Here is a 282,603-nt window from a genome sequence, read left to right as displayed (position 1 = left end):
ACGATTCTCGCACACCCCAAAGGTGTTTGACGAAGAGTCGGTCGAGCAAAGCCGAACCTCGCCGAATATCCTCGATCTTCGCTCGTTGCACCGCGTGCTCCAATTTTCCCCCGTCTTATATATCACTCGTTATATGCTCTGTATTTTCTCCTCTGTCTCTTCTCCCCATCTCTCTCTCTCTCTCTCTCTCTCTCTCTCTTTCTTTCTTTCTTTATACACAACGATTGGTGTGTTCGTCGTTAAACGAATGCTCTGCTAATTTGATAGCTTATACAGTGTGACGTTTATGGCGACGACACGCGTCCATTCTCAAAATCCTGGCAATCCTATTTCTTCGTACTTCGTTTTGCTTGATTTACGCTTTTAATACTTTTTACACCCGCGTTGTTTGCTTGTAAAACCTTATACCAAACTTCTAACCCTGTTATTTTCTTGATTTTCATCATATGTATATACTTTCGTAATGATCATCCAATCTTTTCTCAAGGTTAAAATGACCTCTGCACAATCGTGCAACAAAGATATTTTATACGTAGAATTTTGCAATATTTACTCGATTGTATGTGTTTGTATTATATACATCCGGTAATTCTATATAGGCGTATATCTATGTACTAACAATGAGAAAGATATACATATAAATATACGTATATAGATATCTCCACTTTATTACGTTTCTTTGATGGGTCGAGAAGAATTTGTCCCGTCGTTCGTAGATGCGTGCGACGAGATGAAATTCTCCAGATAGATAGAAGAAAAGTCTCCGTATGGAGGTAAATATGCCGTAGAGAAGAAAAACGAAAACGTGGCGATAGAAAATATCCCCTCAGTGTCCTATAAAAACATGTCTTAGAAAAAAGATAGAGGCAACTTTATTGCTAAGAAAAAGATTTTTCTTCCCTTTCTTACTTTTTTTCCCGATATTAATTAAAAGAAGAAAAAGATTTTCAAGACTTTCTTTAATCAAAAAGAGAATAAATAAATAAATAAATAAATAATAATAAAACTAAAGATAATAAATGATTCATTGTGATCGAATAACTACAAATATTCTAATAAAATTGATCGAAATGAAATATCTACGCATCTTACGTTACACATTATAAATTTCGTTAATACTACCCGTACTTACTTAAGAATAAATCCAAGGATGAGAAAGAAAAAGGTAGTAAGAAATGGTAAATATTAAAAACGAGGGAGTATAAACAAAGCAAAAACGAAATCATTCGAGTAGGCTAATTTGTACTCTCGTGAATTCACGCTTTAACGGAGCAGAAAAAAACGTCGCGTGTTTACAAATTCTCTGTTCTTCTTCCTCTCCCTACGTTCACTCCCTCTCTCTCTCTCTCTTCCCCCTCTCTATTTTTCTTTTTTATTCGATCGAGGAGTAAGGTCGATTCAAAGTTATACCGAACGAAAGAGAAGAAAAGAGAGAGAGAGAGAGAAGAAGAAATTCCTTTCTCTCTTCGTCCCTTATTAATATCCACCATTAAGTACGACTTCTCCCACGCAAATGGAGCACGTAAACATGAATGTACTCATGCATACGTACGTATATACATACATACATACATACACATATATGTACAACACAAAACAACTTTTACGCTCATGTAAATTAGAAGATCTACTTTTCATCCTATCGAGAATAATCGAGCTTTCTCGTATATTGATCTCGCCGAATATTTCTCTCTATCTTTCTCCCTCTCTCTTCCCCTTCATATACAGAGACAATATCTTCCTAAAAGAGAGAAAGAGAGAGAGAGAGAATCTAATCACACCGAAATCGATTTCGTCGCGCGATTTCTTCTTCTTTTTCTTCTTCCTCGTTTATTCCATCGAATGCATAAATCAAATACACCATGGATAATGGATAGGACACTCGATGATGGTGGAAAAGTCGCTTATAAGGGACGAGACGGTTATGAAATAGTTTTAACGAAGCGAAAGAACAAACGAGGGTAGAATTCTTTGTTTCCCCTTACTCTTCTGAAATAAAATTAAAAATTAAAAAAAAAAATGAAAGGAAAAAAAAAAAGAGGAAGAAGCACAGAGCGGTATTAAAGGACAAAAAAATCGCATATACATATATATTCAGAAGCTTAATCGATGGTCCGCGGCAATACGCAGAGTGTGAAACGAACACGCGAGAAGCAGCAGCGTCGGCAACGAGAAACGATGCAGCAGTGCTGCACTTGCATTTATTTGTCTTTCATTATATTTCATACCGAAAGGAGTTTCCACTTGTGGATGCGATAAAACGAACGAATACAAAACGAGAAAGAGAGAAAAAAAGAAAGAGAAACGCGATAACGATCGTCCTTCGATAAGAAAATCGACCAAGCCAGTAAAATAATATTTCTTTTTGTAGCTGTACTTGTAAAAAAGTATATAAGTATCTATTCTCGTAAAGTTTCATTTCGTTTCGTTTCGTTAGTTTTTTTCTTTTCTTTTCTCTTTCTTTTTGCTTTTAATTTGATTTTATTTTACCTTATTCGCGAGGTCCAACATATTTCCAGATCCACCAGCGGCAGCCTCGACGAGCTTTTGAAGCGTGTGAGGCTCTGGCGAGAGATCACGAGCACCGCTATCGAATTCCCAACTCTCATGTCTTCCCGAAACTGTTCCTGAAAATCGTTGATAAATCGTTCGATAAAATTTACAAATAAATGCAACGGACGACAACAGATGCATAGATATTCCGATCAGGAAGAAACTATAAATCTGAGTCATATCGAGAAAGGGCTTTGTTTAGTACGATAGGAGAAACGTATTTTATAAATCTTTTTTGCGACATTTTTCTCGCTTATACGGATTCGTGTCACGCTTCGAACGAACGTCCACGTGTATGCGAGCGTGTGCATACGTGGATGCATATATGTATATAAGTCGACTATGAAAAGGCGATTAATAACACGGAGTGTGATTGTTTCGAACGATCAAAAAGCTCTCACGAAGAGAACCTATCCTGTTCCATACATGGCCAAAGTGGTCAATTTCCTACTCTCGTAAATGGACGATCTAATATTAACTCGAGCGAGTTCCGCGAAAAAGAACAAAAAAAAGAAAGGAAAAGAAAAAAAAAAGAAAAAAGGAAGAGAAAAAAAGAGAAGGACACGTTTCTAGATTCTTTACATAAACTTTTACGAAAAGAATTTTTGTTCGCGAAACAAGCGTCTCATTAATGTTCTTTTTCTCGCGATACATTTCGAATCACCCTCTATAAAGTAACACTATGTTCCTCCCGTTGGTCGTGCCCTTACGGTTATTGATCCAGAAACAATCGATAAGAGCCTATACTATAAGATCTTACGGACTACGAGCTCAAAAAGGTAAAAGCGATGCGTCTACGTGGCGACGAAGATCATCCAGCTTTTGACATTGATTACAAATTCAATAAAGCCAACGAACCGCTCACGTCTCGACTGCTCATGAATATAAAATGCATGCGTCTCCATTCGCCAAGTCATATCGAAGTCGACGAATCAGTTTCTCAAGTTCATTCTCTTCTTCATATAATACAATTATATTATTATAGATCAATTACGTTTTATCTCTTTTGTTTTTCTTCTTTTTATTTTCTTTTGCTTTTTAATCGACAAATATATGAAGATCTTACCAAGACTATTGTCACTGCTAGTTGGAAGATATTCCGGAGTATGCGTGTGATGAGGGCTCGTTCTGTGTTTACCAGACCTAAGGGCCTCGATCTCTGGTCGTAGAGCCAAACGACGTCTGAGGAACTCTTGATAGGAAATGCGGCCGTGCTCGTCCGCACCTAATTCCCTCATCAACTCTTCCACGGAATTCTCCAGATTCAGTTCTCTGCATACCGTCAGCAAATCCTGACTGAAATTCATTTATTCCAATGGCAATCGTTTGCATTTAGTTTCAAACGATGAAAGTCTTTCGCACTTTATATTATAGTTATTCCCGTGTACATACATGTATATTGACGTCACATTCATTCGTTAAATTTTATTCATTAAATTATTTCGTAAAGAATAAATTAGAGAAAAAAAGAAGAAGAAGAAAAAAAAAAGAAACAGAAACAAATAAAAAGAAATTGGAAATAAACAAGAGACGACGGAGGAACTTAAATTATTGGAAAATTATTGGATTATCACGAAATTCGTATCACGATTCGACGACACAGGATCGCTATCGGTAGGGGAAAGGACGAAATTTTGATAAAACCACATCGTCCCATGGGAACCGTGTTGTATGAGAGTTATTCGACAACGTTGCTACCTGACATTTCGAAAAACAAAGAGAGAGAGAGAGAGAGAAAGACAGAGAAAGAGAGAAAAAAGAGAGAGAGAGAGAGAGAGAAACAGAGAGCAATACCATTTTATCGAAAAGCTCTTCTTTCCACACGAAGGTAACCGCATGCGGATTGTTCGCAAAACAACCGCACAATACATCCGACGAGTTAATAAGTGCCCCAGGCCCATTGTTGGAACGCGTAAAATACTACCTACCTACCCTAGCTACCTACCCACATTGAGGGTGGCAATGGTGGGGAGGGATTGTAGGAGACACAGAGGGTGAGATTTCTCCAGCCAGCGTAAAACGTTCGATCGACTTCTCTCTCAGAGTTTTTCTTCGACTACCCTGACGCCCACATCATTTTTATCGTTCCTTTTCCTTTCCTATTTTCTTCGGGACATGTGCTGAATTTCAAATCTCGAACTCATTGAACTTTTATAGATAAATCTCTGGTATTAGAAATCGGTAATATCGATCAACGATCGATAATACAAATGATGCGCGAATCTAAAAATGATTTTAAATCATGGATGGAAATTGTGGATAAGAAATTTCGAAGCGATCGTTAACGCGAGTAAGATCGATTTAAAATGACGTAGAATGATAAATCGATACTTTTGAGAGCAAAAAATGATGAAAAATTGAGACTATAAAAGATACTTTGAGAAAGAAAGAAGAAAAAGATATATACATATATATATATATATATATATATATATATATATATATATATATATAAGGATAAAGAGAGAGAGGGAGAAAGAGGTAGACTGAATCGCAGTGGATATTTCGAGGATGAAAAGAGAGTAAAGTAAGGGCAGCGTTGATCCTCCGGAACAAGAGATACGTGTCGTCCCTCGTAAACTAAGAAAGAGAGACAGAGAAAGAGAGAAACAGAGAGAAACAGAGAGAGAGAGAGAGAGGAAGAGTGAGAAAGAAAGAAAGAAAGAGAGTACCTGCACCCTGATATATACTCCGTTCTCTCTTTTGTCGGTTCGTTTGATGTGGAGCACAGGAGAGGAGACAGGACTTGCACGCGTATTACGCATAGGAAAAAACTGCCTGGCATTGAAGAAGAGAAAGGATGGAAAGAGGGGAAAAAGACAGTGACGGAAAAAGGACAGGGCCAGGAAAAGAGACAGAGAGAAACAGAGAGAGAGAGAGAGAGAGAGAGAGAGAGAGAGAGAGAGAGAAAGAGAGAGAACGCAAGTGGGCACTTGGGCATTCAGCTTCAGTTCGCAATCTCGCGAGTTGGCAATCGGTTGGATGCACGAGAAGTACAAGTTTTCGAAAAGGGGCTTCGAAGCTTTTTGAGCTTGCGAGCTCAACGAGACGTGCGAAGACCTCAGAATATAAGGATCTTACCGGGCAAAAGTTAATGAGATTACAAAAGCGGCCGGCAATGAATACTGAAGAAGCAGAGAAATCTTTCTTTCTTTCTTTTTTTCTTCCTTTTTTTTCCTTTTTTTTCTTTCTTTTCTTTTTTCCGTTTTTTTTCTTTCTTTTCTTTTTTCCCCATCTCATTCCTTACTACCTCTTCTCTCTTTACCAAAGTCTCCTTAACCTGTCCGGTAAATTTCCCCTCTCTTTTTTTTTCTACCCTTTACCATCAAAGGGATCGAGAAGCCCGTAGCGTGCTTCTTTTTCTTTTCCCGTTGGACTCCCGCGCCATTGCATTCGAATAATTTCGAATACGGACCGCCGAATCAAGCGTGAAAAGTCCATTAAGCAAAGACTACTTTCCCTTTGGGCTTGAAGTAAACATCAAGCTTGCGAACATCCATGGAGAAAGAGAAAGAGAAAGAGAGAAAGAGAAAAAGAGAGACACGTTCGTAATTAAAAGATACTCGTTTGAAGAATAAGAGAAACGAAGAAAAAAAGAAAACAGAAAGAACAAAAAAAGAGAGAGAGAGAGAAGACGCTACGTCGTTTAAAATTACGCGCCCAGACAATACACATTACGGTCGATAAGAGCGATTATTTTTATCGACGGGTTTTCGTTCGTCGGAGCTTTTATATTCGAAGACAGTATGTTCGTAATTAAAGGCGCGAAAAGAGAGAAGGGAATAGAATATACCGGAGGGATCGTACGCGCTCTTTTCATCTCGTACACGCGAACAATCCTCTTTAACGTTCAGCCTCCTTCATTCAGGAGAAGGAAAAAGAAGAGGAAGAGGGGAGAGGGATACTAAAGCACACGAATACTCCCCTCATCGATAAATTTGCATCGTGATTTATGGGACGACTCGGAAAGAGCGTGATACTCGCGCTTCGGTTATATAGGGATGCTAAGCCGAACGGTATAAATTTGTAAACGAGTGAAAACGTGTTTCGAGCATTGAAAAAAGGAAAAGTAGAAAGAGAGAAAAAGAGAGAGAAAGGTACGTAGAAGATCGTAACAGACACGGTTTGGTCCAGAGACGCGAAACTATCTCTCCTCCGTACCTTCGTAAAACGAACTCATTGGCCATTATCTTTCCGGTTTATTCATCGTCGTTGCCATTCGAACGAACGCCGTGCGTTCATACGTATGTATGTTAGAGAGAGAGAGAGAAAGGTATGGTAAGGATAGAGAAGGATATATATATATAGAAAAAAGATATGCAAGAAAAGAGCGGGAAAAACAAAAAACGATAGGGTAGCCACAAGTTTAATTCGCGGCGAGTTGTTTAAACGAACGTACGAACGAACGTATTCAAATCGTCTAATTAATTGAAGGAATAATTAAAAGGAACGCGCAAAGAACCTGCCAGGTTTTACTACTACTACTACTACTACTACTACTACTACTAATAATAATAATAATAATAATTATTATTATTATTATAAACAACAACGATAACAAACGTGTTGCGACGTAACACGCCGCGTCGTTACCGAAGAATTAAATCATAAAACACTTTTTTTCCCGAATCCGCGAACCGAGTCGCGGATTCCTCATTTCTCTTTTCCCTTTTCTCTTCTTCCTCTTTCTCTTTCGCTCCACGTTCCCTTTTTCCCCAAGGGAATATCTTCGAGTGGCGCAAGTTTTAATGAATAGCGAATGGAAATTTTTCATAGTCACGCCACGGACAACGGGACGGAATAAAGGCTTACAAAGGATACCGTTTCGTTTTTCTTCTTCTTTTTCTTCTTCTTCTGTTTTTCTCTTCTTTCTTTTTTCTTTTTGTCGTTTCCCCCTATCCTCTCTCGTTCGCAGAGACAAAGGCAAAGATTTCAAATGGCCATTACGCCATTTCTCTTTCGACGGACGCGCGTCGTTAATTCGAACTTTCTTTGCCGCTCGCTTTTTCTCCTCTCTAATTGACGTTTCATCGACGAATGTTCTCAATTTCTCTCTCTCTCTCTTTTAACTTTTTCACTACATCAAAAAATATACTTCTTTCGATACGAATTATTCATCCCCCCTTCCTCTCTCTATTACAGTAAAAATCATTTCGAAATAAAATCTATAAAAATGATTTAACGATTCAGTCACGTGACAAAGTTTAATTCGGAATCAGAAGAAAATTATCCTATAGGATTACAACGTAATTATTTTTTTGTTCTCTTTTTTTTTTTAACAAAAAAGATGACGACGATGACGATGATGATGATGATAATGACGATTACGATTACGATTACGATTACGATTACGATTATTGCACTAACCTGTCGATAAAACCATCTCCGTCGCCGTCGCATGCTTGGAAAAGTTTCCTAACGCGTTCCTCGTCGCAGATGGAGCCCGTCTCGCTCTCAGCATCCGCGGTTTGCGACATCCTCACACTGCCTCCCTCCTAGCCATCGCGATTACCAAGCATCTCCGATCCTCTCGCCCCTCTGACAACGTCCCTTTTACGCCTCATCCGTTTGCTCGATATCGATCTTTAGACTCTCGATTCAAGCACGAAAACTCCGCGCCTTATTTTTCCCGCGATGTAAAAGTCGATGCAATTTAGCTGCTATACTCGAGCTCTTTCTTTCTTTCTTTTTAATATTATTTATTAATTAATTTATTTTTTTTTTCGATTTTCTTCGACCGTAAATATTTTCTTTCTTGCTCGATTATATCGATGATGATATATATTATCGAGAGTTGAAGTAATCGCCGATTAAAACAATAATATTACGATCTTTTCGATTCCTTCGTTTAACTTTTCGTTTCTCGCTTGGAAAAAGGCGCGGATTCGTACTACGTTGATAAGAAGTCGAAGAGATTATTTTTTCTACTTCTTCTTCTTCTTCTTCTTCTTCTTCTTCCTCTTCTTTCTCTTACGAGAGAAAGAGAGAGAGAGAGAGGGAGAGAGGGAGGGAGGGAGAAAGAGATAGAGATAGTTAAAGAGAGAGAGAGAGAGAGAAGCACCACAAGTTATTCTTAGACGGTGAAATTTTCTCTCTTTCTTTCTTTATTACTCCCTCGAACGCGTCGTATTCCGGCTACATCTAAAAGGGAGAGGGTAGAAAATTCGAGGGAGACCAATCGTTTTTCTATCTTATTCTAAACGTTCTTCTATGTTTAATCCGTGCTTCTTAGTATCTTTCTCTCTTTTTCTTTTTCTTCTTCTCTCTCTCTCTCTCTCTCTCTCTCTCTTTCTCTTTCTCTATCTCTCTCCTTTTTCTTTCTCTCTTTCTCTCGGTCACTCGAATATTTTTTCTTTTTTCTTTTTTTTTTACTACAACGTAGAAAATCCAATGAAAATAACCAGTTTCCACGAATAAAAGACTTGAAAGGAATGACGAAAATGTTTGGAATCTTCTCTTCTCTCGATTCTTCGATTCGCGCAAGCGAGTGAAAAATCCACTGCTACCCACCGGTTATCGTTTCCAGTGTCACCGAGTCACTAACCCTAACCTCAAAACTGTACTCGAGGCTCACCCTCCCTCGCGAGTCAGCGACAGCAATAAAAACTATCGATTGAGCTCGCCGCTCGAAAAACCAACTCGACGCCTAGCGCCATCTAGCCTTCTCGCGCGCGTCTTAGTGTCGACAAGATGGCGCTAGCTATTCAGCGCCGGCGGGACGTTCGAATTTCGTGTGAACGTATAATTGATATTGTCGTTTCGTAGGGATGCCTTTTAAATATTATATTTTCTTTTATAAACATTACAGACTTCGATTATAGTTAATTATGTAAAATATTTGACCTGCAAATAAAAGGAAATAATATTTTTTAATTAGTTGCGTGTACACGTGTATATATATATATGTATGTATGTATGTATGTACATATGTACATATATATATATATACGCGTATACAACTAATTAAAAGATCGTTTAGCTTTAGCTTAAAAAATATAACAGCATGAAAGCTTTAATACGATAACTAATTAGATATAGCATATAGATAATTAGTTATAGTATATCACACTGTAGACGCTAATTTCTCTATAACTACGGACACGAGCTTTTTTAATTTCGTAGGATCGGGACTGTAAGCCCACATAATACATCGCGCATGTTCTTTAGTCGGTAAACTCCGAAAATCTCCGTCGGTTTCAAACCAAGAAATATCTTCTTCTTTCATACGATCCACAAATTCTCGAAGAAATTTGTTTCTCTTTTTATCCCACGTTAAATCGGATTCTGGGACTTGCAACGTTCTCAATTTTTTATAATCTCCATCTACTTCTTCGTATGCCCTATATACAAAGCAGAAAATAATAAATGATCCAATTAAATTGACGATTCTTCTATAAGTCATTACGACTTACTTTAAAATCCCTTTATCCTCGATATCGTATTTTTTAGCGAGAGGTTCGAAAGCACGTATAACGTCGATCGATAAATAATTAAAATTATCTTGCGATCTACCATTTACATTATAGTCGGTAATCCAATCCTCGAAAACTTCAACAGCTTCCTTCATATTTTGGATTTTTTTTATATCCTTCGTACACGATATTACTCTTTCGGCTCTTTTAACCAAACCAGCAATGGCATGATACTGATAACTCAAGTCACGCCCTTCGAGAGATTTGATACTCTGCAAAGCTTTTTCCTTATCCTTAAAACTAAGACCACTATCTTCCTTTTTCTCTCCTTCTACATCGGAGGATAACTTGGCAACTTTTCTATCGGGCTCGCTGGACTCGCTTTCGCTACTCGACGTGTTCCTATCGTGGCTTCTCTTGGTCGTCTTCTTCGTGACTTCTTCTTCAACTTCCATATCGATATCATCTATAACACCGATTTTCGATGCAACATCCGCCATCAACTTTTTCAACTTTGTTGGATCCGGACTGTATCCTAACATGATGCATCGAACGTGTTCCTTCGTTGGAAGTCCTCTTAAATCACCAATATCCGTCTCGTACCATTGTATATTCCTTTCTTTGATGTTAGCAACGATATCCTTTAATCTACGATTCCTTTCAATGTCCCACGTTATCCCGTTATTTTGTAACTTCGAAGTACGTAAACTTTTGTAATCTCCTTTTTCCTTCTTGTAAGCGCTACGATATGAAAATCAAGAAGAACAGAAAAAAAGAATGATTAAGAAATAGATCGAACATCATCTATCGCATCGGTACGGATTACAAACTTACACGTAAAAATCATCGTCGATCACATCGTATCTCTTGGCGAGTGATCTATAAGCCTTGATCGTTTCTATCGGTAAATATGCAAGATTTTCTTTTCCACGATTATTTTCTTTATAATCGGTCAACCAATCTTCGAATACTTTCAAAGCATCTCGCAAATTCGAAAGTTTCTCCTCGTCCTTCGTTATTTGTAATGTTCTTTTAACGCGACTGACGAAGCTGGTTATAACGTGATATTGATAACTTATATCACGTTCGTCAAGAAATTTCAATGTATCCAAAGCCTTCTGCTTATCCTTGAAACCCATCGATCCTTCTTCCACTTCGGAAGATTTCGTTTTAGCCATGATGATAAATCAAACGTATTTATACTGAAATGAATATTTAATTTTACAATGTTGTCGAATGACGCAGAAGAAGATTCAGTAGTCATCTATGTCATCTGTATAAAGAATGGGATGAGCCAAAAAATGACTCATTCTAAGTACTTGAAATATTAATTCGCGCACGATTTTATGAATCTTGCAAAATCTATTGCGACGCGTAGGTAAACACGTATTATAAAGTCTAAGAACGTTTTGATATTTTTCATAGAGTTATGCGAAGCATATTCCGATAACGACTATAAATAAAACACCAAACATAACAGTCTTATCTGCGATAATTATCAAAATAAATAAGTCGTGGCGTACAAAACTTATCTGAAAGTTATTCACAGAGTACAAGTATAATTTTTTTTTTGTAAACATATAGGTATATTTACATTAGCGAAAGTGTGTTTCTACAATTACACGATCGGAGTAAACTTACCAAGTTTACGATTAACAATAAATTACACTCCTCGAGTAAAATAGATTCGTCGCGAAATCGATGAAGATATCACTCTAACGAATTCCACCATCGGAATGTACGACTCCACGCATTTTGTCTTCAGAGTGACAGTTGCGAACCCATCACCGTGTAGCTTAAGTCACCGACTATAGTTGCCACTGTGTGCTCATGAGGGTGGGAGAAACATAGCTCTGACGCTATAGAAACCTAATGCGCGAGAGCGAGAGGCAAATATAAACATGTCCTGAGGTGTGTCAGAGCCTGAAATATACACTCGACCTCCGTACGATGCCGTGGACTTACGTCATATTAAGCAATGACCGCGAGATATTATTCCGAAGAAAAAGATAGTCCTGATCTGACCTCGCAAGGCAAGCGTCTATCGATAAATATTATTACATATGTACGTATTTGTCGAGGCTCTCGAATCGTGGTTAATCAATTTCACAGAGGATATACTTACAATTAGTTCAAGTAACAAAGCCTGCTAAAGTTAATCATTATATTAGCCTATTTACAGAATAAATTACAACGTATCGGATCTGAAAAAAAAAATGAAATCTATCTAGAGAATATCCCATTACGTTCAATCTTCGTTTCGATAAATAATCATTTCTAACAAATCTAAACAAATCTCTCCCATCTCGTCGAAGTCTTGCGCAAAAGAATGAATATATTTACACGAGGATCTACGAAAAATTCGCTGGCGAGGGAAACTTGTTTTTTTTGGTTTTCTTCTTTTTTTTCTCTTTTTTTTTTTTTTTTTCTTTGACAAAGAACATTCAATTCGTTATCGATGAACATTCAGGACAGGGAAGAAGTTTGCATATCTTCAACAAACGCAACTACCAACGCCTAAACAAGCGTATGGTGCTTGTTCGATCTTCGAATTCGTACTGCTATCCAATATCGTGGTTTCCGTTGTTGCCGACGGTCCTGGTAACTGCGATCTCTGTGTATCGTCGTAACCGATCGGTAAGTTCTCTCGTTCTCTATTGATATTCTCTGCTTCGTGATTGTACGAAGTTTTGTTTGGTTGTTCTTGGGATCTGATGTCAAGGGGATGTTCCAGCGTCGATAAGCGACCATAATTTATAAAAGTTTCCGAATAAGCTGAAGTAGCATGATGATGATGATGATGATGATGGTGATGATGATGATTATCGTATTGAGCGGAGTAATGCGCATGATATCTGGTAGTTGGTGTCTTAAAATCTTCGTTAGCACCCAAGTATTGATGCAGATGATGCAAAGTGGAAGGCCCGTAAACTGTTATAAACGATAAATATCGATCATAGCGTAAGTTCGTAAATAAGGAAACACTATAAAAGAGCATCGTTAATGTTTCAGAGAGTCTCAACGAATAGAAATAATTAATAAATACAAACACTTTGATCACCAACCTGCAGCCGTGTTCGAATACATAGCGAGAACAGCATCGCCGTAGCCGGTTGTAGAATGTTTACCAAGCTCGGTGATGTCGCTTGTGGCACACGTCTTTCCCGACACTGTGTGCGTTCTTACCATACTGCTATGAACTTCGGTGGAAAGTGCAGGAGTTCCTCCAGTGCCATAAGCCATGTTAAACAGAGCTTCCGGATCGCATACGAATTTGTAAACGTATCTCTCCCCCGCAACCTTTTGCATTATTCCCTTCTCATAATAATACCTTAATGAACGACTTAATTTGTCATAATTCATCGCCGGTCGATTCTTTTGAACGCCCCATCTACGTGCTACCTATAACAATGATTTTTAATCGAACTTGATTAGTTGATCAGAAAAATTCCAAGAAAATATTTCATAAGAATTACTGACTTCTTCTGGTTCGATAAGTTTAAATTCCATGCCACGACCGGTCCACGCGATGCAAGGTGCATTCGTTGGATCATCCAACAATGCAACAAGAAATTGCCAAAGCTGAAGAGATCCACGTCTTTGCTGTTGATAGCCAACTGTCACGTCGCTCCAAGTAGTTGCCGCACTGGTCGACGATGGTCTCTTGCTAATATATTCCGAGCTCCACGAAGACGATGGCGATCCTCGTTTTTGCAAGCAATTATTCTGTCGTTCCCACGACGAATTTCTCGAATCCGCTTGAACTCCTAACTCGGTCCAAGTAGGAGTTATACTACGTTTTCCATAGCCATCGGACGTCCAGCTTTCTTGTCGCGGTAAAAAGCTTTCTGACGGAGTCGAAATAGGTGGTTGCCATTGCGATGTACCGGAAAAAGCACTGGCTGGTCGGCTGGGTATTGGTGAACTTCTACTTTCTCTGGTACCAATCCCGTATTGTTGTTGTTGTTGTTGTTGTTGTTGTTGCTGCGGATAAACCAAGCTGTTTACTGTAAAAGAAAAAAACCTTCGGTTAGAATCTGTTACTAAAAAAATCATGTCGTCCATTAGGACATATGTACGTTTTGATTGTTCTTTCGTTGGTTCTTTTCTCGTACGTTCATCGTTACCCACGAACAAAGGTACAGAGAAAAAAAGAGAGAGAGAGAGAGAGAGAAAGAGAGGGGAAGGAGAGAAAAAGAAAAAGAAGAAGAAGATCCGTGATAGATGGAAAAGCGCTATGGAGGATGGGAAGATAGGAAGACAAAACGTAGAGGAACGCATTGGCAATTGCACTCACGCGCCGTCGCTGGTGAAGTGCTCGTCACACAAATATCGGCAGGAAATTGGTTGATATTCAAAGCCCACGGGGTTGCTCTGGCTTGCTCTGACGAGCAAGCGGATAGCGTTGGCGTCGTGGTACCTCTGAAATCCCGCGTACAGCTCGTGCGATATGTATATTAATCGGGTGCTGTGCTCTCGAAGGCTACACCACCATACCACCACTATCACCAGCAACGACTACGCAACCACCACCGTCGCTACCTCCGACCCCGACTCCTCCACCTCGTTCTCCCCCTTTACTCCGGCACCATCGCTCCCGAAAAAGCCATTCTCGAACCGTAATCCGGTTACGCTTCAAGTCGTGCAGGGGAATATTGAAAAATTGAGAAAGCTCCGATGCCGAGACGTATTCGCTGCGATGAAATATCGTGACCTCGTGAAGGTTCTCTCTGAGAGAGTAAACTCTTCTTGATTATTATTTAACAAGAAGTTTGTTCCTGAACTTAGGTATATTCGACTTAATATATTAAACATGTATATAATACATGATCGATTAATAATTCTATTAATTCCACTTTTATTCTCATTAAAGATCACTCGCTGATTCAGCCGAATCATCAGTGATCACATTATATCATCCCTCGTATCATTATTATCTACCACAGAGCCCACCAGAGAGAATTAACAGGAAGGTTCACGAAAGTCAACTATAACTGGCGTTTTACTTTACCTGCCAGGGTAAACGTCGGTTGGATCGTGGGTATTCGAAGAGGAGCTTTTGGGAAGGGAATGGAAGCTCCAGGGCTAATCTACCACTTTGTCTCTCTCTCTCTCTCTCTGTCTCTCTTTCTCTCGCTCTCTCTCTCTCTCTCTCTCTCTCTCTCTCCCTTTCTCTCTCGAAAGAGAGTAGGAGAATGAGGATGGAAAGGGGTTGGTCCTAGGTCGGTGAGAGAGGGACCAGAGGCTTTGCGGGTGGTTTTAAATTAAAATTAATCACGAACTGATGAAACTGGCGGCGTTCTGCTCACTGGGGTAGGTAAAGGGTTGCGAGGCCAGGGGTGGTCAGGGGCGGCGCACACGAGGGTTGTTCGCGTAAGAGGACGGCCTACACTCGTCCATTCTCAGAAACGAGAGAAGGTATCGCTCGTTTTCGCCCTTCTTCACCCTCCCTATTTCCTATTCGCTCTCTCTCTCTCTCTCTCTCTCTCTCTCTCTCTCTCTCTTTCTTGCTCTCTCTTTCTATCTTTCTCGCTCTATCTCTCATTGTCAGTCCCGAATTCCGGCGCTGCGCTCGATTAATAATGCAAGCACGATTTTACATCTACTTTGCTTGCCAAATGGTATGCCTTGACCCAACGCAATATACTTTTTTGGCTTTTGAATTTTCTCCAAGTAGGAATAATAACAAGGATCATAAAATATTATCGTAATATGCATTCTGCAGATATGCATATTCCTATTTGATATGAATTAGAGACTGGATCGATCTATAAATACATGTAAAACTAATCGCGATCGCCGATTCGTAATCCTTGGAAATCGTACGGATTAATTACTGGAACACGGACAATTGGTATTCATTAACAGGTTATTACTATTCCGTTCCATTATTTTGCAACGTGCGTTTAACGCAGAAGAGCGATAGACACGATAACGATTCGATAAATATGTTGATGAAATAAACTCGATTGATTTGAAGCATATCGAGAGATCGATCGGTTGAAAAGTTTTTATATGATGTTTTTAACAAAAAAAGAAAAAAAAATATATCTTTTCCTTTTCACTTTTTCTATTTCTATAATGAATTTAACACGGTGAAACAAGCCGAATAAAAGCTATCATCGATAACAACGATAGAGGATTCATCCTATTATTACCGTAAACTACCTCTAAATAATTGAAACGGTTAATGGTAGGGAGAATTAGCCGAAGAGAGGCCGTAGCAAAACTCCCTAGTGACTTGGAAGTAGGTGGGTATCGCGATACACATCGTGTCGGTGGATAGATATAGTAAACGAGTTCCTAAAGGATTCGTTATCCTTGTGTGCGTAAAGACTAATCGGACAGATTACAGAGCATGAGCTTGCAAACCTTGATTTCAGCCTTTCATAGTCATTTGTAGCCTTGATTTACTTTATTTATCATTTTCCACTCTAATTAAATGAGATTTATCAAATGATAAAAAAATTGTTGGATTCTTCACGAAAGAGAGAGACGAATATTTTTAGAATCTGTAACGATTTCTTCCTGCTATGTTTTCTTAAATTAATAATAATTTTATATTTTTTATCAAATTAATTTTTTAAAACATAATATGATTTTAATGTCTACAAGAGAGAAAGATATACATGTACTTTTTGGAACAGGATATTTTAGAAAATCATATCTACTCGTTCTTATTTGAATTGTAACATTTCACTACTGGACCATGAAAGAGCTTTCGACGTTCAATCTCCCACGGGAGAGCATCTGGAGTTCTGTACTTCGCCCAGCAGCTTTCGCTGAATTCTAGGAGACGCTTTCCACGGCTTTCGAGTTGAAAGCAGTCTTCAATTATTCAATTATGCATACTTAGAACAATGCATGAGTTTATTCACCGTTCAAGGGAGGAACTACATTGCTTTTCACGAGGAAGCTATCAAATTTTGTTCATTTTATATATGAAATATATCATTCGATTATTCGTTGAATTCTCTTTGGAAAAAACGAAAAATATAAAAAAAAAAAATTCAAGAAAAAAAGTAATCGACTTCTCTCGAATGAAATGAAAAATGAACTCTCTATCGAGGAGATAACATCGACGGATGATTTTCTCATAGTATATTAGTCTCGGTTTATGATGAGTCAATAAATGGATAGTATAGTAGAATCGTCACCCTCTTATTCCAGTTATTTATGAACCGTATAAAGAACAATGGTGCGTGAATCTTTTGTATAGAAATTTGTCATGGTATGAATTTTGATATTGATATTTAATACGCTATCTTCATTCTAGACGCAATAATGTTTCAAAAAAAAATATATATATACGATTCATGAGTGTCGTATCAGTTATAAAAAAAAAAATAAATAAATAAAATAAAATCTTTGTATAATCTTACCGTTCTGAGAGCTTTGAGTTATCGAAGACGAAATACTGGACACAGAAACTGGCTCGAGATAACCCTTATCAGTCGGTTCCTCTTTCACAGCAACATTCTTTAAAGATTCACTTTTCTGCGGACTCAGCCTATTGTTTCTAAGAACAAAGAGAAGATATATTTTTATTATCTATATTCAAAAATATCTAAGCAAGAAGAAACACTGTTGTAACATACTCACACGAAACAATCAGCCGAAGTACTAGGATTTATATCGAGAAAATTAGTATTAAGCGTGGATGGATGTGCGACGGAAATTGTATATTGAGGATGGTAGAGAGCTTCTCGGGACCTTTCACAATTCCCTGATTCCTGTTTCACGCAACCATCTGACATAAAATAAAAACAAACTACATTCAAAGTATATAACAAATTCATTCATTCATTCATTCATTCATTTATTACTCATTATTGATTAAATTCATAAATACGTATTTTATGTTAAATCTTTATAACATTATTATTATTACTGTTGTTATTATTGTTATAATTTAGTAATTCATTTCAATAATGTGTTTCATTGAACATGAAAGATTAAAGATTAAAGTGACAATCGACACAGAAACTTTCCAAGCAATTTGATGTATTATAGCAAAAAAAAAGTACGAATGTTTCCTAAACATTAAATTGTAAAATACAGATGAATCGATTGCTTTGCCATTTCCGAAATGGACTGACTACTTTCGCTCGAGTGCATGTCATTATCGTTTATCAAGTGCAAAGCAGTGATTATCCTTTTTTCACTGAAGGAAGGGCGAAACTGGAAAAGAGAGAAGAAAGAGAAAAAGAGAGAAAGAGAAAGAGAGAAGAATAGAAAGACATAGATGATAGTAGGAGAAAGTCAGCTTCTGTGAGACGCACGTGCCAGGACCGGAAGAGAAGACGCATCGTTGCAGCACTGGCACGTGGAAGAAGAAAGAAAAAAAAAAAAAGGGAGAAGACCTGAAGCGAAGAGAAGACACATGGGTAAGGGAACCAAGGGGGTGAGAGCTAACTTAATGGGGGATGCCGACGATTTTGCGCGGACGAGGGGCGCGGCCCTTCGATAAATCAAACAGACTCCAGCCGTGGGAAGCGTAAGTCAGAGACCTCCGGCGATCATTGTATTTGTAAACATCGGAAGTTTACTGTTACGAGATAGAGAGAGATTGAGGGAGAGAGAGAAAGAGAGAGAGAGAGAAATATTAAGTCGACAAATTATTATAAATATGTAAAAAACGTATACTACGAGACATTGTTTTCAATTGTCTTGACATATGTATGTCAAATTATATACTTGGAAACTAACATTTATTATCGATGATTAGGGAAATAGAGAGAGAAAGAGATAGAGAGAGAGAGAGAGAGAGAGAAAATTTGTATATATAAATTTATGTATATACGAATTGTCTTATTATATATTTAGATATTAATAATATTCTCCTTTTCTAATCATTGATATTTTAGATGATTACATATTTGAATTAACATCAATAAACTTGATATACAAGTGTTTTGAAAGAAATCAATGAAATCAATGATCAAGTAAATCGTATCATCGAAGAAGACAAATCCGATTGACCCTAAATGTAATCGAGCGTGTTTATACATCCCTCTCGTTATTTAAACTACCCCTCGAGCGATTGGCTGGTCATTTCAACGCGTGCCATTAGATACAAATATTTACTATTGTCGTCAGATAATAAACTTAAAGCCGAATTAATTAATATGTTAAGTTCGACAATTTTACTATATAATTAATGATTAAAAATGGAATCGTAGAGATTTAATAAGATCGTAAGATAAGAAATGTTTTTTATAAGGGAAAAAAAGTGAAAGTTAGATAGAAGTTAATTTATCCTGCGAATATCAAAGTGCAAAATCTGTAAGAGTGAAAGACGTATTCGTTGTCCATCAATAAGTTCTCTTATTATTTACACGAACAAAACATTTCTATCTATAGGGTGAACCACGAAATTTAAACACTAACAAATTTTGGCACATTCGATATTTCGTAAACGAATCTAAAAAATAGTGTAATCAACTTGTATTGTTTATTCTCATAAATTATCTAATATCATAAATAATAAAAATTATTAAACAATATTTTCAATTTTTCTATGGGTCACCCTATATATTATCTGATATAATTTTCTTTTTTATCGGAAATTATAATTCGAATATTCGATCTCCTTTTCTTCCTCTCTCTCTCTCTCTCTCTCTCTCTCTCTCTCTCTCTCTCTCTTTCTCTCTCATTCAACAACCGCCCTTTACGATATTAATCACGAAGCGAGTGTTTAACTGGTCCGTATGTTAAAACAAGTACGTTAAAAAGAAAGAGGAAAACCCTCTGGCTTAATATAAAGTGCTTACTCGCGTAATCCGATATCGATGATCGGCGGCGTTAAGGCATCAATGTTGATTTTTCTCTCCCGCTTTAAAAAATGGAAAGAAGAAATCACCCTCGAGCGAGCGAACGCGTTGGTTTAATAAAAACTCCTGCGTTCTCCTCTCGTACCACCCTACCTGAATCTACACGGTGAATATTCAGAAACGCGAGAACGGGTGCAAAAAAAAAGAGAAAAAGAGAAAGAGAGAGAGAGAGAGAGAGAGAGAGAGAGAGAGAGAGAGAGAGAGAGAGAGAGAGAGTGCAGTACAACGAACATTATGTATGTATTTCTTTCGAACGATTTAGTTGAACTCATTGAAATAACTTTAGACGATCGTAAAAGAAATGAATCGAAATATTTCCCATTAATTGTTTAACGAAGAAAATTTAATGAAAAATATAACGAATACTTTATTTCGTTCAACTTAAATATTGATATATCCTTTAATCGTTTATACTCGATTTAGATTTCATGCGCAGGGTTAGACATTCGAAACGTCAATTAATTTATTAGCCAAGATGTACAACAGACAATTTCGTCGGAGACGCATGTTGCAGGATGCTATCGTGTTTCCACGAAACATCGATTCATTTGGAGATTAACTTCCTTCGGATTAGCAACAGCGGTAATTTTAGATACATTTACGATGTAGAGTCGAAGTGAACAGGTAATTCGCACGTATGTATGTAACGTTGAACGCATCGATTCGATTTTGATGTATGAAATAAAATGAAAATATAATAACAAATATTTTCTAATGTCGTACACTAACTTGGTATTTGATGAAACTCTGGTACGTATTGTTCGCTTCCTTCTGTTTCACAACTGCTACCTGTAAATGAAGATAAAAAAATAGATTTCATTTAATTAGTTTTTGTTCGTATCTTACCTATAAGAATATATATATATGTAAATACATACAAACAAATATCGATTGTATGCAACGATAGAAGGGGGATTTTATCAAAGCGATTATGATTAAAATATAAGTTCGTTTGTGTAAGCCACGTGTTTCTCAAACCCTGTCGCAGGTTTCCCTTCGCGTCTGTTAGGTTATATCTATACTGTTAATAAAACCTAATTAAAATTAATGTTGCGACCAGTTGAACGTTGCATATATATATGTATGTATGTATATACGTATGTATGTTTGTATATATGTTTGTATGTATGTATGTATATATGTATGTATGTATGTATATAATCGATTCCGACAAAACCATATAAATGATAGTATGTAATTAGTTTCTATCGAGATCTAAATTTTTACATGACAGTCTGACACATTCAAAAGAAAAAAGAAAAATATAGAGAAAAATAGATAAGCTTTATTTTTCATTATCGCTAGTAGCACTTTCTAAAACAGCGTGTCCATAGACACGAAAAATAAAACGAAACTTTCAAAAATTGGATGGCTAATAGATGAACGGACACCTCAGCACGTCGTGGTACCGATTGTCATTTTCAGAATCTAATCTTCTAATGGACTTCGATACGTTGAACTTCAATTAGAAAAATAACACAAGTAGGGGATAGGTTTTCTTTAGGACATGTTCCAACTATTGATCCAACGATATTCTATTTAACGAAAGTAACAAGTTTAAATAAAATGGATCTACAAGAAGTGATTTTTGCTCTTATATAACATCATTAGATATAGTTTGGTATTACTCATAAAACTATTTATAAGATAAGCAGTATCGTCGCGCATGTGGCATATGAAAATGTATACGTGTGTATGTGTATATATATGTGAATATTCTATGACTACTTCCTAATCAATGTTTACAAAAAATCTACAAAAGTGTATCGATCAGTTTATCGCACGATATTTTTATCGAATCATCCTGAGTTTAAGAATAATATTATTTACTACAATGAATACTTTTCAAATTATAAAATTAATTCATTAACAATAAATGAATTATTTTATACTCTAAAATTCATATAAAAAAAAAAGAACAATGTAATAAATTAATTATATCTTATAAAACCTTGTCAGTTTTTTACTTTTCTATACATTTTCATCATACACGCACATATACATATATATAATGTATATTTAATTTTAATATTATTTCATAATAATAACCATCCAATTGTTTTTTCATTATATGTTTTTTTTTTTTGAAATAAAAAAAAAAAGAAAAACGAAAAAAATTATCGCCCGAACAGGGACTCGAACCCTGGACCCTCAGATTAAAAGTCTGATGCTCTACCGACTGAGCTATCCAGGCGGTTGGGTGTCTACTTGCAATATATAGTTTATTTGCCTAGTCCTACTTATAATAAATATAATAAAATACTTTTAATTATATATGTATACAGAAAATTTTTTATACGAATTTAAAAAATATTTATTATAACTTACCATCATGAAGCCAAGATTCTTGTCTCGTATAATCTTGAGGAGGATATAATTCACTTCCTATAACGAAAAATAAATATCATGTAATATTTAATCGACGAAATAATAAACTAATATATATATATATATACATATATAATAAAAATACAGACAATAAATATAAAATAAAAATTTGATTATACTCTGAAGATAAGATAAATAAATGAAGCCAGAAAAAAAGTCGACTCGACGAGAGTGCAAATAAAGAAAAAGAAAAATAATTACATAGGAGAAATAAAATGGCGATGTGAGGAAAGACGCGCTAGAGAAGAAAGTGAATGGATGAATCAGAAGCAAAAACGAACCCTTCGATGCGAGTACATACATACATACATAAGAATATATCGCAGGACACCGTATGACATGGGGTGTGTTTAATGGATCTCAAGATTCGCCATGGGTAGCCACTCGTTGGTAACTTTGTTTTGTTCGTACGCAGAATCCCGTCCGACGAATCGAATCTATTTAAGGTTCAGCTCATTGCTTAGAGATAATGATACTACGTCTATCGGCTTATCCTTTCAGTGAAAATGATACAGCGAGGAATAAGAACATCGTCACACTGATCTTTCAACGTCGTTATCATCTATTTTTACGGGACAGTTATTTAAAGAAGAAAAAAAAAAAGAAAGGAAAAAAGAAAAAAAAAGAAAACAAGCAAATTTATTTCAAATAATAAAAAGCTCGAGGGTTGTCTTCATTGACGTTCAGAAATATTCAAGAATGGTAGTGAAAATACTTTACGCGTTGTGACTCTCACTTCCCAGGACTCGATAACGTTGTAACATTTTTCAATGCAGAATCACGAGAGCCGAAGAATGAATGGGAACGGTTGGTAGGGCGTAATACGATTACGATAGAGAAATTGCGGCGTTATAGGTGGTGATTGAGTTAGGCGGAGGTGGTCCATCCTGACTGCCGTCTCACACCACAGCGTGCCGATGCTAGATATAAAGTGTCAATCACCGAAGCCAGATTTCCATAGGGTTCTTACGAACAGGAGGGTCACGGGTATGCTACTTGCTTCTACATATAAGACACACCGGGGAGTCTCTTTCGCGTTGATAATTTCTTATTTATTGAATTTCATTGAGAAACGCAGGGTATGTAACGTTACTGGGTCAAGGATGTTAAAAATAAAAAATCGAACATATTTCGTGATGATCGATATTCGAAAAAAAATTCTACGAAACGTGTGAATAATATACAATACCCATGTGTATAATTAATACTGTAAAAAAACAATAGAAATTTTATAAAAATATAGTCGATGAAAAATATATTAAATATAATGTTATCATAAACGTGCTTCTAACACGATCATTCGATGGTTCAGTTTGATACTACAATGAACGTGAATCCCATTCGACAGTTCATTCTCGCGAGGAAAGGCAATTGAAAGGATGATTTTGTCTATAATTGCCCGCTAGACTCGACCACATCGTCTCGATCGACGACAGAGTATAATCCTGAGCGACGAACCGTAGAAAATAATATCGTCGTTGATGCAACTATATAAAGATATCGACTCGACAGTCTGCGAGTGACAGCTTCTCTTCGGGGGTCGATCCGTGTTCTCTCTCTTTCTCTCTCTCTCTCTCTTTCTCTCTCTTTCTCTCTCTCTCTCACTTCGTTCCACCTTCCCATACATTCTATGCGTGTTTCTAATCGAGCCCTCTACGTCTACACACTTTTCTTATGTGTTCGCGACGTTTACTGGTTTACTGGTTGAAGATACGTTGGAAACTTCGCAACCTGATAGTTGAACCGCAAGAAGAAGAGGTCGAACAACGTGATGTTATCAAAAGGTTCAATCTCACAGAAGAGAAACATACTATGGAATAAAGAGAGAGGCAGTGAGAAAGGGAAGGAAGGAAGGAGGGAGGGAGAGAGAGAGAGAGAGAGAGAAAGAGAGATGGGATTTTCTTCGCTCGTTCTTTGCCCTTCCTTCCTTTCCTTCGCCAGCTTTTATCTCATCTTGAAAAATCGATAAACCATGTTGTCCTATCTAGTTCTACGTTTCTCCGCCCTTTACCTGGATTTTACATTAAACCTTCTCTCTCTCTCTCTCTCTCTCTCTCTCTCTCTCTCTCTCTCTCTCACTCTCTCTCCCACTCTCTCTCTCTCTCTCTCTCTCTCTCTCTTTCTCCTTCTCTCTCTCGTAAGTTATAAATTTTATCTTAAGATTTGAATACTCACCAGTTTGCGTTTTCTCGTCGTTCGTCGTCTGAGACGTTGAATAATTATTGTGAGAACAATAGTCGCTGCTCGTCGTTTGCACCGGTACAGCTAATCTTCCATAGTCTTCCGATGGCTGAAATAAAATAAAAACTTAGTAGATGCTGTATTGTTTATAATGTCAGTAGTAATTTGACAAAATCATTTTATATTAATTTTTCATGAAACTAAATCAATCAAAGTGTAGTCGGAGAAACAAACCAAGACGAGCCTACCAGGGAAGTTGAGAAAAGGGAGAAAAGTGAGAAAGGAAGAGAAAGACAGAGAGAGAGAGAGAGAGAGAGAGAGAGAGAGAGAGAGAAAGAGAGTGGGGATGAAAAAGAGAGAGAGAGAGAGAGACGGAGGGGAAAGGAAGAAAGATGAGATGCGGCACAGAGGACATCCGGTGAATGATTGGATGGGTCCTTCCTTGCGGAGCAATCTTGTGGTAAACTTGATTACCGGTTTCGGGAATTCTCGGTTATTAACGCGCATTCCGATAACGTTATGGGCGCCTTCGATATCACGAATTTTGACTAGACGTCCTGATTTTATTTCTTTCCTAAACTTCGACTCAGATCCAAGTCAATCGATAAGGAAGTTACAGATACAAATATTATTTCATAAACAGGATTCATTAATCTCAGTAATAATAATAATTTATTATAATTAGCCGATAAGTGTTTTTAATGATGTTAACACGAGAAATATTTTATCGATGATATTTTTATCACTTCTTTTTTTTTCACTCTCTCCCCCACCTTCTCTCTCTCTCTCTCTCTCTCTCTCTCTCTCTGCGTTCTTACTTTCCAATATTTTTCGTCGGCTCTAATTAACAGAGATTCGTAAATTAATCAACCTAATGACTGTAGGAAGACATTAAATCCACGTGGCACGTGCCAAGACATAAATCTTAATTAAATTCACTGATATTATTAGATTAAATCGTTAATAACACCTTCCCCGTAAAAAAAAAAGAAACAAAAAATACACTCCTACTATTCCTTATCTAACGCTTATCTTTCTTACGTGATATTATTAAAAAGAATCTGCAAAGACAATCGTTATTTAACGTAACAGTCTCTCTCGTCGGAAATAATATGAATAGGGTGAGACGAACTTTTCGGAAAAGTAAGAAAGTTGTTCGATGCTATCGAATTTCTTTTTATCGATGACGAAATCAATCGAACGAATTAACGTGGTAATGACTCGTAAGCGGAAAGTGCAAACACTGCCGCGTGCCGTTTAACGTATGGTCCCCCATGACTTTTCCCATCGGATGCGTTTGTGACCCAACCGAATGTTAAGTGTCAGTGCAGTAGCAACGGCAGTAGTAACGTTACGCACGTGTTCATATGTATATAGATAGATGTGCACGCGTATATGTGATGCAACGCAACAGAGAAAGAAAGAGAGAAAAAGTGAGAAAGAAAGAAACAGAATAAATATGCACGCTCGTCTCTTTCGGGCCTTCGTGAAAAGGAGATGCTTATGAACATCGAGAGGGGAACGCCCCGTCGTTCTTCTTGACTTTGCGAGGGTTCGATACCCCCTTGATTCTCATAACTACCCCACCCTCGTAATTGCGCACTTCGCTTCGCTTTATAATAAAGTCATCCTATAGACAACGATGGTACGCGAACAGATTTCTGACCTCGGATCCGCTCGATTTGTCCGACGGATTCATAAGAAGCGAATCGTAATCTTAAATCAGGGTTTTACATTTCATGAAATAAGTCGAATCTTTTCTCCTTTCTTATTCGAACATCGTTACTTTAATTCGTTTCTATCAATTTCCTTCCGAGGAAAAAAGTTTAGCTACTTTCATACGAATGTTCTCTTTACCCTTAACAAGAAAAGAGGGTGCGAAAACAATGACGATCCTAAGTTCTAGCCAGTCGAAGACGAACAATACTTGTCAACGCGAGCAGGTCAACTATCGAAGACAAATATCAATCCAGTGATTGAGTTCTCTTCGAACTCGACAAAGAAAATGGTACAAGATTTCTTATCTTTGAAATAAATATTTGTACTACTAATATTTGTACTCGTAGAAAAAAAAAAAAGATAAGAAAGTCTAGACAACTTTGGGAAAAAAATCGTTTTAGATGATCATTGTTGAATAGATATATGTTACGAGCTGACAAACATAGCAGGGTCACCCCTCCCTTTTCCGATTCCCTTATGGGAAATCCAACTGGTATCATATGCACTCGAACACAAGAGTCAATTAAGTGGTGATACAACCACGTGGGTAAAGTACGTGGGAATCGGATGATTATTCGAATAGAAGAACATAAATCAAGCACATTTCGAGAGAGATCTACGAGATGTCCCTTTCACCCCCTCCTTTCTATAGTTTTCGAACATAAGCTATCCATCGACCACCCGTGGCTTAGAATTATAGATATGTCATCGTTACAGCGTCCAAATTCTACATCTTTCGACAATCTTTCAAATGTCATTGATATTTTTTATCGCGGCCGATTATATAATAAATTACTGATTATAAAACATTTAATTGAGAAAAGGAAATTAGATAAAAATTATAAAAATTCGAATGCAAACATTCGAAACTTATCATATTTCTCAATGATCCTAATCGTACAAAATTCGTTAGAGTTTTTAACGCGATCGTAGAACATATTACGTCTTAACGAAAGTAATGATACTGACCAACCCACGTTAAAAGCTTTTTCTATGTAGAGAATAGTGGTAGGGACTTTTACACATACAAACAGACGCACACACGCACGCACACATATGTACAAGGGGATGCGATGGTTCGAACGGTGGTGACAATTACGTGTTTAGAAGACACAAAGGGGTTTCACCCGTGGGACGAGCCATCGATGCGTGGAGTCGCGTGCCAGGGCAATTTAGCAGTCGAGGATCATCGTTCGGAAAGTACATTATGTTTTGCTATGCTTCACTCTATGATCTCTATTGTAACGTTGAGTGGCTTTACGGTCACAAAAGTTCTACCAGCAGTATTCAACCCGACTTTCTTTGCAACGCGATTTCTTTCACTCATTACCGAAAAACACTTCACGTTTTATGCTCTTTTCTTTCAAAATTTAACAAACCATTATTTTTATCCTTTTGATTTCCTTCTCTTTTGTACGTATATTACGATGCAAGATACTTTATAATATAATTATGTCGCGTACGTGCATACTTCGTCCGTTTTCGTTTAAGATAAAATATAAATCGTGTCTTTAAATATTTTTCTAAATAATGTATAATCACACGACGAAGATACATGCGTCGGCAAAAATCTCGATTGATAACTCGACCTAATAAATACTATAAGACCATAATAGTTTAACGTATCAACAGTACGTAGACTTAATCGAGTATTAAACTTATTACTAATATAATACTTTTGCGTAATTAATGCAAATTAACGTATATAGATATTAAAAAAAAAATGTATTCATTATCACATAATGATAATGTTTTCTACTCTTCCCTTTCCTTCCCTTTTCCCTACCAATTTAATTAATGAAAATATTTAACACATAACACGCTCTCTATTATAGATCATATATTATAGATCATTAATACCAACATACCAATCTCCCCAAATTTGCGGTAGCAGCAGGTACCTCCTGATCGGGGAGGTTCATCGTTAACCGTTTCTTACACTTTCCTTATCCAAGATTTATCGTGTTCGTTATCAAGAGACTCACCAGAATGAAGGAGTTAAATGTAACAGAGAGAAAAAGAAAAAGCAAAAGAGAAACCGAAAGAGGAAGAAAAAGAGGAACAACACCAACACCGAGACGCAACAACGAAGAAAAAAAAGAAATGTAAACGGAAGCAAAAATATGTACGAAGAACGATAGATAGTCAGATAGATAGATACAGAAATTTTCTCGATGTGCTTTCGATTCGATTCTGTCACCGCGAACGTCACGAAGTTCGAGAAGAGAACTGATTCCGAATCGAGTGATTTGATTTTGAGTAGACGCGGAAAAGACATCCCCCGTTTTCCTAGTCTACGTCCTTCTCTCTCTCTTTCGAGGGGTTGTGTCTCCGATCTGTCTACGCCCACATCGTGACGTCGAAAACAGTCCTGCGCGGCTTTTGATACTTAGGGGTTGTTTCCTACCACTGCTTGGTAGGCGGAGCTCGAATTCATTGGCGGCATGCACCCTTCTCGTATTATTCGAAAGCTCCTCCACGAAAAGCTTGACTTCTTTGATGGACTTCTCTACCTCGCTCGTTCATATAACACGTTCTAACACGATGTAAAATTTCTGATACACATTCGTAAGACGTCTGAAAAAACGTCCATATTATATTATATACAAACTCATAAATAATATGTATTATCTAATATCGTATTATAATTTTCATAATAGACGCTAATTTATGATTACTTTAAGGTGGAGAGAGAGAGAGAGAAAGAGAGGGGGGGGGGAAATACGTTAATAGTACATTCTCGATTGAAAATTAATATTTAAAAAAAAAATTTTTTTTAATTAAAAAAAATTTTAGAAAAAGATATAAATACCTTTATATTATTGATAATTTGTGATAAGAGTCAACGGTTGATAAATCTCAAAGGACCGCATTTTTATCTTCGACGTTTATCATCCTCTTTGTGACATTCCGAGTTATTGAAATTTAAGAAAATAATTGATTAATAAATAATTGATCGATGAACGTCGTAATAGCAAATAATATTTATAGGTTTACTGTAGATATGTGTGAACGACGATGAATTTTTTTGAAAAGACAATGAAAAAACGTAAGTCATAGTTTACAATGCACTTAATATATAACGACGAATCGATCGATGTTACTTTATTATAAATATATAATCTGTTTGCAGCATTTTTTTTCTAAAAATATGCAACATTACTTACTTCGTATAGGCGGGAGCTCTTCCTTCGAAAAAATTAAGACGAATAACCGTTAAAGAACAATGCAGTGCCCTCTATAGTCATTGTGTACTACGTAGAACATAAATCAAATTTGAAATATTTTAACATTTTCTTATTACATTGATTTATATGTACTTATAACAAGGCATTCTTTTTAATTGATATGAAAATTTTCTATTAAAAGAATAACTATTAATTAAACGCTACAATTAATAAATTATAATATATACGTACGAATATATTTGACGTAATTTACCATATCGATAAAGTTGCGACTAACGACATGTGAACGATGAGCAATCTATTTTCTGCTACGTCGATAAAACAGTTCGATAATTGTACAATAAAAAAGTAATCAAAAATAATAAATTTTTTGTCAGCAATTGATCGTATTTTTCAACATATTCCATCTCTATATATTTTATCAAAATTAAATGTATCTACGACATTTTCTATTCTAACATCAAACAATTATAAAAAAGTATAAATAAAATGTTTAAATACATAAACTGTATTTATAATAGTATTTTTTATTTTATTAGTAAGTATTATTAAACTCTTTACATAGTTTATCGTTATCATGAATAACTGATAGAATTCTTAACTTAATACATTCATTCGTTCTCAACACACGCAGTATGTACCACTCGATAATTATGTACTCGCTTCTCATGACTATTCGTACGTACGACCCTCGACATTTTATAGAATAATGCTAACTCAACATATTACAAAATCTATTTACTAATGCATCCCCAAGCTAAGTAAACTTACATGGAGGGCAAAGTTTCTGAAACCAGCTTCTTTTTAGAATGAATATATAAATCAAATGGATATTTATATTAAAAATACTAGTACACAAAAAATGTATATCTTATATTTTGAGCAATAATCTAAAAATAAGCTGAAACATTTGAAATAGCATATCCACTAAAGGAAGTAGTCTATGTACTTATTATACAGCTCAAGGGGATTCAATACACATTTTTACAATGTGTACACTATTGAAATGCAAGTTTATGAATAACAAAAGAGCATACAGTATTGTACTCCTTTATGCTTACATCTTAGGCTGTTTCAACGTTTTCATATTTGTAAAGTTGTATTCGATAACATATAGAGAGAATTACCATCAAAGAAAAATCATTCCATGTCCCTTAACTTCATTACACATTTGTCATTGATACTTAAACTAAAAACTTCTATACTTTATAAAGTGATGATGTATTGTCATTGATGCAACTGTATTGTTTGATCTGCTGTATACTTCTTTACATCTAACTTTACCAAATTGTATAAACTATATAATCAGTTTTCTCAAATTCATGCATCACAATTAACATTTTAAGAAATAGTGAATATCACTAAGAAATATACATTAACACAACACCAATTATAATATACGTGTAAATTCGAACATTTAAAAAATTCTTTTAATGAAAATGAATTATTGTTTTTCATTTATGTAATATTACATAATATATATCTTTATAAACTCTACTTTTACAAGTACAGATAGCATAAAGAACAAATATTTTGAAAAATTGTACAATTTGGTTTTAGTTAATTGCAAATAAATACAACTTATAAAAAGTAATGATACAATACAGCTAGATCAACGCCAGTTTGATGATCTATTCCGGTATAATCATCAGCAGCTTAACATCGTAAACATTATCAAATGTGATAGACTGAAAATTCTACCCAGGGATTCTTTCCGATCCATTTTTATAATACTAATTGTCAATGGTAATCTGTTTAAATGAAAATCATAATTATATATTTTATTTAATTATTATAGTCCAATTCCATCCACCACAGAAAAGAACACAGTATTAATAATAAATATTTTTTTTTGAGAACTAAAGACATAAAAAGGTCCTTTTTAGATTTATTAAGTATTTTAATATAAAATGAAATGATATTATAAAGTTGCAAATGGATATTTTATTCTAGAAAATGGAAGAAACTGCATATCTATCTCTGTTACATTTCTGTGTGTTTAGTGAAAAACTAATTTGTAAATCTATTGATACTCGTGTGCTGTAATGAATTGAAAATTAATTTGCATGAAATGTATCACTTTAAATGATAACAAAATACAACTTTTTCTCTATAAATTCTATATAATTATTTAGAATCTAAGATTTCTATAGGATAGAAATTTATCACATTGTAATGATTTCAGTAAAAGATTATATCTTTTATAAATATTGATTTATATTTTTATATAATTTTTAATTTCCTGTATTCTAAATCCATTTAAATAAAAAATTTAAACCTACTAAATACCTATCAAAACAAGTTATTACTTGATATTTATATTATATTGTATTTATTTATTAATAAATAAAATTAATAAAATGAAATAATTGTATAGAATCAGAATATATTCTTTTTTAAAGTTACGAATACTTTAGTAAACTATTTTTAATCGCAATTATTAATGAAAAAATAACATTTAGCTAACATTTGAAGTGATACACCAACACACTTTATATGACAATACCAAGCATGTATACCTTGGAACTATTAAACGTATCTAAATCAAGACATATAATGTAATTTACAGCATTGATAAGTTAGAACTACAATAGATCATTTACATAACATCTGAATTTATGTAAGACATTGAAATATTATGCAGTCACACCAGAATCACATAGAAGGTGCTAGATCATATAAAAAGCATAAGAACGTTGAAACATTCATCAAAAGTGCCGACTTCATACAATCCTACATCACATTATAAAAGAGTGTAGTACTTATAGAAAATATTTATACTTTCTTGTTATTTAAATTTTACACAATGAAAATGATAATTGATGCATTTATATTTACTTTGGAAATCTAATTAATGCTTGTTATATGTACTCTCTAAAATCCCACTTTTCTCTCTTTCTTTCTCTCTCTCGCGCGCTCTCTCTCTCTCTCTCTCTCTCTCTCTCTCTCTCTCTCTTTTAAGAAAAACTTTTGTCTGTCACGAGCATTCAAATACCTATAAACGTTCCCTTAACATAAAAAAAGAATAAAGAATTCATATTTTAATTAAGATTGAATATTAGGTACAGTACTACTTATTATTGAAACTAACTGAATCAGATTGAATACTTATTGTTTAATGGCCCCGATATTAAATGAACTTAACAAATGTAATTTAGTAAGATACATATTATATGTTGCATATTAATTATTAAAGAAATATTTCATCAATTTTGATTCATATATTGTACACTTTATAAACTTCACCTTCCAGCTAATATTACCCTTCGATAGTTTAAAAATGGTTGCCATTTTGTAACTTATAATATTAAGTGGAACGTAATAATAAGTGGAACAGCTTTACTTGGATATCTTTAAAATCATCGATTTTTAAGTATTTAAATATACAATGAATTGAGCAAGAGTGAGCATAAACAAATGCTAATATTTTCGTGATTAATTTTCATTTACAAGATGCCACTTCACGGCCCGCAGTGGATCATATATACAGCATAATAGTATTATAATATTACAGTACAACGTCACTTTACTATGTTGCACTATAATAGCATTATAGTTCAACTGCACGCAGATAAAAACACACATTCATCTAGGACATTTATGTTACCTCAAAAGCCTGCTACGACGATACTATTTAATGCAAAATCATTTTTTATCCTTTATTGTACTTAAAGTTTGCTTGTACTTGTCCTAAATGCATCAAGTCATGCAGATATCATAGCTCTGTGCATTTTTTGTTATTTTCTGATGGCCGAGTGTTTACTATATGTACGTGAAATAGTATATCACATGTAAATATCTTGGGGTAGTTATATACTTCTTTCCTTTTTTTGTGTATGTCAATTGTACTTCCTTATGTATTTATCAAATTATGTATCATACCTAAAATCTAATATCCTTTAGAGAATATGCACATATAAATCAATAGACATTAGCTGCCTTTATAAAAAAGAAATAATAAAAAAAATACAGGGAAAAAATTAAAGACAATGTTTTACTCTACTAGATACTAGAGTCAGTAGCAAATGGATAAGAGAGCAACTCAGCAAAATATAAGTCGTAGTTTCTGCAGGTGATGGAGAAGCTCATATTTATCAATTAATATTTGAAATTAAAAAAAAAAAGAGTTCATATTTTTAGGACAAGATTTTATGAGTTATAAAATTAAAAGGATGTAATTTTAATTCTTTCGCGATCATAAGTTAATAATGAATCAAAAAGAATTCTCTGTGTGTAGAGTCTATATTGTAACAAAATCATTTGACAATGTATAAGCAGAATTTATCGCACATGACTCCGCATACATATCAATCTCTATTTTAGAACAGACTCATACGACCAAAAATGTAGAAAGAGTACGATTTCGCAAAGCACAGTACATCACAATTCTCCTATGTAAAAGTAAGAGTGTCGTATAGTATACTGTGTTCATTGAGCCAGATGATGCAACTATCACATAGCACTATTAAATGCATTGTTGTCACATGTACGGTGCTGTTGCATTAATACAAAAAATGTTTACTCTGTCACTCTTAGCAACAAACTTCCCATTACAAAATTCTGCCATGTTCTTTCTATCCACTAATTATCGGCAGTTGATGAACGTCATCTCTTACACAAACATCAGTCAATAATTTATTCTGAGAAGTACCCTCTTCTTATACATGAAATAGCATCGCTAAGCAGGCATTCACACTTTTTCCACAACAGAAACTCCTTTTCTTTTAAAATCCTATAACAGACAAACAAACAGTCACCATGTTTTGGGCTTACCTCATTAACAAGAGTGTGATATTTTAAACTTGGTTTTAATAAATATGTAATGTGTATCCACTTTGATGGTGGCTGTACTAGTGGTAGTAGTGGTGGTGGTGGTAGTTGTGAGAGTAGTTGCAGATATAATAGTTTCTACAGCAGAGTGTTTGTCGTTTGGTCTTGCACAAATATCAGGCAAGGATTACAGTTTATTCAGTCCTGCATCTCTTCTGGCATTTCATGTGGATTCAGAATACCCGGTACTGCCATTTGCTGTCGCCTTTTTTCTTCCTGAGCCAATCGTAAAGCTGTTTCTCTTTCTTCCAAATAAAGATCAGAATCATCTTCGCCAGTGTATTCCTAAGAAGAACAAATAGAAATTAACAAAACTCATCTTTCGCTTTGTCATTAGCAATTATGAAAACACCATCTTTTTTGATTGATACTTACTCTTATCTGTACAAGAAAATCTCTCAAATGCTCTTTGAATGCTGGGATGTCTTGATCAAGATTAAACAAACCTTGCACTGTTATTTTAATCTGATTATCAGTCAAATGTTGAAAAGCAGTCCTGAGTAACCTCGCTACAAATTCTTGAACGTACAATGTATTATCAGGCACAGGTCCAAGTGGTACCTGTATTCTTCCCAACTCAACTAATGTAAACATGTATGCCAAAATAGTAGCGTGCATTGTAAGGCCTATAGAATAGCATTGATAAGAACATTTTAAAAGAATAAATATGACATGAATAATTCAGAAATAAATAAATATATATATATATATATATATAATGTTTACAAAGTAAGATTATATCATAATTTTACCTGCGGTATGCGATGTATCTGTTACTACACTAAATACATGTTGAAGAATATCCGTAAAATATGTCTGATAAAAGCTTTGTGCAGCTTGTTCATGCTGCTCGATATTTCGTAAAAGCTGAAACAAGATCTGCAATCCTGTATCTGCTACATTCCTCATTGTATGCTTAAAAGCCCAAATAATAGAATCAAGCACCAGTTTGAACTGTGCTGGTGGAATCGATAAAAATGCGGGGAAGCAATGATTATTCACTGCCTAAATAAAAAACGAAAATTAATTGTTATTATTTTCTGATGATATCGGATAACATAGATATCGTGATATTATTATTATCATTGCTATTATTATTACCTGTAGTAAGAGGAAGAAATTTGTTCTGTGTTCGGGAAATTCTTCAAAGTCTTTATTAATCATCTCTAAAGTGCATTCAAACACGGCATCAAATATTTTAGGTACCTCACTAGTGATATGAGCTTCCAATTTATTTACTATAGTAGCCATAGCACTAAGTACCTCTGGTTCTCTAGCACAATGAACATTTGTCTTTTGATAATCCAGTAATACTGCATCCAGTAACGGTGGTATAAAATTTTCTAATACCTACAAAGCATTAGAATAGACAATAACATTAACACCTTCTTCAAATGCACTTTTATGCCTTTAATAAATTCAAAAGTATTCATCTATATAAAAAATGATAATACCGTACCATTTGTGGATCAATAGATTTGCTAACCCAATCTGAAATTAGTTTCAATGTTTCTTTTTTTACTACTCTCATACTCTTGATTAAAGGTTGTTTCATCACTGTCTCTCCATTCAAAGCTATTGCAGCACTTATATTCTCACTCATAACCTAAAACATTAATATTTTTCAAATCACTTCCTCCGAACTCGTTAAACTAACTCATATTACATTTTATGTTAATACCTTATAAACATTCAACATATCCAGATATATTCTTCCTAATTGTATCACATATGGATGCCCTAGAGCTTTACAAGCTCTAACATTTGTCTTCAAAATACTAGCAAGTTGCTTAACTGCTTCAGAATCTTTCAACACATCAACATTCTGAAACGAATTCACCGTGTTATATAGTTTTACATATATTCTGTATAGAATTAATGAATACTTATTTGTAGGTTTATATTATGAGAATTGAACTCACTTTTGAAGCCTGGCATATAATATCATCCCAAACTTGGTTGGGCAAATGCATATATTTTTCTATTAGTTGTTCCTGAACTAATGTATCTGTCTGAGCACTTATCATATAACCAACAGCTTCATAAAATGTATGTACCTGTACAATATAAACGAATATGAATGTAACACAATTTCCAATCTTTTTTCAGTCAGTAACAATTTCAATAAAATCTTTAAACTATAACTTTACCTGCTGTGTCTGAAGATCACAAATGATGCTACTAATTGTTGAAAGAATTTCTTCAATAAATGGCAATGCTTCACCAACCTGTGTTGTAACAAAATGTCGCCTGCATTTTAAAGCTATCTTAATGAATGTATCACAGGCCATATCCTGTACTCCATCGTGGGTCTCTAAAATAAATATTAAATGATATGAATAGATTTTTGTATTTACTCCATGTATATAATAAATAGTTAATAGTAAAAATTGATAATGAAAAATTAACAATGTATAGTTTTAGCCTTGTAATGTGTTACCTACCATGCATAAATTCAAAGAGTTTATTCACAACAGTTTTCAAAAATTTCCAATGAGCTCTAAGAAATCTTGGATATTGTCCAACAACGTACATGATATTACTGGCAATTATAGCTTTGTTATCTTTACCCTTTTTTTGTTCACATAATCCAAGTAAATCTTTAATTACAGTTACTAAAAATCTTTTTTCATCTTCTTCATGCATTGCACCAGAAATACTACCTATTGCCCAGCATAGCTATCCAAAGAGAAAGTGTTAGATAAAATTGATGAGATGATAACTGTAACAAATATTAAAAAAAAAAAAAAAGAAAAATTAAAAAAAACAAATACCGTGTTGAGATTCTTCCAAGACCATTCCGAACCATTAACTTGATTCTGAAGTTTTTCGGTCATAACACGTTCAGTATCCACATAGTCCAAATGAGTAAGATATACAAGAGTTTCTCTCATATTTTTATACAAATTAATAGAATCAGTATCCTTCATAAATTCTCGTACAACTTCTCCATGTTCATTTTCAACCACCAAAACTTCTTCAGGTTTAGCCATTCTACTAATCATTATATATCTGACTTTAGTCAAAACTGGACAGTAGAAGACTCTTCTGTGTGAGATTGTCATACTCTTCGACATAAACAAAGGTGAAGGTGCCACAAACGGATGATCTTTATATAAATCAGCTAATAAACCATTCCAGTACTCTAAACAAATTTTGAATATTTCAACTTCTTCAACCTCTGAGATTAACACAAGATAATGCAAGGCTTTCAATAATGTTTCATTTAATTGCTTCTTTTCTATTAATTGACCATGCTCTTTTAAAAAAGTGCAAAGAAACATTGCCAAATTTTGTATAAAATTTTGTTCTTGATTTTGTCCAACTGCATATGCTTCTCTTATATTTGTTTCGAGTGGAAGCATTTGTTCTAATTGTTGCATCGTATTTATGAATAATGCAACAAACATGTCGTCATAACTCGTTACTGTAACAGCAGCAATTTCTGTGAGACAGTTAAGTGTAATATTTCTAAATATTGGTACATTTAGAAACTGAAAAATGGAAAAATATATATGTAATGCATATATAAATACCACGTAAAAACTAGAAATATATAATACAAATTGTATACCTTAAATATTAGAGTAGTTATCAGTTTAGTTTCAAAAATATATCCAAGTGGTATCCAATTCAAAAACCTTAATAACGTTTCCAAAGTAACTGCTACTAATGGTACATTCTGTGAATTATCCATTACAAACTGACAAAGTTGAAAAATTTGTGAAAATTCACTACACATTGTATCCTTCAAATGTTTAGCTTTTGTTTGTGTCATTTGACCACTAGAAAAGTCAAATACTTCTTCTGAGAGAAGTTTGAGAATTGCCATATTATTTTGACAGAGGCTTTCATTTGTTTTACTTGCTCCAACAATGTCACTAATGAAAGATTCCCAATTCTTTGGCCATTCTCGTTTCAATACCTATAATTAAATAATAAATCAATTTATAATTCATAATCTTTGATTATTTGTAATAATAATTAATATACATTACACTGCATTACCTGCACTAAGATCATATTCAATTTGTTGAGGTAAACTTTAGAAGTATCCATTGTTTCTGGATCACTACTCGTTTTTATAATGAGGCCTACAATATATTTCTTTATACCCTCACATTGATTTCTAGGTAGTACTTTCCACCGTGTCTTAATAACTTGCTCCAAGATTTGTAAGGCATAATATTTTGTTTGCTGATTCTGTAGTAAAGATGAAATAGAATGATGTATGAATAACAAATACATGATAAAAACTTCTCCTGATTTATCTCATAAACATATTCTTTCTGCATAAAATAGGACTCAAAACAACAATTTTATAAATATTTGTCTGAGTTGTTATATAAATTAAGAATTTTACTATCCATTCTTCCAATTTGAATATTATATGAATTATTGCATTTATTTATACTTTCATTTTTATTAATGAAATACAAATTGATATCAGAAGAAATTTTATTGTCAGTTTGTATAAAAAAAATAAATATACTAAGTAAAAATTCTATTACTTTTGAATTCTACAACTTTATATTCTTAAAATAAAAAGTCCATCAATATTAACTTCCCCAGTGGCAACAAACCATAAATGACATGTAAAATATTTTACTTTATAAAATATAAAATAACTTCAATACATTGAACATTTGCATATAAATATGAAAATACTATATGTTACTATATCATAATTTACAACTTTTTGTGAAATTTCAGTAATAAAAAATAACATTGCAGTTTGCTACTATTATATTCTACACTTAATATTTTATAAATACTGAATTTGATTTCTTGAGTCTTGTTTCTCTGCAATTATCTCCTTTTGTACTGTTCAACTGAATTATACCTATACAGCATCTACAATACATATAGACATGAATTTTTAATAAATATCTGTCTATATTCCAAATCATTACACACAATTTCTAAATTTTTTATATAAAATCCTAAATTTAATAATATTAACAATATTTCACACATTACTATATAGCAATGATCCGATACAAATTAAATTTTACTTCTTTGATAAGAGTACTGTAATATATATAAATATTATTAAACATGTCATTCTTGTATCACCATATTATTATAATTTTATTCAAAATATATATTATTTCATTATATGCTCATAAATACATATGTGCGTTGTAATATACCATAATCAAAATTACCTGAGAATACTCTAGAATGGTATCTACGCGAGTCCACGCGTTTGGATGTTCCTTAAGGGTAGTTAATACCTCCTGGGCAACCCTTTGTTGCTCCCCTATTCCAGTGTACATACATCCCACTATATTATCAAGAAGCGTTATATCTAACTTCTGGTTAAAGTCCAATAACTTGGATGCTTGCTCTGCCAAAGTTGCCATTCCGTACTACAAATTTTCTTCCTTTCATACACTTTATCTAAACACAACAAATTTTTTTTATATAATTACATGCAACTCTATGCACATAAAGCAAAAATAACATAGATATATTTCAGTAAATTTATGAATAGATGTAAGCAGCGAATGATTTTCTCTGACTAGCTAGTTTTATGATACATGATGAAAAATGAGATCATTTTTATGATTTATAGGATATATTAAAATTACATTGATAATAAGAATGTGTCACAAATTAAATGCAAAGAAGAAAATCATTCCTAACTTCTGCGAGGGAGGTCACCGCACTGCGACCGTCCAACCTAACCTACATTTGACAATCTCAAACAAATTTTGTCGTTCGTAAAAGGAGTAAACAAACAATTTAATGGATCAAATTGATGACAGAAATGATGATATAATAGAATAAAATATATCTTTAGAGAAAACACTAAAAATCTGCGGCGTTTCGGTCGCCCGGGCCCAATTTTCCCCGCTGCGTCGTTGTTCATAGATCGAAATCAAAAGTATCGTTTTAAACCTACATCAATGACTCTCATACGCAGATTCTCAATTCGGCGGTATAAAACACACGTTCCGCACTGGTAATCACGACCTTTTCGTGCAAATCACAAGCACAAAAGGATTAAACACACCGCTGCTGATTCCCGCGCGCGAACAATTTTGTTCTTCGTTTCACACACTCGCCGTTCCTCACCGCCTTTTTATCATCTCTTCTCTGTCCCACACAGCACCCCCTACCTCCGAACACCCCTCCCCTCTCGCGCTCTTTCTCTCGCACTATACTCTCTCGCTTCGTTCGTTCGCACGTCTTTCTCTCTCTCTCGCTCTCTCTTTCTCTCGCTCTCTCTCTCTCGCTCATTCCTCATCCGTTTTTGCTACATTTGCGATGTTCATCAACGAGGAAAGGTGGCATTCATCGTTGAAGGTATCCGATCGTCCACGCGAAACCTTAAACTCATCGTACCTTCGTTTCATGAATTCCAAAACGGAGTACACTCCTTTTTTCACTCACTCATAGCGAGAAACAAGAAAAACGGCCACACTGCGTTGTCGCCGAAACCCAACCTCGAGATTTTCGAAAATAACAAGATGGCCGAAAAGTTTACGCGACCATTGCGGAGCAACGAAAAACGTGATTGGTTGTATCGAATCTTGTCAACCAATCGCATAACAGATAAACAACATTCTGAGCGACAACATAATGACGTCACGTGACTTCATAAGAGATACGTTTATTCCACTTTATTCCGTTTTAATTTTAGGATATATTGAATCGTTCATACGTATTTATATATTTAATATCGTTATGTTTGTCATCAATTTAAAAAATTTTTAAAATTTTTAAGTTTTTTATGAAAAAGATTTTCCCTTCTTTTTTATATATTTATATATTTCATTGTGGTGGTATATATTGTAATGATACTTTTTAACGACATAATTTATTTTTTAGACTGTCTGATTTTAAAGATGCTTTTATTTAATAAAAAATGTTTTACTGGTCAATGCTGAAAATCAAAATTTCTTGTCGAGAGCAGATTACTACAGATCACTGAAGACGATTGCATGCAAATATAAACGGTCAACCAATTATATATCGACTTTTACAAAGGATAGATTAGAAAGCTCCAATCATATTTAGTCTTTACAATACAATGATTATGATTATGTAATATTTAAATAAGACGCATATATGTAACTGCCAAGGAATAATTTTGACAAATAAAAGATATTGAAAAGTAAAAGAAAGCTTTTCATTACATACATTGTGAATTTTGAGTTATAATTATTATGTGAATGAGATTTTTTTATATAATAGACCGAATATATATTTTATTATAAACATTTACTCATTAGTATATATTATCCTGAATATCTTTATTCACATAAATTATTCAAGAGCACGGATGCACTTAGCTTTATGTTGACGCGTATCTGATTCAAATTAAGGAAAGATAGCTACGTAAAAAGATCTGTCTATAGAAGATTTACAAATTTTAGTATGAAATCTTTCGATTTAGCATGTATTGGTAAATATTATGTGGTAAAAAAGGAATACATTTAAGTATGTTTGAAAAGGTAGTTCAGAAGATAAGTGAGGTTAACCATAAGTTAATGATCTATAATATAAGATTGTATATTTGTTAATTTGTTTAATACTATGGATGGTTTAAATTTACCCACACATACGAAAGAAGATGATGAAGGCAAGAACATATATTTATTAAATTTTATAAAAAAAATATATATAGCATATATGTTAGAAAATACTAATAAAAGAAATATTTTATTCAGATGAAAATAATGATAAGATTATTGCTCTTAAAAATAGTATACCATTCTTAAAAGAGCTCTTTCACATACATAAGAAAGTTGGAGAAGGCACATTTAGTTCCGTTTATTTAGCTACTTTGAAATCGTCTAATGGTTCTAAAAAATATGCGTTGAAACATTTAGTACCTACTTGTCATATAGAAAAAATAGAACGTGAATTACTATGTTTGAAGCAAATTGGGTAAATACTAAAGGAAATTAAATTTAAAAATATATAACTACCAATATCACTTCAATATATATCTACTTATAGAAAATTAAGATTTTCTAATTTTTTAGAGGTCAAGATCATGTTATCAGCTTAGAATTATGTTTAAGAAATCAAGGATCTGTTGTATTTGTAATGCCATATATGAGACATGACAAGTTCTCTGTAAGTTCATCACCGATTTTCATATAGTATTTGTAGTATAATTTATAATATACATTTATTATGCAAAAAAAAGATTGATTAATAATGAAAACATGTTAATCAGGAATATATCCAAGATATGACGGTACAAGAAACAAGAGATTATATGAAAGCATTATTAGTTGCATTGCGAAGAGTACACAAATTTAATATAATACATAGAGATGTTAAACCAAGTAATTTTTTATATGATCGTTATAATAAAAGGTAATTATATTAGAAAACAATAAATATCCATTAATCTATTACTAATTATATATTTAAATAAAAAACTCTTTTAGATATTTATTAGTTGATTTTGGATTGGCTCAAAAATATACAACACCAGTATTAAATAATCAGAAATCAGTGAATGGTACAATACAGTCTATAAAAAGAAAAAGATGTGATGAGGTAAAATTTTTTACACAATAAGCTAATTTCTTTCACATATAAATTAATGTTACTCTACATCAATTAGCTGTTTCCCAAATATTTTGGTGTTTACAGAATAGCAAAAAAGTATCTTATGCTTCTGAAAGAATGTACACGACTGATACATGTTTATGTTTTGGAAAACCTAAAATTTGTTCCTTATGTTTAATTAAACCTACCCAAGCTGCACCTCGAGCAGGCACTCCAGGATTCAGAGCTCCTGAGGTGCTATTAAAATATCCATTGCAAACACCAGGTATGAATTGCAAACAATTTATATTTTTAAACAATGATTAATATAATGAGTACCAATTATATACATATATATGTTGTTGATAAATTTTAGCAATTGATATTTGGGCAAGTGGAATAATTATGTTATGTATCCTGAGTAGTACACAGCCTTTTTTTCGGTCACCTGATGATTGTACAGCTTTAGCAGAAATAATATCTATATTTGGTACACAGAAATTACAACATTGTGCACAAAAATTAGGTACTTTATCTCTGATTTTCTGATATATATCTGTTATTTTGCCTTTTGTTTCAATTATTTCAAATTTAATTATTTGAATCTAGTTCTTAATAGTTTTATTATTTTTTGTATTTTTATTTATTAACTTAGGTAAAAAACTTATTGTTAGTGAAAATTTACCAGGAATTGATTTAATGACTTTATGTCAAAAATTGCAAAAAAGAAATAGAGATTTACCACATACCAGTAATTGTAAAAGCAAGGTATTTTGGTTGTTTTGTTTTAATTTATCTGTAATTGTTAAAGAAAACTTTCTGTATTAATTAAATCTAAGGAAAAATATATTCTCCGATTTTTAGGTACCATCATCGTTTGTACAATATCCAAAAGAAGCATACCAACTATTAACAAGTCTTTTAGATTTAAATCATAAAACTCGAATTACAGCAGAACAAGCTTTAGATCATCCATTTTTTAAATTATCATTGTAAGTACTTTTTATATGAAATTATTCTATAAATGAAATAAAATATATGTATATATACATACTGTATGACAAATATACAATTTTTATACATTTTATTAACTGCTGTAATAAATATTATTTTCATTATACACATAACAGTTATACATATTTTTTACATATTATTTTACATATTAATTTATTACGTTGACTAGTTTTAAAAAATAAAATAAAGTTTTAGGAGATACAAAATGTATTTGTTGCAAATTAATGAACCTATTCTAAAATGATGTTTTGTTATTAAGTAACAAGGCCATATAATATATAAATAAATGCGGAATACTCTATTTATATTTATTATTTGCAAAATTATATGTATAAATTAGACATTCCTGTTTAATTATTTTTGAAATATGTTTATAAACAGTTTGTAACAAAAAATAATTATTGTCATAAGGAACGATTATGTTATAAAATTAACATAATATTTTCCCTTAGGTCTAACTTTTTATCGATTTGAATGTATTTTTTCACAATACTATTTTATTGGCTCACCAAATATTTTGAAACTTATAATTTTGGCCCACCTAGATAAAACTAGGAACCCCTAGTATAAATAGTATAATGTATACAATGAAATATGATAAATACAATGAATATTATAAATATGTATTAATGTATAAAAATTCCTAATGAATTATTTAACACATTATAAGGCACATTCATTAAAATGATATGATACTTCTATAATAAATAGTGTTAAAATATTATGTTGCTACAGAAAGAATAAGTTTCCAGTCAGCAGCAGCTCCTAATGCTTGGACTGCCAAATCTTTAATTTTTTTATCTTGCACAGAATCACTCTGTGTTAAAGCCATTAAAATTTCCATTATGTCTGTTTCAACCAATTTTGCAGCAACATCTTTCGAGCTTTTCATCATATTTAATATAATAACCACACCTCTATGTTGTATTTCAGACTTAGGATTTGCAAGCAAAAAACGTAATATTTCTAACCAATTTTTTACATCAAACATTTTCTCAATAGCTTTGGTGCTTACTGATGTTAACATTGCTAAGGCTCCAGATGCAGCTAAACATGTGTCTTCATCTTCATCTTCACAAAGAATCAGAAGATATTTCGTTCTGTCATTTTCTTGTTCAAAATATTGAATCGTATCTTCACATATAATTAAATTGTTTATTACTTGTGTAGCTGCGCGTTTCAACATTTCATGGTCTTCGTACATATATGTGTCAATCTTCGAAAAACCACCTTCTTTCAGGATACGTTTTCTAACAGTATCATTAACACTAGCTAAATTACATAATGCCATTAATGCTTCGAAGTTTTCTAGTGCTGAACATTCTGGATTTAAAAGATTTAGGAATGGTCTTATAACTTCCATGATTCTTTGTCCAGGAAATGCTACTTCTGGATTTATTGTAATGCCTAAACGTGCTAATGCTTGAGAAGCTTGTTTCTTTCCTTTATCTGTTCCATCTAAAGCCAAGGGTAAAAGAATTTTTGCACCTCCTTGCTGTACAACAATTCCTCTTACTTCTTGTTGACTACATATTGCATTAAAAATACGTGCTATTAATTCTTTACTATTCTGACTCTCCGTCTTAGAAAGAGAAACTAAAGCACTCGTTACACCTGCTTTAGCTAAAGTAATTAATCTTTTATTTAAAAAGTCTGGATCGTCAAATTCATGTTCTTCCGGTATATGGTGCTTAGCAAATTTTGCTAATTCTATCATCTCAGGTACCATTTCTTGTTTGTCATAGGCATTACATAAGTTAACTAAAGTAGTAACCACTCCATATAGTACAGACTGATCTCCAGTTTTGGCAAGTTCTATCATCGCCTGAATGGCATCACGATCTTCTATTAATTTTTCTTTAACTTCAGCATCAAATGTTAAATAAGACAAGCCCTCTACAGCCCACTTTCTCATATCTTTTTGTTTTTTAGGATTAATCAAAAATCTTCTACAAGCTTCTGCTAATTTCTTTGTTGCTCCATCAGCAAATGGTTTGATAGTTGCATCTGTACCACCTGAACTACCCAATTTACATAATCCAACTAAAGCTCGTACGCGAATTGAATCATCCTTTGATTGATATAGTTTCTTAAGTATATTCACACCTTGTGATATTATAGCTGTAGCTTTATCCTTTTTAGATGCTGCAGCTATGATACATTCACATGCAACTTTTTGTTGCAATGGATCTTCTGTACCTGCCATTACAAGAATCATTTCCATAATACCTTCTTTAGCAACAACTGAATTTCCCACATCTAAAGGTCCAAGTAATAGTGTTGTTATTGCAACAACAACACGTACCTATGAATATGTAAAATAGTTAATCTAAATTTAAGTCATTTATTTATAAAAAAGTAAAATAAAATCAAACTATTACTTTTGATTCTATATCTGGTGTAAGTAATTTGTCTTTTATATACTCATCAATAGCACTTCTGAATCTTTCTTTTGCAGCATCATAATACATATTTTCATAAATTTTGGCCAAACAAACACTCATTATAGTGCGTGTAGATGGAGTTATATCCATTGCAGACTCATATTTGTATTCCTCTAACTCACTAGCAACTTCCATCAATCTCTGCAGACCATGGATTTCTACCAAACGTTCTGCCCAATTTAGTGCAGTGTAATGTATATTGCGCATTATAAGTTCTATTATTGCATCCCTGGCTTGACCAGTAATCGTTCTGTTTGTTGTACTATATAGTAAACAAGATAAGATGGTATCAATTTCTTTTTTATATTGTTCACATAAATCCTTGTTAGGTTTTGTGTCTGGTTTATTATCCATTCCACTATAACTGTTTAATATGGTCTGAAATATTAAACATATGTGTGTATATTTATATAACATAAAAATATATAAAAAATTAATTTCTGATAATACTCATTAATTATACCTGCATGCAATACTGAGCTGCATTAACTCTTTCTATATTTTTACTGTTGATCATTTCCAAGCACCATGGTATACCAATAATATTTAAGACTTGTTCAGTTCTACTAATATTCTCTTTACATAATTCAGCAATAATACGAATACCAGCAATAATTATTTCCTCATTCTTTTCTAGCTTTAATAATTTTGTTATTTTAGATACTACTCCTTCATTGAACATAATTTCTGCACCAGCTCTTTCACGAGAAAGTACCAAGAGATTGTTTATTGCTGTTTCCCGTTTTTCTTTATCATGTTGTAGATCAAAAGATATATCAATCATTTGTGATACCTACATACACATATACATATTTAAGAAATATATATATATATACCGAATATGTTAATCATATTATATATTCACTTATATATTTACTACAAAATAAAAAAGAAAAATAAAAAATAATATATACCTTTGCACTAACACGAGAATTTTGTTTATAACGATCTTGTACAATTTCGTGTAATCGTGCAATTATAGGTTGAATCGCTTTATTGCTAGGATCTACAGATATGATATACCGAGCATCTCTATATGCTTCTTCAAATCTTTCCAAAGCTTCAAGAGCTTGACATCTACGAAATAAAGCTTTTGGATCTTTTGGGCAAATTTTGAGTGCTTCGTCGCAGTCTTTAATCGCCTTGTTATAATTTTGTAGTTTTAAATACACTGCTGCACGATTCTTATAAAATATAGCTTTCTCAGCATTTTCCTCTTTTATAAGCTTAAGAGCATTTGTATAACAACTCAATGCTTCAGTCCAATTGCCTTTATTAAATTCTTCGTTACCCTTTTCCTTCCACTCTTGCGGTGTTAACGTTGCTTTTGTCATCTTAATATATAAAATGTTATTATATATTTTTTGATCTATATAATATATGTAAAAAAATAAATAAATTTATAATAAATTCTTACTTTTTTGCACGGATATTTATTAGTTGATAAATTTATTTATTCGATAAAGTAACACGTTCAAACGAAAATTACAACTTTTTAGATAAAACTGTCACTTAGCAATTATCACTTATCAGCTTACACACTTTGTGTCGGAAAGTTTTCTGTTACTATTACTATTCTTGCGTTATATTAAAAGCAGATTAGAAATGTCTAGACGTTACTAGATAGTCGAATATTTATTTTTGGCATCATCGGTCCATGTTGAACCGAAACGCAGTTATTCAATTAAAAATAGATGACATTCCCGTTGATATAGACGGATTTTTTTTTATCGGTTTTAATCTTCACATACAAATACCAAATTCTTATTTTCTGAAACTACTTAGATTTGATTAATAACTAAAGAGAATAATTTTGAAGCATTTATTTCTTATATACATTTGAAAGAAATCTATGATCAAAAAACTATATTTAGATTAACCTAAACGAATTTGCGTAAGAGGTTATAAATTCGTAATTTTAATTACATCGTTTTATTTTATAAGATCATGAATTTTTTTTTTCTATTTATTTTTTGTTTAGAAAGTGAAGATTATGTTTATTTTTGTAATAATTAATTAAATACCCATTGGATATCAAGGCCGTTCATTACTCATAGTTTTAAAATAATTTATGCCAACAATGAGTATATGCATAAAACTTGATAGACTTTAATGAACAAGACTAAAGTTTGAAGGTGCAAGTTTATTTAATCTGAAAAAATCGTGTCAAAAAACAGTGTTTTTCCGAGAATAGTCTACACATAAAAAAAAAATTATTTCAAAAATTTGGAAAAACGAAATCCTTGCCTAAACCCTCCTCCTTAAATTAAAACTTTGTTCATTAAAATCGGTCATTAATTACGTCTGGACTCACTGTTAATGTAAACGCTGCTTTCGATGTTTTTCGTGAAAAGAAGTTTTCTACAGTGGCGCTTCTGGAACTTGGCGGCAAAAAAGAAAAAGCTTATACTATACTACTGATTTTCATATAAACGCATGAGTGACGTGTTTTGTTTTGATGAAGTAAATCATTGCTTCAATTTGTTTATATGGATTGACTAATGCTCAGATTGTCTGTTCTAATTTTGTTTATGACCGATTCTCATAGTTATATTACGTAAACGCGTCTTATAAGCTACGTAAGTTTAACGCAATATATTATTGTTTGAATATTACCTCATCATATTTCGAGTATATTGTTCGAATAATTATAAAATCATCGTATCTATAAAACGATTAAACGTAGTAGTACGGAAAGAGAATATTTCGATGTATGGTCTTCGGAATACGAAAGGAAACTAACGGGTAAATCGTAAGGTTAATCTAATGTTTCTTTTGTTGACATTAAAAAATCAACGAAGGCTGAAGGAAAATTATATTACGTACAACGCGTCTTGTAAGGTATGTAAGTTTATACTATTGTTAGTAATATACTATTGTTTGAATATTACCTCGTTGTACTCCGAGCATATCGTACATTATTCGAATAATTATAAAATCATCGTATCTATAAAATGATTAAACGTAATAGTACGGAAAGAGAATATTTCGATGTGTAGTCTTCGGAATACGAAAGTAAACTAATGTGGTAACGAGTAAGGTTAATCTAATGTTCCTATTTGTTTATATTAAACGATCGACGAAGGCTGAAAGAAAATTATATTACGTACAACGCGTATTATAATCTGTATAATATTTAACGCGATATATTATTGTTTGAATATTACCTCATCATACTTCGAGTATATTGTTCGAATAATTATAAAATTATCGTATCTATAAAACGATTAAACGTAATAATACGGAAAGAAAATATTTCGATGTGTAGTCTTCGGAATACGAAAGTAAACTAATGTGGTAACGAGTAAGGTTAATCTAATGTTCCTATTTGTTCATATTAAACGATCGACGAAGGCTGAAAGAAAATTATATTACGTACAACGCGTCTTATAAACTATGTAAGTTTAACGCAGTATTATATGAATATTACCTCATCATACTTCGAGTATATTGTTCGAATAATTATAAAATTATCATATCTATAAAACGATTAAACGTAATAGTACGGAAAGAGAATATTTCGATGTGTAGTCTTCGGAGTACGAAAGTAAACTAATGTGGTAACGAGTAAGGTAAATCTAATGTTCCTATTTGTTTATATTAAACGATCGACGAAGGCTGAAAGAAAATTATATTACGTACAACGCGTCTTACAAACTATGTAAGTTTAGCGCAGTATATTATTATATGAATATTACCTCATCATACTTCGAGTATATTGTTCGAATAATTATAAAATTATCGTATCTATAAAACGATTAAACGTAATAGTTAAACGATTAAACGGAAAGAGAATATTTCGATGTGTAGTCTTCGGAATACGAAAGTAAACTAATGTGGTAACGAGTAAGGTTAATCTAATGTTCCTATTTGTTTATATTAAACGATCGACGGAGACTGAAAGAAAATTATATTACGTACAACGCGTATTATAATCTGTATAATATTTAACGCGATATATTATTGTTTGAATATTACCTCATCATACTTCGAGTATATTGTTCGAATAATTATAAAATTATCGTATCTATAAAACGATTAAACGTAATAGTTAAACGATTAAACGGAAAGAGAATATTTCGATGTGTAGTCTTCGGAGTACGAAAGTAAACTAATGTGGTAACGAGTAAGGTTAATCTAATGTTCCTATTTGTTTATATTAAACGATCGACGGAGACTGAAAGAAAATTATATTACGTACAACGCGTCTTATAAACTATGTAAGTTTAGCGCAGTATATTATTGTTTGAATATTACCTCATCATACTTCGAGTATATTGTTCGAATAATTATAAAATTATCGTATCTATAAAACGATTAAACGTAATAGTACGGAAAGAGAATATTTCGATGTGTAGTCTTCGGAATACGAAAGTAAACTAATGTGGTAACGAGTAAGGTTAATCTAATGTTCCTATTTGTTTATATTAAACGATCGACGGAGACTGAAAGAAAATTATATTACGTACAACGCGTATTATAATCTGTATAATATTTAACGCGATATATTATTGTTTGAATATTACCTCATCATACTTCGAGTATATTGTTCGAATAATTATAAAATTATCGTATCTATAAAACGATTAAACGTAATAGTACGGGAAGAGAGTATTTCGATGTGTAGTCCTCGGAGTACGAAAGTAAACTAATGTGGTAACGAGTAAGGTTAATCTAATGTTCCTATTTGTTTATATTAAACGATCGACGGAGACTGAAAGAAAATTATATTACGTACAACGCGTATTATAATCTGTATAATATTTAACGCGATATATTATTGTTTGAATATTACCTCATTATACTTCGAGTATATTGTTCGAATAATTATAAAATTATCGTATCTATAAAACGATTAAACGTAATAGTTAAACGATTAAACGGAAAGAGAATATTTCGATGTGTAGTCTTCGGAATACGAAAGTAAACTAATGTGGTAACGAGTAAGATTAATCTAATGTTCCTATTTGTTTATACTAAACGATCGACGAAAGCTGAAAGAAAATTATATTACGTACAACGCGTCTTATAAACTATGTAAGTTTGACGCAGTATATTATTATATGAATATTACCTCATCATACTTCGAGTATATTGTTCGAATAATTATAAAATTATCGTATCTATAAAACGATTAAACGTAATAGTACGGAAAGAGAATATTTCGATGTGTAGTCTTCGGAATACGAAAGTAAACTAATGTGGTAACGAGTAAGGTTAATCTAATGTTCCTATTTGTTTATACTAAACGATCGACGAAAGCTGAAAGAAAATTATATTACGTACAACGCGTCTTATAAACTATATAAGTTTAACGCAGTATATTATTATTTGAATATTACCTCATCGTACTCCGAGTATATCGTACATTATTCGAATAATTATAAAATCATCGAATTTATAAGATGATTAAACGTAATAGTACGGAAAGAGAGTATTTCGATGTGTAGTCCTCGGAGTACGAAAGTAAACTAATGTGGTAACGAGTAAGGTTAATCTAATGTTCCTATTTGTTTATATTAAACGATCGACGAAGGTTGAAAGAAAAATATATTATATACAACGTGTATTATAATCTGTATAATGTTTAACGTAATATATCATTGTTTAAATATTTATAAATGTATATACACATTGTCATACATATATATATATATATATATATATATATATATGTATGGAAGTACACATACATACATGCATATATATCTCTCTTACGGACACATACGCATATCGAAACCTGCACACATATAGATATACACGCAATTCATTTCCTACTTTACTAACATCGATCTAATATTTCTCTAATAAAAAATTAAGAGCATCTATACGCACACATAAATCTATCTCTCTTTTACTTACTACGAAAATACAGAGAAAAATAGTATTAGGTATATAGATAATAGTTTAAAGATCCCCCACCAATTACAAAGATATTTCTTGTTTACATATTTTCAGTCTCTGGCAAGCAGCGAACAAAAAGTCATCGAACGCGATAATATTTGTTTACAAGTGTATATATATTTATATCTGTATGTGTATATACTCTGTCTATTCCGAGAATGTAGAAAGAATCGACAAAAGCAGGTGTATAAACAATTAAAGGACGATCGACCTTGGCAAGACTTCTCTCGTTCATTCGTACTAACGCGTTACGCAGTTCTCGTTCGTCTAAACAATTCTTCGGACGTGTTCATACTTGCTCCTTCATTAATTCTCATATAATTCCATCCATTTAATTTTTCATTTATATTGTCATATATATTTCTCATATATATGATAATATTTTATTAAGCTTGATATTATTTAAGCTCGATTTAATCATTTATGATTTATTAATCCTATTTTATATTATATTAGACTCCAATATATATATATATATAGGATTCATTTGTTGGTTATACAGATTACAATTATACGTTATATATATAATTACTATAATTAATATATAATTACTATAATAAATTTAAGAGGATCTCCATACGCAGCCACCTCCATGTGATAAGATTCAGAAATCGTTATTGCGAAGATTTATGTATTTTATAATATACGTAGTATTACCGGATTAATTATTCTGATATTCGACGTATCAAAAAATATTTTTGACAAAATTTAATTCATCAAAAAGTTTTGGGAAGATATTTTATATTGAATTTAAAAAATATTATAGAAGCATCGAGAACATCAAGAAAGAAGAATTTATGTTATATTGTCGTTAAAATTATTTGTTTGCCGTGTTGTTAGAATCGTTAATATACTTTCAGCTAATTCGGGAGAAGAGAAATGCTTTGCGATAAATATTGTAATGATCGAAAGTGCGAATTCAAGAATTCTTCTTCTTCATCTTCGTCGACGAGTGTAAGACTTCGTCAGGATACAATTACAGGTAAATATTTTTCTTTATTCTAATCGTTATTCTATGCTCATTCAAATTATATTTTTTAAATCAGTTTCTCTTATTTCATTCTTTTGATATGGAACATATAATTAATCTTTTATCGTGCGTTTGTAATAAAATTAAAGATTCAACGATTCAACTAATTGTAAGACGAATTTGATTAGATATTAAATATATACGATTATTCGTATGAACAATATAATGTGTATATATATATATATATATATATATATATATATATAAAATTAGATATTTATAGTTCGTTCGTTTGTATAAATTAAAGAATAAGGATTTAATTAAAATGAATAGTGAATATACATAATTAATATGAACTAAAAGCTTTGATTTATTCTAACGAATATCAAAGTACATATGTACTATTATCGAAATGAGTAGAGCACCGTGAAATAAGATATTGATGTTTTTATAACCTTAAATAAAAAAAGAAAATAATTGCATATAAAAGAAAAGATTAAAATAATAATAATTAAACGTGAAACCTTATATATGTATATATATGTATATATGTATGTAATACGTTACCGCTCCAAAACTATAATGCGAGAGTACACATAGTTTCATAATAATTATTGGAGTACTGTTCGTACTTCTTTTTATTATTATCAATAATAATTTTTGTGCTTTTATCGGAGCGAGATACCAGAATCCATTGTATCTATAAATTGATAGAATCGATATAAAAATATATTTTATTTATTAAATAATTCGAGAATATATTACTAACGCATTTTCCAATAACAAATTACTGTGATCTAAAACTTTTTGTCCAGGATAAACACAAAGATATCCATGACACACAAGGCTTCCAACTAAAGCTAAATATATTAATACCTCGTATGTTCCAAGAAGTATTTTAATCTAATAAATATAAATATATCATATAAATATATACCACATTGTATATACATACATAAGTAAAAATAAATGCCAAAGAAAAATGTAATAATAATCAAATAAAAATAGATACTTACTTGAACGAAAACGATACTTGATAAAATTACGACGATTAAAAATTGAATAAAAAAGGATAATTCGTGATAGGAAATGATATTTGCGACGAACCTTGATTGGGAAAAAATATAATATCAATTAAGAAATCATAGTTTCGAATAATTCTAAAAAAAAAAAGGAAAGTAATAAAAAGATTTTGTTGATATTACCATTACAAATATTTAAGTAAAGGTAATAAATAAACGATTAACATTTACTATATGATAATGTGCATGTTATATGAATGTTATTTGATGTTTACATATATATCTTGCATCAATGATACAATCAAAATATTGAAAAAAAATTAATTAACATGAAAGAGTCATTGCTCAGTTAATAATCCTTGGTAATTATAAATTTTTATAAATTCATAACAACGATAATATTGATAGAGTGTGTGTAATTATGCGATATCAAACGGTATTAGAAATATTTTAATAAAATGATGAGATTTAGATGTATTCATTGATGATGCAATCAATGAGACGATGCGTTTTCATGTAGTAAGAAAAATCTACGGATGATTCGTTTTTCTCAATGAATCCGAGCCACATTGATACCAACTCTAAAATTTTTGTGTGATATTTTATACAATCAGCTATTCTATATTGAGCTTCGTAATAGGCGTTATTTCTATTGGTGTTTTCTAAATTTTTATCATAAATATGTTCCAATCTGTAACTAAAAAACATTCATATAATATAGCAATCAAGAAATGATCATTATTACAATAATAAAAAACGTATTAGTTGATTCACTTTTATTTTTTAAAAAAAGAGATTAAAATTTAATATTTTATTGAGCATTTAGATTTTTATGTAATTGCATGATTAGATCAGATATATCTTTTTTTTTTATTAATCTCTCTCTAATATGAAGTATCTAATTATGAAAAAGAAAAAAAAACGTATATAAAATACTTAGCTTTACGTACCAAAGTATTTTGAACATACTACAACAATGTTGAGCAAACATAAGAAATATACTTTCTGTAGTGATTAGTATGGTCACACCGAAAAACATAGTTATCCACGTATGGAATAGAATAGGATAAAAATATTTCTCTATATCAAGAAAAAATTCTGCTTGATATGAAAATTTACGAGTTCGAGTATTATTAAGTGGTAAAACGACATCTAATATGCATGGCATCAATGAAACCAAATCTACGAAACCTAATGAAAAGTAACTGAATGCTGAAACAAATAATAAAATATTATACATATAAAAAATGCGTAGAAATTTAGTTTTAAATATTTTTACCTGTAAGAAACAAAGTATAGTTTCTACCTTCTTCAGCATAAATTTTGATTATTTCAATTTCTTCTTTCGTTTTTGTTGCATTCCAAACATCTTCGATATCTTCCAACAATTTTGTAAACTACGATATGATTATGAAAACGCTTATTCTTTTTAATCGAATTTTATAGTTTATTTTTTTTTTAATCTCACCTTTTTTACATTGACAATGCAATTACAATATCTTATTATACAAATAATATTGGATAATAACGTTATTAAAATTTCGAATATAAGATCCAAATCGTGTCCAGCTCTAATGAGTTTAAATATCTAAAGTTTTTAAAGAATAATTATATATCGTGCAAAAGAAAGGGAGAGAGAGGGTATATATATGAAATATCCAGATAAATAGAAATAAGAATGCATATTCGAATGTTTCTTACCTGACCTATTAAAGCTATACCAAAATATAAAAACACGATAATCATCAGAGTAAATTTCATTCTGTAATCTTGATAAGGCCATTGACCAACTATTAAAAAAAGTAAACGATTTAATTTGTAATAATGATTAGTAACAGAATCCATCCTTTTTTTTCGATTCCAAATGATTGAAGGTTTTCTACGATCGCTGGTATCAAGAAAAAATTCTTGCTTATGTTCTTTTAAGAAACACGAGAGAAAATGGTAAAGTCACGAAAGATTCAAGTATTTCCGTAGCTAGTATTGTTTTTGCGAGTGTATTATACATAATTATTGAAGTGTGAGTGATATACGAAAGCATATAATTTTGTATTCACGTTTACCCTATACTTTTCGATAGAAAAGTTTGCGAAGTATCAAGCCAATCGATAAAACTCCTTTTCGCAGAATTTTTCAAGCGATACTATTATTAGGATTGCTTGAAAGTACACCCTTTGATGTAACGTTGTGCATCAAAGTACTTATTTATCAGTCGTTATATACGTTTTTTTCTTCTAGTTTTCTTTCAGTCTTTTCTTTTACTTTTTTTCACATTTCACAAATTGATGCTTTTATCTGCTGATATCTGTCCGCCTAGAAAAATATTCATCGAACTCTGTATTTTCATTTTTTTTATTTCTTTCTCCATATTGAGGGTGAACAATTCATAAACATCTTTATTTTATAAAAGTGTATCGTGCAGAAAGTTTATATAGTGATCGTTAGAAACAAAGAATAAATGTCTATTATATTCGTTAAAATAATTTTTCTAAGGAAAACTATATTTATTATATTATTAGTTATTAGTTTTTTCTTATACGCGCATGTATGAATGTATTGCCTATTGCTAGGAATTCAATACTACGCTTAGTTTATACATCTCGTCGTTAGATGGTGCTCCGAACGGTCGATCAGTTATCAGTGAAGTTATCAAATATCTATCATAATATGTAACAGTAAGGTTATTTCAATTTATACTTGTGAAAATGTATTCTTGATGTAATTTAACAGTGTTGTAAGAATTATTGCGATGGAGGTTATACGAGAACGTTTAAGGGAAGCAATTAATATAGATAGAAAAGAGCAACGTGCTATAGTGGTTAATAAAAATCGTCCTGCTCTTGGAGAGTGTATAGAAAATGTATCTTATTCTTCAGTATTTGTTACAGAAATGGCAAAGAAGCTTAAAAAGAAGACGCTTAATATTAACGATTACCGGCGTTTGCAAAATGCTTTAATTCAGGTTATAATTAAATTTCAAAATTAATTTGCATGAATATAAAGCAATAAAACTTTGCTAAGTAAAATTAATTTCTAATATTTTACAGTCAGAATTAAATATTGAAACATTATTAAAAGTTGATAATATATTATTTGCATTGGCACGGGATATTTCTGGAAACAATCCAATTTCACAATTGAATGCTACAAATTGTTGTTGTAATATTGCTCTTGGTAATACAAAGGCTTGTACAGCAGTAGCTAAACATATATCTCCATATATAATAACAGAATGCGAAAGTTTAAACCGTCCTTTATTAGTAAGATAATACAAATGTTTTTTAATATCTGTATCTTTAAATTTTAACAGAATAGAATTTATTAATACATTAAATTTTAGGAAGTTTGTTTATGGACTATTGGAAATTTATCAAGTGGAAGTAAAAAAGCATTTGAAATTTTACATGCACAAAAATGTTTACAATATATAATTATATTGATGCATGAATGTGATAATAACATTCTTCCTTCTGTAATATATGCAGCTTTGCATTATATATATAGTGGTTTTTCTTCTATTACGTATGTATTTTAAAAAATATAGAAAAATATTATTAAGTTTATTATGTATCATTTTAAATAGCAAGTATTTTTTATGCACTCTCTAATGTTTTAGGGAAACCGAATTGGTAGAGCTTGCTGAAGCATGCAAAAACAAAAATTTGTTAGAAAAAAATTCTGATACTCTTTGGTTATTGGCATTATTATCTTCAAATATAGCATGTAGCAAATCTTTATATTATGTGTTACCATCTATTGTAGATTTTTTACATCAGTCTGCTTCAAATAATTTTTCTAATACTACTTTGGTATGTATTTTTAATTGTTCCATAAAGATTATGTCCTATTCAACTTAATATTAATATTTTTCCATACTTAATATGTCTTCTTGAATCTAATAAGATGAATTATCTCAGATTGCAGCGTGTTTACGCATATTGGCAAATGTATTGTCTAATGCTTCTGAAGAAATTGTGAACATATTTTTAAAGAATCCTAAATATTCTCACTTGGATGTACAAATTTTATTCAGAGGATTATTGTCTCATTATCATAAGTATATAAGAAAAGAAACCATATGGTTGTTAGGTAGGTAATTCTTTGATATTGAATCGTAAAATTTTTACAATGAAAAAAATATCTTTGTAGGAAATTTATACAATCATGCATCTTCAAATATTAATCAAACAATCCAAGATATCATTTCATTTTTACCACCATTAGAAGAAATTATTGCATCCACAATGGGATAATATATAAGTATGTATCAGCATTAATATATATATATATATATATATATATATATATATATATATATATATATATATATATATATGAAAAGTACGTATAATTTGTTTTTATTATTAATATTTATTTGTGTCATCTTTAAAATTGAAAGATTTTACAGTAACAAAAATCAATCAAAGAAGACTAATACTTTGTTTTTACTGGAACAAATTGCTTATCAGATTCTTGATTCCATTGGCTTGAAATATCCTCTATACATGGCACTCTTATAATGTTAAAGTATATATTGCCCATAATATCAGCAATTGAATTTTGTGTAGCTTTCAAACAAGTGTAAAATAATTCATCACAAGTACAATGCGATCTAAAACAGATGAGACAAAAAATAATATGAGACAAAATAATGACATGTCAGTATTATAAATCTTATACGCGTTTGTATATATTATTTACTATTATTTATATGCTAAAATATATAATTATTTTTTAAATACATATAAATCAACATACTATGTTATACTTACTTGGTATATAAAGAATTATTATTTAAGTTGTAACGTGATGTTTGAGCTCTTACTTTTACAGGACATAAATCATGATTGCGGCAGCATCTATAAACAAAAAATATTTGAAACATTTATTTTATTTGTATTTTGATATTTACAAAATTATTCTAACCTATCAATATTTGCTTCTTGACCCAGATCGTGATAATTTTCAGCTATATCTCCAGTTCCACACCACTTTGTTCCTTGAAAAGAATGGGAAAATCCAAGTGCTTAATAACATATTTTTAGAAAAATAAAAAGTATAAAAGAATAATGATTAACCTGGTATAATTCCAGATAATAATGTTAATGAACTTATTCGAGAATAACTTTTTTCGTTTCGCGTATTTTCAGAAAGAGATAGATCTTGAGATTGTAGGTTATTCAAAGTTTCACATTGTTGCATAAGTTTTATCATCTGCTGAAAAGAGACTTTCTGTGGATTTACAGTTAGTGATAGATTTCGCAGTACTTCGTTCGCTTCTTCTGGTTCACTATATAAGACGAATATATAAATTCAATTTATTAATTCATCTATGTTTTTTTTAATATTGACTGAATATCATAGTAATACTTACTATATTTCAATAAGATTACAATCGTGTAATACATTGTTAACTTCGAGATCAACGATAGCAACAGTTTGCTCGTAATAGTAAACCGCTCTTGTGTACGTTAAAAAATTAAGTTTCGACGAGACACCTCGTAATCCTTTGAAGGTATTTTTAAAAAAAGTAGGCTTTTGTAAACTGCTGGTAGATAATGTTAGCAAAAAGAATATTGTCATATTCGTCGAATTCATTTTAATTATAGAAAATATAGTCATCCATAGATCAAATTAATATATCCGAAGAAGATCTATATTTTTATTTCGTCCACAATGGTATTTATACCTGAAACCTTACACTTTCCTCTTAAACAAAAATAATAACAAATATACCGATAATTACTTTCGAAACTCATCCGAGATTTCATTAATTATTAAATAATGTACGTGACAATTTGAAAAATATTACAGAATACATCATTAAATACGTAAATTTTTTTTGCGACTAATGTTTTTTGCAACTAAGACGTAAAAAGAACATCAATTATATTGTACTGATTATAGATAATAACATTCCAATTAGAGATATTATTTTGCCATAGAAAGTGATAAAATATAAAATAGGTAAAAAGATATCGCGTAGCTTTTTAAATAATAACTTGTCACTTTTTCTTTTCTTGTTTTTTAAACAACGACTTACCTTAAAAATATTTTTAAATATATAATTCTCATGATGTTCATGTTAAAGCGTTCATTGAAATATAACAATTGATTTATAAAAATCGTTTAAAATTATATGATAATACACACTTTTTTTCTTCTTAATTTCGCAAGTTTCACATACTTTCACTACGTAACACAAGATACTGTACATATGTAATTCAGTCTGGGTTTTGCACTTTCATTTATTGTTAGTCGAGAGATGGTCTACCGATTGATTTAAATGAAATAACTGAATATAACTGTGCGAGTCTAATATCTTATTTCCTTACGTTAGTGGCCCCTTCTCTGTCAGTTGCGACGACTTTATCGTCGTGTGACGGGGGATTCACTGAACATTCACTTCGACTAGGACGAAGAAAGTGGGGCGCAGGCAAGAAGTAAAAAAAGAAAGAAAAACAGAGACGCAGACATTACTCTACGGATAGTAAACCACAGCTTTCTTTACAAATTTTGTAAATCGAGTTTCACCGACGTTGTTGGAAATTACAATACTTTGAAAAATGACTGAAAGTTTTCTCTACGTCTATTCGTAAAAAAAGATAGATAGATAGATAGATAGAGAGAGGGAGAGAGAGAGAGAGAGAAGGAGTATATCTTATTAAAAAAAATGTTTATACATAGTATATATATATTTCGTATTCAATCGAAAATAATTACAAAACATGGTAGAGATAAACGTAGATGAAAGAAACGTTTCTTCCGTGTTACGTTCTTCTTCGTTAAAAAGAGAAACTTTCACGTAACATTGGCACGATAGCCTAGTTATCGGAGAACAAGTCTATAATCAGTCTTCAATCATGAATCACATGGATCACGAATCTTATCTCGTATAGTATCGAGTCAATATAGCAGAGATCTAGAAGATTTTGAACAATCGACAAAAAAAGAAAGAAGAGAATGAGTCGCTTAAGAATGACTTGGTTTTAATGGTTGCAATCCTTGAGGAGAAGCTGCTGATTTATTATTGGTAGGATTCGAATATTGACCTTCGACTCGTACCGTGCTTAAAGTGATGCTGATGGGAGTAGCATTGGATAATTGCAATCTTACAGGACATTGTCGGTAGCCTAAAATGTAACGATTACAAGAAATTTGTAGGATGAATATTAAAGGAAAAAAGAGGACAAGGGTAATGAACTAGCGTTACCCGCATGATGAGGACCGGAACAGTGACAACAGATAGGACTATTTCGTGGCCTTGGACAAAATTCGACGCTATGAGGTTCACCACAGCGAACGCATCTTGGAAGATGTCGACAATTAGCAGCTACGTGCCAAAAACCTTGGCATCGATAGCATTGAAGAACACCATCGCCTTGATGAGGATTCGATGTTTCAGCAGGATGTCCTGGAGGGAAATTACCAGGAGGAATTGGTGGCATAGCTGCATTTCCGGTTCCAGGACGCCACCATCGTTCGGGAATAGCACTGAATCGTGCAGCACCGAAGAAATCTAATCCTTGTCTTAATAGAAGTTCGTAATGTTCCGCATCCAAAAGCTAAGACACAATCGTTGTTTACTCTTCGCATACGATCGATTTATTATTTAATCATCTTGGATTACCTCAACGCGAACATATTGACGCGATCTCTCGATAATTCCAGTCGCTATTCCTTGTTTCGCCAAGGCAGAGCTTAAATCTTGAAGAGGTATTGCCCAAGGTACATCTCGAAGTAACACGGCTTGTCGATATCGAGTATCTCTTGGAGCAAATCGAGCTACCTGATATACATTCATTACTTTTAGATACGTAGAAATATAAACGATCTCTATTAACGTGATTCCGACGTACTTGTACGGGTCCTTCAAAAAGCCGTGTAAAATCACAACGTTGTAAAAGATTATCCACGTCAGTTTCTCGCTCGAACGTTACAATAAAGCCGCAAGAAGTTTCAGAAATTTGCCATGTACCTGAAGGCTCGGAAGCACCGATAGCTTCTTCTAATCGAGACCGAAGAGTTTCTCCATCTTTGATAATTACGAATATAATGAAGCTAGAAACAATGTTCAAAGTCACGCGTTCTCTCATTCGATCTACCTTGATCTTGGTGATCCTGACCACGAGGAATACCGCTGCAGGAAAGATAGAGAGAACATGTAAGTTGTTCGTCTGCATTAGGGGAAGAACAGGGTTGCTTCTCTACAACTTCTTGTTCTTCTTTTTTATCTACGTCCTCTTCCATCCTGTGCAGGACCTCCTTCGGTCACCTAAAAAAGAGGCTACATACTTAATATACTATGACTTTTCTATTACTATTATTTTAGTGTTCGACATTTGTTCACAGATAACGACAGAGTTTATCCTTTACCTTAAATACGTCTTCTAATCCTTTTTTTAATGAAGAAAACATGGGCCTGGAGGAGGCATGGCCCAATGATCGCGTCATTCATTGCCCTCTCCTACGATCATAACAATATCGATTCTCTCGTGTCTCTTTTTTTAAAGTCGATTACTCATTGACAGGCGATGTTCGTTGATCGTTTCATCGTTAACTACTCTACGTTTGGCTCTGGTGAGCGCTGTAATTACTGATGTTTATCGCGTATTGTATTTCCATAAATAAAAAACGTTTGATCGATTATTTATAAAGCAGAAACGAAAAAAGTTATATATTAAGAAATTATAATAAATTAACACACGTTGTATGTTTTTCATATCGTATATTAGAAGAAAAAAAAAACAGATTCTTTATTAAAACCGCCTTTTATTTATTTTTTCTTTTTTTGTCCTCTTCTTTTTTACTTGTTTTATATTTTATCTCATCGTATTATCTTTTTAAATGTTATGACTTTCATCCGGTTCATTCTGTTCCATGTTTCCTTCGGTGATTGGTCGTATAGATAAAATATTATATAAAGCACGAGGGAAGAGAGGCGTTGGTCCTAATATGTGTAAACGTACGTCACATTTTTCCAAGATATATTTCCATTTTAAATCTGCTCGTTCCGCTACTGTCATAGCCTGTATATCGTATAAAAAGATATATATATATATATATATATATATATATATATATATATATATTAATTATATTGTAATTAATTTCATTCAAAATTTTTGTTCCGAAAAATAAGTTGAGATAAAAAATAATCAGAGATAAAATGAAATACGCCGTGTCTGGCTATATCTGATGAACGAAAAAGACCTTTTGACCTCGTATGTATATGTGTATTTATATACATATACTGCGTAACGATACGTATCGGTAATATACAGGAAACCGGTTAACTATATTGCAACCATTCTGGTATTTCTCCATACTCTGTATTCCATACTCGTTTTAACTCATGTGCATACAAATATGTTACGGTTGAAATAATAAGAAGGTAACAAAAGGAACCAATCCCATAAAAATATGTATATCAATTAAATGTTAATTCTAATTAGAAAATAATTCTAACTTGTTATCATCGTTATAATTCTAATTGTTGATTTCATTTTTTGTAAAATTCTAATTCAAGATTTTGTAACAACGTTTTCACCTGAAATTCAGCAGCTGTGCAACTAAAAGCACATTCCGCGCCCTCTCCACTTAGTCTACAACCAATTAAATATCCAGTATCGTCTTTTAAATTTACTTTCACATTGATAGTCGTTGCGTTAAATGGTGCGCGAGTACCGTTGCCACATGGACAATCCAAATTCATACAAGAATCACGATTTTCGATCACCGGTCTTTTGCATAAAGCACTGTAAATTCGATTATTACTTTTATCATATATGCATATTATTAGAAAATTATATTAATAAAAACAAAAATACCATCTCGTTGATATTAAACCAGAAGTAGTATTGTCTACATTCATATCAGTTACTATAGCTTTCAAAATAGTTGCAAATTGTAATCTTCCTTCTTCGACGATCGTTCCTTGATTTAATCGTTCTGAAATTTCTTCTATAGTCATTACCGTGACGATTGTGTCGGCTATTTTATTACGATCGTAAAATTATAATCTCATTGATGTTATTTTGTACAAAAGAATTTAAAGAAAAAATTTGTTCTCACGATTAGGTACTGCAAAAGAATCTGTAGAAACAATATCTCGACTATAATGATCTACTGCTTTCCTTACGAGCTCCGCTTCTGGTATATTAGGATTCTCCATGATCAATGTTCTTCTTACTAAATAAATAATTTTATTATATCGTTAATGTTTTTGATGATATAACATGAAGAATATAAAAAATATTATATAAAAGAGAAATATAATAGAAAAATGATATAGGACCTATACTTATGACGGTTTTCTTTTTGAATTTATCAAAAATGATACGAGCGTCTGATAAAAAAAGAACCGTATATTTTGGTTGCCATGACGCTGCTCTTTCTACCCATTCGGTTTCCCAAAGTATGAAAACAATTGGTGAGTCGCTTGACCCGTCCGTTGCTTCGAAGTTGCGACATTTTAACTTTCTACCATCTCGTGTAACTATATTACGTTCTCCGCTGACCTAAAGTCAACGTTTATGATAATAGTTGAAAGATTATGTTCGAAATTTGAAAAGAAAAATAAGTCAACGTACAAACGTAATCACAATCAAAATGTCGACGTATTGATCGCATAAGTTATCTATTTGCTGCAATAGAAATTTTAAAGTTTGCAAACTTTTCACGCTTCTAGTTGGTATTGTCAATAACTTTTCATAGGTATGTTGTGTAGGTGCATCGTGTTTTTGTATAAGTGCGATACCTTCGTTCACTATTAATTTAAAAGGGATTGATACAAGAGGTACAAACATTTCGTCTCTATCCTCTGCTTGTCGAGCTATAATTTTCGCATTTATCACTTCAACTGTAATAATATTTTAATACGTACAATTATGCAATAATAATAATAATAATAATAATAATAATAATAATAATAATAATAATAATAATAATAATAAAATAACAACAACAACAATAATAATAATATACTAAAATAACTTATACTGACATAATATAGTATATATATTTAAAAAAAAAAAAAAAAAAAAGAAACACTCGCATGCACCTACTTGGCATTCTACGTGTTTATCTACACGGCCTTGTCATCAGAAAAGTTGAATATATAATTGCAATGTTCAAGTTTCCTTGAACGTTGATAAGAATATTTTTATCTACTCATAATATTAACAAATAAATTTTTTTAATAAATTTATATAGTAAATTAATTAAATTATTAAATAAATAACTATATAAAATGATTTCTATAAAATAACTTATAAACTTAAACACGAGTAATTTATTATATTAACTGTAAAGATATTTAAAAAAAATCATTTATGTATCTACTTATTTTTTTACTTTTTATCTGTATTGTTTTGTTATTTGAATAGTAAAATATCTAACTGCAACGTTCAAGTTTTCTTCAACGTTAGTAACAATATCTAATCTAGCCATGATATCTTATCATCCCTCATTAATTATTATAACCAAATTTTATATTAAATGGTAATGAATTGTACAAACCTACGGTACCTATATGAAAAGTGGTAACTAATTTTTTAACAAATTCCACTGTACCCCATACTGTTACATTAATAAAATCTTCTTCGGAATCTCGTAATGTAAATGTCCAAACTGCACGTTCGCCATTATTAACTACAATAAATTTGTTCAAAAATTATTGAATGACCATATTTAATAAATACATCAGAACGTTTATAAAGAAACAATGTCAATTCGTACATCTGGTTCGAGTAGCATCAAATGTTCTTACATTCAAACTATTAATAATAATTCCGATAACTAAAGAATTTACAGCGCCTGCTTTCAATGATCGTAATACTTGCTTACAAATTCCTGACATGTCGTTAAATTAATCTGTAATAATTAGAAGCCGTCGGTTGTGTTGAATCTCGAATTTTCGAATATGATTGTCATGTGAAGAGTGAACAGAGATATTTATGGCGGTCTTTTTAAAATTGACCAATCAGAAAGCGCGTTGCTTCATATCGAATATAATAATCGAAAATTCGATACGAATCGATAGTATTTAACTATAATGCTCTATACTTCATAGTTCCAAAAGTTTATTTTTAATTACAAAAGAAAATACAAAAAATTAGTACTATATGTACAAACGTTTTTTATTTTCATTTATTTGCTTATATATATTTCACTCTTAACTATAACTTAACTTTATTCTTAACCAATAACAGTAATACACATGTAAAAACATCAAGTTACTGACAAAGCTCCACCTGCCTTGGAAATCTTGGCTATTTCTTCTTTAAATTTAGATATAGTTTCTTTAGCCAATGTCAATTTTTCTTTCAGTTCTATTACTTGTAATCTTATTTTTGTCCGAGCTTCTATAAGTGCCTTCATTGTTGACTCCTTTTTAACTTCAACTATTTTGTAGAAGTATTATATAAGTATCACAGAAATTATATATATAAGAAGAGCATTTAACTCATCAAATAAATTTATATATTGTAATATTTAATCTTATACGTACAATCTGTATTGTGACGCCAAGTTCCAACGGTAATAGGTCTAGTAGTATTTAATAAATGCTGCATTAATGCTGTAGGATCTTGAAAAACTATTTCTTCATAAAATTCTGATACTAAACTCTTCTTTCCAAGCTGTATCTCAGGAGTTGATTGAAATAATTTTAATATGTGATATATAGTGACCTAAAATAATAATGTTTTATTAAAAATTTTTTATATTCTATGCAATAGCATATATATATATATATATATGTATATACATACAGGTCGTTCATTTGGATCATGAAAATATATTTTAATGACTATCTCAAATTCTCCCCAACCTGTTTCAGTCAATTCATAAGGGGGTTTTGTCACAATACGATTAGGATTGTTATAACTTTCATGTAACTTAAAATGTACTTTTTTAACATATGTTGACATATCCTCATTATGATATGGTTTTACATACACAGTCCATTGATGTGTATGACCATCTTCTTCTCTTTTTTTCCCAAAGTAACGAGCAATATTTCCATAAACTATAGGTTTAACTATAGTAACACCCTAGAGTAAGATATATAATAATTATTAAAAGTTTATCAAATATTGTAACTAATATATTTTAAAGAAGCTTAATATTAAAACTATTCTAGTAATTGAAATATAACCTAAAATACCTTAACTCTACCACCAGAATCCGGCCCAAATTCATTAGTACTTGCCATTATAAAGGTAAATATATAAAATTTTATATAAAAACAATTAACTGTTTCTTAATCTAATGTTCTTAATCTAATTATTATTAAAGAAATCTTGAATTTATTGAAATTGTCATTTTCTTATTTGGTAAATCGTTTTCAAGTTTGTATCAAAATAAAAAAAATTACATGAAAGTGATATAATTGACTTATCTCCAAAATTACACTCTTCAGTTTTAGACACACTTATAAGTTCATGAAAAAATGAATGAATAATATTTAAAAGGTTAATTAATTATTTAAAACTATGAGAACAACTACTAAGAGAGCCATCTATGGAAAACCGGCGTTAAACTAATACGTTGTTATCTATATTAATACATCACATAGTCAACTAGTACGATTGCTTGTTATTAATTTTTATTTCCCAAGAATTTTTAATTATACAAGTACGCGAGCATTTCATTATACAAAATGTAATTATTACATCCAACCATAATAATTATCGATCATAAAAATAATAATAACCAGTATACCAATCGATTTCAAGTATATATACATACCTTGGTCATAAATCTCCTATTTGAAAGAATTAAATAGGAAGTTTTAATGTGAAACAATAAGATTTACAATAATAAATAAATGCTTTATTTTACAATATTTCAATTTGTATCGCTGACATTTATATGTAAATCATAAATTAGTAACAGCAAATAATCTATAATTAATAAAAATATAGAAACAGAAACAAAAAAGTAAACTGTTATAAATATTTTATGTGAAACTAATGATGAAAAAATTAAATATAACGACGACAAATGATATCCAAAAAATTTTTTACATCCTAATCAGTCTTCAAGTATAAAGAAATTTAACATCCCTTAATCTACTTCTTCTACAGTAGGACCAGAATTATTATAATCATTATGTTGTCTATATTGACCACCACATTCCTGTTGAGATCCACCAACTCCACCTTGATGAATTTTCATCATGATGGGTGAGCACTGTTTCTGTAACTCTTCTAATTTGTGTTTATATTCTTCAATTTCTGCAAGGATATTATTATCTAGCCAACACAAAGTATCTTCGCATAATCCTTTCACTTTATTCTTATCACTTTCTGTCAATTTAGATCCACTATCCTCAATTGCTTGTTTCACCGAAAAAACATAACTCTCTAATTGGTTCTTAACAGCGATCTTCTCTCTCTGTTGCTTGTCTTGCTCTTTATATCGTTCTGCTTCTGCCAACATTCTATCAATCTCATCTCTGCTCAAGCGACCTTTGTCATTGGTTATTCTGATATTATTGCTGCGACCACTGGCACTATCCTTTGCAGTGACATGAAGAATTCCATTAGCATCCATATCAAAGGTAACCTCAATCTTTGGCACACCACGTGGAGCAGGCGCGATACCACTCAGTTCAAATCTGCCAAGTAAATTGTTATCCTTGGTCATAGTTCGTTCACCTTCATAAACTTGAATGGTTACTCCTGGTTGATTATCAGAATAGGTAGTAAATGTTTGCGTTTGTTTGCATGGTATGCGAGCGTTACGTTCAACGATATTAGTCATGACACCACCAGCGGTTTCAATGCCAAGAGATAACGGAGCTACATCGACCAAAAGTACATCCTGTAGAGTAGAACTCTTGGAACCTTCCCCAGTGAGTATAGCTGCTTGCACAGCTGCTCCGTAAGCAACAGCTTCGTCAGGGTTAATAGAAAGATTCAGTTGTTTTCCACAGAAGAAATTCTGTAGCATATTCTGAATCTTCGGTATGCGAATCGAACCACCAACTAGGACAACATCGTGTATGGATCGTTTATCCAATTTTGCATCGGCAAGTGCCTTCTCCACTGGTTCCAAAGTAGCTCTGAAGAGATCAGCGCAGAGTTCTTCGAATCGAGCACGAGAGACTTTCGTATAAAAATCAATACCATCGTAAAGAGCATCTATTTCAATCGTACCCTCCGTGCTCGAGGACAGAGTTCTCTTGGTACGTTCAGCAGCCGTTCTCAGTCTTCTCAAAGATTTGGGATTGTTCCTTATATTTTTCTTATACTTCCTCTCGAATTCTTTACAAAGATGATCGACCAATCTAGAGTCAAAGTCTTCGCCACCTAAGTGAGTATCGCCCGCCGTAGCTTTTACTTCAAAGAGGGAACCTTCATCGATGGTAAGGATAGAAACGTCAAAAGTACCACCTCCTAGATCAAAGATCAACACGTTCCTCTCTCCCTTTAGATTCTTATCCAAACCATAGGCGAGTGCCGCAGCCGTAGGTTCGTTGATGATTCTAAGTACGTTTAGACCGGCTATCGCACCTGCATCTTTGGTAGCTTGACGCTGGGAATCATTGAAATAAGCTGGTACCGTGATAACAGCATCTCGAACAGTCTGCCCGAGATAAGCTTCGGCAGTTTCCTTCATCTTAGTCAAAACCATAGAACTGATTTCTTCTGGATTGAATCTTTTGTTATCACCGCGAAATTCGACCTGGATCTTAGGCTTTCCATTTTCGTTTACCACTTGGAACGGCCAGTGTTTCAGATCGTTCTGGATCTTCTGATCGTCGTATTTCCGGCCGATCAAGCGTTTTGCATCGAAAACGGTATTGGCCGGATTCATCGCTACCTGATTCTTGGCTGCATCGCCGATTAAACGTTCCGTGTCTGTAAAAGCAACGTAACTTGGTGTCGTTCTGTTGCCTTGATCGTTAGCGATGATCTCTACTTTTCCTTGTTGCCAAACTCCCACACAGGAGTAAGTGGTTCCCAAGTCAATACCAATAGCAGGCATCTTTGATGTTTCACGTTTTTTTTTTTTTTTTTTTTTTTTTAATGTAAATTTACTATTCTATATTTTTTTCTGTCCTCTATATCTCTGTGTTTGAATAGCTTTTGCTTATTTCTTGCTGTTTAATCGCACATTGATCAGCTGATCGCAGCGAGTACGTTTTTATAATTCATTCCTAATCTCGACTGAGCTAGAAGCTTCTCGACGGTCAATTAACTCGGCTAAAACGAACATACTCGATTAAAACGTTTTTCTCGTGTTAGAACTTTTTCGAATCGTCTGGAAAATGTCTTCGAATTGAATGTTTCTAGGTTCAATCCTGCTTTACTTCATTGTAATTCTTTTTGTAAGTACAAATGAAACGATTTACGATTTATAAAGTTTCTCTTGTATTTCAAACAAAGGCGGTATTTTTAAAAATAATCGTTTAATGCAAACTCGCATCACTTTCGAGATTTTTCGAGATATTGATATCGATTATAAGTAAATATGTGATGAAAGGTTATTTCTTACATATTATTCGTAATATTTGTTATAAATTAAAATTGTGTGAAAAATCGTTATCATTTAGATTTATATTTTATTATTATAAGACGAATTATGATAGAATATAGTATAAATGGATGCGACATCTGTAAACTGTGTCTGATTGGTCGAATGTTCGAATACTTCATTTCTTTCATGGAAACTTCCAAAATGGAGAATTCTAGACGAGTTCTGTTGTGATATCTAGGGCGTAATACGTACTGTGAAATTGACCTGTGCTATACATTGCTATATATTACATAATATATGGATATAATCTGTAAAAGAGAGGCGAATTAGTTTTGTCTCGAATAAAACATCTGTAAAAATGATCGCCAGCAAAGTAATTGTAAGTAATTATTGTTTTAATCTTATTATATAATTTTTTGTAAGTAATTGAGAATGTTCGTAACATCTTTCAAACATCCTTCAAAACGAAAGCATTCGAGTATTTTAATAATTTAATTACAAATGTATTTTTTAATGTATGTAAAAGTAAATTAAAAAAAAAATAAAATAAAATATTTCTTATTTATATTTAGAAAGATATGATTATTTCAGGTTCGATCATTTTCATCTTCTTCCATCATACAACAATTGGTGAAGGTATATTTTTTTTCAATCAATACTATAAAATTATATAATTACATTTTCTTGTACATATAATCATTTTTATTCTCATTTATATTTCGTTTTTGTCATATTTATCAATTATTTATAAAAATTATTACTTTATCGTAGCCACCAGTTCAATTATTCGGTTTAGAGGGAAGATATGCTACTGCGCTTTTTTCTGCCGGAAGCAAACAAAAGACACTTGACACGATTGAACAAGATTTAGACAAATTACAGGTGTTTAAATATAAATATTTAGTTAAAAATTGTTCATAAATCTATATTTGAAATATTTAAGTAAAATGCATGTTTATATATGTCATTATTTGTTTTGTAACACTTATTTATTTTATTTATAATAGGCAATTATTATATATTTTTTAACAGGGTTTGTTGAAGACAGATGCTAAATTAGCAGAATTTGTAAATGATCCTACAATAAAGCGTAAAAACAAGGCTGAAGCACTAAAAGCTATCGGGAGTAAGATAACTCTCAATCCAGCTACTTCGAATTTGTTAATGTTATTAGCAGAGAATGGTAGACTTAATAAATTTAATCAAGTCTTTAATTCATTCAAAATTATTATGGCTGCAAATAGGGGAGAAGTAGTTTGCGAAGTAATTACTGCAAAAGCACTAGATGCTGATACTAAAGGTAAATTAGAATCGGCTCTAAAATCTTTCCTCAAAAAAGGTGAGACTATTAAACTTACTTCCAAAGTCGATCCATCGATCATCGGTGGTATGATCGTATCTATTGGCGATAAGTATGTAGATATGAGTGTTGCTAGTAAAATTAAGAAATATTCTGATATTATTCAGGCTGCGGTTTAAACATTTTTTACCTATTCGCAACAACGTAAAAAACCGTAAATGCAATTTAGGCAAATACCAATGTAATGTAAATAATTGAAAAATAAATACATATAAATTAAAAATTAAAACGTTTTAAAAATAATTCATTTTATAAATTAATAATCACATCATGTCTGGTTTATTACATTTTATATAACACTTGTATTTTTATCATTCGTAACAGCATCTTGTTTACATGCTTACAGATACCTTTGCATTTTTTTTACATATAATCATAATGATATTTGAATTTATTAATATAATTATTGCCAATATTGTTTATAAAAAATAACCACAAGCAATGGTTGTTTAAAATAATTAATGATCAGTGTTATACACAATGATATTTTTCTTTACTTAAAATGAAAAATTATATTTTACTCGTATATATGATAATTTGATAAAAACTCAAAAGAGTAGAGTATTATAGCTAAGTACGTGAATAGTAAAATACAATGTAAAAATTACTGAAATATAATACATACATACAAAATGTTATGTGCTTAATCTTTAACAATAAAATACTATAAAATAATTCTAGATAAAGTGAGGAAAAAAGTATTAAGATTTGAAATTTAGGACTAGATCATAAGTTATAATAAAACTTAAATATTAAATTAAATAAGTATGTATAATACATTATTACAAAAAACAAAAGAAACAATTTGTCTGCAATTATACCGTGTTTGTCATGTATACAAAATAAGTAACTTCCTTATCCTTGATCTATTATAAATGCAAAGTTGTATGCAAGGAAGTCGCATTATTTAAAAATTAATTTTGCGAAACAATTAAAAAATAAATCCTTTTACGATGTTTTTTTTTATCCATAATAATCAATATTATTTTACAACTTGGGATGTGTTTTAACCACAACCCAGTCTTCATCTTCAAGAATGGCTGATGCTATCACTTCTTCCGATAATACTGAAATAATAAGAAGAATTCCAGATAAATAAATGTAAGCTATTTTTTTTTTAATATTACAAAATAATAAAAATTTCATAATTCATATAATAAACGATTGAATTAATAAGAAATCAATGATATTTACCTGTGAATTGCGCTTCAAGATCATGATGATTTATTCCTTTTGAATGATGTGGAGTATCTTGTAAGTCTTCCAGAGTAATTAATTCTCGATCCTTTAACTTACTTTGTAGTAGTTCTTTTCTACATTCTTCAAGATCTTCTAATTTTTTTAACTCCGTTCGATAGCTGGCTTCATCATCTTCTGACTCAGTCAGTGTGTGATCACTGTCTTGATTATCTTCATTCTTCTCATAAATGTTTAATTCCGTAGAAAAATTATAGGATTCTGATAAGCATATAACACGTGAATCAATATCAATGAGATTAGTAACATTAGTAGTGTCAATTTCTTCATTAATAGTATCGGTGTCCTTCTTATATTTAGATAAATCAAGATCAAGAATATCTGCTAATAATTTTTCTTTATTCTCAACGTCACGTTGAATTGATTCTAGATTTCGCTTGGATGTTAACATAAACTCATCATCAATGCTTGTTGACAGATACGAAGAATATGTTATCTTGCTTTGTACTTCATTTTTAGCAGAACAAGATGCTTTATAAATCTCGTTACAAGGAAATACTTGAGGTTTATCTCTATTTTGTGACTTGCTGCGTAATTTTTTATTTTTTTTTTCTGGTGTGAAAACAACGTCTTCAAATTCTTGTTGACTAATTTTTTCGAATATTTGTCTTCTTAAATTTTGTTTTTCATCTTCCTTCTTTTTAGCTGCTTCCTCATCTTTTGCTATCTTATTAATATCCACTAGTAATCTTGTATCCAAATCTATTGGAACAACACGTGGTATTTCCATAGCTTCTTCTGCATCTGCTATAATGTTTGTTTCTGTACCAGTGTTAACATTTGGTGTAATACTGAAACATAATTCATCTCTTGATTCAACTATATTCAATTTTATAGTTTATATTCCACTATTGTGCTTATATAGAAAGAAAATAATGTACAAAAACAATCAAGCAAAAAACTTACCTCACAGACTGAATTATGCTAGTGGGATTAATTTTATGGAATGGAATAGCTGGCATAATGGCAGTTTCTCTAAGTTTGTTAGTAAGTTCCATTATACCGGCGGTAACTGACTTACTTAATTCGGGAAAAGGTGATGTGGAATCTATTGCATTGGAAAATATTATAAAAAATTTTTACAGTAAACGAATTATAAATTTAATATAGCAATCATATAATTATAATTAATCATAAGTTTTTACCTTTAAATGCACTGGTATCGGGAAAGTATGCAATACGTATTATATTTCTGTCTCCTTCCAAAATAAATATTTCGTCTTTAGTACAAGCGACGTCAGTAACTCGACGTACATCCGTTACAACAGATGTTATAGCAATGGTACGTGGATTTACGACATATATTATGTTATCGCTATATGTTAATAACAAATCTTCAGAAAATGGCAACATTATGCCAAATGTTGGCTCTCCACGGTTTTTCTTCGCACTTTCTGGAGCAGGATTTAATAATTTTACCTCTGTGTGGACAGACCTAATTGCATCCTTTCAAACAAACTTTAAATTACTATAAAAATTAATAATAATGAGAGAAAAAAGCTCAATGATAATTTGTAATTATAAGTATAATGTTCTATCGCGAATAATGTTTTCTATCACGTTTCTTATAATTTATTGCACATACACATACACATTAATATTTATTCTGAATTCAATTAAATATAATTTGCCTTGATGTCACATAGTTAAATCATAAAAAAAAGCGTACCTTAAATATAAGAGTTTTAGATACTATTCCACTTTGATCTGCTTCCCATAGTCTTAAACCGGGTCTACTAGCATAAATTACAAGATCTTGCGGGCGATTTTGGCGGAAGCCAAATACTGCACCCAACTTACCTAAACTGTAATAAACGATCTTTTCTTAGCTCTTTAGTTTCATATACTATATCTATTTATTATTTTAAATAATTATGAAAACTAACTTTTTGCGTTCCTTTTGGCCAACTTGTATCACTTTCCCTCCTTCATTTCTATTTACTAATATTGTACGTAATATTGTGGAAACTAATAATAATCCTTGCTGATAGTTCAGCTGTACAATAGAATATTTTTCATTTAACAATTCAATGGATTTAGAAAGATGCTGTAAACATATTAAATAGATATTATTTCTTAATACATAAGGAGACATTATATTATAAAATATTTACTAATAATTTAATTATGATTACATACCATATAAAAATCAATCTCTGTTAGTACCACTAAACCATTTTGATCTCCACTAAATAACTTCATGCCGTTCTTGGACCATTCAACTGTCGTCACTACACCTTTGTGTAAACCACTTATATTGTACTTCTCAATCTTACAATACAATACATATATTATTATTATAATTTGTTGCAGACATGTTTTTTATACCATATTACATGAAACAAAAAAGAAAAATAATAAAACTTTTCCATAATAATACCTGTTTCATTTGTTTCGGTTTCATACAATCAGGTAATGTATCAGGCAAATTTTTAGGTATTTGAAAAACTGTAACAACTCCATGTTCATTACCAGCTGCAACCATATAATCAACGGTTGATATAACTCGCAAACAGGTAATTTTTGAATTTATACTCTAAAATCATAATATTACTTTAATCATTATCACTTATAATAATTACATTTCTTTTTAAAATTATTTTAATTTAATTACTATACCTCACATCGTAGTTTCTGCAGATCTTGTATCTCTCTGTTGTACCAATAAATAATACCAACATTAGTTCCTACAGCTATGAATTCAGGCACTACATCGATGCAAGTAAAATTAACGTCATAAGTGAATAAACCATTTTGGATTTTAGCAGGAATTTTTTGTAAAAGTGCAGCAAGTGGGGCCCATTCTCTTAAAGGCCCAACATCTTCGCACATAGGGGTTGTCATAGCGCCACTGAATTTATATAAAAATCAATTGAATAGACTATATAAAATATATATTAAAGACTGAATTTATTATAATAGATTAGGATCATTTACTTTGCTTACGTAAAATAGACACACGAGATAATGTTTACAATAGATACATATACAATCATCAACCTTGTAAACGATTTAGCATCTTCTACCTATTTCAGTATAAGATAACAATAAACATTTGCTAAATGTCACATTGTTTTCACGTATAGTAAATTATACGCATTGTATGTAATTGACAAATCTGTCTAATACACCACGATGCTTGCAACGTTGTTCATACAACATATCACCTCTTTTATCATGTGGCCATAACGAGTCTGCGCAACCTAACCATAACCAAAGTGAATACATACATACATTTGTATAAGGACCACCTATGTGATTTAACTTTTCGGAATCTGTATTACCATCAGTTGTACAATAATATCTCGACGTACAATTACCATATATAGAATGTTCCATGTCAAGTACTTTACATAAATTTTAATTGACAAAATATTTTTATTCGCACGATAGATTGTTATACTAAATATAAAATTAATTTAAAGTATACATTTAAATTTCATTAGAGCTTTGATAATTACAAATACATGTAACAACGCGTATCATTTATATTTCAAAGATTTTTTATTCGATTGAATTATAATTATAATTGATTAAAAGATAGACGAATAAAATAATTTTTTCCATACCTCGAGAGTCACAACGTTACGTTGCAAGTAGATTATTGCTGTAACTCGTTCCAGTTTACTATCTTATCACCCCCAACTGACTCTGAAAAAAAAAAACGAAAAAACAATATTTTTATATTTCCACGGTCAGCATATAATGAACTTTTGGAATTATTTAAAGCTAATGAACAGATTGTACGAAACAAGAAATATAAGGAAAAATGTTATTGATAATAACCCACAAATCACCGGCGAATATCGTTCTCGGTGATTGTTCTTTGTTTCAAAGAAGAAATTCAAAATTACCGAGAATTCAGACAAGATATCGATTATCGATCTCGAATCGATCTTCCTGTTATTGTTAGAGAGAAATGATCGTAAGAAATATTAGAACACAAGGTCGAGAAACAGGTACAGAAAGATTAGAAAGAAGAACAAGATGATATTCCCAGAAAGACAGTCTTATTTAGCGGGTAGTTATTATTGGATTAACATCGAAATTTACAAAGTGTACACAATTCTATGAAATGAAAAAAAAAAGAAAGAAAGAGAAAAAAACGACATTAGATAGTAACAGTTTATTTCGACGTTCTGTACACGGATCGAAACTATTGGAAGGTCACGGTTAATGTATATATACATACATACATACATACATATACATATGCATATATATATATATACACATACATATATACATAATATACATATAAGAACAAAACAGGTAGGATTTCTGTTGTTAAACGAGATCGCATGTGCTCTGATTAAGTACTCAAAAGGGCATGATCTTGACATGGTCGTTGATCGTACGTTTCGTTCGAATTATCTTAGTTGGCTTTAGATTTAGAGACACCTTCTCACCAGCACTGGTCCAATCTCTCTTGTTCTCTCTCTCTCTCTCTCTTTCTTTCTCGTAGAGGAAGGTGGCTTCCTACATTAAGCAGTGTACACAGCTGTGCGACAAATCCATCTCCGTTTCCACCCCACCCCATCTCTCCTGACAGGACACCATCTCGCTCTCTATCCCTATAGCAAACAACAAGAGCCACAAATACGAAGGAGGGAATATAGTTTCATCAAAAATTAATTATCGATTCTTTCTCTCCTTCGTCCCGTTCGTGTCACTCGTTTCTTTTTTGTTGTATTTTTTGTTTCGTTTCTTATTTTTTATTTGTTTTGTTTGTTTGTTTGTTTGTTTGTTTTTTTTTTTTTTTTTTTTTATATTATTAGAGATTTTTTTCCTACGATATTTACTACCGATCGAAATTATTTAGGAACAGAAACAAAAAAAAAAATTCTTGATCTCTTTTGACGTATTTGGCGATACATATATTTCTACTTTCTTTTTATTTTCTTAAGTAGATGTAATTAGCTTATCTCTCGTGTTTTTTTTTTGGTCATGTGTAATTAGTTGAATAGTCGAAGTTTGAAGAATTGTGTCTAATGACACAAGTAATGTCTTGTGCGAACGAGATACCAACATTTTTTATCTTTATCTAATCTTATTACGTAGATTAAAAAATGATAAATATATAAAAAATGGATAATAATTCGTAGAAACGAATTTGATGATCGAAATTATCGATTTCTGATTTTTCTTTTTATGATTAAATATCTATCGATGTATCATAGATATTTTCATAGATATTCTCATATATTTCTAAGAATGATATGTTTATAGAAGTATTTCTAAGAAATAAGTAACAATGACGTATATTGATTGTAGGAAACTATGAATTACAGTATACAATAGTCATAAGCATCTTCATCGTTTAGGTAAAATTTCTTTTGAAAAGAAGGTAGGGATTAACGTTATCGTAAACGAAAAGGACGTCACAGTTGACTGAACAGGTCTTTTACTCAGGTATGAATACATTATGTCATACATCTTTAGTGAAAGTTGATTTATTTGTACAGTAATTTCAATTGTTTACTATCTTCATTTTCTCATGAATGGACTCATAAATTTCGGAAGTATCTCAGTTACTTCTTTTATCTTATCCCAATACAGATTTAATTAGATCCTATTGATCATCCATTCTTGAAACTTTAAAAATACTTAATTTCAATACGAATTTTAGATCGTTTTCTTTAATATATACTATGGAGGGGAGATTAAGATAAAAATCATCGATTCTTTTATGATTTATTACGATAATTATGAAGGAACGAAAGTTTCGAAAAAAATTTACATTAGAGTAGAATATGCCAGAAAAATATAAAAGTGTCATTAGAATCGATGAGATCAACGATTGTAAATTTGCCCATTTGAGAAAATAATACTTTAGATATCTCTTTAATCTCTACTACGCTAGAACAGATAGTCTAATTTTCTTTTCTTATTTTTTCAAATTATTCGAAAAATAGAAAAGATTTTCAATTAATTTTACGTAACGATTTTTACAAATAATTAATTAAATCATTGCATTAATGATCTCAAATTACCGTCGATCGTAGAGAAAGGAAAAAAAAAGAAAAAGAAAAAAGAAAAAAAGAAAAGTAAAAGGATGAAACAGGGACACACATTTTCCATATTTGTTGCGGTACACCGCAAAAGTAAAAAACCTGTCTGATTGAATCAGGGTTAAATTGATCATAATAGGATGAGGTTTCACGGTGAATCGAGATCAGCATGGTTTTAAAAAGCCACCCACCCTTTTTAACTCACCCTTTTGCAATAACGACAGCGGCGGCGGTAAGAGAAGCAAGGTGAACCGGACATATTGTATTGGATTAAATTAAACACATGGGGTGGCTCTCGGACTTGTATTATATGCACGGAACTCCTGTGCCAAGTGAGTCGTACTCGGTGGAGGCTAGCTTTTCAACAGGGAACTATGGATCTTCGATCTCTCTCGGAAAAAAGGGATCCGATATTATTATTATTATTATTATGTCATGTGACCCGTGTCACCTGCACCTTCCTGAAAACAACATTCTCTCTTTTTTATTTCTTTTTCTCGATTGAAATTTTAAAGAAACTTTTGATTTCTGAAAACATCATTTTGATTTATTTTTTAATTTTCTTTTTCCGCAGATAGTCTTTACAAGAATCTATTTTTGAAACAAAAATGCCGTATTTGCTCATAGATACTCTCCTCTCATTGAATTGACTGTTAAAATCAGGTAAATAGCTCCTAATGGTTAAATACAACTCTCTTCACCGCATGGATTCTGTGAATGATGTGCAAAGAGCTTATGGGGTATCTGACGGTCACGTGTCATGTTACACAGTATTCATTTCTACGTAACAGTGGCAATATGTTCACGGCACGTGCCCAAAATAGAACTTGATTTTTCATCTGCGAATAAGTACCTACTCGATAAAATCATTAGAAAATAGCTTGACATTTGATTAATAAAAAATATGTCTAATTTTCCAAACGATTGCAAACTGAATTGTTCTGCTTTCTTTTTCTCAATTTTTATTAAAATCAATTTTTATGCATTTTTCATTACAAAAACTTGTTTTTTTTATTTATAATAAAAATCATTTCGTACGAGTTCGAAAGTCAAGAAAATTATGTTAATTAAGAAGAAGTAATCGATCTATCCTCCCGACAAATTATTAAAGAATGCGTTGTTAACGAGAGAAATCACATAGAGAAAGAGAGAGAAAGAGAGAGATTGGAAATATTAATAATACATAAGACACACTGTCTCTTATTGTTAGAAAAAAAATCATTAGACTAGGGGAACTTTTGACACTTGCAGAGCCGAAACGAATCACCTTTACGAGTACATCCCCGCAAAACTCAACTATAATTCAGAATTCACCCTGCAGCATCCGGTGTTTCCGCGTAACCACGCATAGTCCTTGCGTAAGGACTATGCGTAGGTTCTTTCGTAAAGGGTCGATGAACAATAAGATTTGTTCCGTCTCCGCGATGACGAAGGGTGTATTCGTACAACGTTATCGAGCAATCGATTCTTTAATTTTCACACCTACTGCATCGCGTGTTTAAGTGCATACAAATCATGTAGATCGTTGAAAATGAGAAAATAATATAGAGGGACTAGTTTCTGATTATATTTTCAAAATATTTCATTTTTTTTTCTTATAACCCCTTCGAAGAAAATTAGTTTAATTAATAAAAACATGCAAATTTATAATTCACGTATGTATATGTATGCATCGATAAATATATTTTACTAAGGAATACTCAAGTTACTTTTTTTTTACTTTTTTTATTAATATTTTTTTTTTTTTAAGGTATCATCATCATCGATCGTACAAATATATGTACCTATAGCAAAAATATGCTATTGCTTGTACCTACGTTCGAGAAACACCATGCGTACAAGCAAAAGAGGGTGTCTTTCGTAGGCTTATTTGAAGGATCGTACGGAGAGGAGAGTAACGATAATAGGTAGATGATAATCGCGATATTAATATCGCATTGGGAAGCGCACACATGCGTGGAAGAGCCCATTGGTCACGGAGGAACACTTGCTCGCTTGCTGGCTCGTGCTTCTCTGAATGCACCCTGATTTTAGAAAGAGAAGGACCAAGGGTAGCACCCCCTGCGTAGGATGCGGGTAAATTTCGAGGTTTGTCAATAAACCACAAGAAAAAGTTAGAAAGAATGTTGTCAACGAGACAAGAAAAGATATTTTTCTTCTTATGTGCTCTTTTGATTTTTCTTTTTTTCTTTTTTTCTTTTTTATTTTTTCTTCATTTTATTTTACGTTTTATGAAAGATGTTCATATTTTGCCAACAAAAGATATAATTAGAATTTCTATTTAAACCATTCGAGATTTCATAGGTAAACTATTAGAAAGGCTTTCCTAACATGCGTTCTGAACACTTGCTATAACTTTTGAAGAAGAAAGAAAGGCTTGTGTGCTTGGAGTTTTGAAAGAGCGGAGGAAAAGAGAGAGAGATATATATATATACAAAGGGTGCTTTCCAAGGGGTTGATCTAAGGGATGGTGCGGCTTGTGAACACTCGTGTCATTCCCTGCTACGGTACCATACACCCTACCATGAATCACGACGACCATGGCGGCAAGACCACCACGAAAGAACCATCACCATCTTCTGGTTTTCCTTGTTAGGGTAGTCTATGACTAAATTCGTTGTTTCTTTTTAAATTTAGAAATGTTAGTAATAGTGAAAGAAAATTTGATAAAAATCTTTAGGTATTATTTTTGTATAATGAGGTTTATCGTTTAAAGATTAAGTGCTTTTGCTTTTAGTCTGCTCGGTACTAGCAATTAGCAGGGAATACCTGTAATTACGTAGAACTTTCTAAGCTCTATTTCCAACTGTATGGACCCTTTTTATAGATTAGACAAGATAATTATTTTAAGAAAACGTTAGATCGTAGAAGCGATAAAACTTCGTTTGTTAATTTATGTTGATTTCATCGTTAAAGTAAATCATAGAAATAAAAAGAAAAGAGAAAGTATAAAGTAAAAATAGAAAAAAAGAATTCCATAGATCATCTTCAATGCTAGACAAATCCGATTGGAGTAAAAGATCCATCGAGATCTAGCCGGATGATTAAGCAAATCCTTGATATATCGCACTTGCTAGATCTATGCAAGAGTGCAAGAAGAATGAGCCACTTAATTTCCTAATCAAGCGTTGATTCAGATGCACCTTTCGACAGATCCCCTGCTTTCTCTCTTTCTCTCTCTCTCTCTCTCTCTCTATCTATCTTTTCCTTTTCGATAGTACGTAGACCGAATTGCAGCTGAGCCAAACAATGTCCTTTCACATGAGGCTTTTATAGCCCCATCAAACGTGTCCCATCTCCCGTTGACGTTCCACAAATCGCGAATCTTCTTTCTCGCTGAACGATCTACCACTTATCTCGATCTATTCGCTCTCGCGTCCCTTCGTACAATTTTTTTTTTATATACGATCTATATGCGAATTACCTAGATAAAATTATAGGTAAAAAGAAATTTCAACAGAATTTTGAACGATTTTATTCGAGATAATGTTATATAAGGGGCTTTAAGTTAAAAAATTCGGAATTAATAAAAAGAAATATTTAAAATTTTTTCAGAGAACATTTATTAGTTAGACTTTATGATTCTGTCATTTTTATCAGAATTTACAATGAATCTCTATAGCTCTTCTTTTTTTCGATATTTTCTATGATATTTATTAATTGTTAAACAGTGTTTTTCATCATAAATCAAAGATTTCTTTCGATTCTCGCGATTATTAATTAGTATGTTTTAAAATAGTAAGTAAATTTCTTCCATGGATAGGAAAAAGATAAATATTACGGGTTCATTATGTCCGTCATGCATCCGCGAACACGGACATAAGACCCATGCAGGTATGAACCTAACATTTGATCCCAAATCATCAAATTTTCACAAAACTTGAAAAGAATTGAAGAAATCATTATTGAAAATACATGAATTGTTGAAACAAATAAAATTGTAAATTAAATAAAATTTTACATGAACATGAGTTTTGTAATTTTCATACATTTGTCGAAAAATTAAAAAAAAATGTCTACATCTTTTAAAAAGTCTTGTCATCGTTATAAAATTCCAACAAAAAATTGTTTATTTAAAACTAACTCATGTGTCAACTTAAACATGTTGTTTATAATTATACGAAATTTGTTGTTAGTTACGAAAAAATAAAATAAAAATGTTTTGTAAAATGTCAGAATCTTACTGTAAAATTTGCATTTTTGCATTAAAATAATAAATATTTAACAATATACGAAGATGAGAGGGAGAGTTAAGAATCTGCAAAAGTATAGAATCTGCAAAAAGTACCATTACACCTTGCAGTATTACAAAAGCGAACCAACCCCAGCGAATAGCTTACTACACCCCCCCACCATTCTGTAACACTATTGGACAATATTCGAGATGTGTGATGGGAAGAGGGTGTCTCCTCCCTTTAGGGCGTTTAAATACAATTAGACATATACTCGTAGGAAAAACTAGTGGGGGTCAAATTAACAATCCGGACATATTTAAAGGCTGTGCGTAACTCAGTTAGTAGTTAGTAGAAATTTTCACTTCATTTGGTGGTCATCAAGACCCATAGAACTCTCAGTAAATTTTCAACGTCAATGTTAAGTCACAACAGTTTTAACTCAGAGTTCTTAGTGGCCAAAAGTACGAGAACGTTTTTGTGAATCTTCTACAACGATTTTTCATCGAAATTTTAGTGCCTAAAACTAACAGAATTATCAATTAGTTTTCCGAGTATTCAGTATCACGTTCAATCTAATATTACAAAATTCACATTATTTTGATACCTCATTATTTGAGACCTCATTTATAAATCATGTATCCTCCAATGGTGTCAAACGATTCAATAATGAGTTTGGAGAAATTCGGAGCATCGAGCTCACTACAAAATCGTTTGCCAATTGTCAGGGCAGTTACTTTTTTAAGGAAAGATGCTACGAGCGAGATCATCGAGTTAAATAAGTTTCCTGAAAAAGGCGCATCAATAGCAAAATATGTAAGTTTCTTTTTTATTTTTTCGTTCTTGTGATCTTTGTCTCTCGTTTCTCTCGAGTTATAATCAAAAAAAAAAAAAAATAGAAAGGCAGTTACATTTATTATCGAAATAAAAAGAAAAATATAAAAATCATACGATCATTGCAGGTTGAGATTGCCGAATCGGAAGGACGACTATACAGCTTAGATAGACACATTAGCGCTTCTTCTTGGCTTAAAATAGTAACTCTTGCGACCGATTGCCACACCAATAATATATTACTGATACCTAGCGGAAAGGGAGTAGTAATGAAAACGATAAGAGATATTGCTCCGGGTGAATTACTATTCTTATGGTTTTCAGAAAATCTCTTACTTATATTAAACATTCCATTTTTAAATCCACGTAACATTCAAGGTAAAATGACAAGAAATAAGAAGTATTCTAATTGATAAATAAATTTCTCATATTTTCATCGTTTATTGCAGGACAAGATCGATATATTTGCCACATATGCCATACCGTTTTCGAATATCCAAATCCTTTAAAATTACACGTCTCTTTAGATTGTGACCGGTTAGATCTTAATCATTTATGGAATCTTTTATCAAGAAAAATTAGTTCCTTAACAAATTTATGCTCTCCAACACCATTCCGATTTCAACTAACCGCTTCCAGAAATATGATTTCGCCAATCCTCATAGAACCTCCAAATTCTCATAGATCCTTAAATCCATCACCTACATCATCTAATCAGTTCTCGCCTTCATCTTCGAATCAACCTTCTCCTGGACAAATTTCACCACACTTGCTAAGCTCGATATATTCTATTAGGCACAATTTATTAAATCGACAATCGGCATTTAAACCATATTCATATATAAATGGACCTGGTGTTTTATCTGGTCTTTGTCCATCAACCGCGAATGATGACAGACAACCCGTACTGGAAAGACAACCGACGACTACTCATGCCGCAGAAATAGAAACTATTGCCAGTAACCTTGGCAAATCTAAAGAAGGTCATCTTTGTATATATTGTGGAAAGGTATATTCCAGAAAATATGGGTTAAAAATTCATATCAGGTAACTTGATAATTTGAAATCTTTTCTTATGATATATCGATGAAAGTAACGGGACAAGTAACGAGAGAAAATTTTTTTCGTATTTTTGTTTCTTTTTAAGAACTCATACCGGATATAAGCCATTGCTTTGCAAATACTGTCATCGACCATTCGGAGATCCAAGTAATTTAAACAAACATATGAGGCTACATGCTGATGCTGAATCACCATACAAATGTGAAATTTGCAGTAAAATTTTAGTAAGAAGAAGAGATTTAGAAAGGCACATAAAATCGAAACATCAAAATAATATTGATACAATTTCTGAAACTTCCGACGACGAATTGGATGTTTAAAAGAAACCCTCGATCGGTAAGCTTTCCGTGAATTCGTGATATTTTCTGCGATTATAGATTGTTTATTTATTATTTTTTAGTAATTTTTAAAATTACTAAAAATGTTTCTCGTAAGAAACATTCAAATGAAATTAAAAAATATATAAAACTGCCGTGACAGTTTTAAACTTTGATATTATGCGCCTGATACGCGCAATATTTTATACAAGAAAGCAACATATGTTTTTTTTCATATGTCATATATTTTTTAAAAGACTTTTTATATAACGTATAGTACATATGTATAGTATAAGATAACTAGATTAATAAGTTACATTTAATGATATCAAAAGGACATTTTTATTAAATAAGTGTATAATATATGCATACATATATATACATATATACATATATATATATATATATGTATGTATGTATAATATATATTTATATATATAATATATATTTATATATAATATATATAATATATATATATATATATATATATATATATATATATATATATATATATATACACATATATAACTCGAATCCATCAAAAGTGCAATTATATTTACATACTTTAATGTGCCTTCTTTATAATATATTAGATACGCACAATATTCTGTGCATTTTTTGAAAGCTGTTACATTAATGCAAGACAATTTTGTAATCTCTATAAGTCTAAATAAGCGAATATTATATTTGTATATTAATCTGTTATCTTAATATTTAAATAAAATCGTTAAAAGATATACACGTTAATTTCTTAACATATTAACAAATATTCGTCATCTGCACGATATATAAATTGTTTAATATAATATATATTATATTATATATGTCAATAATGTTATTAATATAAATATTGCAAAATATTATATGAACTATATCAGAGATTGTTGGTAAGAAAGGATTTTCTATTACTTGTAACATACACTAGCGACATCACTTAATCAGTATAGAAACTAAATTTCTATTCTTTCCATATTCGTCTGTGCTGCGTGAACTTCGATAGCAGGATTTACATTTTCTTAAATCCATACAGGTAAAATTAGTATCATAAAGGTATTTAAAATGTTAAGATATAATTCGAATGCGTATTATCTTTGTGTAGTTAAATATTTTCATAAAATAACGAAACACTTAAATTATTTCAATAATAATAAGTAAGATATAATCAATCGAAATTAAGGTTATATATCTCAATCTTATGATGTAACAATGTCATTGAACCATATATATCAAAATGATATAACATTTGAAAAATGTATTAAATTTAGACTGGTAAAATGGCAACTATCACTCGTAATCTTCGACCATATTTAAAATATATGCGTAACCAAATCAGGACTTACGCTGAAGCAGTCAGTGATGAAATGAAATTCACATTTGCTGGTGCAAATCAGGTAGAAATAAATCTTGTTTTATATATATATATTCTTATATAACTTATGAAATTATTAAAAAAGAATTAAAATGTATAATAATACCTCATGATTCTTATAAAGTAATTTTTTTATCAGGTATTTTATGATCAAAGTGTAATTCGACAAGTAGATGTTCCGTCATTTTCTGGTTCTTTTGGTATCCTCCCAAAACATGTACCTACCCTTGCCGTATTAAAACCAGGTGTTGTTACAGTTTACGAACAAGATGGTAACACTAAAAAAGTTTTTGTTTCTTCTGGTACAGTGACAATAAATGAAAATAATAGTGTACAGGTACAACCAATTTATTGATAAGAAATGTGTACTGCATACAAAATTTGATTTATATATATATATATATACATATTTATAAAATATATAGATTTTAGCAGAAGAAGCTCATCCGGTAGAAGATCTTGATAGTTCTGCAGCAAGAGAAATACTTAGTAAAGCTCAACAACAACTTTCCTCTGCAACAACAGATAAAGATAAAGCCGAAGCAGCCATTGCTGTTGAAGTTGCAGAAGCTCTTGTGCATGCGACACAATAAGTATTAAAAATTTTTGAAATGTCGCCATTACATCTTAGATATACATATTTAACATATAATTATCCTATTGCTGTATAAAATGCAGTAAAAATAAAATCTTATATTAAGATCATTTGTTCTCTACCAGATAAATTAACAATCTAAATAAAATTTATATATATATAAATAAATAATCTTATTTATATATAAATTTATATATATATAAAATAAATAATCCTATTAGTTTCTACACAAATCAACTTTAGAGGTTTATGATAAAAAATAATATGTATATGAAAAAAAAAGAAGAAGGAAAAGATATTTTGTATTATAATTTATTATATTATTTTATTAAATTTTCTTTTCTGACAGCATGGAAATATTGCAATTATGAGCTATTTAGGTACATAAAAGTTATCTTGTGATCTAAATCTGATACATTTCTCAAATAAATGAACACCCATAGAAAATCTCACACTATAATTGTTAAAATAATACGAAATAATGAGAATTATATTAATTTATCGTTACTAAAATATCAGAATATGTATGATTACTTACAAAAGTATTGTAATCATACTGCTCCACAGTATAAAGAATATATTACTTAGGAAATATCCAACATTTTTCTTAGGCATGGTATATAAGTATTTGGCACTCTGTACAATAAAATTATGTAGTAATACATAAACATTTATTAATAATTAAATAATAAATAATCTTTTTTAGTATTTACTATTAATCTACAATATTTGGTATAATGCACAATTTATGTAACAATTTCAATTTTATGTTTATAATATCTGCATATTAAGAATAGTAAAAATTGGAGTTGATTGTGCAAAAATTTTAACAAAAAAAATTATTGTTTGTTTTTTTCAAAAATATGTATTTATATGATATTAATAATTTGTACTGCTTTATAGCCATATTCAACATATAATATCAAAAAATGCATTTCTATTATTTGAAATTGCGCGATAATTAATATAATACGACACATATGTAAAAATGTTGTACAAAATTTATCAACATTTTGGCACAAGAATCTCACAGTATATATATTGCATCTGTTATAAAATCTTTTGTTAAATTTACACACGCGCGCACACACACACGCACACACGCACACGTATGCAGTCATACTTTTTTTTAATTTATTCTAAGTAAAAACCTATAAAGGCATTTAAATTGCTTAAGTTAAATTTAAAGCTAAGCAATGTAGCATATGAACTACTAACAATTGTAAATTTTTTTTACATAACTTTATACTATACTTTCTTTTTTGATGACTAGTTATTTCACACAACTTTGTACTTCATTGATTTTTTGTCAATTGGCATTTTAATGATAATAACGATTTGTCTTTACAACAAGTATCAGTATTAGTGCTTCTACAACAATTAGCATTAAATATTTTCTGCAACTGCTGCAAAGTTTGCAAGCAAACTACTACGCAACAAGATTCACCATTTCCAGAAATAGAATTGCAAGCACATTCAATTTGTAAACATTCATTATTTACAGTTTTCATTGATATATCCTTTTTAATAGTTCCCGATAAAGAGGTATTCGTGCAATCTTGACAATTCTGCAAATGATTACATTTACAATCAATGCATTTACAAATATCTGCATCTGCAGCAATTTCTTGCAAGACGTTTCTGTGTTTTTTATATCTCAAGTAATCGATCTTATATACTTCGTTTTCATTTTCTTTAGATTTGGTTATAATAGAGTTTGGAATAGCAGTGTCTATACTTACTGCATTAACTGTTTCTAAATTTTGCACATTTTGAAATTGATTTTCTATTTCTAATGGATAAGGGTCAGGTCCTACTAAATCTACTAACGAATGTACCGCTATAGGAAAGGCGTTCAATTCTGACCAAGATTCAGTCACAGGTGCGGTAGCTAATGCTGTAACATCTACCCAAGCTGAAGGTATTTCTTCTTCGGATGCTATGGCTAATTCCACAGCCTCTGATGGTCCATTTATTAATGTGCTAGATGCCAAGGATTGAGTCATTACTTCAAGAGACTCCGTTTGTAATTTTGTATCATGGATAAATGAAAGATTATCTAATTCTTCATTAAAAAGCTGCACAGTATCTGATGAATTCAATATATTTCTTTCTTGACTAGTATCACTGTATAATGTAGCTGCAGTATCATTTTTAGTTTTCAATGTTTCATTCATCAAATTATTTGTAAAATCACTTTCACAAACCAAAGATTTGTTATTAAAATTTGTACCTTCTGAAATCTCAGCAATTGTGCTTTGCAAGCCATCTTGTATAATTTTCTGTTCTAAATTTAATGGATTAGATGATTTGTGAGCACTTATATCACTATGTAATTTGTTCAAAGAACAAGGCAATACATCAGCTTCGTATACGTCATTTTGAACCTTTATCATCTCAGTTATATTATTAGATTCCATGTTGGAATCATTGACGTGATGAAACTTTTTATAGTTTTCATTATTATCAAAATTACAAATTGTCTGGCGATCAAAGCTATTAAGAATATTATCAGTTGAAAGAAGATTAACTGTGATAGTTTCGTTTGGACAATTTATGATTTCATTGTCAATATTATAATCTAATTCTTTGTTAATTGAATTATCATTTAGAATATTTAATATTGAAGTTTCAGAGATATGTTCATTATTATCTTGAGTTGAAATGTATGTTATATTTTTATGCTCTTGTGCCTCATCTGAAGGTAATGATATATCAAAAGATGATACTGTTGCATCATTGGCACAATCTGTTTCATTTCCCACATCTGTTACAATTTGGGATGTATTTCTTTGGTTTTCAATATTATCATCTATTGGATCTTGATGACTCTGTAAAAATATATATAATTATTTATGCATACGTACGTATAAACTGTTTTTTATTTATTTTATACTGTTCTAATTAAGTTTTTATAAGTACTATTAATATGCTACTTACCACATCTTCATTATTAACAGTCTTATTATGAGTTTTAACATGACTCTTTAAACTATGAGGAGTAGTGAACGATCGTTTGCAGTTCTTATAGGTACATGTGTAAGGTCGTTCTCCTGTGTGTGTTCTCTTGTGTGTTTTTAAATGATGTGAAGCTGTAAAAGCCTTTCCACAACCTTTTTCTCTACACCTTCAAGTATTAAACCAAAAAAGGAATTAATATCTACAATTAAACTCATTTATATGCTAATATATCTAATATAACTGCTTAACAGAAGGAAAAAAAAATATATTGTGAAATGTTTAATTTAAGCTTTATATGTTTGAGTGAATTTGTGCAAACTCCAGAAGAAATTCTAAATTTGTTTGAATGAATCTTTCAAACATACTTGTAAGGTCTTTCTTGAGTGTGAGTACGAACGTGTTTCTTGAGATCGCTTAGAGTAGTGAAGAATTTAACACAGCCAATTTCTTTACAGTTGAATGTATTACCACTGTGAAGTCTTTGGTGAGCTCTCAATCTGTAAAGGGTATTGAATGCTTTTCCACAACCTTTGTGAGTGCATTCAAATGGTTTTACTTTTGTATGTACCCTAGAGTGGATTTTTAGGCTGTATGATGTGAGAAAAGCCTTCCCACAACCTGGTTCTGCACATTTAAATCGAAACTCGCCTGAAAGTTTTGAGAATCCCTCCACATAAAAAATTTGTGGGGCTACCTTTTCTTGCGGCATCTGAAAGCCATGCAGGTCAAAGCATTCCCTTTATACTAACAATGATGACACAATAATTTTGAATCAAGACTACGTAAGCAGCAATATAAAAAACAGAAAGCATTATACAGATCATATTAATGATAATATATAAATATTAGGTCTATGAACTTACCTTATTTATCTATCCTTTGAAAGCACTAACACGAAAATTATTATTAGTACGAAATAAAAAATATTCTTTCTATTTTTTTTACATATAAAACTATAATTATAAAAACATAAAATTTGTAATAACTCCCAACTATAGTTAGCAATATAAATTTCTTTTGGAAAAACCAGAAATGATAAGACAAAAGCATGTTAAACAATTAGCAACATTCATAATATCTCTATATAGTACTATCGGTTTATAGCAAATGTCAAAACATACATTTTACTTAGACTAACACACTAATAGATAGAAGAAAATGTATGGATGTATTCACATTTATTTGAATACATTATATATGATTATTGAAGAATACATAAAAATAGATGTATATTGCCAGCAAGATAAATACTATATATACAGGTTAAACACGTTTTATAAGACTATTTTATAAAGAACCTATAAACAAATCGATAGACAACACTGCATTCATACGAACTTATATAGCTAAACATAAACAAGAAAGGGTTACCTTTATGGGTCTTTATATGAGTGCGTAAATTTCCAATAGTACTATATGTTCGAGGACATCCTTCGTATTCACAAGTATAACGATTAATATTCTTTTGATTTGTGTCCAAATCTATATTATCAGTAGTAATTGTTTTATGTAAAAAACCATTAGACGAAGAATAATTTTCCTTGGAATGAATATGCATATGAATTTCTTGCGGACGAATTGCATGGTGGATGTGGCTAGATATAATCATAACACTATCGTTATACACAAAGAAATTACTTTATACAAATTTTGTAAACAAAAATATTTTTATATTAAATGATTTAATGCATGAATAAACATTTATAACAGCATTAAACATTTTGGAAAAAATTTGGATATTAAATTTATTAGAAAAAAATAAAAGACGATTTATCGAACATTAATAATCAAACATTGAAGTATAAAAAATAAGAATCCAATTTCAAAAGTACTCTATCCTTATAAGGAAACGACGTAAAAACTTAAGATACATATAGATAACATAAAGATTTAAAGATTAAGAATATTTTTTAAATTCGAACTTTAAAGGTTTCAAATAAAAAATTACATTAATTTGTTAACATAATATTTATTAAGAACTTAGCCAACCTTACCTCGTACTGTTGTTGTTAGATAGCCTTTCATTGTTAACATATTCATCATCGGAGTGTTTTTCATGTTCAAATACATCCGTTTGTTCGTAAACTTTTCTGAAACTAGGTAAATCTAAACTATCATCCAAATAATCCTGTAAATCAGCTGCCACAATAATGTCGTTGAAATTATCATTAATACCGTCGGCATTTTCATCGTCATTAACATTTTCACTTTCCCACGTCGCCATACTTTTCAGGCTGCACAAAACAAATCATGAGGTAACATGAACGTAGATGATCGCACTCTCTATTGAAACTATACTAAAAATTATAAAAAAGTAACTTCTCTCTCTCTCTCTCTCTCTCTCTCTCTCTCTCTCTCTCTTTCTCTTTCTCTTTCTCTTTCTCTCCCTGTGCCAATCGTAGATAAGATATAGAAGATAAATATTTTCTAGTTATAATTTGGAAGTAATAATATATTCATACTTCCTCAATATAATCTTAATACTTGTATAACATAAATTGTACCTATTGCATTAATGTCCATTTTAAAGTTTAAGCTAATACTATTATATAACTTCTAATTTATACTATAAATTTCAAAATACGGAAACGAGACTAATTTTAATATTCTTTAATAAAGAAGAAAAAAGATATAAGAATATAAAGTAGTGTGCTCCTTTACTTATGATCGGTAAACTAGGAATCATGTATACTGTTGAAGATATATTTATATTGTTAATGATAACAATTCTTTTTTTATTATTATATATCTACAGTGCTTTTAATCAACGAAAAAGGAACACGTGACTTGTGATTATTTCTTATCTCGCTAAAGTTTAGGAAAATAACATTATTAATTGCGAGTATTTCTCGTTAAAAACAGCAATATGAATTCGAAAAAAATTCCTCGGGTACTTTCGATCCAAAGTCATGTAGTATCAGGATATGTTGGTAATAAAAGTGCTACATTTCCTCTGCAAGTAAATATAAAATATGATTTATATAAACAAAAATAAAAATTTATTTATTTTTTTAATGTATATGTCCTTCAGCATACTTATATGAATTTAATAAATTTTGTTTTAGTTATTAGGTTTTGAAGTAGATGCTATTAATTCTGTTCAATTATCAAATCATACAGGATATAAAGTTTTCAAAGGCCAAGTACTTAATGATAAAGATTTAGGTAAGAACAATTTTATAACAATGGATGTTATTATTTCACCGCATAAAAAATATAAATAAAATTAAAAATATGTATTTTATAATGTTATATTATCTAATTCAAAATACATACTTATATTTCAGAGGAATTGGTAAATGGTTTGGCAGAAAATAATTTGGATCATTATACTCATCTACTTACAGGATATATAGGATCTGCATCTTTTTTGAATAGAATAGCTTTATTAGTTAAAGCATTAAAACAAAAGAATCCTAATCTTATATATGGTATATTTATCTGTTTCCTATTAATTTATTATGACTGATGATAATTTATAGTTTTTGTTATTGTTTTTTAGTATGTGATCCTGTTATGGGTGATAATGGTAAGATGTATGTTCCTAAAGAATTAAAAGATATTTATAAAAATAAGATAGTTCCCCTTGCAGATATTGTAGTTCCAAATCAGTATGAAACAGAGTATGTAAAAAAATAGTATATTGATACTTTATAATATTGTTTATTACTGATTGCACCTTCTTGTTACAATGAATTATATGCATTCTGTTTTAGATTGTTAACTGATAAAACTGTTAATAGTTTGGATGAATTGGAAAATATTATAAAAGAATTACATAAAATGGGACCACAAACTGTAGCCGTATCATCTGCAGAAATGAATAATAAAATATTAGCAATTATCAGTTCATTGAAAGGTATTCTTAATAATATATTAAGAATTAATGTTTATTAATTTGTATATTGTCTCTATTTATTTATTTTATTTATAGACGATGTACAACTTAAGGTTGATATTCCAAAAATACCATTATCTTTTACTGGTTCTGGAGATCTATTTGCTGCTCTATTTCTTGCTCATACATATTTACAAGAAGATATTAAAACTGCCACTGAAAAGACAATAAATTCTTTACAAGGCGTTCTTTTTGAAACTTTTAAATCATTTCAAGGTAAATTTTCTTTAAAATTCTGTTACCATACACATAGACACACACGCATATATATAATATGTATTTACATAATTATATACATGAATATAATTATTCAACTTTCAGAACATAAGGAGGAAAAGACACAATTTGCAGAAAGAATAGAATTACGCTTGGTACAAAGCAAAAGGCATATTGAAAATCCTGAAATTAAATTACATGCCGAATTTCTATGATGAATGCATTGCAAACCATATCTATATATACATATACATTGACAATATAAAATGATAGAAAAATTATATTTTATTAATATATTATAAATGAAATAAAACTTATTACGATATATATATATATATATATATATATATATATATATATATATATTAAATGTTGATCATATTAAATTTGATTATATTAATTTTATTAATGAAATGTAATATATATACAATGATCATATGAACAAGTGAATTCTTATACAGAAATTATCATGTATCATAAATATATTCAATCACAATAATGTTTTAATGTTAAACGAGGTACAATATTCATAGATTGTAACTCTTGAAACAGTAATTTACAAGCGTATGGCATGGAAATGGTTGAAACACAGCCACTAGAGCGGCAACTATGGCACCATCCACTGTATGCCATTAGACCACATTTATTACAAACGTCAACGTCAAATGCATCACTTGATATCATAAGTCTTTCCACTAACATCATACTAGCTCCATATCCGATCAGACAGTCACGTTCCATTTCACCTAAACGTAAACCACCTTCTTTAGAACGACCTTCCGTTGGTTGGCGTGTAAGAACTGCTCTAGGTCCACGGGCACGAGCATGCATTTTATCTTGTACCATATGTTTAAGTTTTTGATAGTATACCTGTAAGAAACATTTCAAATATTGAATAAATAATATTCATAAAGTAGAAAAAAATTGGAATTAAAAATCTTACAGGGCCAGAATAAATGTATGCTTGAAGTGGTTCACCCGTAGTCCCAGAGTAAAAAATGTCCTTTCCTAAATAATTGAAACCATGTTTTTTGAGTTCTTCACAAACATCTTCAACCTTGGAACCACCAAATGCTGTGAATATAATTTATAATTATTTATAATAATTTATCATTCTAGCTTTTATGTTTTTATATAAATTTACCTGTTCCATAATGAAACTGTCCTTGAAGAACACCAGCTTTACCAGCAAGCAATTCTATTAACTTTCCAACAGTCATACGTGATGGGAAACCATGTGGATTCATAATCATATCAGGACATATACCATAATCATTAAAAGGCATATCTTCTTGTTCCACTATTAATCCTATATGGAAATACATAACGATATAAATATAAAATGATAATGAAAAATATTTCCTATTTTGTGATTAAAAAAAAAAAAAATCCTTACCAGTTACTCCTTTTTGTCCATGACGACTACTAAATTTATCACCTATTTCAGGCCTTCGAGTTTGTCTTAACAATAACTTTATTAAAAATGCATCTTCTGCATTACTAGATATCATAACTTTTTCTACATAAGCAGGAACTGGACCTTTGAATAAAATGGGAACATCTCGATATTCTGTTTGTGCTTGGGCATTGGCAGAATTAACCGGACCAATACTGGATGATGGTGTAGATTTATTTACCATCACTTTTTTATTTTCTACCATTTCACCTGGGGCAGCAATGCCATCACTGTCAATTATATCATGTTTCCATACTGGTTTTTTAGTAGTTGTATCGATTAATGGACCCATTATCCTATCATAACTTTGATTAGCATATCTTTTCAAAGTACATTTTGCATTTCTATACACCAAACATCTTCCATATCCTCTATCAATAGAAGCCTTATTTAAAATTAAAGCATCCTCAATGTCATATCCACTGTAAGACATAACTGCTACTGTTGCGTTTTGGCCAGCAGGTAATTTATCAAAATTAATGAGTTCTATTGTACGTGATTTCACCATTGGTGCTTGTGGATAAACTAAATTATACATAAGAGTATCGATACGATTACGCTGATTATAACCAATGGTTCCCATAGCTTGTTTACCCATAGCACATTGGTAAGTGTTTCTTGGACTCTGATTGTGATGTGGATACGGTACTAAACCAGCACAAACTCCTAATAATGTAAAAGGTTCAATTTCTAAATGTGTTGTGTTTACATTTATATGTGCTTCATTAAATGCTATAGAACTATCGTTTTCTTCATTTACATCCAAATATTCAATTAAACCTGCAAGTGAGAATGAAATGGAAAAGTAAAATATAAAGATAATGTAGTTGATTAATTATTTTTACTATGTGAATAATCATTGTATTGTATTTACCATCTTGTAAAAAATCTTCAAAAGTTCTAACACCTTGTTCCAACAATTTAATATGTTCTTCTTGAACTAATGGTTGTCCTTTCTCTACAATTATATAAGGTCTACATAAACGTCCTCCATCAGAGCTAATCTGAATACAGCTGTAAGATTTAAAAAAAAATTATAACTATTTCTATAAAATAATTTCTATAAATAATAATACGGATAATACAACTTGTATTATACCTGTGTTGATGTTGTGTAAATATCGAAACAAAACCATTCACCAGACCTTTTCTACGTAATAATCTGAATATATGCACAAGTCTTGGATAATTTTTGACAATGCCTAAAATGTTTCCATTTAGAAAGACCATATAAACATCCTTATTATTAATTTCTTCTCCACCCAGTATGTTGACATTTTCAACGCCGAGATTAAATGCTAATCTTATAATAGGTTCTTCTTCAACTTCTGTAGTAATATGTGTCATAAGAGCTAAGTTTTTAACTAATCCACAGCTCTGTTGAAATAAACCACAAAAAAATTTATAAAACACAGATTACTTTAAATGTAATAAACACATCTCTAAACATACATATATTTCTTACCTCTCCTTCAGGTGTGTCACTTGGACATAACATTCCCCATTGGGATGGTTGCAAAGATCTAGGACCAGATACTTTCCTACTTTTTTCGAATTGTGAATTAACACGTGTCATCATGCCAAGAGCTGAAATATATGATAGCCTTGACAAAACTTGAGTGACTCCATGGCGTTCCATTTTAAATCTTTTAATAGTCCAATTACCCTATTAAATCAAATATATTTGTATCATCGGATATTCGACACATATTAATGAATTATTAAAAATAATAATAATATTTACTTACAGATGATATAGCAAATGCTAAACCATTTGTAATTTGATCTTGTCTCATATGCTTTACAATATCAAATTGTGCTGCTTTTATTTTTGGTATATTTTTATCTGCAATTTGTTTTAACTGCAAAAATGATATAAATAAACATTTTGTTTTATAAGATATATTAATAATATTATACATACCTCACGATTAAATCTTTTAAATAAATCTTCAAACATAAGAGACAAAAGAGAACCAGCCAATTCTAAACGTTTGTTACCATAATAATCCCTATCATCTACAAGTTTTCCATCACCTTGTGCTTTCATGACTTTTCTTACCATTAAAGCCAGATAAGTAGCTTTTAATTTAAAATTGAAATCGTTGACCTATATTAATATAATTCTTTTTTTAATAAATATCAATGCTGACATATTTTGAAGATACTTACAGGAACGTGAGATAGAACATTGGTTGCTAAAATATCCTTGATCTCATCAGTAATGCTAGCTTTGATCATAGAATATCTTTTTTGTTTCCTTTTATTACTTAAATACCTAAAAGAAAAAAAAAAAAATAATTGGAACTATATTATATTGATTTCATTTAATTGTAAATAGGAACCTTAAAGCCTGATTTTGAGCAAAAACATGTAACGTATGACATTCTTCTAAACTAGGTGCAAATTTTTTCATAAATTCTTCTTCTGCACCAATAAGTTGCATGATTTCTTGATCACATACTATTCCCATTGCTTTAAATATTATTGTAACAGGTACATCCTAACAATTAAAATAGATTATTACTAATTTTTATTTTCTAACAATGTAAATATATCATTTATTATAATTTTGACTTACTTACATCTTGAAAAATATTATGTCTCATATAATACTTTCCACCTTTACCAACTATGTTAGTTTTTGTTTTCCTTTCTTGCGTAGAGCTATTACAAGATGCTACAACGCATCCTTTGCTATCTTCTTCTAAAATAATTCTATTTCTAAGCATTTGCTCTTGGATAAGTATAACTTTCTCTTGACCATTAATAATGAAATAACCACCAGGATCATGAGGACACTCATTCATTTTAGCCAATTCAAAATGAGATTTGTTAGTTAATACACAATTTGAACTCCGAAGCATAATCGGCATTCTAGAAATAATTACTCAAATTAATATCTTTTAAATGGTATTTTAATAAAAGAGATCTAAAAATCTACCTTCCAATCAACAAATTATTCCTAATAATAGGTTGATGACCTCTGATATATTCAATGTCTACGGTAATTGGTGCAGAGTAGTTTAAATCTCGCAATCTACATTCATGTGGAGTAGTAGAACGAGTTACGTTAAAACCTTCCTCTACATCGGGAGATCCAACATGTACGTTCAAGTATCTATGTATTAAATTTTAATAAAAATAAATAAACAATTAGAAAAAAAGTAGACACATTATTGATTGTTACTTCAACATTAGAAACAATTATAATAGTACTTACTTTACATAAAACAAAGGATCAGCATCACTAAGTACCTTTTCATTTGTTTTGACAATCTTTTTTATTTCAACATTTATAAAATAATTGAAGGAATCGATGTGTTGTTTGACTAAACCTTTTCCTTTGAGAAAAGCAGGTACTAATTTCCACTTATCCTACAATTATAAATATCACGTAAAATATATTATTATTATTATTGCACATTTCATTTTTTTAATGTTATTAACATAATCACAAATAAATAAATGAAACAATATTGAAGACTATAACTTTTTTGTAAATAACCTCTTTAATACCTGTATATGTTTCACGACTTTATTGTATTTTTGTTCTGATTTTATATTATCCAAATTACTAAATTTTACTTCACCCATGTTTTACTTTGAAAAAAAAAAATTATTTAAAACATAAATATATTTAAATGTTTAATAAATTATCCGAATAATCGAAATTTCTACAACTAAACGTAACTCGATAATAAACCATGCTGGATGTATAGCACTGTCGACAAACACATGCGACAACGTGATGTAACGCAACGTGTTCAGAATAGTTTCCTCTATACATAATATAATATTTAAAATAATTAAACTATTATATAATATTAATTTTTCAAACAATTAATATAATAAAATTGTAATTATATTTTTTGTATAGTTATAGTATATAAATTTATAATATTTAATTACTAAGTCTTTCATTTAATTACTGAGTTATTTTCATTCCATTTATTATTTTAAATCTATATTTATGTATTCTTATTATATATTATGTAAATACTTCGCTTTTGTGCACTACATACGATTATTTTAATTATTACGACGATAAAAAATGTTATCTAAATTTATGCAATCTTCATTGCACAATACATATATGTGTAATATATTACCAGTTGAATGTTAAGTGAGACTGTTCAAATTTTATTTTTACAAAATGTGGTGTTCGAATTTATTAAAAAACGTGCGGCTTAGAAATTCTATAAAATATATGTACGAATGTAATATTAAATATTCAACAAAATATTATAAAATAAATGAAAATGCATTTGGATTAAATGACCAAGAAAAAGAGGTTAGTTAATGTGACTTTCTAATGATCGAAATTCTACTGGAAAATGTAATCATTATCATATTGTAATAATTATTACATTATTTTATTATCAATTATTCAAAATAAATAGAAATCGATTTTTATAAAATACATAATATACATATTTATATTTTAAGATTTTTTATATTTTATATTAGTATTTAGATATGATATTGTTTATTTTTATTAATATTAATTACGAGGCGGCATGTAATTATTGTACTCGTAGCTCGCTCTAACAGCAAAACATCTGAACTAACTTCGTAGGTTTCTTAACTTACTTTAATAATGCACTCTTTACGGTAGACAAGATTTGTACTCGCAAGCATAAAGGAATATCAATATCATGGCGCAATAACTCGTACTTTATTAAAATTAATTTTACTTTTATTTATTTATACAGCTTCGCAACTTAGTTTTCGACTTTGCGCAAAAAGAATTGGCTCCTAAGGCAGCTGAAATCGACAGAAAAAATAATTTTGACGAACTTAGAGTATGCATTGTTACATAAATTTTTAAATAAATAATATCTGTATATTTTAAATTTGTAAAATTAACCATTGAATTTATATATCGAATCTCTTTAGACATTTTGGAAAAAACTCGGTAATTTGGGTCTATTAGGAATAACAGCGGATACAGAATATGGTGGAACCGGTGGTTCGTATCTTGAGCATGTAATAGTTATGGAAGAAATAAGTAGAGCATGTGGAGCCATTGGGCTTAGTTATGGAGCTCATTCCAATTTGTGCGTTAATCAAATTAATAGAAATGGTACGAACAAACAGAAACAGAAATATTTGCCAAAGGTAAATAGATTAATATTAAGAAGAAAATATTTTTTTAATATTTTTCTAACGATTATAATTTGATAAAAAGTTGTGTAATGGTGAACATATCGGAGCTTTGGCTATGTCGGAGCCAGAAACTGGATCAGACGTCGTATCGATGAAATTAAAAGCCGAAAGGAAAGGCGATTACTATGTTTTAAACGGAAATAAATTTTGGATAACAAATGGTCCGGATGCTGATGTTTTTATAGTTTATGCCAAAACAAATCCACATGCTTTAAAACCGCAACATGGAATCACAGCTTTTATCGTAGAACGAGGAATGGAAGGATTCAGTACAGCTCAGAAATTAGATAAATTAGGAATGAGAGGCTCGAATACTTCGGAGTTAATTTTCGAGGATTGTAAAGTTCCTGGTAAATCATATATTGCATTTTTATGTACAAATTTCATCTGATTGATATAAAGTATATATAATAAATATTTGTAGTGGAAAATATGCTCGGAGAATTAGACAAAGGAATATATGTACTTTTCAGTGGTTTGGATTTAGAACGATTGATTTTAGCAGGTGGTCCTTTAGGGTAAGACACGACGATTTGATTATTTTAATTGATTTCTTCTATTAAATAATTTAAATGCACTTTTAGTTTATTCCAAGCTTGCTGCGATGTTGCATTTGAATATGCACATACTAGAAAACAATTTGGAAAGTATATAGGCGAATTTCAATTGATACAGGTGATATCTCTGAAAAATTGTAAATGATATACAAAATACTGAACAATGTATAATATGTATTAAACTCGTTATTTAAATTTTTAGGGAAAAATCGCAGATATGTATACGACCCTAAGCGCTAGTAGATGTTATTTGTATTCGGTTGCAAGGTCTTGCGATGCGGGACACGTGAATCGCAAGGATTGCGCTGCAGTGATACTTTACTGCGCTGAGAATGCAACGAAGGCTGCTTTAGATGCGATTCAGATACTTGGTAGTTCATTGTCACTTCTTTCATAACATTTACGATACCTTCTTCGATCTTTCTACATTTTATATTTATCAATTCCAGGTGGAAACGGATATATCAATGATTATTCTACTGGAAGATATCTAAGAGATGCTAAAATTTATGAAATTGGTGCAGGTACTAGCGAAATACGTAGGATGCTTATTAGCAGAGTTATTACCGAAGAATACTTGCAATCGAAGTAATCTTCAAATCGAAAGTATCGAAATAATTTTCAAAAGTTATTTTTTAATACAGATTTATAACAGCATATCTATATCTTATCATATTATTTTTGTTTATTTTTTCCGAACTCGTATGCGATCGGATGTATTTTTAGAGATCATTAATAGACGACCGTCTAATATAATGTAATGAATCATCGATAATACTATATATCAAAACAATATATTACACATGATCCTTCGAATCGTTGAATAAATCTATACAAATGAGTCACTAGAACAGTGAAGTCTGAACACTCTGATTGACTAACCTTTCGCGCTATAGGTTGCTAATTTAAGGCGAAGTTTACGTACACAATAGATCCGTCTTGCTCCATCTTAGGGACCTTACACCTTATCTCATTTCCTTTCTCTTTTCTATCTCAAGACTCTTCGATCACACAGTGCAGCTAAACTAATTAAATCGTACGAGCATAGGGGAGAAGCTTTCGGACGATTGCGGACGTCGGTGAAAGTAGCTCTCTAAGAAGAGTACAAGAGAGCAAAGGACTTTCATCGTTAGAAGAAATGGCTCTTAAGTTCTCCATAGGCAATTATTACGAAACCTATGTGAGTATCTGACTCAACCTGAATGGTTTTCAGAACTCTTACACTTTAGTGTTTCTTTTTTCTTTGTTTGCAATTTTATATATTGAAAAAAAGAAAAAAGAAACATGAAACAAATATCCACTATATTATCTTCCCCTTCGTTATACGTAAACCTATAAATATTTTTAATAATATCTTTTCTCGTTCAAATAATCATTTTCTCCAGTGTTTATGTTGTATTATTTAAAAAATTTCCAATTCTCTATTGATTGATTTTGACACATAAAAAATTATCCTAATTTATTACTACGTTAATTTTCATTTATATATAATATAAAGATGGAGAACAAAATATGATATTATTGTGATCGACAGAAAGAGCTAATAATATCGGGACGAGATATTCTAATGAAAGATATTAGATCTTTCTGAGCTGAACCTCAACGACCTCCCACAAGGAAGAACTGTATGGAAATAAAATTGAGCAGGGTTGAAGTTTTGTTAGAGAGAATCTTATGTGCGCGCGCAGATATGTGTATGCTTGCCGTCCGCCCCAACTCGTAAATGCCAGAGAAATGAGTGCAGGTCGGGCCAGAACAATACAAGTGGGATGCCAATTCGAAATGGGGCCAGAATAGCAGAAGCAGCCTGTTAGTTGAGCAACGAGCTTTCGAGTTAGGCCTGTCAAAGTCAAAGCACCGTTGTGAACCACCTCAGTTCTCATTTGTCTACGCGCGCGTCATTTTTACTATTTCGTTTGTTATATTTTCACAATATTCTATTCATTTATTTTTTTATTTATTTTTTTTCCTTTTAATTGTTTCGTGCTTTTCGAAAGTTATTTATCAAATATTTGTTGAGAAAAGTTTTTTCTCCCCTTCGTTCTCTTTCTTTTTTCTCTTTCTCTCTCATTGTGTTCGTTATCACGTTACATCGTGGACCAAAGGATTAGAACATGACGAAGAAGCAAACTTTGATTATAAAACTTAAAAGATCCAGTACTGGTAGACCTTGGGGAATAAGAATTGCTGGAGGGGCTGATTTGGGTTCACCTATCGTCGTCACCCGCGTGAGTTTCTTTTCAATTTTATACGAATGATCGAGAAGGGATGAAAAGTTTTTAAGAGAGATCTGAAAAAGAAAAGAATGAAACAGATGAGAATTAAGATACGAGAAAATATAAGTGCAATTTTATGCGCATCGTTCGATGGTCCTTGAAAAATAACATGGTAAAGAAAAATATATAATTATTAAAAAAGACAGGAGATATACGATCGTATCTAAAAAATAAGAAAAGAAAAAAAAAAGAAAAAGAAAAGAGGAGAAACAGTTTTAGTTACATAATATGGACAATGAACTCTTCAATTTAATTAAAGTCGTCGTGTGAGCCTTCGTAGTTCTCTAAAATTCTAATGTTCTTAATCGAATCACGTTAAGTCAGTTATTAAAATATCGTTGTATTTAATTGTGTAGATAAATCTATGTTAAAAAGTTTGTACGTGTATATATATATATCGTAGATAACTATAACAACTTCTAGAATTTTCATGAGTTTCACGATATGTGAAATCCTTTGGCACGATTATTAGATACAGGAGAAGAACGATAAACACACATGGATTAATGCCAACTATTTTTATTACCAATACAACTATAGGATTAATTTCGTTTGCTTTTACTCATAAACATAATAGATATACATACATATATATATATACATACGTATACGCGCGCGCGAATATACTGTCTTATTTACGAAATACCAGCTTTATTTTATTTCTATATAAAAAATATATAATTCGTGGTAAAATATTTTTCTTCAAAATGTACGTGTTTGAACATTTGAATGAAATAGAAGTGAAAATATTGTGAATTTCCTAAAAATCATTTGTTATAAAGATCAATTTAATTATATGATAAATATAAATATAAATATTTATACGTATATAATATGACATGTCATATGATATATTTAGTGAAAGTGATCATTGTATTTGATTTTAGTCGGAGAACGAGGAGCTCCAGAGGGGTGACGTGATAAAGAAAATCGACGATTACGACACACGTGATGTGAGGCATGTAGACGCCCAGTATCTTCTACAAAACTCTGAAAGAATAAAGCTCGTCGTGGAAAGGTCCGAGCATTCTAGAGCATCTCGTATCGACACTTCTGCAACATCGCCTATGATTATCGGATCGATCATTGGCGACAGGGCTGCGGTTACTAGTCTGTCAGAAAATCATATATCAAATATATTAGATTATTATTATTATTATTAATATTATTTTATGCAATATCGAATACAGCCAAAAAGAAAAATAATAATGCCGCTCTATCGCCGCTTCAATATCATTCCTTTAATTATAATTTGATAACTTTTTAATATTGCAATGCTCACGCATAACCGACAGCTCGCAGCACCGCAGTACAAAATACTTTCGACTAGTTTTTGAACGAGAAAAAACATTTTTTTTTCTTCGAATGTATATGAAAAAGTAATGAAAAATTATAGATTTGTTGTTGAGTCGTTCAAAAACAGCTCGTTGGTTTGCTATTACGAAGCTCTGCCAATAAGGATAGGCTAATTGTTTCACAAGTAGAAATACCATTATTGATATTTTTGTTCTATTTTATCATAGAGCTAAACCAGCTAGAACACCAGGGGAATTACCAAAAAGTCCGGTACCACCGCCATCGTTCGAAGAATATATACCATCTCCAATTCCGTCGGATCGTTTCCAACCAGCACACGAACATCTCGATGAAGTCCGCGAGGAACGAGTTTATTTATCACAGGTACTTTAAATAGATACACGAGATTTAAACTGTTTCTATCCATCATGGATATCCTATATCATCAATATAATACCGATATCGAAAAGAATCTAACGATTAACTATTATCGATCATCATCGTATTTTTTTTATTAAATACTTACTCTTCGTTGAACAAATTCAACCGAGAATTCTTTTTTCAGAAATCCCTATATCTCTCGAGACATTATAACCGTTGATTGATCAAGAATAAAAGACTTAAAAGCAAGTACTGGTTCGTATAATCGAGCACGCTGTTATATTCTACGAAAACTCAACGACTATTTATCAACGCGATGGTACTAGATCTGCACGTTCGTACATACAACCGATCTATGTTATCAGTTAGGGTTTCTACGAAAAGCAATTGCAATGAAAACATTTCCAATGAATTCCATTTGGGAATAGAAAGAGAAAAGAAACATGAATATATTAGCTATTTCATAGGAACGTGCCTAAGTTTGAAAATATATATAGAAAAGGTCGGTCTGTCTTAATACAACTCGGAGAAGACTAGAGAATAGATCGAACAGTTTGTCTATAAATCATTTTTTAATATTTCTATATATACGATCCTTTTGTTTTTTTTTTTTTCTTAATATCTATAACTATATAGATCATGTATCATGGTAGTCTTCTCGTGTAATCTCACTCGGTACTCGGTCCAACTAAGAGTTATCGAGTTTCAAAGAGCAAACGAGTTTTACGTCTGGCAAGCTCGCACGTCCAAAATTATATCTCCACTTTGAAATCCAATAACTTAGACTCGTAATGTTATAGTCGTGCAGTTTCATTTGTTATTCTCAATTTTCCTTCAATAGGTATATCGTAATAGGCTCGTTAAGTGAATCTTTTAAGAGAACAAGTTTTTTTATTTCAATCATTTTCTTTCAATTGTGAAACATTTTCTCGAATTATAAAAATTCGAACACACACACACACAGATATATATATATTCGATTCTATTGAATGGTATCGAATGGACGATTATCGCAAAAAGCGTGCGCGACACAGTCTTTATTTGCGGAACATTCGAAGTGTGAATATATTTTTGTTGGCCCGACGCGATGCCGGAAAGTCCGCGTGGAGGCAGTTGCCACGCTATAAATATCGCTTTTGCATCGAAACCACTGTCCCGATCCAATACTCTCTCTCTGTCTTTCTCTGATTCAGGACGTTTTCTTAACGATTCGATCGATACGATTCATCGACCGATCGATATGATCGATTGATCATATATTTTTCTATATCTTTTCGTCTTAATGATTTAAATCTATTTTATGATACTTATTTTAACGAGACTTTATTACAAACAAAAATGATTATTGATCGAATATCGATTCTATCTGTTTCTCTCTCTTCCCCCTCTTTCTTTCTCTCTCTCTCTCTTTCTTTCTCTAAATGACTGACGATAAGATAAATGAGAATGAAGAGAATTGAGAGACGTACAAACGAGAGTCATTAATTTCAACGTAGGATTAAACGCTGCCAAAGAAAACACTTTCCCATGTCTCAACGTCGACTCAACCAACGTCTTTTACCGAATCAATTTGTTTACTAGAAAGATGAAATAGTTTTCATGATATATGGAAGATTTCTGGATAGTTTAGCGACCTTGAATAATAGTACCAAATGAAAATCGTTCGAATATAATTGAGCGTAACGATGAAACTTGAACTGGTAACGCCGTCGAAGCCTGTTTTCACGTTTGAGGAAACGAAGAAGCAACTGTTCAACGCCATTACGTCTCTTGCATTTATATAAAAAAGTCATCCTATATCTACTGAGACGTCAAAAACGTAGGAGTTGAGTTAGCCATCGCGTATTAAGAGGGAGAGAGCGAGAGAGAGAGAGAGAGAGAGAGAGAGAGAGCGAGAGTAAAACGGAGCCACTTCGGAAAAGACCAGAGTTAGTGCCTCCCGCGCAACGAAGCAGTGCGTTAGCGAATTATCCTCACGAAATACGATATACGAAGAAAATTAGAAATCGGCTTTGATCGTCTTAATGATCGGTGTTGTAAGAGAAAGACAATCGAACGAGAATAAGAAAGTGATACGAGAAAAAATATTTCAAGAAAGCAAGTTTTTGGAAGAGGAAGACGATTTCTAAAGAAGAGTGAAGAGAAGAAGAAAAAGGGAATATAGAAAATTCTCTAAGAGAAAGACAGAGAAAGAGAGAAAGGGAAAGAGAGAGAGAGAGAGAGAGAGGAGCTGAAAATGCCAGCTTTTACAACCGTTTATCGTCAGAACATCGAACATCATCCCAAAGAGGAAGAAGCTGCTGTTTATTGGGTAGGAAAATGTTCACGCTTCAAATTTCTTCTCGCTTCCTCACATATGTCTGTCTATATCCCCTTTGTCTTCTCTTGACATTTTATCATCTATGAAATTTCATCATATTTCTCTCATCGTACGTCCACGTACGTAATTAAATACTTCAGATATATTTCATTCTCTTTCTTTGATTTTGCAAAGCAATGATCATGAATGAACGATGTATCTTATCTCTTACTACATGGTGACCCAGACGCAACAAAACTTCCTTGAGTATTCTTCACATTGAATCTATTTAACGCGATGTAATAAATTTTTTTTAGACGGTTGGCGAAGTCCAAACCTTGATCCTCATTCAACGTCTATATCTTGACAATGTATTGTGTAAATTGAAATAATTTATTATTAGGTAACCTTGACACGTTATTCACAAAAGTATGACCTACGGATAACGAGGAAGATGAAGTGTCGATAAATTCATTAAAATCTTGGATTAAAGTTATTGTCCAATTGAAAATTGAAAAATCTAAAGTCAGTTAAGGGATGCAGGAAAAGCATACATGCTAATAAACAGATGCAATAAAACTACGCATAAAGCATCGCACAAGTCGTTCATCGGTATCTTATTCTATTTTCGTGAACGGGATCTGGGTTACTCAAACATCGAAAGGGGCACGATCACGTTCACACCCACAACACACAAATGCCTTTTCAAAGACGATATCTTCGGCTGAAATATGCTTGACTGATCTTAAAAAAGATTTTGCGACGTTCGAGAATTGTTTTCTCCTTTTCCTTTTCTTTATCAATTGATAAAGATTGAGAAAATGTGAATAGAGAAAACAAATAGTAAGATCATTTGCACCGAATAATGATTGATCTCAAATAATGATCGATCAATTATTGTACGTCTGATAATAAATTGATCTAATTAAGACATTTGTTGGTATCGAACACTTGCCAAGTAAAGAAGAACTTTCAAAAAGTTTGAATTTCATGATACTATTAGAAGTAAGCAATAAAGTTTCAACGGAACAGCTGTTTCGTTATGTCTGAATTTAGTTCGGCAACCTTTCATCAGAAGACATAGATAGAACGGCACATTTGTAAAACAATAAGCTTTTGAACTTCTGGAAAAATTCTTTGTCTCCCTCTCCCTCTCTCTGTCTCTCTTCCTTTCATCGATATATTCGAGAAGAAACTTAAACTTCTTCGACATTAACTATCACTATCTCTTATTAAATTTTCACGAAAAACAGGTGGCACGCGTTTTGTTTACCAATGAAAATCTTCAAAGAAAATCTCGAGGGAAAACGTTAGTCTACGCTTTTCTTAACTTAGTGATACTTCTCATACGATGACCTTGTATCTGTCCTTCAACACAGAACGCGACCTTGTTGGCGAGAGCTTTCATCCAGATTTTCCAATGGAAAAACTCGTGTGGACATTGTGACGACACTAACCCACTCCGTGATACATATACACACACACATACACACAGGGTGGACGTTATTTTTGCCAGCTGGGAGCCTTCATCTATTTCGAGAGAGTCACTCTTGCTCACCCTGTAACATAATGTTCCTGACCCATTTATAATGGAATTCTCGTAATCGTGATTTTCATCTTTAAGCATGAGAAATGTATTTGTACGTCATATCATAATCTTCAAGATCAAAATGTTCTCATCGATCGAGAATAATTTGCCGAATTATTATACGTAGGTATACGTTACATAGATAGTAACAATTAACGTAAAACAATATCTCTTATTTATCATAAACAAGCACGAGGATTTACATAATATGCTTGGAAAAAAAAATCAAGAATCGTCTTACGATGCCAAGTTCTCTTTCGCGAAAGATATAAAGTCGGTGTATAATAATAGTCATCGCGTTCCTCTGACGTAGAATCCTGCGAGCTGTTTTTAAAAGAAAATAAGAAAAGGCGAGAGAAGAATCGAAGCAAGATTCTTTCTTGGCAATTTCAACAATGTTTCGATCGTCGTACTATTCTTCATCATTTCGTAATAGTTTCAGGAACAAAAATGATATAACGACGTATAACTTGCCAAACTTTCCTTCTTGCGATTTCGTGTAATTTTTTTTTTACACCATTACACAATGAGCCAAGTGTCCGCATGAAAATTTTTTACAGTTTGTATCAGTAACAAGAGAGCAGTAACAACAGAAGAAGACGGAGGAAGAGGAGAGGAAGAAAGTATCGCGTAATATGTTCTTATATACTTCCGGTTTTCCAAGCGATGCCAAGAATATCGTCAAACTATATTATACAAATTTGCTTGGTTCCTCTCATCCTTGCTGAAAATTATTGACAATCAATTTTAATGAAATGAACACAGAATTTAATGAACTATCGTGTCTTCTTCGTTAGCGTCAGATGATTAACACTTTGCCGAGACGAGATATTTTCAACTTGTCTAACTATAGATACACATAACACGTATTGTTCTTTTTATATCATCCTTACTCACATCCCGTAGTTTTTCGCGATGATCGATAAAAATAACTTTGCTTAAGAAGTCATTTTGATCTGAAAATTAAATAAAAATAGATTATGTATCAATCGTATATATGTGTTATTTGATATCTCGTTCTAACGAAGAATAAAATGAACGATGTGAAAATTATTTTCATTTTAGCCATACCGTACAACTCCTTTGGTCTTGCCTGGTGCCAAGGTTAAAAAGGATGCACCCTTGGGAGAATGCTACCTTCGTCATCATCCCAATCCTATGATTCGCGCTGCGCCACATCATTACGAACCAGCTCATCCTGAAGTAGCTATGAAACAAAAAGTATGTAATCAATTTTTCTCTCATCTATAATACTGATTCATAATCGTAAAATTTTTCGAGAATACAAAACGGATCGAATGAAATATTAAAAACAAAAAACGTGATTAGATTATATATATATAGGTATATATATGTGTGTATATATATATATATGCATTCGCGCGATTAAATTACACATCTATTTGATTAAATATCTGACCAGGTGGCGGAAACGGTACTTCAACGTGTCTTGGGACCGAATGAAGTTCCAAAGGTTTGAATTAATTCATCTTTACAATCAATTTCTGCTTTTTGAGATCACTCAATGCTTTCGCTTAAATTTATTTAGTATGCTAAAAAATGCATCTTTATCTCACAAGTGATTATATAACTTTATTATTATAGATTCGCAAATCTAAGATATAAATATATCTATATATTATCTTTCACATATTAAAAACATTGTTTAGGTATTACATTTGTTTACATATTAGAATAATAAATCGATTACGAATGATAAGTAGAAGTTGCGAGCTTCCAAAAATGTAAATAATAACAACCAGCCGATATTTTCGCGATAGTCTTTTTCTATCTCGATAGTCAACAACAACTCAGTCCTTCGTAAGACTTCGAAGAGTCAACTACAAACAGCCCGTAATAATTATTGGTGAATTAAAATTATTGATTTTATTCATTGAATAATTAATTTTAACTGCGCATACTTACTTAAATCTTTATTTCTGCAACATAGCTACTCAATTCTATAGGTTAGAGCTTTTATAAAACGAAATTCATTTTCGAAAACAATAATTCTTTGTAATTCACTTTTAACGAATTCTTCTAATGAACATGAAAATTATTTCCATGTTTTAATATTTAACTCGCCTCACATTTTGAGAATCATTGCTATAGATTATTATAATTTGAGCTTGCTACGTTTACTAAAGTTTGGCTAATTAATGGAAACGCTTTAATTATAAATTAATATGGCTTGTGTGTAAGTATTGAATAGAAACTTAATTATTTAAGTCACGCCATCATAGTATCAAATTTTATGAATGAAGAATAGATCATTAATATACTAATTATTATTAAAAATTTGAAAGCTTACATACATATATAATTATGTTGTATTTGAAATAATTTTGCTTCTCGCACACAGGTTGTCCACAAACAATTCAATTCTCCGATTGGACTTTACTCCGAGCAAAATATTGCAGATACTATCAAATGTCAGGCATCGGCCATACCGTAAGTATAGTTTCAACGATAATATATATATATATAATTTAATATTCTTTCGTCACCAAAAATATCTTTCATGTTTTTCTATTATTTCAACGAAAAGAAAGAAAGAAAAAAAAAAAAGAAAACGCTGCTAATACGCCATACAAGTTTGCGATAGCATGATCACATAGATTAGATATTTAGATGTAATGAAATAATTCACACATTGGCTTTATGCTAAAATACTGACCAAATACTTATTATTCGATTGAAATATGATTTATTCGCGAAGAAAATTTCTTTCTACTATGTCTTCTATTGTAAATCGTAATAAAAAAAAGGAAAAAAAAGATGGAAATTTTCTTAGCGAATAAAAATCAATTGGTATTTTTGATCAACTAATTCGACATATATAATCAACTTACAATAAAAAATAATATGACTTACTTAAAAAATAATATTACTTACTTAAAAAAATAATATTACTCTCCACACAAGATGGCGGTCCTCGGGAAAAAGTACAAGAGCGAAGTTCTTCTTCTTCTTCTCTCACGCGGCTATATACATTCCTTCTTCACAACAATAAACAACTGACATGCGTATTGTTTATTTTACAGCATTTTCATAGACTTTTCCTTCCTGAAACAAAAACAGGATATACAGGAGCAAGCGAGAATTTTGAAGGAGCAGGCCAAAGCCGCTTCCTCGAAGAACGTGTGGCCGCAATTCAATAAACCAAATTAGAATCTCGTTCGAGACGTTTTTCGATGCTTCTCTCGCGTACGTCGATTTTACCGACGTATTGACCCATACGAACGATCTGCATTATCGATCGTCGATCACGTTTGTCGTCGTTTCGTTCATCATTTTTTTATCAATTTTTTTTTCGAAAATCGTTTTTAAATAATTCAGTTCGCGAACGTGATTATTCGATCGATTAAATAAAATATAAAAAATAAATCCCCTATCATTAGTGTGTGCTATATATTCTATTATTTGAATATTAGAGATACATATACGGTAGATACATATAACCTTTGAATCGAATGGAAAAAGTTAAAAAAAAAAAAATTAAAAAACAAAAGAAAAAATCATGTATAAAAAAAGTTAGACAAATAATGATTGCATGCAATAGAGTAATAAAGTAGAAAATATTTAACTAACTTAACACTCAGTATCTCGCGATAGTTTTCAAGAATTACGTTCCCCTATTTTTACAAAGTATACCCAAAATTTGTATCCTCGAATATATGTATATATCGTTCTATAAATATTTCGCAGAACGCCTTACATCAAAAGCAATCTGAATGGAAATGCAAATGTGAATGGAAAAGCAGGGTAAGTAATTGATAGCGAATTATTTAAATCTATAATAATTTTCTTTTCTGAGCGAATAAGAAAATCATATTAACACAACATTCTTTTGATGTTATAAATAAATAACGCACGTATGTACATATATATATATATATACATATATATTCTCTACGCAAATATCTATCTATCGCGCATGAAAATGCAATTCTCTATGTATGTACTTGATATTAATTATTACCTTAATTTTCCATCGTATAATAAAAATTCGATCGAACGTAAAGCTCTTCGACATATTTCTTTCTTAAATTAAGAATAATAATTTTCTTGCTATTGGTAAGAATGGGGCTCGTAATTTTCGGAAACCTTCGGGAAACTGTTTTCGTGCATTTTCTCTCTCTCTCTCTCTATCTCTATCTCTATCTCTATCTCTATTTCTCTCTTTTTTCTTTTTTTTTCTTTTTCTTCTTTATCCTTTTGGCAGAGCTTGCACGTTATAGCCTTATTTTCGTGAATAGTTGCTTTAATATAGATTTAAAAAAGCACGAGATAAACGTGCGCCGAAAGTCGCTCTCGAACATTAATTGGCAATAACCTTGATGCTGCTGTTAACCGAATCGAAAAACACAAGAAAACAAAACGAGATTAGTCGATTAAAAGTGATCCGTGTGTATATATATGCATCGCCGACAGTCCAAAGATGTCAGTAAAGTACGATCCGAGCAAGAGTGAAGCATACAAGGCCCTACAAGAAGAAGCTCTCGGTGACACGGTCCAAGAGGTTAGGCAGCCGGCACGTACCGGTGTTTTTTCTCCACAAAAAGCCAATTATAATAGGGTAAGTTTATAAATAATTTAATTCAACTACATATAAATCGTATTTACTTCTCTAAAATTTATTCCAATAAGAATTATATATTTCGATTGTTACATTTGATTTTCCCGCTTTGAAAAAAATTCTAACAAATGAAAACGGAAAGCCCGGGAAATTTAAAAATTACGATATTACGCAACATAAATTACTCGATGATTTTAGATTTCTCATGCTCGACCAAAGAGTCCTGCTGGATCATATGTAAGTGATTTTTAATTAAATAGGTACTATTTCGATGTATGTTATGTACTTACACATATAAAAGTCTGTATATGTGCATAAAATGACATACACACATGTTGTAGCATGTGAAGCATGCAAATGTCTTTCAAACACACTTCTCGATGAATACAATCTTTGGAAATTAATATTTTTCAATTTCTACTATACGATGATATGAACTTTTTTAATTATTCCAATTTGTCTGATTTGTTTAATTAAGGGTGGAAATTATAGACGTCCCTTCCCCCTTCCTTTCATTAAGGATCGCATCAACGACTATTAAATTTTTTCATCGAATTGTACGTGTTATTTGTTTATAATTATTAAATCTCAATCGCATGAATGCTCCTCTATCAGTAATATAAGTATATGTTTGAACAATCCAATTAATAATAATTATAATAATGATAATAATAACATGTATAATTAACATATGAACTATTGGTTAATTATAATATACGATTGTTAAGTATAATAACAAAATAATTTCTGTAGGATCTAATATGTTTTGAAGAGACTGTTATTAATGCATTGTAGGTGAACGTTCTTGATGATGACGGTGAAAAAATACATCAAAGCAACAGCTTCAAGAGGATTATGTACAGTGTCCTGGGACAAACCGATTATTAAAGTAGTTCCTGAACTGACACTATATTTTATTTATGCTAATTGAATATATATATATAATACATGATATATCAATTTTATTTATTGTACCGTGCAATAAACAAATGGCCAAAAAAAAACATCGGATATAGAAAGTAATGATGTAATCTTTTATCCGATATGTTATGTAAGCATAGTATTATGATATTAATCTTTAGAGCTTATAGATTTTTTTTTAATTTAGGAGAAACATTTTAATTAAAAGAAATTGATCTTCATAATTGTGATGTATTTATCTTTTGACAAATACATAACAATATACTACTTTTATCATGTTTTTATGCATATAATGAATATATTATTTGCATACTATATAGTATATATAACATTATATATTTAAACAAATCGAATTTTTTAAATTATCTTTATTTTCTTATTCATATGCATTAGAAATATCTTTAGTAACATCTATGCATAAATTGGGTGTATGATATAGAAGAAATAAATGTAGAAAAATGTTATAATATAGTTTTATTTTTGATTACTACAATTTACATTCATTTAGTGAATAAAATTTAATTTTTTTGATCAGTCATATGTATGCGTTTAAATTGTTATTATGCATATTATTACAGGGTTGCTGGAACAGTATTGCAATGTCCACATTTGATCAGTTTGTATCTATAAAATATTCTAGTAGTAATTTCCAAATATCATTTCACTATTGGTGATTCGAATTATTTGACGAAATAGAAATTGTCAGATATTGCCATTTTCACTTTAATAACAATCCAATTCTTTGAATAATATCATTATTCAAAAACATAGTGTGTGCAATTATATTTGATATCAGAAATAACAACACACCCCAACAAATAATTCATTCATATGTCCAATTTTTCACAAATAGAATAATATAAATATTATCCTTTCGTAAATTATGTAGTTTCCAATCTATATGATTGGTTTGAAAAAAACTAATATTCAAATTATATTTTAAACTAGTTGTACTAGTTTATCCTCTACTTTCACGACCTTCTTACAACGAAATATTTGCTGAAACTCTTCATGAAAAATAATTAAAGAAAAATAATTTAGTTTTTATTGTACGTATTATTATTTAATCCAATTAAATCTCATTAACATTTAATTAATTTAAATCTAATTAAATATATAATTTTATTTTTATTTTTACATTACGATAATGAACGAAATTTATTGTTCTTTCCTTTGGCATATAGATCACATAAGAAAAGATAAATAATTATTACTTTTTATAAGTCATGAAGAGATTCGGTTTATATTTCGAAAATGTAACTATTAATAGACGTACGCTCTGCGTAGTATTTCATTAAATTAAAAATAATACTTTTTGTTTAATCTTGTTCACAGGATAGGTCTTTCTCATGGTCATATTAACAAATAATATATGGTAATACTTTCACATGAGTATCTTATCCTAATACAAATTTCAAATTTGGTTAAAACCCATGGACTCCAGCAATGAATAATACATATCAGCAACATTTGACCTTCAATAAAACTGATTCCAATGAATGAAAATTACTTTTTAGAAATCTCGATTCTAACATAGTTTTATCATACAAATTTGTTTATATAATGTTTATAATATACATTATTCAAAAAGACAAAGTAATATTTAATTATTTATATCCAAATAATAAATGAAAATAAAATACTATGCGCATGAATTATTCATTGCAGGAATATATGGGTAACTATATAAAATAATAATTAATTATTAACAAAAAATTAAAACTAATATAATGTAGCCTCTTTTACCCATAAGGTCCATGCAATAAAAAAGAAGCCAAATAAATAATACGTATAATAAATATACATTTTGCATTAGTGTGATAAAATATTCATGTGTACAATGATTTTACATGTTGGTCACTAACAAAGAAATCATTTACATAGTTGCGTGGTGATGATATTATCTCCATTGACATAGATAGAACAGAACAAAAAAATAACAAATATAGTATAATATAATAAATAAAATTTGTTTCTACATAGCGCTACGAAGGATTATTAAACGTTCAGTGAATCGTCCAGAATTTGTTTAAGTTCTTTTAGATGTTGCATTTTGCTACCTGTTGCAGGAGAAGCTGCAGTGGGGCGGCCTGCATATCTGTAACATATAAATCATTGATCTAACTATATTTGATAATACGAAAAAGAAAGCGAATAAATATCTTCCTCTTTCTGCACACACGTAATATAAATAAATGTAATGTATAATTCAGAGCAATATACATATACATGAAGCTTACAATGTGCCATCGATATTACCTCACTATTCTCTGCTTAGGTTTATTAGTATCTGAAGACTCTGGCATAGGAGTAGGTTTTACTGGTTTGGATGAAGAAAACCAACCACTTAACCATCCTCCCTTACTTTCACTTGCTTTGGATTTTGTCGCATCTCCAAAACTGTAACATGGCCCAAATTTCTTTCATTTCTTCTAGAGACAACTTTATTTTTTTATTTTTTTTTTACAAATTTAGTACCATTATTAAAAAGTGTAAACAAACTTGAAATTGGAAATAATCATTATTGCATTATAAGTAGCATTACTAACATACTAATAAAGTGGAAAAATATGGGCCATGTGAACAGATAGAATTAACCAAAAAGAAATATACATATATATTTCGATATATATAACTCATTCATACATACAAAGGTAATCATTAAAAATCCTTAGAATATATATTAGAACAATCTAAGGATTATCAACAATCACACTTACATATATCTTATCAATCATACCACAATTATCAAACATATCTTTCAATGATTAACGGACTTAAGCATTATAAAATTGATTTATTAAAAAGGAAATATGATTGTGCATTAACAATGGAAGGATCAGGATGAGATTTCGACTAATACTAACCTAATGACTCAGCCTCTTATATACAATTTCTTTAAAAGAATTAAAAAAACAATAACCAGTTATCAAATAATCACATGAAATAATACTTACGTAACATTGCGTGTTCCATTAAGTGCGGTGTGGAATCTCGGTTGCACGTAAGTCCAGGCGCCTTGATTCTTATGTTCTTCTTGAGACCAGATTAATTCTGCATTTGGATATTTAGCAGCTTCCTTCTTTACAAGGTCATATGGGAAGGGCGAAATCTGTAACAAATTTTAATTATATGTAGAAATATTCTAAAAAATATTATAAAACATACAATAATAAATTCTCTCTTTTTTTATATTTACTTGTTCAACTCTTGCAATAGCAACTTGATCATCCAATGTTTTTTCTGCACGAGCTTTCTTCAAATCGTAATAAACTTTTCCAGAGCAGAAAACTAATCTTTTAACATTGCTAGCATTATTTGTAGCTGGCCCTTCTTCAGGTATCACTCTAAGGAATTCCGTATCTTCTAGCATCAAATCGAAACTAGACTTTGCTTCTGGATGACGAAGTAGAGATTTTGGTGTCATCATTATCAATGGCTTTCGGAAGGGTAATGCAATTTGTCTCCTTAGAATGTGGAAATAATTAGCTGGTGTACTGCAATTGGCAACGATCCAGTTAATGTCGTGCAATTGTCGCACGGCAAATTCTTCGCTTTCCGGTGGAAAGTAATCTGGATCGTCAGAGGACATTTGAAGAAAGCGTTCTAAACGAGCGCTAGAGTGTTCAGGTCCCTGAACAAAATTTAGGTTTAATAAATAACAGTTAAGATTTATACTTAACAAACAGTTCTTTTTCTTTTCATTTTTCAAACTTACCATTCCTTCTAGACCATGAGGCTGGAGCATAACTAGTCCAGACTGACGTACCCATTTTGCTTGTCCACTACTAATAAATTGATCTATTATGCACTGGGCGGTGTTGTTAAAGTCACCGAACTGTGCCTCCCAGCATACCAATGCATTAGGATTTGTCATGGAATAACCCAATTCAAATCCTATAAAAATAAATTCATATTTTAAAACATAGATTTGATTGAAAATATAAGAATTCCAGTTTTGCTTTATCTTACCAAGAACACCAAATTCAGAAAGAGAACTGTTGCACACCGTGTATGGAGCTTGATCGGGATATAAGCTACAAAGTGGCCTATACGTAGCTTTGTCAACGGTCTGATGATGTAAAACGTGATGCCTGTGTGAGAATGTACCTCTTTCCACGTCTTGACCGGATAATCTTACATGAATTCCTTCTTTAAGAAGAGAACCAAATGCCATTGCTTCTCCAAGAGCCCAATCAACTGTCCTAGCTTCGACCATTTCCATACGAGATTTCAAGATACGTTCAATACCTACGTTAAAAGTAATAGTTAGACATTATTGCGAGATATTTCATTATTTTAAAAAGTTAGATAATTAGATAATAGGCAACCTTTATGAATCACAAATTCCGCTGCATTAGGTGGTGGCGATGAGAATTTCTTTCCAATGTGCACAAGTGTATCTTCCTTGATACCAGTAGGCGATACCTTCAATGGATCTTTACCTTCAAAGAAACCAGACCATGGAGAATCTAGCCAATCCTTGTATTTAATATGCGTTTCTTGTTTAGCATTCACATATGCTTCTTCACATATTTTCTCATATTTATCTTGCACATCCTGGAGAAAAATATAAATATGTAATGTAAACATGAAATGACAAGATGATCGAGAATAAAAAAACGAACGATATACCTTTACTTCTTCCGTTGTAACAACACCATCATCAATAAGCGATTTAGCATATTTGTCAAGAGCCGGTACTGTATTTCTGATTTTACGATACATCAATGGTTGCGTAAACATTGGCTCATCAATTTCATTGTGTCCATTACGTCTATATGAAACTATATCGATAACAACATCTTTATGGAAAGTTGCTCTCCATTCAGCAGCCACTTTACATACATGCATTACCGCTTCTGGATCATCGGAATTTACGTGGAAAATTGGTGCATTTACCACTCTGGCAACATCTGAAAAAATTTTTTTTGTTTTCTCAATAAGCTATTATGAGATATAAAAAATACATAAGAAGATGAGTGAAACTAACCAGTACAATAAGGAGAAGATCTAGAATGTCTAGGATCTGTCGTAAAACCGATTTGATTATTGACAACAATATGGATAGTACCATGAGTTGTATAATCTGGTAAGTCTGACAGATGCATGGTTTCAAATACGATTCCTTGTCCACAGAATGCCGCGTCACCATGTAGAAGAATAGACATTACCTAATACAGAAATTTAGTAACATTAAAATACATTGTCTCACGTATAATAGTAACTTATATTTTAATAAAATACTTACCTTTTTGCCTTCACCATCTCCTCTGTAAAATTGTTCAGCACGAGTTTTTCCTTGCACAATCGGATCAACTGCTTCCAAGTGAGATGGATTTGCCACAACAGCTAAACGAATATTTTTATTTGTAACGCGATTAAGACGTTCGATATATGTTCCCAAATGATATTTGACATCTCCAGAACCCTAAACAGATAGTTATTTTATCAATTAAGGATATCACAATTAATAACAACGATAAATACAATAATTTATACATACATCATCAGCAGCTTCAAGTGCAGCAAATTGTGTAAATATCTGATTTAATGGTTTACGACAAACATTAGCCAAAACGTTGAGACGACCACGATGAGGCATACCCATGACGATAGATTCTACACCAAGTTCTGTGGATTTGTCAATTACTTGTTTCATAGCAGGTATTAAGATTTCACAACCCTCTAATCCAAATCTTTTTTCAGATGACCATTTACGTGCGAGGAAAGCTTCAAATCTGAAAATTAATTCATAAAAAATATATTTAAATTAGACTTACATAGAAAAGGATAATATAACTATTGATAAAAAATTGATAAAAAAAAATACCTTGTAGCTCGAGTTAATCTAGCCAAAATAAGTCGCTTTTCATCATTCGTAACTTCCATTATACCAGGCGTTTCCATCTTTTGTCGAATCCAATTACATTGTTCCAAAGAATTAATGAACATAAATTCGACGCCAATATGTCCACAATAAGTTGATTCTAATCGTTTAAGAATTTCACGCAGTGGTAATGATTTATCTTTACCACCGATAAAAGTGGTGGATGGCAATTTGAAAACGCGATCCATATCTGATTCCTCTGTTTACATAATAAAATGAAAAATGTAATTTCCATTAATGATCATTTACGTAGATCAGAAAATTATAAATGTATATGATCAAAAATACTATTATCAGATATATTTTTTAATGCATGTTTAATATTGATCTAAATTATGAAAATCAAATGAATATAATATTTCATTCATTTTTCTGATAATAGTATTTGTTCATTTATAAACACATTTACATAAATCATAGAAAGATATAAACATAACAATACAATAGATTTATATTTCTACATTATATTTACACTCCTCTATGAAATTAAAACTGATACTGAAATTGTATATAATATATACTTATGTAATATATTGTATATAACATTTTATTTCAAAGTCCAATTATATGGTCTTATGCTTCACTTATAAATACGTACAGGAACACACGTCTTCTTAAAAGATAAAAAAAAATATTATTCATGCAAATCTAATTGACAAATATTATACTCTTATAAAAATTTTGCATATAAAGCATTTGTAAGTACAAAATTAAATTTAAACGCTATTTGTTATTTACTTTAAATCATATAAGCTTTATATATACACAAAAAGCATATAAATTTTATGAACATATATTAAACAAATTAAAAGAAACAGAGTAAAGCATATTATTGAAAAATTATATATTCATTCAATTTTTCATAAAATTATAAAGAAAAAAGAATAATTAAGAAAAACCATAAATTAAAAAAAAAAATAATACAAATAAAATTATTGCAAAGCAGAAAGTTTGAAAGTCAAAGAGGAAGGTCATATATCTTTTTTATAATTTAATTCTATAACACTTATTTTAAATTTATCATTTTATCATGCACGCCGACCTTCACCTATACTTTCCCCAGAAAAAAAAAAGAACAAGAAAAAAAAATCACACTATCTTTTTTTAAGCAAAAAAGAATAGTTTTAACATGTACAGTAGTGTAATAGTTCCCAAGCACCTTTATTGTGACATTAGATAATAAATCGTATATATACTTCCAAAATGAACCAGTGCCTTCCAGAGATAATAATACAAATGAAACAGAGAGCTGCAGAAGAAATTTCTGCTTTAGATGTAATAATTACATACTTTTCATAAGAGCAGCTACTCGGTATTGTAGTTCCTGAGCGTAAGTAGTGCGTTGTCCCCTCCCTGTGGACATCAGACTCAAACTCAATAATAAACTTGCAAGCTAAATTGCATTTATCTTTTTGTACTTACTATTGAAGTACTTTTGTGAAAACGCACTTTGAGATCAAGTGAATCTTGGTAACACATTTCCATAAAAATAATATATATTTTATAAGTATCCACATAGTTCATATGCATATATATATATATATGCATACATACATACATATACACATATATATATATATAGCAGTTTTATATCATTTATTAGTTCACTGGTTCAAAGATTCACTGGTTATTTGAAAGTTTAAATTTAATATAAATTTATAACTATAAGCAATAAGATATAGAAACAGAAAAAGAATGCCATAATAATGTGTGTTTTTAGACAAAAATTAATCAATAAATTTTTTTTCCAAGACTTCCTTTTTGATATTAAAGACTAATTCTGCCTAAATAAGAAGAGACAATAACATAATTTCCTTTGGGCAAAAACATTCTCATTAAATTTTGCTATTGTGCATGTGTATCAATTACTACTATTACATATTAAGCTAAATAAATAGCAAAATATAAATGAAAGAATGTGATAAAATGATAAATAAAGATTTTGTACATATGCATGTACATGTGTGCTATATTTTTTCTATGATATATAATTTTAACTAATAAACAGAGTATAATGTTTCTTTTTTTAAATGTTAAGTACAGGTGCTCCTTTATCTTTTATATTAAAATTTCCTCTTGTTATACATAATCACGTTTAGTTGGGCTTACCGAATGAGTAATGATTATAGAGCAACTCTTGAGGATGCCTATCATCAAGATCAGCGCTGTTGATTCCAAGCGGGTCCAATTTCGCGATATGATGGCCACGAATCTGTCAATGTAATGCCATATTCATACGGGCCGAATATAATTTAGAAATTCATAGACGGCAGATTACAGAATTATCTTTTTCATTCTGTATTCTGTATTTTTTATTATGATTTTGTATCATTAAAGAGTTCAAATAAACACAAAGTATTTATCTGAATTGAAATATAGTAATATTAAACACAAATATACAATAAAGACATTCTATTTTTACAATAATCCCCTTTCTATACAAAGACAAATTTTTTGTGGAGTTTGGTGGAAGCAAAATATTTATACGAAGCAAATATTCTATATATATAAATATTTAATTTATGCTAACACATGCAAAAAGTAAAGCAAGAACTATAATACCATACATGCAAAGCAATAGAAGTATATTTTGTAGATTGTATCTTACCTATATTGTCTTGTATATATGTAACATGTAATCAAATATAACTTGTTTGCTTGTTGAACATATACAATAAATGCATCACTCTTTGACTTGCATATTTACAAATGTATTATAAATATATGTAGATATTCACTGGACAAATACACTAACAAAAAAATAACAAATAAAAATTGATATCATACTTTAGACTTGTTCCTGACATGTACCTCTGTTTCATAAATATTTTGTTATACATAAGCAATACATTTTCAGTACCAGCATAAAATTATGACATTTTCACATTTACTCTTTCTCTATTACACTCAAAAGATATAGATATAGGAGCATAATCAAGACTTAAAAATTAAATTTTGTAACTTAAACAATATATTTTATAACAATATAACAATATATATATTATATATATACATATATATATAATTAAAAATCTCCTATACCATTTACATAAATACTAATCAACAATCAACAGATATGATATAAGATTCTAATGCATATATCAAATTCATAGTGTTAAAAAATCACATTAAATACTAAAATAAGAAATAATATTTCTTTTGAAACATAATTTAGAAAAGATCAGATAAACGTACAAAAACAACTACATATTTGATAATATGATTGGAGAAAGAGTTAATGTGAGTAAGTAACATCACACATGTATGTGATATGACATATACTGTGTGCATATTGGCATAAGGTGATTTCATAATATAGGATGAAAAATGTTCTTAACAATTGCATATAATCAAAGGTTCAACAATAGTGAAATGTATTTAGTCCACCTTTACCTTATGACACACAAGTAGATTAGCAATTGATATGATAGCTCAAAAAAATGGCTTAGGACAAAGCCTTACCAAGCATGTATTGTCGCAGAACTTGTTCTGGAGATCCCTTGCGGGCTGCATAATGTGTATGTATCAGGTCTGTTTGCATGATACCCAGTGGGTCCAGATCAGCAACTAAGTGACCTCGAGCCTATATGCCAATGAATAATCCCAACAAGACCTCACATATATATTTGTTTAACTACTTGTCAATTCTTTTTATACATGATATAATCACCATAATTGTGATAAATGTACAGTGTTATACAATTACATTAATAATATGTACAAATTCTTCATGATTAATTTTTAATTTTCAAATCATAAAATGTATTAATAATCATATCAATTTTCCATATGTAATCAAATATAATTAAAAGATCAGAAATATTGTAGAAGAAGGAAAAAAAAAGATTAATAAAAAAAATTATTTAAAAAATAGTAATTACTTATAAAATGCTGCTGCTTCTTCTCTTCCTCGTTGTCAAAAAGATATACAAGACATTTTATAATTATAGCAAGCAATTATTGAGCAGGAAAATTGTTCATATTAAATTATAGAAAGATATACTATTTAGAGTAAAAAAGATATCAAACTGCATGACATGCTTGAGGTAGAAGATGCAGTGAGCAGCCAGTGTAACCATATGATATGAGGCTACTGAACCATGATACAATCTTAAGACACTTCGTGTTTTTAAAAACACATATGATAATCCTGAATAGTAAAGATAGAAACTGATGCACAACCATCTAAACTTTGAACACTACATTCTAATTTGATATACTCCTTCTAAATTTAAAAAGAAATTTTAATTTTCTGCCACTTTTATATATACTCATATACAAGAATATTTTCTAATAAGGTTTTGTACTAGATGGTTAAGCATAATCCTCAATATAATTTTGCATGCATTTAGATATACACGATTTCCCCTAAACATGTAACACACATGTATGTGACATATATAGATAATACATGCTATGACATAATAAAAATGCTAATAAAAATTAAAGATGCAGACAATAAACTGAATAAGTTATACTATTATCAATGATACATTATATGTGATTTTAACATCTCAGGTTTAACATATACTTTATGGTTGTATTTAAGTATGGTGCAGTAAAAAAATATAATAATAGTGTTTTATAAAATCACTTATGTGAAATTAATAAAAATTGACATAACTTTCTATAGAATACTTTTTTTTTATCTCTTCAATAAATTTAATAAGAAAAGATAAAAGCAATTGAAGAGTTAAATATTCTAAATATTGCTTAATTATTCTTCTTAGTTGATATAACATTTAATAATAGACATGGTACAAAAACTAACCTGAATAAGATATTATCAAAATAATAAGCAAGATATCATACCTGGTATGAACGAATAATGGCTTGCACAGCTAAATGGTCATCTATAATTTTTTCATTAATGGGCATCTGACTAATTTGAGATCCACCACCAAGAGGCAATAATGCTCCAAGTGGTACCTGATTATGACTTGGAGCAAGAGATGGTGGAGCTTGGTATGCAAGACCTGGACCAGCTCCAGCAGTGCTACTGCGGAAAAAGGAATCCCATGACTGCAAAAACATAAATAAATAAATAATGTTAAATATATTTCACAAAAATTTATATATCCTATTGTTATGTTTTATACAATTAAAAAATACTGACCACGTGTACACTATGAGGATCCTGTAACCATGCATTATACATTTCTTCCACATATGAGCTGGTACTACCATTTAGGAAAGGTTCAGTAGCAACACGACTATTATATTTCCTAGTTGGTGCTATGATTATTCCTGGAGTTGTTCTGTTCAAAGAATGAGTACGTACTAACCACGAAGCAAACCTTTCTGGTCCACACACGCGTGGTGCCAGAGGCACCAAGGTGTTAAATACCGTCCTGGCCTTATACATTTTACCTAAAATTTAAATATGATTATAGAATAAATAATAATAATTATATATATTTTATACAATAATTTCCAGATAATAATAACAATAATAATAACAGTTATTGAATTGATGTAATTACAGGATTTTATTTAACAAATTGGCAACAATTCAAAATATATTCTGTAATACAGAAAAAGAAAAACAGAATATTCCATCAAGATTTAAAATTCTTAAAATCCCTAAAAAAGTCATCAATAGAATATCAATATTAATACTACGTATTAAGACCTTGATATTTGAACAGAAAACATGACATAGTGGATGTCTGGAAAAATGACATTATCATTGATGTAAACAATGACTAACGTAAATATCATAAATTAGTAGACATAATATTTTAGAGGTCAAAAGTTATTGATAAGTAATTTTTATATATTTATAAAGATAAATCAAAAAAAAAATTCTAAAGGCATGTAATTCTATATATATGTGAACACATACGCCTGTACGTATTTACACGCGCGCATGCACACGTTCCCAAGCAAATAACATCTTAATTTTAAAAGAAAACAAGTATATCTAAAGCTATATGACATAGAGGTTACGCTTCGATACACATGTGTAGTTCGCCGCAAGATATTACACAATACGAATCCATTGCTAGCGTCATAGTGACCTAATTATTACTAACCTCTAGAACATATGTAAAAAAAACCTCGATTAAAATAATTCAAACCATTTTTAAATGTTCTAGAACTTAAAGATATGCTACAAATCAATATATGTAAGTCTGAAACAAATTTTATCCGTCGACGTTCGTATATAAGAATACACAGTATATAGCGTAGTACATGTCAAAATCATGTGACACTAATTCTGATTACAGGTTAAATGTCCATTTCACAATCAGTGTATACGAATGTTGATATATTAATTTATATATCACAGAATAGTTATAGATATTACACCTACTCGTTATCTATATCTGATTCGTTATACAGATTGCATGAAGTGTATTTATATATACGTCTATTTAAATATATGAAATCTTCCGTTTTTTATCTGTTATATTTTTATAAAAAATTACGTATTTCCCGCTTAATTATCTTCCTGTCATAGCGAAATCAAATATACATGAGTTATCAGGAAAAATAAACTTTCTTATGAATTCAGGAAAGATCTGGTTTGTTAAGGATCAGGTGACTATTTTCGTCTGGTGTAACAATTTTACGTAATCGTATGAAATATTGTAAGTATTATAGGAAATTCAAAACGGCAAGTGCCGCTTTTTTAACGAATCCTTTGTATATGTTTTAACGAATCATTATTCAATTTTATAATCGTAATAATAATGAAATAATCAGAGAAAAAGGTTTACCTGATGTTACAGCAACAACGATGACAGACCGTCCACCATTTGCAACTCACAGGTACGCTGATCTACGTCTTCTTTAAAATACATTAAAGAAGTCGATTTTAGCGCACCTAACGGTCGAATATTGTATCAAGATGACAACGATAATTTGATTTGAAATTTTATGTATTTCGCGCCCTTTTTTTGCTACGTTTCAAATATTACAGTAACGGTAACTTCTTGTTCATTTTATTTTCATTTAAATATTTCGCTATTAATACTTTAACTTCATGAATTTTTGTTCTGGTTATTCATATTATTAATTTATATAAAATCTATAGTATAATTATGATATATTATACATAAAACAGTTAACTTCTGAGAAGTCTCTTAACGATGTTCCTCTGTTCATATGTTTCATTTATATTGATATAAATGCGCTTTTAATTTTTTGTAGTATTTTAAGATTACTTCTTTCTTTTTTTTTTATTAATATACTCTTCGGATAAATTTCAGGTACGTAATTTTTTATAATTATTCATTCTCAAACAAAAGAAAATGATTTTCAGAGACATATATTTTTCTATTCATAGTTATAAACGATGCAACCTGTATATCTCTTTCTAATTTTGAAACATTTTATAAAAATATTTATTTTGTTAGACATTTTCTACTTATTGACTTTTTCTTATACATGTATTCAAATGGTAAACCTCACGATATCTATTTAATATTTATTCAGTTTTTTCATATTGTAATAATTTGATATTTGCAGATGAATTTTTAAATTATATGTAAAAAATTATCAAATACAATGACAACTATAAAGAGTGGAGCTGACATGAGACGAACAGGTTTTATTTCTTCTCTCTTTCGTATTTAAACATACTTTGTTTTAGATATATGTTTTAGTTACTTTATAATGTATAAGTGTATGTATATATGTTTATTTATTTATTTATTTTTTAACTTAGAATTGGAACAGTGTTGTCGAAAATTAAAAGTAGCGGAAACAAAATGTGGGTCATTGAAGTCTAGAATAAATTATATGAAAATGTTTTGTCAAATTAAAACAGATACAACAAAAGCATCATCAGATACTTTCCAAACATTAATTAATAATTCCCAAGAAGATGATTTAATACCTGAACATTCTAAAGCAGATTGTAACATCAGTCTTTGTGATTCAAATATCAGTGTTTTAACAAATCAGAACTATTGTAATTTTATACAAGAAAACCATAATCCTGAAGAAAGAATTCAAGGAGATAAGGGTATAAATCAAATATAGTTTTTTATTAATCTTTATACTTTTTGCTTAATATTAATATGTATTAATACTGTAGAAATCGAAATGTGTGATTATAAAATATCAAAAGTAGAAGAAACTGAAAATTTTTATAAAGGTCTAGATTCTGTTTCTGTTTGCTCTACATTAAAACCAGCCATTCATGAAACAAGACAAAAACAAGCAAAGGATATTTCGGAAAATATGATTTGTGATGACAAAAAACAAGAGATAGAATATACAACACAGCAGAATATTTTTTCTTTCAAAGAACCGTATGAACGAATGGTAGTAAATAATCCAACCAAATGGACACCTCAAATTTCATCCTGTGAAAATCCTGATATTAATCCACAAGAATTCAGATTCAATGTTTCAGACAGTATAAAAAGTTCACGTATGTCCAAATGTAGAAATTCAGTGAAAGAAAATAAAGAGCCTATAATTTATGCTATAAATGTAGAAAACAAAAAATCTATTTGCAAAGATGATCAAACGGTTAATAATAATAAAATTAAGAAAAGACGAGGTAAATTACGAAATATTAATTCAAAAAGTACAATAGCTACTAAAGAAGTGAATATAACTACAAGGAAAGATGTTAGAAAACGTAAACAGAAAGGTGAAATATTTTTTGTACATTATTTTAAAGAAGTTTTTGTTCTTATGATAGATTTATTATTAATATAATTGATATCACAGATCATAAAACAAATCATCAATTATTCGAACAAAATATACCTTCTTCAAAACTTCAACGTAATTGGAGTGGGATAGTAGAACTTTATCACAATGCTGCAATGAAAAGTGATAGCATTTCTGCAATTTCTAGTAAACTTGAAATGAAAAAATTGAACAAACGATTTAATAATCCTCAATGTAATATGCATATAAAATTACCTCATACTTATGACCAATGTCAAAATTATCAGAACCATCAAACAGATCAACATCATGATAATAATAAGCTGCCTATCTCTGAAGAAGCCGCAGTGTAAGTTATCATAAAAAAAATTCAATCAATTTTAAATATGATAATCAAATAGTATTTTTTTTTTCATACAGTAGGGTGGATGATGAATATACTTATAAACAAAGTCAAAATGGAGAAAAAATAGCAATTCCTAATCATGAATGTAAATTATATCAACAACAAAACACAGTATTTGATTTAACATGTTATGTTCCAATGGCTAATCGTAATTATGAGATGCCAACTTTAGCTTCAAAGTTAAAAAGGACAAATCGATCATATTTTAACAGATTTAATTTTAGAAATATACCATTTGTTGTTGGCACTTCAATAACTCCAAGTCACAACTTAGGATTAAATATTCAACAAGTATATTTAATGCTCTATTAAATATTAAATTTATACTCAAACTTCTTTTATAATGTAACAGGTATTAAGTATTATGAAAACAAAGCAACCAAATATAACTGGTGTTACTCCATTACTTATACGTAAAGTTAGTAGAGGATTAGAACCTGTATCTACTCTTGTGAAACAAATGGTTGTCGAATCAGAAGATCTATCTATGGAAAATAATTGTCATGCTATTAGTGCAGTAGAGAACAAATGTTCATATTCTACTCAAACATCTTCAAAATTTATAAAACAATGTCCAACTATAAATCCTCTATTGAAGCCACGAATTATTACACAGAGTGAAACTAATTCTTTCATTACTCCTGATGATATACACAAACAACAAGTATATATAGTATTGTTCAGGATTTGAATGCATTACTAAATATTGTATTCGAATATTAAATGTTTTTGTATTGTGTAGAAAATTCAAGGAGACAAAGAATCAGTCAAGAGTTATTATCCTCCTATAAAAAATACAGGACTTATTCCCCAATGGAATCTCAAGGACTATTCTCACACAACAAATTCTATTTCAAAAGTAAATAACATAGATGTCTATAAATTAATTGATATCTCTAAGTATAAATATTGTAGGAAGAGCAGAATATAGTAGACTGTATTAAATTTAATGATAAGTCAAATATGCAATTATCTGAATCAAAAGGAATAAGAGAAGTCTTAATAAACCTTCATGATCAATTTGAAGCAATGAACATGTAAGTTTCTATACAAATATTGTATTCTTTCCAAAAATACTTACATGCATTTTATATACAGGGAATATGAAAATTTGCAAAAGAAAGCAGAAAAATCTGATGATCAATCATTAATAAATGAAATTGCTAAACTAGAAAAAGAATTAAATTCCAAAGAAGAAGAAATAAATGCATTAATTAGTCTTTACAAAGAGGTAAGATAACTTTGCATACAGTTATATAAGCATTGTTTTATAAATGTATCATTTTTTAAACATATATATCTATAATTTATGATTTCATGGTACTACAATTATGGATGGTCGAGTTTCAATATTATTTCTTACATAATTTGTACAGGTTATGACATTGAAGCAACAAATGAAAATACTACAACAAAGAAATAGTTTTGTATGCATTGCAACAAAGGTTCCTGCAATGAATAAAATGTATTCTTCTACTCCAATTAGTTTAAGTAAAACAAGCAAGAACTATACAAAAGATGCAATGCATACATTTAGTATGAAACGCCAAAATACTATAAGTACTCAGAGAGAAGCTTCAACTTCAATGAAACTTGCAGGTCTTTTAAGACAAATTCAAACGTTTCAAAAACAACTTAAGCTCACCTCCTAATAAATGGATCGTAAGTAATCAACATTTTATGATTCCGCATGCCCATATTTTTCTATGATGTACCATTTGTACCATTTCAAAGAAATACTATAGTAATCTGATCAGAGGAATCTGAGATAGTAAAGAATACATATTTATAGCAGATCATACTCTTTTTATTAATTTTTTTTATGCTACCTTGTGTAATATGTGATATCTGTCTATATGCAGGTATTGATTGTATTCATGCACAACTGCCTGTTTTCATGTACATAATGTATATGTATATATACATAATTCAATGTGTATAAATGTCGTTGATAATTGGTGATCTTTGCTAGACAGATTAACTGTTTTGCATTTATATTTTGATGCGAAAGAACTTGCTCATATACATTTATGTAAAGTGACAAAAGTACTATATTAGTACTTCTATGATATTTTCTATTGTTTGCTATGTTTTGTCACATAAATCTAAATGCTAGATATGTAATTACAAATCATGTTTACATTAGAAAGAACCAGCATCCTTTTTCAACTATCTTATTAATTATCTTTTTCATGAAAAAATCAAGTTGTTCACATATTTGTGTTCTTTTCGCAAAGATTTTTCTTTTCCATAGACATAAAATTTCAATGTAATAATGCCAGTGACTATTGTACTTTTTCAAGTCACTACACAAAATCACTTGATTCTTCTTTATGCATAAATATATATATATATATATATACACACACACACATATATATATGCATATATATATATATATATATATATATATATATATATATATATCTTCTACGAGCTATAAAATGTATCTTACGTAACGGTAATATAAAATGTCTTACAACTACAATATTATATATATATATATTTTTTTTTTTTACATTATAACGAATACAAGTCGTGTACATTCTTAAGAAACAGAATATTTTCGTGGCATCAAATAGAAAATAAATTTCTGGATGTAGAGTAGATATCGTTCGGAAATACAAGCGATATATAAAAATTACAAAAAGCACGGAAAGTATTATTTAATGAAAAACATACTGTTATCTAAGAAGATATTAATTTCTCCGAAGAAGTAATATTTTTTTTTATGATATATATAAATAAGTATGTTCATTTTAATTAATCTCCATGTTGAAATCTGATACCAATTCTTTTTCTTAAAAAAATACAATCCTATCATTAATGGCTTTGATATTATAATCAATTTAACAAATTGATAATCTCAACCACATCCTGTAGAGTTTCCAAAACACGTTTCCATAATTTTCCAAAAAGTAATTACGAACAAATGTATCCTTTTCGCACACACTCTCTCCTACCTCTCAACACAAGTTTATCTCACATCATATCACAGACAAAAATGCTTTGGTCTCAAAAATTGTTTTTTTTTTCTTCTTTTTACTTTTTCGCAATTACGACAAAAAATTCGTATGTGATGCCCGCTTGTCTTTCCGCGAGTATAATCATAATATATATATATATTTTTAAGTAAGCTCTTAACTTTTGCTCGACAAAAGTCATTTTATATGAAAAAAATGAAATCATAAAAATGGTATAGTTTAAAAGAAATAAATAAAAAAAGAGACAAAAAACATATATAAAGTTTATCTTTAAAAAATTTGCATACACACTTTCGTATAAAAGCAGCAAAAATGGAAAGAAAAATATATATATGCATATATATACACACACACATATATATATACACATATATGTATATAAAAAGCACAAATATAATATTGTTGCCATTACATTATAAATGAAATTCTTCTTTTCTTGAAGTTCTTATCGATTGTAATACACACTCGAGATTATCGAAAGACGTGTATCCTTGCAACACATTCACTCTTTGTTAAAGACAGCGTTAAATCTAAGACAAGCATTTCTTTCATTTTCTTAACATATTTTAAACTCAAACTAGAAAGAGAGCACCCTTAATCAAAGGTCTTTGAAAAAATTTAATCAAGTAAAATTTTAAGGCCGTTTCTTTACCATTTGTTTTTACCTTTTACATGTAAAATCATCAGCCTTGAAATTATACTTGTAAAATGTAAAATGTAATGTAAAAATCATAGAGTTCATAGTGTGAAGAGCATGTTTAATACATTACAAGATTGTAACATTTTATAGTACTCTAGAATTACAACACGTGATATCTCTTAAAAGTTCTTTATATTACAAGTAATCACATACAGAATCGTTCTTTATTCTCAATAATAAGTTTTTGCAGTTGTAGAAAGCAACTAGCAATTATTTCTTCTTTAAGATATAAGTACAAAGAGTGCACACTTTATTCAACTTTTTAACATGTGTTAGCAATAATCAATTAAATTAAAATACATATTCATCATTTTTATTAAACAGAAAAGAGAGAAAAAATCATTCTTTATTATGAATTATTATGAATATCTACACAAATCTACGTATTTAAAAAATGCATTGAAATGATTACTTTTTAATAAAAATAAATGTTTTTAACTACTTTTATACAAAGTTTATATGTTAAATAATAATTAATGAAATATTTCATATTTTTCTCAAAACGTAATTCTTTTCAATTGATAATCAATTAATAGTCAATATACATATTAACTTGTGATTACTTGTGCATCAAACCCTGTAATCAAACAGTGGTTATTTTTTATAGCATATCATCAGCATGTGTATAACAATATTGTAGGCATTGCCTTTTCCTTATATTATTCTTGCATTCCCAAAATAGTACCTAAAGCTTAAATACAAATAAATAGATTATGATAAAAAGTATGTATGTATTAATAATATTATCATGATAGTGAAAGTACAAACATCTAACTTTTATATGAAGTAAAAGAAAATACTATCACTGGTGATTCTTTTAAAAACTCATATAATGATAAATGATATTTACTATAGACACACATTTCATAAAAACTTTACATAGGCCACTGATACAATTATATCCAAAAAATTTATTCACCATCTTTGTTCTTACTTTCTTTTTTTTTTATCTGTTGACAATATATTTATTTTATATATATACTATTACAGAACATATTCTCTTGGGGATTCTCAGACAAAAGTATTATCCAGAAAACGAATCAATAATTTGTATTACAATACTACAAAATAAAGAATAACCTTATAAAGGAAACAGTGACTTAACAAATTTGACTGATAATTATAAGCCTACAAGAGAGCAAAAACAAAGAGGTACTTAAAAATATTTATTAGAACGCACAGACTTGTGAAAGTTAATAGGACTCCCTAGTTTTATAAGATGTATTCCTTTATCTTTATTTTCTCATAAAAGCATTTTGATTTGTATATATTTAGACATACATACATGCTATTCTGTTGGTTTAATGGGATGCTTTTTCTAATAATCTTTTGCAGGCCTTCAATTTCAATCTTATTTAGGTATCGATATTATCAATTGAATTCTGTTATCAAATACAGCAAGTAATTCGTCTGTCATTTTACGTGCTTCGATTGTTACATACCATATCTGTCTGATTTTAAAATTTATTATCGAATCAAGCATTCTTTGCCAAAAGAGCATCGATCAGTCTAAGTCTTGCCTTTGCTTGTTTGTAAGATTCATAAACAGTCGTGACTTGTGGGCCACGATCTTCTCTTTGCATACGACGTCCTGCACGAGCTTCAAATTGTGCCTCTAATTCCTTCAAAGCTCTACGAAGACGCTTTTTTTCTTCTCTAGTGATCCTTTGTTGAACCAATAATTCTTCTCTGAGAATTCAACAAAAAAAATTTATTACTATCATATAAATATTGTTACACAGATCAATTTATTACTATTATATAAAAATATGGAATATTACTGTGGCATTGCATGAAGACTTTCTCCAGCGCTACGACTCCCTTCGCTACTGCTGTGTTGACTATCGCTATCAGTTGGAAGTTGGTCTACTGTATCAATACAATCTAATATGCCTCTATGAGACATATCTGGTTCACTGGCTCTTCTTTCTGCATCCGTGGAATTGGTAGGCAAAGTAGATGAAGTAAAATCCATTGCTTCGTGTTCTAATATGGTAGCTAGCTCCGAAATACTATCTTTATTCTTACTCTGTAAAATAAATGAAAGAATATAATGATATATAAAAACGTTATTAAAGTTTAACTCTATATATGTGTATATATATATATATATATATATATATATATATATATATATATGTTAATAATTAGAGCTTACCGCGCCTGCTCTAATAAGCAATCTCTTCAAAGTCCTGTATCTATCATATAATGGTCGCACGATACATCTGTCATCTTTGGAAACTGGCCTACCAAAAGTATTTTCAATATGAAGCAATGCCTTTTGTACCGCTGTTTTTTCATCAAATAATTGTTCATACGTCAATTCTTCCATATTATCTGGTCGATTGTATTTCAGTCGTTTTTCGCTAAGTTTCTTTTCGACTTCTTTCACCATTTCTTCCATCGACGTAGTTCTTGATTTTTCTTGACTGTTATTATTATTAGTTGGACTGCCGACAGTATTTAATTTATTATTAGCGTTAGCTATCAGCGCACCGATGGGATCCTCTTTTAACATCTTATGTTCTTTCCTTAGTTTATTTAATTCTGTACATAATCTTTTAATATCGCGGTTACTCATTTTGTCCGAATGACTTGGACGATAACCAAAATTCTCTTCAAATTCGTCTTCGTATTTTTTAATTTTTTTCTTCAAACCATTTATATGTTTCGTTAAATTTTTCAGGCCTATCTCTGAAATATTTGGTGCACTTTGTTGTGTATCATTTTCCGAATAGAATCTTCTCGGCACCAATAGAGAATTTCTAGGTGACAGCATCGCTTCTACTCTGGCATCAGAAACTTCTTCCTATGATGTAAATATATACATATACATACATACATACATATATATATATATATATATATATATATATATATATAAATATAGACTTATGTTAAATCATTAAACGACAATGACATTATTATATATCCAATATCATATGTTTTCTAGAACTACGTACGTTGCCTTGCCGATGTTGAAAACCCCAATTTGTCAGACTGGGATTATTTCCATCTTCATGATCAACTGTTGGCGGTCGAGCTGGTGACGGAGATCTACTAGGTCCACTGCTTAACATTTCAAGAAAACTTTGTGCTGGTGATCCATTATGATCATTTGGACTTGGAGATACGGTATAAATATTCTCGTGTTCTTCATTTTCCTGTCAAATTAAATAATGTTCTTGTAGAGGAATATTAAATAATTGGATAATACTTATGGTATATATGAAATAGAAGACTGTTTAGCAAATATACCTTGCTTGAGCTTTGATCACTATCCGGTACTCTGTGAATTCTTCTTCTGCGAGCCTGTCTTCTTCCTCTGGGAGTAATACTTCTGCTAAATCGTTCACTGTTCCTCAAACGTTCTGCATCGCATTCAAATCTTTCAGTTGCCAACACTGCTTCACACGGCGATGGTACCGGGGATGGTTTTTTAGACACAGGCGATACATTTGTTCTTTCGTGCAGAGGCAGACCCCCGCATCTCTAAAGAGACATATACAACATGTATACATACACATACATCATCGATAATACATATGACAAATTTATTATCCTTATAAGTAAGTTTTTTTCATTATTATTTTGTGCGTTATCTGTTTAATTTATTTATTAATCTTACCACTCCATGACCCATGTCTTGTCCAAGTTGAGACAATATGTGCAAATGTTGTTCGCTATTGAAATCTTCGTGACTACTAACGCGTCTTATCGTATCCGCTGTATCGTTAGAAGTATCAAGAACACGTTCTTCGCTACTACTTCTGAAAATACATAACATCGAAGTTACATCAACTTGAACGTAACCGGTTTAGCATTGAATAGAAAGAAGAGGATATACATAAATATTATAAATGCCTAGTTTCGAAGAAGAATAATGCATATTTTTGAATATCTATACTTCAAAAGTATAAACTATTTCGTCACTCCGAATCGAATGCATACCTTATCAATTTCCGTTCTTGACAACAGGATTCTCGACGTTCCTTACGTTTACGCGGTTTCAATGCGCAAAGCAACGATGTACCCTCGGATTCCTTACGCTCGTCTTTCGTATCTTTGCAAATTGTGCAATCTTCTGTCGGAAGTATACCGTTTACTGTGTTCTCACGAATGCTGTAACACAGAAAAATAATATTAACAAATTAGTCCTTTCACTAAAAAAATTCATTTTTTATATATATGTTTTAAACTCATCAAATATTTCGTATCAGCGTTTATTTTTTTTATTGTGTTACTTAACAACAACAAAATAAAAAGAGTCATATTTTGACCAAGACAAGAATTATCCAAGTACAGTTATAATAACCCGTAATTTTGTAACATCGTCATTGCATTTTTGATGGCTTATTTAGATTTATGTGTGTGTACATCGTGTGTGTGTATATATATATATACATATACATGCATTATCTAAATCGTCGAGTCATACGTATATATATCGTACACATTGTGTGTGGTATATATATATATATGCATGTATAATTGTTGAGTTATCGCATATTTGTTGCTATTTTGTAATTTAACTTCTTACATACATATATGCGAAAGTAATCACGTTTCAAAATGAATATCTTTGTATACATAATTGATATCTAAAATAATTCTCTTTTTTTAAAAGAGAAATTTAAAGTAAAAATTTTTCTTTTCTTAAAGGATGATTCTACCGGATTTTGCGTTTAAACGTGGAGGTGTAGTGAATGAAATGCAAGAGTAGTAAATGCTCTTGCTGTGAGTCATTCGACCGCTGATAATACTTTGTCGTTTGTACCATAATCATGCGGAAATAAGAATAACAGTATTGACACAGTTCTATTTTTTTTTATCGTTTTTATCTGTTTTTTAATTTGTTAACGTTGCACATATATATCCATTGAATAAGAAAATGCGTAGAAAAGTCATATAAACTTTGAAAGAAAAACTATTCAATACAACCTTTTTTATAAAGGTTAAATTATTATTATATTATCTTAGAAAAAGAAAGAGAGAGAGAGGAAGAGAGAGAGAGAGATTTTTTTTAAGATAACTGCACTACACTTTTTTTGCTTAATGAATAATAGTATAATAGATTATGTATAAAAAGAAAAGAGAAAAAGAAAAAAATATATAGAGAGGACAAGGATCTAGGTTCTTGGATTAACAAGGAAAGAGGTGATTAAAGATGAAAAGCGCGATTCGCTAAGCGCAAAATTTATTCACGAAGGAACCGATGAATCTATCACGCTCATTGATCTAACAAGTCGGCGCGGCCAGGCAACTGTGATAATTCAATTAATCCTGATAAACGAGAACGTGCTTATACGCTACCATCTTGTACCACGATCCTACTGTGTGTGAGTTAATATCGATTAATAATAATAATAATAATAATAATAATAATAATAATAATAATAATAATAATAACAACAATATCAACTACAATAACAGTAATAATAATAATAACAATAACAATAATAATAATAATAATAATAATAATAATAATAATAATAATAATAATAATAATAAAAAGAAAAAAAAACCATTGAAATGATGTCACGATGCTTCGCGAGACTATCGAACCGAAGAAAATTCAATTTATCGTTATAAACATATTAAAATGATACAATCGATTATATATTAAGACTTTTCAAGAACTTTTCGACAGTTTAATCGACTAAGGACAAAAATATGCAAATTCATTTTATTTCATTGTTAGAACATTTCATTCATTTTGATTTATATTATTGAATTTTTTTGTGCAGGTAGAAAATGGATCGGATCGACGAAGAAGAAGAGACAAATTTGAAATATGAAAAAAAGAAAATTATTCTACGATATAGAACAAGAACAACGATTGTGTTAAAAAGGGAGGATTCAATGTAAAATAGAAGAAAAAATTAAATGCATAAACGACAGTAGTAAATGACAACAACGATGATCAGTCACGGTGTATAGAGAGAAAACCATCATCGATCGGTCTCGGTCGCTTTCCATCGAATTCCAATGATCTTTTCTAAGACACAATTCTCGTAGAAATAATTTCTTCTCTCATCGGATAATCAAATATACAGTGCCTTACCCTGTGGTGTTTCTCTCTCTCTCTCTTTCTCTTTCCTTCACGTGAACCATATTTCATGTGAACATATTTCTATAATTATTTTGTTTTCATAATTCTTTTTCTTTCTCAAACCAACACGAACTTTCGTGTAAAATCTCGCGTGAGACGAAAGGGTTCACTCGAAGATCCTATAAATATCCTTTCGTCCTTACCAAAGAACTCCAACATGGAAGCTTCAAAAGGGAATAATGATACGCGAACGTTGTTATTACGTCGAAGAAGAAGGATATATATTTTTTTTTATAGACAATAGAATCGAAAAAAAGAAGAAAAGGAGAGGGAAGAGAACTAGAGACAAGATTTTTCTTTTGTTCTTTCTTTCTTTCTTTCTCTTTTCCTTTCCTTTTTCGAGGAAGAGATATGATAATAAAGAGATATGATCATAAAGATAATCAGAATGAGGAAGAAGAAAAAAGAAAAGAAAAAGAAGACACAGTTTTTGCGAGAAGCCGGCTTTCGGTTCTCAATGGCTTTTATACTGGAAATGTGCAACTCACGGTTCGCGAATCCCTTGCTTCCGTAGCGGACACTCATGTAATCACGAAGACCAACTTTCTTTTCCAATGGCGGAGTACCGGCGTGAAGACGACGAGTCTCTCGGCAATTCGATGAAACATTTATGATCGCCCTTTACGTACGGTTATACACTTATACGTAGTATATGAAAATGGGGAAATGAGAGAGAGAGAGAGGGAAGGGAGAGAGAGAGAGAGAGAGAGAGAGAGAGAGAGAGAGAGAGAGAGGGAGAAAGAGGGAAGGAGAAAGAGAAAAAGAAAGACAGAAAGAGAAAGAGAAAGACAAGAAGTATGTAATACGACGCGAGCACGGTACTTACGAACGACTTAATTTCAACTTAATCTCTTAGCGACGTATAAGCAAACATAGAGAGGAAGATATATATATATATATAGGAAGAGATATATACGCGTAATCTAGTAAAATTCACTTTAACGTAAAATTGAAATATATAAATCTCGACTTTGCTTGATAATATCGATCTGTTTTGCACAATTTTTCGAACGGAAATTCTTTGACTCGTTCGTACGTTCGTATTTATTTGTGTACGTGTGCGTGCGCGCGCGCGCGCACTAATGTTCACTAGCTTAACTCTTTCTTGTCCACAAAGTTTGAAACCACTAAAATGTTTTACCGAACACTACTACCGAACGCTCGAACTCTCGTCGAAAAGGCATAAAACGGACTGCGCCGGTTGCCGGTCGAGCCGCTCTCTATATCCGTTCGCGCTTGCGAGCCTCGATAGTTGCGCGCGTGTACGTGTTAAAAGTAATACATGTCTCTTTCTATATACGTACACAAGGCATAGTAGTAATCATGCGCGTGTGTAGGAGCTGCCTGCACGTGATAGAGGGACGTATCTACTCTGCACATGAGTGTCCTTTCTCTTTTTGTCTCTCTCTCTCTCTCTCTTTCTCTCTTTCTCTGTGTCTTTCTCTCTTTTCTTTGCAAACATCGGCCGCGAACTCGCGTCAAAAAGGCAAATGCCAGAAAGGGACTACGTGTCGTTCTCCGCGACGTTCGCACATTTTACCCGCACGTACTTTCGACATTGTCAACGTTCTTCTTCTTCTTCTTCTTCTTTTTCTCCCCCTTCTTTTTCTATTTCTTCTATTTCTTCTTTCTCCAACGAATACGTTAAACATGTATATTGCGTTGTGAATACAAAAAGGAAAGAGTGAGCGAAAGAGAGAGAAAGAGAAAGAAAGAAGAGACTAAGGTTGCGTTTCTTCAAAGTGCATCTATCATTTATCGTATTTTCCCTTTTGTCGTCTTTGATCTTTTTCTTATATTTAAATAACTTTTCGAAAGATAGTTATATAGACGTATGAAAATACTTGAAAAAGCTCGTTTTACCTGACAAACCAATTCTGTTCGTTCATGATCTTGCCAGCGAATTTTCGAAGAAAACGAATTTTGTAACCTTGGCGCTAGATGATCCTTACAAAGTTACGAAGGGTTATAGTATATTACGAAGAGAAAAAAATCTGTTACTTGTTTGTGTATCAGTTGACACAAGCCGCGCATGCGTGCCTCTTTCCTATGCCACACCGAGAGAAACACAAACAACTAAGAAACCGGTTCGAAGTTCGCTCTTATATCGTCACGAACTTCACCACCGAAAGAATGCAAGTTCCAACGTTATATAGGTGTACTATGTTCCTATCGAAGAATATAATAGTTCTGTGATCGAGAATCTCATATCCTTCCTGTAAAACTTTTGTGTTATCATCCGTCAGAAGGGAAGAAACGTGCCTCGATTATATTCTCGAACGTTCGTTAAATCGATACGAGTCCTCCGAGTAATCATTTTTACGATGGAAAGAACCCATGACCATGGTCAATCTTCTATATTCATGCGATCCACATGTACATGTGTTCCGCGTAATTAACGTGAGACCAATTATCGGATAAGTAAAATGTCTGCGTCAATGAATTTACACGTGAATAGTTTCTTAATTATTAAGTGACACGTTATGCCACACTATTTGCAATTGTGCACTCACATAATCGAATTTAATATAGATCTTAGAGCATATCTTACGTATACAAATATTTATATACGCGGACACAAACACACTCGCACACACACATAATATAATCCAAAAAGCGTTCAAAAACTCGATTACGTTTCTCTGTTTCACGATCGCGCCCATTTGGCAAGAGCTTTGACGTCAATCGCTCTATTTTTGGTTCGTCTTCCACATACATTTAACATCCCATCATCATTAAATCGTAGACGATTGAATGCGTACCACAGAGAGACAGACACGTACTAGCTCAGAGAAATTCTCGATGGTAAATGTTTCGTAGCTATTTTTCTTTATCGAATTTATTCGACATGACCGAGAGGATATGTAAACATTTTCGTAAGCACGCTTTATTGAAATTATTGGAATTTACCTTGAATCCGTAATTAAAAATTTTTAATTGAAAACGAATCGAAAAGAAATGAGAAACGTTATCGAACTACTACTAGAGCAGCTACTTGAGTTATAGTCGATAGTAAGCGTGTTACTGGTTAGGAATCGACACCGTACGTGTAATACGAATCGTTCGCGCGAGTTATTCTATCGGCTGTCACATTATTATAAGAGCGCAACGGAATTAGTGTGCGCATCACGTGCACACTTTGAAACGCAAGTAGTACGGTTACTTGGAGAAAATGAGAGAGGAAATCGAAATTCCGATGGCGTTTGGAAAAGAACGGAAGCATGTACATCGATCATCTTTTTTCAATATGTCAAGAGAGGAAAAAAAAGAGAAAGACAGAGAAAGAGAGAGGGAGAGAGAGAGAGAGAGAGAGAGAGAGAGAGAGAGAGAGAAACGTAAACGAGCCAAGCCTTTTTTTGGTGAAGTAAAAAATACCTAACATATCGTGGTACTTTCCACTAGGAAATCATACGACGTATGGTCCAGGTAACAACTCGTGGAGCCTATTTTCGTTACCAGACACGCGTCTCACGCAAACCGGCTTTTTCCAAATGGATCCTCTTACGAACATGAGGAATATGTATACGGCACGAACACATCCGAAGCGTTTCCTGGTATTGGCGCTTAGGTCTGTTAAAGATCAGCGAAGCCTATTAGGAAACGTTGCGTCATCTCTGGATCAGTGCCTTGCAAGGGGAAGACGACGACGCCCAGTAAACAAAATGATGCATGCATGCAGCCTATGCTGCAATGATTCATATTGTCTCTTTAGAAATGATTCAGCCCAAAAAAGATAAAGATTATGAGAATACTTAGGAGATAAAAGAAAGAAAGAAAAAATAATACGATAATTTTAAAGAATACTTCTTTTATCTCTTGTTTTCTTTTTTTTTTCTTTTTTCTTCTCATCGTACGGATCGGAATTTTCCGACGGGCGGTATAATAAGAGATATGGAGATAGTTATTTTTTTCTCTGTTTCTCTCTCTCTCTCTCTCTCTCTTTTTTTTTATCAAGAAACGTCGCTTCAGGGTGAACGAGAGCAGAGAGATATTTTGCCGAATGGACTTCAAGGTCGTCGAGAGCACGCGTGTGTACCATTGTGATTCATGCGCGTTTAACCTCGGACGTGAAAAAGAGAATGTTCTGAGAAGCTTATCGATGAAAGATAACGAATATTTAGCTTGTAGTTTTAATGCAATGACAAATAATGCATTGTGATTCATACTGTAGTATTTTTCTATGGACTCCCTGGAGAATTTGACTGTATCGTTTTGTTCTCGGCGCCATGCCATGCCGCGCCGCGTCGTAACGTTACAAAACACGATCGATATTGCATAATCGAATGCACAGTCATCAAATTAAATCAAGAGGTCAAAGTCGAGGAATCAGAACTATCGATGGAATACACGATACACTTTTATAGTCAATAACCATTGATAATATTTTACGAAAAGAAAAACTTTAGTGAAACTTCGAATTTGAGTACCCTAAAAAAGCAAGGAAGGCTCGAAAAAGAATACAGCGTCCTGGTCTTTTGCCAGATTTGTATTAACGGCCTACGAAATTCCCTCTCTCTCTCTCTCTCTCTTCGCCTGTCTGTCTCATTCGCTTTCGCTCTCTCTTTCCCTCTCGTCTCGGTGCTAAACCAAGGAACTGCGCAGTTTCTCTTGCAAAGTCAAAATAATTTTCACAAAAATATCTTACGCGACGTTACCTTCCCGATCGTCCTCCGCAAAATAACTCGACCGAAGTCTTAAAAGTCAAGGATTTTACTTTCCGTAAAAAACGTAAGATAATCAAATGGAGATAATAAAAAATCGTAATATATATGTGTATTATATAAATGATTTGTACAGTTTGAAAGGTTTTAACCGAAAAAGGTTTTAACAGAGATATTAAATCGCTCAACTAATCAAATTTACGATTTCTAGCCTCGAGTGTTAATGTATATCGACCTTTCTCTAAATTTAAAGGTTTCCCAAACCTTGAGCTTTTAACGTCACAAGTATATTAAAGTTACATATCACAGAGATATTATTTTTCTTCAATTTCTATCATATCCTCGAGGATGACTAATCTCTTGACACGGTGATTACTGATTATTAGAATTATTATTAGCTCGTAATAACGATCACATGACTTTGATTCCCAAACGATAAAATTCAATTGTCATCACCGTTTCGTAATTTGGTTCGATGTGTGTGTACGTGTGTGTCTGTTTCTTCTCTAATGCGTCACGAATCAATCTAACGAGACTTCTCTCTTTCTATCTTTATATTCCCAGTTGTATTCAGAAAATTCATTTTAAAGCTACAAGAGAGAGGGAGGTAGAGAAAATAGTTTCGCAATTTTCCATTACGACTTCGTTTCGCATGATAAATGCAGACGAAACGTAATCGATTCTATTACTGTCTACTACCAGAGAGCCTTAAGAAGGTATCAGGAATCAGAGAGATCATGTGATGCATAATATATATGTATCGAAGTTCGCGCGGAAAATCATAATGAATCGGGCAACGACAACGTAATCGTATCTACCGGTCAAATCGTTTCGACCATGAAATCATGGTCGACCAATACAGCGCGACCTTATAAAGCCTTCGACCGATGAAAAAACGAAAAGAAAAATGGAAAAAGAAAAATGAAAAAAAGAAAAAAGAAGAAAAACACAACTTTGCAATGACTTTTTCAATGTCATCATTTCTTTTGCGAAATACTCGTATAGAGGACGCAGAAAATGTCTACCAAGCAACAACATTTTTACTGGACTAGGAAATAAAGTAATAGATCTGTATTCTAATTTTTTGGCTATAGAAGAGAATTCGAATAATATCGTCACATACTTGCGATGCCATTCACTAGTTCGTGTCTCACAAGATTTCTTTCCTTTGGTATTCGCGGATCGATCGAAAAGAGCGTTCACGATGCTGTTGTTGGTTTCATCGACCTCATACGGATAAGAAACACGAGTAGCGAAGGCGCCGTGCCAGTGGTGGAAACGAGGTGACAGAGTCTCTAAAGAATCGATTCTACGAGTAACGTTATAGTTACACTATAATTCGTATTGTATATCTACTACAATCGCGTATTACTTTGTGTATGTGTGTTTGTGTGTGTGTGCGCGCGCACGCACGCATGCATACATGCATGCGTGTGCGAGTGAGTGTTTTGCAATAGAATGATAATAATATTCGTAGACTCGGTCGAACTCGTTAGCACTTGAAGTTACCATCCAATTGGTAATCTAATACGTTGACCGAGCGACGCAGGAAAACGAAAAGCAGACGAAAGCAAAACTCAATCACGAAAGCCATCGTGATCGAGCACGATAAGATATATGCGATGATTCACGTGTAAAGACACGATCTGCGCAAGCCAAAATTCATGCTATTACGTTAGACTTGTATTATTATGCATTAGAGAACAGGAAATAGAACTACTCTCTCGGCATTATTCCCAACGCATTCCATACAAAATAGTCGTAACGATCGATTTTGGTATACATCGTTAGAACGTAAGTATTTTATCGATATCATTCGACGTTTTTATCATACAACGTACCTTATTATAATAACTCTTATTAAAGAGTTGGTTTAACCTCATACGATTTATTTCTTATCTTTCACTCGTCTTGTTAAAGAAAAATTATTCAGATAACTTTCACTGTATCAAGAAATGAATATTCTCGGATATGTTCACTCTATTAAATCGTTATATTTGATAAAAAATGAAACGTGCGTGAACGATAGAATCGAATAGAGATTATAATTATCTATTAACGATAGATCTTTCGTATAAATAAATTTCGATCAACTAATAATATCGATTCGCATGTTCAAGCGATCGATATGACAATCACGTAAGAAGCAAAAATCGAAGGAGTCACGCGTCAATGGACCGAACCGGCAATCATCCATGCGAACATAAACGAGCAAAGAGTAAAAGGAAACACGTTAATACCCTCGAATATTATACTTGAACGAATGCTAAACGGTTTCAACAAGGACAAGGATCGATTTGATGTAACGGTCACGTTTTCTCGGACATTGTGGCAAATCGTTTAAAAGTTAAAAGTAAAAGATTGGATCGAATCACGGAAGGTTAAAATGTATTTTCTATTGACATCTCACTTCCGCCTACGCGTTGTATTAAAAAAAATATTCTACTTTTAACCCCAAAACAATTGATTTTCCTCGAACGTCTCATTTTTAAATTTATTTTAAGCAATCTGTAATATATATTAAACGATCGATCGATATTCTATTATGTTTCAGTCTTCCATTATATTTCCTTGTGTTTCGGAAAGAAATAGAGATGGAATTACGTAAAGAAAATATTTGCAGATAAAATGGTGAAGCTTGTATCGACAACCTATACGTTTTCAAGCAGACCCCACAGAAAGATAAATTTGCAGAAACTTACCAATCAGGAAAGAGTACGTGTGCTTCGGCAAGGATGTCTCGTAGAAGTGTGGTCGCAGGTGGGACGTGAGGTAAAATAACAGGAGCGAATACACCGCACACGCCAGCGCTTCGTCCGTGTCTTGCTTCGTATCTGCTTAAATAAATCGCCAAGTAACCAAGTAAGCGATAATGAGAGGACGGGAGGGTTGATAGGAGTTCCTTCGTCGATTTAATCCAGGATTCGTGATTATTTGAGTAATCATCTGTAAAAGCAGAGATAAAAGCGTACGGATAAAAAGATCCAATTAGAGGGAAGTCTTAGAAGAATCATTTAAAACGTTCGAAGAAGTAACGACGATACTAACTGTTGTGAAGGTTCAACAAGCTTGCGACCAAAGTGGACGGTACAACGGGTTGCGGCAATTCTTTCAGGTACTGTCGAAGAAGGGTGGCCGCTGTGGATGGACAAGCTGCAGATTCCAAATCGGCGTCGCCTCTTCTCTCGAAGGTAGTCCTCAATCTTTCAGCGAGTCTGGGACTACCACCCGATAGACGAAATACCGCAGCACTTTGGAAACCGTGAGCCTCGATATAGCTGCAGAGCCGATGGACCACGTAGGGTACACCCGTTTCCTGATAAGACTCTATCAAGTCGAGCCGAGCACCGAACACTCTCGTGGACCCTCTGCCTCGGCCAAGGAACGACCCTGCGAGGACTCGCTTCACTCTGGCGAGGCGGGACTCGTCCTGAGAGACGACCAGCTTGGTTAAATTCTCGTCCGACGTAGTGTACGGTCAACGATCGACGATGGATGCGCAACGTCACTATTCGCATATGACATTTCAAAGTTCCTACATTCAAAAATCCATCGGATCAGTGCATCTCGAACTTGCTATCCATCATCTCGACTATACCCCAAAAGTTTTAACAGGGGTTCGGGTTTATCCCCGAATAATGAAACGCTAATGAGTAAGAAAAAAAGTTTACGCGACCTCGACACGCTTCGCATTCCTATCTTCTCTCTGTTTTTTCTTTTCTTTTTCTCTTTTCTGTCTTTTTTCCACTATAGCTTCCTCCTCACGATCGAATAATTAACAAATAATAAGGAATAATGAGGAATAAAGAGAGAGAAAGAGTAAAAGAGACGTTTCACCTTGTCGTGAGACTGTCGCGAACGCGTTGGACTTGCCGATCCATAATGAGATTGGTGATGCTGATGCTGATTGTGGTGATGATGGTGGTGGTGGTGGTGGTGATGATGGTGGTGATGTTGTTGTTCTTGCTGAGGACGTCTCATCCCACTTCTACACCGCGACCCACTGCCGCACTAATAGAATCAAAAGAATGTATTTCAATAGGTGTTATTTTCAATAAACGTACACAAAGATTAAATATGGCAAAAATATAAAAGTGAATCAATGAGAAAAGATCTTACAATACAATCTCTTGCGATTCTCCACAGCTTGGAATATGCCGTATTCAATATGATAGTTGGTCGAAAGCCGTCTTCTCTTCTTTTGGTTTAGTCGTTTACTCACTAGACGTTCCGTTTTGACGTAAGAAAAATTGATTCGTCTTTAACAAAGTACATAAGTATATAAGATGAAAAAACGATTAGATTAAAGAACGATGCTCGCGTGATTGGAAGAATTTAGGAGAACCGTAAAATACTGTTGTATTTTCGGAAAAAAATTCTTTCGGTCCGAGGAATTTTGGTTTTATCCTCGACGCGTACGTAACAATCAAGCGTCTTTCTTTTTTTCGTATTTTCTTTTCTTTTTTTTGAGGGGGAAATTTTCGTTTTCGTTGGTTTTTCAAATTTTTAAAAAATTTTTCTTTTTATTTCGACATCAACGAAGATAAGCAAGACGGTAACAAGAGTTCGTATGACTCGATTAGCTCTGAGTTCATGTCCCTATCACGGCACATCGCATTTAGAGCCCTTTCTCTTAGGCGAAGGGCACTGCCTATGGCTGCTTCAAGAAATGAGTCGACACCAGCCGTAGCGTAAGCATCGAGGGTCGGCGGCGCAGAGGATGAGTTTTAGGTCACCACTCCGCCCCTCGCCCTGACATGGTCCAGCCTCTTTCTTGAACCTTTACTACGCTTCCACCCTGAAAGAGAACAAGATTTACAAGAATTAATTTTCATCGTCGTATACGAGATGAGGATTCGATCGTCGATCGATATTACATATGTATTTATCATATCTATGTTTTTCTAACCTAGAACTTAATATTTGTTAAATCTTTTTAAACTATCGTGTGCTTTCTGTCCACGATTTCTATCAATGTAACATTACCGACAATGAAATATTTACATAATATAACGTTAGAAAAACGTTTTGTCTGATAAAAGATAATCCAAGCGTACCCATTATTACCTTGTACATTTTGTAAACACTATATTGAAACTCTACCCTCTATATATACCTCTTTAAACTCTGTCAACGTGCACCGACTATGGCATAATATTGTTTCGTTCGAAAGAAGCATTCTTGAGTTACATAAATCTCATTTATTCGTTATCGCTTTATTGTAGTCATAAATAGAGTTCTCGAATATGCGCACATTCCTATGTAAATTTTTCTTAAACGACTGATCGTATATTCATATTTATTCTTTGACTATGAACCTCTCGCACCTTTGTTTGTATGCGTACGTGCGTGTGTCTCTAAGTGTTAAATTTGGAAATCACGGCAACTATACGAGGATAACAGCGATGCGCTTCCTACGTATAACATCTCAAAATAGATCCTCCGCGTTGCATTCAATGTTATTTTGGGAAAAGTTCGATCGTTAGCCTCGGATAGAGTTTACGTGCGTCAACCCATGCTTATTAGGATTAGGACAATGCGTGGAAAAATATATATATTCTGTTTTTCTGTTTCCTACAAAGAAAAATTTTGGTTTTAATTATGTTTGAAAGAGAAGAGAGAGAAGAAAAAGAAGAAGAAGACGAAATGATTGTAGCAAAAAATAATAAGTATTTCAACGAACGAGTTTCATAGATCAAAAGCTGACTTCGTAAAACGTTGAACGTTTTTAAAACGTAAACATACAACGTTTGAAGATAGAAATAGATATTTCAGTAATTTAGATGAGAGAAAACGGATGTCTAAGAGGGGGTGAACATTTGGAGTCTGACGATATCAACCCTCTCTCGAACAGTCGTCGCTGCCACCTAGCAACAAGCGCGCACGTTGCAAGCTGTTCGAGAAGTTTCTCGGGGATGCAGAGCAAATTGTAGAGGAATTCGTCGAACGTCAACAATGATCGACGGTGGCGACTATGACGACTTTTTGTATATCAAAAGAAAAATGCACTTTCTACCAGTTTGAAACCTCGTGGTATCCATATGTAAAATGAAAAAAAGAAGTATTTGACAGAGAGGGAGAGGAAGAGAAAGAAAGAAGGAGAGGGAGAGGGACAGAGAGAGAGAGACAGAGAGAGAGAGAGAGAGAGAGAGAGAGAGAAGACAAGATACACGTTTCATCTAAGCAAATTCATGCTTTTTTGAGAAAAATATTTAAATGGATGAACGTACCTTTCCTTGGATACATTATATAGATATATATGTATACACACACATGCAGACGCACACATTTGATTTATCAAATGAAATCTAGGCAACAACGGGGGTAGTCGTAGGAAGGAAGGTGGGGATAAGGTTAGAATTTCGTTCGCATGTTCGTTCGAAGTAAATCGTTGGTGTGTTCGATCCGTAGTTGCAAAATTGACAAGTATGTAACTAAGTAGATATATCGAAGAACACTGACCCGATGCAACGATCGTGAGAGGAGGATCTATAGGTGTGCATCGAGTGGAAACATAATCGCGCGTAGTACCGGCAACGAAGAGAGAATGGACGATCGATAATTTCCCGCGTAGAAGGCACGACGAAAAGGGAATAATAGGATTGTCGTACGATGCGGAGAAGTTGAGGGAAAACGTTGATATAATTATGGGTTTAGATTAAAACGAAAAATTAATTTGAAAGGATATATACATTGAAAGAAATGTAGATTTCAAAAAATGGTGACTTTTTGTCTGGAAACACGAACGTGGAACACGTCGTAACGATGTATCGTGAGAAAGGTGCAAGACAATTCTCCACAATTGGAAAAAAATATCACTAGGGCTCGCCTATTGACGGAGTCACAAAAAAGTCCGAAGTTTTTCTTTCGATTTCTTTCACTGTTCTTCGATATCTGATATGTATCACGTAAAGACGAAAAGACACGATCGATATGAAAGAGAAAGATGAGGAAATGGAGGAAAGAACAAGAAGAAGGAGAATGAAGAAAAAAAGAAAAAGAAGAAGAAGAAGAAGAAGAAAAGATAAGAAAAGAAAAGTAGGATGCGATTTAATTGTACCTGAATAAAGCGACGACAACCATGACGAGTTTAACTATGACGAGAGCAGAAAAAAGAATACGTATCGTCCCGAACCGCCACGGAAGTGACACTGTCGGATTTCTCCGCTACGAACCACCGTTTTCCCCTCCATTCTCCTTCCCCTTCTCACTTTTAGAGCTCCCACCACTACGAGGATTTCTACTGGACATCCAGCACGTTCTGCTGACCGAAGTCAGCGCCTTTGCGTGCTCCAACCCTCTTTGTGTTGGGGAAAGAGAGATGTGTATGTGTGTGTGTGTGTGTGTAATATGTGAACGAAGAGAGAGGGGGGGGGATGAAAGTGACAATCGACGAGGGCGCATGCACCCTCTCCTCGAGAGGAATCAATAGAAAGCTACGGTCACGTGAAGACCCTCTGAATAAGTATAGGGAAATAGACATACAGAGATCGAGGATCTACCGTAGGTGAAACAGATCGAAGTACGAGCATTTAAATAAGATCTTCATGGTCAAATGCGATGTAAATTTGCTAATGAAACAAAAGAGAGGAACGTTGAAAGAGGGTTAATATCGACGATCTGCGTCGCAGTAGAGATTTATGCAATTCTGAAGAAAACATACGATATATATTTACACGCATACATACATATATATATATATATATATCACACACATATGTTTTCATTATATGAGAATACGAATACAATGGAAATGTATGTTAACATAATTGAATATTGATCGTTATAAACAATAAAATATGGTTAATTATATTATAATGTAAATGAGAAGAAAATAAAAAATGCATATCTTTCCCTCTATATTTCTTTTCCCCTAGAAATGATTCGACTTTTTTTTTTTAATTTTCTCTCGATTCACTTAATTTTCGAAGTATTATAATATATAATATTTGGACAAAATTTTTCGTAAATTCTATCTTTAAATGGAGGATGAAGATTGCGTCCAACTAAGGAAGTATACTAACAAGGAATTCTTTATATTAATAAAAAAAAGCAGAAACTATTTCTATTACGTTACTATTCGCCTGTAAAAATAACAAGGGGATGCATGATCAAGTTTAGACCTTTTCCCACAGGAAGGGACTAGCAGGTCACCCTACTCGTCCTTGAAATACCATTGAATCAACGAGTTCCATGAATGAAGTAATGATTTCCCCTAGAATCCAGATCCTACATACACACACACAAACACACGCACGCACGTACACACAAAATATTGACATTTTCTTATTGCGTAGTATATATTATAAAGTAATAACAAAAGCTTTATTTGAAAAAATTTTACTGCTTTTCACATATAATTTTCTAATTAGAACTAATATAAATTATTTTTATTTTGCAATTATAAAGAATGTAATTAATTGATTAGAGTTAAGAAAATGTCAATTGAAGTCGTTAATCTCAATATTACATTATAAATAAAATATTTAAATAGAATATATTATTTTTACCCTTTAAACGTTGTTAATAAATTATGTTGTTAAAAATCATAACTCCAAAATTTTGTTTATTAACACTATATTTTTAATTTTGTTAAAGAGGTTACGTGCGTAATTTTTTTCACACACAAAACAATTTATCGCTGGAACAATGAACTTTCACAAATATTTGATAAAAAAATGTTTTAATTATATAAAATGTTTATTAAATATATATAGCTATATAAGCGAATCGTTCGTTAGTTTTATATATATATATATGTTGTCAAAAAAATTGTAACATCGGCGTGGTCTACCAATAAAGGACTCGGTCAAAATCTGCAATTATACGAAAGGTATCTGCTCTGATGCCGCGAAATTTGAAATGTAAGTATCATTTAAACGAGCTTAAAAAATTTGATAGATTACTAACATTGAAATAAAATCCCATATTATCCCATATCATGGGTTGTACATTCAATTTTTATTATATCAAGTCAGTTTAATTTATAGCAATACATTACAATTAATAAGATATAAGTTTCCTTATATATATATATATATACGTATATTTTCACGTCAATATTAAAATCTACGAACTATTCCCTTATCGTTTTCCCTTATTACTTTGTAATACATTTTAGTTTTAATTAATTTGTGAATACAACATCAAAAATTCATAAAGAATAAAACATCAAAAATAAAAACTGTGATACTGAAATATATTATAAGAAATATTAATTAAAATTTTCTTCTGCATACATGTATATATTGATATAATTTTTAGACATAAAACATCGGAACATCATCGTTTAATACCACTTTTACTTTTACTTGTTCATCTTGCAATTTGCTTAGCTCTATTGGTACACTAAAAATATAAAAATCAAACATTTAAACATTTTCATAAATAAATTTATATTATACATTATGTTAATACTTACTTTTGTATAAATGCTCTGGCTCGAAATGCTGCTAAATGAGCATAATATGTCGGTGCTGGATAACTAATTGATCTTGTACATCGCGCAAACATATGACACAAATAATATGTAAGTTCTTCGATTTGATCCTCCGTCATATCTAATTGATTAAATACGCATTTGTATTTGGTAGGTCGCGCAGTTCCCTGAAACAAAATAATATATGTGTAATATTTATGGAACAAGAATCATACTTGAAATTCATGTTATATTCAACGGCGTACCTGAATGCTTGCATGTGATACAAGATAAAAATCAATATGACTAGGATGTGTTATATGTGTATCTACGATGGTACCAGCTTGTACGTTAAAGTTTCTATCATCTGTATTTCTTCTATCCGTAGGGAAGAATCGTATATGATGTCTTTTTTGCACCACAAGAAAAGTGACTGAAGGATGATAAGAATCATCCTTAGAAAGTGATTGAAATGCATGTTTAAGGGCTGTTAATTCGTGATGCAGTACCTGGGTTAGCTGTCCTTCACTTACGCCATCACTATATACGAATAACAGAAATGAAAATGTTTATTAATATAATATTACGAAAAGTTCGTAAAGTTTAATCTTTGAAAAACGTTATGTTAATCTGATATTATATTTCAATTAACTTATATACCGATAAATAATAATTTTCTTTGGTTGAATTCCCGTGCATTTATAATAATATCTTAATAATATTCTAACAATGTCCGCAAAATCACTAATGATTTCTTGTCTTGGTTGTTGCAGTCGAATTTCGATTTTATATCTGAATGCAGTTCTGTCACAACTTGCAGCAACCTATATTATAACAAAATTTATTACATGTAATAGAATGTTCATAATAAAACGCTGGAGAAATTTATAGAAATAATATTTACTGCAGCTATAGAAGGTATATTTTTAGAATCTGGTGATGGATGGGTTACATCAGCACCGATCAAAATACAATCTGGAGATAAAATAGAAGGTCTGCAAAGAGAAAATTAGTAGTAGACACAATCTTGAACTTAATATTCTATAGTATATATATATATATATATATATATATATATATATATATATATATTAAGTTGGTAAGAAGTGAATGTCGATTTTGTTTTTAAGAAATAAATATTGCTTTTAGTTTTTAAACTTTGTTACTTGATTCTGAAATATTAATAATAATTCATTCCATTCTCTTTAAAGTACTCATGTAGATAGATATTCTTTTGTTTTTACCATTAATTTGTGCTCACTTCAGACAATTGATTTCAAAATGAACAAGAAACAAACTTCTATCAGTTTTTTGTATAAATTTAAAATGAATCGCGAAACTATAAAAATGACTTGTGATATTAAGTGTGTTTGTGAAAGAAACAATGAATGAACGCACAGTGCGATGGTGGTTTCAAAAATTTCGAAACGTTAATAAGAGCCTCCAAAATGAAGAAAGTGGTTGTGGACGATCTTCTGTCCTTGACAACATCCAATTGAAAGCTTTGATTGAAGCTAATGCAAGGGTAACTATTCGAGAACTTGCAAAGGAGATAGGTATGTTATCCAACTGTTATTGATCATCTTAGATAGTTAGAATAAAAAGAAAAAAAAAAGCTAACAAACGAGTTTCGCATAAATTAAGTGAAACAACACTCGACCAAATCCTACAAAAATAGTACGAATTGGATTACGAAACTCCATATTCGAGTACATTCCTCCCTATTCACATATTTTGCACATATTTTGCAAAGGAAAATCATTAAAATACCTTCAAAGATTTTGTGAAGGAATTAACAAACTTATTTCTTGTTGGCAAAAATGTGTAGATTCAATTAATTAATAAGTAGGCTTTCAATTAATTGATATAGTTTTCAATTAGTATAGTTAATTCCTAATCGAGATACGTGATTCTAAAGATAAAAATTGAAAACCGACATTAACTAATTACTTACCAACCTAATATCATATACGATAAGTATATAAAGTTTATTATTAATAGAAAATGCCATACCTAACATGACCACAAATTTCATGATTTACGCCATTAAGTTTAGAATTTATTTTCAAAAGGATATTTCCTATGGTTGCTGGATTCAATTTTCTTTCAACAGTTACAGATTTAATACACTGTGTAAGCATACCTAATCGTAACTCGCTAATTTGTTTCACGTTACCTTTGAAAATGATGATGAACAATTACGGAATATTTTTTAATAAATCTGGCAAGAGAATAATTTAATAAATTAAATTACTTACTATAGGAGTCATTATAGTCTGATATAATAACTATAATAAGTTTTACTCCACTTTTTTTCAATTGATCAAAACACGCTAATAAAGCTTGTAGATGATTATTACAATACTGAAATGGTTTTAAAGCATCGCCCATAAACATACCAACTGTTCTTGCTGAAATAAAAAAAACAATATCATAATATTTATTTCGTTTCTTATATTTGCCAAATCTATCATATTACTATTATTTAAATCGTTAAATAAATGTCAATTGTTAATTCATATTTACCACCCTCTCGCAGCATATCGCATAAGTGGTACATGTCTCTGTCTTTTATTCTTCTATCAACTAAATTTAAAATAGTCCATTGCTTATCAAGTAAAGTACTTGGATTAAGAAATTTCTTCGCCCTCCAAACACCCTTCATTACAGATACAATATCGTTATTATTATAATTCAATTTAGGAGCGTCTAATACTCTAGCCGGTACTCTTTCAAATTCTGATTTTACAGAAAGATTAAATTCCTTTTTCATAGTTGGATGATCATTTATTTTCAAAGCTCGAAACTGCAACAATAATTATATTATAAAATAATTAATAAATCTATATATATATATTATATACATACGTATATACGCGTAACATGTATGCTAATAAAATACCTACACCTTCCATTATCTTTTCTTTTCGTCTGTCACTAGATGTTGCTGCTAATTTTATCATTTTCGAAGTTTGTATTTCGTCCATTTTCCTTCGAATTGTTTGTCCAGGTGCTATTGTACAGAGCTGAAAATTTTTAAATAAATGATTCTTTCACTTTGTATTAAATATATTATTTCTATTTCATAGTAGATGTTAAACGCACCTCTGGAGGTACATATATCTTTTTAGTTTCTGGCCCTATCCACAAACAAGGCAAAGTAGGATAACGTATTATATAGTTTTTTTCTTTTCTGAAATAGTTCTCAATAGTACTCGATGTTCCATCGTCACGTGAAAATACATTTATTCTTGGACATTCAGCGAAACCACGCACTACTTGTGTTCGCTTGGACGATGGTATGTTCGGTATTACATAATGAACTTTTAATCCAACTAAAAATTTCTTTATTTTTTCTTGATTCTGATTTACATCACTTAAAGTAATATCTCTGTTTTCTCCACGTAAACAAAGTTCTTTTATTAGATCCATAACATTTTGAGATTTGGGAAAACCCTTATGTGCAACTAAATAAACAGATAAAACATATATCTATGTAAAAACTTTGAAGATCTTTTTTAAGATTAAACTAATATATACATTACCATCTACATTAAGTAAAGGTTTCCATCCTAATATAGCAGATTGGAATGAACCTATCCACAACTCCATACCATTTGACAAAGATTCTGACCTACCCGTTGGTTGCCAAAATATTGATCTTCCAACCTTAAAATACACAACAAAAGTTTTAAGAAAAATCATCTATTTTTAACAAGTAATAATAATAATTAAAAAAAAAGCGATATTACATTTATACACAATATTATTTAAATATTTTTATTTATGTCTCATATTTGAGGAAATCAAAATCATTTTGTTAGAATTCATACAAAAAAATCTCAAATTTTTAAGTTTAAAGTTATTTTTAACAGAAGCATAAAGCAATTAATTATTAATTATTAATAATTGATTTCACATAAATAAAATGAAAAGTATATATAATTTAAATATTGTTACGAACGCCCTCATAATTTCATGTAAAAACGTAAAATGAACTGTAATATTTAACAAAAAACAACTAATATACAATTAGCAAATTCACAAGTTTTTTTAAAAAAGTTATCCGGAACATTCGTAAATCACATCCTTTTAACCAGAGTTCTCTTCAAAGATAGACAAAAGCTTGTTATTATATGTTAAATTCTCTCTGTGTCTATCTGTTCCGAGTTCATATTGAACTCCTCGAAGTCGGCTCGTAACAATATATATCAAATAATTTTTAAAAGTTATAAAATATATCACAAAATACAAAATATGATGGAAAACACTTTTTTTACCTACCGGAAAACAAAATGACAAAGGTCCATGGCGCAAAATGACATCAAGAGCTTGTATTCCAGACTGAGTTCCCAATGACTCATTAAATCCAGGTTTCACACTTCTTAGAAATGAAAGATCTATAGAAGTAGCTTTTTTCATTTCAATTTGAAATATTCTTTCTTGACCATTTTCAAAAATTATAATTTCATCATTTATCTAGTTTAAGCAAAATTTTTATGTAATGGTTAATTTTATAAATTTTTGTTTAAATTTTATTTACTTACATATGTAGGAAATGGTAAATCATTCGCACTATAAGCAATCTTATTTCCATCATATGCAGGGTGTCGATTTGGAAACCTTTTCTTTCTAAATTCTTCAAAAATTACTCTCATTAAACATTTGGGCTTATCAGGAGTAATTGTTACATCATATTGAGTAACATTTGTTTTTAAATTCTTAAATTCCAATGCCATTACATTGACTTCAACTGTTATAGGTCGACCACGTGTTCCACTAATGGAAGGATTTTTTCTTGTAGGTATACTAAGTGCCAACTGACCAGCTACAGACTTTGTTAACTTTTCATGTACTACAGAAAATGGTATTGGCGCTTCTGATTCTTCTGATAATGATGATGATTCTGCTTTTTGTGGTAACAATTCTAATTGTTGTGATGATGACGATGGTTGTGGTATTTGTGATGGTGATGGTGATAATTGTAATGGTTGTTGTGACGGCTGTTGTGACTTTTGTTTCGATTTTTTCTGTGATCGTTGTGACGGCTGTTGCGTTTTTTGCTCTAGTTGTTCTGACAGCTGTGGCCATTTTTGCTGTGGTTCTTCTAACGACTGTTGTTCTGATGGCTGTTGCCATGCTTGTCGCGGTGGTTCTGATGGCTGTTGCCATGCTTGTCGCGGTGGTTCTGATGGCTGTTGCCATGCTTGTCGCGGTGGTTCTGATGGCTGTTGCCATGCTTGTCGCGGTGGTTCTGATGGCTGTTGCCATGCTTGTCGCGGTGGTTCTGATGGCTGTTGCCATGCTTGTCGCGGTGGTTCTGATGGCTGTTGCCATGCTTGTCGCGGTGGTTCTGATGGCTGTTGCCATGCTTGTCGCGGTGGTTCTGATGGCTGTTGCCATGCTTGTCGCGGTGGTTCTGATGGCTGTTGCCATGCTTGTCGCGGTTGTTCTGATGGCTGTTGCCATGCTTGTCGCGGTTGTTCTGATGGCTGTTGCCATGCTTGTTGCGATTTTTTCTGTGATCGTTTTGACAGCTGCGACCATTTTTGCTGTGGTTCTTCTGACGGCTTTTGCGATTTTTGCTGTGGTTCTTCTAATGGCTGTTGCGATTCTTGTTGTGGTTGTTCTGATAACTGCGGCCATTTTTGCTGTGGTTCTTCTGATGGCTGTTGCGATTTTTGTTGTGATTCTTCTGACAGCTGTTGCGATTTCTGCTGTGGTTCTTCTGACGGCTGTTGCGGTTGTTCTGATGGCTGCGGTTGTTGCGATGCTTGCTGTGGTTGTTGTGACTTTTGTTGCGATTTTTTCTGTGATCGTTTTGACTTTTGTTGCGATTTTTTCTGTGATTGTTCTGACAACTGCGGCCATTTTTGCTCTAGTTCTTCTGATGGCTGTTGCGATTTTTGCTGTGGTTGTTCTGACAGCTGTGGCCATTTTTGCTGTGGTTCTTCCAACGACTGTTGCGATTTTTGCTGTAGTTCTTCTGACAGCTGTTGCGATTTTTGTTGTGGTTCTTCTGATGGCTGTTGTGATTTTTGCTGTGGTTGTTCTGACAGCTGCGGCCATTCTTGCTGTGGTTCTTCCGACGGCAGTTGCGATTTTTGCTGTAGTTCTTCTGACAGGTGCGGCCATTTTTGTTGTGGTTCTTCTGATGGCAGTTGCAATTTCTGTTGTGGTTCTTCTGACAGCTGTTGCGATGTTAGCTGTGGTTCTTCTGACGGCTGTTGTGGTTGTTCTGATGGCTGTTGCCATGCTTGCTGTGGTTGTGACTTTTGTTGCGATTTTTTCTGTGATCGTTTTGACTTTTGTTGCGATTTTTTCTGTGGTTGTTCTGACAACTGCGGCCATTTTTGCTGTGGTTCTTCTGACGGCTCTTGCGATTTTTGTTGTGGTTCTTCTAATGGCTGTTGCAATTTTTGCTGTGGTTCTTGTGATGGCTGTTGCCATGCTTGTTGCGATTGTTCTGATGGCTGTTGCCATGCTTGCTGTGGTTGTTGTAATGGCTGTTGCCATGCTTGTTGCGATTGTTCTGATGGCTGTTGCCATGCTTGCTGTGGTTGTTGTAATGGCTTTTGCCATGCTTGCGGTGTTTGTGGTTGTTGTGATGGCGATTGCAATTGTTCCACTGGTGGTTGTGATTGTTGTGATGACTTTGACGATAGTAACGAAGCAAACGATAGTGGTTTTTTTAATGGTGGTTCTGATGACGATGGTAATGATGGAAATGACTGTGTCGATAATGATAACGATGGTGGTTCTGATGGTGTTGATGATTCTGATGGTAATGATGATTGTGATGATGATGATAATGGAAATTGGAATGTTGTAAATGTACGGTGACCTTTCTGAAAAATAATATTTATATACATTTATTTATAGCAGAAATACTATAAATAATATCATCTACAGTATTAAATATATTTTAAAATACTAAAAGAAAAATCAACTTTTAATTACTTTTTTTGATATATTTTTTTTGGGTGCATTTTGAGTTCCTTCACCACTTCCAGATTGCTGTGATTGATCTCTCCCATGTGCGCTACTTGCTGACGATTGTTCTTCTTGCTGGCTCTGTTCTGAAGGATTAGATGGACCAGCAGATGGAGAATCTATACTTTGCTTGGGTTGCTTCTTTCCTAAAAAATAATTCATATTGTATATTTATTACGAAATACTAATACGGAATTTAAAATCATATGCGAAATAAAACTAAATATAAAATTTATAAAGAATTACATACCTTTTTTTTTACCCATTATTGATCACGAATATCAATTAGTATACAATAAATACGTTACAATTTAAATTATAATATATTCTACAATACGTTAACGTTTATTCGAACTCTTCACACCCAATATGGCGAACTAATATTAGTAGACTGCGCAATATTTTAACATACAATAGCCTTTGTGGAGTTATAATTCGGGAAATTACCGGATTATATTTCCGATCGATAAGTCAGTATATTTCTTAGACTTTTAAACTAACCCTAAAAATCGAAACTGATGGGGTGTAGCAAATCTTATACTATTTGACACAAAAGTTACCGAAGTAAGGAACACTTTTAAAGTGAAAGTTCAAATGATTAAAGCCGTTCATCACCTTTCGCTTGAAACATATGTGACTTCAGCGACAGGTCTGGACAAAATACGAACTACAAGCCCATGCGTATTGGTGGATAAGCTATATTGGTGTATAAGTTGGTGTACATTCTCATGCGTATATACAATCAGGTTCGTTAGATTAAAATAAGTAGTGTTGGTAGGTTTTGACTTGCTATAAACCTCTCAATCTCTCATATATATATATTTTTTTGACAGGCGTACGCTTGTGTGATCCGTGCTAGACACGATGATGCATTTGTTCCATAACAGATGTATAAAGAATAATAAATATAATGGACGCATAATAGTACATAAATTTTGCGAAAAAGCAAAATTTTTTGTCGAAAATAATTATCGAACACATGTGTGTGTGTATTTGTGTATGTATACACACTTATTGTTATTATTATATTATATATTATTATTATAATAACAGTAATAATAATAGTAATAATATAAAGCGTGTATGAAAATCAGTAGTGGGGATACGAATTACTCTTTTGCCAGAGATTTCGAGGGGCGCCACTGTACAAAACTTTTTCTTAGTTCAAAATATCGAAAGCAGCATTTACGCCAACAATGAAAACAGACATAATTTTTGAGCGATTTTAATGAACAAGATCTCATTTTAAAGACGAAGGTTTAATCTAGGATCCCGCTTTTTCGAGTTTTTGAAAAAGCTTTATATTCGTGAATAAACTATTTTTTCGAGAAAAATACTATTTTTTAATACGATTTAAAAATAAAATGTTCATTAAAATCGGTCAAGAATTATGTCTGTTTTCATAATAGGCGTAAAATATTATAAAACGGTCACAATGCCAAATCCCTAGATTGTACTCGTTGCTAATTGGTGTTTGTTCCATTCTTTAACATTAATTCATTCATTGATACTATGTTACCAGAGGCGGCAAATTTATCTCTTGTAGAACTATTCTGTATTGATATAGTCTATGATCTTATAGGTTTTGTAGCACTTTCTATATGATTTTTAAGTCGAAAATTTGTTGGTACGTTCATGTTTATCCTGCACACGTGTGATTTTCGATATATATTTGTATTTATTTATTGTATTTTTTACTTTTAAAAGAAATTACTTCAATGGCGGAATTTACCGATGATTTATTTGATGTTTTTGAAGAGCCAAGTGATATCGTAGAGATAATACCTAGATCAGTGAAAGAAGTAAATATAAAGTAAGAATATATTGTATCTAATCTATTTAAAATATAACTTATAAAAGATATTCATTTGAAAATTATTATCCAGGAAAGTTGATTCTATTAATACATCAAAACGTGATCTTGAAAGTGACCATGAAGAACAAGCGACGAAAAAATTAAAAACAGAATCTCTCCTAGACGATATCAAGTAGGTTAATTGTTTTACATTTTCTTTTTTGCTGAATTGTTTACAAAAATTGTTTCTTTATTTGATATCTAATGAACTTTTTATTATGATACTTTGATAATAATATGTTTTATTTTAATTTCTATATATATTTATTGTGAAATTTTTATTTTAACTATATAATATTATATAGTTATATATTACAATATTATATATTATAATATTTATTATATTATAATTAATTTATATTATTTATATAGTATAGATGAATTGGCATCACGTATTAAAATTCATACTATAGAAACAATAGAATCATGTACACATGAAGTAGCAGTACCACCTGATCAAGAATATATATCATTAGAAACAAGACAGATCAAACCAGCTAAGGAATATAAATTTGTTTTGGACCCTTTTCAAAAGGAGGCAATACTATGTATAGAAAATAACCAATCTGTTCTTGTTTCTGCACATACGTCGGCAGGAAAAACTGTTGTTGCAGAGTATATATATATTTTTTTTCTTATATGTATTACCAATTAACAAAATAATTACAAGAGATAATTTTATTTAATAGGTATGCCATAGCCTGCTCTCTAAGAGACAAACAAAGAGTGATATATACAACTCCCATAAAAGCTCTGAGTAATCAAAAGTACAGAGAATTTTATGAAGAATTTAAAGATGTAGGACTAGTAACAGGAGATGTTACGATTAATCCAACAGCTAGTGTACTTATTATGACAACAGAAATTTTAAGAAATATGCTTTATAGGGGTTCTGAGGTTTAATAGAATTTATAATCTTTACCATATAAGACATATGTACTATACCAATTTTAACATCAAATATCGACTATTTTTAGGTTATGCGAGAAGTTGGTTGGGTAATATTTGATGAAATTCATTATATGCGTGACAAAGAAAGAGGTGTAGTGTGGGAAGAAACTCTAATTCTTCTACCTGATAATGTACATTATGTCTTTCTCTCTGCTACTATACCTAATGCACGTCAGTTTGTTGAATGGGTTGCTCATTTACATAAACAACCATGTCATGTTGTTTATACTGACTATCGACCAACACCGTTACAGCACTATATATTTCCAGTTGGAGGAGATGGTATTCATTTGGTATGTAGAACATTTAATGATTATTACCTCAAGTAAAGTAGAATGCGGAAAGTATTAGAATTTACGTGTTTTGTAATAATAGGTTGTAGATGAAACGGGACAATTCAAAGAGGAAAATTTCAATAGAGCCATGGCTTGTCTTCAACATGGAGATGCTGCTAAAGGTGATACAAAAGGTCGTAAAGGTGGTTTTCGAGTAACGAATGACGGACAAACAAATATTTTTAAAATGGTAAAGATGATTATGGAGAGAAATTTTGCTCCGGTTATTATCTTCAGTTTTTCTAAAAAAGATTGTGAAATCTATGCAATGCAAATGGCACAATTAGATTTAAATACAATGGAAGAAAAAAAATTAGTAGATGAAGTTTTCAACAATGCTATGGATGTTTTAAGTGAAGAAGACAGACGATTACCGCAAGTCGAGAACGTACTTCCTCTTTTAAGACGTGGTATTGGTATTCATCATGGAGGACTCTTGCCTATTCTAAAAGAAACTGTGGAAATTTTATTTGGTGAAGGATTAATCAAAGCATTATTTGCCACGGAAACTTTTGCAATGGGCTTAAATATGCCAGCAAGGACAGTTTTATTTACAGCGCCACGTAAATTTGATGGCAAAAATTTCCGTTGGATTACATCGGGTGAATATATTCAAATGTCTGGACGTGCTGGTAGGAGAGGCTTGGATGAAAAAGGAATAGTTATTTTAATGATTGATGAACAAGTTAGACCAGTTGTCTGTAAAGAAATTGTACAGGGAAAACCAGATCCAATAAATTCTGCATTTCATTTAACATATAATATGGTGCTCAATCTTCTTAGAGTAGAAGAAATAAATCCAGAATATATGTTAGAAAGAAGTTTTTATCAATTTCAAAATCAAGCTTGTATACCAAATTTATACAACAGTAAGCATTGTTTTTATTCTATTGGAAGTAAATTATATTATGGTATTCAATTTAATATTAACGTGTGTGTTGTATCATTTTTGCAGAAGTAAAAAAGCTAGAAGCTGCATATAATGAAATAAATATAGAAAAGTATAATCAGATATCTACGTATCATGATATTCGCGAACAATTAGATCGATTAAGTACTGAATTTAGATCATTTTTGACAAAACCAGAGTATTTACTTCCATTTTTGCAACCTGGTAGATTGATAAAGGTATGTTTAATAATAACATGAAGTCATTTTAAAATATCTAAACTTAAATTTATATGTATTAAATGATTTATATATATATATTAAATTTCATATTTGCTTATTATTATCTTCTTCATTAAATTATGTTTTGAAAAGGTAAAAAGTGGAAATGAAACATTTGATTGGGGTATTATAGTAAATTTTAAAAAGAAAAATTCCAAAAATCCAATAAAGGAAACGTCCGTTTTAATTATTGATATTTTACTCCATGTTTCTAAAAAATCTTCTGAAGGATGTCCATTACCTTGTCGTGATGGAGAGGAAGGTGATATGGAAGTTGTTCCCGTTTTACATACATTAATTTCTCAAATCAGTTCTCTTAGATTATATCATCCGAATGATTTAAGGCCCAGTGATAATAGAAAAAGTGTACTGAAAACCATTCAGGAAGTGAAAAAACGGTTCCCAGATGGACCACCATTATTAAATCCCATAACTGATATGCACATTGAGGATCAGAGTTTTAAAGACATTGTTAAAAGAATTGAAGTTCTAGAAGAAAGACTTTACTCTCATCCTTTGCACAAGGTAAGATTAAGTCCCCCTTTTTTTTTCTTCTTTTTTTCCTTATTCAAATATAAACAAAATATGAATATAAAGCTTAATCTTTTTATAAAGAATGAGTATCATTTAAACTGAAAGTTTGAATTTAATTCGTTTAACTTAAATTTTGTAATACAGGATTGTAATGTGAATGCATTATATGAACAATTTTTACATAAAGAAGAATTAGGTATGCAACTAAAACGAGCAAAAACAGAACTAAAACAGGCTAAATCCATACTCCAAATGGATGAATTAAAATGTAGAAAACGAGTACTTCGAAGAATGGCCTATTGTACAGCAGCTGATGTAATAGAATTAAAAGGTCGGGTTGCTTGTGAATTAAATGGAACTGACGAATTACTAATGACGGAAATGATTTTTAATGGTTTATTTAATTCATTAAGTATACCACAAATGGTAGCCTTAATTAGTTGTTTCGTGTGTGATGATAAATCTAATGAGATGCCTAAAAGTACTGAAGAATTAAGTGGACCACTTAGGCAAATGCAAGATTTAGCTCGAAGGATAGCTAAAGTTTCAACTGAAGCTAATTTAGATTTAGATGAAGACATATATGTAGAAAGATTTAAACCATATCTGATGGATGTTGTATATGCTTGGTGTAAAGGTGCAACTTTCTTACAGATATGTAAAATGACGGATATATTTGAAGGTATAGATAATTAATAAAATTTTGTGCATGCGTGCGCGCGTAAATAGCTGTGTGTGTAAATAGCTGTTATTATTAGCAGACTTATAATATATTATAATCGTTCGTATATTTCAGGATCGATAATAAGATGTATGCGTCGTTTAGAAGAAGTTCTTAGGCAATTATGTCAAGCTGCAAAAAATATTGGAAATACAGATTTAGAAAATAAATTTAGTGAAGCAATTAAACTTATAAAAAGAGACATTGTTTTTGCTGCATCTTTATATTTATAATTAAAATATATAAGAAAATTTTTACAGCAATATATTAGTTTTAGGTTTACTTTAATAACAACAATAAGTAGAATAAAATTTTCAAAATGTAATTTATTTTGTGAATATTTAAAACATACAATTCACATGTATGAGGGTAATGAGTTTTTACAAAATAAAACTACATCTGTTAATATTTATCTATATGAAGAAAGTATGACGTAAAATGTAATTGTATAATAAACAAAACTCAAATTAACCATTTACTATTGCAAATTTGTTAAATAAATACATTTTAAGAATATTTTGATGCTTAACACCTACATTTTAATTTAATTATAACAAATAATTTATCGTTCTTCTAATATTACTGTTTCTTGTGGACAGAACTTGAGTTCCATTAACGTCAATTTTGAATCCATAGATGTTAACTGTAATAAACAATACTAGGCTTGAAACTCTTATATGATAAAATGCTTATATTGAATGTTATTGAAAAAAAATGAATGTATTAAATATGAGAAATCCAAACCCAGTACTTTAGAGATTAACTTAATCAATTAATAAAAAAAGTAACTATAAGATAAGAACTTAAATTGCTTACATGATCTACTTACATCCCTTCGAGGCCAACTAGAAAGAACTTTGTATTCTTCCGTAGGATAACCTTCCACAATTAAAAAATTAAGGAGTGTTTGAAGTGGTGTATCTGGCTGAAATCTACGTTCAAGAAATTTTCCAGCTGGAAGCCTTACTCTTACTTTGAGAACACCATCACCCGCGTTTTGTTGGGGTTCGGGAGGTAAACTAGATTCTATTGCTTGTCTATGAGCTTCCTTCCTTGCTTCTTCAGCTAACCTTTCATTTTCTGCCTGTTCCTTTCGTCTTTTTTCAATCTCTTCTTGCATTTGTTTTGCTTCTTCTTTTGCTCTATAAAAAGTATACTTGAATAAATAAATACAGCTAGTACAGATAAAATATCTTCCTCTCTATCTATTATACATTACAATATATTTATATGATTCTATTTACCTATCTGCAGCCAAGCTTTCTTGATAAGCTCTATCTTGTTCTTGTTTGACTTTTTCTCTAGCTTGTCTTTCTTCTTCTACTCCAATGTCGGTACGTCTTTGTTCCTATATCCAAAGAATATTAATAATTCAGAATTTTTTTTTTTTTTTTATAACATTCATTTCATTTAGATATAAGTAGATTCTAATACTTACCTGAAAAACTTCAACTGCTTGAATTAAATTAGTAAGTAATTCATTAACTCCCACATTACCATGCACAATGGTAAATATTTCTGTATTTGATCTAGATCTCATTATTATCATAAGAACTGGTAAAGTGTCAACATCAATATTTCTCACAGTTAGTGCAGCAACGGACCCAAGTGTATGATTCACTGATTCCAAAAACCTATATAAATCAAATATAATATTTTATAAGAATGATCACTGTGATTAATTGTACCAGGGATATAAACGAATATAATTTATATACCTTTGTTTATTAGATTCATATGTGATATCCCAACCCCAAACAATAAAATGTTCAGAAAGTAATGGAAGTACTGTTCCAAAGCCTAGTAATTCCGTGCAAAATACATTTGCTAACACACTGTTATCATGATGTAAATATACTGCTAATAATTTCCTCTAAAACAATGTATACGAATTTTATTTGCCATGCTATATTTATCACACTGAAATTTATATGTTGAAATATATATTACAAACCTCCTTTGCAGGCTTTAGACATGATTCTTTTATAGCATCTTCAAAGGTGCCGGTAAAAAATTCTGGATGATTAAGGCCATAACGCTTTTCGTATTGTTCTGCAAAGTGTAGTGTACCTACTATTTCATCTTCTACATTTTCTGGCACTGTCAAATAAAGATTGAAATAGAATATGAATATAGTCATATGAAATGAATTATAATATTTCATTAATTCTTTAGTATACATACTAAGACGTTGTATTTTGGTAGATCTGATGTTATCTATGAAAATATCATCCTCAACATTAAATGACTCAGGAACATCAAATTCTTCCACATCTTCTGGTTCATCTATAGAACTATCACTGTCAATTAATTCTACAACATCCTAAAATCATGAAATATATTATTTTAATCAAAACTTTGTATTGCTCATTCTAAAAACTTAATTCATCATATGTATAATGTAATCAAATATTTAAAAAGAAAAAAGAATAGAACTTGCTAAATTACAAATTTAAATTATCTATTTTATGCTTAATCTTAATTATAATTAATGTTAATTAATTTATATATTATACTTTTCTAACTCTTATATTAAACTTTATCATTTGATTTATTGAGTATAAATTTATGATTGCTTTAATTTCATATATGAAGTTTATGATTGCATAATAAATCTTGTAATCACCAATACCTATTATAGGATAAATAATATAAATAAAATATTGTGGTATGAATAGTTAGGAGATTACCTTTTTTTCTTCTTTAGAAGGAAGCTTACTAACAGATAAATCATGTTCTGGATAATGAATACCACTTCGTGCCAATATTACATTATCATCTGTCAATAAGCTTGGCCAGCCTTTCCATTGTTGATGTCGAACAGGCACATCAATCAATGAGTATATACTTGTTTTGACATCTAATATCGTGTGTGTTCCAGGAAATTTTAATTTATATGATTTATTGTGTACTTCATCCTTGATGTTTAAAGTATAAGTTAGTGTGACACGATCCGACAAACATACGCTTAAAAATAAAATATTTTTATAAGAAACACAAATATATATATATATATATATATATATATATATATATATATATATATATATATAGACTATAAAATATAACTTTATACTAAATACATTTCTCCTGTTAAATCCCAGTTGTCTGAAAGAGATGTCACAGATAATGTATTTTCCCTTGGTAATTCTAATGTTTGAAGAATAGTAGAATTTGTTTGGGGCCCCTTTTTCCATCCATGTATCAATTGTTGACACGGTGTAATATTTGTTTTGTTCCATATAGATTGCTTAAGTTCACCTAATATTTATTTTTATCTCTTAGATGATACTGACATCATTTAATATTTTATACCAATATTAATGATATATAAAACGGGATTATAAAAAAATATATATTTATATACGTACCTACAGTAGATAATTCAGATAGATCTATTTTATAAGTTCTGTTTAAATGATTAATATGGAATGTAAGCATCTTAGCAGGCGCATTACTTTTTGATTGACTTGTTCCAGGTTTAACATTTTCTATTATTTCTGACTTTGCAGTTTCAGCATTTTTTAAAGAACTTGTTTGCGTTATTATCGAAGAATGAGGTATACTTCCTATTTCTTCTATCATTTCTACTTCAGGACCCATATCAAAAGGAAGTTGTTGAGTACCTCGTGGCATTGCTTGATTTACTGCTGCCTGCATATCAGAAAAATATACGTTTTATGTATATTTACTAAATAATAATATACATATAACAATTATAATCTTGTAAGATAGAATTTACCAATAAATCCCAATTTGTTCCTTCCAAATAAAGAATAGCTTCTCCAACATCATCAATTCCTGTACAAGCCTATAGAAATACAAATGAAACTTAAATTAACAAATGAAATTAAGAAAATTTTGATCAAATTTATAACTTTATTTATCTTTTATATATTTCTTTATATGCATAATTATAATATTATATGGATAATTATAATATATAATTTATATAAAAATCTCATCTAATTTTTATAAAAAAAATAAAAGAAAAAAATAAATAAAAATAAAACAATACTATTGTTTATAAAAATATCAATTCATTATAAATTCATAATGACAATAGGAAAAAAGTAATTTAACAAAAAAAACTTTTTACGATTAATTATCATCATCGAAATTGTCAAATTTTATGTAAACGAAAGTGAAAGAAAACTTCTTTGTTTTTGGTCTTTATTTTCAACCATTGCCAATGTCATCCAGAAATGTTACCATAACCTTAAATCATAATTATTTTTTAATAACCCTTAACGTAAAGTTTTTCTTAAATTACCTGAAAATCAGCTAAAATCATCTCTCGGTTTTCAGCCATTATGATGTAGTATATAGGTACAGACGTGAAAAAATCTTTATCAAGAATCAAAACTGTGTCCTTTCCCCTTAAAATTATTACAAAGAACATGCACAACAAATCCAAGCCATCAATGCCTTAGATATCACAATACTTGAGGCGAAACGAATAGCTTATACTGTTTATACATTTTTTGCTAAATCAAACAAATGTTCGTATATTGGACGACATGCTGAAATTTATTTCACTTTTCTTTAAACACATATGATTGGTTGAATTTTATTATTTTAACAAATGGCCAATCATAAATGTTGATTTTGTTGACTTGACAATACGATACGGATTGCATTTTGATTATTTATATTTTAAATATACAAATTTGTTATATATTATTTTTCATAATGACAAACATAAATATATATTCGATATTTTATATAATCATTTTAAATTAAATACATTTTTTTTATCTAGTAATTTTTATAACAAATTTTGATAACAAATTAATTTAAAGTATAGATCTAATAGTAATGCATGAACACTAATCGGTTTGAAATGAAACCTTTAATTGATCTATTTTCATCTTTTTTTAATCTTTCGATTCTTTCATTTACTTTGTAATTTAAATTTAATACCTACAAGTTTCTTTTATTATATTTCCTATCAACATTTTTTCTATTCTTTTTTAATAGAAAATGTTTAATAAATATTCTCTACTATTATCTTTTTCATTTAAACAAATTTATGACAAAAGAGCAAATTCAAATATCAAATATGTCCAAATTTTGATATATGATTTAAATAGTCTAATAAATTAACAATTTTAATTTTTATATTTTTCATTGTATTATTCTTAATGGGGCAATTATGTAATTGTAATAATTATCTAACATAACAATTCTAACAAACAATTAGTTTGTCAAAATCGTAGATTTGTTATTGTAGAGTTGAAAGTTGTATACATGGTTTATGTCTGTATATCTTCCAATCGTGAGTATTTCACGCAATGTCAGAAGAGAGAACAATATTTTCTGATATTGAAATATGTCTTTTATGTATATGTATATAAAATTCAATTGTTGAAATTGATATTATAACAATTTATTTGAATTATATGATGTGCTTAAAGTTTACGAATATAATATTGTGATCATTTGCAGTATTCTAACCTATACAATTTTACTTTATATACTGTATCTTTGTGTATTTTAAAACAAATCATTATTTATCATATTAAACATTTGTATTGAATATATAAATAAATGATTGCATAATGACAAATTTATTGAAGGAATGCAAATTCGATTGTCGGTTAGTTTTATACTTTAATTAATATCATCAAATCAAAGATATTTCTTTGATAATAACTCTTCCTCTCTTTAATTGTATATTTTAGTTTATGTATATATATATATATATATATATATATATATATATATATATATATGTATTTTTGTTTAATTATTTCTTTATAATAATTTATATAGTTTTAATATATTACTAGAGTAGTATGTGAAATATTTATACATTATTGTTCTAAATATTTATTTTCTGCAGGGTTAGTTCGGTTATAAATAAAGATACTAGAAATTATGGAAAGCAATATATGTTTGATAATTCCAATGAAACATGTTGGAATTCTGATGCTGTAAGTAAATAATTATGTGTTTAGATAAAAACAATATAATATAAAGTTATGGAACTTCAAAAATGTATAAAATATATGTTTAAAATAATATTGTTATATATGTCACAGGGCTCGCAACAATGGATAATGATTAATTTTGAAAAAACTTGTATTATATCTGGATTTGAAATTGAATTTCAAGGTGGCTTTGCTGGAAAAGATTGTTATGTAGAAATTGGAGACAATAATGGTAGCACAGTTATTGCTGAACGCTTTTTTCCAAAAGATACAAATGGAGTTCAATATTTTGTATTAAAAAATACAGTTACAGGAAAATCTTTTAAATTAATATTTAATGAAAGCACAGATCTTTTTGGTAGGATTATTATTTACAGATTATCTATATGTTCGTGATACATTAATTTTTGTTTATAAATTAAGATATACGAATAAAAGCAATTTAATTTTTTTTTATATATGTAAATTATTCATGAAAAAATTTTCATAGTTGTAAAATATATACTCTTTATTATTTATATAAAATTTATTCTTCTATCTTTTATACGAAATTTTAATACGTAAAAAATTTTATGAGATTTTGAAAGTTAAAAAAAATCATGCATGGTCAGTTCTTTCGATTCATAATCTATGACAAAATTAAAACAGACCCTTTAATGTTAAATATAATAAATACGATAAATGCAAAAATATATCAAATAAATATTTTAATAAAAACACAATAAAGAAAGACAGAGATTTATGAAACGAAAAATACAAGTGGAAGAACAAATGATTTTTCTCAGAAAAACTCATCCAGTTTCCTATCTTATAGTATCATAACTACTGCCTTTGTTTTGAAATTTCAAACCGGTTAACGTTGTATGTATTGGGTTATAAAATATTGTGTGTGTATAAGTTCAGTTAATACAAACTTGGTGTGGTATTAATTATCAAATAAATTCTATATTAAAACCATTATTTTAAAGAATCGTTCATTTTGATGAACATATATAATGGCAATAAGCACGTATTTTCATCGCAATGTACTTCTTTTAACGCAAGTAATTCCAACGAGTGATGAGTTTAAACTACACTTTCACGAGGTATATATTACAATATATATTACAATATATTTTGTTTATTTATTATTATTATTATTACTGTTATTATTATCGTTATTATTATTGTATGAAAAAGGTTAATATAACCATTAATTTTTTTTAAGGGAATGTTTGACAAACCTAATACGATTGGATTTATGCATGTTTCACAATATTTATTGACAATATATGATTTAGAGCGTTTTAAAAAATTAATTCAATGGCCAGTAACATGCAAAAAAACAGAAGTCAAATATCGTAATAATGTTAAAGATTATTTAAACCAAATAGCAAATGAAAATCTTGATATCGATTTTCCTCCTATTCTTACTTCTTATTTGGTTCGTGCTCATGGTACAAAGTTTACAATTATTATGTGGAAACTCTCTATAGTAGTATTAAGGACTTATATTAAGAGGAATTGTAAGTATTCATTTATTTTTAAATAATGTCTTAATGTTTACCTTTTATATATAATATATATGTTAAAATCTTTATATATAACATTTATAAATTATAATTATATTCATTAGAGACATACAATTATATATCTTGGATAATATACATACATTTCACAAGAAGAAATTCGATTATTATTTGAACAGATAATTCTTAATTAAATTTTTTGATTTGTAGGTGACCCAAATATTTTCTATGCACCACGTCTAGGTCCTACAAAAGAATTGATAAAAACAACTCTCCAAGGAATAAATAAAGATAAGATTTCTAGCATTACATCTCATCATAGAAATATAAACAAAATGAAAGAAACATCAAAAATGATTATAGCGTAATTAATCTTTTCATTTATATAATTTAATTTACATTGGATTATTTTTTATTTCTTGCGTTTTTGCTCCAGGGAAGAAAAAGAAACCTTAGCTAATATAAAACAAGAACTTTTTGAAAATAAACAATCCATGTTAAATCTGATATCTGAAGCTCCAGTTAATTCTAGCATAAAAGAGTGCTTAGCAAATATTGAAAATACAGAAATTATACAGTGTATGTATATTTATATGATATATATATATAGTATTGAAAATTATATTATCATTTCTATCATTTTTTATTATTTTTAGTATGGAAAGAAAATATAACTGAAAATTTATCATATATAAGAAGGAAACAAAAGATTTTCAAGGATGTACAAACTCTTAGTAATAAAATTACTAATATGGTTTCCAGTATAATTGGTGGTTCCGAGATATTAGATGCACAGCAACTTGGAAAAGTACATTCTTCTACAATTTCATTGCTTCCATTATCAACAAGTACGCAGGTAATGCATAGTTATTGTGGAGAATAGAATTTATCTTAAATAATTATATCAAAATGGTCATCTTTCTTTCAGTATCTTCTTCATCATTTGTATATAAATGACAAATTAATGTTACGTAATTTTATTGAATTATTGAATTTCTTGTTGTGTCAAGCATACCAATGCTTAAAGAAAAATGAATTGAAAGATATATCTAAGTGCCTTCTGCAAATAGAGGCTAGCCAAGAAGATATAAAATCTGGAATAAAATCATTTCAGAATTTAAGAACAAATATAGAAAGTATTTCAAATAATTTAAAATCACATTTTTATCAAAAGAAAATGAATGAAACATATCAAGAAAACATTTCAGCATTGGAAAATATTGTTTTTTCTTCATCTCCAGTAATAACAATTAATACCAATTGTCGTGATGAAGGAAATGATGTACTAAAAAGATTAGAACTTACACCGATAGAAGGTATATTATTAATTTTATCAGAAATGCTTGTTTATGTAATTATGATTTCTATAAAAAAATTTTTAATTATTTGCAGGTGCACACAAATCATTATTTTCCAGATACAAACGACAACATGGCAATACTAATTTATCTGTTTCACAATTAAGAACAAATTTATTAGTATCACGAATTAATTTTGATGATACTTTGTCTTTAAATAACAGTGATAAAACTTCACAAGCTCACTCATCTATACCTAAAACAAATTCATTATCTACTAAACATACAGGGAAATATTCACGTTTATTTTTATCATATGCAAAGAAGCCCAGTGAAAGAGGTAATCAAAATTCTTTTCTATATACGATTAGTGAAAATAATAATAATATCTTATTTGTGTGTGTGTGTGTAGGTAACTGTAGTATAAATTCTATATCACATTCTATAAAAGCTAATTCTACTACTATAACAAATACAGAAGGAGAAGCACATAATATGTCACAATTTAGTCTTAGAAATACTACAAAGAGCTTTTTTGATCTTAGAGAAGTAATAATACCTGAAAAATTTAATACAATAAATCAATTAAAATCTCAATATGTTCTGAAAGAGACTAACAATATACATAATGATCAATGTGAAATGGATAATGAAACTGAAGGAGATAATCTAACCAATATTAAAGAGAATATGTCTGTCAATATTAAAGACATAACAAAAAAAAGAAGATCCATCAGTGATTTAGTGCAACGTTATAAAAAAGTATTAGAAATTACTAAAGAAAATATAGAATGTGAAAATTAGATAGATATATCCTTTATCATATATCATAATAGCTAAGGATAGGAATTTAATTTTATACAAAATCTATATATAATAAATTTTAAAGTTTTATAAAATAAATAAAACGCTTGTTTTTTTAAGTCGTTTTCAATCATACTCTATTAGAGGAATTCATTGCTGTATAATATATTCATTAAAAATGCTGTTAGTTGTGCATTTTATATATAAATATTATGTTTTATAGAATGTTTTATATAATGAGACAGAAGTTGCATATTTGTTTAACTTTTTCTATTCATCATATTATATCTGTCTACAATTCATTTTATAATACATTATAATATTATTATTTGATGACATTAATATTATTATTGTTATTGATTTTATAATAAAAATATTTTTTCAAGACATGCAAATATATACTGTACAAAGTTTGTAGTAAAATATTAAAATATTACAGATCTTGTTTTTAATTTGCGGCAGTTAAAAAATACTTTGACGTTATAACAAATATATCTGTTCTTTTATTTTTTTTATATAAGACAAAAAGTGAAATCTTTCAAGTCTTTTATATTAAGTTGTTGCCTATTTTCTGTCGTATTTTTTGATAAAAACTAAAATTGATATAATTAAAAAAAAAAAGATAAATATATATTTAATAGATGATCTCAAGGATGCAAAAAAATCGTTCATTTATTTTGACGAAGGAATTTTGACAAGCGCATAAAATACGATAGAAACTATGTAACAACCTCATAATATTAATGATACATCATAACTATTTTTTAATTATTATAAATTATAAATTTACATTATATATATTTATTACCGATAGCATCAATCACATCACATTTTTTTATTGCCGTGAAAATATTACTTACAAGAATAAATGTGTGATTGTATTTCGCAATATCATTCTTATATATTTAATCATCTAAAAAGCAATATACAGAAGTAATTGTGAACATATAATTGCCATATAGAGCACAATTAATCTGTTAAATCAATATATATATATTTTTTGAGTCATAATTATCTCTACTTGTAGTGTTCTATAACATTCTAATGATAAACTTTCATTAGAAAACGGAAACTGGTAATTAAAATCGAAAGTAATTTGGAATAAAATTTACTTTCTAATATTTATATCTCATTATATAACAAGAATGTTTTATATGGAAAGGCACTATATGGTATCATTTATTTGCTATGATAGGAATGACAAATTATATAATAAAGGAAAATGTTTCAAAATAATTCCAATTTTGTTACTTTAAAAAAAATATCTCTTACAACGATAACATATAAAGTGGTGTTTTAAAATTGCTTAACACAAAGTCCGATGTAAATTTAAGGTTAAAAGTGTTTCACAAAAGCACTATCAAATAAATTATTTATACATGAATTATTCGTGTGTTATAATTTTATAAATATTATATGAATTATTTGTAAAAAAGACATCTATCCATTTTTACAAATTTTAATGCTTTTAAAAGCTTTTCAAAAAATTTGATTTAGTATAAATTTGAGTATAAATCTGAACTTAACATGATTCGCATTTTAAAATATGTTTCTTAACAATTTTTTATATAAACATTTGTTTTTTCATTGAGCCATCTTCATCGAGCGAGCGGTGAATAAAATTTAGGCTGTAATAAAAATACATGCATTATTGAAACTAAAATTATTAAAAAGAAAAAACATCGACATATATACCTTAAATGAAAAAAAAGACATCGTTATTGTAAATTTACACAGAAATTCAAAATTTATATTCTTACTTCATCGTGACTTTCATCTTTATTTCCTTCGTCTTCGTCGCCAGAACTATCACCTCCTGAACTGTCTGCGGAATTACGTTGTTGATCTTTATTGTTTATACTGTCAATATTGACTGGAGTTGATGCTTTAACTTTACTAGCTGCATCATAACACTGCAAACATACGCGGACGGCCTTCCCATTTCCTTGTCCAGGTAATAACAATTTTTTATTGCTGCAAGGACCACATACAACTGCTCCACATTGTCTACAATGATGCTGTGAAGACAAATTATAATTTATATGAAATTTTTATCATATATAATGTATAAATTCGAATTGTATTTTTGATTTAAATATGTAAACGAATAACTGTACCCGTCTATTTAAAACCGTGAATTGTGTGTTTTTACAATGCATACAGATTGGTGCATCATTATCTGGTACCCATACTGCTGCATGAACTTCTACTGGTTTTTTACCACCTATTAAAAACAATTACTTTTTGAATTATCGAATACTTAATACGAACAAAAAATTTGGTGAAATTAATTTATATAACTTCTGTAATTATTTTTTAGATTATTCAATATTTAAACTCAAATATTATAGTGAAGTAATGTTACCTACTCTTTCTTAATAAATCCTCAATACATTTTGTAATATGTGCCATCCATTCTTGTTTTTCTGTTGCAGTAGCAGCATAAACAGCAAACGACTTTGTTACTGTTTTAATGAGCCAGCCATTGCGATACTCTATAAATAATGATTAATTACTATCCTATTTTTCCCTAGACTTAAACTCTTGGAAAAGTTGCATTGTATGCAACTGATTAGTACCTGAAGTATAGTCCCTGAAAATGTAGTAATTGAAACCAGAAATCTTTCTGTTTTTAGATGAAAATTTTATAATGGTGATAATATAAACGAATAATTAAATCCATATAAATAAATTTTTACATATTATTATTATTATAAGATGAAAGAAATAAATAACAATTTATAACAATATTAATATTTTAAAGTTCATATAAAAGAAGATATGAACAATATTGTTAATATCTTTCAATGAAAATAGTTTTCAATTATAGTCAATAAGATAATTAAACTATATGATAAAGTTTATAATACGAAAAAAGATTTATAAAATTAAAAAAAGAAGAAAATATATATTATGTGCAACTAGATTTTAACTTACGACCATCATCAGCTAAAGATTCAAGTTTCACTTCCTCCAAAGGTATAATATGCTGCTTGTTGTACTGTCAACATATATAAAAATTAATTACATTTAACGATACTACAAAAAAGTAGATATATATCATACCAGTAAAGTTACTAAATAATACAAACTCAAAAGTATATATAAATAATATTACACATATAAGAATTTTTATATTTACCTTTTTCTTATTAATTACTATATTCCCATATACTAATATGTCATTAAATAAAAAAAACTGTCTAGGCTTGGCTTTCTTCCTGCACATTTTTGTCAATACGCCTTCTCCTACAAGAACTCTTCCAGGTACTGCCAATGGCTACAAAAAATAATTCATAATAGAATATATTTTAATATAATTACAATTATATATAACGATTAATTCCCAATGCTTTATAATATAATATAGATGATAAAGTTGAAAGAAATTTGGTTTAGTTGAAAAAACACTTTATAGAATAAGATAAGAAAGATAAGTTCAAAAGTATATATAGAAAAAACGATAAAATTTGTCGTTCGTCATTATTTGGCTTATCATATTAATCATACCTGGCCCGAACTGCCGAAGCAGTTTTCCACCATCGCGATGCGTCTTGCATTGGCTTCACTGTTTACTGTAACGAACAGAATAACACAAGGTTGTGCGATAACCGAACGAATAAACTATAAAGAAAAGATTTAATTTTAGCTATGAAATAATAAGATTATGATTTACGATCTTTCGCGAAAACGATACATTTTACATGTAAATGTCAAAATCACACAGCCCACTTAAATACGCCATTATCCTGTATGATTAGCATATATCCTCGACAAACAAAACAATATTAATCAACTGATCATCAAAAATTAAAGAAAACTTAGATAATTTAAAAGACATCTCGCCGTTTAATCGAATTTCTTGGAAACGCAGATATTAATTAAAGAAAAATAAGTAGTACACAAACTAACCCAATCGGTCAACCATGATCCTATGAATCAGGGCTGGCAACAGCAGGAAGCATGAATCAGACTGCTATTAATCGTAAAGACGATTGTGTGCGAATACTCCTCGTTAGTATTAAGGCTGTTCATCACCTTTCGCTCGTAGCATATGCGACCTCAGCGACAGATATGGATAAAATATGAACTAAAGATGCAATAGGAAAACTTTCGCACCATTTCGTATTTATTGTATGGTGTATGAGCTTGTATGAATTATGTTTTTATCAAACGTAATCTAACAATCGAGTTAGCGTATCATATATATAGAAATTTTTATATGTAGAAAAAGTAATAGTACATCTAATGAAAGTAAGAACACATGCCAAATTATACTTCTCTGAAGATAAATTAATTGACAAATTATTTATTAATCGTGCAAATTTTATACTTTTTATTTCTAGTTCAATTTATACGAACAGTTAAAGAAAGAAAATCTCTGACGAATATCTGGAATTTTGAATTGTGTAGATAAGCTCGTTTGAACTTTTAAAATAAGATATTGTTTATTTAAATCGGTTAAGAATTACGTCTAAACTCACTATTGGCGTAAATACTGTTTTTACAATTTTTTGTGAAAAAAGTTTCGTATAGTGGCGCCTCTTGAATATCGCGGCAAAAGAGGAGAAGCTTATAGTATATCTACTTGTTTTCATACAAATGCTTGGAAGGTATGTGTTTCCCTGAAGTAAACAATTGTTTCTTTGTTTACATGCGTAAATCAGTGATTAGATTTTCTTATCCATTCCAAATATAAGGAAGTGCGTTTCGCCATATTCTCACAGAAAAGCCACAGTAACTTATTCAAGCATTTTAATAAGTTTTTCGAAAATGATAAATATCAGGAAATACGTTTTCATATAATCACGTTAGAGTCTTAGTTTTTGAGATACTGTTAAATCTTAAAAAATTAGTTTAGTTTTCATTATATTTTATTTATTAGAAACAAATAATTTATAAGAAGCGATTAGCAGAATAATTTCAATTTAATATTTTAATTCACTTATATTTCAAAGACAAGGTCATATATATATATATATATATATATATATATATATATATATATATTAAGAAAAACGAAATTAATACTTTTGATAATTTTTCAATTACTTAAACAATCTTTTATGCATAAGGAGTACTGTAAATTAATATTTAAACAATAGTACATTCGCTTAAACATTGCGAAGATTGTAACGCAAGAGGAACTTAAAATAATATTAATGTAGAATTTCAATAATTAAAAATTTTTACTCCGGATTGCTGGAAACGTATAATATCAACATATACGACTCTTTCATTAACTTTGACGAATATCAAATAGTTTTCTTTCGTACTCCGACGAGTACACATCGAAGTCCTATATATCTAAACGCGAAAGCTTTTAAATTAATACTACCGATAATTTTACAATTGTTTAAACAATTTTTAATGAATGCGGATCATAATAGATTAATATTTAAACAATAGTACATTTATTTAAACATTACAAGGACTGTAATGTGCAAGAAACTTAAAATAATTTCAATTTAAAATTACAATATTTCGAAATTCCGATCTCGGGTAATATAAACATATAATATCAACATATAGGAGTCTTTCATTAACTTTGACGAATATCAAATAGTTTTCTTCCGTACTCCGACGAGTACACATCGAAGTCCTATATATCTAAACGCGAAAGCTTTTAAATTAATACTACCGATAATTTTACAATTGTTTAAACAATTTTTAATGAATGTGGATCATAATAAATTAATATTTAAACAATAGTACACTTATTTAAACATTACAAGGACTGTAATGTGCAAGAAACTTAAAATAATTTCAATTTAAAATTACAATATTTCGAAATTCCGATCTCGGGTAATATAAACATATAATATCAACATATACGAGTCTTTCATTAACTTTGACGAATATCAAATAGTTTTCTTTCGTACTCCGACGAGTACACATCGAAGTTCTATATATCTAAACGCGAAAGCTTTTAAATTAATATTACCGATAATTTTACAATTGTTTAAACAATTTTTAATGAATGTGGATCATAATAGATTAATATTTAAACAATAGTACATTTATTTAAACATTACAAGGACTGTAATGTGCAAGAAACTTAAAATAATTTCAATTTAAAATTACAATATTTCGAAATTCCGATCTCGGGTAATATAAACATATAATATCAACATATAGGAGTCTTTCATTAACTTTGACGAATATCAAATAGTTTTCTTCCGTACTCCGACGAGTACACATCGAAGTCCTATATATCTAAACGCGAAAGCTTTTAAATTAATACTACCGATAATTTTACAATTGTTTAAACAATTTTTAATGAATGTGGATCATAATAAATTAATATTTAAACAATAGTACATTTATTTAAACATTACAAGGACTGTAATGTGCAAGAAACTTAAAATAATTTCAATTTAAAATTACAATATTTCGAAATTCCGATCTCGGGTAATATAAACATATAATATCAACATATACGAGTCTTTCATTAACTTTGACGAATATCAAATAGTTTTCTTTCGTACTCCGACGAGTACACATCGAAGTTCTATATATCTAAACGCGAAAGCTTTTAAATTAATATTACCGATAATTTTACAATTGTTTAAACAATTTTTAATGAATGCAGATCATAATAGATTAATATTTAAAAATAATACATTCGTTTAAACAGTACAGGTTTGTAATGCGCGATAAACTTACAATAAGCTTAATTTAAAATTTTAATAGCATAAAATAAAGCTTAAACATTACATAGCTCCGAACGTATCTTAAATATAAAATATTTTTATTTAATTAATATTTTAATACTATTAAATTTTTAACTCAAAATCGTTATCTTCAACTAATATAGACTTAAATTTGGTAGTGAAAGACATTAGTTACATGTGAAGTCAACACGAGCGAACCATTAATTGACTGTGAGTTATTGGATCAGTCCTGCTTTGTATTTCGACAAGTAAACACAGAAATTATCACAGGTTACATTTGCTACAAGTAATAAGGAAGAATAAATATAAGTACATGATTACATCACTCATTCTTTCAATACTATATGTAAATTATTTTATTTTAGAATGAAATTTCAAATTGGTCACATGTGAAGACAACAAAACCAGACATTTTACCGACTTTGGCAGTTACTGGTTCAGTCTTGCCTTGAATTTTGCTGAATATACATCGAAGTACTCGCCGTACGCGTTCTCCGTAAATAATAACGAAAAGATAATGTAGGTACATAAATATATCACTCATTCTTTTAATATTCTAAACGATTTGTTTTGTTTTAGAATTAAACGATGTAGTGGGGATGTTCTCGCACTCGTGATGTTTATATTATTGGACCGATTAATTGTTAATGATTCAGTCTTGATACGATTTCCACGAGTGCGCATCGCAGTTCTCGCAGTACGAATACTCCGCAAGTAATAGAGAAGAGTTAATGTAAGTATATAATTATATCACTCATTCTTTCTATAATCTATACGATTTATTTTGTTTTAGAATTAAATGGTCTAGTGGGGATACTCTCCCACCCCTGACTAAATGGTGAAACATTAACGGGCGAATAGCAGCATAATACAACCATATCCTCCTCCTTCTCGTTCCCCCTCTTATTCCTTTTCTGCTTCAGGTTAGATCCTCGTGGATCCTTCGCTGCGCGCGACGATAACAAAATCGGACCTTCCACTGTCTTTGAGAATTATTGACTTAGTTTGATTTCGTACTTCGACAAGTGAACTTAGAAATTTCCGCAAGAAGCTATCCGTGCGAGTATTAACGAAGAGTTTACACAAGTACAATGTTATATCTCTCATATTTTCGAAATTCTATACTATTTCTTTTTTTTAGACCTCATCTTTGTACTTCCGGGGAACTTTGATAATCTATCGCCACGAGTGGAGTTAATAAATTTTCGCAGGAAGCCATTCGTGCGAATACTAACGAAGAGTTAATTCAAATATACAACAGTTTATTTTATTTTAGACTTGCGAAGTGGGGATTTCAGAAATGCGAAGTGGGGATACTATCCCACCAGGGACGACAACAAAGTCGGTCAAAGGACAGTTACTAGTTTAGTCGTGCTTTGGCTTTCGACGGGGAAACTTAGAAATTTTTGCGGAGGTCATTCGTGCACGTATTAACGAACAGGTAATTCAAATATATTTCTGTATCACTCATGTTTACAATATTCTATACGATTTATTTGATTCTAGAATAAAATTGCGAAGTGGGGATACTCAGTTTCGAGGAACGACAACAAAGTCGGTGCTTTGACAGTTATTGGTTCAGTCGTGCTTTGGCTTTCGACGAGGAAACTTAGAAATTTTTGCGGAGGTCATTCGTGCACGTATTAACGAACAGGTAATTCAAATATATTTCTGTATCACTCATGTTTACAATATTCTATACGATTTACTTGATTCTAGAATAAAATTGCGAAGTGGGGATACTCAGCTTCGAGGGACGACAACAAAGTCGTGCCTTTGACAGTTACTGGTTCAGTCGTGCTTTGGCTTTCGACGGGGAAACTTAGAAATTTTTGCGGAGGTCATTCGTGCACGTATTAACGAACAGGTAATTCAAATATATTTCTGTATCACTCATGTTTACAATATTCTATACGATTTATTTGATTCTAGAATAAAATTGCGAAGTGGGGATACTCAGTTTCGAGGAACGACAACAAAGTCGGTGCTTTGACAGTTATTGGTTCAGTCGTGCTTTGGCTTTCGACGGGGAAACTTAGAAATTTTTGCGGAGGTCATTCGTGCACGTATTAACGAACAGGTAATTCAAATATATTTCTGTATCACTCATGTTTACAATATTCTATACGATTTACTTGATTCTAGAATAAAATTGCGAAGTGGGGATACTCAGTTTCGAGGAACGACAACAAAGTCGGTGCTTTGACAGTTATTGGTTCAGTCGTGCTTTGGTTTTCGACGAGGGAACTTAGAAATTTTTGCGGAGACCTTCGTGCACATATTAACGAACAGGTAATTCAAATATATTTCTATATCACTCATGCTTACAATATTCTATACGATTTATTTGATTCTAGAATAAAATTGCGAAGTGGGGATATTCAGCTTAGAGGGACGACAACAAAGTCGGTCCTTTGACAGTTACTGGTTCAGTCGTGCTTTGGTTTTCGACGAGGGAACTTAGAAATTTTTGCGGAGACCATTCGTGCACGTATTAACGAACAGGTAATTCAAATATATTTCTGTATCACTCATGTTTACAATATTCTATACGATTTATTTGATTCTAGAATAAAATTGCGAAGTGGGGATACTCAGTTTCGAGGAACGACAACAAAGTCGGTGCTTTGACAGTTATTGGTTCAGTCGTGCTTTGGCTTTCGACGAGGAAACTTAGAAATTTTTGCGGAGGTCATTCGTGCACGTATTAACGAACAGGTAATTCAAATATATTTCTGTATCACTCATGTTTACAATATTCTATACGATTTATTTGATGCTAGACTAAAATTGCGAAGTGGGGATACTCAGCTTCGAGGGACGACAACAAAGTCGGTCCTTTGACAGTTACTGGTTCAGTCGTGCTTTGGTTTTCGACGAGGGAACTTAGAAATTTTTGCGGAGGCCATTCGGCGAGTATTAACGAAAAGTTTACGTAAGTACATTACTCTATTCATATTTTCGAAATTCTGTACTGTTTTATTTTAAATTTCGATTTCACACTTTCGGATGACTGACAATATATCTCCACCAGTAGATTTAGAAATTTTCGGACTTTCTAGAAACTTTGATAATCTATCTCCACGAGTGGACTTAGAAATTTTCGCATTTTTGAGAGACTAACAATCTATCTCCACGAGTGGACTTAGAAATTTTCGGACTTTCGAGAAACTTTGAAAATCTATCTCCACGAGTGGACTTAGAAATTTTCGCATTTTTGAGAGACTAACAATCTATCTCCACGAGTGGACTTAGAAATTTTCGGACTTTCGAGAAACTTTGAAAATCTATCTCCACGAGTGGACTTAGAAATTTTCGCATTTTTGAGAGACTAACAATCTATCTCCACGAGTGGACTTAGAAATTTTTGGACTTTCGAGAAACTTTGATAATCTATCTCCACGAGTGGACTTAGAAATATTTCCATTTTCAGGGGACATTGATGATCTATCTTCACGATTGGACTTAGAAATTTTCGGACTTTCAAGAAACTTTGAAAATCTATCTCCACGAGTGGACTTAGAAATTTTTCCATTTTCAGGGGACATTGATGATCTATCTTCACGATTGGATTTAGAAATTTTTGGACTTTCGAGTGACTTTGACAATCTATCTCCACGAGTGGACTTAGAAATTTTCGCAGGATGCCATTCGAGTATTAACGAAGACTTAAAGTAAGTATATGTCTCTATCACATATTTCTTGAATGATTTATACAGTTTTCATTATAATAATGGTACTAATTATTTCGTTTGTGTTTTTGTTCCAGAACCTCATTGCAATCGCGCACGTAGCAATGATGAAATCGAGTGTTAGTTTCGCTAAAATAAATTTATCGCGAAGTAGAAGCAGTGTTTATTCGTTCGCGTATCGCGATTTAAACGATAAGTGCTTTTACATAGACTGCGCGCAATGCAGTCGTTAGAGTCAGTGTTTGTTCGCCAAGTTTTTTACTCTTTTAACAGTCGCACAGACTGTATATATAAAAGATAGTAGTTTCGCGAAATAGATTCAGTGATCGTTCGTTAATAAATAACTACCGCGAATTAAAATCAGTGCATCAGTGAAGAGGATCTCAACCAACTTCGATGTCGACCTACCTCATTTTCAACCAACTACAAATCATCCACCCTCAATTTCGACCTAAGTCGCGGTCCAGTGTTTTGGAGCCGTCGCAGACCTTCTTAAGTAGTAAGTTAATTTTGAAATCCCTCTGATCACTCAATCATGTCGAGGACGAAAGGTCCAAATCGGCACGGGTGATTAGTTGTAATTAATTAGTAGAAGAGCAATGAGTGACCACGAATAAATTTCTTCGGAGATTTACTCGTGAATGGTTCGTTATTTTTCGATTTATTTATTAGATCAGGATAGAGTCTTCTTGTTTAAACGTGTTAATTATAATTATTTGAAATTTTGAATATTTAAATGGATTTTTAAATAATTTTCTCTCGCGAGAATAGTAATGTATCGCGATATTCGCCAATTTTAATAATAAATAAGCAAGAAGACATTCGCGATGGATAGTCTCTGGATTACAAACGAAATTGTATAATTTATTTTCTAATAATTAGAATAATTGTTTGTAAGAAGGAGCATCCAAAGATTTTTCATTACATTTTTAAATAAAGATTGATCAATTATATTAATAAACGAAAAGTCTCAATAGAGTCATTGCTTTTGAAAGAATAAAGTAGAGTAAAACTGTTGATGATAGATAAAGAGACTTGTAAAATCGCAACGCGTAGAACACAGAGTAACTTAATCAATTTTTAGCTTAGGATTTTCAGCAATTAATATATTAACTCTCGTTTCTCTTCCGATGCTTTCTCCATTTTTCGTTTCAGGTTTACTTTAGATTTGCATTAGATTTGTTAGTTTTCTTCCACGTTTTAGAATAAGGGTCAGTTTTAGTTCTTTGATATTGACGATAGTTATAGAATGTGTTCTATAGTTGTGGTTAGGGCACGAAGCAAAGAAGAGGCTATATGCCGAAGAGGCCCCCACAAATTGTGGCTCAAGAGGGCAACTTTTAAATTTTTGAGCTATTTTCGAAGGTTTCACAGAACTTTTCAAAAATGGCTCTTAGTTCATATTTTAATTTTACCATGTTGTCACTCAAAATGCTCTTATATAGTAGTAATGTAGATTTGAGAAACTGAGACGACTTCCATCCTACATTGCCACGCGTACGCGAATAGAATTTTTCATATATTATGCATTTTTATTATTAAAGTCATATAATCTCGTATTTTTTCCAAATTTTAATTAAAATCATTATTTTATTTCGATAAAATCTAGTCTTAGATTAAAGTCGAGTCATAAATTTTTCACTTTTTATTTTTCTTTAAAGTTCAATTAAATTCATAGTTTTATTTTTATAAAATGAAGTTTTATTTGCTCGAAATATAAATTATGTTACGCTAGTAATACGTATTAAAGAATAGAATCCCCATTAACTCGCGGGTCTCCAAATACAGCAACCTTCACGTGGTGGGACCTGGGTCGATAGTACTTGCGATATAGTGAAATCTATATGAAAATTATATATGTTATCTAAAATCTATAACTAAATTGTTTATATAATCATGTAACGCAAGTACTATCGAGCGGATGGCTGCATATTTTAATGTTCTTCCAAAGTCTATTTTCTGTCTAATTGCAATGAGACATTAAATTAATTACATTTTAAATTGATAGTTATATTTTGAAAGATAAATAAATCGAATACATCAAAATTCTAAGTTAATTTTCTAAGAGAACGCACAGAAACTCTTCTGCCGCTGTTATATTCTCTTTCGTTCGTATTTATTCTTACTTACTTTTATTAATTACATACTTTCATTAATAATATTCATTATATCCTGTTATTCATTATATTATTTACTTTTATTAACTTTTATTAATGATTAGTTTCGGGTGGGACCCTTGGGAGGGGCCCTCGGGTGTGGGCCTTTTGGCGGGCTGCCGTCTCGGCATCTTCTGGAACAATTTTTCTGTCTTTCTTTTCTTCTCCTTCATTCTTTTAACTCTTTCTCTTTTACTCATCTGCTCTTAATCTTTTACTGTTTCAAGTTAGATCATCGAAGAATCTATAATCGCAAAATTTGATTTTTACAGGGAATTTATTGAATATAAATGAATTTATTATGTAATTATTGAAATAATATTATTTGTAATATTATTTATTAATTCATTGAATATAATATTAATATCTTTTTGCATGTAATTTTGTATATAATTTCTGCATATAATTATCTCCTCTGTTTTTACTCTTTTTCTGTTTCAGGTTAGATCATAGAGAGATCGATCATCGTGAAGTTAAATTTTTACAGGGAAGTTTTTGATTATAACTGTCTTTTTGCATATACTTGTCTCCTCTGCTTTTACTCTGTTTCAGGTTAGGTGATCGATGGACCTCTCATCGTGGGATTTTTACACGGAAGTTAAAGGAACCTCTTTGCATATAATCTCTATTATATAGGAATTATATAGCAAGAAGGATATGTATCCTTGCTTCCGTACGCGAATGATAGGGAAAACACTCACGCGCGTGACGGCCGGCACGCGCTTGGGTGTTTGCGGTCGCGAGATTTAGTCCTACCGAGGACTTCGTTTTGTTCTTTAAAATCGAAATAGACACGACCGGTCGTGTCTCGAGATGTCTGAAGCCGACGGTGTGGACAGTGGAGCAATCTGTAAGCGGGGTTTTATACATCTCCAGTTTGCTGAGAAGCCCGAAGCTCCCGAAGCGGAAAGGCATCTCGGTTCGTGGATTTTAGAGTAGAATCCTCGTTAGCCCGTTTATTTCCAGGTGCAGCAAGCGTTGCGTCACCCAAGGACCATCGAGGGACTTAGATTTTTACACGGGTGTTTAAAGAATCTTTCTACCTCAGGCGTAGAAAGATTTCTTTTCTCCCGTTCGGGCAAGATAGAAGGACACTCGCTTATGTCGGCTGGCAAAGGCGTTGGTGTTCTCGGGCGCGATTAAGTCCTAAATTGGCTCTAACGTATTCAACATATTCACGTGAGTGTTTCCGGAATACTCGCGTAAGTATCTGTGAATGCGGTAGGACTCAATTTTGGGTTCCGGCGTTTGTCGCGAAAGCACGACCGGTCGTGCTCAAGTGGTGATCGAAGCTTCCGATGTTGGATAGTTGAGCTATGCGTAAGTCGGTTCCCAAATGCGGAGACGCATGGGGCTGCAATTTTAGCGTTTGGAGGCTTGAATTCATCGGGAGTGGAGGTCGCACCGTTGCTTTGCTTTCTTGATAGTAGTACTAGTAGTAAAAAGTCGAGTCACCGTTAGTCCGTGGGTCTCCAGATGCAGCAACCTCCACGTGGTGGGACCTGGGTCGGAAGTACTTGTGATATATCGGAAACTCATAGACTGCAAGTATTACCGTGCAAATGGCTGCGTTCGTGAAAATTTTTCCAAGATTTTCTCTAACGAATTCCAACTAAATTTCGAAGTACGTGCAATTTACGTTCATTCTTACATCTTCTCTATATTCTATATATAATTAATTATTATAGTTTCTGTCGGGTGGGTCCCTTGGGATGGGCCCTTGGGCGTGGGCTTCTGTGCGGGTCTCCTTTCAGTACCGAAATATCCAGCTCGATTTCCGTACTCTGGTTTTGCTCGGGTCTGTCTTTTCTTTTCTTTTCTTTTCCATGTCCATATTTTCTTTGCAATTTCATCTTTTTCACAGGGGCCTATGTTCCATTGCATCTTAAGGATATTCTTTTCTTTCTTTTCTTTTCTGCTTCATCCTCCTCAGGTGTGCGCACACTCTTGCTTTCTTCTCTTCTCATTTGCTTCTTCTCTTCTTCTCTTTCCCTTCTTCTATTCTTCTCTTCCTCTTCTTTTATTCTTCTCTTTCTCTTCATCTTTTCCTCTTCTTCGCGAATCTCGATATATCCGCGCGGTATACGGGTAGGATAGGAAGAACACTCGCGCGTGTGTCGGCGGGCATAAGCGTGATGTTCTCGGGCGCGAATAAAAGTCCTACGGTAAAGGACTTCGTTTGATTGCTAAAACGAATAAATGACCGGTCGTGTGTCGGTTCGTGTGCTGCCGAGTGGTATGGATCTGCTATCCGTAAGCGTGGACTGACCCTCCTCCTGTTAGCCGCCTGAAGTCTCGGTTGGTACGTGGACGCCGCAAACGCGAATTTAGAGTAGAGTCACCGTTATTATAACACTCCCGGGAGTGTTCGGGCGCGATTTAAAGTCCTACCGGGGACTTCGTTTTATAGAACGCCGATTATTTGATCACGCCGGTCACGCGAATATTAGAGTCCCCGTTAGCCCGTGGGTCCCCAGACGCAGCAACCTCCTAGCGGTGGGACCTGGGTCGGTAGTACTTGTGATAGATTAAAATCTATGTCTAAATTATATCAAAAATGTGTAATTAAAATATATACGTAATTATAAAACGCAAGTACTACCGGGCGAATGGCTGCGTATTTCAATATTTTTCCAAAATCTTTTCTGTCTAATTTCAATTAGACGTTAAATTATTTTCATTCTACATTATTAGTTATATTTCCACACATAAATAAATTTCAATATAACAAAATTTTAATTAATTTTTTAAGAGAATGCACAGAAAACTTATCCGTCCCACTTATGTTAGATATCGTTCATATTTATCCTGATTTACTTTTATTACTTATATATCTTAATAATTGTATACTTTTGATAATTACACTAATTATATACTTTTACCTATTATATGAATATACTTATGTTAGCTATCATTCGTATGTATCCTGATTTACTTTTATTACTTACATACCTTAATAATTGTATACTTTTGATAATTACATTAGTTACATACTTTTACTTACTATATAAATCATTATTATTAACATTTATTAATTGTTAGTTTCGGGTGGGACCCTTGGGAGGGGCCCTCGGGTGTGGGCCTTAGGCGGGTGTCGTTCTTTTACGGAAGAAAAATCGAATTCAATTATGATATTCTGATTTTGCTCGACTGAACCGAGCTTCGAGAAACACACCCATCGTTCGGAATTCTATTTTTCTCATGCGTACATACGCAAATTTTCCGTTCATTTTTCCTTTTTCTGTTTGTCTATTCTTTTCCTATTTTCTTTATATCTGTTTCTCATTCTGTTTCATACTTTTTCTGTTTCAGATTAGATCATTGAGGGACCGAACGTCCAGGGACCGATCATCGTGAAATTAAATGTTTACAGGGAAGTTTTCGCATATAATTTTATATATAATTTTTGTTCTTATATTTAATTTCTATTATACTTTTAATTTTTGTTTTTGTATTTAACTTTTATTAACTTTTTAATTTTTGTTTTTATATTTGTTTTATTAATTTTTTAATTTTTGTTCTTACATTTAATATTTATTATCTTTTTAATATCTGCTTTTATATTTCATTTTCATTATCTTTTTAATTTTTGATCTTATATTTTGCACTACTATTATTTTTTTTCCGTTTCAGATTAGGTGACCGAGTGACGGATCATCGTGGGATCTTTACACGGAAGTTAATGGAACCTCTCTGCATATAATTCTCATTATATGCAGGGAGGGTATGTCTCCTTGCTTCCGTACGCGAATGATAGGGAAAACACTCACGCGCGTGACGGCCGGCACGCGCGTGGGTGTTCGCGGACGCGAGATTTAGTCCTACCGAGGACTTCGTTTTGTTCTTTAAAATCGAAATAGACACGACCGGTCGTGTCTCGAGATGTCTGAAGCCGACGGTGTGGACAGTGGAGCAATCTGTAAGCGGGGTTTTATACATCTCCAGTTTGCTGAGAAGCCCGAAGCTCCCGAAGCGGAAAGGCATCTCGGTTCGTGGATTTTAGAGTAGAATCCTCGTTAGCCCGTGTACTTCCACGTGCCGTAGGACCGTCGGCCAAGGACCATCGAGGGACTTAGATTTTTACACGCAACTCCACGCGGTGGGATCTGGGTCAGAAGTACCTGTGATACATCGGAAACTAGTAGACTGCAAGTATTACCGAGCGAATGGCTGCGTTCTTCAAGATTTTTCCAAGATCTTCTCTATCGAATTCCAACTAAATTTCGAAGTACGTGCAATTTACGTTCATTCGTACATCTTCCATATATTTTGCAATAAATGCGCTCTTTCATTTTTATTTATTCAAGAATATAAATTTATAATAATTAATTATTATAGTTTCTGTCGGGTGGGTCCCTTGGGATGGGCCCTTGGGCGTGGGCTTCTGTGCGGGTCTCCTTCCTTCAGTACCGAATAATCGAGCTGGATTTTCGTACTCTGGTTTTGCTCGGGTCTGTCTTTTCTTTTCTTTTCTTTTCCATGTCCATATTTTCTTTCCAATTTCATCTTTTTCACAGGGGCCTATGTTCCATTGCATCTTACGGATATTCTTTTCTTTCTTTTCTTTTCTGCTTCATCCTCCTCAGGTGTGCGCACACTCTTGCTTTCTTCTCTTCTCATTTGCTTCTTCCCTTCTTCTCTTTCTCTTCTTCTCTTCTTCTCTTTCTCTTCTTCTCTTCTTCTTTCTCTTCATCTTTTCCTCTTCTTCGCGAATCTCGTTACATCCGCGCGGTATACGGGTAGGATAGGAAGAACACTCGCGCGTGTGTCGGCGGGCATAAGCGTGATGTTCTCGGGCGCGATTAAAAGTCTTACGGTAAAGGACTTCGTTTGATTGCTAAAACGAATAAATGACCGGTCGTGTGTCGGTTCGTGTGCTGCCGAGTGGTATGGATCTGCTATCCGTAAGCGTGGACTGACCCTCCTCCTGTTAGCCGCCTGAAGTCTCGGTTGGTACGTGGACGCCGCGAACGCGAATTTAGAGTAGAGTCACCGTTATTCTAACACTCCCGGGAGTGTTCCTGCGCGATTAGAAGTCCTACCGGGAACTTCGTTTTATAGAACGCCGATTAGTTGATCACGCCGGTCACGCGAATTTTAGAGTAGAGTCCCCGTTAGCTCGTGGGTCCCCAGATGCAGCAACCTCCACGCGGTGGGACCTGGGTCGGTAGTACTTGCGAAATATCGAAATCTATGTCTAAATTATATCTAAAATCTATAACTAAATTATATATATATAGCTGTATAGCGCAAGTACTCCCGGGCGGATAGCTGCATATTTCAATGCTTTTCTAAAATCTCTTTTCTGTGTAATGTTAAGTAGATGTTAAAGTAATTATATTTTACATTGTTAATTATATTTTGACAAATAGATAAATTGAATATATTAAAATTCTAAATTAATTTTCTAAGAATACCCACAGGAAACTTTTCTGTCGGATTTATGTTCGCTGTCATTTCTATTTATTCTTATTTACTTTTATTAATTATATACTTTAATTTATTATACTTTAATTAATTATACTTTAATTAATACTTTTTTAAAATTAATACTTTAATTATACTTTATTTATTAACTTTAATTTAATTATACTTTAATTTATTATTGCTCTCGGGTGGGACCCTTGGGAGGGGCCCTCGGGTGTGGGCCTTAGGCGGGTTTTTTTTTCAGTACAGAAAGTCGAATTCAAATGTGGTACTCTGATTTTCGTCGAGTGATATGATTTTCGAAATACTTATCCATTCTTCCGAATTCCATCTTTATCATGCGAACATTTCGTGTATCTTTTCTTCGTTTCTCTTTTCCCTTTTCTCTTATTCTTTTACTTTTTTTCTGTTTCAGATTAGATCATCGAAGACCGATCATCGTGAAATTAATTTTTGCAGGGAAGTTTTAATTGTATATTTGTTTTGTTTTTATTTTATTTAATCATTAATTTATTTTTTAGTTATTAATATTATCGTTTAATTGTATTTTGATTTTAATTGTATATTTATATATAATTGACATTTTACACATAATTTTGCATATAACTTTTGCATATAATTATCTCTTTTTCTTTTACCCTTTTTCTGTTTCAAGTTAGGTGATCGCTGGACCTATCATCGTGGGATTTTTATACGGAAGTTAAAGGAACCTCTCTGCATATAATCTTTATTATATGTAGGAAGGGTATGTCTCCTTGCTTCCGTACGCGAATGATAGGGAAAACACTTACGCGCGTGACGGCCGGCACGCGCTTAGGTGTTTGCGGTCGCGAGATTTAGTCCTACCGAGGACTTCGTTTTGTGCTTTGAAATCGAAATAGACACGACCGGTCGTGTCTCGAGATGTCTGAAGCCGACGGTGTGGACAGTGGAGCAATCTGTAAGCGGGGTTTTATACATCTCCAGTTTGCTGAGAAGCCCGAAGCTCCCGAAGCGGAAAGGCATCTCGGTTCGTGGATTTTAGAGTAGAATCCTCGTTAGCCCGTTTATTTCCAGGTGCAGCAAGCGTTGCGTCACCCAAGGACCATCGAGGGACTTAGATTTTTACACGGGTGCTTAAAGAATCTTTCTACCTCAGGCGTAGAAAGATTTCTTTTCTCCCGTTCGGGCAAGATAGAAGGACACTCGCTTATGTCGGCTGGCAAAGGCGTTGGTGTTCTCGGGCGCGATTAAGTCCTAAATTGGCTCTAACGTATTCAACATATTCGCGTGAGTGTTTCCGGAATACTCGCGTAAGTATCTGTGAATGCGGTAGGACTCAATTTTGGGTTCCGGCGTTTGTCGCGAAAGCACGACCGGTCGTGCTCAAGTGGTGATCGAAGCTTCCGATGTTGGATAGTTGAGCTATGCGTAAGTCGGTTCCCAAATGCGGAGACGCATGGGGCTGCAATTTTAGCGTTTGGAGGCTTGAATTCATCGGGAGTGGAGGTCGCACCGTTGCTTTGCTTTCTTGATAGTAGTACTAGTAGTAAAAAGTCGAGTCACCGTTAGTCCGTGGGTCTCCAACTGCAGCAACCTCCACGCGGTGGGACCTGGGTCGGAAGTACTTTTGTTGTATCTAAATTTAATGGGATAGAAGTATTTCCGAGCGAATGGCTGCATATTTCAAGATTTTTCCAAGATCTTATCTATGTAATTCCAAATTTCTCTTCTCAACTTTTATTCATGTTTCTTACACCTTTCTTATATTCAGCAATAAATTCACAGTCATTTTTATTCATTGGTTCGCGCAGGTATGTAATAATTGAAATAATTATTTCACACTAATTGTTACAGTTCCTCTCGGGTGGGTCCCATGAGTGGGGCTCATGGGCGTGGGCTTCAGTGCGGGTCTCCGTTCAGTATCGAAAAATCCAGCTCGAGTTTCGTACTCCCGTTTTGATCGAGTGCATCATTTCTTTTCTTTTCTTTTCTCTTCTCTTCTCTTCTTTTCAATTCCATCTTTTTTCACGCGTATACGTGTTTCACTCCATCTTACAGATATTCTTTTCTCTCCTTCTTTCCGAGTTCTGTCGTTTGAACATGCGCGCACGGTCCGGCTTCCTTTTCTTCTCTTTCTCTTCCTCTTCTTCTGTTCTTCACCGATTTCGATACATCGGCGCAGGTTCAATGTATCGTCGAATGGTTTGTTTCATATTCGATTGTTAGACGGGAATACGGGTAAGATAGAAAGAACATTTGCGCGTGTGTCGGCGGACACAGGCGTGGTGTTCCCGGGCGCGATTAAAAGTCCTACGATAATGGACTTCGTTTGATTGCTAAAAACGAATAAATGACCGGTCGTGATACGGTCATCGGATGACTGTAGAGTGAGACGGTCTATGTGCTACTGAGGAGGATGGTCTATGGCTATTTGTAAGGATGTTCAGTCCGTTGACTGACCCACCTTATATCTATAGTCACCTGAGTCCATGGTGAGGTGCATGCAACCCCGCGGGACCGCGAATTAGAGTAGAGTCATCGTTATTCTAACGCTCACGTGAGTGTTCGGGCGCGATTAAAGGTCCTACCGTGGACTTCGTTTTATTGTTCGAAATACGAAAGGCACGGACGGCCGTGCTTAAAGGTGGGATATGGGCATCCGAGGCTGACGGCCTCAACGTTATCCCCAGTAGGATACCGTTGCGGACTTGATGTCTCTGTTCGCTCATGTTGCCTCGCGAACACCGGGAACGCGTATAGTAGAGTAGAGTTACCGTTGTACTAACACCACGTGAGTGTTCGTGCGCGAATTAAGTGTCCTACCGTGGACTTAGATTTATTTGCTTGATATATAGATAAAATTACGCCGGTAATGCGTATTTTGTAGTAGAGTCATTCGGACATTCACGTGAGTGTCCGAGCGCGATTAAAAGTCCTACCGGGGACTTCGTTTTATTTGTTCGGCGATTATTTGTTCACGCCGGTCTCGCGGATTTTACAGAGTAGAGTCCCCGTTAGCTCGTGGGTCCCCTGATGCAGCAACCTCCAAGCGGTGGGACCTGGGTCGGTAATACTTGCGGTATATCGAAATCTATGTCTTAATTATATTTAAAGTTTGTAACTAAATTATACATATAATCGTAAAACGCAAGTATTACCGGGCGGATGGCTGCATATTTCTATATTTTTACAATATCTCTCGTCTGTCTAAGTTCAATTAAACGTTGAATTGATTATATCTTCAATTGTTAGTTATATTTCCACAGATAAATAAATTTGAATATGACAAAATTATTAATTAATTTTCTAAGAGAACGCATAGAAATCTTTTCTGTCGTCTTTATGTTCATTATCATTCCTATTTATTCTTATTTACTTTTAATAATTATATACTTTTATTAGTTACATTAGTTATATACTTTTATTTATTATATTAATTATTTTTGTTAACTTTTAATTGTTGTTTGTCTCAGGTGGAACTTTTGGGAGGGGCCTTCCTGTGTGGACTTTTGGGTGGTTTACTCTTTCTGTATGTTTGCAGTGGTATTTTTCTCTTCTTCTTTTTTTACCTTTCCTCTTTTTTCTTTTTCTTCTTCTCTTCTTCTTTAACTGTTGTCAAGGTCTCATATAACATCGGGCAAATGCATATTTCAATGTTTTTTCAATAACGGAGCAATATTTTAATTTAAAATTAAATTGGGAAGTGGGGATAATTTTCTTTGTGAGTCGAAAACAAAATCGGACCTCTGAACAACTTTGACAGTTTAGTTGTGTTTTGGAATTCTACGAGAGTACACAGAAATTTTCGCGGATGCCATTCGTGCATGTATTAACGAACAGTTAATTCAAATATACAACAGTTTATTTGATTTTAGACTTACATGCGAAGTGGGGATACTCAGCTTCGAGGGACGACAACAAAGTCGGTCCTTTGACAGTTATTGGTTCAGTCGTGATTTGGCTTTCGACGGGGAAACTTAGAAATTTTTGCGGAGGTCATTCGTGCACGTATTAACGAACAGGTAATTCAAATATATTTCTGTATCACTCATGTTTACAATATTCTATACGATTTATTTGATTCTAGACTAAAATTGCGAAGTGGGGATACTCAGCTTCGAGGGACGACAACAAAGTCGGTCCTTTGACAGTTACTGGTTCAGTCGTGCTTTGGCTTTCGACGGGGAAACTTAGAAATTTTTGCGGAGACCTTCGTGCACGTATTAACGAACAGGTAATTCAAATATATTTCTGTACCACTCATGTTTACAATATTCTATACGATTTATTTGATTCTAGACTAAAATTGCGAAGTGGGGATACTCAGCTTCGAGGGACGACAACAAAGTCGGTCCTTTGACAGTTACTGGTTCAGTCATGCTTTGGCTTTCGACGAGGAAACTTAGAAATTTTTGCGGAGACCATTCGTGCACGTATTAACGAACAGGTAATTCAAATATATTTCTGTATCACTCATGTTTACAATATTCTATACGATTTATTTGATTCTAGACTAAAATTGCGAAGTGGGGATACTCAGCTTCGAGGGACGACAACAAAGTCGGTCCTTTGACAGTTACTGGTTCAGTCGTGCTTTGGCTTTCGACGGGGAAACTTAGAAATTTTTGCGGAGACCTTCGTGCACGTATTAACGAACAGGTAATTCAAATATATTTCTGTACCACTCATGTTTACAATATTCTATACGATTTATTTGATTCTAGAATAAAATTGCGAAGTGGGGATACTCAGCTTCGAGGGACGACAACAAAGTCGTGCCTTTGACAGTTACTGGTTCAGTCGTGCTTTGGCTTTCGACGGGGAAACTTAGAAATTTTTGCGGAGACCTTCGTGCACGTATTAACGAACAGGTAATTCAAATATATTTCTATATCACTCATGTTTACAATATTCTATACGATTTATTTGATTCTAGAATAAAATTGCGAAGTGGGGATACTCAGCTTCGAGGGACGACAACAAAGTCGTGCCTTTGACAGTTACTGGTTCAGTCGTGCTTTGGCTTTCGACGGGGAAACTTAGAAATTTTTGCGGAGGCCATTCGGCGAGTATTAACGAAAAGTTTACGTAAGTACATTACTCTATTCATATTTTCGAAATTCTGTACTATTTGTTTTATTTTAAATTTCGATTTCACACTTTCGGATGACTGACAATATATCTCCACCAGTGGATTTAGAAATTTTCGGACTTTCTAGAAACTTTGATAATCTATCTCCACAAGTGGACTTAGAAATTTTCGGACTTTCGAGAGACTAACAATCTATCTCCACGAGTGGACTTAGAAATTTTTGCACTTTCGAGAGACTGACAAATTATTTCCACGAGTGGACTTAGAAATTTTCGGACTTTCGAGAGACTAACAATCTATCTCCACGAGTGGACTTAGAAATTTTCGGACTTTCTAGAAACTTTGATAATCTATCTCCACGAGTGGACTTAGAAATTTTCGCATTTTTGAGAGACTAACAATCTATCTCCACGAGTGGACTTAGAAATTTTCGGACTTTCGAGAAACTTTGAAAATCTATCTCCACGAGTGGACTTAGAAATTTTCGCATTTTTGAGAGACTAACAATCTATCTCCACGAGTGGACTTAGAAATTTTCGGACTTTCGAGACTGAAAATCTATCTCCACGAGTGGACTTAGAAATTTTCGGACTTTCTAGAAACTTTGATAATCTATCTCCACGAGTGGACTTAGAAATTTTCGCATTTTTGAGAGACTAACAATCTATCTCCACGAGTGGACTTAGAAATTTTCGGACTTTCGAGAAACTTTGAAAATCTATCTCCACGAGTGGACTTAGAAATTTTCGCATTTTTGAGAGACTAACAATCTATCTCCACGAGTGGACTTAGAAATTTTCGCATTTTTGAGAGACTAACAATCTATCTCCACGAGTGGACTTAGAAATTTTCGGACTTTCGAGAAACTTTGAAAATCTATCTCCACGAGTGGACTTAGAAATTTTCGCATTTTTGAGAGACTAACAATCTATCTCCACGAGTGGACTTAGAAATTTTCGGACTTTCGAGACTGAAAATCTATCTCCACGAGTGGACTTAGAAATTTTCGGACTTTCGAGAAACTTTGAAAATCTATCTCCACGAGTGGACTTAGAAATTTTCGCATTTTTGAGAGACTAACAATCTATCTCCACGAGTGGACTTAGAAATTTTTGGACTTTCGAGAAACTTTGATAATCTATCTCCACGAGTGGACTTAGAAATATTTCCATTTTCAGGGGACATTGATGATCTATCTTCACGATTGGACTTAGAAATTTTTGGACTTTCGAGTGACTTTGACAATCTATCTCCACGAGTGGACTTAGAAATTTTCGCAGGATGCCATTCGAGTATTAACGAAGACTTAAAGTAAGTATATGTCTCTATCACATATTTCTTGAATGATTTATACAGTTTTCATTATAATAATGGTACTAATTATTTCGTTTGTATTTTTGTTCCAGAACCTCATTGCAATCGCGAACGTAGCAATGATGAAATCGAGTGTTAGTTTCGCTAAAATAAATTTATCGCGAAGTAGAAGCAGTGTTTATTCGTTCGCGTATCGCGATTTAAACGATAAGTGCTTTTACATAGACTGCGCGCAATGCAGTCGTTAGAGTCAGTGTTTGTTCGCCAAGTTTTTTACTCTTTTAACAGTCGCACAGACTGTATATATAAAAGATAGTAGTTTCGCGAAATAGATTCAGTGATCGTTCGTTAATAAATAACTACCGCGAATTAAAATCAGTGCATCAGTGAAGAGGATCTCAACGAACTTCGATGTCGACCTACCTCATTTTCAACCAACTACAAATCATCCACCCTCAATTTCGACCTAAGTCGCGGTCCAGTGTTTTGGAGCCGTCGCAGACCTTCTTAAGTAGTAAGTTAATTTTGAAATCCCTCTGATCACTCAATCATGTCGAGGACGAAAGGTCCAAATCGGCACGGGTGATTAGTTGTAATTAATTAGTAGAAGAGCAATGAGTGACCACGAATAAATTTCTTCGGAGATTTACTCGTGAATGGTTCGTTATTTTTCGATTTATTTATTAGATCAGGATAGAGTCTTCTTGTTTAAACGTGTTAATTATAATTATTTGAAATTTTGAATATTTAAATGGATTTTTAAATAATTTTCTCTCGCGAGAATAGTAATGTATCGCGATATTCGCCAATTTTAATAATGAATAAGCAAGAAGACATTCGCGATGGATAGTCTCTGGATTACAAACGAAATTGTATAATTTATTTTCTAATAATTAGAATAATTGTTTGTAAGAAGGAGCATCCAAAGATTTTTCATTACATATTTAAATAAAGATTGATCAATTATATTAATAAACGAAAAGTCTCAATAGAGTCATTGCTTTTGAAAGAATAAAGTAGAGTAGAACTGTTGATGATAGATAAAGAGACTTGTAAAATCGCAACGCGTAGAACACAGAGTAACTTAATCAATTTTTAGCTTAGGATTTTCAGCAATTAATATATTAACTCTCGTTTCTCTTCCGATGCTTTCTCCATTTTTCGTTTCAGGTTTACTTTAGATTTGCATTAGATTTGTTAGTTTTCTTCCACGTTTTAGAATAAGGGTCAGTTTTAGTTCTTTGATATTGACGATAGTTATAGAATGTGTTCTATAGTTGTGGTTAGGGCACGAAGCAAAGAAGAGGCTATATGCCGAAGAGGCCTCCACAAATTGTGGCTCAAGAGGGCAACTTTTAAACTTTTGAGCTATTTTCGAAGGTTTCACAGAACTTTTCGAAAATGGCTCTTAGTTCATATTTTAATTTTACCATGTTGTCACTCAAAATGCTCTTATATAGTAGTAATGTAGATTTGAGAAACTGAGACGACTTCCATCCTACATTGCCACGCGTACGCGAATAGAATTTTTCATATATTATGCATTTTTATTATTAAAATCATATAATCTCGTATTTTTTCCAAATTTTAATTGAAATCATTATTTTATTTCGATAAAATCTAGTCTTAGATTAAAGTCGAGTCATAAATTTTTCACTTTTTATTTTTCTTTAAAGTTCAATTAAATTCATAGTTTTATTTTTATAAAATGAAGTTTTATTTGCTCGAAATATAAATTATATTACGCTAGTAATACGTATTAAAGAATAGAATCCCCATTAACTCGCGGGTCTCCAAATACAGCAACCTTCACGTGGTGGGACCTGGGTCGATAGTACTTGCGATATAGTGAAATCTATATGAAAATTATATATGTTATCTAAAATCTATAACTAAATTGTTTATATAATCATGTAACGCAAGTACTATCGAGCGGATGGCTGCATATTTTAATGTTCTTCCAAAGTCTATTTTCTGTCTAATTGCAATGAGACATTAAATTAATTACATTTTAAATTGATAGTTATATTTTGACAGATAAATAAATCGAATACATCAAAATTCTAAGTTAATTTTCTAAGAGAACGCACAGAAACTCTTCTGCCGCTGTTATATTCTCTTTCGTTCGTATTTGTTCTTACTTACTTTTATTAATTACATACTTTCATTAATAATATTCATTATATCCTGTTATTCATTATATTATTTACTTTTATTAACTTTTATTAATGATTAGTTTCGGGTGGGACCCTTGGGAGGGGCCCTCGGGTGTGGGCCTTTTGGCGGGCTGCCGTCTCGGCATCTTCTGGAACAATTTTTCTCTCTTTCTTTTCTTCTCCTTCATTCTTTTAACTCTTTCTCTTTTACTCATCTGCTCTTAATCTTTTACTGTTTCAAGTTAGATCATCGAAGAATCTATAATCGCAAAATTTGATTTTTATAGGGAATTTATTGAATATAAATGAATTTATTATGTAATTATTGAAATAATATTATTTGTAATATTATTTATTAATTCATTGAATATAATATTAATATCTTTTTGCATGTAATTTTGTATATAATTTCTGCATATAATTATCTCCTTTGCTTGTACTCTCTGTTTCAGGTTAGATCATAGAGAGATCGATCATCGTGAAGTTAAATTTTTACAGGGAAGTTTTTGATTATAACTGTCTTTTTGCATATACTTGTCTCCTCTGCTTTTACTTTGTTTCAGGTTGGGTGATCAATGGACCTAACATCGTGGGATTTTTACACGGAAGTTAAAGGAACCTCTTTGCATATAATCTCTATTATATAGGAATTATATAGCAAGAAGGATATGTATCCTTGCTTCCGTACGCGAATGATAGGGAAAACACTCACGCGCGTGACGGCCGGCACGCGCTTGGGTGTTTGCGGTCGCGAGATTTAGTCCTACCGAGGACTTCGTTTTGTGCTTTGAAATCGAAATAGACACGACCGGTCGTGTCTCGAGATGTCTGAAGCCGACGGTGTGGACAGTGGAGCAATCTGTAAGCGGGGTTTTATACATCTCCAGTTTGCTGAGAAGCCCGAAGCTCCCGAAGCGGAAAGGCATCTCGGTTCGTGGATTTTAGAGTAGAATCCTCGTTAGCCCGTTTATTTCCAGGTGCAGCAAGCGTTGCGTCACCCAAGGACCATCGAGGGACTTAGATTTTTACACGGGTGCTTAAAGAATCTTTCTACCTCAGGCGTAGAAAGATTTCTTTTCTCCCGTTCGGGCAAGATAGAAGGACACTCGCTTATGTCGGCTGGCAAAGGCGTTGGTGTTCTCGGGCGCGATTAAGTCCTAAATTGGCTCTAACGTATTCAACATATTCGCGTGAGTGTTTCCGGAATACTCGCGTAAGTATCTGTGAATGCGGTAGGACTCAATTTTGGGTTCCGGCGTTTGTCGCGAAAGCACGACCGGTCGTGCTCAAGTGGTGATCGAAGCTTCCGATGTTGGATAGTTGAGCTATGCGTAAGTCGGTTCCCAAATGCGGAGACGCATGGGGCTGCAATTTTAGCGTTTGGAGGCTTGAATTCGTCGGGAGTGGAGGTCGCCCCGTTGCTTTGCTTTCTTGATAGTAGTACTAGTAGTAAAAAGTCGAGTCACCGTTAGTCCGTGGGTCTCCAGATGCAGCAACCTCCACGCGGTGGGACCTGGGTCGGAAGTACTTGTGATATATCGGAAACTCATAGACTGCAAGTATTACCGTGCAAATGGCTGCGTTCGTGAAAATTTTTCCAAGATTTTCTCTATCGAATTCCAACTAAATTTCGAAGTACGTGCAATTTACGTTCATTCTTACATCTTCTATATATTCTATATATAATTAATTATTATAGTTTCTGTCGGGTGGGTCCCTTGGGATGGGCCCTTGGGCGTGGGCTTCTGTGCGGGTCTGTCTTTTCTTTTCTTTTCTTTTCCATGTCCATATTTTCTTTGCAATTTCATCTTTTTCACAGGGGCCTATGTTCCATTGCATCTTAAGGATATTCTTTTCTTTCTTTTCTTTTCTGCTTCATCCTCCTCAGGTGTGCGCACACTCTTGCTTTCTTCTCTTCTCATTTGCTTCTTCTCTTCTTCTCTTTCCCTTCTTCTATTCTTCTCTTCCTCTTCTTTTATTCTTCTCTTTCTCTTCATCTTTTCCTCTTCTTCGCGAATCTCGATATATCCGCGCGGTATACGGGTAGGATAGGAAGAACACTCGCGCGTGTGTCGGCGGGCATAAGCGTGATGTTCTCGGGCGCGAATAAAAGTCCTACGGTAAAGGACTTCGTTTGATTGCTAAAACGAATAAATGACCGGTCGTGTGTCGGTTCGTGTGCTGCCGAGTGGTATGGATCTGCTATCCGTAAGCGTGGACTGACCCTCCTCCTGTTAGCCGCCTGAAGTCTCGGTTGGTACGTGGACGCCGCAAACGCGAATTTAGAGTAGAGTCACCGTTATTATAACACTCCCGGGAGTGTTCGGGCGCGATTTAAAGTCCTACCGGGGACTTCGTTTTATAGAACGCCGATTATTTGATCACGCCGGTCACGCGAATATTAGAGTCCCCGTTAGCCCGTGGGTCCCCAGACGCAGCAACCTCCTAGCGGTGGGACCTGGGTCGGTAGTACTTGTGATAGATTAAAATCTATGTCTAAATTATATCAAAAATGTGTAATTAAAATATATACGTAATTATAAAACGCAAGTACTACCGGGCGAATGGCTGCGTATTTCAATATTTTTCCAAAATCTTTTCTGTCTAATTTCAATTAGACGTTAAATTATTTTCATTCTACATTATTAGTTATATTTCCACACATAAATAAATTTCAATATAACAAAATTTTAATTAATTTTTTAAGAGAATGCACAGAAAACTTATCCGTCCCACTTATGTTAGATATCGTTCATATTTATCCTGATTTACTTTTATTACTTATATATCTTAATAATTGTATACTTTTGATAATTACACTAATTATATACTTTTACCTATTATATGAATATACTTATGTTAGCTATCATTCGTATGTATCCTGATTTACTTTTATTACTTACATACCTTAATAATTGTATACTTTTGATAATTACATTAGTTACATACTTTTACTTACTATATAAATCATTATTATTAACATTTATTAATTGTTAGTTTCGGGTGGGACCCTTGGGAGGGGCCCTCGGGTGTGGGCCTTAGGCGGGTGTCGTTCTTTTACGGAAGAAAAATCGAATTCAATTATGATATTCTGATTTTGCTCGACTGAACCGAGCTTCGAGAAACACACCCATCGTTCGGAATTCTATTTTTCTCATGCGTACATACGCAAATTTTCCGTTCATTTTTCCTTTTTCTGTTTGTCTATTCTTTTCCTATTTTCTTTATATCTGTTTCTCATTCTGTTTCATACTTTTTCTGTTTCAGATTAGATCATTGAGGGACCGAACGTCCAGGGACCGATCATCGTGAAATTAAATGTTTACAGGGAAGTTTTCGCATATAATTTTATATATAATTTTTGTTCTTATATTTAATTTCTATTATACTTTTAATTTTTGTTTTTGTATTTAACTTTTATTAACTTTTTAATTTTTGTTTTTATATTTGTTTTATTAATTTTTTAATTTTTGTTCTTACATTTAATATTTATTATCTTTTTAATATCTGCTTTTATATTTCATTTTCATTATCTTTTTAATTTTTGATCTTATATTTTGCACTACTATTATTTTTTTTCCGTTTCAGATTAGGTGACCGAGTGACGGATCATCGTGGGATCTTTACACGGAAGTTAATGGAACCTCTCTGCATATAATTCTCATTATATGCAGGGAGGGTATGTCTCCTTGCTTCCGTACGCGAATGATAGGGAAAACACTCACGCGCGTGACGGCCGGCACGCGCGTGGGTGTTCGCGGACGCGAGATTTAGTCCTACCGAGGACTTCGTTTTGTTCTTTAAAATCGAAATAGACACGACCGGTCGTGTCTCGAGATGTCTGAAGCCGACGGTGTGGACAGTGGAGCAATCTGTAAGCGGGGTTTTATACATCTCCAGTTTGCTGAGAAGCCCGAAGCTCCCGAAGCGGAAAGGCATCTCGGTTCGTGGATTTTAGAGTAGAATCCTCGTTAGCCCGTGTACTTCCACGTGCCGTAGGACCGTCGGCCAAGGACCATCGAGGGACTTAGATTTTTACACGCAACTCCACGCGGTGGGATCTGGGTCAGAAGTACCTGTGATACATCGGAAACTAGTAGACTGCAAGTATTACCGAGCGAATGGCTGCGTTCTTCAAGATTTTTCCAAGATCTTCTCTATCGAATTCCAACTAAATTTCGAAGTACGTGCAATTTACGTTCATTCGTACATCTTCCATATATTTTGCAATAAATGCGCTCTTTCATTTTTATTTATTCAAGAATATAAATTTATAATAATTAATTATTATAGTTTCTGTCGGGTGGGTCCCTTGGGATGGGCCCTTGGGCGTGGGCTTCTGTGCGGGTCTCCTTCCTTCAGTACCGAATAATCGAGCTGGATTTTCGTACTCTGGTTTTGCTCGGGTCTGTCTTTTCTTTTCTTTTCTTTTCCATGTCCATATTTTCTTTCCAATTTCATCTTTTTCACAGGGGCCTATGTTCCATTGCATCTTAAGGATATTCTTTTCTTTCTTTTCTTTTCTGCTTCATCCTCCTCAGGTGTGCGCACACTCTTGCTTTCTTCTCTTCTCATTTGCTTCTTCTCTTCTTCTCTTTCTCTTCTTCTCTTCTTCTTTCTCTTCATCTTTTCCTCTTCTTCGCGAATCTCGTTATATCCGCGCGGTATACGGGTAGGATAGGAAGAACACTCGCGCGTGTGTCGGCGGGCATAAGCGTGATGTTCTCGGGCGCGATTAAAAGTCTTACGGTAAAGGACTTCGTTTGATTGCTAAAACGAATAAATGACCGGTCGTGTGTCGGTTCGTGTGCTGCCGAGTGGTATGGATCTGCTATCCGTAAGCGTGGACTGACCCTCCTCCTGTTAGCCGCCTGAAGTCTCGGTTGTACGTGGACGCCGCGAACGCGAATTTAGAGTAGAGTCACCGTTATTCTAACACTCCCGGGAGTGTTCCTGCGCGATTAGAAGTCCTACCGGGGACTTCGTTTTATAGAACGCCGATTAGTTGATCACGCCGGTCACGCGAATTTTAGAGTAGAGTCCCCGTTAGCTCGTGGGTCCCCAGATGCAGCAACCTCCACGCGGTGGGACCTGGGTCGGTAGTACTTGCGAAATATCGAAATCTATGTCTAAATTATATCTAAAATCTATAACTAAATTATATATATATAGCTGTATAGCGCAAGTACTCCCGGGCGGATAGCTGCATATTTCAATGCTTTTCTAAAATCTCTTTTCTGTCTAATCTTAAGTAGATGTTAAAGTAATTATATTTTACATTGTTAATTATATTTTGACAAATAGATAAATTGAATATATCAAAATTCTAAATTAATTTTCTAAGAATACGCACAGGAAACTTTTCTGTCGGATTTATGTTCGCTGTCATTTCTATTTATTCTTATTTACTTTTATTAATTATATACTTTAATTTATTATACTTTAATTAATTATACTTTAATTAATACTTTTTTAAAATTAATACTTTAATTATACTTTATTTATTAACTTTAATTTAATTATACTTTAATTAATTATTGCTCTCGGGTGGGACCCTTGGGAGGGGCCCTCGGGTGTGGGCCTTAGGCGGGTTTTTTCTTTCTGTACAGAAAGTCGAATTCAAATGTGGTACTCTGATTTTCATCGAGTGATATGATTTTCGAAATACTTATCCATTCTTCCGAATTCCATCTTTATCATGCGCACATTTCGTGTATCTTTTCTTCGTTTCTCTTTTCCCTTTTCTCTTATTCTTTTACTTTTTTTCTGTTTCAGATTAGATCATCGAAGACCGATCATCGTGAAATTAATTTTTGCAGGGAAGTTTTAATTGTATATTTGTTTTGTTTTTATTTTATTTAATCATTAATTTATTTTTTAGTTATTAATATTATCGTTTAATTGTATTTTGATTTTAATTGTATATTTATATATAATTGACATTTTACACATAATTTTGCATATAACTTTTGCATATAATTATCTCTTTTTCTTTTACCCTTTTTCTGTTTCAAGTTAGGTGATCGCTGGACCTATCATCGTGGGATTTTTATACGGAAGTTAAAGGAACCTCTCTGCATATAATCTTTATTATATGTAGGAAGGGTATGTCTCCTTGCTTCCGTACGCGAATGATAGGGAAAACACTTACGCGCGTGACGGCCGGCACGCGCTTAGGTGTTTGCGGTCGCGAGATTTAGTCCTACCGAGGACTTCGTTTTGTTCTTTGAAATCGAAATAGACACGACCGGTCGTGTCTCGAGATGTCTGAAGCCGACGGTGTGGACAGTGGAGCAATCTGTAAGCGGGGTTTTATACATCTCCAGTTTGCTGAGAAGCCCGAAGCTCCCGAAGCGGAAAGGCATCTCGGTTCGTGGATTTTAGAGTAGAATCCTCGTTAGCCCGTTTATTTCCAGGTGCAGCAAGCGTTGCGTCACCCAAGGACCATCGAGGGACTTAGATTTTTACACGGGTGCTTAAAGAATCTTTCTACCTCAGGCGTAGAAAGATTTCTTTTCTCCCGTTCGGGCAAGATAGAAGGACACTCGCTTATGTCGGCTGGCAAAGGCGTTGGTGTTCTCGGGCGCGATTAAGTCCTAAATTGGCTCTAACGTATTCAACATATTCACGTGAGTGTTTCCGGAATACTCGCGTAAGTATCTGTGAATGCGGTAGGACTCAATTTTGGGTTCCGGCGTTTGTCGCGAAAGCACGACCGGTCGTGCTCAAGTGGTGATCGAAGCTTCCGATGTTGGATAGTTGAGCTATGCGTAAGTCGGTTCCCAAATGCGGAGACGCATGGGGCTGCAATTTTAGCGTTTGGAGGCTTGAATTCATCGGGAGTGGAGGTCGCACCGTTGCTTTGCTTTCTTGATAGTAGTACTAGTAGTAAAAAGTCGAGTCACCGTTAGTCCGTGGGTCTCCAACTGCAGCAACCTCCACGCGGTGGGACCTGGGTCGGAAGTACTTTTGTTGTATCTAAATTTAATGGGATAGAAGTATTTCCGAGCGAATGGCTGCATATTTCAAGATTTTTCCAAGATCTTATCTATGTAATTCCAAATTTCTCTTCTCAACTTTTATTCATGTTTCTTACACCTTTCTTATATTCAGCAATAAATTCACAGTCATTTTTATTCATTGGTTCGCGCAGGTATGTAATAATTGAAATAATTATTTCACACTAATTGTTACAGTTCCTCTCGGGTGGGTCCCATGAGTGGGGCTCATGAGCGTGGGCTTCAGTGCGGGTCTCCGTTCAGTATCGAAAAATCCAGCTCGAGTTTCGTACTCCCGTTTTGATCGAGTGCATCATTTCTTTTCTTTTCTTTTCTCTTCTCTTCTCTTCTTTTCAATTCCATCTTTTTTCACGCGTATACGTGTTTCACTCCATCTTACAGATATTCTTTTCTCTCCTTCTTTCCGAGTTCTGTCGTTTGAACATGCGCGCACGGTCCGGCTTCCTTTTCTTCTCTTTCTCTTCCTCTTCTTCTGTTCTTCACCGATTTCGATACATCGGCGCAGGTTCAATGTATCGTCGAATGGTTTGTTTCATATTCGATTGTTAGACGGGAATACGGGTAAGATAGAAAGAACATTTGCGCGTGTGTCGGCGGACACAGGCGTGGTGTTCCCGGGCGCGATTAAAAGTCCTACGATAATGGACTTCGTTTGATTGCTAAAAACGAATAAATGACCGGTCGTGATACGGTCATCGGATGACTGTAGAGTGAGACGGTCTATGTGCTACTGAGGAGGATGGTCTATGGCTATTTGTAAGGATGTTCAGTCCGTTGACTGACCCACCTTATATCTATAGTCACCTGAGTCCATGGTGAGGTGCATGCAACCCCGCGGGACCGCGAATTAGAGTAGAGTCATCGTTATTCTAACGCTCACGTGAGTGTTCGGGCGCGATTAAAGGTCCTACCGTGGACTTCGTTTTATTGTTCGAAATACGAAAGGCACGGACGGCCGTGCTTAAAGGTGGGATATGGGCATCCGAGGCTGACGGCCTCAACGTTATCCCCAGTAGGATACCGTTGCGGACTTGATGTCTCTGTTCGCTCATGTTGCCTCGCGAACACCGGGAACGCGTATAGTAGAGTAGAGTTACCGTTGTACTAACACCACGTGAGTGTTCGTGCGCGAATTAAGTGTCCTACCGTGGACTTAGATTTATTTGCTTGATATATAGATAAAATTACGCCGGTAATGCGTATTTTGTAGTAGAGTCATTCGGACATTCACGTGAGTGTCCGAGCGCGATTAAAAGTCCTACCGGGGACTTCGTTTTATTTGTTCGGCGATTATTTGTTCACGCCGGTCTCGCGGATTTTACAGAGTAGAGTCCCCGTTAGCTCGTGGGTCCCCTGATGCAGCAACCTCCAAGCGGTGGGACCTGGGTCGGTAATACTTGCGGTATATCGAAATCTATGTCTTAATTATATTTAAAGTTTGTAACTAAATTATACATATAATCGTAAAACGCAAGTATTACCGGGCGGATGGCTGCATATTTCTATATTTTTACAATATCTCTCGTCTGTCTAAGTTCAATTAAACGTTGAATTGATTATATCTTCAATTGTTAGTTATATTTCCACAGATAAATAAATTTGAATATGACAAAATTATTAATTAATTTTCTAAGAGAACGCATAGAAATCTTTTCTGTCGTCTTTATGTTCATTATCATTCCTATTTATTCTTATTTACTTTTAATAATTATATACTTTTATTAGTTACATTAGTTATATACTTTTATTTATTATATTAATTATTTTTGTTAACTTTTAATTGTTGTTTGTCTCAGGTGGAACTTTTGGGAGGGGCCTTCCTGTGTGGACTTTTGGGTGGTTTACTCTTTCTGTATGTTTGCAGTGGTATTTTTCTCTTCTTCTTTTTTTACCTTTCCTCTTTTTTCTTTTTCTTCTTCTCTTCTTCTTTAACTGTTGTCAAGGTCTCATATAACATCGGGCAAATGCATATTTCAATGTTTTTTCAATAACGGAGCAATATTTTAATTTAAAATTAAATTGGGAAGTGGGGATAATTTTCTTTGTGAGTCGAAAACAAAATCGGACCTCTGAACAACTTTGACAGTTTAGTTGTGTTTTGGAATTCTACGAGAGTACACAGAAATTTTCGCGGATGCCATTCGTGCATGTATTAACGAACAGTTAATTCAAATATACAACAGTTTATTTGATTTTAGACTTACATGCGAAGTGGGGATACTCAGCTTCGAGGGACGACAACAAAGTCGGTCCTTTGACAGTTATTGGTTCAGTCGTGATTTGGCTTTCGACGGGGAAACTTAGAAATTTTTGCGGAGGTCATTCGTGCACGTATTAACGAACAGGTAATTCAAATATATTTCTGTATCACTCATGTTTACAATATTCTATACGATTTATTTGATTCTAGACTAAAATTGCGAAGTGGGGATACTCAGCTTCGAGGGACGACAACAAAGTCGGTCCTTTGACAGTTACTGGTTCAGTCGTGCTTTGGCTTTCGACGGGGAAACTTAGAAATTTTTGCGGAGACCTTCGTGCACGTATTAACGAACAGGTAATTCAAATATATTTCTGTACCACTCATGTTTACAATATTCTATACGATTTATTTGATTCTAGACTAAAATTGCGAAGTGGGGATACTCAGCTTCGAGGGACGACAACAAAGTCGGTCCTTTGACAGTTACTGGTTCAGTCATGCTTTGGCTTTCGACGAGGAAACTTAGAAATTTTTGCGGAGACCATTCGTGCACGTATTAACGAACAGGTAATTCAAATATATTTCTGTATCACTCATGTTTACAATATTCTATACGATTTATTTGATTCTAGACTAAAATTGCGAAGTGGGGATACTCAGCTTCGAGGGACGACAACAAAGTCGGTCCTTTGACAGTTACTGGTTCAGTCGTGCTTTGGCTTTCGACGGGGAAACTTAGAAATTTTTGCGGAGACCTTCGTGCACGTATTAACGAACAGGTAATTCAAATATATTTCTGTACCACTCATGTTTACAATATTCTATACGATTTATTTGATTCTAGAATAAAATTGCGAAGTGGGGATACTCAGCTTCGAGGGACGACAACAAAGTCGTGCCTTTGACAGTTACTGGTTCAGTCGTGCTTTGGCTTTCGACGGGGAAACTTAGAAATTTTTGCGGAGACCTTCGTGCACGTATTAACGAACAGGTAATTCAAATATATTTCTATATCACTCATGTTTACAATATTCTATACGATTTATTTGATTCTAGAATAAAATTGCGAAGTGGGGATACTCAGCTTCGAGGGACGACAACAAAGTCGTGCCTTTGACAGTTACTGGTTCAGTCGTGCTTTGGCTTTCGACGGGGAAACTTAGAAATTTTTGCGGAGGCCATTCGGCGAGTATTAACGAAAAGTTTACGTAAGTACATTACTCTATTCATATTTTCGAAATTCTGTACTATTTGTTTTATTTTAAATTTCGATTTCACACTTTCGGATGACTGACAATATATCTCCACCAGTGGATTTAGAAATTTTCGGACTTTCTAGAAACTTTGATAATCTATCTCCACAAGTGGACTTAGAAATTTTCGGACTTTCGAGAGACTAACAATCTATCTCCACGAGTGGACTTAGAAATTTTTGCACTTTCGAGAGACTGACAAATTATTTCCACGAGTGGACTTAGAAATTTTCGGACTTTCGAGAGACTAACAATCTATCTCCACGAGTGGACTTAGAAATTTTCGGACTTTCTAGAAACTTTGATAATCTATCTCCACGAGTGGACTTAGAAATTTTCGCATTTTTGAGAGACTAACAATCTATCTCCACGAGTGGACTTAGAAATTTTCGGACTTTCGAGAAACTTTGAAAATCTATCTCCACGAGTGGACTTAGAAATTTTCGCATTTTTGAGAGACTAACAATCTATCTCCACGAGTGGACTTAGAAATTTTCGGACTTTCGAGACTGAAAATCTATCTCCACGAGTGGACTTAGAAATTTTCGGACTTTCTAGAAACTTTGATAATCTATCTCCACGAGTGGACTTAGAAATTTTCGCATTTTTGAGAGACTAACAATCTATCTCCACGAGTGGACTTAGAAATTTTCGGACTTTCGAGAAACTTTGAAAATCTATCTCCACGAGTGGACTTAGAAATTTTCGCATTTTTGAGAGACTAACAATCTATCTCCACGAGTGGACTTAGAAATTTTCGGACTTTCGAGACTGAAAATCTATCTCCACGAGTGGACTTAGAAATTTTCGGACTTTCGAGAAACTTTGAAAATCTATCTCCACGAGTGGACTTAGAAATTTTCGCATTTTTGAGAGACTAACAATCTATCTCCACGAGTGGACTTAGAAATTTTTGGACTTTCGAGAAACTTTGATAATCTATCTCCACGAGTGGACTTAGAAATTTTCGCAGGATGCCATTCGAGTATTAACGAAGACTTAAAGTAAGTATATGTCTCTATCACATATTTCTTGAATGATTTATACAGTTTTCATTATAATAATGGTACTAATTATTTCGTTTGTGTTTTTGTTCCAGAACCTCATTGCAATCGCGCACGTAGCAATGATGAAATCGAGTGTTAGTTTCGCTAAAATAAATTTATCGCGAAGTAGAAGCAGTGTTTATTCGTTCGCGTATCGCGATTTAAACGATAAGTGCTTTTACATAGACTGCGCGCAATGCAGTCGTTAGAGTCAGTGTTTGTTCGCCAAGTTTTTTACTTTTTTAACAGTCGCACAGACTGTATATATAAAAGATAGTAGTTTCGCGAAATAGATTCAGTGATCGTTCGTTAATAAATAACTACCGCGAATTAAAATCAGTGCATCAGTGAAGAGGATCTCAACCAACTTCGATGTCGACCTACCTCATTTTCAACCAACTACAAATCATCCACCCTCAATTTCGACCTAAGTCGCGGTCCAGTGTTTTGGAGCCGTCGCAGACCTTCTTAAGTAGTAAGTTAATTTTGAAATCCCTCTGATCACTCAATCATGTCGAGGACGAAAGGTCCAAATCGGCACGGGTGATTAGTTGTAATTAATTAGTAGAAGAGCAATGAGTGACCACGAATAAATTTCTTCGGAGATTTACTCGTGAATGGTTCGTTATTTTTCGATTTATTTATTAGATCAGGATAGAGTCTTCTTGTTTAAACGTGTTAATTATAATTATTTGAAATTTTGAATATTTAAATGGATTTTTAAATAATTTTCTCTCGCGAGAATAGTAATGTATCGCGATATTCGCCAATTTTAATAATGAATAAGCAAGAAGACATTCGCGATGGATAGTCTCTGGATTACAAACGAAATTGTATAATTTATTTTCTAATAATTAGAATAATTGTTTGTAAGAAGGAGCATCCAAAGATTTTTCATTACATATTTAAATAAAGATTGATCAATTATATTAATAAACGAAAAGTCTCAATAGAGTCATTGCTTTTGAAAGAATAAAGTAGAGTAGAACTGTTGATGATAGATAAAGAGACTTGTAAAATCGCAACGCGTAGAACACAGAGTAACTTAATCAATTTTTAGCTTAGGATTTTCAGCAATTAATATATTAACTCTCGTTTCTCTTCCGATGCTTTCTCCATTTTTCGTTTCAGGTTTACTTTAGATTTGCATTAGATTTGTTAGTTTTCTTCCACGTTTTAGAATAAGGGTCAGTTTTAGTTCTTTGATATTGACGATAGTTATAGAATGTGTTCTATAGTTGTGGTTAGGGCACGAAGCAAAGAAGAGGCTATATGCCGAAGAGGCCTCCACAAATTGTGGCTCAAGAGGGCAACTTTTAAACTTTTGAGCTATTTTCGAAGGTTTCACAGAACTTTTCGAAAATGGCTCTTAGTTCATATTTTAATTTTACCATGTTGTCACTCAAAATGCTCTTATATAGTAGTAATGTAGATTTGAGAAACTGAGACGACTTCCATCCTACATTGCCACGCGTACGCGAATAGAATTTTTCATATATTATGCATTTTTATTATTAAAATCATATAATCTCGTATTTTTTCCAAATTTTAATTGAAATCATTATTTTATTTCGATAAAATCTAGTCTTAGATTAAAGTCGAGTCATAAATTTTTCACTTTTTATTTTTCTTTAAAGTTCAATTAAATTCATAGTTTTATTTTTATAAAATGAAGTTTTATTTGCTCGAAATATAAATTATATTACGCTAGTAATACGTATTAAAGAATAGAATCCCCATTAACTCGCGGGTCTCCAAATACAGCAACCTTCACGTGGTGGGACCTGGGTCGATAGTACTTGCGATATAGTGAAATCTATATGAAAATTATATATGTTATCTAAAATCTATAACTAAATTGTATATATAATCATGTAACGCAAGTACTATCGAGCGGATGGCTGCATATTTTAATGTTCTTCCAAAGTCTATTTTCTGTCTAATTGCAATGAGACATTAAATTAATTACATTTTAAATTGATAGTTATATTTTGACAGATAAATAAATCGAATACATCAAAATTCTAAGTTAATTTTCTAAGAGAACGCACAGAAACTCTTCTGCCGCTGTTATATTCTCTTTCGTTCGTATTTGTTCTTACTTACTTTTATTAATTACATACTTTCATTAATAATATTCATTATATCCTGTTATTCATTATATTATTTACTTTTATTAACTTTTATTAATGATTAGTTTCGGGTGGGACCCTTGGGAGGGGCCCTCGGGTGTGGGCCTTTTGGCGGGCTGCCGTCTCGGCATCTTCTGGAACAATTTTTCTCTCTTTCTTTTCTTCTCCTTCATTCTTTTAACTCTTTCTCTTTTACTCATCTGCTCTTAATCTTTTACTGTTTCAAGTTAGATCATCGAAGAATCTATAATCGCAAAATTTGATTTTTATAGGGAATTTATTGAATATAAATGAATTTATTATGTAATTATTGAAATAATATTATTTGTAATATTATTTATTAATTCATTGAATATAATATTAATATCTTTTTGCATGTAATTTTGTATATAATTTCTGCATATAATTATCTCCTTTGCTTGTACTCTCTGTTTCAGGTTAGATCATAGAGAGATCGATCATCGTGAAGTTAAATTTTTACAGGGAAGTTTTTGATTATAACTGTCTTTTTGCATATACTTGTCTCCTCTGCTTTTACTTTGTTTCAGGTTAGGTGATCGATGGACCTATCATCGTGGGATTTTTACAAGGAAGTTAAAGGAACCTCTTTGCATATAATCTCTATTATATAGGAATTATATAGCAAGAAGGATATGTATCCTTGCTTCCGTACGCGAATGATAGGGAAAACACTCACGCGCGTGACGGCCGGCACGCGCTTGGGTGTTTGCGGTCGCGAGATTTAGTCCTACCGAGGACTTCGTTTTGTGCTTTGAAATCGAAATAGACACGACCGGTCGTGTCTCGAGATGTCTGAAGCCGACGGTGTGGACAGTGGAGCAATCTGTAAGCGGGGTTTTATACATCTCCAGTTTGCTGAGAAGCCCGAAGCTCCCGAAGCGGAAAGGCATCTCGGTTCGTGGATTTTAGAGTAGAATCCTCGTTAGCCCGTTTATTTCCAGGTGCAGCAAGCGTTGCGTCACCCAAGGACCATCGAGGGACTTAGATTTTTACACGGGTGCTTAAAGAATCTTTCTACCTCAGGCGTAGAAAGATTTCTTTTCTCCCGTTCGGGCAAGATAGAAGGACACTCGCTTATGTCGGCTGGCAAAGGCGTTGGTGTTCTCGGGCGCGATTAAGTCCTAAATTGGCTCTAACGTATTCAACATATTCGCGTGAGTGTTTCCGGAATACTCGCGTAAGTATCTGTGAATGCGGTAGGACTCAATTTTGGGTTCCGGCGTTTGTCGCGAAAGCACGACCGGTCGTGCTCAAGTGGTGATCGAAGCTTCCGATGTTGGATAGTTGAGCTATGCGTAAGTCGGTTCCCAAATGCGGAGACGCATGGGGCTGCAATTTTAGCGTTTGGAGGCTTGAATTCGTCGGGAGTGGAGGTCGCCCCGTTGCTTTGCTTTCTTGATAGTAGTACTAGTAGTAAAAAGTCGAGTCACCGTTAGTCCGTGGGTCTCCAGATGCAGCAACCTCCACGTGGTGGGACCTGGGTCGGAAGTACTTGTGATATATCGGAAACTCATAGACTGCAAGTATTACCGTGCAAATGGCTGCGTTCGTGAAAATTTTTCCAAGATTTTCTCTATCGAATTCCAACTAAATTTCGAAGTACGTGCAATTTACGTTCATTCTTACATCTTCTATATATTCTATATATAATTAATTATTATAGTTTCTGTCGGGTGGGTCCCTTGGGATGGGCCCTTGGGCGTGGGCTTCTGTGCGGGTCTCCTTTCAGTACCGAAATATCCAGCTCGATTTCCGTACTCTGGTTTTGCTCGGGTCTGTCTTTTCTTTTCTTTTCTTTTCCATGTCCATATTTTCTTTCCAATTTCATCTTTTTCACAGGGGCCTATGTTCCATTGCATCTTAAGGATATTCTTTTCTTTCTTTTCTTTTCTGCTTCATCCTCCTTAGGTGTGCGCACACTCTTGCTTTCTTCTCTTCTCATTTGCTTCTTCTCTTCTTCTCTTTCCCTTCTTCTATTCTTCTCTTTCTCTTCTTCTCTTCTTCTTTCTCTTCATCTTTTCCTCTTCTTCGCGAATCTCGTTATATCCGCGCGGTATACGGGTAGGATAGGAAGAACACTCGCGCGTGTGTCGGCGGGCATAAGCGTGATGTTCTCGGGCGCGATTAAAAGTCTTACGGTAAAGGACTTCGTTTGATTGCTAAAACGAATAAATGACCGGTCGTGTGTCGGTTCGTGTGCTGCCGAGTGGTATGGATCTGCTATCCGTAAGCGTGGACTGACCCTCCTCCTGTTAGCCGCCTGAAGTCTCGGTTGGTACGTGGACGCCGCGAACGCGAATTTAGAGTAGAGTCACCGTTATTCTAACACTCCCGGGAGTGTTCCTGCGCGATTAGAAGTCCTACCGGGAACTTCGTTTTATAGAACGCCGATTAGTTGATCACGCCGGTCACGCGAATTTTAGAGTAGAGTCCCCGTTAGCTCGTGGGTCCCCAGATGCAGCAACCTCCACGTGGTGGGACCTGGGTCGGTAGTACTTGTGATAGATTAAAATCTATGTCTAAATTATATCAAAAATGTGTAATTAAAATATATACGTAATTATAAAACGCAAGTACTACCGGGCGAATGGCTGCGTATTTCAATATTTTTCCAAAATCTTTTCTGTCTAATTTCAATTAGACGTTAAATTATTTTCATTCTACATTATTAGTTATATTTCCACACATAAATAAATTTCAATATAACAAAATTTTAATTAATTTTTTAAGAGAATGCACAGAAAACTTATCCGTCCCACTTATGTTAGATATCGTTCATATTTATCCTGATTTACTTTTATTACTTATATATCTTAATAATTGTATACTTTTGATAATTACACTAATTATATACTTTTACCTATTATATGAATATACTTATGTTAGCTATCATTCGTATGTATCCTGATTTACTTTTATTACTTACATACCTTAATAATTGTATACTTTTGATAATTACATTAGTTACATACTTTTACTTACTATATAAATCATTATTATTAACATTTATTAATTGTTAGTTTCGGGTGGGACCCTTGGGAGGGGCCCTCGGGTGTGGGCCTTAGGCGGGTGTCGTTCTTTTACGGAAGAAAAATCGAATTCAATTATGATATTCTGATTTTGCTCGACTGAACCGAGCTTCGAGAAACACACCCATCGTTCGGAATTCTATTTTTCTCATGCGTACATACGCAAATTTTCCGTTCATTTTTCCTTTTTCTGTTTGTCTATTCTTTTCCTATTTTCTTTATATCTGTTTCTCATTCTGTTTCATACCTTTTTCTGTTTCAGATTAGATCATTGAGGGACCGAACGTCCAGGGACCGATCATCGTGAAATTAAATTTTTACAGGGAAGTTTTCGCATATAATTTTATATATAATTTTTGTTCTTATATTTAATTTCTATTATACTTTTAATTTTTGTTTTTGTATTTAACTTTTATTAACTTTTTAATTTTTGTTTTTATATTTGTTTTATTAATTTTTTAATTTTTGTTCTTACATTTAATATTTATTATCTTTTTAATATCTGCTTTTATATTTCATTTTCATTATCTTTTTAATTTTTGATCTTATATTTTGCACTACTATTATTTTTTTTCCGTTTCAGATTAGGTGACCGAGTGACGGATCATCGTGGGATCTTTACACGGAAGTTAATGGAACCTCTCTGCATATAATTCTCATTATATGCAGGGAGGGTATGTCTCCTTGCTTCCGTACGCGAATGATAGGGAAAACACTCACGCGCGTGACGGCCGGCACGCGCGTGGGTGTTCGCGGACGCGAGATTTAGTCCTACCGAGGACTTCGTTTTGTTCTTTAAAATCGAAATAGACACGACCGGTCGTGTCTCGAGATGTCTGAAGCCGACGGTGTGGACAGTGGAGCAATCTGTAAGCGGGGTTTTATACATCTCCAGTTTGCTGAGAAGCCCGAAGCTCCCGAAGCGGAAAGGCATCTCGGTTCGTGGATTTTAGAGTAGAATCCTCGTTAGCCCGTGTACTTCCACGTGCCGTAGGACCGTCGGCCAAGGACCATCGAGGGACTTAGATTTTTACACGCAACTCCACGCGGTGGGATCTGGGTCAGAAGTACCTGTGATACATCGGAAACTAGTAGACTGCAAATATTACCGAGCGAATGGCTGCGTTCTTCAAGATTTTTTCAAGATCTTCTCTATCGAATTCCAACTAAATTTCGAAGTACGTGCAATTTACGTTCATTCGTACATCTTCCATATATTTTGCAATAAATGCGCTCTTTCATTTTTATTTATTCAAGAATATAAATTTATAATAATTAATTATTATAGTTTCTGTCGGGTGGGTCCCTTGGGATGGGCCCTTGGGCGTGGGCTTCTGTGCGGGTCTCCTTCCTTCAGTACCGAATAATCGAGCTGGATTTTCGTACTCTGGTTTTGCTCGGGTCTGTCTTTTCTTTTCTTTTCTTTTCCATGTCCATATTTTCTTTCCAATTTCATCTTTTTCACAGGGGCCTATGTTCCATTGCATCTTACGGATATTCTTTTCTTTCTTTTCTTTTCTGCTTCATCCTCCTCAGGTGTGCGCACACTCTTGCTTTCTTCTCTTCTCATTTGCTTCTTCCCTTCTTCTCTTTCTCTTCTTCTATTCTTCTCTTTCTCTTCTTCTCTTCTTCTTTCTCTTCATCTTTTCCTCTTCTTCGCGAATCTCGTTATATCCGCGCGGTATACGGGTAGGATAGGAAGAACACTCGCGCGTGTGTCGGCGGGCATAAGCGTGATGTTCTCGGGCGCGATTAAAAGTCCTACGGTAAAGGACTTCGTTTGATTGCTAAAACGAATAAATGACCGGTCGTGTGTCGGTTCGTGTGCTGCCGAGTGGTATGGATCTGCTATCCGTAAGCGTGGACTGACCCTCCTCCTGTTAGCCGCCTGAAGTCTCGGTTGGTACGTGGACGCCGCGAACGCGAATTTAGAGTAGAGTCACCGTTATTCTAACACTCCCGGGAGTGTTCGGGCGCGATTAAAAGTCCTACCGGGGACTTCGTTTTATTGAACTTCGATCGTTTGATCACGCCGGTCACGCGAAATTTAAAGTAGAGACCCCGTTAGTCCGTGGGTCCCCAGATGCAGCAACCTCCACGCGGTGGGACCTGGGTCGGTAGTAGTTGCAATATATTGAAATATAGTATAATGCAAGTACTACCGGGCGAATGGCTGCTTATCTCAATTATATTTCAAAATTCATCTTAATTATAACTGTATATTAAAATACTTACATTTTCTATATGTTATAATACCGCGATAGATAAATGGACTAAATATAAATTACAGATTATAATTTTTATTTTTTTATTATTCTTATGTATTCTTATTTGTTTTTATTTATCACCTTTTATTATCATTTACTTTAATTAGATAGTCATCATTAACCTATGGGTCACCATTAACGTATGGGTCTTCTGGTCTTGCAATCTTTAAATGATGAAATCTGATTTAACACAATTCTCAATATTGTAAAACAAATTTCCAGTACTACCGAGCAAATAATTGAATATAGTCACTTTATATTGCTAATATTATTTACACAAATAAATAAACTGAATATATCAGAATTCTGTGGACAAATATACATAAAGTATATAAACTTAATGTAATTAAAATTAGAATTTTATCGATTACTTGGTGAAAAATAGTAATTAGTGAATATGTACTTATATATTGTATATTATTTTTATAAAATTGAAAATATTAGCTCATTCTCACTCTATTTATAAAGGAAAATGTTCAGCATTAGTTATTTTCGTATGAATTATATTTATTATCTTTTATGCGCTGCATCGTATCTATCATGTTTTACGACGATAGACACGGATGAATGAAAAATTTGAGTTTGAATCTATTAAATTTTCTATTGTAATTCATATTAATCCTATCGTTATTTACGTACCAGTGGGATATAACCTACGCAAGCTTATTGACTGATACTGTAGGTTCATGCAACGGCAATGTTTCTCCCTCGCGCTTGTAGTTCATATTTTATCCATATGTGTCGCTGAAGTCACATACACATCGAGTGAAAGGTTATGAACAGCCTTGACTAACTTTGATTTCTTTTTCATGAGAGATATATATTCTCTATTGATTTATTAATTGTAAAATTATATGTATAACATACCATAATCACATTTATATTTATACTTTTTTAATAACAGAAATCCAAGTTAATGTTTTTTTTATAAAGAAAGAAAAAAATTACGCTCTATGATTATGTTGCTTATTTTCTTAAATAAAAATTTTAATTGATAAAAAATGATCATGACTAAGTATATCTGATAATATGCATATGTTTTAACCGGTATATAACTGTTGTTATTTTTTAATTTAAAGAGTACCGATTCTCTATTTTGAATAACGGAAGCGATAGTGTCGCTTAGTATCGATAGTATGACGTATCGATTAAAATCATATGATTGTCGAGGGCGTAGCATTGTTAAATCTACCAGTGACCAAGATTAGTGTAATTGTCGTGAGGTTACTTTGCCAAAGAGCAAAGTAACAAATTTATTAACACCATGAAAGTATGTGGTCCGAAATATGCCCTATGCGGCTTAGTACTTTCTGTATGGGGTATATTTCAATTGGTGAGTTATTTTATATGAATATTCCAATTAAGATTTTATGTTTCAAATATTGTTCTAACCACATTAAAGTTTTCATTGTATTTGTAGTTTTATAAATACGTTTCAATATATTTCATTTGTAGAAACGTCTATTTAGAATATTATTTGATCGTAGCTGATATTATCTAACCTCTTTTCAGGTCTTGATGGGAATATTTTTCTATATAAAAAGCGTAGCTCTGGTAGAAGATTTGCCCTTAGAAGGAAAGTATTTTTCTAATAAGGAAGAATTTTATACAGAAGCAGAAAGGGGCTATACGCAAAATGCATATAATTGCTGGATTGCAGCATGTATTTATGTTCTTACATTCTTATTCTCTGGATACCAATTTTATTTAAATTCACGATCCTCCCTTAGCGTTTAAGAATATATTGTAAATGAAGTAACAATGCTGTTATAGAGTAATATAATGTACTTGTATCAAGTGATTATTATCCAAATTATATTATATTCTATTTAGAAAAACAAAAAATATCAAGAAGAACAATAATTTGATTACTTTGTTATGAACATCTAATTTTAAAATACATTCCAAGTTTACCAAATAATGTACAAAATTGATCCTGTATATGCGTGTATGTAATTACATTTTATTGTGAATTAGAAAATGGAGATTATGAATTGTAGAACATTTTTCCCAAGATTTTACAACGTATATGTAGAATGTGATAAATTACAAATTCGTATCTTATCTGGTACATAAACCATTTTGATGTAAATATATGCTAATGAACAAACTATAATGATAATATAACAGTAATTAAATTTCATCTTTTCAATTAATTTTTTTGAACCAGTATAAAAAAATTTGTTTGAAATAAACTATTTTCGCGAAACTTCGCTTTCGTTACAGTTTTGCCCAATCAATGGAAATCCATCTTAAGTCACGTGAGTGTTGTATATATAATTGACATATCGAAAGGTTATGTTCCTATCAGATATGAATCATTGAATTATGATGTGGAAGTAATTCCAAAGTTTTATTTGTTACTGCTTCACAAAATTAAAGGTAAATCATAATTAATGTTTGTACAATTGAAGGGATTTTCTCGATTAGACAATTTTTAAATATTGAAACGTAATTATAATCATGATATTGATTTATTGAAACCATTATTTCATTTTGCTTGAAATGAAATAAAATAGCGAATAATTAAAACTTTTGTTTACATTATATAGGAACAGCTAAGACTTTCTTCTTACAATGCAGACTAATCGAGATGTATCGATCAATGATTATACAGAGATAGTTCAACGTCTTCCTGTTACTTTGAGATTAGCCTATGGAGTAGGACATGTTTTAAATGATATTTGTGCTTCCATGTGGTTTACATATTTATTAGTGTATTTTCATTTTGTATTGGGATTTAGTGCGACTCTTGCAGGAGTATTATTACTTATTGGTCAAATAGCAGATGCAGTTGCTACTCCATTTGTCGGCTTACATTCTGATAAAAATGATGATTTTTGGCTTTGTAAATATGGCAGAAGAAAGACATGGCACTTGCTAGGTATGTCAAATTCTTTGTAAATAAACCTATTAATTATAAATTATTCTAACTAAAATATTTTATTTATTTATAAATATTTATAATTAATTATAATTATTAATAAATACAATATATGTAATTATTAATAGATTATTTCTAACTTTCTTATTTTATTCTACGTTAATATGTTAATGTTTTTCAGGCACTATTTGTGTGTTTTTTACATTCCCCTTTATATTTTCGCCATGCATTAATTGCGAGAATGCACATCAGTGGGCACAATTAATATATTACGCTGCTTTTATTATAATATTTCAATTTGGTTGGGCAGCAGTTCAAATTTCACATTTGTCATTGGTTGCTGAACTAACACCAACTGAACACGAAAGAACAGAACTTATAGCCATTAGGTAACAGTTTGATTTTTATCGATAATCTTAAATTTGCTCAAATATTTTTAATTTTAAATATTCATTGTATCTGGAAATAGATACAGTTTTACAGTATCCTCAAATATTCTTGTTTATTGTACTACATGGGCATTATTGCATATAGCAAATAATGATGCTCCTGATACTCAAATTGGACCTAATGATGCTCACAAATTTCAGACAATTGTATTCTGTGTAACAGGAATTGGAATTTTTACTTCTCTTATATTTCATATTTTTGTTAAAGAGGGAAATATTAATAACTCGGATGGTAAGATATTTGTATGGTTTACAAGATTTATATTTCATTTGTAAGATGTTACATTTCATAATCAATATTTTTTAGGTTCGTTACGTCGTAACACAAGATCTATATCAGTATTATTAAAAAATATACAGTTATATCAAGCAGCATGTATTTATATGCCAACACGATTATTTGTAAATTTATCACAGATTTATATACCTTTATATTTACATGAGTTTTTAAATATGCCAGCTACATTATTAGCTATTATACCATTGACTATGTTTCTTACTAGTTTTTTAACATCCTTGGTCATAGAAAGGTTAAATACAAAATTAGGTAGAAAAATTTCATATTGTATCGGTGTATTGTTTGGTCTTTCTGCTTGCATATGGATACGATTTGGAAGAGGCTATACATTTGAACATTATCAAATTTATCCAGTATCTATGTTGCTTGGTGTGTAAATTCAGAGAAAATACGGTAAAGAATTATTATGCAAATTTTTAATATATGCCAATTATTAGGTTCCTCTGGATCAATTTTATTAGTGACCAGTTTAGGCATTAGTGCTGACTTTATAGGTCAAAACACAGAGAGTGGAGCATTCGTATATGGATTTATGAGTTTTACTGATAAACTTGGCAATGGATTAGCAGTAATGATTATACAATATTTGTTGGTATATTTTTATATAGAGAAAATTAATATAGTATATATCATGTGTAAAATTTATAAAAAATTTTTTATTCTTTGTTGCAGACGTAAATTTATAGTTTCTACCGATTATTATAGAAATATACTTTCGTACGTTTGCGGTTGTTCTGCTATCTGTGGTCTTTTAATGATATTGTATATAAAACCATTTCCATCTTATACTGGTAAATTTTTAATATTACATTAATGATCATTTCGAGATATCAAAATGATCTCTATATTATTATTATTATTATTAAATATTGCAGCTTACGATATCATAAACTCGGATGGAGGTACAGAAAATATTGATTCATCCTCATCAGTTGTTACAACTACTAATGATAGGATTGATATATTTTCGTCAAGACAAGAACATGTTACTTAATTGTTGATGATACAAATGTGTATAATAGCATATTATATTGTTTATGCGTTATTGCAATGTATAGAAAAAAAATTATTATTAATATTTTAATAAGGTTTTTAATAAGAGATATATATTCTCATCACAATATGGAATAAAGATCTGTACTAAAGGACTAATAAAAATAAGTCACGGAACGTCAGCATGCGATGGTACGGTGCCTATCCTTTTGAAGGACGAATTGTTTTACTGCACGCGATCCACTACCAGGCTCTGCTACTAAGCTTAAATTCGATTTTCCGATATTACTGTGGTCCTAGTACAGTTAGTCCCGTGTCATTGATCGCTAAACATGTTCTTATAAGAAAGCTCAGTAGCGATCTATCACGAGAGCGCATAGTTCAGCAAAAATGCTTGGTCCAAGTAACAATCGCGATAATTTTGCTGATATATCAACAATGTCTGCTTCTGCTGGAGTTTCAAATACATATCTTGTACGTCCGCGATTGCCTTTAAGGATTTATTCGAAACCCAAAATATCAGGAAGTTATACTCATTACCCAGACTCTGCTGGTCTTTCACGTACAAAAAGGACTAAAAATAGGTAAATATTTTATTACATGATAAAGAATGTAATAATATCAATTTATTTTTTATTCTATATAGTAGTAGTTGTGTCCCTATTTCTGCAAACAAATATTGGAAAGCTCTATATAAGTATATATATCATAAATTATCTTCTTAGTTTAAATTTTCTATTTGCAAACGAAATAGTATGATATCTATCTAAATAAATAAAGATTTCTTTTCGTAGAAAAACGAATGGAGTTCAAAAAATTGATTTAAACAAGAGAAAAAGTCCAGATTATATAGAAGTAATATATAGGGAAGCTGTTTCCAAATTAAAATATTTGTTAGCTGAGACTTATTTACCGGTGGATGCGTCTGGGTAAGAGACTCGAATTTTCACTATGTTTGCAGTAAATAATGTGTTAATGTAAATACGAGATTATATTATATAGGAAGCAACAATGTGTTAAAAGCAATTATCAATCTAATAGAATTACGAAATCTGGGAATGATATGGACAATCAAAGTTTTATAAGCGAAGGTTCAAGAATCAAAGATTTAAATAACGATAATGCCTGCTTATTAACAACTCCACGTCCACTTTCTTCAAAAAGTATTCATCCATCAAAAGTTTATAGTAATTTGGCGCTTTCTATAGCTGAATTACAATCAGTACCACCAGAAATAACTTCATATATCGAACAGCAAGAAGAATATATCGAACAAATCGAACAAGAATCTCAATATTGTAGAAATGAATTAACTAATTTGCTTAGTAAAGTCAGAGAGGTATACCTATGACATCTTTTATAATAGTAAGATATTGTTTCAAACTGTTTTATATGATATATGTAGTTTGAAATAATATTTTTTCTTAATTGTTCTTAATGTTCAATGAAACGAAAAATAATTCCTATCTACAGGTCATAGCTGAAAATGAAGAATTGCATAATAAAACTAAAACTGGATTTTTGAAATATGCACTCGATGAACATGAAAATCGTCCTGAAAATGATTGCACTTCTAACGAGCATAGCCTTGCATATACAAGTAGTATTGATTCTAAAATGAATAAATCTTCAAAAATGTTAGAAGGGCCTAATATAATATTTGAATCTAGAATTAGCGAGTTAGAGGCACAATTGACTCAGGCTAAGCTTGAATTACGAAAAGTTCAAGAAGAAAATCAACTTAATATAAAGAAATTATCTGAGAATTCTTTTAGTAATGGTAATGTAAATGTAACAGCACAATTAAATCAAGCTTTAAGAGCTAAATATGATGCCGAAATGAAGGTTGAAGAACTACAGAAAACTTTATCTATAATGCGAGATAAGGAAATGGAATCTACTCAAAAGGCAAAACGTTCAATGGAGATAGCGCAACAAATGGAATTTGAAAAAAATCAAGCCGAAACAGAAGTTAGAAGATTGAAAGATGAATTGGATAGACAACATGAGAAACTCAGAGAAGCTGCTCACGAAGCAAGCAGACGTATTACCGAAGAAAGGCAACAAGTAGAACGCAGATACAGTCAACAAGTTGAACAACTTTCTGCTGATATAGCATCTCAGTGGAATGCTGCTAATAAGTCACAATTAGAATCTGAAAAGCAACAAAGAGAGTTGCTGGATTTGAAAAGAGAATTGTCACAAAAACAAACGATTATAGACAACCTGAAAAAGGATTTGCAGAATAGAATATGTAAATAATATATTTAAATCATACTATTAAGTTTTATAGATATTAAAGTTTAATATCGTAATTTTAATTATTTATATTTAATTTAGCAAGTTTACAGAGCGATCTTAATCAAGCTTTGACTGAAAAAGATATGGCTGAACAAGAAGTAATAGCTGCTAAATTAGCGGGAGAAAGAAATGATAGACAGACCAAGCAGGAGCAAAGTAGATTGCAAACAGAAATAAATGCATATAAACAACGTATGGAAAGAGCGGATGCAGATTTAGTTCATTGTAGACGTGAAAATTTGCGACTTTTAGAGCAAATAGCTTTGTTGGAGAAAGAGGTATTATACAAATAGAAATTTGTATCTAATGAAAAGAAAGATGAATTTACTACAAAATTTTAAAATAATTAAAAAATCTTTTAGATCAGTATAAATAAAATGATGTATTCAGAAAATTCTCAAAGAAAAGATATATCTAGTCAGGAAAATAAAAAAGAGATGTCTACAGCAAAAATGGACACGGATACAAAACATGGTAAGAAATGGATAAAGATAGCACGCCTGTGTTAGGTATACTGTCTGTAAAAAATACTCCATTGTTTAATATCCGCTTGAAAGCATTCTATGTGTGGGAAATCGGCATGCTGACATTATGCCTAGCATGGGCAGAAATAAAGTTAGTCAGTTTATTAAAAATTGGCTGATATCACTGCATTTCTCAGTTGCTACAGTGGGTGATCTAGAGGATGCCTTGAATAAACAAGCTAAACTAGTCTCTCAACTGACTACCGAATGCCAATCTCTCACACAACGTTTGGAAGTTAACAACATTAAGCACAAGTATATTTTTTGCTTTGCATAAAAGATTTATAATTATATTTTTATAGTTGCATTTAATTTAAAACATATTTCAATTATAAGATTCGGAGTTTGGATAAATAATTGACATTATCTATAAAAATGAAATTGCGCTCAAATTGCTTAGTATTTATATCTAGAGCTATTCTGTGTTGACAGAGGAAGTCGATGATGGGGATACAAGAGTTGGAAATACTGCTTCGTCTTCAAACAAGAAACGTATTGTTAAGGTTGATCTAAAAGTAAAAGTAATACCAAAAAAGAAGTTAGATTCTTCCAAGATGCCTCTATCAACACAGTAATAGCACGTATGTTACTCTTTTACAATAATATTTAGTATTCGTTTAAAACATCATATTTTGGACAAAATTTTTTATTAGGGAAGAAATGGCTAACTTACAAAGTAACATAGAATATTTATCAAATAAGATAAAGGATACCTTTCATAATCAAAAAGGTAAGGTTTGTTTTGCCTTCAAGTATGTTACAATTATTGTATTTAAACATTTATGCGCAAAATAATATAAATAGAAAATTTGTAGCACTATATAATATTAATGCATCTTATAACTCACCGGATCAATTAAACGAGACGAAAATAATGAATCAAAATGGGAATACAATTCCTCACATTTCACAAAACACAGATTATGAAATTAATCAAATGCAAAATGAAATGGATAATAATGAAAGAGACATTTATCCAAAAAAATCGCAAAAAAAAGATGAATTGGAAGAAAGATACGATCATTCTAATCAGCATGAATATGCTTTAGGAAATTACAGCAATAATAGTATGTATAATGTTGAAGATCAGACAATGGAAGAAAAAAATGAAGAGCAAGAAAAACATTTGATAGATGATCAAAATGTCGATGCTAATGTAGTAGAATCTCCTTATGATCAATATGGAGAATATGATGAGTCACAATATGAAGAACAGGAACATAAGGATGATGATCGGTATAAAGAACAGGATGACACACATGATATGACACAATATTCTGAGCAAGAATATCAAGAAACTCCTACTACAGTTATACCTAGCAATGAGTATACGCAATGATTTGTATTTTTTTCATAGCATTAATATATTTATTGTATTATTAGACGTGCAAAAATATTACGAGAGACGTAATAAAATTAGTATTAAACTTGATTGCGATATTCCTTTTATTTCAATATTAGTAGAAATAGAATTAAAAATAAATTAAACGAGAAAGTTAAAAATTTTATTGATCAACGTATCTTCGATAAATTCAAATTTATATAATAATTGCGCCAAAAACAAGTAACCAATCAGATTACAAGTAACCAATCGCCATGATCGTTTGTGTTTAAAACATTATCGTGTTAACCAAGTTGTAATTGTTAAATAATATTTTACTCTTTCTATATCTTTTAGTTCCTCATAAATCGTTGTAAATCGTATTCATTAAATCAGTATTTAATTTAGAACAAATGCAGATTTAAAAATTTGCGATAAATACATTCGACAAGTTTAATTATTAATTCTAGTTTGAATCACTTTTGATATTTCGATCTCTTTCTGACGAATGGTCGATAATGTAGATTGTGACATGAAATGATCAAGAGGATTAAATATTCATGAAACCGAGGATAAAAGGTTACATCTTTTAAACATACTTAATTATTACATTGTCTATGTAATAATCGTATGTAATAATCGTAATTTCAGTAAATATTATATTGATATAACCACGCATTTTAATGAAAAAGATTGTGATTATAACCTGTCTCTTATTTCAACAACAGGTAAATGTTTAATATACAGAATTTTTATAAATTCATTATTCTACACATTTAGAAAATAATATTAATATAATATTATATATGCATTAAACTAAAGAACGTATATTTACAAAAATCAATTATGAATTAGCATTTCAGAAAATAAACTCCGTTCTCTCTTATTCATCTTAAATTTACCGCTTTGGGTATGACAAATGCGTTAAAATGGTTAACTATATTTAAGTAACTTAAATCAGTATCGAAAGCAGTAAACGAAGAAAAATGGCCGCATTCCTTATAAAATTGCATCGAATATCATCTGTATTAAATTTTGTATTATTTATCTCTAATAACCCGTATTTTCGTACGAATATATTTTTAATAATATATATACGTACGCAGGCGTACACACGTACATATGTAGGTATTTTTTAACAATTCGATCATTGAACAATAATAATAATTCGTATGTATATATATATATATATATATATATATATATATATATATATATATGTATAATTTGAAACGTATAAAACTTCAGTTTTTTAACTCTTTTTTATCTATACGTATAATATTTGATCTCTTTTTTTTTTTAAATAAATTTACAAAATTGTTTACATAGATGTATCGCACAACTATCAATCGTTGAATTGGTTAGATCTAACAATGTTGCTAACTAGTATGACGCACACACGTTTCTCCATCTATGTGTTTATAAAAGAAAGAAAGAAAAAGAATGAGAGACAGAGAGAGAGAGAGAGAGAGGGAGAGCATCCTTAGCACATATTGCCTTTGACATAATATCGTTATTTCAGAGAAGCTGATTAAGAAGCGCTCGGTTTACGATGTTTGCGGAACATGTCAGTCTTTCTCCAGTCTCACCAACATGCGCATGCACGGTGAGGCTACGTGGGAGGAGCTGAAACAGGCTTCGAGCTACCAAGGGATCTTGTATCCGACGCCCCTATTTATATAGAATTCAGGACGTCTCTATGTATGCGAATTGTGTATGTCAATGTATGTAAGTTTCACCGAAAAGATTCTCGAGATTTATTTAGCAACAAAATACAACGTTTCGTTGAAAATTAAAATCATATATCTTATTTTAATAGATAGATATACCATATATACACTTCTAAAATATTTCGAATGAAAATTTGAAGAGCACAAGAATGGGGTCGATGTTTCGATGGTCAATTTGTCATACCCTGTTAAAAATTGTGGACGACTCGCATGGTAAATCCCGTTTGTACAGTGAGTTTTATGTATCACGAATCTTCGTGCGCGTTTGTTCGTGTGCACGTGTAGTCGCCGCGCGGCAAATGAGAAGGGGTGGCCTCGAGGCTGGAGGCCAGGGGTTGAAGCCATTACCGTCACAAAGCTACCACTAGATTGCCGTTGGGCTCTCATACTGTTCTCTCTTTCTCTCTCTCTCTCTCTCTCTCTCACTCGCTTGCTCGTTTGCTCGCTCTCTCTCTCTCTCTCTCTCTCCCTCTTTATTCTATCTATCTCTATCTCTTCTTCACCTCTTTTCTCTCTTTTTGTCTCTCTTTCTCTTTTTCTCCCTCCCTCCCCCATTACCTGTTCTTTCATCTCTTTTCCTCCTGTATCCTCTTGTTTCATCTTCTCCGCCATTTTCTTCTCTCTCTCTCTCTCTCTCTCTCTCTTTCTCTCTCTCTCTCTCTCGCTCGCTTCGTTCGCATTCATGATTTGAATTCAATTGCCTTTTATCTGCTGTCCTGGGCTGCGAGTCGCTGATGATAGAATCGTCGAGATCAGAGAATCTGTTACCTCTATATATTTTCTCTGTCAATCCCTCATCTATCTTTTCTCTTTTCATCCTTTCTCCCTCTCTTTCTCTCTCTCTCTCTCTCTCTCTCTCTCTCTCTCTCTCTCTCTTTTTGTGTTTCTTTTTCTTCGTTCATTTTTATGCCAAAAGAAGAAGATATTCTCCCGTAGATTTCGATAAAGCGCAATAGTAACTTTTCGCGTTATCGTAAATAGATTTAATTTTAAATAGGAACGAGCTTGGTCTTATTCGAAAACGCAATTCGTTACGATTAAGTTAAGTTCTATAATATGACAAAATATAAGCTGTTTCTTAAAATCTTAAAAAATCATAAAGGACAAAATTTGGAACAGTATTTATCATCCCCATAAGGAGAATTTGTCAATGAGATATCGTCTCCTTTTGGCAGCCGTCCGATCTTTTGTGTCATGACCCTGAGAATTTCAGGGACGATGTCGCGTGGCGTTGACGGATATGTTTAGTGCTGTCATAATACATACCGATCCGTTAGTGTCCTTCGAGAAACTCGCGGATCCGACTTAACACAGTAAAAGTTACAAAATTACAAACACGAGTGACTACCGTGGACGAACAGTCTTATTGACATTAGAGTTCGTTTTAAATACTGGAAAAGGTTACAAGAGAAGCCGTAAAATGAATAAAGAAAAAAGAAAAAGAAAAAGATAAAAGAAAAAGATAAAGAAAAAATAAAGAAAAAAAAAAGACAAATGAATATATTTCATAATATTGTCGTTTTATTTTGACAGAGATGCAGAAAAACGACGGATAGTTGTACTACTTCGATGAAGTAGTAGTAAGCGCAAAACGAAAGGAACTTTGCCCGTGGGACGTTTTGCTGCCTGCTCATCGAGTTCAGTGTAGACAGCATAGGATGAAGAAGCCAGCGAGAAAGATGAAGTGGTAGTACGTCCTTGAAGCCACGCGCCTCGAGTGCACCGTAGAAGGTGTTTTATGGGCCCCCATAATGGTGCCGGCAGTCCTTATTCCGTTTCTTCTTCTTAGCTCGTACCTTCTTCACTCATCCTCTTTTCTACTTTTTTTTTACCTCTCTCTCTCTCTCTCTCTCTCTCTCTCCCTCTCTTTTCTTTCTTTCTTTCTCTTTCTCTATCTCTCTCTTTCTTTTTACTGTTTCTTCGTTTTCGTGGTAGTCTAGTCGACTTTCTCGATTCATTGCACCTTGAATCGTTACGCTTTATTACCGTAAAGGAAGACAGTATGGAACGTTGCGAAAATTTAGGAAGAAGAAGAGAGAGAAAAAGAAAAGGAAAGGTATCTTAAGAAACTTTCGTATTTACAAGGCCATTGTCAGAACCGTTTATGACGGTACAATTCCTGTTTGCGATATTACTTATTTTCATTAAAACGGCTCCTGGCGGGTGGTTACTTCTAAAATGGCAACCAAGGACAAAGAGTCTATAGCATAAGCGTGCCATGCTAGGGTCGAGATATTTATGATCTTTTCTCATTATAATTTTTCTTAATTCTGGAACATAACGACAGATGTTATAATTTACAATTTTTCTGCGAATATACGAATCTATATAGCATTTTTTCCCTTTTCTCTTCTCTTGATAGAGCTTATCATCGAATAATATTCACTTATCGCTTTGTTAGTAGAACAGATATTTTAAATAGATTTCGTCGTTGAACGACGAGATACAGTTCGTCATCTCTCATTAACTTCTCATATTAAAATAAACAACGTCGAAAAGTGTATACTGTATACGTAAGTCCGTTCATTCGATATAATCTAATTTTGATCTCTCGTTGATCCTTCGTCAATGATTAACAATAATCATATTGTTTTACTTGACTTATCATTTTACCTTAGATAGATTATTTTTCTATGCATACTCGAAAGAAAAAGAAAAAATATATATCATACATACATACATAAAATTCGTTGTCCACGTTTCGACTTCGAACTTGGCCTGTCGTCGGTGTGCAATGTAAAAAGTACTCCCACGCAGCAAAGGAATATTTATGCGCTCCAATATCCGGCGGGACGATATATCATGAAAGATTTTTCAGAGAGAAAGAGAAAGAGAAAGAGAAAGAGAAAAAGAGAGACGGAGAAAGAGAGAAAGAGCAAGCACAATTCTCGGCATAGATAGTAGTCGTGTGGCGTACGACAGAATCGAAGATACGACGCACGACGACGACGATGACGACGTCGACGACGACGACGACGACGACGACGACGACGACGACGACGCAACGATGAGGAGGAGGAGAAAGAGGAGAAGGAGGAGGACAACGACGACGACGACAACGACGACGACGACGAGGAGGATGCGAGGAGGAGGGTGTGTACACATAAACGGTGTACGAGCGTTAAAGCGGCTTTGCGCCGATAGCGGCACCTTTGATGTATCCCTTGCGTACCTCAGCACGTCCCCACCCATTCAACCGCCGACTCCCCACCTCTTGTCTTCCGTCTCACTGGCATAAAATCGTGAAACGCGCCGACGAAGGTGTCGTACGTAGTCGTGTAAATCTCTATATGCATGTGAATGTGTATGTGTATACGTATGTACGTGTATATGCGAGAACACGCCCGTATCGTATCGAGAAACAGACGACGGAAAAAGCCGATCTATCTATCCGACCTCTCACTCTTTCTCTCTCTCTCTTTCTTTCTCTCTCTCTCTCTCTCTCTCTCTCGATCTCGATCTCGATCTCGGTATCGATCGATCGATCCTGTCGTTTTTTATTCGCGATCTTATTGTTAGTTCCTTCTCCGAGATATTATTCTCATACGCCCGATGCCGTTCGTGTTTTTGATTTTTTTCTCTTCCATTTCGCTTGATCGATCGACGACGTTCTTATTACGTTCGATCTTAAATGTTAGTCCGATCCTTCCTCTCTCTTTCTCTTTTTCACCACTTCTCCGTTTCTCTCTCTCTTTCTCTCTCTTTTGTTTCTTTTATTTATATAAATGTACAACGGCTTGAAACGTTCTTATTTATTTCGTCCTGTTCATTCACGTTCGAAGCATTGAAAGGAGAGGACATTTTGATTTGATATTTTCATTGAAAGAATTGGTAGCTCGAATTGACGCGAGGATTATGATAACACAGAGAGAGAGAGAGAGAGAGAGAGAGAGAAAGAGAGACAGAGTTAATGATAACGTGATTGATAGATACAGTGTTCGGTGACAATGACTTCCTTTTATGTTGATTGCTTAACCCTCTACTTCAAAATTATTGTTTATTTATTATTTAAGTTAGAGTTACTCTGGAGTGAGCCACGTCGGCTGTAATTTGAGATCCAAAGAACGTGCGACGATTATTACTTCTTATCGAGCATTGATCCACGATATCGAGTTAAAAGTATGAACGTTCACGACGCAGGGCGACATCAAGAAGGAGAAGAAGGGCTTTCAGAGAAGAACCAACTTACATGAAATAGATTGATTTGATCGACACGGTAGCAGGAAAGTGTTAACCTCTGAATCTACAAATATTCGATAAAATACGATAACGTATCGCGTGAACAGTCACAGCGAACCGTTTTTAATCGGGAGGGTGTGGTTTAGATTTGGTAGTAGAATATATCCATGTATGTATTATACCTACTGCAAATTCGTAGAAACGTTGATAACAAACGGTAGGAAATTATATTAAACAACGAAGATCCTCGTTGTATCTTTCCATTTCAATGTATAGGTGCTTATCTGTTTTTTTTTATTTTTTAATTTCTCCTTTCTTTTTTTCTTTTCTTTTCTTCAACGAATTCCTTTTCTTCTATTTTTTTATTCTTTCTATTTTATAAGACGAAAAGAAAGACATACGCGTTTCGTTTCCTTTTTAAGAAATACGTTCGAATCTAAACTTTTAACTTTTCTCACTTCGAGTGGCGGAAGAGTATATGTATGTATATATTCTTTCTAAGAAAAACAAACTTCTTAATTGGTTTCGGTGTGAAACGTTCGAGAATCTTTCTAATTTATCGCCTTCTCACTCGAGTTATAGTGTGCTATAGGCAGACCGTATAGAGAAATAATTATTAGTATATAAGTTAGAGTGGTGAATATTCGGTCATTAATTTATCGATGTATATATATCTATATAAAAGAAAAAAAGAAAAAGATGAAATTATGTATAATGAATGGTAAGATTTTAAACAACGTGAAAAAGACATGAATATCGAAGGGAGGTAGAAAGATGGGATGAAAGGAATATTGAAATTGAGTTAAATCGTGCGTATATGTGTGTTTGTGTGTGTATGTATACACGTTTTGCGAGAAGTGATTTACTTCTTGGTAACACATAGAAATAATTCGGAAGAGGCATATGACACCCCCGTAAGAAGAAAGCAGAAGCAGTGGGCGTCTGTTCCGTCGCTGAGACTAAGCAGACGATATCGTTTGAAAAGAGGACTCGAAAACAAGCTAACAGAAAAATTGTCACAGTATAGTAGAAGATCTTTCGATCTGGACACTTGGTTAAAGTGTTCAATAAAAAATATATATATATACACAGATATATATCTCACAGCGTTGCGGTACTTTAATTTTTGTATCTACGATGATTGAAAGCGATTATGAGTGTTTTAAAGCGAATCAAAAAATTAAAAAAATTAACGGCAATGATTTAATTATACGAATTACGCAATAAATTTTTTTTTTTTTTAATAATTTCTAATCATCTGCAAACGATTCTCAAGATTGAAATAATTTTGTGCGTATCTTCTTTTTTTTTGCTCTTTTCTTTTTCTCTTTTTAATTTTTAATATTTGTTCGAATAGAAAAAGCAAAATCAGTAACAATAGTTTAAGGAGAAAGTAAACTTAGCTTTCATATTTTATTACTTTCTTCACGCAGCGTTGCTTCTATAAATATGGGTTTATATCATAAAAGTTTTAATAATATTTAATAAAAATTCTTACTGAATGACTTAATTTTTTTAAGCTGAGGAAAAAAGATGTAGAAGATAGAAATGTCAAGTCTTACTGATAACTGATTTTGAAAATTTCACTTTCCATGAATATTCGTTTAAGGCGTTATTCGAGCCGTCCGTTCGAATGTTTTACTATGTCCTTCAACGAAAATTATGGGAATATCCCTTTTTATTATATTTTTCTTTTTCTTTTTTTCTTTTCATTTTTATAATGTTTTTCTTTTATTTATTTATTTTTTTTTTAAAGAATTATTGAACAGAAAAGAAGATTCTTTTATAATTTTGTTTAAAGATATTTATAAGTAGATCCATTAATATTAATTTGTTAACATCTGATTTGAAATATTATTTATAGTAGTCACTCAAATCTAGATATTTTTAAATTAAGCTACCGACTTTTGAAGAATTTTGAAGCATTGTACAAAAGTGAACTGTTATTATTCTAAGGTCCATTCGACGTAACGTAAAGAATGAAACCCTAATAAAATTTTGACAGGAATGCTAGTTGTAGACCTGCCAGAAAATATCTCCTAGAAAGTACTACTGCCGTTATTGAATTTTTACTTTGTAATTCGGAAAAATGATTTATGTTCTTACGTTTATTATTTCGGGGATTTTACAGTAGCAGTAACTATCTTAAATGTCTATCTAAAATGCCACGACAACTTAAATATCGGTCGTTTTTCTTGCATGCATAACGTAAAATGAACGGAACGAATATCGGTTTACTTGGAATAGAAAGAAAAAGTGAAATTTTACGGGAAAATGTAGTTTAGAATATTTCAGAGGATTTTATTAGCACGATTGTAAAAAGCACGATGAAAAGTATGACACAGCGGATAATGTTTTCGATAAAATCGCAAATTGAAAAATGAAAGGAACGTAATAACCTCGGCTGTATTTATATATATATATATATATATATACACACACACACACACACATACACATATATATGTACATTCCTATATTTACATATGGTTATATATAAAAAAGCAAAGGCCAAAAAAAGAAAAAAAAGCTACGGTGGACAATGGAATTATTTGACAAATATTTTAGCCAGGTTGCAGTATCTGTTAAACGTTTATTTTCCATTTTGTCGGTGCACGCACACAGAGAAAACGCTTTGGTGGAACGGCTGGCGAAATAATCAACGAAAACCAATTACCATTTACAATCTGCATCTAACTATCGGCGAAGCTATCTCGCAGTATTTGTGTGTGTTCCCCGCCACTGCCGCCGCCGCCGCCGCCGTCGCCGCCGCCGCTGCCCCCTTCCCCCATGAAATATAATATTGAGATATTTAAGAGGACGACGTATTTTGCGCGAGCCGTTTCATCCACGAAAGTAATCAGTACGATTTTATTTCAATAATTACTAATAGAACGTTTTATCTTTAACAAAATTCTATTTTTAAATATTTTTATATCTATTGAAAATACGAGAGCAATGGAATCGTTGTACAATCCACATTCATTTTGAAAGGATAAAAGCCCTAGCACATAGAAGAATATATGTGTATATATATATATATATATATATACATACATACATACAGACACGCTTATATACACAAATAAGTCGATAGAGAGGAAATCGTCTTATAGATAGAGATAACTTTGGTACCTTAACAAATTTGATTTTGTAGGATGTGGCAAATGATTTTTAACGTAGAGAAAGACTGTTAAGATAATATTGAATATTTTATCTGTAAACATCGAAGAGATGTCGAAGATCTCGAAGAGTTCGTAACTCGTTGACTAGAGTGGCCAAAAGGTAGAGAAAAAGTAGTATAAGGGAACATTGAAATATTTCTTTGCGCGCGTGTGAAAATGATTTCACGGAAATGTATTTTTCATTATTTTCTTTTTGCACCTTACACGCGCGCGCGCGTGTGTGTGTGTGACAGAGAAAGAGAGAGAGAGAATATCCAGACGTGAATATGCGTGTGGTCTTAATGTCTATGGATTGACGAGTAAAAGAGAGAGAAAGAAGTTGAGAATTTTTTGAAACAACCGCAAAAGAAAAAGTAAAAGACGAAGAAGAAAAAAGCCAAGGAAAAGAAAAGGAAATCCGTATAGTAAATACTACAGAAAAAAAGAAAGAAAGAAAGGAAAAACAAAAAAAAAAGGGAAAAGCTTTTCCTTCTCGCGTTCGTAATTCGATTCCCGCGATATTCGACATCTGCCCTTGAGAACTAGAAAGCCAAGAAGTAGGTATAGTCTACTTATATATATATATATATATATATATATATATATATATATATATATATATATATATATATATATATATATATATCTGAAAAGGGTCGTCCCAGTGCGTGGTTTTCTGGTGTCGAAATATTACCAGACGCTTTTCAACCAAAGATCTAGTGAAGTAGTCAAGAGAGAGAAAGGAGAGTGGGAGAGATAGAGATAGAAAAAGTGAGAGAGAAAGAAAAAAAAGAGTATACCACACTACCACTTGAAAAGTGTCAGATTAAGTGGCTGCTAAGGAATTTCGATGAATTTACGATTACCTATCTATAAATCTTAAAACGAGAAGAAGCCGTTTCTGATCAGAACATAAATTTTTACTAGTTTTTCATTTTCCTTTTCTTTTTTTCTTTTTTTTTCTTCCGTTCTCGTTCCGTTCTTTTTTAATTTTTTTTCTTTTTAATTTTCTTTTTCTTCTTTGTTTTTTTTTTTTCTAAAAAGACGAACGATTTGTCAAAGAACTCGGTGTAAGAAATTCGAGACAAGATCTTCTTTTTTAAAATGAAAGAACGTCATCGTAGTACGTTCAAAAGTTATTCCCTAAACAGAACGTCATTTCTTTTTCCGTTCGCGTTATCGCACGATCGTGAAAACGAGAGAAAGATAGAGGATATGCCGTTGAAAAAATTAATAAGTATTGCACACATACACACGTACACGTACACTCATATACCCACATGAAACTACGAGTATATAGACATATAGGATACATATATTTTTCCCTAGAAGATTATTTATTTACAATTAGATTAAAATCCGATCGAGAGATCAAACTTGTTGTTTGAATTCGTTTTAAATACGTGTACGTATGTATATGTGTATTATGGCGTAGCCATTGATATAACAATGAAAAAGTGAGTGAGATGAGAAAGGAAAGTGGTCTGCAAAGACGTTTTTGAGAGAACACGAGAGCCGGAGATAGACGGAGATAGATAGAGATAGATAGATATAGAAAGAGGGAGAGAGAGGTATAGAGAAAGAGAGAGAGAGAGGGAGAGAGAAAGGAGGGTGCTCGCGATTGAAGCAAAGAGGTGCTCGGGTGGGTGTGTCTGCCTGATGGAGCTCGAAACTAAATTAACCACCCCGCCCGGGGCTCGTGATCTCGTCGCAACCTCATCTCCTCGTCCATTATATTTGTCTTTGTATGCTAAACATTTGCGAGATTATACGAGCCACTCTCCACTGGCAAGTGTTCTTTCTCTCTATCTCTCTCTATCTCTCTCTATCTCTCTTGCTTTCTTCTCTCTCTCTCTCTCTCTCTTTCTCTCTCTCTCTCTCTTTCTTCTCTTCTGATTCGTTTTTTTTCGATTTTCCTAGTTTTCGAGTTATCGCGACGATCCTCGAAAAGATTAATGAGAGAGAGAGAGAGAGGGATAATAATAATAATAATGATAATAATAATATCTATAGGGAAATTCTTTTATAGAGAGTAGTATCATTTTTTCATTGTCCAAAAAGCAATCGCGATAAGATAGAAATCGTATAATAGAGATTTTCTTGGATCGCTCTATAAATAGTATGTAGCATAGTAGCAGATTGTGAACTGGAAAATATAGATAAACTTAGAGATATTATATATGTAAGTATGTGTGTATGTACGTATGCATGTATATATATATATGTCATCATAGCTGCACATACATGCAGAGAGGAAAAGAGAGAGAGAGAGAGAGAGAGAGAGAGAGAGAGAAATATAAGTGATACAAAGAAATATGTATTGCGTGTTCGAAAGTAATCATGATTGCGCGTGATATACAATCGTAGGTGTTTCTCTTTTTTAATTTTTTCCTTTTGCTTTACTTTTCTTTTTTTAACTCTACTTCCAGGGATAAAGAAATCCAATGAGAGAGAAAGAAAGAGAAAGAGAGAGAGAGAGAAAGAGAGAGAGAGACTTTATATTATGACGTCATCGGAAAAGGGATAGGATGAAAAGATCCGTTGAAGAAGTGCGAATGTCGGCACGTTTATTCCTCGGTGTCATACTGTCTGCACAGCGTCATAAATCGATAAGCTCGCTTTTACCGTACTCGTTCCTTATCGATAACGACGTACCGCATTCATGTTATCGAATGTGCCGCCTTACATGTCGTCTTTTTATTTTCTTTTTTTTCTCCTTTCTCTATTTTATTTCTTTTCTTTTCTTTTTCTGTTCTCTTTTTTCTTTTTCTTTTTCCTATTCGTATACCGAGTAAAGTGACACTATCTATTATTAAATTCGACGGTATCCGTGCGATCGCGAGAAAAATGTTCTGTATCATGTTCTACGAAACTTAATAGAGTAATACAGGCTTAATATCAATTTTCATTTTAAATCCTATCGCATTTTTTTCATATGAATTTGGAATACAGAAAGATAGATACGTCTACCAATATCGATAATTATATGTAAGTGTTCATTACTCAAACTCGTACGATCGTCTTCCGACGACGAGTCCACAAGTGTCATTTCTTCGATCGTAAAGCGATAACAGTGGTGTGAGCTGTTAGTCATGATGCCGTGAGAGAAGATAAATGAGTGTATACATAATCTTGAAATAACTTTGCAAATGAAAACATTTGTTACACGAAAGGTAGCTATCGTTTAATGTAACGAAAATTTACTTGACTTGACTCGACTTATTCGATCGAGACCTCGGGGAAAATAAAAAAATAAAAAAGAGAGAAGGAGGAAAGAGTGAGAGTGAAAGAGAAAAAAGAATGAATGACAGAGAGAGAGAGAGAGAGAGAGAGAGATAGTTGAGTGGTGTAGATGCTACCAGAGACTTCTTATCTCTTCATGCACAGCAGTCGTGTCGGCGGATTTCAAAAGGAATGGACGCCGATAAATCGAGTGGGTCCTTAAAGAAAATTAATTACAGATAAGGTGTCTAGAATCTCGCACGACACGACACGACACGACACGACACAACGTTTGCTCTTTACGCGAGTAAAGAGATACTGTAGTTAGAAATAATTTCTTAAATGGGGAAGAGATAAGAATAGAATAGAAGTGCCGTCATCGACTTGGACGATCATTCGCAAAATAAACCCGTTTCGTAGTAACGCGTAAGCTTAAGTTCCGCCGCTCTTCACTTATCTATCAAGGATTCGAGATAAGCCGTACGATTCCTGGACAAGATTTAACGTCGCTTTTAAAATCAAACGAGATAGTTAACAATGGAAATACCAAAAGTTTCACATTTCCATTTAATTTCCACGTTATTGATTATCGAACATGCAATTTGGACTATCTCTCTCTGCCCCTCTCCCTCTTTCTCTCTATCCCTCTCCCTCTCTCTCTCTTTCTCTCTGATTGGTTAATACTTATATTTCGTCAATCGATGAGAATGTCGTACAGGAATCTGATACGTGATTAGTCGAGATGGGGACAAAAATACAAAATAATAACAAAAGGAAAAAAGAAATAAAAATATAAGTAAATATGCGTACGTACGATATTTGGTTTATATCTTCGTTGTGTAGAAAAAAATACACATGAGTAAGAAAGTAAGTAACTAACTAAGTAACTAAGTAAGTAAGTAAGTAAGTAAGTAAGTAGTAAGTACGTTGACGTTTTCTTTCTTAGATAAAGAGAAAGAGCAGGGATAGAGTTATCCTCTTTAGGAGTCGACAAATGAATATGAGAGAGAGAGAGAGAGAGAGTGAGTGAGAGAGAGATAGATAGACGCAGGAGCACGGACGGGTAAGCGTCGCGACGCCCCGAGGGGCACCCAGAGCCAGAAGCTCCGCCCCTGTGGAAGTCGAGCGCCAACCGGACCGCAGAAGTCGAAGGTGCGGTAGGAGGGGCCACCGTGTCGCCTCCAAGGACAGGTAGTCGACAACGAAGCCGTACGACTTCCGCCACGCTCAACCAAACTTTAGTATCGCTTCGACCCTTGTACTAGAAAGACTTCTTATTTCTTCTCGTTTCATCACTTTTTTCTACTATTTATTCCTATTCGCTCGCTCTTTCTCTCTCTCTCTCTCTCTCTCTCTCTCTCTTTCTCTCTCTCTCTCACTCTTTCTATTTCTGTCTGTTTTCTCTTACACTCTACTCTCACTCTTTCTTTATACATCTTTCTCTTTTTCTAGTTCTTTTGTGTACTTGCATACATATATATACATATATATATATATATGTATATTTGTATGTATGTATCTATGTAGTTATATATATATATACACACACACATAGAGCCGAAGGACAGTGCATACATATTATAAACTTGGTGTCATAAACGGATGGACACTATTAATGTGACTTTCGCTTGACTCTGAGAAAAAGCAAAAAAAAGGATATATCAGAGTGTAAGAGTGATTGATAGAAGATCGTGAGGATTTTCGATAGTACTGTCAGAAAATATAAGGAAGAAACAAAGAGAATAATCGTTTGAGAAGATTGTTATCAACGATGGAGACTAAAATGGAACCTCTTACGCCACCACACACACCACCGTCGGTGGACAGATCGATGCAGCATCATCTTCAAATGACCTCTACAGTACCATCGCCCCGTTGGATCAGGTCGCAACAGATGTCTGGTAGATTCGTTCACCATCATCATCAACAACAACAACAACAACAACAGCAACAACAGCAACCACAACACGTGCAATCGACTCAACAAAATATCGGTGGTTATCAAGCAACCACTTTTTTGGACAATTGGCTGAGAGGTGCAGCTCTGTTAGCTGTTAGAGGATGTTGTCCGCAAACCTCGCCCCATTATCATCATCATCACCATCATCATCATCATCCTCATCAACAACAACATCAACATCATCACCAATCTCATCAAGCTTTACATCCACCACTTCCGGTACAACCACCGGCACCCTTCCTCACGCGAAAATTGCCTGGACAACGACCGAAAAAACAATTCATTTGTAAATTTTGTAATCGACAATTTACCAAGAGTTATAATTTATTGATACACGAACGTACGCATACGGACGAGAGACCGTACTCGTGCGATATTTGCGGAAAGGCATTTCGTAGACAGGATCATCTTAGGGATCATCGGTGAGTTACTTGTCGTTTTTCATAATCTCCGATATCTCTTTTATATATAGATTACGCACATACACACACACAAATATACAGACATATATATATATATATATATACATATTATATATACTTATATAATTTACAGATAATAGAAGAATTTTTATAAGGAACACTTCAATTGTTGTTAAAAGAAAATATGTATTCGAAATTTACATGTACACATTAAAAATAAATCTTTCAATATAATTCTTATCGCGCGATTAAATCATTTGTCTCGATTTAATTCGAAGAAATTTTGTTTGAATTACTCGTCTATAGATATATACACAGCAAGGAGAAACCATTCAAATGTGCGGAATGCGGGAAAGGATTTTGTCAGAGCAGAACACTAGCGGTTCACAAGATTCTACATATGGAGGAATCGCCCCACAAATGCCCGGTCTGTGGGAAAAGTTTCAATCAGAAGAGCAATCTGAAGACACATCTGTTGACTCACACTGACGTTCCTCAGGATCTTAGGATCGAGAGCACCGTCTTTGGAGATTCGAGAGTAACGAGTTCAACGACGACCGTTAGACAAATGGCCGAAAGAATAGGAACACTTAGATCAAATCAAAGGAGCAGTACAGCCCCACCAAAACTTGGATTTAGTATAGAAGATATAATGAGACGTTAAAATACCTACGTACATTATAATTCGTTAGGTAATTACGTATCTCTTGCTTCTTTTTTTTCTACATTGTTGAAGAGATCAAGCTTGTTTATAAATTCAGTGTTCTTTTTTCTTTTGTTATTGGATTCATTAGATGGATTGAATTTGATATATACATGCGTATGAAGAAAAAAGTATCACGTTGTACTCGTTGTCGTTTGTAAATAGATTCTTAATCGTATAGATAAAACGTATTCTGCGTTCGTTCTTGTCTTGAACGTACAACTGAGTAGGAGAGGGGATAAATATTATATATGAATAATAATCATATATAAGCAAGACAGTATTAATTGACAGACTAAAGATATTAGAGAATCGATACGATTTATAAAATTCGATTAGTTTAGCAAAATCGAAATGTTTATTCGTAGTACTATTAATTCTCGATATATGTATATATATATAGAGAGAGAGAGAGAGAGAAGGACGGAGGGATGGAAAGACGAGACGAGAACCATGTATATCGAGTTTTTATTTAAGCTCATGTAAATATTGACATTGTATATATGTATGTTAGTGTTAGTTTGATAGATTACACGCCATATTACTATTATTATATTATTAAACGTTTAGGGCCAATCGTGTAATAGAAAAGTCATTGGACAATTATTTACTACTATGTAATATTCCAATCGATATTCGTTGTGTATGTATGTATATGTACGTACGTATTTACGTACGTATTTACGTACGGGGTTGTGTTTGATAATCATAGAGGACTAAGATACTATAACAATTTCTATCAATAATAACGATGTCACGTAATCATCGAGGAACAGTCGTCGTTCTCCGCAGCGTTAAGACGGATCAAAATTTAGGATGGCGTCAAGTCTGAACTATGTAAGTAATTACTCGGCCCTAATTTACTACTATGTAAATTCAAATCGATATTTCTTACGTATGTACGAGTTTGTGTTTGTTAAACATAGTCGAGTAAAATACTATGGCAAGTTTATCAAGAATGTCACTGAAATCTTTGAGTCAGTCGCGTCGTTCTACGGGGAGTTAGGACAGATGAAAATTTAAGATGCTGTTAAGCCAAGGCGTCAAAGTAATTGCTCGATCCTAAAATGGACATGCAACGATCTCTATCTCTTAGCATAGAAGCCACATAGGACGTTTCCTGTCGGTTGTATCGAAGGCGTTAATCGAGTTTCCTTTAGGAGGTATCTCTCTTTCTTTTTCTCTCTATTTTACTGTTTTCCGTAAAATTAGGAATTCTCGATCAGATAAGAACCCGCGTGTAAGTGCGACGGAGAGAGAGAAAGAGAGAGAGAAAGAAAAGGGACACCTCGTTGGTTATCTGCGTCTCACCTTTTCTTTTTCTCTTTTTTTTTCTCCCCTTCCTGTCTTCTACAGTGACCTGTAAATTAGTTCCAAAGCTCGACCATTTCTTTTCTTTTAATCTAAGAAAGATAACTCTCTCTCTTTTTTTCTCTCTCTCTTTCTCTTCTAGACCACCCACGTATATTCTAAGCGTATTACATATATATACTTAAGTGACCACGCGCGACTGGATTTGCTTATCTTCGATACAGGAGTCCTCTCATTTCTTTATCTCTTTCTTTTTCTTTTCTTTTCTTTTCTTTTCTTTACTTTTCTTTTCCCTTCTTTTCTTCTCTTCTCTTTTCTTTTCTTTTCTAACTTAAAAAGGATCACGTGTAAGGGTATCTACTAAGTGTATGTAGAGATAATTTATATATCGTTGTATATAATTCACTCCCTACGCTCTTCTTCTCGTCGTAGTAATATTAGAAATATAATAGAAATAACGTTAGTCGTCGCTCTGGGATCTTTATCAATCAAGTCTCATCAAGTATTTAATAATATATGTGTGTATATATATATATATATATATATATATATATATATAAAAAGTTACAATTTACAAAGATCTCGATGTTATCGCGACGTGTTATACCAAAAATATAAAAATGAAAAAAACGAAAAAAAAGAGGAAAAAAAAGAAAAAATAATAATTAGAAAAGAAAAGAAGTACGTAAGGTGGGGGTGTATGACAAACATCGCTCTAGTCGACTGTAATAATATTTAAGACTGCTTGTTACTGATTAGAAATTAAGATGGAAGGAGAGAGAAAAAGAGAGAAGATGAGAAAGAAAAGAAAACAAATGTAATTAATTATTGAATCACGTAATTAACTTCGATTTTTTTTTCTTTTTAATAATCCGATATCTTCCTTCTCCTTAATTTTCTCGAAAAATTATTACAATTAATAATTATTTATAATTAACGAAAGAATTATACAGGACGATTATAAAACGTCTTACTTCAATATTATCTAAGTTAAGCCGATTAAAAGATAGTTAACGATTAGACAAAAACGAAAATATAATTATCTATACCGAAGGCATTGACAAAATAATTTATTATTCTTTAAATAATTATTTATTATTGTTAAGATATAAAATTTATTATATATCCATAGATAGATATGTAAGATTCGTCGATCGTTTTTTTTATCCAAAATCTTACAAACCAATTGATTTATCTTTTAGCTTTTTCCTTCGGCATTAACCAACAACAACAACAACAACAACGACAACAACACGATTGAACCCACTAGTCCGCTAGTTAGCACTGTTTAACTTTGATTAATTTTCTCACACCCTTCACAGACAATAAAGCCTGATGAAAAAGGGAACAAACAAGGATCCTATCTCTCTCTCTCTTTCTCTTTTCCTTTCTCTCCCTCTCTCTCCCTCTCTCTCCTGTATTACTTCATCCATCCCTTCTATAGACAGTATCGTAATAAGGTTCCCTCACTCTTTAATTTTCCCTCTCCCTCTCTCTCTCTCTCTCTCTCTTTGTCTTCGTCATTCTTATATTTATCCCCTAACAATTTACGAAATAAATTAACGACGTGCGACACACGATTTGTTGTTTTTCGTGCCACTTTAGAAATCTATGGAATTAGACGACTTATTGTACCGCTTTAGCAAACATTTCTAATGAATTTAGTAGTATATATTGAAAGTATGTCATTATAGATTATTAGAAAAATCAAATATTAGAAAAACATCTTTTTTAATTCACCTTAGGGAATATATTAGGTGAAATGTTAAGAAATGAGAGAATAGTAGATAAAAAAAATTATGGAAAAGGATACAAGACGAAAAGGTAAAAGATCTTTAGAGGTTTATAATACTCTTTATCTATTCTTTTCTCTCGCTGTTGTTTTTAAATTTATTTTCTAACAATTCGGAGATAAATGAACGATGTACGACTTGTACGTACGATTTGTTGTTCTTCGTGTCATTTTAGAAATCGTTTGAATTAGACGACTTTTAGCAAACGTTTCTATCGTATTTAATACTATATATATATATATATATATATATATATATATATCTTTTTTTAAAAGTATGTAATCGTAGGTTGCCATAAAGTAATTAGAAAGTGTTAAGGAAGGTAGGAATAACAGATGAAAAGAAGATGAAAAAAAGATGAAAAAAGAAATGAGGAAGTAAAAGACTCTTAAATGCATTTTACCCTTTTTTATCATTATTAAGGACTCTTTTGAACTTGACTACAATGATCATAGAGCTATGACGCTCAGAATTATTTTTTTTTTGTTGCATTATATTTCAAAGTGTAATAAGAAAGTAATTATTTCTTTTGTAATCTAAAATAGGGTGTATACACACACACACCCACACACACACATAAGAGAGCGACATAATCAACATCGCCGAGAAATGCTTTTGATGTAAAAATTTTATTGGATCAAAGGTTTATCATAGCAAAATGAAAGTAGTTAAGGGTGCTCGTTTGATGTTATATCTATCTACACACCAATCAAAAAAAAATAATATATACATATACATGCATGCATATATATATGCATATAGGTTATCGTCGAATAGATAAAAATAAATCTCTCGCTGTTAAAATTGTCGTCGATTTGCAGATTTCTAACGAAGTTTCCTGTCGGCGATACTTATCGCATGATGATCGATCGATTCCTATCAGAGATTGATCTCCCTTTCGTAAGAACATTTGGTAACATAACTAGTACTAAATTGGTAGACGGACATCTGTTGTTTTTTAATGGATCGATACATTCTCATCATCACGGTTTAAGGAATAGATACTTACTTATCTAATCGTAATTTAACGCGACATAAATCGTTTGAATCGTTCTCAATGTTTTCATGATTATTAAAATCTACTGACTGCAAAGAAGAAAAAAAGATTGAAATAGAAAATTAAGAAAAAACAAATAGAAAACATTTGTTGCGAGTTTGACGATATTCGTAAGGGAGGAACGTTGTTCTCCCTTGTTATTTTATTATATAGTTCAAATGTTTGTGCGGGAGTTAGGAAGATAGAGAATGTCTATACTGTTGGGTCCATCCTCAAGGCCCTAAAACGTTAACCGCAGATTGCCTCGAACGGATTAGATCGCACGGTTAGTCTGAAGTTCATGGTGGTGATCCGTAGTTCAAAGGAAGATGAAGATGAAGATGAAGGAGAAGGAAAAGAAGAAGAAGAAGAAGAAGAAGAAGAAGAAGAAGAAGAAGAAGAAGAGAAAGAAGAATAAGAACAAGTAGATGATGATGATGATGATGATGATGATGATGATGAAGAAGAAGAAGGAGAGGAAGAAGAAGAAGAAGAAGAAGAAGAAGAAACGGGGTAGTTGAGTTCGACGAAGAGTCCTCGCGAGAGGGGAGAGAGCTCACGCTTTTTTTGCACGCATCTACCCTATCATTAGGGCGTGAGCCTTATCTAAAGGGTCATAGGGCTGAATGCGACCTCGAGAGTCTCACAGAGAGTCAGAGAGAGAAAGAGAGGAAGACCAATCCTCGTCCTCCCGAATTCCAGGAGTCTTTGTGACCAATACCCAACGAAGAATGCATGTAGTTATATACATGTAACATGTTAGGTAGGTTTGTAGGTATATAAATCCTGTGAATTTTGATGGGAAATTTAAAAATATTTAGCACGCGAAATTTCGTATCGTTTACTTCTTTCCTTCATTCATTCATTCATTCTTTCTTTCTTTCTTTCTTTCTATCTATCTTTCTTGATTTCGACGAAATCGCTTTGATTAACAAAAGCCGATAGCCTTTTAATAGCCAGTGATTTCGTAAGGAACTGATCGTTGATCTTTGTCTAGGATCAGTCAAGAGAGAGCGAGAGAGAGAAAGAGAGAGAGAGAGAGAGAAGGTCCTTTTTAAACCGGCCATTAAGCTTCTTTCGTTTCATTCGACGAAATCGATTTTTATATATTTTTTTTTTTTTTTACTGATTTATTGACTCTTAATCGAATTTTTTAGTTATGCGAGACATCCTTTAAAAGATAAAGCGAGACAAGAAGAAGAAGAAGAAGACGAATTTCTAGGAGAAATTAAGAAGTACGCGACAGAGACGAGAAAGTGAGGTTATTTTTTAGAAAGACGCGCCCCAAAAGATAGGTCTCCATGAGAAGAGCTGTGGTCTGTGGTTAAGGCGGTACGCGGGCCCTTTGGTTTTTTTTCTTTTTTTTTCTTTCTCTTTTTCTTCTTTTTTTTTTTAAATTTTAGCTCTCTTTTTTCTGTTTCTTTTCTTTTTCTGGGACCGACGATTAAGTAAACCACCTAGCCACGGTGTATACAGTGTGCTCATATTGTAGAAATACACTCTAGCCCTGCTATTAGTTAGTAGTACTATTTTAACTCTTGGAACGTAGGAACGCGGCTACATAAGAAGGAAAAGGACGGGTAAAACGAAATGGATGAGGAAAGGAAGAAAGAAAGGAAGGACAAAAATAAAAAAGAAAAAATAAGAACGAAGGAACAGTCGGGTCCACCCTTTTAAACGCCGCTAATTCGCAACCAACTCAGACACCGGTTTATCTCCTTTTGCCTCCGTTTTTGGGGAAAAAAAAAGAAATGACACGAAAAAAGAATAGAAAAGGTAAGAAAGAGTTGTAAACGAGAAGGAAGAATTTCTTTCGTTTTTCTTTTATCGTTTCTTAGATAAATGTCTTAATTATTTTAAACACATTTTTTTTCATGTATACCTTCGAGAATTAAAAATGTTACTATTGTAGTGTAAGAACTCTCTTAGTTGGTATTTGCAACGGTCGATATGTTATCGACAGTGCGCAGCGCCAGTGAACCACGTAGTTTTTAATCCTTTCAGTGTCGCTCCTGTCTCAAACCCACGATCAATCTCGTTTAATATGGTATCCATCAAGTGCTGCTATCTCGCGAGTATATATATTCTCAATTCTTAAGCATTTCGTTATGTGTATTATTATTGATTACAAAAAATTATTAAATTTAAAAAAGGCGTCGTACGAATCAACTCGTTTAACCAATTACTTTTTTATGGAATGAATATATATATTGATCGAGATATACATATATATATTTATATATACATACATTGGACGAATGAGAAGTTTTGTAGAGGAAATTGATATAATTAGAGCGATCGATTAAAGGAATCATAGATATCATAAAGTGATCGATCGATTGGAATTTGATAATATAGAGCGAAACTATATATATATATATATATCTCTTACACCAAGGACGAAATGAAAAAGTCGTGAGATTCAGTTGGTTCGACGGCGGAACACGTAAATCCTATTTGGCCCGTGCCGGTAACCACGGATTACGGGCTCATAATTCACCGCGACCTAAGACAGTGATTGTCAGTTTGTCTGGTCGTTACGAGGACCGAAAGTTGGAGGAGACCAAGTGGAATGGATCATTATCCGAGAGCGGCGATAATCGATTTTCTGACGGGCTCATTCTTTGCTGGAGAACCGAGTGTGATTCGAGAGTATTGAAAATTCCAAAGGGGAAAGGAAAAAACAAAAAAAAAGAGAAGAGAAAAGAAAAGAAAAAGATAAAATAAAACAAAAGAAAAGGTAGGAATATTGCGAAAAGGGAAAAAGAAATAAACCTAGAGTGGGTTACTCGCATCGATGAGGAGAAGAAAGAAAGAAAAAAAAAGAGAAAAGAAAGAAGATAAAAAGAGGATAGAAAATATGTAACAGTAAATAAAGAAAATGGAGGGATGATGGAAGTACTCAAAGTACCACATCTTGCGAATGTGAGTGGATTAGGGTGGAAGAAGAAGGAAGTGCCGAACGCGAGATGTAAAGAAGGAGGTGGTGGTGGTGATGGTGATGGTGCTGGTGCTGGTGGTGGTGGTGGAAGAGGAGGAGAAAGAGGAGGTAAGAAAAGGCAAAGAGGGTTAGTTAGGCGCGTGGGGCCACGCGCGTTCCCACGCTTTCGAGAGGCATATCGCACCAGCCCTCCGTTTCGCTTCTTTCCGTACTATCCCCTCTCTTTCTTTCTCTTTTCTTCTTTTTCCTTCTCTCTCTTTCTTTCTCTCTCTCTTCGATCTTTGCAAGGAGTCTCCGGAGTCTGCATGGCCAAGGCAACAACGTGTACTGGACCTTCTTACCGCACGTACACGCGTACCTACACTAACCGTGCAGCTTTATATATGTATTTTATAGGTGAAGTCCGTGTTCGTAAGCATCGTCTTTGAAACATATATATATGTATGTATGTATGTATGTATGTATATACAGACATATATACACGTTTCTCTTCGGACTCCTCCTGCTCTCCTCTTTCTTCATCGCCTAGCGTTGGCGGCGCGCTGACCTCTGACCTCCCATTACCGGCTCGACCGACCGACCGACGCGACTCGACCCCCTACGCCTACCTCTATCTTTCTCTCTCTCTCTCTCTCTCTCTCTCTCTCTCTCTCTCTTTCTTTCTCTCTTTCTTTCTTTTTATCTCTCTCTTTCACACACACACACACACACACCCCCGTTTTCCCTTCAACGATCTCTCCGTACCTTACGCTGATATTGTCGGTATGCGTCTATCTTTTGCGAATAAACGATGACGCTTTATTTTCTACTTATCTATTATTTCTTTTGTTGATTTCGTTTCCGTTTTCTTTTTCTTCTTTTTTTCTCTTTCTTTTTCTCAGATAACACAGTATAATAGAGCGATATAATTTTTGATATACCATAGAGAGAATAATTCGTTCGAAATCATATTTGATTATTTTTGGATTAGAAATGATAATGGTTTACGATCGGATATAGAGAAGTATGTTATAGGGTATGTATTTATGTTCGTTTAAATGTACGGTAGGAAAGATGGTGGAAGAAGTTGGATGCTGGAGGAGGAAGTAAATGGAAAAATCACATTATCGTTATTACCACCGCGAATGATTCTGTTTGTGCTCATTTACCGTCATTATCATCCGTTCTACCAGGAGCAACCGTAGAATCAGCTTCGTTCCTGGGGCAATTTGAAGCAACCTGGCGAATCCATTAGGAGGATTTCTCGGAGGCGAAAGGGGGCGTTAAACGGGCCGATGAGCAACGTCATCGCGGATCCGTTTCTTCTTGCTAACGACGCGACTTATTTTCGACGAGTCGAAGACCACTCGCTTAAACTAACTTAGAACGAGATCATTCGAATCGTCTTAAGGGACACTCTGGGAATTAGGATGATGATTTATGTCATAGAAGGAAAGATTCGTCGATTGATAAATGGAGATTAAGATGGGGTCTTGACTAGTACGTTTATTATTATTTCTATCAGGTAATTATACACATAATTTATGATTATGTGTATATATATATATATATAAATATAGAATTGTTAACTACAATTATAGATTGTACATACGACGAGTGGTTTGATTATTTATCAAAATATTCTATCGATACTGCAATTTTTTTCAATTATTCAGATACACGATTTAATCTTGAATCTCTACTAATAATCTTGAATTCTAACTTATCTCATATGGATATATATTTCTTGAATTATTAAACGTACAATATCATGATACGTTTGTATCATAAGTGTGTCAGAGAAGTGTACAATTATATATTGAACATATGACAAGTAGTTTAATTAACGATAAAAATATTCTATTAAAAGTGCAATTTGTTTCACGGATATAGACACCCACAGTTAGATGCTTGCTATGATTTTAATTATTAATTTACTTCATTCGAATATATATTTCAACGATAATAACCATATATATCCTTTCTATCGCAATTATAAAACATAGGGATTAAACGATTAATAGAAGATTCAAATTAATTATTTACGCAGGATATTAATATTATAAAAAGTAAAAAAAAAAAAAAAAAAAAAAAAATGCGAATAAAATGTGAATAAAATTTCGTCGGTGGAAAAAATAATTGTAAAACTCTCGACTGGACTTCTCTACGTGCGCAAATCTTTCTCTCGAAGGTCCCACCGTAGAGAAAGAAAGAAAGAAAGATAGATAGAGAAAGAGAAAGAAAGAAAGAAAGAGAAAGAGAAAGAGAGAAAGAGAAAGAGAGAAAGAGAGAAAGAGAGAGAGAGAGAGGAAGAAAGGTAAGAAGAGGGAAGAAGAGGGAGGGTACCACATCGCCAAAGAAGAGACGAAGCCGCACGGATATTCCCAAGAGCAAAAGCCTGCAACCGAGGTCACTCCTCCTCGTGGGAGGGCCCCCGGGCGCCGCATCGACTCCCCCGTCGCCTCGACCCGCCGCAAACGAACGAAAAACAAGACTTTATGGGGGCTACATCGGCGAGTATACGCGCGCGCGCGCGCGCGAACCACCTTCGTCTTCTTATTGTAAGAGAGAAAGAGATAGATAGATAGAGAGAGAGAGAGGGAGAGAGAGATCGGTCACAACTTGTAAATTTATTTTCTCCAAACAAAAAAATAGTGTCATTGAGAATTATTTGTAAATTATTTGTATTGGAATTATTAATTAGGACAAAAATCGTCATTGGAATCGCATAAAGGTATAGTCAAGTAGAGTCAAGTGAGTTCGGGGGACTTTAAAGTGACTCGTAAAATGCGTAAACGTGAGCACCTTTTAGCTCGGCACCTCTTCTTTTTCGCGTTTTACTTCCTCGTAGTTTATATTCCTGCAAGGTGTATTACTCGATCGTAATGAGGAAGGTTTTGTATTTTTTGCTTTTTTTTTTCCTTGTTGTTCGTTTGTTTGTTTGGCTTTTTTTTGTTTTTCTTTTAATATTAAAAAGCGAAACTACTTTTTGTGTCCTGTTATTTTTTATTCTGAATTTTTATTTTATATATATATATATATTATTTAGTTAAAGAATGGTTATAGAGAACTTTATAATGTATATTAAAGATCGTAAAGCGTTATTCTTATATTTCCATGTTCAGTCTTTAGATTGTTAAAATATATTCTCTTTAAATGTCTTGATAGAAAGGAATCCTCTACTAGCACCACCACCACCATCAGTATCGCCACCATCATCATCATCGTAACTACTACTACCATCAACAACACCACCCCTCATACGTAGGAATCGTAAATGGACAGTGAAGAGGTAAATCGTTGTAGATATACGTTAGACGTTGTCAGACGGTTTAGTGTCGGTGCTAAGGTGCCTTCACGTAGGAGGGAAATAACGAGCTTAAGCCTCATTAGTCTGAACTATAGTTGCTGGAACGAGATAATTAACACGCGTTAAAGCCGGCTCCACGTCACGTTATCAGAATCTTTTCCTCGATTTAATTACGCGTACTTACTTACACGCGTGGATTAACCATAGCTACTTCTTCGTTTGCTATGTTACCAATGCGTTTCAAAGTTCTATCTATTGAACTGTCTTGTTCTTCTTGTTCCCCTTTTTCTTTTAGTACCTCATCGATAATATCGATCGAAGGAAAAATGAATTAATTATCGTCGTTTACCGAACGGTGATTCGAAAATGTCGATCGTGTTGACTAACTTGCCTTCGAGAAAATAATTATTCGTAAGAGAGAAGAGAAGAGAAGAGAAGGTAAAACAAGAAAAAGAGAGAAGAAGAAAAGAAGAAAAGAAGGAAATAAAAAAGAAACAACGCGAGAAAAGGGCAAGGCGCGATTCGTTAGAGACGATTTCTCCTCTTGGCTGTTCTGCCTAAGCTATCTGGAGAGAAAAAGAAAAAGAAAAAGAAGAAAAAAAAAAGAATGGTTTGGTTCAACTTGTCGACAATGGGCCACACTTCTAAGCATTATGGAGTCACACCCTTCGCGTCGCCCTACCCCGAGTCCACCCTACACACCCTTCTCGGCATAAGGGCAGCCCTGGCAATGCGATGCATTATATCTATAAAAGAGCAGTCGGACGATTGGGAAAGAAGGAGGAGAGAGAGAGAGAGAGAGAGAGAGAGAGAGAGAGAGAGATGAGAAGGGAGGATGAGGGAGGGGGTGTCTTCGGGACAGATCAGAAAAGTGGCAACAGGTGGTCAAAGCTACCGCTCTTCTCAAGGGCGGAGAGCTTCCAGCCCTTTTGTCAATGAATATAACGAAGGGGGACGTCACTTGGACGACGATCTTCTTGTGTCCCGTAGAATAGAGAAAAAAGGTGCCCCTACGAGAAAAGAATAGCTCGGACAAAAGGGGAGACTATGAACTTTTCCGCCCTCTCTTTTCTCCTCTCCTCCACCCTCCACCCTCTCCCCCAACCCACGACCATCTCCACCGATCACCGACCATCGACTCCAGTCCACTTCGTGAAAGACCAAAGAAGAGAAAGACTCGTCGATATATTCAGGGGTTAAAAAAAAGAGACGTGGAGGAGGATGATGAAGATCAGGGGGTTGGTGGCGGGTGTTCAGACGAGGGGAAGGAGTAAAAGTGGAAAAAGGAAAAGAAATTGGGAAAGAGATAGGAAAATAATACGAGTTCTTCGCGATGACTCGTTCGTTCTATTCTCTCGTTTTTATTTCTTTTTTTTTGTTTTTTATTTATTGAAAAATCCATCGGTAACATCGATACGCTCGGAATCACGATTTAACACTTTCCTCTTGTCGAGTTTTTAAGATCGAAGTATCATCGACAGAGGTATATTTGATTTATTATTGTAGATAGAGAGGTAAGATATGTAGGATTTTGTTTTTTTGTCTTTTTTACGTTCCTTTATTGGCAATTTTTTCTTTTTCTTTTTTGACGTACAATTTTATTTTTAATCCATTGGGCTTTAATACCGTGAGGATTTCGACAGTAGGTCGCTGAAGAAAGCGTACGTGCTACAGTTGCTATGCGAGTGAGTGTGTGTGCGTTCGTGTGTACACGGAGAGTAAGGGATTTGGTTGAAATAGATCTAAGGGGTGTGTTTTTAAGGGGTATTTTAGTAACGATCGATTTACAAAGAGATTCGTTTTGATTGTTAATTCTGATTTCTTGCAGGATCTTATCCAGGAACGCTTTATCATTTCCTCGTCATATACTTGAAAATTTTTCAATTATTTTCCGACGTATGATGAACGCGTTCGGGACAAAACGTAGAAAATATAAGGATCGAAGGGTTTTCAAATATTTTTTTAATATTCGATTCGTATACCGGTTATGAGATATATACAATTAATTTGAAAAAAAAATTAATACAAAATCGATAATCGATTAAATCGATGCAGTAGTCAAGACGTTTATTCTCTATCTTTATCTCATCTTTCCTCTCTTACTCTCTTCGTCCGTATTTATTCTCGTAAGAATAAGGAAAAAAGTCGAAAGTTTCAATAAATATTCGTGGCGTTATTTGTCATTTGAAATGAAAACTGTCCGGCGCTAAGGAAGAGTCTGGGAAGGAGAAGAAATCGCTATATGTACCCTTCTGCATCGAAATAGGGGTCCCACGCAGAGTCGATGATTAAAATTGTAAATATCTACGGGGCGACCCCCGGTGTTACGACCTTTGCGCGCCTTTGGCACCCCACCGGCTCACCCCATATATCAAAAGATATTAGATTATGGTAAGAGGCACGCATTAACGAACGCGAAATCTCGCGTATCTTATATGTGTATAAATATATATACACACGTATACATGTACACACGTATACAGTGGTATGCAAAAGTTAAGTTCTTATCTATAGTTGCAATAAAGGAAGTTGATAAAGATACTATTAAATAACAAATCGTTTAGACGTAGGAATTGTAATATTAAATAAAAATATCCTTTCATTTTTTCTTTTCTCTTTTCTTTTTTCTCTTCTTTTTTTATAAATTCATAAACACCAATTCATTTCTTATGCATGGAAGAAAAACGTTTTGAAAGATAATTGTAACAAAACTTTTGTACGTCACTGTATATACACAGACAGACGCGCGCGTGCTCTCTCACACGTGTACAAGCTTATCGGGGGTTACTCGTCTCGCGCCATTTTTCACGCACCCAGAGCACCATGAATCCGATTTCTCTTCGGGAGCCAGGAACCTTCGAACTGGATGATCTACCGTGGTCGATCCATCGTTATCGATCGATACTTATCGCACACCGCGAAAAGGATTAGAGAAAGAGATAAAGAGATGGTAGGAGGGGAATAAACGAAAAAAAAAAAAAAACAAAAAGAAGGAAAAAATAATCAGAAGAAGACGAAGAAGAAAAGAAAGAAAAAGAAGAAGAAGAAGAAGAAAGTAGAAATAAGAAAGCAAAAAAAGAAAAGAAAAAAAAACGAAACAAAAAAATAATAAAAATAGAAATAGAGACGAAAATGAAGATAAAGATAGAAATAAGAATAGAAACAAAAATAAATAAATAAATAAATAAATAAATGAAAGATAAAAAGCCTAAGGAAAAAGGGAAAAAAAGGAATTAAATAAAAATGATACCACTAGCACCACCCCCTGGGTCGTTGTGGTCGCGACGTGGTCTCCTCTTCGTGGCATTGTCGGCAACAAGCGCAGCGTGGGTGTATCGATGGAGACAAGGGGAACGCTAGAACACGAGCGAGGTCCTCCTCCTCTTCGGCAACGTTCTTCAGGAGTAATGCATGGGTTTTGTGTCGCGGCGGGCGGCACACTTTGTAACGACCGCGGGTCTTTTGACTCGATTAATCTTCGATATGGCTATAGATACGCACGCACGCACGCAGGCAGGCACGTATGCACGCATGCACGCACTTATGCACGTACATACATATGTGTATGTACCTTTTCTCTCTTCCTTTCTCTTCCTCTTTCTCCATACAACTGCCGGCTCGTTCGTATTGTCGACACTAGCGAGCTAAACTCCTTCTATTTTCTCTTTCTCTTTCTGTCTCTTTCTATCTCTTTCTATCTCTTTCTATATCGGCCCTACTGCTGAGAGCGCCGATACGTTCGGAAATAAAGTGTCGTGCTGAGAGTATGGATTCACCATAAGAGATCCTCCCCGTTCTTCCTTCCAAGTCTTCTCTCAAAATACTCCTACTATCCTCTTTCATATTTCCTAATAATCCGCGATTATCAACGATCATTTCGTCTATACTCTAACTAAGAATTTAATTGACTTTGACGTTTGTAATATGTGTTTCGGATCGAACGTACTTACGTAAGTAGATATCTAGAAATTCATTCGAAGGAATCCACGAGGACGGACGTGGAAAGTTTGAGGAAAAAAAATGATAGATAGATAGATAGATAGGTACATATATATATATATATAGAGAGAGAGAGTGAAAGAGAGAGAGAAAAAATTCATAATATTTTTTTCTTCGGAATAAATAGGATCCCGCGGAAGGTTCTAAGTCATTCTCGATTGATCTCCGTCTCGCGATCTCACCGAGAGACGTGAGGATGCGAATTCGTAGGCAAGGGGGCGTAAGAAGAGGTCCGTCAGAAGGCGGCTCGAACCAGCTCATTACCAGCAATTGTGGTCGAACGGCACCCCGCGACGCGGTGTGCCGTCGCTGAGATCCCTAACCCAACGAGATCCTCTACCAAACCCGTCGTCGTCCTCGTCGTCATCGTCACAGTCGTCGTAGTTGTCGTCTTCGTCAACTAACCTCCACCACGACCATTATCATCACCATCACCACCACCACCATCATCGTCATCGTCATCGTCATCGTCATCGTCATCGTCATCGTTATCGTCATCGTTATCGTCATCGTCATCATCGTCATCGTCATCATCGTCATCATCGTCATCGTCATCGTCGTCATCGTCAGCGTTCGTCGTCATAGAGCCTTCTACGATTAACCAAAGAGTCCTCTCCAAGTGTGCGAGCCATGACAACGGAATTTAATTGCTCGATCAATCATTATTCTTGTCAGACATCGATCGCCACCGATTTCATACCACGTTCGTCGCATCTTCTCTCCGCCATATTAGTTTTTTTCTCCTTTCTTTTTTCTTTTTTTTCCTTTATATACGTAGTAACGCATTTTGAAATACGATGGCAACATTGTGTATCATCTTCTACATCCATAAATATATATATATATCTTCTCTTTATCTTTCTCACAACATATGATCAAGGCTCGTTGAAGAAGTTTCTCAATACTTAGACTTTCTGTAAAATTCTTCTTCAATGACAAAACCTCTGGAGATGAGGAGTATTCTTTTCATATCTATCTATCTATCTATCTATCTATCTATCTATCTATCTATCTATCTATCTATCTACATATCTATCTACCTATCCATCCATCTATCCATCCATTCATCCATGTGTTCTGTCTTTTATTCATATATGATCATTCAACATTTGGTTCCGTTAGACTTCCGATTTCCAAATGTTCACGGATGTTTCGGTCATGGCATTGATCTCATGTTAACTTCACGATCTAAACCCTAAAGCGGTAAAGCGGATCCCTTTGATGATCGCGACTAGATCACACCGGGAATGGGCTCGGCCCACGCGTGCAAATAAACGAAGAATGAACGAAAGAAGACGAAGAAAAGGAGGAGGAAGAGGAGGAGTAGAAGAAAGAAAGAAAGAAAGAAAGAAAGAAAGGAAGAAAGAAAAAAGGAAGAAAGGAAGAAAGAAAGAAAGAAAGAAACTGAGACAGCAGAGAGACAAAACGAACCACTTGTGAGACTTTTATGATCATTCTCCTCGCTCTCTCAGCGCGTCATTAGTTGGTAAGTGGTTGGTTCGTATCAACGGCAGGACCTAAACGATAGAAAAGAAAGGGGAAGTATCTGTCCCTTTTTCTCTTTTTCTCTCTGTCTTTCTCTTCTCTTTTTCTTTTTCTTCTTCTTTTTCTTCTTCTTCCTTCTTTCCACGAAACAATCTGTTATAGCGGGACCGTATGAATGGCGAAACGTAAAAATATCTTCGAGTTCCCACGTGGCGTCATGTAGTCAATGCATGGACCAAAAGAGAGTATAAAGAGTAAGAAAGAGAAAGAGAGAGAGAGAGAGAGAGAATGTACGTGTATGTGTATGTACGTGTCTCGTAACTTGGTTTTCATTTGGGGTCGCGAAATAGAAAAGGAGAGACGATGAGACTCTCGAAGGAGGTAGAAAATAGAAGAGGGGAGAGGATTCGTCGCGGAGTGCGGTTTTGAACGAAGCCAATTATTAAACGCGACTCTCCGAGAGAAAAAGAGAGAGAGAGAGAGAGGGGAACCTCGAAAGGGAGGTTGAAAAGGGGAAAGTTTTAGCGTTGGCTATTTGGTCTCTTTTTCTCTCTCTCTTTCAAAAAAAGAAAAGAAAAAGAAAAAGAAAAGAAGAAAGGAAGAAAACGAATGAGATAGAAAGCTAATTTCTTTTCTTTTCTTTTCTTTTCTTTTCTTTTCTTTTTTTATATTTATTATAGAGTTTAGAAAATTTCGTGAAATTCGAGATATTAAATTTCGAAATAATATATATATATATATATATATATATAGAATAGAAGAAGCATGTGTCATTTCTTATGTATCATTTCTTATATATATAAATTTCTATAGTTCATCTTGTTTCTCAGAGAGTTCATATACAATGAAGAGAAAAGGAAGGATCAAGAGAGAAAGAGAAAAAGAGAGAAAGAGAGAGACACCGTGGTGGGACAGTCGTTTCTCCTCTGGTTCTGACCATCCGTCGTGTCCGGCATTGTGCTCGCGGCACATTAATTGTCTCTTTGAAGCCCGATGACCTCCGCACCGGGTTACGAGTCTTCACTCTCCCTCCGACCCTCTCTTTTTCTTTCTTTCTCTCTCTCTCTCTCTCTATCCATTTATTTTTCACTCGTGCATATTCATTCTTCTCTTCTCGCGATAGAAACGATCGTAAACGTTCAAGATGTCCTTACGAAACACCATCAGAGAATCTCGTTGACTGACTTCCTTAAGAAAAACGTACACATATACAAAAGTACGTACTTACATTATTCCATTATAATAACTTATCGTTATAAAATCATTCTATCGTAATCAATTCGTTTCGTTTCGTTTGATTATAGGGCTTAAAATTTTTCGTGGCTTAACTAAGAAGGTGTTGAAAAGAGAAATAATGTTATCGTGTTAACGATTAAAATGTTCGACGTCGTTCGACGTTTGAAGAATTTCGAGAAATTTGTCACAGATAAGGGGAGAAAAAAGTTAAGTAGTTAGAAGAATGAGGGATCGTGTCTCCAGAGTCGTGGGGAGATCAGGGTCGTGGGTGCCCCTTGAAAAAGGAGGAGGATGTGTTCGCTGAATTACGAGCGATATCGAGAAGGAAGGGTTCCACCGATATAATTAAAGAGACCTTCTCGTCCACCGTAAGCCAAGGTTCTCTCTTTTTCTTTCTCTTTCTCTCTCTCTTTCTCTCTCTTTCTCTGTCTCCTTCTCTCTTTCGCGTCTTCGCGGTGGAATCCAAATTTTATGTCGGGGTATCATAAAAGCGCGTGACGGCAGAAGAAATAGGACGGCAGCGGCTCTTTCTTTCCAACTAACTCTCTGCCGTTGTATATATGTTAAGGCTATCTCTCACATCGCAACGGTGCGATAGTTTCGGAACTCATCGGATAACAAGTGCAATAAAGATTATGGCCCATCGTCGTGTTGGTAGTGGACACGTGGATGAAGGGAAGAATGAAAGGATTGCCCCTTTTTTCCTATTTTTTCTATTTTTAATTCTTTTTGCTTTGCTCTCTCTCTCTTTATCTATTTGTCTATCCGTTTATCTATCTATCTATCTATGTATCTACCTATCTATTTCTTTCTGTTTCTCTCTCTAGATTTTTCTTTCTATTTTTCCTTTCCTCTTTTTTTTTTGTATTTGAATCGTTCGAAGCGAGCTTTATTAATGGAGCTAATTCATTAGTCGAGTATTAATCTTTTTAATCTTCTTGTAAATGAAGCTTAACACGAGAAAGTAAAGAGAGAGAGAGAGAGAAAGGTAGATGGACATTGAAAATAACTATATATAAAAGAAAAAGAAAGAAGAGAAAAAAATAAAGAAATGTAGGGGAAAGCAAAATGTAGATGAGTAATATGGGTTCCTCTCTGACCTCTCGACGACGGCCAAAAAGGCAGACGAGGGTGTCGCGATTCCCTGCTGTGCGTTGATGGTCTCATCTAGCCTAGACGACCTCGGGAATTCACTGGTAATTACCTTTTCTTCGGGCCGACGCCAACGGGGTTACTCGCGTAACGGACGACCTGCGCTTATAGAAATCCTCATTCTTCGAACGTTCCCACCATCTTTTTTTCTTTCTTCTTTTTTAATTTTGTTTTTTCGTTTTTCGTTTTGTCTCTCTTTTTTTCTTTAATTTTTTTAATCTTGTTTTTATTTTGTTTTTCGTTTGTCTTGCTTGTTTGTTTGTTTGCTCTTTTTATTTATCTTTAGGCCGGACTCCCTGATGGGCCATCGACGACTTTTCACGAGTATTTTATTCAATGCGAATTTTGTCGTCTTCCATTCTTCATATGGAGTTTAAACGAAATCTTCGATAGTTTCATTTCGTTCGTTTCGTTTTTCTTTCTTCTTTCCAAAACTCGAAGATCGAAGTTTTGAGGTTTCGGCTTGAGAAGGTCGAAGGTTGGAGACGAAGGGAAGAGAGAAGAAACGCAAATAAACAAAGAAAAAACAAGGTATTTCGTAAAGAGAAAGATAGATATAGAAGAAGAAGAGAGAGAGAGAGTGAGAGAGAGAGAGAGAGAGAGAGAGAAGGAGAGAGAGTTAGGTGCTAAATAATTTCTGTTTCAGAGAATAAAGAAACGAAAACGGCGATCCGCTATCTTCGATTCCTTTCTACGGCTACCCACTAGTATCCATATGACGTGGATATAAGTTACGAGCGCTCGAATAATTACACGGTTTGGGATCGAGCAGAGTCGCGGTCAGCGGAAGGCAAAAGACAATTTTACGCAGCGGGGTATCTCAGAGTCCCTTAGGAGACCCGGTGGCAACCTTCTTTTCTGCCAACTATTTGCCTCTTGAAATTGACAGCTTTGGAGGCTGACCAGGTTCCTTCGATACACACTCTCATAGAGGTCATGGGCGATCTGTTCGAGAAGAGAGAACTCTGGATAATTTTTCTGTGTAACTTACATACTTTATAATTTTATATTTACGTACGAATATCTTTATAATCGACGTACGTAATTGAGAATGGTAGAATAATTATCGAAAAACGGATCTTGCGTGAGAATTCGTTCGAATGAAACATATAGTTTCTTGGTGATGCCTTTTCGTAAATAATTTATGAACAAGGAGCATAAGTATTCACCTGTCTGTTATCCGCGTAACACTTAGCCGCTACGCCTCCTCGATGTTTCTACTTGTGAAGTAAGTAATGACGTCTGTCAAATGGGAAGATGCTTGGAATTATTCTCCAGTGGGATGTGTAAGTAATTAGGGTATAATTGTAGATGCGTTGCGTAGGTCGTTCGTATATTAAAAGCGAACGAAGAGAATTTTCTCCCGTCGGTATTGGAACGAGTTGGTTTCGTCGGACATCCTTGACGATTAGCATTTGAGGGATTAGAGAAAATTCGTTCGATTTATTCGTGTAATTCTTTGTCAGAACAATGGGAAATATATCATACAACACTGTGGCCCTGTGGTTCTCGTAGCGTTGCTTTATGTAAATCAGTCGCGGCGTAATTGGCACCGAACGAAGAAGGTAATTACCGAAATCGTGCGCCAGAGAGGCCCCTAGGTCCCAAGAGTCCCATCAGCGCTCAGCAGGGAATCGCGACACCCTCGCCCTCTCGTTCGCCCTCTCGCTGCTCGCCCTCTCGCTCGCCCTCTCGCTCGCCCTCTCGCTCAGCTGTCTTTTTTTTTATTTCAGTCTTTTTTTCTTACGGTTTTTTCCTCTTTTTCTTTTTTTTTTTCTTTTCTTTTCTTTTCTTCCACGAACGCATCTCCAGCACGGACACGAGCACGGGACCATGGGTATTATTCATTCGGGGCCGATAGATGACTACCTGCTTGATTATCCTACGCTGTGCGAATGCATCTCTCTCTCTCTCTCTCTCTCTATCTATCTATTCCTTTCGTCTCGAAAAGTATTTTCTAAAAGATATATCTACAGCTTTTTCGGCCGTTTGTTCTTTCATTAAAATTTCGTAGCTAAGTACGTGGGTCAGACGATTACCTTTCTTTGACACGATGTCATCATCTTTTTTTCTTCTTAGAGAGCCTCTTAACCCCTTCCCTATCTATAGTTCGAAATATTGTTAATCATCTCGAATTTCCCGAAAGAGTAGAAAGACCAGCGTCTTAGAGATTCTTTAAAAATGCTGCCGCTGCCGTTACTGCTGTTGGTGCTGCTGCCGTCGCTGTTCTTGCTGCTGTTGCTCTCTATATATCTATATACTATCTATACCTGTAGTAAACGAGGAACGATCTCTTCTCAGGTAGCGAAAAAAATTTTTTGACCTTTCCACCGTCGCCTAATACTCATCCGGGATATGGGATACGTCTCGTTTCCGTCGAGAGGTCCGTCCACCTTCTGTCTTTTCTCACCGAAAGAATTTCTTTACCCGAGCGATTCGTCGGAGGCGGAGTTCGGGGTCCGCCAGCTCCCGCGCTATTCATTTTGCTGCCTCCGAGAGAATGGGAGAATTAATAAGTGACATCTCATGGAGAAAAGGTTTTTACGCGTTGGGCGACGATGAAGGGCCGTTTCTTCTTCTCCTTCTTCGTCTCCTTCTTCTTCTTCTTCGTCTTCTTCTTCTATAGATACCTTTCTTTGGTCGCTCGCCGCTCTCTCGCGTTGTCTTATTCTTGCCTTTTGTCAGGCAGCCGAGAAACGTCTTGTCTTAGGTCGCGTGTTTGAACACAATGGCGGCCGACGAAACAGCATATTTCTATTCCTCTAACGATACCTGATTTCAACCAAATCGGACATTATCCTTTTTTCTCGATAATTTCGTACGAGAGTTTGAGGAAAAAGGAGAAGATGAAAAGGAAAAAGATGATGAAGAAAAAGATGATGAAGAAGAAGATGAAGAAGAAGAAGAAGTAGAAGAAGAAGAAGAAGAAGAAGAAGAAACACGAGCGGCACTTCCCACGAAGAAGATACGCGAGCGATCATCAATGGGGAAACGAGGCGCTGCATGACGAATGAGAGCGCAGCCAATTTAGATGCATAGAGGTCGAGCACCAGGGTCGACCTGTCGTGTCTCGTTCCAACGTAAAGCTACGTATTCTCCATCGTACAAGAAGAGACCGTAACGTCCATCGATCGATCCATGGATCGACCAACCGATGGACCAACCAACCAACCAAGCAACCGACCGACCGACCGATCGATCGATCGGTTGGTCGGTTGGTTGGTCGATCGATCGATCGATCGATCGTAACGAGAGGACGATCGATGGTTGTATCTCGATCGTTGTATCGACCATTGTGACTGTTTCTTCTTTCTTTTTCTTTCCCTTTCTTTTTCCTTCTTTCTTTTTTCTTTCTTTCTTTTTTTCTTCTTTTTTTTCTCTCTTTACTCTCTCGACGACGGAAAAATATAACAGAAGGAATATCAAACGTAAGATTCATTTCATTTTCACTTCTTCGATCGGACGTTTTACCTGGATCGTCCTGGGTGGCACGATCGTAATTACCATCGAGAGGTTCGTCCGCCGATTGGCCGATCAAAACGATCTTCGTGATGACGAAGGACGAAAGGCTCCTGGAGCGCCGCTCCTTCGTTTCTCTCTCTCTCTCTCTCTTTCTCTTTCTCTCTCTCTCTCTGTCTATCTCTCTGTCTCTCTGTCTCTCTTTCTATCGAACGGTGCTCGTGCGCCAAGAAAGAAGAAGAAGAAGGAGAAGGGGGAAGCGCATTGCGTCTTCATTATGAATCCGAAAAATCACGCAAATTGATAACGGCATCCGAAGGCTGCCGTATAGGTCCTCGTAAGACTCTAAAGAGGCCTCACCTCCACCCCGTCTCAGCGGGATGTCTTCGAGCACGAAATAAGGAGCGACCATCTTCTCTCTCTCTCTCTCTCTCTTCTTCACCCTTTCCCACTCCCCCTTGACGATACGATCGTTATACGTTCGAAGTTAACTTTTTATCGGGAAAGGACACGAGCTGCTGGAAGGGAAGACGGACAATGAGAAAGTTTACATGGACACGGAACAAAAGATGATAGAGAAGGAGAGAGAGAGAGAGAGAGTAAGAGAAAGAGAGAAAGAAATACATAGCGATATATCATAAATCTTGACGCATCTCGAGGGATCTTAAAAGGGCCCCGACGTCGTTCCATAGTCATAAACGATTTCGCTTAAGAAGAAAGTGTGTCAGCATTACGCAAAATCGATAACGCTAAACCTTAGCACGTAACCTGCCGTAGTAGACACATCCTCCGAATGTCTCTGTGAAAGAGAGAAAAAGAGAAAGACAGATAGAGAAAGAGGGAGAGAAAAAGAGAGAGAGAGAGAGGACACACCTCCGCTTCGACTCAGCGGGGTGTCCGAAACACGAATCGGTCTCTCTCCTCTATTTCTCCTTCCTCTCATCTCTCCTCCTCCTCCACCTCCTCCTCCTTCTCCTCCTCTTTCTTCTTCTTCTTCTTCTTCTTCTTCTTCTTCTTCTTCTTCTTCTTCTTTGGCATAGCATCGTTCGTCCTATAGCACCTTCTTTCTACGATCGGGCCGACTGTCGAGCTGCTTTCGAGAGATGTTGGTTCATTATTCGAAAGAGTGTTGTGTGTGTGTATGAGAGAGAGAGAGAGAGAGAGAGAGTCATGATCGTTGGTTGCTTCACCGATCGGTTCCTACTCGTGAAATCCCGTAGGAACGGGAGAACGAAGGAGAGCCTGGAAGCCGCGCGCTCAGCCCTTTGCAGCCTGACCGGTGGAAGATTCATAAATTATTTCAGGAAAAAAGGAGGAAAAGTATTTCCAATTACAGTTTTTTGTGAAGGGTTGCCGCGGGCCACGCGGCAGGGGGTCCGCTTAATGGCGACCCGCGCTCACCGCTCCTCCCTCGCCGTTCCTTCTTCTTCTTCTTCTTCTTCTTCTGCCTCTCCTACTCTTTCTTCTTCTTCTTCTTCATCTTCTTCTTCTTCTTCTTCATCTTCTTCTTCTTCTTCTTCTTCTTCTTCTTCTCCTTCTTCTTCTCCTTCTTCCTCTTCGCTATGCATCTTCTCCATTGCAAGAACGAAGTATCTCCGACATACTTCAACAGTATAAACTTGATCTAGTCATTCGATTGATTTTGTTCTTTCTTTCTCTCCTAATCAGAAACTTAATCACTCTTTGCCTGCAAAAATATATTCCTTCTTTAGCATTGGTTAAGAAAAATGTTACAAAATTTCTTCCCCCAAAAAGAGAGAGAGAGAGAGAGAGAGAGAGAGAGAGAGAGGGATCAGGAAAGATTGGAAGGTTCGATGAAATTACAGTCTATCTAGACTTACACCCGTGCGAACTTTCGACCTGAACCTTGATCCTTCGGCACCCTTTCGATTGAGGCCTCCCCTCCTTATATATCCTAACAAAAAAATTCTCCTCTCTGGCGCGAAAGAATTTAAATCGCCGCCGCGAAGGAAAGATCCTCGATCTTTTTTCGATCGGACGAACGGACGATCCAATTTCCAACGAAGTGACTCTCAGTGAATTTGTAAAAATTCGGACGAGAATGAATAAATACGAGCGCATATCCCTATACGCATACACATACACATAAACATACACACACACACACACATATATATATAATACGTACAACAAGAACCCAGGTTGCTTTTACCTTTCGGACGTCTATACTTTACGTGACATTTTGGAATGAATATGGCCGTCGCGTTGCTTGCTCGCGACGACGAGCGAACGCACGTATGTAGTATGCGGGTCCACGTACATATTTTCGGGAGAACGCCACGCGGTCCTGGACATGTATCGCCGTGGGCAACAATATTCATAACTAATAGATCGGCGGTCCGTGGGTGACAGAGCAATACGTCCTGCGTTTCGATGTTCTTAGCTGGTGAAAGAAAGAGAGAAAGATAGTTAGAGAGAAAGAAAGAGAGAGAGAGAAAAAGAGAGAAAGAGAGAGCAGGTCGTGGCCGGATCCGTCGCTGGGTTCGGTCCGCCTTACACGGGCCAAGCATTCCTGGAAGCTCCTCTCCACATCGAACGATCTCGCGCGTGGCGAACGCGAGATCGTCCTCTTCCTGTCTATTTTTTCAGCTCCTTCCTGTCGCCGAAGGAGGAAGAAAAAAAAGAGGAAGAAAAAGAAGTAGAAGAAGAAGAATAATAAGAGAGAAAACTTTTATTTGACTTTCGCAAGGCGACGTCCGTATTGGTTTTTAAGTATGACGTTGGTCACGTTATGTATCAAGACTGACCTTCGACCTGAAGAAAAAATAGAGACGGAGAGACTGAGAGAGAGAGAGAGAGAGAGAGAGAGATATCCTGAATCTCGAAAAAGATAAAAAAAAGACAAGAAAAAATCAAGGATCAATTATTGATTCGTTATTCTTGTTTTTTCTCTTCTCCAATCTTCCCAAGCTGGCATCTCATTATCGGTTTATTACCATTCATTCCTTGCACCTTGCTCTGTGTACAAGCATCGGTCTGTGTGTCACCACCGGTTCCTGCATTCCTTCGTATCGTGTAAAAAAGGACGAGCTAGCTGCCCTGGCTACTTTCGGCTTCTTCCTCGCGCGGAACCTGCCGAACCGGGAGGGCTTTTTCTCACAGCAGTAAACCGAGAAGTAACTACTTACTGACGTCCGCGAAAGAAAGAAAGAAAGAAAGAAAGAAAGAAAGGGAACCCGGAATTAATAATAATAGCGAGCGGCGGCCGAGTAACATAGTAAAAGCCGTTACTAACTGGAATTATCCTGTGGGCAATGTTCCCCCGAGGTTAAAAGTACAAAAAAGAGAAAGAAAACAAAAATGAAAAAAGAAGAAACTAAAAAAAGAAAGAAAGAACGAAAAGAAGAAAATTTTCAGGAGGGTTAATGGCGGTGGAAGAAAGGCGGTACCTATTAAAGGATACGTTTCAAGAACAATTCGAACGAAGGAATTCACGAAAGTCGGAATGTCGAAAATTTAGTAAGAAAAGGGGACAAGCCCGTTCTGTTCGTTAAAAGCTATCTTATTAGAGGAGGAAGAAGAAGAAGAAAAAGAAGAAGAGGTAGAAAAAGGAGAAGAAAAAGGAGAAGAAAAAGGAGAAGAAAAAAGAAGAAGAAGAAGAAGAAGAAGAAAATCTTGCGACGTTCGACTCTATCAAGCTTCCATTGTACGCGAAGAACCGGTGATCCATCCATGAAAGTCTCGAAACGATCGATCAAAGGGACGTCTCTCGATCTCGCATAGGATCGTAGGAGTGCAGCTGTCGATAAAATTGTGTGGTCACTCTGAGGAGTTTACGAGGAAGAAAAAGAGAGACAGGGAGGGAGGGAGGGAGAGAGAGAGAGAGAGAGAGAGAGAGAGAGAGAAGGAGAGAGAAAGACAGAGATAGATAGATAGAGAGATAGACAGAGAAGTAGGAGGAGGATCTCGTCGTCAGGGTGGATGGGACGAAAGGAAGGTAGTGGAAGAAGGAACGGCGAAGAGGAAGAATTATGAGTAAGAGGGAGGAGAGGAGAAAGAAAGAGGGATGGCAAGACGCCCCCCGTCGCGACGCTGCCGCCTAATCATTCTTTAAACGTGCATAAACAAGTCCCCTCGTTGGCGATCGGGGGATGGTGTATGACTAATGTCATTCCTGAACCGACCAAATTCTCCTCGACTCGTCTCTGCTCCACCTCCAGCAAAAGCATCGCCATCGCTTCTTTATTCCTCGCCCTCAGCCCGGTTCGGCTTTCGTCGTACGCCTTCGTAGATACCAGCTGAAATCGAACGAACGGAGATAGGGATAGAGAGAGAGAGAAAGAGAGAGAAAAAGAGATAGATAGAGAGGGAGAGAGAGAGAGAAAAGATGATCATAGGTGTGCGGTATCTACATAGGGAGGGGTGAGAAAGTGGTTGAAGAGAGAAAGATAGATAGAAGAGGGATCAGGCGCGGCAACCTAAATCTAAAATGCAAATATACTCAACAAATCACTATCGGTGACAGGGATGCTTACTTTTAAAAAAGAGGAAGGAGAAGAAGTCGGTGCAGGGACCCCCCGCCAGGGGTTTCGAGGGTAACTCCAGGTCCCCTGAAGGCGAGTTTACACCGCATGCGGTCAACGCCTGTTGATGCGTCCCGCGGTTGCTTCCTCGCACGCGGCTGATACGTTTTGACGATCTCAAACTCTGTTCTCCTCTGTCTATCTATCTGTCGGTGTCGTTTAATTCCCTGTTTGAAAGATTTTCCAAGCGATTATCCGGGAAAACGATTGACAATGGCAAATCGTGTAGATCTCTTTTCTTTCTCGCGATAAGTTTGTGCGATTAACGCTTGAAAATAATTATTTTAATCGGTGTACTTTTTCTGGATGATAAAAAAAGTAAATACAAATACGAGGATGATTGCGGGTGGTGGCTTCAGGGAGGATGTAAAATCGTACTCGTTGACGTCAAAGACGAAAAGAAAAGTAAAGCGAACAGCTGGAGCGTGTAAACGGTGCTTTAAACCGTGCGTGTCGGTGGTGAGGTTCTGACTAATGGAATCACGCTTTGCCTCCTGGTGATACGTTCCCTTGTCGAAAAACTTTTTCTGTTTCTTTTTTTTCTCTTCTCTTTCTCTCTCTTTCTTTCTACCACTCGTAGCCGAAAAAGGGCCAGGGATAAAGCAGCTCTCTTCTAGCCACCTTTTTCTCGAAAAGGTTCCCTTCGTCGAGCAAGCACAGGAGTTATGCGTTATTTATGCGCGTTAACCGAGACTGACTCGACGAGGCAAGAATAAGAGGCGGCGGTGCTGAAAGTATCACATTTATTTCGCCGGATCGGGTTAACGCACCAACCAAAGAGGGAGGATAATATACCGAGCTCTCGACAGGGAGCACTTTATTCGGTCGCCTGGAAAAACAGTTGGCGCCCCCTCGTCGTTCGTTTATTACTTTAAACGCGAGAAACATTTCCCTTTCCAATACAATACTTTTTCTATACGATCTAAATGGGCTTAAGCTTTTCAAACATCGCTAATTTCTCGAGCTTCCTCATTTTTTCCCTCCTTTCCTTTTTCTCCCCATCCCTACGAATCTTTTCTTTCTACCTACTCGCTTCGCAAATGGGGACGATCGATCATCGAAAATTATTATAAAGAAGGATCGAGACGAACGAAAAGGATTAATTTCTTTCGATATCCTGGTCCGCGGGGGAGCATAATCGAAAGAATAGAGAAAGAAGAGGAGAGTTACGTGGAAGGAGAGGAAGGAAAGAGGTAAAATAATAAGAGAAAAAGAGATGAGAAGAGAAAGAGAAAGAGAGAGAGAGAGAGAGAGAGAGCAAAAGGAAGAAGCGCCAGCGTGTGTACGCAAGTACGGAAGTGAAGATGCGTCAAAGTGGAGGTGGTTAGTAGCGATCTAATTATCTACGCGGCGGGAAGTCGCGGCCTCCCTCTGAGTGAGCTTCACGGCATCGAAGAAGAAACAAGATCAACGCGCGAACAAGGCTACGAGAAAGAGAGAGAGAGCCAGACAGACAAACAGACAGAGAGAGAGAGAGAGAGAGAGAGAGAGAAAGATCCTTCTCACGCATGAAAAAGAAGGGGTTCGTACCTTCTCTCCAAAGACTTTCGTACCATCTAAACCCTTCTTCTCTTCTGGATCGTATCTTCCTTGGCATCAGAAAGACCGATCGAAAGATCGACCACGAAGCTTGCGATCTTTTATGGCGATACGATTATTTCACCTTTCTACGAGTGACATCTCTATTAGGGCAATTCTTTCTTCTTCTTCTTCTTCTTTTTCTTCTTCTCGTTTTTTCTCTTTTTTTTCTTCTACTTTTTCTTCTTCATTACTTCTTCAATCTTCAGGATTTTCCTATTCTACAGCAGCGATTTTTTGTAGAGTCTTTAGAAAAAGAAATCATGGGGATTTCGTCAAAGAATTTCGCCATGACTCCTTGACGAGTCTCTGACGAATCATTGGAATTGTTAAATTTTATATTGTTTTATGTAAAGTTAAAATAAGTAACTTTTTTGGTAGGTAGAAAAATTCGTGGCTTAAGAACGATACGTGTATCGACGACAAATATCTTCGAGTAATTTTTGGAAAAAGTTTGGCAATCTCTACGATAGAGAGAAAAGAAGAAAGATAAAGAAGAAGAAGATGAAGAAAGATTTACAGTAATCGAAAGTGTGCCGCTCACGTTCGATCATTTCTCGTCACGATCGATCTTTGAATTCGTGTCGTATAGTTTGTACGTATATACAAAGACATCGAAAGGGTACGACGGTTAGGGGAAAATCGTGATAGGATCACGTAGAGAAGCTTCGCCGGGGATCCTCTTTTGTGTTTAAACGGAGAGAGCGTTGATCGCGAGGAATTTCTCATGTCACGCCGCGTTACTTTATCTGTCGACGAGACTAATGGCGCTTCTAACCTTTTGCCAGGCAAAGTTAAAAGGGCAGTTACCCGGGATTTCAGTCGTGTAAATTGTGTCGATCGACATTCGAGAAGGAAAGAAAGAAGATATCGGTACGACACCGTGTATAACAAATATTTATCGATTGAATAGTCCAAAGGATTTTAAGTTTGTGAGAAATTGTATGTTGGAATTAATCGAACGAAATGATTTAGTCGGTATATAATTCATCGGTCGATTAAGCGAATTTGTTTCTTCGAATCTCTAAGAAGAAATTGAAAGGGCAATTTTACGATATTTAAAAGACGTACATTCTGTCTATCGACATTCGAGTAGGAAAGAAAAAAGATATCGGTACGACACCGTGTATAACAAATAATTATCGATTGGATAATTGAAAGGATTTTAAGTTTGTGATTATATGTTGCAATTAATCGAACGAAATGATTTAGCTCGTATTTAATTCATCGCTCGATTGAGCGAATTTGTTTCTTCGAATTTCTAAGAGACTATTGAAAGGATAATTTTACGATATTTAATTATGACGATCGACATTCGAGAAAGAAAGGAAAAAAAAATATCGAAAAAGATATCGTGTAAAACAAATATTTATACAAATAGATAATTGAGAAAATGTCAAGTTCGTGTGAAATTGTATTTCGGTTGGATGAACGAGAACGAAACGATTTAATCGTATGATTCGTCCATCGATTAGGGGAATTTGTTGGGATTTTCTAAGAGGCAGTTAAAAGGGACCAACTATCCAATACTTAAGTGGTGTAAATTGTATCGATCGACATTCGAGAAGGAAAGAAAGCAGATATTGGAAAGACATCGTGAACAAAAAATATTTATCAAATAGATACTCGAAAGGATTTCAATTTTGTGAAAAACTGTTGAGACGAATAAAACGAAATGATTTGGTCGCATAATTCATCGATCGATTAAACGAATTTACTAGAGAATATGATTTAAAAGACATTTAAAAGGACAATCATCCTGCAATTAAGCGATGTCAATTTCGTCGATCGACGTTCGAGAAAGAAAGAAAATAGACGTTGAAACGACGAATATATATCGTATTTTATCAAACAGGTAGATGAAAAAAAATGTCGAGTTCGCGTGAAATCTCAATGTATAGATGGACGAGACGAAATGATTTTAGTCGCATAATTCATCGGTCGATTAGGCGGATTTGTTGGGATATTTCCAAGTGGGAAAGAAAGAGAAGATCGAGTAGGAGTTTGAAAGGGAGCAGGGAAGAGATGGAGATGGGAAGGAAACGTTGGACGAGCTCAACGGAGACGCCGTAAATGAAAACAAAAAACAAAACGAGAGAGAGAGAGAGAAGATAAAAAGTCAAAGAAAAAAGAATAAGAAGAAAAAGAAGAAGAAGAAGAGGAAGAAGAAGTTGGAGGAGTAAGAGGAGGGGAAGAGAAGGGTGAAGGAAGAAGAGGAATATAGAAAGAGGGTAGGAGGAACCGTCCGCGGTGACGGTCAGCGAGCGCGAGCTGACCTCTGACCCGTCGTGCGTCTTCGTCTCTATTCGCTGAGATTCGTTCGTTCTCTCTCTTTCTCTCTCTCTTTTTTCTGTCTCTCACTGACGGAGGGCCTGGCGTGGGCGAAGTTTACGCGCGCGCGGGGGAGTGAAAGGTACTGGTAGTGGGGAGGAAGAGAAGAAGAGAGGAAGAAGAAGAAGAAGAAGAAGGAGAAGAAGTAGAAGAAGAAGAAGAAGAAGAAGAAGAGGAAGAGGAGGAGAAGGAAGAGCCGAGAAAAGGAACGAAAGGGAGAGAGAGAGAAAGAGAGAGAGAGAGAGAGAGGGCTGACGAGCTGGCCCGCGGGCGTCCCGGGACCGTGAGAACACCACCTATAATATTATTTAGTCTGCTCGATGCCTTGCTTCGGTTCTTTTCTCTCTCTCTCTCTTTCTCTCTCTCTCTCTCTCTCTCTCTCTCTGTTGCTGCCTTCTCCTCCTCACCTTTTCCTCTCGATCAGTTCTCTCTGTCTCTCTTTTTCTTTCTATCTTGCAACGCTCTCCTTAGTCTATCCCTTTCTTCCTTCCGTAGATGCTCTTACAGAATTCTCTAACTCTTTCTCTCTCTCTCTCTCTCTCTCTCTCTCTCTCTCTCTCCCGCTTTCTCTGTCTATCTCTATCTCTTTCTTTTTCTGTCTTTCTGTTTTTCTCCCTACGTTTCTCTCCTTCTCCCTTGCGCTATTCAACGTACGTTAGTCGTGTCCTGGACCGAAGAGGCAGCTAACTATAGGCGCTATACACGGTTTACTCGCGCGCATTAATTGCCGTCGTAAATTGTTGCGGCTTTACCGAGTCCGTACCACTCGAAAGGAAGGAAAGGTGCTGTACGTAAGGGCGGGGTATGTTGGTACCACCGATACCAGAGATTTTCTCGAGAAGAGAACTCTTATATTTCCAGCCCTTTTGCTATCATCCCTTTCATTTCCTCGTACTTTGAATTTCAAGTCAATTTATATACGTATGTATGTACATACGTTTGTATATTGCGTATGTACGTATATATGTGTGTACGTACGTATGTATGTATATCGGATGTTATATCCACGACCTTCTTTTCTCTCGAAGTACAACATGTTACGTATGTATCTCTCTCTCACCTTCGAGAACGTGGTATCGATCGTGTTTATTATTTCTTTTTACCTTGTTACTCTCTCTTATTAACGCAAGAATAAGCTCGGGCATGAATCAAACGAGCACGAGCCGCCGCTCTACATGGACGGAGATATTATATAAAATATTAGGCGTCAAGATCTATCCATTACGTTCTAACAGCAAAAACCCATAGGATCGTAATGGAGGAAGTAATCGTGAATTCTTTACAGAGAATAGAAGGAGAAAGAGAGAGAAAGAGAGAGAGGCGTTGGTTTGCTAGATACCCGACAAAATAGTAGGCGCCGTTCGACTCTCTTCTCGACATCAGGACTCCCCCGCACGCACGTACAGACAGGGAGAGGAAAGAGAAAGAGGAAGAGAAAGAGAAAGAAAGAGAAAGAGAGAAAGAGAGAGAGATACGCACGTTCTCCGGTCACGCACGTACCATTACGTTACGGCGACGTTTACACGCCGAGCCCGTCGTCGAAGCGTACGGCCCAGCTGTGGCTCTCTTTCTCTCTCTCTCTCTCTCTCGTTCTCTCTCTCCCTCTCTGTCTCTCCTTCTCTTCTTCTCTATCTTTCCGAATACGGGGCCCGTTCGCTCGTGAACGGACCCATTTCGACTCGGATACCTGCCACCAGGTGGCTCCACCAGCAGTGCCCAGCAGCGCTCGGCAGGAGCAGTCTTCGGAGCGCCTTCGCACCGCCAGCATCTCGCGCGAGCATCGCTTTCTCTTTTCTCTCTTCCTTATAACCTTCCCACGAAGGAACGAATCGCGGATTGTCGAATACCTCGTGACATATAGACGATCAACGATACCAGGACGCAACGAGTGATTCGACGAGATGAGAAAACGGTCCCCCGAAACGGACCGTTTCCCTTCGATCGATCATTCATATTATTCGTATGGATTTTAACGAGCCGATAGTTAAAGGTGTAATCACCTTTGCCAATGGTACCGGGACAACGCGTAGAACTTACGTTCCCGAGGTTAATCAGGAACGATCTTGTTGACGCTGGAGGATGCAACAGGAGAAACAGCAGGAAGAGGATCAGCGGGGAACGACGATGGTGCCATCATCTTCCTCGTCGAACGCGACGATTACGATGACGGAAGAGGATAACCGGCAAGTAGAAGCTACCAGTCTAGCGATAGAATCGAGTTTACCGAATCTAACGCTTCAGAGCGTTGCCCTGGGTTTACAGGGTGCTCTCTTGGCTGCCCTTCAAAGGGCAGCCTTGTTACCACCCGGTCATGCCGCAGCCGCTGCTTTGAATCTTCAAGCTCTCGAAACCTATCTCACCCTTCATCGTCTTCACGCGAGCGGTGCCACGGCAGGAGTCAATCAACAAAGATGTTCGCCCCCTTTGACCGCAGATTTGGAGGAGGCAAACCTCGTCCCTACCACTACCACGTCTACGACCTCGACGACGATAACTACGTTGGTGGACACGTCTAAGGACGATCATCATCAACAGCAACAGCAGCAACAGCATCATCATCATCAGCAGCAGCAGCAGCAACAACTCGAAACCGAGCAATTACTTGGATCGATCGACGAGGACGAGGACGGGGCACGTTTAGAATTCGTCACTGATCCGGAAGAGGATCTGGCGCTTCTCGAAGAAGAGGAAACTCTCTTAAGGGACACCGGAGTTGCAACATCCTCGTCCTCATCCTCCACCACCTCGTCCACCTCTCACGAGGTACTTCTACGTCGAATATCCGAAGGAAACCGTGCGAATTCCGGGCCGTCGATCTCCCAAATAAACGTTTCCACTACCTCCTCGTCCTCCCTCTGTTCGTCCACATCATCATCGACTACTTCCTCCAATTCTAACTCCCTTCAGGCCACCTCGACCTCCGTCGATCCTGGTATACAAAGATCTTGTAGAGCGGCCAGACCCAAGAAGCAATTTATTTGCAAGTTCTGTAGTCGACAATTCACCAAGAGCTATAATCTATTGATTCACGAGAGGACTCATACCGACGAGCGTCCATACTCGTGCGATATTTGCGGCAAAGCTTTCCGACGGCAAGATCATCTCAGAGATCATAGGTATGTCGAGAACTCTGTCTCTCTCTCTCTCTCTTTTTCTATGTACTCTTTTACATTCGCTTTCGTTGACCTTTGCTCGACTATAAACTCATTACCAATAGGAGATTCGAAGGAATGTTTATCGTCATAACGTGTACATCCTATTACAGGTATATTCACAGTAAAGAGAAACCGTTTAAGTGCGCCGAATGCGGCAAAGGATTTTGTCAGAGCAGAACTTTGGCCGTTCACAAGATTCTACATATGGAAGAATCGCCGCACAAGTGTCCCGTTTGCGCTAGAAGCTTCAATCAAAGGAGCAACCTGAAGACACATTTGTTAACGCACACGGACATAAAGCCTTATCACTGTGCCTCGTGTGGCAAGGTATTTCGTAGGAATTGCGATCTAAGGCGACACTCGTTGACCCATAATCTTGGAGTACCGACGTCGCCACCACCAACGGGGGGTATAGCTGTACCTGGCACGAGTACCGTGGTCCTTCAGAAAACATCCTAGCGCGTTTAAATGATTCTTCGTGGTCCCCGTTGCAATAGAAAAAAAAAGAACGCGATGAATAAGGGAAAAATTCGGTCTTTGAATAATTGTTAATTCTAACGATCTCTCGTTGTATTTCAGTTTTCAAAATGGGGGACGACGATCAATCGATTTCGACGAAGGTCGACAAAAACTTCCAGGGGACTGTGTACTGCGCGATCGATCGAACGAACAAATATTTTTTTTTCTTTTTCTTTTTTTTTTTTCTTAATTTTTTTCTGTTTTGTTCTTCTTCTCCTCTCGAAAATAACTTCTACCTTTTTCGAGACACGTTTTGTAAATAATTCGCATTCTTTTTGATTCGTATCTATCCTTTTGGATTAGTATCCTCGTTATCATTATGCCGTCGTTTAAGGTATCTCCTTTGTGTTACATAAATCGCACGTCTTTAGGATTATATGCGAACGATTAACGTTGATCGCTCGTTAACATTGTAATTAAACTATCTCGACCTACGATTGTACGATATTAATTAGATATAACGAACGATTCTGAAATGTTGAGACGGTACGACCAAGTGTTTTCTCTTTTCCGACGACGAGGAAAGGAATTCATTGTCGTATCCTACGCGATGTACACACACGCACATATATATATATATATATATATATATGTATATGTATATATACATATATGCGTGTGTGTACATTTATCGTGTACTACTGTGTACTTGTGTAAAATAAATCTTTATTATTATTTTTTAAAAAAGAACACGGCGCACACACACGCATACACACACACGTATATATATATATAAAAAAAAAAGATAAAATGGACATTTTCCTCCGTACATATATTCCCTTCGAACACGAAGGGGTAGAAATAAGTCGCTGGCCCGGAGAGGTTCTCAAATTCAAAATTCTTCCTGTCCTTTTTTCTCTTCTTTCTTTTTCTATTTTTTCTCTTACTCTCTCTCTCTCTCTCTCTTTTTTAATTTTTTTTTTCTTTTTTCTTTCTCTTTCCCCCTCCTTCTTTTAATCCTCAGCGTATATCGAACGTCGGGCTAAGGAGAAGGATAAGAGAAAAAGAAAGGTAGGAAGAAAGAAACGCGTGTATCGTGTTACAAAGAACCGGACCGCCAGGTGCGCAGGACATGACACCGCGATGCGTCTAGGGTTACGTTTCTTTTTCGATGGGAGAGATGGGGATGAAGGAGGAGAAAGAGGAGGAAGAGAAGGTGGGAAAGAAGGAGGAGGAGGAGGAGGAAGAGGATGAAGAAGAGGAGGAAGACTCGCACCGATTTCGGACGTCGTTGGTTATCCAGTTATCCGGACGACGATGACGACAATGACGACGACGACGACGATGACGATGACGACGACTACGAAAACGAATCTCGACGACGTCGAAGAAAGCAGACGCTATTTCGGAGTCTTCTTGGACGTTCGTCGATAAGGAGAATGTCGCACGACCGGTCGACTTCGTCGACTATAGTCGTGTCGTTCCACATACATACACAAAAGGAGAGGAGCTATATACATTGCTTGTCCTCTCTCTATCTTCCTCTCTTTCTCTCTCTTTCTCGTGTGTGCCTCGTGTATATACCACGCGTACGTAATCCTGCCCACCGCGAGGCGCTTTCATAAATTCCTAACGGCGGACGTTTTACCGCGAATTACGGCGAGACGTTCTTCTACCGCAAACAGCAACAAACGCGGAGCAAAAATAGTATAAAAGTACGTGCGAGTACGAGGTAACGACTAGCCGAAGGGATCTCAACGAGGGTGGATGCTATAGTAGGAGGAGGAGGAGGAGGAGAAGGAAGAGGTGGATGTGAAGGAGGAGGAGGAAGAGGAGAATGTAGGAACCGCAGAAAGTTGAACCGCACAGGGGAAAGTAAGTTTCTCACATGGAAACGCTCGTAAATTTTCTAACAAAGGATCAAATTTATCGTCGATATATATATACATACTTATAGACACACACACACACACACACACATATATAGACGTATATATGTATGAGTATATATCGTTCTTCTCGTACTTTACACAATTACTCTTTCTTAGTTACAATATATCTACGAGTATTCTTGATAGTTGAATATGTACTTTGAACTGCTTATATAAAAATCTTCGGAGGGATATCGTAGGGAAAAATTTAGAAATGTGTCGACTATCACGAGAAACGGAAAAAATACGATGATGCTCCTTCTTCTTCTTCTTCTTCTTCTTCTTCTTCTTCTTTCATGGTATCGTGAAGAAGGAGAGAGGAGTGAGAGAAAAAGAGAAAGAAAAAATGTGAGAGAGAGAGAGAGAGAGAGAGAAAGTGCGCGGAGGGACACGAAGAGGACCACACGCACGCGCCGCCCACAGATACGCTATCACTTGGCTACAACCGACGTGATCTGCATGCGCATGTCCTCTCTTCGTCAGGACGAGGAAAAAAGCAAAAAAGAAAAAGATAGATAGAGAAAGAGAAAGAGAAAGAAAAGTAGAGAATCCTCTTTCTCCGCGTTCTGTCCTTTTACCCTTCGGACTACCTACCTTCCGCTGATTTAAGGGGTTGGCAGAACGTCGATAACACGTCCGTGTGCCGTATCCCGCGTATATTCGACTCGATCCTCAGTCCTCCTCTCTATGTTCTCCTCCTCCTCCTCCTACTCTTTTCCTCTCATTCTTCACCTCTTCCTTCTTCCTACATATATTCGTATACAATTATACGGTTGACGCAACTGCCTTCACAAAAAAAAAAAATAAAAAAAATAAAGAAAAAATCCATCGATCGATATTATTTCTCCGAGACTGATAAAAATTAATTTTCGCCTTTGTCGCGATCAATTTTGATAATAATTTTAATAAATTTTTCTTCTTAGTTGAGAAAAAAAAATGGTAATAAAAATAGAATCAAATGAAATAGAGAATTGAAGAAAAATAGAAATGAAAAAAAAAAGAAACGAACAGAAAAGTATCTTTCAAAAAGAAGCAACCAACGTTAGCAGGGAATCTGAAAAAAGAGGGATGCGTTTGCGCGTGTGCTTAAGGAAAGAGATAAAGAGAGAGAAAGAGAGAGAAAACGTATGCAAGAGAGGATAACGTCTCCATACGCGGGAGAACGAAGTTGTACTTGCCGATATACGATCGGTGGATGCTCGCGCGAAAGGTGGCCACCCGCAATACTGCAGGCTTGTATCGCTTAACAGCCGCACCGTGGGCATTTATAACGAGCGATCGAGAAGCTGCATCCCCTTTTCCACTTATAGAGACCGGTTCCCATCTAACAATTTTTCTTTCCCTCTCTCTCTC

The 282,603-nt window shown here is 33.2% G+C and overlaps 36 protein-coding genes and 1 non-coding gene across 98 annotated transcripts in view; 17 read left to right on the top strand and 20 right to left on the bottom strand.

Annotated features, from left to right (window-relative positions):
- Positions 1–9,143, bottom strand: part of LOC127063926 (colorectal mutant cancer protein) — a 25,512-nt gene extending 16,369 nt beyond the window's left edge. Inside the window, exons 1-4 of one of the 2 annotated variants that reach the window (XM_050994270.1) lie at positions 9,064–9,143; positions 7,921–8,238; positions 3,620–3,849; positions 2,491–2,627 (exon numbers count right to left, since the gene is read on the bottom strand). In XM_050994270.1, coding sequence (XP_050850227.1) covers positions 2,491–2,627; positions 3,620–3,849; positions 7,921–8,030 — 477 coding nt within the window. In that variant the 5' untranslated portion in view covers positions 8,031–8,238; positions 9,064–9,143. Of the gene's footprint in view, positions 22–2,490; positions 2,628–3,619; positions 3,850–7,920; positions 8,239–9,063 lie in introns of those variants that run through there. The other variant, XM_050994267.1, reaches the window with a different exon arrangement.
- On the bottom strand, positions 9,064–12,372 carry LOC127063931 (uncharacterized). Its single transcript, XM_050994282.1, has 4 exons — positions 11,607–12,372; positions 10,800–11,167; positions 9,966–10,706; positions 9,064–9,893 (listed from the first exon to the last, which is right to left on the bottom strand). The coding sequence occupies exons 2-4, from the start codon at positions 11,141–11,143 to the stop codon at positions 9,617–9,619; spliced, it is 1,362 nt and encodes a 453-aa protein (XP_050850239.1). The 5' UTR covers positions 11,144–11,167; positions 11,607–12,372; the 3' UTR covers positions 9,064–9,616.
- On the bottom strand, positions 12,116–28,644 carry LOC127063927 (ETS translocation variant 1-like). 5 transcript variants are annotated; one of them, XM_050994273.1, is made up of 9 exons: positions 28,494–28,644; positions 24,362–24,476; positions 22,127–22,183; positions 20,528–20,587; positions 17,568–17,715; positions 17,348–17,484; positions 13,446–13,972; positions 13,031–13,367; positions 12,116–12,896 (listed from the first exon to the last, which is right to left on the bottom strand). In XM_050994273.1, the coding sequence occupies exons 1-9, from the start codon at positions 28,530–28,532 to the stop codon at positions 12,460–12,462; spliced, it is 1,857 nt and encodes a 618-aa protein (XP_050850230.1). In that variant the 5' UTR covers positions 28,533–28,644; the 3' UTR covers positions 12,116–12,459. The 5 variants fall into 5 exon arrangements, with proteins under 5 accessions (XP_050850230.1, XP_050850228.1, XP_050850232.1 ...); XM_050994271.1 differs by lacking the exon at positions 28,494–28,644 and adding an exon at positions 27,955–28,354; XM_050994275.1 differs by lacking the exon at positions 28,494–28,644 and adding an exon at positions 27,466–27,608.
- Positions 21,920–21,992, bottom strand: Trnak-uuu (transfer RNA lysine (anticodon UUU)). The gene has a single exon. It is a non-coding gene; the product is annotated as a tRNA-Lys (tRNA).
- A 1,137-nt stretch (positions 28,645–29,781) lies between the features above and the next one.
- On the bottom strand, positions 29,782–40,597 carry LOC127063924 (exportin-1). 4 transcript variants are annotated; one of them, XR_007781532.1, is made up of 15 exons: positions 40,013–40,444; positions 39,273–39,507; positions 38,113–38,307; positions 37,679–38,029; positions 36,879–37,598; positions 36,549–36,783; positions 36,255–36,418; positions 36,027–36,161; positions 35,786–35,929; positions 35,564–35,710; positions 35,206–35,454; positions 34,857–35,109; positions 34,480–34,730; positions 34,109–34,389; positions 29,782–34,006 (listed from the first exon to the last, which is right to left on the bottom strand). XR_007781532.1 is itself a non-coding variant. In XM_050994252.1 (15 exons), exons 2-14 carry the CDS (start codon positions 39,468–39,470, stop codon positions 34,243–34,245), a joined length of 3,189 nt encoding a protein of 1,062 aa, XP_050850209.1. In that variant the 5' UTR covers positions 39,471–39,507; positions 40,013–40,445; the 3' UTR covers positions 29,782–34,006; positions 34,236–34,242. The 4 variants fall into 4 exon arrangements, 3 of the variants coding, with proteins under 3 accessions (XP_050850209.1, XP_050850208.1, XP_050850207.1); XM_050994252.1 differs by having other exon boundaries at positions 34,236–34,389; positions 40,013–40,445; XM_050994251.1 differs by lacking the exon at positions 40,013–40,444 and adding an exon at positions 40,456–40,597 and having other exon boundaries at positions 29,782–34,389.
- A 595-nt stretch (positions 40,598–41,192) lies between these two features.
- Positions 41,193–43,745, top strand: LOC127063933 (cell division cycle 7-related protein kinase-like). Of its 2 annotated transcripts, XM_050994284.1 has the most exons (9): positions 41,193–41,695; positions 41,784–42,003; positions 42,102–42,195; positions 42,299–42,441; positions 42,516–42,627; positions 42,724–42,904; positions 42,995–43,144; positions 43,274–43,386; positions 43,483–43,745. In XM_050994284.1, the coding sequence occupies exons 1-9, from the start codon at positions 41,650–41,652 to the stop codon at positions 43,612–43,614; spliced, it is 1,191 nt and encodes a 396-aa protein (XP_050850241.1). In that variant the 5' UTR covers positions 41,193–41,649; the 3' UTR covers positions 43,615–43,745. The 2 variants fall into 2 exon arrangements, with proteins under 2 accessions (XP_050850241.1, XP_050850242.1); XM_050994285.1 differs by lacking the exon at positions 43,274–43,386.
- A 143-nt stretch (positions 43,746–43,888) lies between these two features.
- On the bottom strand, positions 43,889–51,170 carry LOC127063925 (protein unc-45 homolog B). Of its 13 annotated transcripts, none has more exons than XM_050994257.1 (6): positions 51,151–51,170; positions 48,391–48,457; positions 46,991–47,410; positions 46,540–46,869; positions 46,014–46,454; positions 43,889–45,937 (listed from the first exon to the last, which is right to left on the bottom strand). In XM_050994257.1, exons 1-6 carry the CDS (start codon positions 51,156–51,158, stop codon positions 44,354–44,356), a joined length of 2,850 nt encoding a protein of 949 aa, XP_050850214.1. In that variant the 5' UTR covers positions 51,159–51,170; the 3' UTR covers positions 43,889–44,353. The 13 variants fall into 13 exon arrangements, with proteins under 13 accessions (XP_050850214.1, XP_050850216.1, XP_050850212.1 ...); XM_050994259.1 differs by lacking the exon at positions 51,151–51,170 and adding an exon at positions 50,603–50,622; XM_050994255.1 differs by lacking the exon at positions 51,151–51,170 and adding an exon at positions 50,334–50,353.
- A 2,357-nt stretch (positions 51,171–53,527) lies between these two features.
- Positions 53,528–55,817, bottom strand: LOC127063863 (uncharacterized). The gene is made up of 6 exons (XM_050994129.1): positions 55,674–55,817; positions 55,252–55,369; positions 54,923–55,184; positions 54,549–54,669; positions 53,716–53,853; positions 53,528–53,650 (listed from the first exon to the last, which is right to left on the bottom strand). Exons 1-6 carry the CDS (start codon positions 55,815–55,817, stop codon positions 53,528–53,530), a joined length of 906 nt encoding a protein of 301 aa, XP_050850086.1.
- Positions 55,818–56,576: 759 nt separating this feature from the next.
- LOC127064271 (uncharacterized) lies at positions 56,577–58,729 on the top strand. The gene is made up of 7 exons (XM_050995100.1): positions 56,577–56,934; positions 57,020–57,232; positions 57,313–57,494; positions 57,589–57,781; positions 57,890–58,061; positions 58,122–58,232; positions 58,372–58,729. The coding sequence occupies exons 1-6, from the start codon at positions 56,722–56,724 to the stop codon at positions 58,223–58,225; spliced, it is 1,077 nt and encodes a 358-aa protein (XP_050851057.1). The 5' UTR covers positions 56,577–56,721; the 3' UTR covers positions 58,226–58,232; positions 58,372–58,729.
- On the bottom strand, positions 58,324–59,594 carry LOC127064273 (uncharacterized). The gene is made up of 5 exons (XM_050995104.1): positions 59,347–59,594; positions 59,051–59,262; positions 58,899–58,971; positions 58,745–58,831; positions 58,324–58,584 (listed from the first exon to the last, which is right to left on the bottom strand). The coding sequence occupies exons 1-5, from the start codon at positions 59,592–59,594 to the stop codon at positions 58,404–58,406; spliced, it is 801 nt and encodes a 266-aa protein (XP_050851061.1). The 3' UTR covers positions 58,324–58,403.
- An 827-nt stretch (positions 59,595–60,421) lies between these two features.
- LOC127064272 (uncharacterized) lies at positions 60,422–62,469 on the bottom strand. 3 transcript variants are annotated; one of them, XM_050995103.1, is made up of 6 exons: positions 62,349–62,462; positions 62,078–62,259; positions 61,832–62,007; positions 61,603–61,761; positions 61,186–61,537; positions 60,423–61,105 (listed from the first exon to the last, which is right to left on the bottom strand). In XM_050995103.1, the coding sequence occupies exons 2-6, from the start codon at positions 62,220–62,222 to the stop codon at positions 60,945–60,947; spliced, it is 993 nt and encodes a 330-aa protein (XP_050851060.1). In that variant the 5' UTR covers positions 62,223–62,259; positions 62,349–62,462; the 3' UTR covers positions 60,423–60,944. The 3 variants fall into 3 exon arrangements, with proteins under 3 accessions (XP_050851058.1, XP_050851060.1, XP_050851059.1); XM_050995102.1 differs by having other exon boundaries at positions 60,424–61,105; positions 62,078–62,247; positions 62,349–62,469; XM_050995101.1 differs by having other exon boundaries at positions 60,422–61,105; positions 61,832–62,247; positions 62,349–62,469.
- Positions 62,470–62,815: 346 nt separating this feature from the next.
- On the bottom strand, positions 62,816–65,888 carry LOC127064276 (meiosis-specific with OB domain-containing protein). Its single transcript, XM_050995108.1, has 8 exons — positions 65,712–65,888; positions 65,493–65,624; positions 64,565–64,833; positions 64,270–64,492; positions 64,047–64,163; positions 63,803–63,965; positions 63,523–63,730; positions 62,816–63,001 (listed from the first exon to the last, which is right to left on the bottom strand). The coding sequence occupies exons 1-8, from the start codon at positions 65,830–65,832 to the stop codon at positions 62,816–62,818; spliced, it is 1,419 nt and encodes a 472-aa protein (XP_050851065.1). The 5' UTR covers positions 65,833–65,888.
- Positions 65,889–66,087: 199 nt separating this feature from the next.
- Positions 66,088–67,499, bottom strand: LOC127064274 (YEATS domain-containing protein 4). Its single transcript, XM_050995105.1, has 4 exons — positions 67,141–67,499; positions 66,746–67,027; positions 66,484–66,664; positions 66,088–66,376 (listed from the first exon to the last, which is right to left on the bottom strand). Exons 1-4 carry the CDS (start codon positions 67,186–67,188, stop codon positions 66,204–66,206), a joined length of 684 nt encoding a protein of 227 aa, XP_050851062.1. The 5' UTR covers positions 67,189–67,499; the 3' UTR covers positions 66,088–66,203.
- A 289-nt stretch (positions 67,500–67,788) lies between these two features.
- Positions 67,789–70,315, bottom strand: LOC127064270 (heat shock protein 68-like). The gene has a single exon (XM_050995098.1). It carries the CDS (start codon positions 69,966–69,968, stop codon positions 68,043–68,045), a length of 1,926 nt encoding a protein of 641 aa, XP_050851055.1. The 5' UTR covers positions 69,969–70,315; the 3' UTR covers positions 67,789–68,042.
- A 359-nt stretch (positions 70,316–70,674) lies between these two features.
- Positions 70,675–72,049, top strand: LOC127064275 (ATP synthase subunit O, mitochondrial). Its single transcript, XM_050995106.1, has 4 exons — positions 70,675–70,839; positions 71,052–71,096; positions 71,232–71,342; positions 71,493–72,049. The coding sequence occupies exons 1-4, from the start codon at positions 70,819–70,821 to the stop codon at positions 71,937–71,939; spliced, it is 624 nt and encodes a 207-aa protein (XP_050851063.1). The 5' UTR covers positions 70,675–70,818; the 3' UTR covers positions 71,940–72,049.
- On the bottom strand, positions 72,048–76,421 carry LOC127064269 (WD repeat-containing protein CG11141). Of its 2 annotated transcripts, none has more exons than XM_050995096.1 (10): positions 76,024–76,421; positions 75,697–75,928; positions 75,458–75,613; positions 75,217–75,348; positions 74,964–75,124; positions 74,747–74,882; positions 74,223–74,523; positions 73,984–74,125; positions 73,015–73,868; positions 72,048–72,887 (listed from the first exon to the last, which is right to left on the bottom strand). In XM_050995096.1, the coding sequence occupies exons 1-10, from the start codon at positions 76,071–76,073 to the stop codon at positions 72,808–72,810; spliced, it is 2,244 nt and encodes a 747-aa protein (XP_050851053.1). In that variant the 5' UTR covers positions 76,074–76,421; the 3' UTR covers positions 72,048–72,807. The 2 variants fall into 2 exon arrangements, with proteins under 2 accessions (XP_050851053.1, XP_050851054.1); XM_050995097.1 differs by having other exon boundaries at positions 76,015–76,420.
- A 7,204-nt stretch (positions 76,422–83,625) lies between these two features.
- Positions 83,626–85,747, top strand: LOC127063970 (zinc finger protein 177). The gene is made up of 4 exons (XM_050994374.1): positions 83,626–84,076; positions 84,223–84,472; positions 84,544–85,141; positions 85,242–85,747. The coding sequence occupies exons 1-4, from the start codon at positions 83,930–83,932 to the stop codon at positions 85,474–85,476; spliced, it is 1,230 nt and encodes a 409-aa protein (XP_050850331.1). The 5' UTR covers positions 83,626–83,929; the 3' UTR covers positions 85,477–85,747.
- Positions 85,748–86,425: 678 nt separating this feature from the next.
- LOC127063969 (ATP synthase subunit delta, mitochondrial) lies at positions 86,426–87,547 on the top strand. Its single transcript, XM_050994373.1, has 4 exons — positions 86,426–86,503; positions 86,739–86,864; positions 86,982–87,179; positions 87,268–87,547. Exons 2-4 carry the CDS (start codon positions 86,748–86,750, stop codon positions 87,433–87,435), a joined length of 483 nt encoding a protein of 160 aa, XP_050850330.1. The 5' UTR covers positions 86,426–86,503; positions 86,739–86,747; the 3' UTR covers positions 87,436–87,547.
- A 186-nt stretch (positions 87,548–87,733) lies between these two features.
- Positions 87,734–92,936, bottom strand: LOC127063960 (uncharacterized). Of its 3 annotated transcripts, none has more exons than XM_050994348.1 (5): positions 92,393–92,936; positions 91,770–91,993; positions 90,764–91,046; positions 90,378–90,564; positions 87,734–90,268 (listed from the first exon to the last, which is right to left on the bottom strand). In XM_050994348.1, exons 1-5 carry the CDS (start codon positions 92,620–92,622, stop codon positions 88,733–88,735), a joined length of 2,460 nt encoding a protein of 819 aa, XP_050850305.1. In that variant the 5' UTR covers positions 92,623–92,936; the 3' UTR covers positions 87,734–88,732. The 3 variants fall into 3 exon arrangements, with proteins under 3 accessions (XP_050850305.1, XP_050850307.1, XP_050850308.1); XM_050994350.1 differs by lacking the exon at positions 92,393–92,936 and adding an exon at positions 91,262–91,286 and having other exon boundaries at positions 90,764–91,107; positions 91,770–91,917; XM_050994351.1 differs by lacking the exon at positions 92,393–92,936 and having other exon boundaries at positions 90,764–91,107; positions 91,770–91,897.
- A 223-nt stretch (positions 92,937–93,159) lies between these two features.
- On the top strand, positions 93,160–94,839 carry LOC127063967 (pyridoxal kinase). Its single transcript, XM_050994372.1, has 7 exons — positions 93,160–93,357; positions 93,464–93,563; positions 93,686–93,829; positions 93,901–94,021; positions 94,115–94,257; positions 94,333–94,512; positions 94,618–94,839. The coding sequence occupies exons 1-7, from the start codon at positions 93,265–93,267 to the stop codon at positions 94,725–94,727; spliced, it is 891 nt and encodes a 296-aa protein (XP_050850329.1). The 5' UTR covers positions 93,160–93,264; the 3' UTR covers positions 94,728–94,839.
- A 54-nt stretch (positions 94,840–94,893) lies between these two features.
- Positions 94,894–99,711, bottom strand: LOC127063955 (DNA-directed RNA polymerase III subunit RPC2). The gene is made up of 15 exons (XM_050994335.1): positions 99,488–99,711; positions 99,192–99,346; positions 98,913–99,089; positions 98,554–98,845; positions 98,314–98,471; positions 98,141–98,246; positions 97,893–98,078; positions 97,717–97,830; positions 97,434–97,634; positions 97,068–97,345; positions 96,843–96,982; positions 95,909–96,748; positions 95,657–95,821; positions 95,456–95,586; positions 94,894–95,382 (listed from the first exon to the last, which is right to left on the bottom strand). The coding sequence occupies exons 1-15, from the start codon at positions 99,563–99,565 to the stop codon at positions 94,999–95,001; spliced, it is 3,405 nt and encodes a 1,134-aa protein (XP_050850292.1). The 5' UTR covers positions 99,566–99,711; the 3' UTR covers positions 94,894–94,998.
- Positions 99,712–100,054: 343 nt separating this feature from the next.
- LOC127063965 (isovaleryl-CoA dehydrogenase, mitochondrial) lies at positions 100,055–102,545 on the top strand. Its single transcript, XM_050994359.1, has 8 exons — positions 100,055–100,262; positions 100,684–100,773; positions 100,868–101,089; positions 101,160–101,487; positions 101,562–101,655; positions 101,722–101,812; positions 101,897–102,065; positions 102,144–102,545. Exons 1-8 carry the CDS (start codon positions 100,125–100,127, stop codon positions 102,284–102,286), a joined length of 1,275 nt encoding a protein of 424 aa, XP_050850316.1. The 5' UTR covers positions 100,055–100,124; the 3' UTR covers positions 102,287–102,545.
- A 106-nt stretch (positions 102,546–102,651) lies between these two features.
- Positions 102,652–115,067, top strand: LOC127063966 (PDZ and LIM domain protein 3). Of its 11 annotated transcripts, XM_050994361.1 has the most exons (12): positions 102,652–102,874; positions 103,229–103,922; positions 104,858–105,084; positions 105,494–105,650; positions 110,600–110,755; positions 110,958–111,008; positions 111,897–111,985; positions 113,243–113,299; positions 113,969–114,113; positions 114,312–114,350; positions 114,592–114,670; positions 114,909–115,067. In XM_050994361.1, the coding sequence occupies exons 2-11, from the start codon at positions 103,809–103,811 to the stop codon at positions 114,652–114,654; spliced, it is 1,098 nt and encodes a 365-aa protein (XP_050850318.1). In that variant the 5' UTR covers positions 102,652–102,874; positions 103,229–103,808; the 3' UTR covers positions 114,655–114,670; positions 114,909–115,067. The 11 variants fall into 11 exon arrangements, with proteins under 11 accessions (XP_050850318.1, XP_050850322.1, XP_050850320.1 ...); XM_050994365.1 differs by lacking the exons at positions 103,229–103,922; positions 114,592–114,670; XM_050994363.1 differs by lacking the exons at positions 110,958–111,008; positions 114,592–114,670.
- A 424-nt stretch (positions 115,068–115,491) lies between these two features.
- LOC127063957 (2-oxoglutarate dehydrogenase complex component E1) lies at positions 115,492–127,766 on the bottom strand. 8 transcript variants are annotated; one of them, XM_050994336.1, is made up of 17 exons: positions 127,647–127,766; positions 126,041–126,294; positions 125,737–125,946; positions 123,034–123,136; positions 122,215–122,277; positions 120,868–121,123; positions 120,541–120,775; positions 120,286–120,465; positions 120,028–120,208; positions 119,670–119,950; positions 119,366–119,594; positions 119,007–119,285; positions 118,753–118,931; positions 118,234–118,668; positions 117,992–118,146; positions 117,294–117,434; positions 115,492–117,132 (listed from the first exon to the last, which is right to left on the bottom strand). In XM_050994336.1, the coding sequence occupies exons 2-17, from the start codon at positions 126,287–126,289 to the stop codon at positions 117,033–117,035; spliced, it is 3,276 nt and encodes a 1,091-aa protein (XP_050850293.1). In that variant the 5' UTR covers positions 126,290–126,294; positions 127,647–127,766; the 3' UTR covers positions 115,492–117,032. The 8 variants fall into 8 exon arrangements, with proteins under 8 accessions (XP_050850293.1, XP_050850294.1, XP_050850296.1 ...); XM_050994337.1 differs by lacking the exons at positions 122,215–122,277; positions 123,034–123,136 and adding an exon at positions 124,387–124,507; XM_050994339.1 differs by lacking the exon at positions 117,294–117,434.
- Positions 126,797–136,900, top strand: LOC127063961 (uncharacterized). 7 transcript variants are annotated; one of them, XM_050994354.1, is made up of 12 exons: positions 126,797–127,052; positions 128,398–128,476; positions 128,597–128,896; positions 128,969–129,532; positions 129,613–129,904; positions 129,976–130,252; positions 130,314–130,625; positions 130,704–130,820; positions 130,877–130,998; positions 131,060–131,192; positions 131,338–131,623; positions 134,636–134,764. In XM_050994354.1, the coding sequence occupies exons 2-11, from the start codon at positions 128,437–128,439 to the stop codon at positions 131,611–131,613; spliced, it is 2,433 nt and encodes an 810-aa protein (XP_050850311.1). In that variant the 5' UTR covers positions 126,797–127,052; positions 128,398–128,436; the 3' UTR covers positions 131,614–131,623; positions 134,636–134,764. The 7 variants fall into 7 exon arrangements, 5 of the variants coding, with proteins under 5 accessions (XP_050850311.1, XP_050850309.1, XP_050850312.1 ...); XM_050994352.1 differs by lacking the exon at positions 126,797–127,052 and adding an exon at positions 127,713–127,854; XM_050994355.1 differs by lacking the exon at positions 126,797–127,052 and adding an exon at positions 128,194–128,329.
- Positions 131,747–151,625, bottom strand: LOC127063959 (protein FAM13A). Its single transcript, XM_050994347.1, has 12 exons — positions 151,479–151,625; positions 148,538–149,216; positions 148,256–148,429; positions 147,467–147,848; positions 147,121–147,364; positions 137,597–137,767; positions 137,274–137,415; positions 136,904–137,137; positions 136,609–136,809; positions 135,804–136,454; positions 135,427–135,674; positions 131,747–135,334 (listed from the first exon to the last, which is right to left on the bottom strand). The coding sequence occupies exons 3-12, from the start codon at positions 148,397–148,399 to the stop codon at positions 135,121–135,123; spliced, it is 2,631 nt and encodes an 876-aa protein (XP_050850304.1). The 5' UTR covers positions 148,400–148,429; positions 148,538–149,216; positions 151,479–151,625; the 3' UTR covers positions 131,747–135,120.
- Positions 151,626–153,347: 1,722 nt separating this feature from the next.
- Positions 153,348–161,454, bottom strand: LOC127063954 (protein argonaute-2-like). The gene is made up of 15 exons (XM_050994334.1): positions 161,080–161,454; positions 160,797–160,975; positions 158,384–160,684; positions 158,121–158,315; positions 157,382–157,505; positions 156,942–157,303; positions 156,743–156,862; positions 156,363–156,642; positions 156,095–156,247; positions 155,850–156,012; positions 154,741–154,831; positions 154,497–154,660; positions 154,103–154,376; positions 153,840–154,024; positions 153,348–153,766 (listed from the first exon to the last, which is right to left on the bottom strand). The coding sequence occupies exons 1-15, from the start codon at positions 161,093–161,095 to the stop codon at positions 153,679–153,681; spliced, it is 4,695 nt and encodes a 1,564-aa protein (XP_050850291.1). The 5' UTR covers positions 161,096–161,454; the 3' UTR covers positions 153,348–153,678.
- Positions 155,130–167,051, top strand: LOC127063958 (exosome RNA helicase MTR4). 2 transcript variants are annotated; one of them, XM_050994345.1, is made up of 11 exons: positions 155,130–155,392; positions 162,537–162,642; positions 162,716–162,817; positions 163,057–163,299; positions 163,374–163,581; positions 163,662–163,928; positions 164,011–164,839; positions 164,926–165,098; positions 165,234–165,665; positions 165,819–166,356; positions 166,471–167,051. In XM_050994345.1, the coding sequence occupies exons 1-11, from the start codon at positions 155,221–155,223 to the stop codon at positions 166,626–166,628; spliced, it is 3,228 nt and encodes a 1,075-aa protein (XP_050850302.1). In that variant the 5' UTR covers positions 155,130–155,220; the 3' UTR covers positions 166,629–167,051. The 2 variants fall into 2 exon arrangements, with proteins under 2 accessions (XP_050850302.1, XP_050850303.1); XM_050994346.1 differs by lacking the exon at positions 155,130–155,392 and adding an exon at positions 162,396–162,456.
- On the bottom strand, positions 166,858–170,903 carry LOC127063962 (FAS-associated factor 1). 2 transcript variants are annotated; one of them, XM_050994357.1, is made up of 12 exons: positions 170,669–170,903; positions 170,138–170,206; positions 169,767–170,049; positions 169,479–169,656; positions 169,086–169,362; positions 168,580–168,718; positions 168,350–168,495; positions 168,114–168,268; positions 167,834–168,029; positions 167,640–167,743; positions 167,212–167,537; positions 166,858–167,038 (listed from the first exon to the last, which is right to left on the bottom strand). In XM_050994357.1, exons 1-12 carry the CDS (start codon positions 170,795–170,797, stop codon positions 166,944–166,946), a joined length of 2,097 nt encoding a protein of 698 aa, XP_050850314.1. In that variant the 5' UTR covers positions 170,798–170,903; the 3' UTR covers positions 166,858–166,943. The 2 variants fall into 2 exon arrangements, with proteins under 2 accessions (XP_050850314.1, XP_050850315.1); XM_050994358.1 differs by having other exon boundaries at positions 167,225–167,537; positions 170,669–170,901.
- A 776-nt stretch (positions 170,904–171,679) lies between these two features.
- Positions 171,680–172,782, top strand: LOC127063651 (nuclear receptor 2C2-associated protein). The gene is made up of 3 exons (XM_050993642.1): positions 171,680–171,994; positions 172,241–172,331; positions 172,440–172,782. Exons 1-3 carry the CDS (start codon positions 171,957–171,959, stop codon positions 172,722–172,724), a joined length of 414 nt encoding a protein of 137 aa, XP_050849599.1. The 5' UTR covers positions 171,680–171,956; the 3' UTR covers positions 172,725–172,782.
- Positions 172,783–172,881: 99 nt separating this feature from the next.
- On the top strand, positions 172,882–176,096 carry LOC127063649 (uncharacterized). Of its 2 annotated transcripts, XM_050993638.1 has the most exons (8): positions 172,896–173,413; positions 173,536–173,833; positions 174,047–174,200; positions 174,273–174,415; positions 174,493–174,692; positions 174,765–175,152; positions 175,229–175,474; positions 175,547–176,092. In XM_050993638.1, the coding sequence occupies exons 1-8, from the start codon at positions 173,324–173,326 to the stop codon at positions 175,936–175,938; spliced, it is 1,911 nt and encodes a 636-aa protein (XP_050849595.1). In that variant the 5' UTR covers positions 172,896–173,323; the 3' UTR covers positions 175,939–176,092. The 2 variants fall into 2 exon arrangements, with proteins under 2 accessions (XP_050849594.1, XP_050849595.1); XM_050993637.1 differs by having other exon boundaries at positions 172,882–173,413; positions 175,229–176,096.
- Positions 176,097–177,381: 1,285 nt separating this feature from the next.
- On the bottom strand, positions 177,382–179,983 carry LOC127063650 (pleckstrin homology domain-containing family F member 1 homolog). 2 transcript variants are annotated; one of them, XM_050993639.1, is made up of 8 exons: positions 179,851–179,983; positions 179,449–179,513; positions 179,081–179,218; positions 178,876–178,939; positions 178,308–178,433; positions 178,056–178,162; positions 177,699–177,956; positions 177,382–177,566 (listed from the first exon to the last, which is right to left on the bottom strand). In XM_050993639.1, the coding sequence occupies exons 1-8, from the start codon at positions 179,864–179,866 to the stop codon at positions 177,537–177,539; spliced, it is 804 nt and encodes a 267-aa protein (XP_050849596.1). In that variant the 5' UTR covers positions 179,867–179,983; the 3' UTR covers positions 177,382–177,536. The 2 variants fall into 2 exon arrangements, with proteins under 2 accessions (XP_050849596.1, XP_050849597.1); XM_050993640.1 differs by having other exon boundaries at positions 178,308–178,364.
- A 42,578-nt stretch (positions 179,984–222,561) lies between these two features.
- LOC127063647 (ribonuclease kappa) lies at positions 222,562–223,382 on the top strand. The gene is made up of 2 exons (XM_050993636.1): positions 222,562–222,734; positions 222,914–223,382. The coding sequence occupies exons 1-2, from the start codon at positions 222,666–222,668 to the stop codon at positions 223,136–223,138; spliced, it is 294 nt and encodes a 97-aa protein (XP_050849593.1). The 5' UTR covers positions 222,562–222,665; the 3' UTR covers positions 223,139–223,382.
- A 249-nt stretch (positions 223,383–223,631) lies between these two features.
- Positions 223,632–226,242, top strand: LOC127063646 (major facilitator superfamily domain-containing protein 12-like). 3 transcript variants are annotated; one of them, XM_050993635.1, is made up of 9 exons: positions 223,696–223,783; positions 223,954–224,062; positions 224,146–224,285; positions 224,467–224,674; positions 224,755–224,966; positions 225,042–225,401; positions 225,470–225,620; positions 225,705–225,823; positions 225,908–226,242. In XM_050993635.1, the coding sequence occupies exons 2-9, from the start codon at positions 224,058–224,060 to the stop codon at positions 226,024–226,026; spliced, it is 1,314 nt and encodes a 437-aa protein (XP_050849592.1). In that variant the 5' UTR covers positions 223,696–223,783; positions 223,954–224,057; the 3' UTR covers positions 226,027–226,242. The 3 variants fall into 3 exon arrangements, with proteins under 3 accessions (XP_050849590.1, XP_050849592.1, XP_050849591.1); XM_050993633.1 differs by having other exon boundaries at positions 223,632–223,783; positions 223,954–224,285; XM_050993634.1 differs by having other exon boundaries at positions 223,696–223,852; positions 223,954–224,285.
- Positions 226,243–226,396: 154 nt separating this feature from the next.
- On the top strand, positions 226,397–230,282 carry LOC127063645 (serologically defined colon cancer antigen 8 homolog). 6 transcript variants are annotated; one of them, XR_007781440.1, is made up of 9 exons: positions 226,397–226,609; positions 226,820–226,954; positions 227,028–227,364; positions 227,499–228,279; positions 228,366–228,604; positions 228,689–228,800; positions 229,283–229,431; positions 229,504–229,580; positions 229,666–229,736. XR_007781440.1 is itself a non-coding variant. In XM_050993630.1 (9 exons), the coding sequence occupies exons 1-9, from the start codon at positions 226,416–226,418 to the stop codon at positions 230,187–230,189; spliced, it is 2,478 nt and encodes an 825-aa protein (XP_050849587.1). In that variant the 5' UTR covers positions 226,397–226,415; the 3' UTR covers positions 230,190–230,282. The 6 variants fall into 6 exon arrangements, 4 of the variants coding, with proteins under 4 accessions (XP_050849587.1, XP_050849586.1, XP_050849589.1 ...); XM_050993630.1 differs by lacking the exon at positions 229,283–229,431 and adding an exon at positions 228,988–229,105 and having other exon boundaries at positions 227,067–227,364; positions 229,666–230,282; XM_050993629.1 differs by lacking the exon at positions 229,283–229,431 and adding an exon at positions 228,988–229,105 and having other exon boundaries at positions 229,666–230,282.
- A 13,412-nt stretch (positions 230,283–243,694) lies between these two features.
- On the top strand, positions 243,695–248,774 carry LOC127063656 (protein odd-skipped). Of its 2 annotated transcripts, none has more exons than XM_050993649.1 (3): positions 243,695–243,724; positions 244,022–244,848; positions 245,155–247,377. In XM_050993649.1, the coding sequence occupies exons 2-3, from the start codon at positions 244,238–244,240 to the stop codon at positions 245,510–245,512; spliced, it is 969 nt and encodes a 322-aa protein (XP_050849606.1). In that variant the 5' UTR covers positions 243,695–243,724; positions 244,022–244,237; the 3' UTR covers positions 245,513–247,377. The 2 variants fall into 2 exon arrangements, 1 of the variants encoding a protein (XP_050849606.1); XR_007781444.1 differs by lacking the exon at positions 243,695–243,724 and adding an exon at positions 248,065–248,774 and having other exon boundaries at positions 243,728–244,848; positions 245,155–246,388.
- Positions 248,775–277,366: 28,592 nt separating this feature from the next.
- On the top strand, positions 277,367–279,959 carry LOC127063655 (protein sister of odd and bowel-like). Its single transcript, XM_050993647.1, has 2 exons — positions 277,367–278,821; positions 278,971–279,959. The coding sequence occupies exons 1-2, from the start codon at positions 277,785–277,787 to the stop codon at positions 279,317–279,319; spliced, it is 1,386 nt and encodes a 461-aa protein (XP_050849604.1). The 5' UTR covers positions 277,367–277,784; the 3' UTR covers positions 279,320–279,959.
- Positions 279,960–282,603: the final 2,644 nt, after the last annotated feature.

Source organism: Vespula vulgaris, chromosome 5 (genome assembly GCF_905475345.1).
Source record: "Vespula vulgaris chromosome 5, iyVesVulg1.1, whole genome shotgun sequence".
Classification (NCBI taxonomy): Eukaryota; Metazoa; Arthropoda; class Insecta; order Hymenoptera; family Vespidae; genus Vespula; species Vespula vulgaris.
The sequence above is the reverse complement of the archived record's forward strand: the minus strand, read 5'-3'. Positions and strand labels throughout refer to the sequence as shown.

Coding starts and splice junctions, on each gene's coding strand:
- LOC127063927 (XM_050994271.1), bottom strand. CDS start 28,008: ATGAACCTCCCCGATCAGGAGGTACCTGCTGCTACCGCAAATTTGGGG. Junction 13,973..17,347: donor AACTCAAAGCTCTCAGAACG/GTAAGATTATAC, acceptor TTTCTTTTACAG/TAAACAGCTTGGTTTATCCG. Junction 13,368..13,445: donor AACTTATCGAACCAGAAGAA/GTCAGTAATTCT, acceptor TCATTGTTATAG/GTAGCACGTAGATGGGGCGT.
- LOC127063925 (XM_050994257.1), bottom strand. Junction 47,411..48,390: donor AAGCAGCGTTTACATTAACA/GTGAGTCCAGAC, acceptor TTATATATTAAG/ATGACAAAAGCAACGTTAAC. Junction 46,455..46,539: donor CAGCTCAGTATTGCATGCAG/GTATAATTAATG, acceptor TTAATATTTCAG/ACCATATTAAACAGTTATAG.
- LOC127063959 (XM_050994347.1), bottom strand. CDS start 148,399: ATGAGACGTCCTCAGCAAGAACAACAACATCACCACCATCATCACCAC. Junction 147,365..147,466: donor CTTGTTGAACCTTCACAACA/GTTAGTATCGTC, acceptor CTGCTTTTACAG/ATGATTACTCAAATAATCAC. Junction 135,335..135,426: donor AGTCTTCATGCAATGCCACA/GTAATATTCCAT, acceptor TTGAATTCTCAG/AGAAGAATTATTGGTTCAAC.
- LOC127064271 (XM_050995100.1), top strand. CDS start 56,722: ATGGAGGTTATACGAGAACGTTTAAGGGAAGCAATTAATATAGATAGA. Junction 57,495..57,588: donor AGTGGTTTTTCTTCTATTAC/GTATGTATTTTA, acceptor CTAATGTTTTAG/GGAAACCGAATTGGTAGAGC. Junction 58,062..58,121: donor AGAAACCATATGGTTGTTAG/GTAGGTAATTCT, acceptor ATATCTTTGTAG/GAAATTTATACAATCATGCA.
- LOC127063863 (XM_050994129.1), bottom strand. CDS start 55,817: ATGGATTCTGTTACTAATCATTATTACAAATTAAATCGTTTACTTTTT. Junction 55,185..55,251: donor CTATACTTTGTTTCTTACAG/GTAAAAATATTT, acceptor TATTTGTTTCAG/CATTCAGTTACTTTTCATTA. Junction 54,670..54,922: donor AGTATGTTCAAAATACTTTG/GTACGTAAAGCT, acceptor AATGTTTTTTAG/TTACAGATTGGAACATATTT.
- LOC127063645 (XM_050993629.1), top strand. CDS start 226,416: ATGCTTGGTCCAAGTAACAATCGCGATAATTTTGCTGATATATCAACA. Junction 228,605..228,688: donor TAGCTTTGTTGGAGAAAGAG/GTATTATACAAA, acceptor AAAATCTTTTAG/ATCAGTATAAATAAAATGAT. Junction 229,581..229,665: donor TACCTTTCATAATCAAAAAG/GTAAGGTTTGTT, acceptor GAAAATTTGTAG/CACTATATAATATTAATGCA.
- LOC127063957 (XM_050994336.1), bottom strand. CDS start 126,289: ATGTATAAGGCCAGGACGGTATTTAACACCTTGGTGCCTCTGGCACCA. Junction 121,124..122,214: donor AGTAGCTGCTCTTATGAAAA/GTATGTAATTAT, acceptor TTATGTAAACAG/AGGAATCAGATATGGATCGC. Junction 120,776..120,867: donor AGATTAACTCGAGCTACAAG/GTATTTTTTTTT, acceptor ATTAATTTTCAG/ATTTGAAGCTTTCCTCGCAC.
- LOC127064270 (XM_050995098.1), bottom strand. CDS start 69,968: ATGCCTGCTATTGGTATTGACTTGGGAACCACTTACTCCTGTGTGGGA.
- LOC127064275 (XM_050995106.1), top strand. CDS start 70,819: ATGATCGCCAGCAAAGTAATT. Junction 71,097..71,231: donor TCATACAACAATTGGTGAAG/GTATATTTTTTT, acceptor ACTTTATCGTAG/CCACCAGTTCAATTATTCGG. Junction 71,343..71,492: donor AAGATTTAGACAAATTACAG/GTGTTTAAATAT, acceptor ATTTTTTAACAG/GGTTTGTTGAAGACAGATGC.
- LOC127064273 (XM_050995104.1), bottom strand. CDS start 59,594: ATGACTATATTTTCTATAATTAAAATGAATTCGACGAATATGACAATA. Junction 58,832..58,898: donor CAAGAAGCAAATATTGATAG/GTTAGAATAATT, acceptor TTTTGTTTATAG/ATGCTGCCGCAATCATGATT. Junction 58,585..58,744: donor AATAATTCTTTATATACCAA/GTAAGTATAACA, acceptor CATCTGTTTTAG/ATCGCATTGTACTTGTGATG.
- LOC127063650 (XM_050993639.1), bottom strand. Junction 178,163..178,307: donor TGAGGATTTATTAAGAAAGA/GTAGGTAACATT, acceptor TGTTTTTAATAG/GTGGTAAAAAACCAGTAGAA. Junction 177,957..178,055: donor TCACGGTTTTAAATAGACGG/GTACAGTTATTC, acceptor TTGTCTTCACAG/CATCATTGTAGACAATGTGG.
- LOC127063960 (XM_050994348.1), bottom strand. CDS start 92,622: ATGGCGACGTGGGAAAGTGAAAATGTTAATGACGATGAAAATGCCGAC. Junction 91,994..92,392: donor TCTAACAACAACAGTACGAG/GTAAGGTTGGCT, acceptor GATTATATCTAG/CCACATCCACCATGCAATTC. Junction 90,269..90,377: donor CTGTTAATAATGAAGATGTG/GTAAGTAGCATA, acceptor ATATTTTTACAG/AGTCATCAAGATCCAATAGA.
- LOC127063965 (XM_050994359.1), top strand. CDS start 100,125: ATGTGGTGTTCGAATTTATTAAAAAACGTGCGGCTTAGAAATTCTATA. Junction 100,263..100,683: donor TAAATGACCAAGAAAAAGAG/GTTAGTTAATGT, acceptor TTATTTATACAG/CTTCGCAACTTAGTTTTCGA. Junction 101,656..101,721: donor TTAGCAGGTGGTCCTTTAGG/GTAAGACACGAC, acceptor ATGCACTTTTAG/TTTATTCCAAGCTTGCTGCG.
- LOC127063962 (XM_050994357.1), bottom strand. CDS start 170,797: ATGTTCTTTGTAATAATTTTAAGGGGAAAGGACACAGTTTTGATTCTT. Junction 167,744..167,833: donor AAGCAGTTGAAGTTTTTCAG/GTAAGTATTAGA, acceptor CTTTGGATATAG/GAACAAAGACGTACCGACAT. Junction 167,039..167,211: donor AAGGGATGTAAGTAGATCAT/GTAAGCAATTTA, acceptor TGTTTATTACAG/TTAACATCTATGGATTCAAA.
- LOC127063651 (XM_050993642.1), top strand. CDS start 171,957: ATGACAAATTTATTGAAGGAATGCAAATTCGATTGTCG. Junction 171,995..172,240: donor GAATGCAAATTCGATTGTCG/GTTAGTTTTATA, acceptor TATTTTCTGCAG/GGTTAGTTCGGTTATAAATA. Junction 172,332..172,439: donor CATGTTGGAATTCTGATGCT/GTAAGTAAATAA, acceptor TATATGTCACAG/GGCTCGCAACAATGGATAAT.
- LOC127064276 (XM_050995108.1), bottom strand. CDS start 65,832: ATGTCAGGAATTTGTAAGCAAGTATTACGATCATTGAAAGCAGGCGCT. Junction 64,834..65,492: donor TTTTCATATAGGTACCGTAG/GTTTGTACAATT, acceptor ATATTATTACAG/TTGAAGTGATAAATGCGAAA. Junction 63,966..64,046: donor TTCTTTTGCAGTACCTAATC/GTGAGAACAAAT, acceptor GTAATAAAATAG/CCGACACAATCGTCACGGTA.
- LOC127063647 (XM_050993636.1), top strand. CDS start 222,666: ATGAAAGTATGTGGTCCGAAATATGCCCTATGCGGCTTAGTACTTTCT. Junction 222,735..222,913: donor TATGGGGTATATTTCAATTG/GTGAGTTATTTT, acceptor ACCTCTTTTCAG/GTCTTGATGGGAATATTTTT.
- LOC127064274 (XM_050995105.1), bottom strand. CDS start 67,188: ATGGCAAGTACTAATGAATTTGGGCCGGATTCTGGTGGTAGAGTTAAG. Junction 66,665..66,745: donor ATGATCCAAATGAACGACCT/GTATGTATATAC, acceptor TTATTATTTTAG/GTCACTATATATCACATATT. Junction 66,377..66,483: donor TTGGCGTCACAATACAGATT/GTACGTATAAGA, acceptor TCTACAAAATAG/TTGAAGTTAAAAAGGAGTCA.
- LOC127063655 (XM_050993647.1), top strand. CDS start 277,785: ATGCAACAGGAGAAACAGCAGGAAGAGGATCAGCGGGGAACGACGATG. Junction 278,822..278,970: donor GATCATCTCAGAGATCATAG/GTATGTCGAGAA, acceptor ATCCTATTACAG/GTATATTCACAGTAAAGAGA.
- LOC127063954 (XM_050994334.1), bottom strand. Junction 158,316..158,383: donor ATTTACCATTTCCTACATAT/GTAAGTAAATAA, acceptor TGCTTAAACTAG/ATAAATGATGAAATTATAAT. Junction 154,661..154,740: donor ATATACCTTCTATAGCTGCA/GTAAATATTATT, acceptor GTTATAATATAG/GTTGCTGCAAGTTGTGACAG.
- LOC127063656 (XM_050993649.1), top strand. CDS start 244,238: ATGGAGACTAAAATGGAACCTCTTACGCCACCACACACACCACCGTCG. Junction 244,849..245,154: donor GATCATCTTAGGGATCATCG/GTGAGTTACTTG, acceptor ACTCGTCTATAG/ATATATACACAGCAAGGAGA.
- LOC127063649 (XM_050993637.1), top strand. CDS start 173,324: ATGGCAATAAGCACGTATTTTCATCGCAATGTACTTCTTTTAACGCAA. Junction 173,414..173,535: donor TTAAACTACACTTTCACGAG/GTATATATTACA, acceptor ATTTTTTTTAAG/GGAATGTTTGACAAACCTAA. Junction 174,693..174,764: donor CATTATCAACAAGTACGCAG/GTAATGCATAGT, acceptor TCTTTCTTTCAG/TATCTTCTTCATCATTTGTA.
- LOC127063924 (XM_050994251.1), bottom strand. CDS start 39,470: ATGGCAACTTTGGCAGAGCAAGCATCCAAGTTATTGGACTTTAACCAG. Junction 35,930..36,026: donor TTATATGCCAGGCTTCAAAA/GTGAGTTCAATT, acceptor AATTCGTTTCAG/AATGTTGATGTGTTGAAAGA. Junction 35,711..35,785: donor ATATGTTGAATGTTTATAAG/GTATTAACATAA, acceptor TTAATGTTTTAG/GTTATGAGTGAGAATATAAG.
- LOC127063969 (XM_050994373.1), top strand. CDS start 86,748: ATGGCAACTATCACTCGTAATCTTCGACCATATTTAAAATATATGCGT. Junction 86,865..86,981: donor CATTTGCTGGTGCAAATCAG/GTAGAAATAAAT, acceptor TTTTTTTATCAG/GTATTTTATGATCAAAGTGT. Junction 87,180..87,267: donor ATGAAAATAATAGTGTACAG/GTACAACCAATT, acceptor TAAAATATATAG/ATTTTAGCAGAAGAAGCTCA.
- LOC127064269 (XM_050995096.1), bottom strand. CDS start 76,073: ATGATTGTATATGTATCTATTGTAAACATTATCTCGTGTGTCTATTTT. Junction 75,349..75,457: donor AACCGAAACAAATGAAACAG/GTATTATTATGG, acceptor TTGTATTGTAAG/ATTGAGAAGTACAATATAAG. Junction 72,888..73,014: donor TCTTGAAGCGCAATTCACAG/GTAAATATCATT, acceptor TTATTATTTCAG/TATTATCGGAAGAAGTGATA.
- LOC127063931 (XM_050994282.1), bottom strand. CDS start 11,143: ATGGCTAAAACGAAATCTTCCGAAGTGGAAGAAGGATCGATGGGTTTC. Junction 10,707..10,799: donor ATCGACGATGATTTTTACGT/GTAAGTTTGTAA, acceptor TTCATATCGTAG/CGCTTACAAGAAGGAAAAAG. Junction 9,894..9,965: donor GAGGATAAAGGGATTTTAAA/GTAAGTCGTAAT, acceptor CTTTGTATATAG/GGCATACGAAGAAGTAGATG.
- LOC127063646 (XM_050993633.1), top strand. CDS start 223,979: ATGCAGACTAATCGAGATGTATCGATCAATGATTATACAGAGATAGTT. Junction 225,402..225,469: donor TCCAGTATCTATGTTGCTTG/GTGTGTAAATTC, acceptor GCCAATTATTAG/GTTCCTCTGGATCAATTTTA. Junction 225,824..225,907: donor ACCATTTCCATCTTATACTG/GTAAATTTTTAA, acceptor TAAATATTGCAG/CTTACGATATCATAAACTCG.
- LOC127063966 (XM_050994360.1), top strand. CDS start 103,809: ATGACGAAGAAGCAAACTTTGATTATAAAACTTAAAAGATCCAGTACT. Junction 111,986..113,242: donor TGTCAGGCATCGGCCATACC/GTAAGTATAGTT, acceptor AATATTTCGCAG/AACGCCTTACATCAAAAGCA. Junction 114,114..114,311: donor AAAAAGCCAATTATAATAGG/GTAAGTTTATAA, acceptor CGATGATTTTAG/ATTTCTCATGCTCGACCAAA.
- LOC127063933 (XM_050994284.1), top strand. CDS start 41,650: ATGGATGGTTTAAATTTACCCACACATACGAAAGAAGATGATGAAG. Junction 42,196..42,298: donor TGAGACATGACAAGTTCTCT/GTAAGTTCATCA, acceptor CATGTTAATCAG/GAATATATCCAAGATATGAC. Junction 43,145..43,273: donor ACATTGTGCACAAAAATTAG/GTACTTTATCTC, acceptor TTATTAACTTAG/GTAAAAAACTTATTGTTAGT.
- LOC127063958 (XM_050994345.1), top strand. CDS start 155,221: ATGAATGAACGCACAGTGCGATGGTGGTTTCAAAAATTTCGAAACGTT. Junction 162,818..163,056: donor TCTCTCCTAGACGATATCAA/GTAGGTTAATTG, acceptor TTATTTATATAG/TATAGATGAATTGGCATCAC. Junction 166,357..166,470: donor AATGACGGATATATTTGAAG/GTATAGATAATT, acceptor CGTATATTTCAG/GATCGATAATAAGATGTATG.
- LOC127063961 (XM_050994354.1), top strand. CDS start 128,437: ATGACAACTATAAAGAGTGGAGCTGACATGAGACGAACAG. Junction 130,626..130,703: donor ATGATATACACAAACAACAA/GTATATATAGTA, acceptor TGTATTGTGTAG/AAAATTCAAGGAGACAAAGA. Junction 130,999..131,059: donor CAATTTGAAGCAATGAACAT/GTAAGTTTCTAT, acceptor TTTTATATACAG/GGAATATGAAAATTTGCAAA.
- LOC127063967 (XM_050994372.1), top strand. CDS start 93,265: ATGAATTCGAAAAAAATTCCTCGGGTACTTTCGATCCAAAGTCATGTA. Junction 94,022..94,114: donor CCAAATCAGTATGAAACAGA/GTATGTAAAAAA, acceptor ATTCTGTTTTAG/ATTGTTAACTGATAAAACTG. Junction 94,513..94,617: donor AACTTTTAAATCATTTCAAG/GTAAATTTTCTT, acceptor TTCAACTTTCAG/AACATAAGGAGGAAAAGACA.
- LOC127063970 (XM_050994374.1), top strand. CDS start 83,930: ATGAGTTTGGAGAAATTCGGAGCATCGAGCTCACTACAAAATCGTTTG. Junction 84,077..84,222: donor GCGCATCAATAGCAAAATAT/GTAAGTTTCTTT, acceptor CGATCATTGCAG/GTTGAGATTGCCGAATCGGA. Junction 84,473..84,543: donor AAATCCACGTAACATTCAAG/GTAAAATGACAA, acceptor CGTTTATTGCAG/GACAAGATCGATATATTTGC.
- LOC127063955 (XM_050994335.1), bottom strand. CDS start 99,565: ATGGGTGAAGTAAAATTTAGTAATTTGGATAATATAAAATCAGAACAA. Junction 97,635..97,716: donor TAGCATTTGCTATATCATCT/GTAAGTAAATAT, acceptor TTGATTTAATAG/GGTAATTGGACTATTAAAAG. Junction 95,822..95,908: donor TGGACAAAAAGGAGTAACTG/GTAAGGATTTTT, acceptor ATTTCCATATAG/GATTAATAGTGGAACAAGAA.
- LOC127064272 (XM_050995101.1), bottom strand. CDS start 62,155: ATGCAGACGAACAACTTACATGTTCTCTCTATCTTTCCTGCAGCGGTA. Junction 61,762..61,831: donor TTTTTGAAGGACCCGTACAA/GTACGTCGGAAT, acceptor AATGTATATCAG/GTAGCTCGATTTGCTCCAAG. Junction 61,106..61,185: donor TTCCGGTCCTCATCATGCGG/GTAACGCTAGTT, acceptor GTTACATTTTAG/GCTACCGACAATGTCCTGTA.